The sequence below is a fragment of the Bactrocera tryoni genome, chromosome 5 (genome assembly GCF_016617805.1).
Source record: "Bactrocera tryoni isolate S06 chromosome 5, CSIRO_BtryS06_freeze2, whole genome shotgun sequence".
NCBI classification, from domain to species: Eukaryota; Metazoa; Arthropoda; class Insecta; order Diptera; family Tephritidae; genus Bactrocera; species Bactrocera tryoni.
The window spans coordinates 46633056-46921413 of record NC_052503.1 but is presented as its reverse complement, the minus strand read 5'-3'; the positions used below and the strand labels follow the sequence as shown (position 1 = coordinate 46921413).

Sequence of the window (288358 nt, the reverse complement as noted above, 5' to 3'; positions counted from 1 at the left end):
AACCTCGTGCAAACTCATTATCCCCCGTTCAGTGTGGAAAAGTCAAAAATAGGTGAAATATACGTTTCTTAAATGCCTTATTATATTGGCCTTTATCAATAAAATCGCTACTTTCTGTCACTTTGATTTGACTTTTTGCAAATTTCTCTCACAGTTACTCATAAACGGTGATTGAACCACGCTAGGTGTGCGGCTATTAACTTGAAATCGTTTGTAAACAATGACTACCATAGTAATCGAAAACCCTTCCAAATACTAGCAACCATGACGTCAGCGGAGCAGTTTATATTGGCCAATTCACTAAGAACGAAAAGCGGAATCTCAGTTTATAACAGACTTGCACACAAGAAGTTCTTTAAATAATTACCGCTTATCATCTATTGAATTTATGTAGGTTCATAATGAATAATGTAGGTAATCATCTATCAGGTACCGCCGAAATTTCTTTTCTTTCTCGTTGATCATAATTTTTTCAATTCTTTTTTTTTTTGTGTTTTAACCGCTCTCTATAGACGCCAAGTACCAAGGATCAGGGGGCGCGCACCAGAGATAAAGAGATCCTCAACTCTCCTGTCACTGGAAATGTGAGAGCCGCTCACCTACCGAACTTTGAAAGTTGACTGGATTGGGTAGGTTTTGACGTTTTGCAATTGGAATGACTGAAACGGCCAGATTGAAATTATACCAAAAATATATGTGAACGGAGGAATTTGTTGCCGCCGTTCAAGATCGCTAATAAAAATTAAAAAAATTAAAATCAAAGAAAATGCGAAATTTAAATATACTTCATGAAAAATTTTGCTATTTGATGGATAGAATAATTAATTTTCAATTACAAATGATTAAAAACATTTATTAATTGAGAACTAACAGGCTTAATTCACCTTATTAAGTAGTGAAATATCAAAGGTCAGTTGTTTTAATATATCATAAAATCATAAAAAAGGAATTAAGTAGTTTCGCCATATATTAAAAGTCCAATATATAATAATTTGCAATCGTAATAAACGTTGGGTGAATTAATTTAAATGCCCAAAAATTCTTATTTTGTTCTATGTGGCCACAATGGAAAATGTTATAAAAAACGCTTATTTTGAGGCGCACTCACACTGGAATAAGTTGGTCATGCCATTATCCCTGGCGCGCACATTAACCACCAGAGATAAAGACACATGGATAATATGATACGAGACTTTTTGATTCGAGAGAGAGCTGTCAAAACTCGCATTTTTTATAACATTTGCCAATGACGCCACTGCTGAAAAATATTAGATTGGGCATTTTATATTTACTTTTGGTAATTTTGCAATTTTCACAATTCTATATATGTATATAAACATGAAAAACCAAAACAATTCATAAAAAATATTACAATTTGTATGCTAATACTATCAAGTACGCATATATGTAAATACATTTTGAATAATTAATGGAACTATTTAAAATAAGTAATAAACAGAAAAACAAAACAATTCATAAAAAACATCACATATTCAAGAGAAATGTATTCGATACATATATGTTTATACTTACTTATAGCCCTGACAGACGACAGCGTTAATATGCATTAGCGGGCTTAATTTACATTTACTTGCGCATTTGATCCATGTTAATGCAAGTTTGTAATGCACAAGAATTCCATGCATTTAGCTGAATTTACCAAATTTGAGTAGGCAACACTGCTCAAAAATGGCCGATTTTTGCTCTTTTTTGGATGTCGCTTGAAAACTGCCGCTTTGTTTGCGTTTACAGCTTCAGAGGCAAACAGTTTTTATATTGCTAAGTTAATTATGTGCAAGTATATTAACAAAAACAAATTTTAATATTTTTGGATGGCAGAAAATGAACAACGCACAGTTTGCTATCCATTTTTTCAATATTCTTAACTTTTTCGCACACTTTTATTTCACTTTTTTTTTATTTAATAAACAAATTTCATTATCAGCTGTCTAAATGCTCAAGTCTGCCGTCTGTCACCAGAAAATTGCAATGCGCATTAGCGTTGCTTAAGGCGCATTAATTTTGCTCGTCTGTCAGGCTATTAATAGCTAAAACTTAAAATATAATTTACTATATATTGGATATATATTCTGACCACAAACTTTTTTACTATTGAAATTTTCGCAAAATTATACAAAACACTAAATTAAACACTTTGAAAATGCATATATAAATGTTAAAGTGAAAAATCATTAACTAATTTACATAAAAATTTATGTTCGCAAAGTTTAATTTAATTTCATTTCACACTGATTTTGTCAGTTAATTATAGCGGTTTATTTCCGGCATCCCGCCTTTTCTTATATCAGCTGTTCGAAATTCCCTGATCTCCATCACTGTCAAATAATCAGGGAACGCGTTTGAGTGAAAAATGAGAGCCAATACGAGAGGCTCGTATCATATTATCCATGAAAGAGATGTCTCTGGTGGTTAATGTGCCCGCGGCTACTTGCCGTCTTACTTTACTTCAGCTTGCCACTGCCGCCTTATTACGGAAATGGCATGGATGACCTTGATGACAGTTCTGCACAAACCAGAGATTTCTGGTTAGTAGTTTGAAAAATTTGTTGCTTACATATCAAAACGATGACGAAATAACCAATACCATTTTAGGTACATAAATTATTTGTGTATCATTAAAAAGTGGGAGAGTTTGCCAGAGAAAGCCTAATGGACAAAAATTTGTGAGTTTAGTCATTTGTTTCAACGCACAATGTCAATGCCAACGAGTAATATAAATAAGGGCGGAGATGTACCACCGGGATTTGGAGCTGGATATCCATCAGGAGGAAATGGTCCTAACATGCCTGAAGCCGAAGGGTATCAACCGCCAGCACCGGGAGCATATGTAAGTATCGTACTAGCATAATTTCATACATAAGGGATTATATAATGGCTTATTAGTTATACCTTAATTTTTGATACAGACTTTTAAATATAATAATTTATTATTCATATTAATTGGCATTGGGCTTGCTAGTTATTTTGGCACTAAATTTGAGTCAGCTTCAATAGAAATAATGCAATTCTGTGAAAAGGCAATATACATATACAGTCTTGTTAGAAAAAGTAACAGAAGGCTATTCATGACATAAAGCCGCATATTAGGAAAATAAAAATTATTTTACGAACGCGGTCCTGTTATTATAATGAAGTATTGTTTGTGCATCTTTTTTTTTTACCTTTGAGTCAGACGCCTTACTCTTCTTCCAAAAAATTGTATACATATTAAGCTTTTAGACAAAGTCAAATTTTGCAAGTAATGAAGTGAGATTCAGAATTTTGTAGTAAAATAACACAAAAACTTGATTTGCGAGGCTGTAATGAAATAGCGTAATGTTTTGTGAAGCGTCGCGAATCAGAAAATATTATTGTTCTCTAAAAGACGAGTGGTGCTAACTTCTTAATTGTGTATTCAATCGAAAACCTATGGAAAGTAAGTCGAATTACCCGAAAACGTTATGATATAAAATGAAATATAATATATTATATGCGAAGTCGCGAGCAATCAGTCGATCAAAATGCATTCCTTGTGTAAAAAACTTTTTTTTTATTTGACAAGATACCTTCACGAACATATTGTTCCGGACGGCTAAAGTAGACTGCCGTCATTCAAACTGGCCTATCACAATCAAGATAAAGATTTTTTTATACCCTTTTATACCATTAGAAATGTATTATGACTTCATATTTATATTTTATTAATCCTAAAGTAAATTCCACTATACAAGTATATAGACATGCTGTTTTTAAAAAGTATGTCATAAAATAGTATTAAGCATTAAATGTGGCTTATATTACCAACATACATATATCCGTATACGTTTGTTATATTATACAGTAAAACTTCGATAAGTCGTAACCTCGATAAGCGAAAAACCTTGATATTTCATAGTATTCCTTCGGTCCCTAGAAAAATTCGCGAAAAATGCATGTATTTCGGTCCCTTTGATAACTCGTATTTTTCTTGAGACAAAAATTGAAAAATGTGTATCAAAAGCCTCTACAACTCGTATTTTTTTCACAAAAAACCGTACGACTATTAAAAATTGTTTTCGAGCTTGCGGTTTTGTTAAAGATCGAAATGTAGTAGTAATCAGCGAAGATGTACTTCACATAGCAGAGTGGGCTCGTGTTCCACAAAATGCAGAAACACGTGTAAACTTTGATGACTACATTCATGTTGATGATGAGTTGGTGATTAATGGAAGCCTCAATGATGATGAAATTCTGGGTTTCGAAAACATCGACGATGAAAACGATGAAACATTTGAAATTCCCTCAGTTTCCGCAAAGGTTGCGAAAGCTTCAATTGAAAATTTGCGTGTTTTTGTCATGGCATCAAATGTTGAAGACACAATTTTTTATGACATTGTAAACATTGATAATGCCATAGACAAAATACGCCAAAATAATGCCCGTCAAAAACATATTACAGATTTCTTTTTAAAATGAACACTTTTCTTAATTTTTTTGTACAAATTTTCAAAATACATACTTACATATGTTGATTGAATAACATACATATGTACTTTATATTTTAAAATTTAAATATGTACAATCATTTCTTGTTTTTTATGTAAAATTGAAAAAATAAATAAAAAAAAACTCTATAATTCGTATATTCTGTATGTTGCCTCTATAAGTTGTATAACTTGATAACTTGAAAAACTCCGTAACTCGTATTTAAATTGTGGTCCCTTGCAAATACGAGTTATCGAAGTTTCACTGTATAGACATTTTCTCTATACTCTAGCTGAACTTATACATACATATATTGTTATTTCTAAATAATAAAGATATATGTATGTATATGTTTGTAAGTCTAAAATATGTACAGTCAACGGTCACAAATTCTTCAATAATTATAATTTCCAGACAAAAGCATAAGTACATATTTGTATGTTTAATTGAATTGCACTGCATTTTTGGCTTTTGTTTTCTGACTTTTATTAATAGTGAACAAAAGTACACAATTTAATAATTAAATAAAAAAATTTCATTATAGTATTTTAAGTGAATGTTGAGTTGATGTCACCAAGTACCGTGCACTTGTTCGGCTACAGCCGAACCTGGTCAGCAGCGAATGGTCGCCGAAGAATGATAGGTTAGCACAGCAAAATGGTTTTAGGGGGCTTAATATATTTTTCTGCTTACACGTGTACAAATAATCTTCCAGAAATTAGACAAAGTGATTTAATTTGTGAACCTTAATTGTATTAGATTTACATAGAAATGTATGACTCCAAAATTATATAAAATTTTGAAAGAAACTTCACCCAAATGTACGGACATCTGATTACGTGGATATATATTACACTACAGATAAGAACTAACACTGTAAAAATATGTTTTAATAAAATAATAAAGTTTTTTTCTTAAATGTTGCCAGTATTTGTTGTAAGATTTACGATTATAAATATTTTGATGAACGCCCCGATTGTGAAATCATTATTTGTTTTGTTCTTTTACACAGAATCTCCACATTTATACATATAAGATTTATTAGGATTATTTATGTTGCTTTCTTTTTTGTTTGATAAGGGTTTTGTGCCAGGACAGCCGCAAAGTGGTTATACGCCCGTACCTCAAATGCCTCCCTACGGTGAGGCTCCACCGAATTACGGTGGTCAACCATCCCCAGATGGTGGACAACAGCCACCTTATGGTGGCGGCTTGCCCCAACCACAGCCGCAGTTGAATGGCGGTGAAGGCTTTCAACCAGGACCAGGGTATGGGCCACAAGGTCCAATAGTTACGCAACCAGGAATGCCACCACCAGCGCAACCAAAGGGGCCACCTGGACAACCAATGGGACCAGCAGGTGAGTGCTTACATATGTACATATGTTTTACTAATAACAATTTGGTTGAAGCAATGCTCGCTTTTTCAAACGTGGTTTTGGTACACATTTACAAACTTTTTTATTTCAACTGAAAGTATGTTTCATATAAAACCACAACTTATTGCACAACATTTATATTTTTAAGTCTGCTCACTTAAATGTTATTTAATAGTTCTTATTATTATTATATTAAATAAATCTCACTAATCTCATAAGCTTTTAGACACTATAAAAATATGTTGATGTCGCTCATTTTATTTTTGTCTCATAGAACTAGTCAAGGCCTTTGCTGTGTTCAGAACAAAGAAACTTATCTATTAAAGGCTCTGAGCCCACTTGAGTGGACACATAACAGAATATCTAATAGCATTAGGTTCAAGTATAAGTTGCATTGTTGTTGTACCGAATTCAAGGTTTCTACTTGTAAGTGGACGAAGGAGTGTTAAATCTAGTAATTTATAAATATCGGCTCTTTTTGTATTGTTTGTATATATGTACATAGACATTTCATTCGATATATTTGAGATTGTATATCAGGATTTGGATTTTATACCAAGAACAGAGTATATTTTGTTTTCCACCAAGTTTGTAACATCCAGAAAGAAACGTCAGAGACCCTATAACACATCTACATATATGTAAATAATCAGCATCAGCACGACGAGCTGACTCGATTTGGTCATGTCCATCTATAAGTACGTACATATATACGCAAACTAGTCTCTCAGTTTTTCAGATATCGATCTGAAATTTTGCACACCTTCTCTTCTCCCCAAGAAGTTGTTCAGTTTTTGGAAATGCCGATATCGGACCGCTAAAGCATATAGTTGCCATACAAACTGATGGACCGTAAAGAAGTTCTTGTATAAAAAAACTTTCTTATCTCACAAATTGTCTTCACGAAATTTTGCATAGATTATTGTTTAACGATATCGCTATATTATCCGAACAAATTGTTCAGATGAGGTCACTATAGCATAAACCATAGCTGCCATACAAACTGTATGGCTTGTATGGAAAACTTTTTTGTTTTCGGAATTACTTAATAAGACCATAAATAACATCTTGGTTACCATTAGCCTGGTTTTGAAAATATTCCATACATATATACATATGTATATGATCCAGGAAGTCAACACTAATTTCTCAGTTCTCATTTTACGCATATTCGAATAAAATAATCCAAATAAATATAACATCTCATTTCGTGTATAGCCTTATGTATACATACATATACATACATATGTAATTATGTTCTTGAAAAACATTTTACCATGTATTTTGGAACAACCGTAGAGATATGTAGCTAGGGTACATTGGTCTATTGACAGTTACTATCTATGAATGTAGGTATAGACATATAAAAGTACTATTCCAATTTTCTTAATATGTAATCAAATACTTTTATATGCGTTACATATATTTAATCATCGTTGACCATTGAAGTCATTTTTGAAAGGCTCTCACTTGTTTCTTCTCGCGATAAGACTGGCTAAGAAATATGTGACAGTCTCGTCATGCACATAGTCAATGACCTGGTATTGTGTACATTAAATGAAGAGCCACAGTAAGACAAATCAATAAAGAAGCTGCATTTTTCATGCATATTTTGAGTTCGAATTGAGTGTGTGTGTAAATTTTACAAAAAACACCAACCCGTGTGCTAGCCAAGCAGAGCATCGACCTACTTTGTTAAGAAAAAACAAAGTATGCCTAAAATGCAATGGCGGTAAAAGTCCTTCCCGCCCCCACATTTCACATGTAGAACAATTACAAATTTTTACAATTGTTAAAATTAGTATTCAACCATCAGTTTTAGTAATTACAATTTAGCACGCCGTTCACCTTTCACCGTAACCTCCAGCCTTTCCGCACAAATAGCATACTCTATAAAATAATAAAGTCATATGTGTTATGTTTACATTGCGCGTTGTAAATTCTGCCATATGAATACCTTCACATCTTATCACTAAGTTCTTTAATTGAGCAAATTAAGTGATAAACGCGCGCATAGCCGTCAGTCACAAGCGCTTGTGATGGTTGTTATGCCTTCGTCGGCTGAAAATTCGTCCACAGACATTTAGTGTGACGGCGGCGGTCCAGCTGGACAATACCATGCGTTAATATAATCACAAAAAAATTTAAATGTACAATTTGACCTTTATACTAAATAAAGAGTATCAAAGCAAGTGTAGTCAACACAACAAACGCTAGTCAAGCATAATGTGCGAATCTCGAACGGTTAAAAATTTGTATGCTTCCACGGTTGAGTTGCATGGTCCAGCTGCAGCTTCTCAAAAAGTGCCTAACACTGGCAACTCGAACAGTAACGGTATCGTTGGCGTAGGTGCCAATGTGCTGCGTATCATTTGGCATAGTTTATATGAGAAATACGATTATCTGCGCAGACGCAGTGGACATTTAAAGGTTATTGTTGAGCGTGAGACAAACAAACCTGTGGCAAAAAAATTTCGCCGCTCGTTGCGTTTGAATGAATCAGCAAAACAGAAAGGATATGAATTTTTCCTAAGCGATGAGGATAAAAGGTGAGAGCAAGTGTATGAAAAAAACATGAGATAAATGTTAGTGAATCTAAATAAAGATCTGTGCACGTAACAAATGCACACACACATCAATAAACGCTGAACCCAAATTTAAGGATGCTTATCTCCATTAATCTTCAGTTGCAAGTGTGCGATTCAAAACAATTATCTAAGGACTTATAAATGAAGAACAAAGACATTTATCTTTTAAACGGTTGCCTTAGTACTTATGTATGTTTGTATGTTGATGACTTTTAAAGGCATTAAAGTGATGTTTTCATTTCACATACAAATATTGTTTGTTCGTTAAAATTTTAAATTTCAAATACTAAAATAATAAAACTGTACTGGGAGTGATCAATATAGTATTTTCGTATTGAGTTATCACTAAAAAAAAGCAAATTCATCGGTTGAATTTTATGAAAAATATATTTTTGAATCATAAAAACAAAAATATATAAAAGATAACAGCTGATTTTGACAAATTCCAATTTTTTTTCACAAATTGTTGTTTTTTTGCTATCGACACAACTTTAAATAATTGAATCTTGGACTAAAGATATAAAAAACATTATCCGAAATGTTTTGACATGAAAAGTTAAAGTTTGTCAAGTTTTCTTTGTGTCAAATTAAATGTATGCGCCAATTTGGTTTCTTTAACTATTTAATCGCTCTTGCTTCACATCAATATTTAAACAATTAACAGTTGTGAGTAAGTCCCCTAAGTATTTAATTTTTTTCTGTTTTATGTGGAACGGTTGCTTATCAATTTATAATCGGTTATTGTAGTATTTTAAATAGTTCACCTGTCTTATCAAAACAATGATTTTGCATTAATTATATCTGTACAATTTCTTGATTGTTCTCTTCGAGTGCGCTAGCCGATAAGATGGAATATCAGTTGATATGAAATGGTTTTCGACAATTTATTTTTGTTAACCGAAAGATTGTTTTAGATTACAGCCAGACAATTTCAAAGTCAAGGGAGAAATTGTTGAGACATTATCATCGCAAATGATCAATAGACCAGTGAAAATGGTAAAAAGTGAAACAAAAAATCATAGCTTGTTGAAGTTATTGGAAAAAGAAGATAAAATAATTAAAACGAAAGGAAAAATGTTTTACGGGTAATCTAAGTAAGTCAGAAAGACTAAGGGAAGGAGCATGGTTGAACCAGTCCTTCCGTTTTTGAGACATCGACCAAAAATTTTGCATACGTCCTTTTCTTACCAAGAAACAGCGCATTTGTCGGAACCGTTGTAATGTTTCCATCGAAAGATTTGATTTAATCAAAATGGTGTTCAGTTGGTTAACAGGTGAAATCAAACAAATATCTAAGAAGGAAAATAACCGTGGCATACATATGACGAAAGTTGAATACGAAACTAATTCAATTATTGTTGACTTTGAAATCTAACCAAGTTCTAGTACAATTGATCGTATGTGCCTACATACATACTTGTATATATGTATATACATACAAATGTTCATATATTACAGACACTCAAGTGATCAAGTGATGTTCTATTGTTGTCGCTTAATTGGCATACTTTTATTTTATTCAAATGGTAATGCTTTCATTTTTGTTTACAAAGCATACATATGGATGAACATACGTAGGAATAACAATGCACTCGTACTACTAAACTTATCAGACAACTACTACATTAAGTTAATTGTTTGATTTAATTTGATAAGGAATTCGTAAATTTGTAGTTGTGTTTTAAAGAAAATTTTTCCTTGCTTTGAGAAACTTGATGAAGAACTGAAAAATTCGTCGGCAACAGGCTTGGAGCTAAGATCAAGACAACATGTTTTTTTTATCTATATTCTAAACTCCTATCCAGTAGCATAAGTTTTTAAAGTTTTCCTCATTGGCTTGACTCGTTCCGAAGTTGGAACTATCCTCCCCCATACTAACTGCATTCGATGTCAATAGGCGCCATATAACCATTGACTCCAAAAGCTCACTTTCTTTGCCTTTGAAGATTGAGACCCATATGTTCTGTGGTCCATAGCGAAATTCAATAGAAGACTTTCTTCAAACCATAAATCATAAATCTATAGCTTTAGTAGTTATGATATGTATTTTATTCTTAAATCAGTGGCCCATTCCGGTTCAAATTCCATCAGATGGTATTCTTTTGAAACCGAGCGAAATTGTAACCATGAATATATTTTCCAACTGAAAACGAATGCCCAACCGTTACGCACACATCAGAAAGTTTCTTCCCTTCCAGGTCTCTTCGTTTTTCCTCGTCGCTCCCCCACCTATAAACTACTAGTTTGCGAAGTCTTCCTGTGAGAACGATGTTATATATGTACGTTCTCACCTATTCAGTCTCAGTTCCTCTCATTTTGTCCACTGTTATAGTTCTGGTCTCTTTTCTGATGAGTTATAGTAATATATTGGGTAGTCGATAAAGTCTTATTTCGTATTCGTCGTATTTCTAATCAAACTTCAACTTATGTTTTTTTTTTTTTAATCGAATTTTCCAGAGCGGAAGCGAGCAGAAGCATTGTTGTGCTACACGAACTGATACAGCATCGTTTCCGTAAACTTCACAAATTTCATTAGTGGCTTGCGTAGCATTCTTCCCTTTTTTATACAAAAATTTCGAAATATAACGAATTTCTTCATTATTTTCTGTTCAAAAATGGGAGGTGTAACTGTTTTTCAACTTCCCTGAATTTTATTTTGTTTGGTTAAATGAAGCTGAAAATCTCACCTTCCCAACACTATATGGTATGACACAATGTGATTGGTAGCACTGGAGATATACGACTGCAAAGACATACATATGTACATATATTTACAAAATACGAAAATCCTTTTTCGACTACCCAATATAAGGGAGAAGATGGGTAATATTGGTGGTTTGTGAAACGCAGCTATGCGTTTATGTATAAAACAATTTGCAAATAATTTTGCGATATTTTGTTGCGGATAATGCTTCCTCTTCCTTATTGGCGTAGACTCCGCTTATGCAGTTATAGCCGAGTTAGCAATAGCGCGCCAGTCGTTTCTTCTTTTTGCAATTTGGTGCAAATTGGAGATTCCAAGCGCAGCCAGTTCCTTCTCCACATGGTCTTTCCAACGGAGTGGAGGTCTTCCTCTGCTTCCCCTGGCCGGTACTGCGTCGAATACTTTCAGAGCTGAGCAAAAGCCTATTCGGACGGCATGACCTAGCCACCGTTGCCGCTGTCTCTTAATTCGCTGTACTATGTTGATGTCGTCGTATATCTAGTACAGCTCATCGTTCCATGCCCTGCGGTATTCGCCGTTGCCAAAGTCCAAAGGACCAAAAATCTTCCGCAGAACCTTTCTCTAGAAAACTCGTAACGTCGACTCATCAGATATTGTGATCGTCCATGCCTCTGCACCATATAGCAGGACGGGCATAATGACTGACTTATAGAGTTTTGTCTCTGCTCGTCGAGAGAGGACTTTACTTCTTAATTGCCTACTCTGTCCGCAATAGCACCTGTTGGCAAGAGTTATTCTGCGCTGGATTTCGAGGCTGACATTGTTGTTGGTGTTAATATAATCAGATTTATTTGCATCGGCTCGACTATCCTTAAATGGATAGAGATCCTTTCTTGTCCGAATGTACGATTCCGTCCTTATTTGGCTGTCTTTTGATGAATATTCAGATCTCAAAAATAAATTCAACATTGTTTCTATTTTCAGGCGACTGGATGAGTATACCCGCCGGAATACCGAATTGTCCACGCGGCTTGGAGTACCTTACGATGGTCGACCAGCTTTTGGTTAAACAAAAATGCGAATTTTTTGAAACTTTCTCAGACTTCGAAACAAAAAATAAATTCTCCATAAAAAATGCGCTCGGCCAAAAAGTCTATTACGCTGTAGAGGACAGCGATTGCTGCACGCGTAATATGTGTGGCTCCGCACGTCCTTTTGATATGAAAGTTTTCGATAATTTCCGTAATGAAGTCATCCATATGTATCGCCCATTAGCCTGTTCGCAATGTTGTTTTCCCGGTTGCCTACAAACAATGGAAGTATCCGCACCGCCGGGCAATGTAATTGGCACCATCGAGCAAGAATGGTCCATCTGTTCGCCATCATTTCGCATAAAAAATCATATTGGCGATACCGTGTTACGCATCGAAGGACCCTTTTGCGTGTGCGGTATGGCAGAATTTAAGGTAAAAATTAAAATTTTCGATTTATTATTTATTCAATATACAAATTTTCATTAACATTATAGGTGGTTTCTTTAAAGGGTGAGCCTTTAGGGAAGATCTCAAAACAATGGTCTGGTTTCGTGCGCGAATTTTTCACCGATGCAGATATCTTTGGTATTACCTTTCCGATGGACTTGGATGTGCGCATGAAGGCTGTGCTTTTGGGTGCCACTTTCCTTATTGTAAGTATTCGTTTGCTTTTTGGTTGCAGCCGATTACTAGAGCATACCAATTTCATATTTGTGTATATACATACATAAGTATATATTATACTGAATAGCGTTATAGCGTTAAGTTTTATCGTTTGAAACTGTTAAATCGCGTGCGTCGAAGAATTTGAGAACTGAGGTAAAATAAAAAACCAATTAATTATTAGAAAGTATATAAACAGTAGTTGGCTAATAAATGTACGTGTGTATTTATTTATGTGTATATACCACTATATGAATAAATGTTACAACTATTAGTTGCTTGCAAACAGAGTATTCAGCTAGCATCCAATATGCATATTCCAAATATACAGTTTTATTATACATTCATAAATATAAATATTTTTTCTCGAAATTTACTTCTTAATTATTAAAATAAAACATTTTGTTTACTTATTTCAGGATGCGATGTTCTTTGAAGAAGCAGGAAGTAATTAAGGCATGTTCTGAACGATACGACTTTAAAAAATAAAAAATGAAAAAGTTTATAACAATCAAACCATATCCATTTGGTGTTCTTTGATATTAAATTTGAAATTTATCTCAATAATATTTTATTCGAATGTAAAAAATACAAATTTTTGGATATAATATGACGTACTAGTCACCTTTAAACCAAAGTAAAAAAAAAAGTGAATTTAAAACTAAAATACTTTTAAACTACAGCGAACATATGAATTAAAAAAAAAACGTTTTTGTTGTCAATTGAATTGCTTTCATCGCTTTTAAAGTGTGATATAATTATTTATATATGCATTTTATATAAATTGTTGTACTAAGTCAATATAATTCTTTAGTAAAAAGTTTAATGTATGTAAATTAATTTTTTATTTTCTTTATTGGTTTTTTTAAAAGTAACTTATAACTATAACTTATAACTCTCGCTTATAACCTATAACTCTCGCTTATAACTTATAACTCATAACTGCCCTCTTTATCTCTTAATTTTAGTTCTTATAGTATTATAATGCTGATCATGCAAAAAGGATGGCTGTGGCATTTCTTGTTGCGTGATCAAGTTCTTCTTGTAATTGTATTCCAATAGATTTTATGATGACTTTGCAAATTGGCTATTGTTGATTTTAATATTCTTTGTTTACGTTAATTCTATTTGTTATGATAGGCGGTTGGCTTGATCCTATGGATGAATGTTGTGTCGACTTACATCACATATGTGTCTACTAGAGATGAATGGGATAGGGTTTTATTTTAGTGGGTTTGGGTTGCATTAACTACCCCCCTTGTTAACAAAAGAAACGTCCTCGTTTCGGCTTAGGATGTTAATTCATCAATTTTGTGATAGATTCAAGCATATTGGCATTAGCTTCTTCACTTTTCCTTTTTTTTATATTTTTTAATTTTTTGCCGAATTTTGATAATTACATAAATCAAAGCAATAATTATTGCCAAAAATAAGAGTGCCCAAAGAGTTGGGTGAGATTTAATTTCTTCTTGGCCCATATTTAAAAGGTTTGTATTTTTAAATTTTAAATCTATATTTTCTGATTCAAGATATTCGAGGACATCAAACCGACTAGGCTGATTTGATTTAATATTGTTCCAAATTATGCTACTTGGATTTTCATAAATTTTGTTGTCAATTACTATGGTGTTATTGAAGGTTACTAAATATGTACCATCGAGGTCGATGTTATCAACTGTGTGTTTTCCTGATATTAAGATTATGCCATCTTTAATAATTTCTAATTGTTTGTTTTTTTCTTTAATTTTCAGACATTCTCCTTTTTGATTATTTAAAATTTTAGAAAAGCAAGTTTCTTTAAAATCCATTTCACAATAACTAGCACTTAATTCTATTTTACATGTTTTAATGTTAGAGTATGTGTTTCTACATTTAATTAATTCATTTTCTATTACTAATTTTCCATCGCTTTGACTTATAGATTTAGCTTCATATAGTGTACATATATCTTTAATTACAGGGTATTTAATATATATTACAATTATTTCATTATTCTGTACTATTTTAAATTTAGATGCGTCAATTACATCTGTGATTGTAAAATTATTGTGTTCATGACTTACAATATCTTTAATTTCTTTTATATTCAATATTGTTGGGTTAAGAATTCCGACTTTTCCTAATACAATAGTTTGGAGAGTATTTTCTAGATCTGTTAGTATTAATTTATTTCTGTGTTGCATTATGTTAATTAAGGTTGAACTATTCTCTATTTTACTGACAATATTTGTTAGTTGTGTAACTACCTCAAATAATTTGGAATTTGTAGTAAACTGTCTATTGTTATTTTCTATGAGTTCAGATAATTTCGCGTTTATTCGTACAATATCGTCATGGTCTGGTGTTTCCGAAATCCATTTCCATTTTCGATTTTCTCCCCGTCGTAATTTCTAATTATGATATCAATCGTTCTATTTGGTCCATTTCTAAGTCCGTGTTGAATTTATTACAATAAACTGTGTTTCCCGTATCACTAGTCTTGATTTTCATAAAGTTTGAGCTATGTGATTCCTTAATTAGTTTTGCTTTTGTGTCATATAGAATTTCTTTATAATATGTCAAATTTGTTATGTGAAATATGTCTCCCCAGTCAATGTAAGTTGCGGCTGGTCCAATTTCTATTAGGACATAATCGTCTCTCGTATAGTCAGTGATTTCGCATTGAGTGAATGGTATCAAAAGGATAATTATCGATGTAAGAATCATTTTCTGGAATTAATTTTATAATTTTATATTATCTTTATGAACTATTCTTGACTTGCTATATATTTTTACAGTATTACCTAAATCTTCTTTTACCCTTTGTTTTTTGTATTTTGGTTGTAACTTATTTCTTTCTCCTATTATTTCTTCATATATAACGTCATTCTTTTTATATGTTTTTATTATTCTATTCTAATTATTTCTTTCTATCATTTTTTCCTGTGCGTTGCTTAGCTTTAATGGTATTTCATTGTATGTGATTTTATTAAGATATATATCTATAGGTTTTTTATCAGTTACGGAATGCATTGATTTATTGTATTGTTGTGCAGCCCTGTAGATACTTTCTAAATCGCTAATTAAATGGTATTCCTGTTGGATACAACGTGATAGTTCTATTAGTATTGAATGTACTCTTTCAACTTGACAATTTGTGGTACTATGTTTCGGGGTGCAATAATAAACTTCGATGTTCATTCTCTGCATTAAAGATTTGAATTGAATTGAAGAGAAACCTGGTTCATTATCGCAGGTAATGTGTTTTGTCTCGGGAAAACTTTGAAGTATGTCGAGGACCTTTTGATCTAGGTCTATTCTGTCATCTATGTGTTTGATTATTAAGTATTTGGAATAAGCGTCTACTGCTGTTAAGAACTTTAATTTCTGTACAAAAAATATGTCTATATGAATTTGTTCTCCCTCCCATTCTGGTATAGGGGCTTCACCGATTGGCACTCTTTGAGGGTGGCGATTGTATTTGTTTTTGTTACATATGTCACAATTTCGAACATATTCCTTAAATTGTTTTGTCATGTCTGGCCAATAATATAATTTACATATTTGTTTTAAGTTTTCTCTAAAATTTCTATGTGCTCGATTGTGTGTTTCCTTGACAATCATGTTTTGATCTTCTGTGTTAGTTATGTCCGTTGGAAAGTTTTTAGTATAAAGAAATTTAATATTGAATGTTTCTAATAATTTGGATTTTATTTCGTACAAATCTTCTACGGTGCAATGTATACCTGTAACCACATTTGGTTTCAAAAATTCTTTAAGTATATTTATCAAATTGTCAACTGTATCATAATCTATAATGTGCCGTGTTTTTCCGAAATTTGTAATTGATTCATGTATTGTGAATCTAGCTTTACTCAGTAATATCTGTTGCGAATATTGATTTAGTGGTCGGGTTGTTTCTGCTATATTTATATTGTCGCTACTTTCTGCTGAATGTTGAGTGCTGTTACTTGAAATGTCTGATATATTGTGTAAGTAGTGTCGTGAAATAGCGTCTGCTACAACGTTAGTTTTTCCCGGTTTGTATATGATTTTTGGAGAATATTCTTCGATTAATGCATGCCATCGCTTCATTTTAGCATTAGGATTACGGGTAGAAACTGCAAATGTTAAAGGTTGGTGATCCGTGTGGATTTCTAGGTTTGTAACGCCATTAAGGTAATTCCTTAAAGTTTTCAAAGCAAATACGATAGCATACAACTCTTTCTCATTTGTTGCATAATTTAATTCAGTGTTATTTAATGTCTTTGATATGAACGTGATTGGTTTATCTTCTTGGGACAGAACTCCTCCAACTGCAACATTTGATGCGTCAGTAGTTAAAATAAACTTTTTTGTATAGTCTGGTTGTGCCAGTTCAATTTGGTTTGCTAACAGATTTTTGAGTTTTTCACATGCAATAACTTCTTCTTGGTCTAAATCCAGTTTTACTTTCTTTGACATATGTTGGGGAAATACTTCCATTTTCTCCTGACAAGTATCTGGTTAAGGGTTTTGCTATTAAAGCATAGTCTTGAATAAATTTCCTATAGTATCCAGTAATTCCTAAAAAACTTCGTAATTGTCTCAAAGTAGATGGAATAGGGAAGTGTTTAATGCACTCAATTTTTTTTGGGTCTGTTTTAATAATTCCTTGGGCAACCATATATCCTAAAAACTCGACTTCGGTTTCATAAAATTTTGATTTTTCTAAAGATATTTTAAGATTGGCATCCTTAAGTGTTTTGACTATTACCTGTAAGTGTTCTCTATGTTCTTCTATATTATTTGAGTAGATTATTATGTCATCGATATATACTTGACAAAACTTTCCTACATAATTGCGTAATATATTATCCATCGCTCTTTGAAATATGCTAGGGGCATTCCTTAATCCGAAAGGTAGTCTTAAATATTCATATTTGCCACTAAAAGCTGTTTTTTCTATATCCTTTTCCTGCATTGTAATTTGATGGAAACCTGACTCTAAGTCTAGAGTAGAGAAGTATTTTGCTGTTCCTAAGTTTGCTAATATAACATTTGTGCCTGGGATAGGGTATTTATCGGGAACTGTATTTTCATTAATTTTCTTATAATCTATAACTAGCCTAAGTTTTTGTGTACCATTTTCATTTATTCCTTTCTTTGGTACAACCTATATTGGTGAATTATAGGGGCTTTTACTTGGACGTATTATACCATTATCTAATAGATTCTTTATTTCATTGTTCACAAAAGTATTAACGGACAAGGGGTATGGGTACTGTTTACTCCATATGGGAGTTTCAACAATTGTGCGTATTTCAGCTTTAACGTCCGTTCTAAAGGGTAAATTTGTATTTACATTTGAATAAATTTTTTCAATTTCATTCTTTATTTCTGTTTTGAAATATTCAAGATTTCCATTTTTTAAATTATTATAAGCGGTATTATTCTTCGCTGGCTTTCTAGGATCTTTTTGTCCCAGAGTAGTACTTAAATTACATAATTGCTGGCATAATTCATCAGCGGGCGCCATAGGAGCATTTGAGCTTCCCAAGGTAGTATTAAAATTTCCATTATTATTTTCAATATAAATTTTTTCCGTTTTGTTATTATATTTTAATATTTCATTCTTTAAATCTAATACAACTCCTGCTTTTTTCAAAATATTAAGCCCTATTAGCATATCTGCTTCTTAATTTTCTATTACGTAAAATCTCTGTATCGTATTGAAGATATTTACATCACTATAATCTTCAATAGTGGTGAATCCGTTAATTGCTTTTACTCTTTTAATTATATCTAATTTATCTCTATATAAAAAAGTGTTTGGTTTACAATAGCAACAAGTGGGTCCTGTGTCAATTAGGACTTTTAGTTTTCTTCCTGTTACTCCGCAGTACCTATAAATGTATGGGAGTCCTGTCTTCAGCCTAAAAAAGCTTGTTCTTGAATATTATTTATGCGTTGAATTTAAGATGGAGGTTGTGGTGTTCTTTTATGTTCTTCAAAATTCCGTTTGGCGTATGTTTGTTCGTGTTGAGTTTGTTTGTGGATACTGGAATCCACGTCCATTGGTTCAGGTTAGTTTCTTTGGTATCCTTGATTAAATCTTTTTACGTATTGTTGGTTATTTTTGTTCTGGAATCCTTGGTTATATCTTTGTGCATATTGTTGGTTATTTTTGTTTACTTGAGGGAATCTTAAATTGTTCTGGAACTGGTTATTTGTGAAGTGAATTGGAAAGCAAAATTTGCTCTCATATTGTTTGAGTTTAATTCTAGAGCTTTCGCTAAAGCATTTGGTAAACCAGATGGGGCTAACGAGAACAAAATGTTTGATGGGGAACCGTTAAGTCCTGAAATGAATATTCTCAAGGCATTTTTCCTGTGTTGGTCATTAAGTTGATCTACTAGTCCCTTATTTGAACCATGTGACATTATCGTCTTATTAATTATCAAAGACAATTTTTTATTGACTTCGTTATAATAATCAATAATGGTCAAGTTTCCTTGTCGAAGAATGCTTATCTCTTGTTCAAGGATATGGATTGATCATTTTGCTAAATTTTTCTATAATTTTATCCAGTTTCACTAATATCACTATGATACATTCAATCAAATTTTTCTCAAAGGATTTGTGTCAATCGTCTGTCGTATTCTAACAATTAAGTATGTGTATTCTTATTAAAGTCTTATATATATATATTATATACTGTATTATATTATGTTATCTATATATTTTACTTATACTATTCTTAAAAATAAGCTTACGAGTATCTTTTTTTCTGTGGTTGTTGTAGCTATTACCGCTGTTCTGCTGTAGTTGTTTCTGTTGTTGTTGTTGCTATTGTTGTTGTTCTTTATACGCAATGTTTTTTATTATTATTTATTTTCAAAATTTTATTACAAAAAAAGAAAATATATTTTTTTTCTTAAGTTTATTTTTAATTTGTTTTATTTTTCTTTTCTCCCTTTCTTTTTCTGGAATACTTGATTAATTTGTTTTTTACACTTTTTTCTCCCTTTTATGGGATATTCGATTTATAAGTTTGTTTCCGTTACCTTTGTTGATTCGGGTAACCTTATAGAAACTTGGAGGTTTATATTATTTTTTATTTATGGACCCACACTTCCTATATGGACATCCGTGTCCTTTTAGTGGAGTCGAACCACACTTGATGAAGGATATTTTTTTGCGGGTCCCTGCTCGGGCGCCAATTAATTTTTTATCTTCTTTATTGGTTTTTTTTAAAAGTAACTTATAACTATAACTTATAACTCTCGCTTATAACTTATAACTCATAAGTGCCCCATTTATCTCTTAATTTTAGTTCTTATAGTATTATAATGCTGATCATGCAAAAAGGATGGCTGTGGCATTTCTTGTTGCGTGATCAAGTTCTTCTTGTAATTGTATTCCAATAGATTTTATGATGACTTTGCAAATTGGCTATTGTTGATTTTAATATTCTTTGTTTACGTTAATTCTATTTGTTATGATAGGCGGTTGGCTTGATCCTATGGACGAATGTGATGTCGACTTACATCACATATGTGTCTAATAGAGCTGAATAGGATAGGGGTTTATTTTAGTGGGTTTAGGTTGCACTAACTTGTATATACTCGCTAAAAATTCATGTACAATAACTGTAAAGAATGTAGATAGGCAAAGTACTTGAATTGTACAATTTTTTTACTGTTATTTTTATAAATGTTCTGTTTTTTTATAAATAAATGATTGTAATCAAATACGCGTTGCCTTATCGCCATATATGTGTGTACAAATGTACATACACTATGTATGCATGTAGTTATATAAATATATATACATATACATATATATGTATGAATCTTGTATTTATTAAATTGCTATGAAATTGTGCCAAAAAACTGAAAGAACAGCTTAAATAAATGTTCACTTTAATAAATAATAACAATTTTTGTTTGGTGCTGTGGTTTATTGTCTGAGAATAATAACAACGACGGTACTATTGTAACTCAAATCTTTGTCAATAAAATAGTTTTATAGCTGTTGCTGGGAGAGAATCTATAAGTAACCAAGGTAGTCCAGGGATACAACCATTTGAATAATATATCATATTTTTGGATGAGTATAGTTGCTATGTCAATTTTTAATAAATTTTCCAAATCTAAAGTAAAAATAACTTAATTATTTTTATATTGATAATACTCTACGACTTTTCAAGGTATGAAATGTTTCTCGTTTGATTTGAATTGAATTAAAAGTATTCTAAATAACTGGATTATTTGAGGACCTAATATCAATAATATGCTATTGATTTATATGTATGCTATTTCTATAAGTATTAAAATGAAGCATACATTTAAGCGCAAATGTTTACCGTTTGTAAAAGCACTGCTGTTTAGCGGCTTAACAGACCCTGTTAGTTTGTAGAATCTGAAATTTTATTCTCATCTAAACAAAAGTCTACAAGGGATTGTGGTGTATGATGAATAGGTTATAGGTGATTTGCATATATATTGTGGCTTGTTAGGGTAAGTTCTCAATTAATTTTTATAGGACATCAAGTTATTTTAATTAAAACCTTAACTTAGAACTTGGACGAAGGAAAGAAACTGAAAATTGGATTTGTGGCAGGCATTTTTATAAAAAATGAAAATTTCACGACATTTCTTTTCAAATTGTTGTAATCGAAAAAAATTCTTTGTCCAAGTCTTTAAGAATTGTATATCAAAGACCTGTTTTTCATGAAGTTCGGTTGAGTAGTTCTCGAGAAATCTTGCCAACCGACTCCAAAAACACAGTTTCGAGAAAAACGTGGTTAAAGACGGCGACTTAGCCTAGCTAGCCGCGAGCGCACAAGTTCTCAAGGCTGTATCTTCGAAACTATCGGATCAACTTGAAATTTTAGGACAATATTCTAGAGGTTTGGAGAATTTAATAAGACAATAAGAAAATTAGATTTTTTGAAACCCGTAAATCCATGTAACCATTTAAGACAATAAACCATTACTTTTAAAGATTTCATTCTTATTCCTTCTGACGGACGGTTGTGCTTCAAGCACGATGGTATGGGTGAGTGCGACGAAAATATAACAGCATATATTGATTGGTGAAGTGAGGTGTTTTTGTTGTTGTAACGGGTACCTAATCCTCGTACCGATTGGAAGGATTACATAAGTTGTCATCGAGTTCATTCAACGGTAAGTGACAAACTCCCAAAACAATCGGTTCTACGTTACCGGAATTGACCCGGATTTCATCTGGCCAAGTGCTGTATTTTCGGATATCTAACCTCGTTTGGATCAGTAAGTTTTGGAATAAGGTGTTCTAGTTCCAGTTAGTAGAAAAATATTATTTCCTTTTCTCTTGCTGAAGCACTGAACGCTAGCCGACGTTTAGAGAATACGGTTAAGGAAGTCGGTTTTCCAATCTCAAAAAATTCAGACTGTTAGCTCTGAGTATTTTTGGGTTATAGATAGCAAGAATTTTTATGATCAATTGGTCACTGCTTCTAATTAAAAACCAAGGGTGATAGATATTTCACTGTTTGCAGAACATAAGATATAGGAAGACCTCATGCGTGTTCATTACTACGGAACGATTCAAGATATTTAGGCTTAAGTGAAACTGCTCATCGCCAAAACCAAAAAAAAAAACATGACAACCCATTAATTTCTGCCGAAGATATCTTGTCATATAAAGAAGTTTTCCACAAGAGAACTGCATTTTGATCGATCAGCTAGTATAGCGCTATATCCTATAGTCATCATTTATAGGTATATATTATTTTTAAAGTATCCGACGTTTTCTTTCGGGTGTTTCAAAACTCATGCAAACTCATTATCCCCCGTTCAGTGTGGAAAAGTCAAAAATAGGTGAAACATACGTTTCTTAAATGCCTTATTATATTGGCCTTTCTCAATAAAATCGCTACTTTCTGTCACTTTGATTTGACTTTTTTGCAAATTCCTCTCACAATTACTCACAAGCGGTGATTGAACCACGCTAGATGTGCGGCTATTAACTTGAAATCATTTGTAAACAAATGCTTCTCAATATACATACATACATATTACTACCGTAGTAATCGAAAACCCTTCAAAATACCAGCAACCATGACGTCAGCGGAGCAGTTTATATTGGCCAATTCGCTGAGAACGAAAAGCGGAATCTCAGTTTATAACGGAATTGAACAAAAGACATTCTTTAAAAAGCTATTGCATATCATCTATTGAATTTATGTACATATGTAGGTTCATAATGAATAGTGTTTTATACCTCTCTCAGGTACCACCGAAATTTCTTTTTTTTCTTGTTGATCATAATTATTTCAATTCTTTTTTTTTGTGTTTTAACCGCTCTCTATAGACGCCAAATACAAAGCACAACATATAGTACTTACATCTATAATACAAAGTAATAAAAAAAAGCGAAAAAGTTGGAAAAGCGCAAATTTGTAGTTGTGAATTCACTCTCTTGCACTCACTGGAGCTAACGTCATCGTAGACGCCAAACGCACTCAACCAATCAAAGACGCTAATAAAAGTTACCAACAATGCAATGCATTAGTTGTAATAAGAAGCGGTGTATAGTATAGTGTTTCAGCCGGAGAAAGCAGTTCGCTCTTGCATGTCTCTGGCGTGGTTAGTGTGCGCGCGGTTACTTGACGTCTTACTTTACTTCAGCTTGCCACTGCCGCCTTATTACGGAAATGACATTGATGACAGTTCTGCACAAACATTGCCAAATATCGGAAGCATTGTAACGCAGCACGTCGCGTAATAGCCGCCTGTGATTACTTACAACACTTTTAATTGATTTTTCCAATCATTTTCACAATTTCGCTAATTATGAATCGGATGAATACAAGTTGTGAAGTAATAGTGTGACGAAATATACAACCGAATTGATTAGTGAGTGATAAGTGTCACGTGGAAAGTGTTGCCGACGCCTAAAACCATTGAAAATTGTTTCTGTAATAATATGCACATGTTTTAAGTGCAAGTGTAGCAAAATATATCAAGCTAATTGAGTGCAAGTGCATAGGGGCAACGGAAATTAAATCAATTGGCCTAAGCACGCGGCTTCGAATGTGGCTGCAATATGTTCCTGATCTCGACGATTGTCCATTACGTGGTGGCACTTTACAAAATCTTCAAAAAATTCATGTGAGTTGTGAAAAAATAAAATAAATTTCAATAAAAATATTAAATTTATTATAATACTCAATATAAATGTGTGTGTGTGTAGGTTTCTTCGATAAGTTTGCAGCTTTCATCGTTTGATTTTGACATAGCGGCACTCAGCGTTCACCACTCTGTCAGTCATTATTCGTCCTCATTTGCATATTACCTAATTTCATTAAGACGTTGGTGTTTGCAGTAGAAAGTTTTGCCTGTTAAATATGCAAACACACAAACATACTGTGCGCCAATGTTGTAAAGGTACATATATCGACAAAACAACGCGTGTATTATTATGGAATGCACATAAGGGTGGGCCTTATCCGTTTGACATACGTATCTTACTTAAAACTGTCTTCGATTCGTAAGTTGTACAAAAATAATTATGTATAAATGCAACAACAAAATGTTCGCGTTGAATTTATGAGAGAGTAAAAGTAAGAGAGTATATCTCATTTAAGATAGTAAGATAAAGATTAAGTTGTGTGTGTGTGTGGGTGGGTGTGTTTTGTTTACTACCTCATGAAAATACAGTGCATCGTAAATAAAGCTTTTCTTCTATGGTAATTTGTCAGCTGGTCTACTTAGTTGAATTTACTGCCATTCCAATCCTCAAAAGAAAACAATCGGAGTTGTTACTTGCCACCTCAAAAGCAAATAAACTCTAAATTTTTTATACACTGAACATAGCATATTAAAATTGTCGCGAAATTTGTAACACCCAGAAGGAAACGTCAAAACCCCTATAACATACATATGTATATATGTACATATGTATGTGTAGGTTTTTTATATACTACATACATATACATAAGTATATAAACCGGGGTGATGAGCTAAATAGATTTAGGGATGTCCATATGTCTGTCTATATGTATATCTGTATATACGCCAACTAGTCACATAGTTTTTGAGATATTGACCTCAAACTGTCAACACTTCCTTTTCTCCCAAAAAAGCTGTTCATTTGTTGAAACCAACGATATCGAGCCATATAACTGCCATAGAAGCTGAACGATCAGAATGAAGAATTTTTATAGCACATTTTGTTATTTATAAGATATGTTCAGGAAATTTCGTTCGAATTATTGTATTTCGAATATATTGTTCAGATAGGACCACTATAGCATTAAGCTGCTATACAAACGGACCGACAAAAATCAAGTTCTTGGAGATTATTTGTTTTGAGTGTTTGTGAAGGGTATTAATGTTTTTTCTTATTTTAAATTAAATATGTTAGAGTGATATCCGAATGTATATGTTTTTAATATCGGAGAATATTTCAATATTAAACAGAGAGATAGATATATGTATGTTTTTATCATCAGAGAATATTATATCCTCTTTTGTCACTATTTAATTTCTATATAAATTGTTGAGGAATCCCGGTAGCTTTCTAAGCTCAACTATATAGAAAAACTGCTTTTTCATCTTAACAATGAATTTCCTAGGCTAATTTAGAAAAAATCAAAAATACTTGAATAACCTTTTTAAAATTTTTGCATGTAAGAAATAAACTTAAGAAAAAAAATTTTCAAAATTAAATTTTTTTCAAAAATTGGAACATAAATTCACCACACGCAGTACAGTAAAAATGCTTCGGTAGAAAACGGGACACCCTATCGTATGGAATAAAAGTATATTATCACATACTTGCTATACTTTTCATCATTTGTTTACTTTTCCAACATAATACGAACAAAAAAATTATAGAGAGTAAAACAAAATAATAACCTAAAAGATACACGATGATAGCACGTACAATATGCACATTTCTCAGCTAATATTTGCTTCTGGTGGGCTTTTGATTAAAGGTCGAAATATAGAGCTATGTATATACTATACATTTGTATGGCAAGCTTATAAAAAAAATTCTATGTACTTTCGATGAAAACTTGCAAATGGTGTTAAGTAAGTTAATTTGTTAGTTAAGCAAAAAATGTGTACAAAAAATTGCTGTTTCCAATTGCCGACACAAAATATAAACAAATGATACCATTTTAATTTACAGCTTTGCTCCATTCCCTCTTTATGAGTAGCAGTAATTCTCAATAAAATGCTGCAAAGTCAATTGAGTCAATTCTCTCAACTTTTATTGGTGTTTGTTATTGCAGCAAAGCTCTCCAGTGAATTGGTTCTCCGTACGCATGTGCAATTTTGCTCTGACAAAAAAGGTGATGTATAGGCTATCAGCATGCTTAACCCTTGAATGCTGCAGTAAAGTCAAATTGTACAATTACTAGACTATTTATTAAATACATTTTCACTCGTTTTATATTGATAAACTTTTTTAAGCTTTCATATGCATACATAGTTATTTTTAACAGATATAAGTCCTGCCCTAGACTCGTCGTTTTTTACTGAGGCCAAAATTTATTATTTATTATATCACAGTGAGTTTCTGTTTGAAGAATGTTTTCACTACAAAGTTGCGAAGACCCCCTTTTTCCGTTCCTTTCATTAAACTAAGCCAATTTTGATACTCTTGCAACATGTTACTATAGAGTGTAATAGTTTTGTTCATCTAATGGTTGTTTGTATCACCTAAAATTAATAGAGTACGATATTAGGTTATATATACATATCTAAATAATCAAAAAAAAAAACAAAACGAATTGAAATCCGAATGACTGTCTGTATGCTTTTCTTTCCATATATCTGTCCGTCCGTCTGTCCGCCTATGCAAACGATTACTTTCCGGTATACAAATAAATAAACTTTGCTCGAATAGTGCTTTCTCGTTGTGCCACCTTATGATCAGAAATTGCTCATATCGGGAAAAAAACTTTTCAAGCCCCCAGATACTCAATATGTGAAACCCAGTTGCTTTGCGTACTTTTCATCGAAAATATCCGTCTATCTGTGAGATATATTTTAAAAATTCAGAGAGAAATCTTTTCTGATAACAGTATGTCTTTATACCTGATAGAAAGCTCAATATGTGAGTGATCTTAACCAAATTAAGAGAGCGTGCCAATTTGTGCCTAAAATTAATAAAATCGGATGACAACTTTTTCTAGACCCAATATATGGAACTAATACTAGGTTTTCAAACATCTACTTGATTTTACTCCTGTCAGATATGGTAGTAAAATATAGGTATGAAAGTAATTTAGTCTATGACCTATAATATAAGTTGATAAGATACAAATTGTATTGGAATTCATTCACGATTTTGTCGAAAAATGAATGTTGAATTCTTTCACAACATTTTTAAAATAAAGTTTTCCCAAGTTCTTTTGAAAGTTTTTCGTTCAATGAGACAGCTACTGAGTGATGCAAGAGAAGTTGGATAATACATTTGAAGATTTACAATAAATCGAATCAAAACACGCCGGTAACACTAGCTAAGGTATTATCTGAAAGGATTTGATCTGAAGATATTTTATTGCAAACCAATTGGTAGGTTTACTCTGCGTTGGAAACACCGCCTGTCCTTTGTTGGTGTTTCTAAAAGGGATCACTTTGGAAATCAATTCCTGAATGGATGGTGTACGTATATTCTGCAATGTACACCATAAATGTCTGAGTTAAGGAGTTATTATACATATTAAAGTTTGAAGCTGTTTTCTATATAGGATAATATAGGAGCGGACCATATTTCATTGCCACATTCGATAAGGTTCAAATAGTGCTATTCAAATTTCCGCAAGTAAAATTTTTGGTTTCGTTCTGAAGCGCAGTCACTCATATTAAGTGCATGTCCAGTGAAAACCTGTTAATACTAAGTATTCGTTTCCTTCAAAACCTAAAGAGTTTCCTAACCTTATATTTTCATCACATTAGTTATTTTAGAAGATAGTTTACAGTAGACGGTTACCGCCAGAAACCTGTTCACACCGATAAATACTGAAAAAAAATTAAATTAATACAAAATTCAATAAAAACTAATACTATCGCACCCCAGTAGAGCGTACTGAATCGTTGTAGAGGAATGTTATCAGAAATGGAAGCAGACTCAGATTTGATTAAACCACACTGAGAATAATTTATTGATGACAAATTCGGAATAATAAATACATACATATGAATTTTATACCTAAATAAATATGTTAGCTCATATGTACTATATGTAAATAGGCTTCCAATTATATATTTATTCGGTATATACACGTAAATACATACCTTAAGCAAAAGTAAGTTGTGAGTAGTTATATAAATTATTTTCATTGTATGAAGTAAATGATTAAATTCCTAATAATATGGGGTGTAGGAGCGTGATAACTCGTCATTTGGATTATCTTCAGAAAACCAATACATATGGAATTTGTAAGAACTTAACTTGGTGTTACGCAATTACAGACATCATTAATTGTAATTTATTATTAGATAAGAGGTGTGTTAAATTAAACTTATTATTGGTTATGGCAAACTTGGCTATAACCGCGTAAGCGGTGTCTACGCCAATAAAGAAGAAGATGATTGATTATGGTAATACTGCTGTTGTGGTTCAAATTGATGACCATCGGCTAATACATTGTGATAATATTTGACCCGAACTAGTCCATTTAAACAAATTCGATAAAAATTATTTTAATAAATACTTTCACAACTTCTTTTATGTTGTTCGAAACAGCACATTTTGCTTAACGTTTACTTAATGAAGCGTGCTAATGCTCTAGTCGTATCGAAAATCCTTAATCTTTTGCAAAAACGACATGGAGTCGCAAAGTAGATGCTTGACAACATATTTGAAGACCTTACATTAATCAAACGCATCATCGCTGGTGACGAGACGTGGGTTTATAAATAAAACTGCGAAATTGTCCAACAATCTTGGCGCACAAAAATCAACTGAAACCAAAAGACTCAAATTTGTTGGAGACTGAAGCCGAGGTTTGTAACAAGTGAATGGAAAATGGCGACGGTTATGTACAGAAGTGCTTTCCAAGTGTTATAGTGATTATAAGCCTTGGGGATTTTATTATACTTGTTATACCTTTATATAAATTGTCACACATTTTTTAATACTAAAAGTCTTTAATATAACATTAACTTGTTAAAGTAGTATTTTACGCCCACAATATTTAAAATTACTAGGTGCGTTCCACAGTAAACAGGACTTAAAAAAACAGAACAAAAGGTTTTTTCGACTAAATCAATTTATTTTATTCGAAACAGTCTCCTTTCTTTACATCTGCTCAAATTTTGTATAAGAACATTCTTTCTCATTTAATACCAGAGCATCGAGAATCGAAGCCAAAATACATACTATAGAAAGCGTGCGCGTTTCAATAACATTGAAAGTAGATGTTGTAAAAATATTCATATGCTCATATATACTTTCATATACTAGTATACTTAGTATATACTAGCGGTAAACTCACTTGACCGTCTGGTAATTGCGTGTAAACATTATATATTACCCCCAAATGTAGAAACATAAAGGTAATGAAATCGCGCAGGGGACATACATAATAATCTAAGTCTGTGAACTATGTTGCCACTGATAACACCAATTCATATACCATATATACATACATATACATATATAACATAATATATGTATGTAGTCGTAGACTGCAAACGCAGCCCTGAAAGTTATCTGCATAACAACAAAGAATATAATTTTAACACATATAGAATTTCTATACCCAACGAAAATGATTCACTGGCAGTTTCAATCGTTTCAATTGTGCTGAATAAAGGGTTTTCTGTAAATGTCAAGTCAATAAAATTGTTAACTGGAAAGGATAAAAGGGAATTAGATAACGCGTTTGCTAATCATTTCGATTTAAAAGCTCTTTCAAGTTTCATTTATGCATTGTGGGTTCAATTTCCAAATCAGTATTGAAGCAACATGTTATTTAGCTAAAATTATTAACCGTCTATTCGATTTTTACTACTTAAGATAACCAATTAATTTAGTCAAATGTAATTGAATGGTAGGTGCTTTCATTTTCAAGTTTTCAAAACGTTTTCTTTTCCGTAACCGTTTCTACTAAAAATACTTTCAACTTTTGACATATACATATGTAATAGGTAACTAGATCAGATGCTTTTAGTTCACAGAATCGGTATTAAAAAATTCATTCTAACTTAAGGATCTCCATTTACTCATTCTTTTCGCGCATAAGAAGAATATGATTAACGAGCAAACTTCAAAGCAAGCATCATAAAAAACAATAAATGACCTAGTCAGAGCAATATAAAACATTACCATGCTATGGTGGGATTCCGTTAGGTATCCAAAATTTTACTCACTAAGCAATTTGAGAGGTTCTAAATATTTCACAGTCGATTCTCAGTTATCAAATTGAAGAATAAAGACTAAGAATTTCATCATCTGTCTGCCTTCTAATATGATGAAATTCAGAAACTTCAAAACTTGCAAAACAATATTTTCAAAGCATAACTATACGCCTAACAAAGTTCAGAAGCCCTCTGGGTGAATTTTTTTTGATCTTAATTAAAGTATTTTATATGGATTATTTTAGTTCTATAATACATGTTGAATTAAACGAATTTAATCATTTCTAGGAAAAATTAATATTTCAACTATGGTATATATATATATATATACTTATCTTCATATATATTTTTGAAAACAGTAATCTTTTTCTGTGACATAGTACGCCATAAATCTCCATACCTTACTTACTTATAAATTTTCTTCAAAATCAATGATTTAGTGAATCACTTAATCGATCAGTCTATCGTTCTGCTGTTTAAATAAAACCTTACGTACATACAAGCGTAGAACCCCAATTGGCGCGTCTGGCAAATTAATAAAGAAACTTACATATACATACATATATACGAGGGCGGTTCAATAAATTAGTAGCTATTTTATTTTAAATATTGTGTAGTCGAAAAAGTCTTTTCGTATTTTGTCAATAGATGTCGTTGCAGTCGTACATCTCCAGTGTGTCATACCAGATAGTGTTGAAAGGTGAGATATTAATCTTCATTTAACCAAAAAAAAAAATTAAAATTGCGGAAGTTGAAAAAAAGTTACAGCTGATCAAAAATGAGTGAAAATAATGAAGAAATTCGCTATTTTGAAATTTTTGTATAAAAACGGGAAGAAAGCCATGTAAGCCACCATTGAAAATTGTGAAGTTTGCGAAGACGATGCTGTATTAGTTCGTGTAGCAAAACAATGTTTGCTCGCTTCCGTTCTGGAAATTCCGAAATTTCAATTAACACAGATGAAAGTTTTACACTGATGGAATAATATTTCCAGCGAAAAAATGGCAAAACGTGGTCGACCAAAATGGTACATATTTGTTTATTTATTTATTATTATAAATATAAAAAAAAAGAGTTGAAGTTTGATTAGAAATACTAAAAGACTTTTTCGACTACCCAATATTTTTATACTCTCAAATCGAAAAATTATAAGAAATATACAAACAGACAGATAGGGAAGGCCAAATCGACACTGCTCGTCACGCTGATCGTTTATTGTATATCCTTTATAAGGTCGACGATTCCTTCTGGGTTTTACAACCTTCGTGACAAACTTAATATGCCCATCAAGGGGTTAACAATAGCACCAAAGTTTGGTAGGTACAATACCATTGGCAGTATACATATGTATTTGTTTTGATGAAACTATTTATTTTCTTTCATGGCCTGTATAGTTATTAAGACCAATAAATTGAATAATTACTCTAAATTTTTATTCAAGGATAATTGCTATCATATTCAATAAGTGTTCGCTAAAATTTACGGATCTTTGCTAAAAAAAGCTAAAGAATACATAGCATAAAATGATTATTGTCCTACTCTGAATAGAAGTTAGGCCTCCTTCTTCTTTTTTTTTATTGCCGTAGACCCCACTTATGCGGTTATAGGCCTCCTTTACCATACTTAAATAAAGTGCATGACTATGGTTCATGTACGGACTAATCCCACCCCCCTCGTATGTGCATGTGCCTGAGAATGCTCGCGGCGTTTGCCAACAAAGGGCAAATCGATGTGAGTAAACCAGCGCACACCACTTTGTAGTAAATACAGATGTACATCTGTAGAAAAAAAACAGCGGGAGCTTTGCCAGAAGCGCCTCAATCATTTTACGCTCTGTTTACTTATATAATAAAATCTCGGTACCATCAGTACTGCTGTTGTCAGCAGAATACCTCTCATTTGCGCTTTTTGCTTTCGTTCCTTTAAAGCGAGTATTTACACTTGATTATCCTTATCAGAGAACGCCGACAAGCGTGTCGCGCTATATGTATGTTCTGCCAGATGTATGTGTGTATATAGCTTGTATTATGTATAAAAGTGATTGCAATGTTTTCATTAGAGCTTAGTTGATTTCGAATTGAGTGCGCATAGTGATCTCACAAGGTTTACCACAACGCTGTTGTACACTTTAGTTTCGCCATTAGTCCGGTGCTATTCGGTTGTTGGAAACCTCTAAATAATCTTCATATAGTAAATGCAAATTTTTTGTCATGTGTGCCTTTAGTGAAAAAAGTATTTCCTCCAAAGAGTGTATCACAAGCAAAATTGTAACAGTGCAGTGCTCCTTATAAGAAAAAAGGACATTTTTCCAAAGGATTTCCCAATTTGTGCATCCATTTGCTTACTAAAGTGCTAATCAGTAGAATCTGTGAAAACATCTCTTGCATCAGCTATACAATTAAAGTGAAATCCACAGAAGAAGTGCTTCTAAGCGCATAAAAGCGATTCTATCCGGTTTCAAGAAATTCGCGCTGGTTTTGTTTACTTGTTTCGAAACAAGTGCACTTTGAAATCAATCCATGGAAATGGTAAGCATAACATCATAATGAAACCATTTACGACTGATAGTGGGCGAGCGTGTTGGATTTCTTTGCATATAATTTCCATATAAAACCATATACGAGTATGCATGTATGTGTGATAGTTATGTATATGCAACGCGGCAACATGGTATGCAGAACAAAGCTACATAATTGCCTTATATATAAACTACTCGCTACTTATGGATTTTCAATTCATAAGATAATAGCTTCCCCTCAGTGTGGTTGGCAATTCTACAATCTGTATGACCACATATTTCTAAAGTAAACTGGAAATTGTTTTGAAAGTTTAAATAATTATGAAGACAAACTTAATTTTCTACGAAACAACTGTCTTCGATCGATTCCAAGAAATTTTAGATCCGGCTCGGTATTTTTGAGCAGTTCGGAGAAAATGTCCAAAAGGTTCATACGTTAGCAACTAAAAGTTATCTAGTTAATTTTAAATAAACAATATTTATTTCAATTTGTTTATCGTACGCCAATTGTATGTTCAAATCATTATCAAATTTGGGGATTATGACATGAATATAATCTTAACTTTACAATTTCAGTACTTCCATTCAAATACGTTCAAAGGCTTATTTATAACGCTAGCAATCTTGCAGAGAGCTCGAGTTAGAGAAAAGAAGACCGGATTTTTAAAAGTGATTAATTCGATATTTGATTTTCACTCGAACTACACTGTGGAACATTTTTGGGATTATTGTCTGGGTGGGTGAGAAATTCCAAGTCAGGGTGATGGTACTAGGTCAGTATAGTAAAACCCTAAAAGGGTTTGGCGTTCATATGTGTCAGTATTTTTATGACCTTTTAAATTTTTTCCTTATCTTGATGTTTTTTCGGCAAAAAAAAAATTTAAAAGGTCATAAAAAAAACTGACACATACGAACACCAAACCCTTTGAGGGTTTTACTATACTGACCTAGTACCATCACCCTGACTTGGAATTTCTCACCCCTCAGATTAGCTGTTGTACTGTGCTTTCAGAGAACATTATACAACAGAAGACATTTTTGAGCATTGTAAATGTTTCTCAAGTCTTCTCGCTTTATTTATTTATAAAATTGATAAATTTTTCAGTTTTTTTTATGCGATAATATTTTGAGAAGACTGATATTTAATAAAGTAAAAGGTGATAAATTTCGAGGTTCCCTAATTTTTAAAGAAAAAACACAAAACTTCAAATTTAGGTGGAAAGTTTTATTATCATTCGAAAGAATATTTTTTGACATTTATTTTTTGCCGCGGCTACGTTTCAATTGGTATATCCGTTGAGTCCAATTTGCGATTACTCGTTCGAGCATTTCGACTCTTAAGTGACAAATGTCACGTGAGTTGTTTTTCTCCAAGGCCTGAATCGAGCGGGATTATCCGCATAGACCTTAGACTTTACATATCCCTACAAGAAAAAGTCTAACGGTGTGATATCACACAATCTTGGTGGGCAATTGACCGGCTGAAAACGTGAGATTATCTGCTCACCGCAGCCTTCTCTCAATAAATCCATTGAATGATGCAATGTGGGGGAAGTAGCGCCGTCTTGTTGAAACCAAATTTCGCCGAGATCACGATCTTCAATTTCGCGCATCAAATAGTCGATTATCATGGCGCCATAACGGTCGCCATTGACGGTTACGTGTTCACCGGCATCATTTTTGAAGAAATATGGACCAATGATTCCACCGGCCTACCATCCACACCAAACTGTTGTTTTTTCTGAATAACATGGAACCCAGAAATGGGTCGGATCTTCTTGGAACTTTTTAAGAGCCCATAGAGCGAAGCGATGTCGCTAGGGAAGGTCAAAAGGCTTCAGTTCTTGCAAAAGCTGTATTTTGTACGCCTTCAATGTAAGATCTCGACGTAAAATGTCTCAAGTCATTCAATACGTCAGACCGTATTGCTGCGAACGGCACCGAATCGACTCTCCACGGTCTTCATGCATGCTCTCTGCTGGTTCTGCTATATTTTTTTTGACTGCGTGCTGGACGTAGTTCATTCAGTCGAATATTACATAATAATAATACTTGAAAAACAAGTTGTAATAGTTTAGTCAGGGTATAAAATTAAGAAGGGCTTATCTTTACTACCCAAAATATTCTCTCTATAAATCACTATAGTACATACATTATAACCTTTAGAACTGTCGATGAGTTTATTCTTAAGTGTACGAAAATTGGTTTTGCAAGAGATTTATAACCCTTCTGAAGTTGTTGATTGCCACATTTTAAAATTAACCCAGATGGAAAATTTTCAAAAGAATGTGAAAATAGATTGAATAAAAAGTAAGAAAGGGATAAGTGCGGGTGTAACCGAATATTTTATACCCTTGCAATTTGCAAGCTTCAAAAGTTGAGAAATACCACGGTCAAACCACGGTCTATGTAGTAAGTGGTAGCTGGGGTAATTTGTACATTGATTTCACATATTTTCTATATTAAGCCGTAATATAGCCAATATTTACTTCACTTAATTTTGCTAAGATATCTTATAAATTGACCAATAAATACGCTATAAACGCAAGTTTGAAATTTGAAATCCCTATACTGGTTATATGGGAGTTAAGGATAGGATATTTTAATATACATATGTGACCTGGTCAACGAAAAGGGAGCTAACGTGCGAAAACTAGTTTTCTGGGAAAAGCTGTTGAAAATAATCGTCAGATTCTCGTTATCTCATTAATTGTTCTCCTTTTTTTTTGACACCTAACCCCCTTTCCGTAGACCAGGTCACATATACATATATCTTAAAAATAAGCTCGATCAGTTTCATTAAGAAAGAAGTTTCATTTGTCGATATACCCGCCACAAAGTCAACAGAAAGTTTGAAAACCTATATATTAGGTATTTTTAGCTTTAAAATTTTGTGGGGTTACCTTAAAATGGTAAAATAATTCGTTTTGGAAGCTATAAACAATAGCACTACACCCAAAATTTTCCCAGAAAATTTCGTAAATTCTCACCGATGTGGCTACATTGCTTATGTATATGTATATGTATAAGCATATATTCTTCTTGTCTTATTATTTATAATTAGATCACGAAATCAAACGCAATGGCTGTGATTTCCCATAGTTTCTGCTTCCTCGCAGACACAGCAAGCAGACAAGTTCAATGAAAAACGCGCGCGTTGTGTACAAAATTAACAAACCAAAAGTCGGTCTGTTGGCAACGAAAAAGTGCGTTTGTGAAAAAACTGCAGAAATACGCAAAAGTTCGAAAATCATAAAATAATAGATACGGCATGTGAAATTATATACATACATGTATGTATATGTATATATTTTGCAATTGTGCAGCAGTATGAAATAGTGTGAATATTTTTATATGCGCCAATAAACATACATATGTATGTGTGTAAGTGTACTTGTAATGCTTTTATTTTTGCTTACGCGCTGGGAGACATGCAACCGCGAATTAGCCAAGAGATCGATAAACGTCTGGCACGGTGAGTGTTTCTGCAAACATACGCACATACATACGTGCATACATAAATATTGTGAAAGAAGTATATGTCACACGCGGTAACTGATAACAGCCACCAACATTAAGAAGGCCACATACGTATGACTTTTTTTTAAAACAAAACAGCTACTTTATTTGACGTATTTCACTTAACAGTAGTTGTTCTTGCATACTACATATGAATGTATTCACGTTGATATTTTAGTATGCACAATAGTGCTTCTATAGATATATAAATTTAAATGGTAAATAAATAAAATATACAAAAGGATTGAACGGTATCAACAGCTTATCAGCAGCTAAATTTGTCAGATGGAAGTCTTAGCGTTTTATCTGCATTTCAAAGTACCTATTTCTTAAAACACTTGTTTTTTCATTGCTCATATACACACATATGTACATACATACATACATTTTAATATATCAGTGAACGTCTGTCTGAACTATACTACATATATTATGTACATGTATGTATTTGTTGTAACTATGCGAAATGGTTTTCTTATAAATTTATTTGTTTTTTGTATATTTAAAATAGCACATTTATACATATACATACATACATACTTATATTGTATGTATATTGTTGTTTATTTGAAGCAAGAAATATTGTATGGCATACTTCTAGGCAGAATCTGTTAAGATTTTACTCGTTTCTACCATTAAGGTGGCACTTAAATGGATTAAAATATTTTTTTTTTTTATCTACAAGAATGAAATGTTTATGATAAGAAAGATAGGCGAATTAAAACGAATTTGATAGACTAAACATGAATAAACGACTTATGATTATAAACACGTTTATATAAGTATGTGCATATATCAAGAAGACATAAGTACGACTAGATTTATGGCTGGCTTCGTGTAAGATGATTACACCTCAGTTAGTTATAGTTTAGTTGTTAGAAACTGCCAAACTTTCATACATATATAGTACATATCTACATACATATATTAGCAATCTGAATCAACCCTGTGTTTGATGCACTCTTCTGATATAATATATATATCCGCATACTGCCAGTGTTTGATATGCTGTTCTGACATTAACCAAATCCGCATACCGCGTCGACCGGAGAAAATGATAACAAAAAGGGAAAATGGAAAGAAAACTTTCCAGCCGCTGTTTTCCAAATAGTATTTAACCACACTGCAATATTGGGTCTAACGTTGTTATAGACATTTTTTGCCTGTCTAGCCGCTTATTCTGCTTTGATAAGTTATTCTAGGTAACGTTCTCTATTAATTAATCTTTAACAATTTATAATAGTGACCGACCCGATCCTACCAAATACAGAGCATTACCATGTAGCCACAGATATTCGGCTTTGCCATTAATTTGACTGGTTGCTGAGGTTTCATATTTGATTTTTTGCTTTAAAAATTTGCCATAATGGATCCATTTTCCATATCCAGCCACATTCTGACTTCATTTTTAGTGTCCAAACAGCTTTCGGTTTTCAACATCTCTTGACTTGAGCTCATATACCAACCAATTTTCTTGGTTTCATTCATCAATACTTATTTGTCGCCTTCGAAGTAATTCCCACCAGATATAATACACTTATGCCAACGATTTTTCCAGTCCTCGAAACACTTTTCATAAGCACTTTTTCGTATGGCCTTCAGCTCCGGCCATTTTCGACAGATGTTCTCACGCAAATGCTTCAATATGGCAAAATAGAAATCTTTATTAACCGTCTGTCCCCCGGAACACCAAACCACGAATATGGAAAAAAAACAATGAGGATGCCCTTGGTTTTTGAGCGGCTTTGACGTAATTTTTTTATTTCGACTCGCTCTTTTCGATGATTGTTGACTTGTTTGCATGTCAAACACATAAACCCAAGTCTCATCAGCAGTTATAATGTTCTCCATGAATGTGGAATCTATCAACCACGTGCAAAGAGACCTGTTTACTGTACTCTTCTTGAAAAAAGTTCGCCTTTATCGGGACGAGTCGAGCAAGAACGTGTTTCATACCCAAAATATCCACAAAAATAATTCGAACGGGCTCGCGAGAGATATGGAGCCCTCTTGCCTAACGTTTTTCAAGCACCATATCTTTCACTTTTATAATATTTTCATCAGTTGAAGGGGGTCGTCCAGAACGAGGCATGTATTCAACGATCTCTCGACCGCCTTTGAGGGCTTTGTACCACTCGTAAGTTTTGGTTTGGATAAAACTACAATGTTTGAGACAAATTCTTTGTTCCATATGTTTATCCATTGTAAAAATCGCAAAGCACCACTGAGGTGTACCGTCTTCAGCAGCTACTGTAAACAAATTGCTTCATGGGGCGCGCTCCTATTTCGCATAGTAATTAAGGACAGTCCTAGCAAAATACTTTTTTTTTCGAAATATCATTCACCCGAGGAATTTATTTCCATTTTCCGGGTGGTTTTTTGTCTCGTGTACATCCAATTATCTGCGCTCCGTATAGAGTTCTACTTAAAAATCAACCACATAATAATAGTTTAATCAAATATTATTGAATATCTTGGCTGAATATCTTGGCTCTTTACCTAATTAACGAGTTCATTGTGAATACCCTTATTATCTATTTTTGTAAATATTTATTTATATACACTAATATATTCGTACATGCATATATCTTGATCAGATATGTATTAGGTGTAGTCATATGCATTTCAATTGCATTTTGCTCGTGCTTTATTACATTTTGCTTTGTTTTTGTTTTTGTTTTGGGGGTAAGTGTAATTGTTTGCCGGAAATAAATTAGATTTATCTACGAACATGTGAAAGTGCACTTGAGTGTTTCGAGAATGCCAATCGCTGAAATGCAACTGAAATGCCTTTTATTACATTTTAATAAATCACGACAGCTTAGGAAATATGTACATACAAGTATATGTATGTATGTAGAAGTGTGGGTGTGTAATGCTTTTAATACGTAGAGAGGTAAGTCAGATATTTATTAGCAGTTTTAGCGTTAGAGAAACGAGTGAATATAGTAAAAATAGCCAAGGCTTATTATCTTGCAGCGCCTACTGTAAATTAATGTCCGATTTTTCATATAAATATGTACATATGTATGACTTTAATCAGTTTATCTGCAACAACACAATATTTCTTGTTAAATTTTATAAATATTTGCTATCACTCTAAAGTAACTTACACTAACTAGCTAAAACATTGAGTTCAGACTGATAATTACTATATTTTTAACTTTAATATTATTAAGAAAATAGATTATTAAAATAATTAAAATTAATAGTAGGAGAATCGTATTATTTTGTCCGGATCGTTTATTTAACTCAACACTATATACCTTTTAACCGGGAGTTAGCAACAGAAAAAAGAAAATAAAGGTCATATACCTTTTGAGGAGCGGACTTACAATTTATAAATTTTTTTGATTTGTTCAGCGAAATTTCGTTACTTTTTTCGGTTTTTGATTTTCCAGACCGAAAACAAAACATGAAATGACAGCAGAACTCTACTTTTAAAGTAAAATTAAATTAAAGGTTGTTGATTCGATCTATGAGAGAGCTTATTCCCATGGCAGTTAGGTTTACGTAATCGGAATATATTTATATATCACAAATACTAAATATTCCATAAAAGATATATTGATCGGTCAACGTCCGGTGTGTTTTACGTGGGCATCAGACTTATCCCACGCTCATAGGCAAATCAATGCGTTGATCAGAACCGTAAAAATCTCAGCCATTTTCAGCACCAATTGACATGTGGAATGGACACACTAATTACCTTGGTAGAGTTCGAGTCCAACTAAAACCTTCGCCGAACTTTGGGTCTGGCAGCCTGTCAACTTCCCATTCAAATGACAAAGTGTCAGTATTCGGGTGTTAACCACAACCACCACGATACTCACCGAGGGGTCACTCCGCATGAGCATGTTGCAGCGAATTCCAAGAGCTCCTGCTCCCGTGGTACTAGTATTAAGTATCTGGTCAGATTTCCTAGCCGAAACTACTATCAGTTGAGCCTTCATATTGCTCTGAACTGGTGACCAGGTGTTTGACCCCATGGAACTATTGTCCCAACGGTCTTGTCACCTATATCTGACCCTATCATTTAGAAGCCTTCTACTCCCTCTCCATATCATTATCGGAAATCCTATCATTTCGCAGCAATGACACATTAAAGCATTTTGACTTGCGTCACATACCTGATGCAGGCTTCGTTTACCCGGACAAAATGTGGACGAACCGGCGACAATCTACCCTTATGCAGCATTGTCACCATTTTTTACATCGATATTTCCAACCCCACTTAGACGTTCCAAGTATTTACAATTTGTGAAAATTAACCTCCCGCCCGCTCTAACTCAGACCGCTTGAAGATCTTCAACCAGAAGAAGAAGGTCATCGTAATGTGCACAACGCTTCTAGAGTGCAACCCTGCGGGCAGCCATTCATGCTGACTAGAGAGGCCTTTCGCAAACAGACAAACGGACGAAGCTTAATCGACTCAACTCATCACACTTTAAAAATATCAAAATATATTCAATATATCGCTCAATAAATCATCTAAGCTCTCGACCAAATGTTGGCTTATAAGAATTGCCGCATACTTGTTTGTGGTGTGAAAATATGGTACACAGATGCTTTTAATACTCGTTTTGAAAGGGTGTGCCGCGTCATATCGTAGGCCAATTCATCACTTGAAATTTCTATTAGTACTATATTTAGACTGCTTCAATTATTTAATAGTTGCTCTCACATTCAAAACAGCTTTACTGCAATATATGTAGGTATAATTAAGAATCATTAATTAAGAAATGAGTTAAAAAATAACAATGGCACGTGCGGCACGAAATTTGCCATGAACTGCGAATACTCAAGTAAAAAGAAGTATTAGTAAATATTAATATAAATAAGATATCGATCGTACGTAAACAACATATTTTTCGTATAATTATAAATAAGTATGTACATACGTACAATACAATTGTTGATGTGCAGCTTCCATAGACTGAATAGCTCTTTCAATTGATAAACAACAAATCAAATAAATACATTTCTCATAGGACTTTCGATCGTTTAATTGCGGGTTGACTTGTGAATTTGTAAACAAAATGGTTCAGAGAATGAAAAAAATTCTAACTATTATATACGAGTTTTGCTCCAAACTTTTTGAGGTCTCAGCGAAAATAAATATTTTGAGAAGCCTGTGATCTGTGGTGCCTTACTTGCAAATAAATCATACTAATATTCCATTTCGAGGCTCCCTACTTTTTTAAAGAAGAAACACTAAAATTCGAAAGAACATTATTTGGCATTTATTTCTGAAGATTATCTTTCTCAAATGTTGGCCGCAGCTATGTCTCAGATGGTCCATTCGTTGAGTCAAATTTTTGATGACTCGTTCGAGCATTTTGACTGGCAACTGTCGAATGACACACGTGATGGTTGCTCCAAGATCTGAATCGAAACAGGACGGTCCACATAGACTTTACCAAGACCTTACATATCACGACAAGAAAAAGTCTAATGGTGTGGTTTCACACGATCTAGATGGCTAATCGACCGGCCCAAAACGAGAAATTATCTGCTCACCGAAGTGTTCTCTCAATAAATTCATTGTTTGATGCGATGTGTGAGAAGTGGCGCCACCTTGTTGAAACCAAATGTCGCCGAGATCACGAGCTTTAATTTCTGGCATCATTTATATACGTTTTCTCAACAGTATCATACCAAACAACCGATTCTACTGGCCCATAAACCACACCAAACCGTTGTTCTTTCTGGATGAAATGGTAGGTCTTGAATATCTTCAGGATACTCTTCGTCTCAAATATGGTAATTTTGCATGTTTAGATACCCATTGAGATAGAAACGGCCGTCATTGCTGAACAAAATTTGCCTCGAAAACGTCGGATCTTCTTGGAAGTTTTCAAGAGCCTTAGAGCAAAGCTATGTTAATTGGTAAGGTCGAGCGGCTTTAGTTCTTGCACAAGCTGTATTTTGTACACTTTTAATTTAAGATCTCGAAGTAAAATGCGCCAAGTCGTTCCATACGTCAGTCCGAGTTGCTGGGAACGGCCCCGAATCGACTCTCCACGATCTTAGCGTACACTCTCTGCTACGTCTGTTATATTTTCTTCACTGTGTGCTGGACGTTGTCTATTCGGTCGAATATTATCCAATAATGAATGCTGGGTATTAAGTTACGAATAGTACGCTCAGTAGGCCGATTATGTTGACCATAAGTTGAATGAAGCGTGCGAAAAATATTTTTTTACAGAGCGGGAATTTTCATAATAAAGTTGAACGATTTGTAAACGTTGTTCAAAATCTTTCCATGATGAAATGCCAAACAATACTGATCAAAAATAACATGATACTTGACACGGCTCACGCGTTATCTCTCAAAAATGGCTATGAAAAAAGTACCTCTACTTGGATCACCCGTTATTGTAGTGAAATGTGTAATATAAAATTATTTATCCTTAAGGCATTACGGTCTCATTCGGATTAATTTTCGATTGAGTACCGTCGTCACATTGTTATCCTATTCTAAGTTAGGTTCATTCAAATCCGAAACACATTATTTGAAAGATTGCTGCTAAGAAAGTAGAAATTCGATGAGGTCTGCGGTTAAAAGTACTATATATAGTTTGAGTTTGTACTCATTTTTTAAATATTTAAAATTGCTTGGCTTGTGAGAGAGGTTATCAACGGAAGCCGATTTGTATTATTTAATTCAAGGTTAAGGCTTTACATAAATATACATGCATGTTCATAAAAACACAAAACGTAATAATATTTAGTTGTTTTCCGTTCGTACTTAGCCCTTGCTAGTTCATTTTATTATATCTCTAGTTAATAGAAATTTGTTCCGTGTCAATACTTTATGTATAAATTTTCACAAAACATTTTTAGCAAAAGTATGTATGTATGTATGTTTTGTAATCTTTACATAGTCGTTATATCAACCAATCTGAGTAAATAGAAATGGGTGTGTACGGAACCGGATATTTTCTTAGTGAAAGCCAGTATGAATGCACATTTTGTAAAAGAAGGGTTTAATATGTGATTTGTTTTGCAATAATTATGTACGTAATCAAACTTATTATATAAATATGTATGTGCAAACGTTCTTATCGGCGACAAAATTCTACAAATGCTTTGTTTATAGTAAGTAGCTAAATGACAATTTTTCATAGATATTTTATAATGTTCATACAAGTTTAAAAATATAAAAACAATTGTATTACAAACATATGAATGTTTGGTAAGAATGCAATTACATTTGTTGTACCGCACTTACGTAGTTGTTAGGTATCCTTAATGACCAACTCATAATTACTCGCTGAGAAAGCGCGAAAATTGTTTGTTCATCCTTAGTTGCAGTGTTTTGTTTACTATTTTGACTGATATTACGCCAAAGTCACAACAAAGTAATGAACAAAAACACAAACAACGCAATTTCAAAGCGAAGTAATGATAAATTGCAAAAAACTACAGTATTGACCAACAAAAACAATGACAATAAGAAATTCAATAGCACTTTTGGCAAACTAATCAACTGACAACAAAAACACAACCAACAGCTGGCTTTTTTGACAGTCTGACATAAAGCGACGCTATATTTACCTGTAGGTAACTGTATAGTATGCTGACAGTGTATGTGTGCGTTCGGACAACAGCTAATAACAACAAAAACAACAGCAGCAATAATTGCAACAATGACGAAGTTTATATGGCAACGTCGCCTTGCACTGTGGTTCAGCATACACTTTGAGCACGAATAAAATAAAATATTAGAGTTTTGCTAAAAGCGAAAAAAACCCTCAATAATTAAAACTAACTAATGATTAAATTTTACTTTCGCTGAAGAAATCGGATAATCTTGAATGACTTAAGGAACTTAAACAGGATTCCTAAAGCAAACCTTCGTATAAAATTGTCACAATTAGGATTATTAGAAATTGGAGATTAAAATTGCCGAGCTTTAGTAACAGTAAGAAACTAGTATGTACTTTCATGAATTTAAAATTCAAAATCGAAGTCTAATCCAGTTAAGAAGAAGAAATCCAATTTTGAAGCGTGATAAATAGAATCACATTGTCACATTGTCACATTACCTCTTTTTCTCTTTTAACAAAGTGGATACGGAAAATTCCTCAAAGTGTATTTTTCACAGAAGTTATTCTCATTATAATTAATTCTTCCAATGATTAATAATACCAGTTCTCTGCGCATGTATCATCCACACAAGGTGAGATAAAGGACCTATATCACCTTAATTCTGGTACCTAATGACAGCATCTAACAAACTGAATGAACCTTATCAGTGTGGCTTTAGGCTTGGAAAATCAATAACTGACGAGATATTCACCATGCGCCAAATCTTGGAAAAGACTCGGAGGAGGATCGATCGATATAATATCGTCTATCTTGGAACCAGCAGTAAAACCAACAACAACGTCAGCCTCGAAATCCAACGCAGAATATCTCTTGCCAACAGCTACTACTTCTGACCGAGTAGGCAATTTAGAAGCAAAGTCCTCTCGCGACGAACAAGGACGACCAAATTTTACAAGTCTCTCATTATTCCCGTCCTGGAATATGGTGCGAAGGCATGTACGATGACAACATCTGATGAGTCGACGTTACTAGTTTTCGAGAGAAAGGTGCCGCGGAAGATTTATGGCTCTTTGCGCATTGGCAACGGCGAATACCGCAGTCAAAAGAATGATGAGCTGTATGAGATATATGACGACATTGACATAGTTCAGCGAATTGAGAAACAGCGGCTACGCTGGTTAGGTCATGTCGTCCGGATTGATGAAAACATTCCAGCTCTGAAAGTATTCGCCGCAGTACTCGCCGGGGGAAGCAGAGGAAGAAGTAGACCTCCACTCCGTTGAAAAGACCAAGTGGAGAAGGAGCTGGCCACACTTGGAATCTCCGATTGGCGTCGAACAGCGAAGAGGAAGAACGACTGGCGCGCTATTGTAAACTCGACTATAACCGCGTAAGCGGTGTCTACACTAATAAAGAAGAAGAAGTATGACAGCATCTACTGTGGTCATTGCATTGGCTCTGAAATACTGAAATGCTTTAGTCGTGCAAAATTTTTTTTCACACAAGAGGCAACTTTGCATCACTGTGCATGACCAGCAGCACACCAAGCCAAACAGCTAGCTAGTTAGCCAGCCTGCTAGCCGACGTTGTGAATGCTGTTAGCCTCGATCTAGCGAATATAAATAAGAAATGCCGCTTGCTGCTCGGATTACTAGTTCAATGTTCTAAACGTAAAGTGCACACGCGAGTTGAATTGTGCGGAACCAAATTGAGCTGAATTTAGCTGACATACAGTTGACAAATAACTAGAAACGGTTAAAGGAAAAGTGAAGATTAACGAGATTTTTATTTAATTAAAACATAAATTTATAAACAGTATTGAGTGAATTTGTGGATTTAAAATATAAAAATAAATAAAAGGGATTAGAGAGAAACTCATAAATAATGTGAAGAGCCAGTGAATAATAAATAAAATAAATAAATACAATTATTAAAAATATAAATTACATATTTGAGACGAGTAAATCAAATCTACTCATAATACGAAAATTGTATCGATTGCATGGAGAACTTTTAACAAGTTTCTTTCGCAACTTTATATACTAACATACATACATTCTTAACTTGAGGCCACCTCTCAATTGGAACATACCATGCAATCTCAACAGGAAGATACCCTGGGTGCTGAGGGCACCAAACGTTATGGTCACCGCCGTACACCCACACTGGGCAAAGCTATGCCTGTCACATCATTACTGCTACATTTTCCGCCACCTACCATGTCTTCTATGCGTAACAGTTACATGCGTGATGGACGTACACCGGATGAGGAGCGACCGCCGCTATTTTTTCAACTAGAACCTAATTCTTACTCAAGCAATACGTATGATAACCATGCTGCTGACAAGGACAACAGAAATGACGAGGCGCATTCTTCGAGTGATGAGCTCAACCTTGAAAAGGAATACGACTTACTCGTCTCAGAGTGTAGCAGCAATGGTGATGATGGCTCAGACAATGAGCACGCCGTATCTATAGTGGGCAATTCAGTTTTCTATACACCCTGTATGACGTGTACTGATAGTGCGCCAGGCGATATGGGCGCACGCGCCACAGCCATCAATGAGATGTGTCGTCGGCTATGCACAGATGAGTGTCGATTGCGTTTGAGTTTGGCCGGTTTAGAGCCGCCATCCGCGGTGGCCTTGAAATCTCAGAAGACTTTGGCTGAGTATGTGAAAGAAACATGTCTTCAGCAAAGACCACAACTGCAACACACTCACTCAGTGGATACAGTATGTGCCAGTTCATTGCATGAAAACAAGGCGGACGGTGTAGATGAAGTCGATAGAGTAGCGGCAGTTGTAGAAAGATCAATAACTCTCCCCCATCAGTTAGCCACGTCCGCCACTATAGCAGAGACGCCTACGAATAGTATGCGGCCGCCCTCATGTATTGCCATTCAACGTAAAAAATTTCTCACGGATATTTTAACAGCAAACACGAACGATACGGACAGTGATTCCAGTTTTGTTGACGAAATAAAGGAAAAGGCTGGAAACGATACGAACAAATTCATTCAGTTTGTCAATAATTTAAGCAAGCCAGCACGTGATCTGGCTGATGGAACCGCCACGATCAAACCAGACGACGAACGCAACGATGGTGGTCGCACTCACTGTCACAACGACAAAGCTGCGACTGGCCCAGTCGTTGATCAACATGAGATGGCCATGCTGAAGGACTTCCGTGAGAAATTCGCAATTGCGGAAGCATTGGCAAAGACCTCAGCAATGACCTCTACGGTGCAAATGAAACAACGTCTGGCGGCGCGACAACTGGAAATTACGAACGCAAATGCGAATGCTGCCAAAGCGGCCGCAGCAGCAGCGTTGGCGGGCAATGTAACGGCGCATGCATTCGATGTCGAAGCAATGGCAAACAAAGACGGCTGTGTGTCGCCAACGAAAAAACAAAAAGCGAAACCAGAAAAGCACCGACATCGCAGACGTGGAGAGCAACATAAAAAGCGACAACAACAAAGCCAACAAAAAGGTGTGCCGCCGGCCAATTTTGCGCCAGCACAAAACGCATTCACGCACTCCAACAACAATAACGCGTTTCATTCGATCGACGTGAACAGCCGCATTGATAACAACAACGATAAAGACAACAACTATCACGATGTATGCGCTGAGCGTCGTAGCGACGATACCGCAAATGTGCATAGCGAATGCGATGAACGCGACCACGACGATGACGACGACGAAAATGGCAGTGACAGTGACTGCAACTGTGACTGTGACAGTGACAATGACGACGATTTTGGTATCGTCGATGCAGACAATGTGGCTACCAGAAAACAACAGCAACAACAGGCAAATATTGTAAACGATTACGAGCCACCGCGGGATTTGCTTTTATATCTTGTGAGGTAATTGCCATGTAATTTAAGTAACTTATCACATAACCATTTAAAAGACTAGGCGTCGTTACGATAAGTGGCAATTCATACACAAAATTAATACCAGCCTTTCGTCTCTCTGGTTGAGATATATCTACAAATATGGCTTCAGTTTATGATAGCTACCCGGTTTTCATTTGGGTATGGCGTACGCATACATACATATGTATGTCATGTAGCTCTGCGATAATTTTTGGTCTTAAATAAAGAAAGATTTTATACGGTCGAGTTTTCAGTTGAGGCGTAACTGATTAATCAATGAGAAGATAATGTTTTACGTTAATTTTATGACTATTTGAGTAATCATAAATAGTGAAGTAATTTTTGGGCGGTAGATATTTTCGAGATGCAGGCTCTAAATCTCTATAATGATTAAAAATAGTTAAATTTTCTCTACTACTAACATTTACTACTGAATTATTTAACATTTATATAATGAGGACATATATTCATGGAAACATCTATGACATATATATATGTACATATGTTATCCTTGTAAAAAAAATAAAATTGAAATCTTTGAAGAAATTATATTTAGAGTCTCAGTCAAAATTCATTCCGAGGTACTTCTAATGAAGAAATAATTACACTGGTCAATAAATTTGTAATTTTTTTTGTCACATGAAAATTTATATCAAATTTTGAATATACTAGGGCCACCAAATAATAATATATCAATGAAAAAAATGTACACATCATGTTTTCTTGTGACATCAAAACATATATTTTCATAAAGAGTACAAAATTCAGCCACACTTACAGAATTATTTCCTAATATCTAATAGATTCGTATGATTTTCTTGATTATTTGGCTTCCGGTAGGTGCCTCTTAAGTCTCCAACAACGACGTCGAAAATAAGAAATCTTTGTACCACGAGAAAGTAAATTCCAGTCGTTTAATCTAGACCCCAAAAGCTCGGCCTGTTTTTTAGGCAGATTTAAATCACGTACTAAATCGTTTAAATCACGTTGTGATAATAAGTGCGGCTCTTTTGAAGTTTACCGTTCATAACTTGAGTCACTATGTTCAGATACCTTATTATGCTGACTGAGAACAAATTCCGGACTAGAATTCTTACTTTTTGATCGATTTGGAGGCATCGGCACAGGCAGTTCGGCACTATGTAGGATGGGTCTCTTGGCCGAAGACAAGTTTGAATACTGGATAGTGTGTTAGGATTTGGTAGTAATACCTTTTGTTTAAATCAAACAAAAATAACAGTCACTTACATGATCCTTTGGTTCCGTCTAAATCATTGGTATAGCAAATGACAAATGTCTAGGTTCTTGTTTAGCCCAACCTATAAGGAGCCTCACACACGTTACACAACATTTATGTGGAACACAGGATTTGTCTTGATTCCTCACAGGAAAACCAAAAAGTTAATTCTCCACACACATAACAAAAATTGTCCGGGCTGTTCAAATACTTTCGTGGCATATTTACGATCTAACTAATGTAAATAAAATGTAATTTAGCTAACACAATAGTTACACAGTCGACTAATATATGAGATCAGAAATGAGTATGTAGCTGTCACAAGAAAACTGGATGTGATAGAAACAAAACTGTTATATATTTTTAATGAGGGTACACCAACATAAATAAAAATCATAACAAAGTTCATTTGACAAAAAAGTGTTTACCAGTGTTATTTTACGTTTTTTCTTCTTTAGCTATTGAAAATCAGTTCCCGATTTATTGTTTCGTAGATATGCTTTTATGTATGTATTCATCAATATTTATTTTGTCGCCTTCAAAGTAATCCCCAACAGATGTAATATAGTTATGCCAACGATTTTTCAAATCTCGAAACATTTTTCATAAGCACTTTTTGAGATGGCCTTCATCTCCTTCAGCGAATTTTGTTTTATCTCTCGATCGACTGAATACGCCTTCCACAGAGCGGAATTCCAGTCCACAGTCACAGTCCAGTTCCAAATTTGGTGAATACGGTGGTTGATCGATGGTGTTCATTGTGATTTTGGCTTTAAATTCGGTCACAATCGTATTGTTTTTGAAAAAAATTAAGTTTTATCGGGCCGTCGAGCTCGCCCGCGTTTCATACCCAAAATATCCGCCAAAATCATTTGAACGGATTCGTGACAGATGTCGAGCTATCCTACTATCTTTCTAACATTTACTTGCCGATTTTCAAGTACCGTATCCTTAACTTTTTTAATATTTTCATCAGTTGAATAGGTCAAAGGTCGTCCAAACGAGGCATGTCTTCAACGATCTCTCGACCGCCTTTGAAGGCCTTGTATCACTCGTTTGCTTGTATTTTTGATTGAACTGAATCACCGTACACCTTTTCCAATATTCCCAATGATTCCGTATACAAAATTTGGTTAAAAATAAAAATGTTGAGACAAATTCTTCGTTCGGCATTTTTATCCATCGCAAAAATCGCAACGCCCGACTTAAGCAGCTGCTGTTAACAAACTGGTTGACAGATTGTTCTTATATTTGGTATATTAATTAAGGACAGACCTAACAACTTAGTAAAATAATTCTTTTTAACTATCATCATTTCACAATATATTTTGATTGAAACACTTACTGTATATGTTTTCATTGTAAAAAACGTCAAAATTCATTCCGAGGTACTTTTAACGAAGAAATAATGAGTTTACGTATTTTCTCCTTCAGCTATTGAAAATCAGTATGATATGTAGGTATGATATGATATTAATACTGTATATTAATCTTGATAATTAATTAGCAGAATAATACACTTAATTACAAAAGAAAAAATGGAAAAGATCAAATTATTTGTTTAACTGATGGTTAGCTAACCGACACTGTCTGTTAAGCTGGTTGATAGTTCTTTCTAATAAAATCCAAGTGATTTTGATGATGATCGGTCATCGATCGATATGAAGGTATCTAGTCAAATAAAAAAGTTTGCTTAGAACTTGATTATGATCGATCAGTTTGTATGGTATATGTACATATACTATATGTATGTATATTAGAGTGATTCAAAAAAAAATTTTTTTTTTCGATTGGTACTCGGAAAAATAGGTTCCTAGACACCTCTAAGAAAGCCTCTCCAAACATGGGTTTTTAATTGTAACGGGAAGGTACTCCTACATACAGTTTTCTATTTTTTCTTATTATCAGATAGAAAAATTTATATCTCGCTTCCAACTACTTGAAAAAATATTTTGTTCCTTAGATTTTGTAGGAAATTGAATGCTCTACAAAAAAGGTCTATTAAGATTGTTTCGTAAACCCAAACGTTTAAAAGATATTAACAGTTAAAGTCTGATTATTTTTGAGAATTTTTTTTTATTTCTTATGAATTTTATAACTCAATGAAAAAAAAATTTTATGAATGATGAAACTCATAGTTTTGTAGAAAATTTACTGCTCTATAAAAATGGTCTCCTATGATTTTTCGATTAAGTTAAGCGTTTACGAGATATTCATCGTCAAACTTCAATGCATATTAAGGTGGATCAAAAAAAAATTTTTTTTTTTTCGTTTGGTACTTTGAAAAATAGGTTCCTAGACACCTCAAAGAAAGCCTATAAGTTTCATCATTCATAATAATTTCTTTTCATTGAGTTATAAAATTCATAAGAAATAAAAAAATTTCCCAAAAATAATCAAACTTTAACTGTTAATATCTTTTAAACGTTTGGGCTTACGAAACAATCATATCAGACCTTTTTGTAGAGCATTCAATTTCCTACAAAACTAAGGAACAAGATATTTTTCAAGTAGTTGGAAGCGAAATATAAATTTTTCTATCTGATAATAAGAAATATAGAAAACTGTATGTAGGAGTACCTTCCCGTTACAATTAAAAACTCATGTTTGGAGAGGCTTTCTTAGAGGTGTCTAGGAACCTATTTTTCCGAGTACCAATCGAAAAAAAAAATTTTTTTTTTGAATCACTCTAATGTATACGCTGTAGTAATCCGCTCTAAGCAGTATATTCGGAAATTGTAGCATAGTCTCGTCGCATCGTCAAATAAAAAAAAATCACATAAGAACATTTTTCTGATTGACAAGTTTGTATGTCAGCTGAATATATCCTATATGGATCGATCCGATATCGGCTGCTCCGACAAATGAGAAGCTGCTTGGGGAGAAAAGAACATGTGCGAAATTTTATTTCTAATATAGTTCTAGTATGTCACTGATAATTTTTTCTTTACTATTCTACTGTTTTCGCCTATTTCATTACCTTTGTAAATCTAGTCTTATTTTTGTAAGCCTTTAGTAAGAAGCAGATTTCTGTTTTCTTACTTGCTTGCCTTTGTAACAACTACTTTATGTACGTATTATTTTTTCTGGCTCAAAGATAAATTAATGAAACTACTGTCCTCAAAAAGGCCACTTTATTCATATCTAACTACATAAATACAATTCCTATTCGATAAGTCTAAATTGCCTATGTTTCTTAGTATTCTGTTGCTTCAATATTTAAAAATGTGTTGTTTTAGGTCAAAGACCTATCTCAGCTTAGTTTTGTGTTTTGCTTTTCACGGATAATTCAATAGACCAGGTCTACTGACCTTAATTTATTGAAGGTACAATATGCACAGCAAAAAATTGTTGTATGATATAATGTACATATATTGTATGTTAAGGTATTTAATTTGCAATTATAGCGAATGCGTACTTATATTTATGCATAAATTAATTTTTGATGATCACAAGCAATATTTGTTATAAAGGTCACTCGTATGCACTGATATTTCAATAGCAAGAAATCTATTCCGTATATACACAACAACAATATTCAATAATATCTCGAATAGTTGGCTTCTTAAGCATACAGAAGTGCTTCTACTTCAGCAATGAGAGCAACAATCGTTTGAAATTATTGTAAAAATATCCGTAAGATAAACTTTAACGCACAATATGTATTTATATGTGTGTGCAAATATAAATTAATTATACAAAAAAATAAGCCTCAAGTTCAAGGTCGCTTAATAAAAATACAAACTTCTACAACATTTCGCAAATCGCTCATAGCGTCCATATGTATGTATGTAGGTATATATGTTTTACGCTGTTCTGTTTATACAACAAATATTTATGTAGAAACATAAGTACGCAATCGTATCTTTTACTGTGCAAATATTTTAGATTGATTATACTTATATCATTGTGATTGCGCACATATCACAATATTTTGAGCAGAAATAATGGGTTAATTACGACAAGGTTGTCTTTTGATAAGTATCTGCATAAAGTTGTATATTTGTTGAGAGAGATTTATCAAGCATACTTTATTATGGGTGCACTGATAATGCTACTGACAGTAGCGTAAGTAGATGAGCTCAGTGTTGACTTTCTTTGTGGAAAGTATGTTTTGCTTCATTTTTAAACAAAACAATGTAATGTACTGTGATTTAACCTGCACACCCAGTGTTACAATGCATTAAAATCGATTTTTGGCAATTAAAAAAATAAATTTGTTTAACTGTTTTTAAATTTAAAATGTAGATTTTTATATATTTTACGAATGCACAAAAGAAACAAGAAAAAACGTTAACGTCGGCTGCACCGACGCTAATATACCCTTCACAGGTGCGTTCTTTTAGTAACTATGGGTTCAGTTTGTATGTTAGCTATATGCTATAGTTAACCGATCTGAACAATTTCTTCGGAGATTACATTGTTGCTTTAGAAAATAATCTATACCAAATTTGGTGAAGATACATTATCAAATGTGAATGATATCTTAAAAACTGAGGGACTGGTTCGTATATATACAGACGGACGGACGGACAGACAGACAGACGGACATGGTTAAATCGACTCAGGTCAACATACTGATCATTTATATATATACTTATAGGGTCTCCGACGCTTCTTTCAGGGTGTTACAAACATCGTGACAAACTTAATATACCCTGTTCAGGGTATAAAAAAATATTCTTTTTCGAGGTACAAGCGATCTTCCACGGCGCTAAAGAAATATATAAAACATATACATATATAATATAACACAGTAAAAAAGTATAATAACGTAGTAATTGGGTATAATCATCCTTATAATAATCCTTCATAGTTGTCGCATATGATTTCTATCTGAATTTTATGAAGGACTTGAAAACTTGAAAGATCACTTTACAATTTTATATTCGTTTTCAATACTTACTATAATAAATACACTAATAACATTAGAGGATCACCAGAACAAAGCAATCTTGAGAACCATTGTTAGAATCACCCCAAATACTAAATGATTTCAGCCACCCTTAAAGTACTTAATTAAACACTGAGCGGGCTGCGTTACGTTTGTTACCAAAATTTGTAACACCAATAAGAAATCTTCGTAGACCCTATAAAGTATCTACTATGGAAATGATCTTCATGGCGAGCTACCAAATCCATTTATGTACATATATGTGTCAAATAGACTCTTAGTTTTTGAGATAACGATCTGAAATCAAGAATCCGCTCATTTGGTGGAACCTTTGTTATACGACCACTGTAGAATACATATGTACAAACTGCGCCATCGAAATCAAGTTCATGTTTGGAAAATTTTTTTATTTGATAAGATTATTTATGAAATTTTGACATTTTGCAAGGCAAATTTGTGTGAATCGAACCAATCTGTTTGTCCGTCTGTGCAAGCGATAACTTGAGTAAAAATTACAATATCTTAAGGGGTTAGGAGTAGTCAGAGGCACGAAAAAATGAGAATTTTCAGTATTTTTTTTTGCTATTAAAACGTGTTATTTTACAAAAATAGTAATATGGCATTATTATAGAATGTGTTGACCTGAAGTCACAAAAATTTAAAAAAAAAAAATAATTTCCAAAGATATAGTTGTTTGTGTTGACCCAGTTCCAAAAAAAGGTACTTGCGGTAAGTCCTTGGAGATTCATCTAAAATCAATCGGACCAAAAAAAATTAGTTTTATAAATATGTAAATAGTCCTGGGCCTGATCGAAGGATTTTTTTTTTTCAAAAATTAACAAAATGGCGACCTCAGGAAATTTTTGTCTAAATTTTTGGGAAAAAATCAACAGTTAATTGGTCTAAAAAATCGAAATATTTGAAAAAAAATCCTTCGATCAGGCCCGAGTTTATTATGTATTCTAAAAGCTGTATTAATTTCATTAAAATTTACTGAGCGGTTTCCGAGTTACAGTTGTCACCAGTTCAAAAAACATAGTTTTGAGAAAAACGCGTTTAAAGTTTCACACTAACGCTTTGAAGTACCCGACCTCTCTTTGTTATTTGTCGAATAACTCAAAAGCTAATTATCGGATCAACGTGATATTACGCTTAACGAAAATTCTGACTACCAGTAACCCCTTAATGCAACTTGATCCATGTGTTGTTTGGCAAAAAAATGAGAACAAGTTCGTTGAGCTCGAGATGGGCATAACGGTACTATTAAAAACTACTTAAGGCACGGTAAATCCATAAATAAGTATGCCGGAGACATTAAATTTTACACCCGAGTAGTGCGAGAGCGCTTTATAGAAGCCGAGGTCAAAATAAAACGATGCACGTGGCACGGCCTAGGCGGAAATGAAATTGGACTATAACCACGACCACTCTCCATATAACACAATTTTGAATACCACCTGATTTATTCACTTTCCGGTACACAAATCAAGTTTGATTGAATGTATAGGAATAAAATTGTGTCCCAATACTGCGCATAAAGTAATGATCAAAAATTCTCAAAATCGAAATACAGCTGTTCAAGCCCCCAAATGTCGAATATCTTGATCCCAGTTCGTACATTGAACATTGTATCGAAAATGTGAATCAATCTGTAAGATATGTTATTGAAATTCGGAGCAAATCCTTTCCTGATAACAATGTGTCTGTATGTATGGAATTGGTGAATGCTTCTGTTAACTACCATATACCTAATACAGAGGTTTTCGAAATTCAGGTTTTCTTTATATCGCATATATCGTCCAATATGTGAGTAATATTAGTGAAAACGTAACAGCGAGTTTTACAAATAACAACGTATCTTTGTGCCTAAGATAGATAAAATCTGTTGAAAACTTGCCCTACCGACACAGAAATATAAGTTGCCATGTAAGAAATTAAAAAACTTTTTGCGCGAAAGATGTTGCTCATACGACATGGTGGCATTTCTTTTAAGGAAGCATTCACTTGTTTTTACACTTACAAAATTTTAAATTCTATTGATTGGAAATACATTTAAGGATATCTAAGGTGCTACACCTAAATAGAAAACAAAATGTTTATATTAAAATTTTTAATATTGTTTGGTCAATCACGTAGGTAAGTTACTCATACGGCCTGTAGTTCCTATAAACGCTAAACTTCAAAGCTTTAAAGAAAATAAAAATATTTTAAGGAGTAATAATGTAATGCAACTTTGAGTTCGAATGAGAATTATTTTAAAATTTATTTAGGCTTAGAATCACAAATCCTTATTTTAATTGCTTTTCATGTGAACTTAACATATGCACACGCTTTGTCGCTAATTATCTGCTCATACCTATGTATGATCCTTAAGTATTAGCCGTTAATTTTTACATACATTATTATCAAATATGTCCCTTAAAAGTAATTGAAGTAAAATTTAATATATTTCAAAATCGTTTTAGTCTATACGTACTAGTTTTACATTTTTTAACATACAAATATGCTTAGCAAATTCTATATTAGTCATTGCTGCATTAGTATTAAATAATAATACTGAGTAAGCAATTGTTAATCTTACATGAAAAGTGATTGACACGAATATGAGGTACACGCTTACAATAAATCACAGCAAACATACACATGTATACATACATGAGCATGCATTCCTGAGCAAATGTATAAAAGGTTAATTAGTCCTACAATATAACATTTAATATTTCACTTAATTGCGCATGCACTTATGAGCGCATGTAAATATGTATGTGGCAATTGCACGCGCCTAAAATTAATTCGCTCCAGCCTACGAACATACAAAGCGGTGCATATGGTGTGCTTATCTGTGCCATGCAACTATTTAACTAAAATGTTGTCAGTGCAAGCTCAAAAGGCCAACACGCTTGCAAACCACTACAGTCGTAAAGTCGTAATATATTTTCACGAATGTTTGTAATAATTATTTCTATATTTCCAATTCTTCTCTTCTAGGATCATTTGCTAAAACTGAAAATATTTGACATTATGATACTCTCAATGTCTATAGCACGTCACACAAGTACTTTTTAATTATCAAATAATCACTAGTATATGTACATATAAAGCAGTTATTGTGTCAGCCTGTGTTATTAATTGATTGAATATATTTTGTGGCATACATTTACTGATAACCACTGTTGCCAAATTAATACAGATTTCCATAAAATGTTGTTGATTTATATTTTTGGATAAAAAAATATACATTAAGTCCAAAAATTTAAGCAGCGGTAATTAGTATTTTTAATTGACGCAATCAATTTGTGCCTAAAAGCTGTCACGCACACACAAACATACAAGAATTATTGTAACAAATAAACGGCAATATGGAGTTTTTGCTTAAGTCATCGCGTCTCATTGTGACGTTGCGCACATTCACGCGTCGCCGAGTTGCAGTGCCCATACCAAGGTAAGGCTAACTGGATCAATTATTTCTGAGTCATCATTTGTGTTATTCATGCTCATATAGTATAAATAAGTACAGAAAAATATATGAAATTCTGAATGGATGTGAACAAAAAAAAATATTGTTCATGAAAGTGAAATGTCTCGTGGAATTTAAATACTAAAAATGTACTGTCTCTTGTGCCACCATACTTGGCACCGGGTATTTTTTAAGAAAAAGTACCATTTCTACTACATTTAAATGATGATACATTCTGTATATGACTATAGTCTGTATATTGTGACAATAAAAATAAAAAGGATTTGTGAATTCATATGCCTCCCTCCTATTTATGTTTATGTGATGCTGTACTGCCATCCGAAAAATGGAAGGTCGTTTAAGTATCATTGGAGGTAATTTAAATATTTCAAATTTTTCTCCATGATTTACTCTGGTTGGACTTTGGAACCGCACACTCAGTACGTCGTGTGCTTCTCCAAACAACTAAGAGTCCCATATAGCTTTCAACCATCCGAACACTGCAGTGTTTTTTGGATAAAATGATGCCTAATGACAAAATCATCTTTCTAATATAGTGTAAGGGGCTACATTGGGCCTTTTTTAACAATTTTTTTCTCATATTAAAAATTAAACATTTTATTAGAATTTTTTTTTGTTACAAACATACACTATTAACAAAGAAATTATGAAATTTTTGGAAAAAAATATTTTAAAGTCGGCCATAGCGACGCCACTTCCGGTGATCCGTCGGAAAAAAAGGCGCCCACATTGGCAGGAGAACTCCTTACAGGATCATATGAAGTAAAAAAACTGAAAATTGGAGTTTTGGCAGATATTAAAAAAAAAAGAAAATTTCGGGACTTTTTTTCAAATAGTTGTAATCGAAAAGAATCCTTCATCCAAGTCTTTAAGAATTGTATCTCAAAATTCTGTGTAAAATTTTATGAAGATCGGATGAGTAGTTATCGAAAAATCTTGCCAATCGACTTCAAAAACACAATTACGAGAAAAACACGTTTAAAGACGGTGCACTTAGCCTAGCTGGCCTCGAGCGCACAAGTTCTCAAGGCTGTATCTCCGAAACTATTACTCGGACCGACTTGAAAATTTAGGACAATATTCCAGAGCTGTTGTAGAATTTAATAAGACAATAAAAATTCGATTCGATATTTTGAAACCCGTAAACCCATGTTTACTGCGGGCAGTGTAGTAACGATTTCGTCATACTCTTCTTCAGCTTTTCCATTCTCCAAAATTTCCTGGGGTATACTATTCAAATAATCTAGCAAGAAATACCAATCAAGGTCACACCTTTTTGGCAAACGGCTCAAAAATTTACTTACAGGATGGCGTTTCAAGGATCTCATATGAATTTTCTGTTCCTTAATTAAGTAAATGTTTCTTATTAAAGCCAACAGACAATATAAGATGAGTCTCATCGCTTATCAAAAAGTCCACCCTTGTGATCGAGAATAATATAAAGCGTCGTTATTTTGAACAACTCGCCGTTATTTAGCCATTAATGTAAATAAAAGTACTGAATTTGATTTTCCCAAATACGCCACTTCTTAAATGTCGAAGTTATTCACTACTCACATATATGTGGTTAAAAGACAATAATGGCATTTGTTACCAAATAATATTGCTAGAAATTAAAATAAAAAAAGCAATGAACACAAAAACTGTTATACATATCGAAAAAAAAACAAATGTAGAAACATCCGCACTTACAAATACATATACATATATATTCAAATAATAATTTAAATGCAACATTGTTTATGAAAATGTTCTACCTTCGACCTCCACTACGTACGATCACCCAAGACCACAACAAATATTGAATAGAAGTCGAAAATATTTTAATGCTGATAATATTCGGCTGATAAGAATGGTTTAGCATTTTTTGAACAACAACTCTTTTTCGCTAAATTAAAGTATTCACGCAAGTTACATACAAATGTACACACAAATATTCATTTGTATGCATACAGATACTTATATACAAATATATTTACAAGAACGACGCCAAAGCTCAATCAACTAAAAATTGAATTTATCCCAAGCATTTCATTAGACTGCGCCAAGCTTCATACATATATGCACATCCGACATACATATGTATATATGCAAATGCCATGCAGATTACTATGACTTGAGTGGCTTTGTTTGAATTCGCGAGTAAAATTTTGGCGCGCCGCATCTTATAAATATTTAAGATATACATATCTATGTATATATGTGTAATATATTGTTGTTGTTGCTGTTATTACCTATAGACAAAATGAAAATAAACAATACTGTAAATATTTATAGCGAAAGAGCCAATGCGGCGACGACGTACGTACACCATCAGAACAGAAACAAAAACATTTTCCGAAACAACAACAACCAATTGACTGCAATAACTCTAAGTGGGTGCAAATTCGAAGAATACAATTAAACAAATATATTTACATATTATATATACCAGATGTACATAAGTATCTATATATTTGCATATATGTATATAAGTATTTAGGTTTATAACCGTATCGGACATTGTGAAAAGTGAGCCACGCGCTCAGCGAGCGCATGCCGGCGGACGGAGCGCAGACAGTGGTGGGTGACTTACCTATACGTGTAGTCGGGCTGGATCATAGGGGTCGTCTGCGAGGTGTGGTGAAGTCATATATGCATGTAGTTGAGTTCAAAGTTATCGCCCACATGGATCATATTATGTATGTGTGCCAATGTGTAAGAAATATGTGTACAGTGGTGAGAAAAATAATAGAAACAACATTATTTTAATTTTCGTAAACAATAGTTATCGGAGTAGATTATTATTTAAATTTTTTTTTTAACTCTAAAGTCCATAATTTACTGCCTTTAACTTTGAAGCTTAAACATTCCCTAATTCTTTAATGGCATTTTATTCATGATTACGATTAAATATTTGTTTGCAGAATTTTTAATTAATTTTCTTTATTTAGAACTAATCATATAAGGTTTCCAAAATCGATTACAAAATTTTACTGCTAATAATTGAAAATATGAATATTCTGACCTTCATTAGATAAATAAGAGAAATTGGATTCAATTTTTATTTAAACACCTTTTAAATATATGGCACACTAATCGAAATTTTTAGAAAATTTCCTTCAGATAAAAAATAGTTGCAAAATATTTAAATTAAAAATAAAATAGAAAAAAAAATATATAAAAGTACAAAAGTAAGTAAGTGTTCCTTCGAATAATAAATATATATAACCGAGAAAATGTAAACTTTGTAGAGAAGTAACTCTCAAAATTTGCGGGAAAAATTTAATTCAGTTGCGCATGAGGAGGTCGAAAAGATAAATTATTGGTCTTTTGGAAAGCGAATGCTTATAAAATGTAATTTGTTAATTTTTTTGAACATAATATTATTTTCGAAATATTTTTATATAACCAAAAGCGACTTTTTATAGAAAAGCTGACTGTCGTATGCCGTTCTTATTGGTTACTTAAGTAGTTATATATAGTTAGAAGGTCGTAAAAAAGCTAATTTTCCAGATTTTTTCTTAGAAAACTTTTAAATTTATTGATCAAATAATTTTTTTTTGTGAAAATGGCAGTTAAAAAATCGAATTTTGACCAAAATTTCGGCCCTAAATTGTTTATAAAATATTTATAGTTGAGAAAAAAATCTTCGTTTAATTACTAAAAGTTCGTGATAAATTTGAGACTAATTGGTTTAGCCCTTTTTCGGGTAATGTTGCTGATCGACTTTGAAAACACCAAAACACGTTTAAAATTTGGATTGCACTTCTAAGCATTCTGAAATGCCTTTTCAAATTTGCGTGTAACTTCGAAAATATTCATTGGAACGATATGAAGTTTTCTATGTGTAATCTTAAATATATGAACATTAAGAATATAAAATAAAAATTCGATTTTTTCAAAATTCTAACTCTTTATAACCCCTTAATGATTTTACGATATAAATATTAGCATATAAATTTTATATAAAAGAAGTAGAGTGTGGTTTCAATCAGTCTGCTATCTTTTTGCCCAACAGTGTACTTACGAGAATGTGTGTACACATATGCATATGTAAATACATGCATAACTAAACGAGTTAGATGTGGTCCAGTACTCAGCGTCGCTGTCCGGCGGCTGACCCAGCGATTGCCCGGAGAATATGAAATACATATGTGCGTTTAAAAAAGATACTAACGTGCATACATACATATGTTTGTGTGTAGTATCATACATATGTATATGTATATATATACATACATATATATACGTATATGTAAATCCATTTATCTGTACAACCACTCACCCTAAGTTATGAAAACAATGCAAAGAATATGGAAATACAGCTACAAAAAAGGAGTACAAAAAGAACATGGAATGAAAACAAACAAAATTACAAAAAAAACGAAGAACAACGAAAAAAACAAAGCATTAAAAGAACATCAAAATGAAAATGAAAGAAAAAAGAAAACGAAACAGCAGCGCTCCATTCGTTCTGTCCAGCTTGACGCCGAAGTAAACTCGAAACAAGATGTCAATGGTGTTCTCATTGTTGTTTGGCACACGTGAGAATCAAAATCGAAGCGATTTCGAACCCAACAAAATAGCAGTTAAATACTTATTGAAATACCAGTTTCTAATAAGTCACATTTTGATTCGAGTCAGTTTCATCCAAGCGGCTTTCAAGAACGGTTTGATTAAATGTCTAAGAACATTCAAATAACACAAACAATTACCATACTACGAGTAAAGCATTGAATTTCGTATAAGAACTCTGTTCAATTAAGCTGCAAAGCGCATGAGCAAAATATTGTTTTTAATAAATCGCGAAGTTTTTAAGTATAACGTAATAATTGTGCGGCTTATTGAAAGTGAAAGTGAATTTCGAGCAATTAAGGAACGTGTTTTCAGTCTATTTGTGAAAATGGAGGAAGCTATGCATATAAAACGCGCCAATAAAATGCCCTGCAAAAATGATCGCAAGTCATATTTGCAGAAAGTGATGTTGACTAGGTAATTTTGTGTTGAAAAATTAGGAAATTATTAAGTAAATAATTAAAATAAATTATATTAATTATTTCACGCTATTTGCACTCGAACACAATGCAGTAAACATTGGCCAAGCATAAGTGCCGTTTTATTTGATTACATTCTGATTCTTATTTTGATTTTGTTTTTATTGTTTGTAAACCTGCATTCAATTGTGGTTGGGATTTTCCCAACTCATAGACGCCACTTCGTTTAGCTGCCAAGTAGTTTGTTTGTATTCGAAATCAGGTTTGCAGACATTGTTCATTCATGCATTACTCATACGCCTAGCCTCTCCGCTTTTTTGGCATTAGACAAGTTGTAGCGTAAGCAGAAGAGAAAACAAATCGAAGCCGGCAATTTATTAATGCTTGTGGAATTACTGAGAAACTCTGCAGCTTTGAGGTATTATACAGACATATATACGCTAATAGAAAATATATACATATATTTTTGTTTGAAGGACTTTATTTTGCTCACCATTTTTTTTTTTGAAATATATAAAAACTATTAAAGACTATTGCACCACAAAATCTATATATTAGCAGTTTCAATGACAAATGCAATGGGCAAATGTTTTTTTATATTATTCCCTGAAGATGTTCTATAAGTCTGCGTCGATGTTTGTAAAAAACAAATGTCGCATACTCTATAAAGTATTTAAAAATGATCAGCCTGCGTGACGAACTGAGGCTATCTAGTCATATCCTTCGGTTTGTCACACAGACGCGAGCTACTCTGAAGTTTTCCACACGTCATTTGCACTCCAAAAGTTGCTGATTTTTTCGGAACCTTTGCTATCTACGACCACTACACCACATAGCCGTCATACAATTTGAAAGATTAAATTCAAGTCCTTGTATAGAAAACTCTTTTATTCGTCAAGATATCTTCACAAAATTTCACACATATTATTATCCAAAGCATCGCTACAACTTCTATAGATTACAACTCACCTCTAAACTGACCGATCAAAATCAGAAAAAAAATACTTGCTCACCTGTGAGAGGTATCCGAAGTTTCTTGTTTTTTATTCATTACTCTACTAAGTAGTATTGTTATTATCTTTACAAAAATACAACCATTTATTTAGTATGTACGTAATACCTATTTGTTTTCAGATTTCAAAATGAAATTCTTGTCCATCTGTAATAAAATGTAGTATACGTAGTATAGTATGTATATATGCAACTGAAATTATGTTAAATTTCATTGAGATATAATTTAATATTCATATTTTAACTCATTTGAAAAACATATATGCAACTTGGAAATTAGTTAGATTATGTACAAAAAATTAAAACTGTAGTAGTTTAAATCAAGGACCGTAAGTAATGACTATTGTTGCGACTTTTAAGTGAATCAACAATCACTTTAAATTGACATAAAAAGGGATTAACGTCATGTTAAATCTCTTTGGACGAAATATGCATTTGCACGATGAGCTGTTAATCTTGAATTTCATGATTAATTTTATAAAATATCATACTTTCGAAAATACAAATAAAAAATAAAAAACATTTTTTTTTTTTCAAAATAAAACATACCTACTATGAGCAAAAAATAATACGACTTTATTTATAATTTTAAAATTCTTAATTTATTCATCAAAATCTATGTCGTCTCCCTCAAAGTAATTGCCCGTTATCCCAATTCACTTGTGCCAACGTTTTTTCGACTCCTCGCAACAGTTGCTAAGGTCAATTTCCGGAACAGCCTTCAATGTCTTCAATTTATTCAAAACGGTTCCCCCGGAGCAGTCATAGTATGTTCGATAGTAGGCGACGGCGCATTATCGTTGTGCAAAAACCGAGAGTTTTTCGCCCATAATTTCGATCTATTTTTACGAATGACTTCGCGTAAAGGAAGCATAATACTCAAATAGCATCCCTTGTTGACAGTTTAGCCGGTCGGAAGGACTTCGGAGTGCGCCACATCTCGATAATCGATGAAAAGTGTCAACATAACCTTGATTTTTGAACTGTTTTGACAAGGTTTTTTTCAATTCGGCTTTGCTACGATATTCGGCCGATTGAGGGTCTGTTTCTGGTCGTAAGCATAGATCCACGACTCAGAGCCAGTAATAATGCGTTTCATGACATCTTGGTAGTCGGAAAGCATTGTTTCACAGACGTTAACGCGACGCTCTTTTCAAAAAATTTAGTGATTTTGGTGCCAATTATGGTTTCACTTTCATCTTTAAAGATAGTTTTCACTGATCCTTCCGATATTCTAACGATGCCAGTAAGATATTTGAATGTTAATCGTCGATTCTTGGAGCACTAATTTGATAATCAGTTGATGTTGATGGCCGTTCTGGACGTGGTTCGTTGTCAACATGTTCTCGGCCCTCTTTGAATAATTTGTACCAATCAAAAAAATTTGCCTCCGACAAACAAATATAACCGAAGGCCTTTTCCAACCTATAAAAAGAAAATTTCGACGAATGGGTTTTCGCGTGAAAAATATGTACTTATATTAAAAAGTCTTACTGTTTTTGCTCACAGTAGTGTCACAGACAGTTTTAACAAGTGAAAGGCATTCGTTAACAAGCAAGCAAACGGAGTAGTGTTAGCAGGCACTGGGAAATAAATTAATTGTCTTTTGAATATTTTATGATTCGGTCGAAAATAATTTTTAAAAAAAGAAATCTGTATTCGTTCGATAATAATTTTCAAATTAACAACTTTGTATTCATTTTAATAATAATTTCAAATTAACGGACATTCTTGACAGTAGTATCTTTTAGATCAAAGATTTTTTATACAGTTTGGTTTCATGTCCTTTCAGAACAAATCTAAATACTCTCCGCTATGAAAAACTGTCTTTTTTTTTTTGTTCAAAATTCGTAAAATATTGAAAGGCCAATGGTGTAATAATTTTAACTTTTTGATGCTAAACGCAAAATATGCATACAGATGCTTACTTACATTTATTTTACATTTGACTAGCGAAGACTCCAATTAAATTAGTTATAGCAAATAATTCTCGTCACAGTTTCTAAGTTTGTGGGGGTATATCCGCTACTAAAAGTCGCGGGAAAATGTGATAAACTACTACTAATTTTGTTGAATGTCTTATGTAAAAGTGCATTGATCAAGAAATTACTTATTAATAATTGCATTAAGTGAAAGTTAATAATAAAATGAAATAAAACCAAATCTTACCTTAAAAATTTTTTAACTAATCAACAGGGGTTTTTCGAATGCGTAAACTTATAAACTAAGAAAACATCAACTTTTTAAAGTATCTTTATATATGCAAACGTACGTTTAACGATAATCCTTAAATAAAAAAGTATTTATATTGAAAGCTCAAGCGATACAACATGCACTTAATTTGTGTTTCTTTTTCTTTAAAATACTCGGTTATAACTGTAAACCCAGCATTTATATTTAGCATTCACCAGAAAACTTTCACTGTCATTTAAATTGGTCCTTCATTCGTAAAAGTATAACTTGATTTGTAATACTTATACTTTCTTTAGAAGAAAGGCGTTGCTTATCATGTGCGTAAGGCATAACCATAGTTTATTTATGGCAACTTTATATTTACGCAAGGCATTGTGAGTACACATATATACATATACCATTGCACTTATTTATATATGTTTTTTTGAATGAATTCAGTTTATGCATGTTTGATTGCGTTCACTACCAAATCATAACCACAAGAACCATAGTATTACGAGTAATCGTTTCGATCAGAATCTATAGATGCATGTATTTACTCAGAAATCGTGTGAGCATAAAAATCTGAAAACAAAATGATAAATTGCTTTATAAAACTAATAATAATATTCTAACTATAAATTATTATTATTATTAATAATTTAGTTATTTATTTGAAAGAAAGTTAATGATATCAACAGATATTTCAAAGAAAATTTTTGTTTTTTAAAGCCACATTTTAAGTCCTTTAATTACTCACTTTATCTCATTTTATATACATACAATATATACCTACATATCGGCACTTAAATAACATATCATCGAAAAAGCGAAATTGAGTTTTTTATTGCTGACGATTCACTAAATCATATTACATATATATGCATATGTATATAACATAAAATTTTCAGCTTCCGCTGTTAGATATAACCAATATATAACCATTGTATAACCAAAACTCAATGTTTTTTTCAAAATGAGTGGTTTCTATGATATCGCCTGTAAGCTTATAAAAAGTGATGTTACGGTATTTTGCATTTTAGGGTACGATATACTTCTATACCTTGAAATTTATAATAAACACTTAATTTGTATGATTCAAACATTCACTATAGAAATATAAGTTTCCTATAAAATGAAGAAGAGCTGTAATTAATAAATTTATTTATTATTATAAAATTAGTATACGAGTCTTATATTCTGTCTATGTTAGCATAAATAAATAAATTGTCAAAACATCTCACAACTAATGAAGTAACTACTTTTTAGTAAACAATTTTTATGCTACTATTGTTTCGGAAAATTCAGCTTGATGAATTAGTTGTTTCAGCTTTTTACACATAATTGTATTAAATTGCCAAAATGTTAATGTTCACTTTTATTGGATCGTATGAATAAAGATTCTTATACCGCTTTTGTGATGTTTTCACACCGAAAAATAATAATTCCCTTGTCGATAATCTTAGATTCATTCCGTATATTTTTATTTAAGTAGGTTCTGTTTCTCTCATCTTCTAATACTACGAGGTGTGTTCAAAAAGTATCGCGAATTTTGTGTTTTTTCAAAAATTATTTATTTATTCATGAATATCCATTTTGTCCCCTTCAAAGTAATCCCCATGAGATATTATACACTTGTGCCAACGGTTTTTCCAATCTTCGAAGCACTTCAAAAAATCATTTTTTTTTATCTTCTTCAGCTCTTCCTTCGATGCCGTCTTTATCTCGTCAAGAGAAGTGTAACGTCGTCCTTTCTTGAGCCTCTTCAGTTTAGGGAACAAGAAAAAGTCACAGGGGGCCAGATCTGGGGAATACGGTGGCTGCGGCATCATTAGTGTGTTGTTTTTGGCCAAAAAGTCGCGCACAAGCAACGCTGTGTGAGCAGGGGCGTTAACGTGGTGCAAAAGCCAATTTTTGTTCTTCCACAAATCCAGGCGTTTCTGGTGGATTGCTTCGCGCAAATTGCGCATAACTTGCAAATCGATATGTTTAGGTGCTCAGCAACTTCTTTAACGGTGATTCGACGATTGGCCAATACCATTTTCTCCACTTCATTAATTTTTTCGTCTGTTGTTGAAGTGCTCGGGCGTCCGACACGCTCTTCGTCGTTCACATCTTCTCGGCCTTCTGAGAACATTTTGTACCACCGATAAACGTTGCTTTTGCGTATGCCACAGTCAACATTCGGAATGCATCCGCGCAAAATTTGATACAGGTTCTTTGATCCATTTTTTTGAATAGGTAAAAATCGAAGACGATCCAAAACACGTGCAAGCAAAGCAGCTGTCAACAATTAAATGAACATTCAAAATGGCCGAGCTTGTCGGCATAAGTGAGAGACATGAGTACCAACATAACGCCACAAAAAATTCGAAATTCGAATAAACGTAACCCGCGAAAATTCGAAATTCGCGATACCTTTTGAACACACCTCGTAGTCATGACTCCTATTAAGGTTTTAAAAACCAATTAAAAATATTATCGAATATTCATTTAAGTATTTTCAAATACTCTCAACCACCGAGCATTCAATATAAACGAAAGGTTATGCAATTTCCATCGTTAGAGGAGTGTAAACCATGCTTTTAGGTATAGAATAGAGCCTGTTGAAATGCCTTTTGTTCAATGAAATGGTTTTTTGTAAACATCTTTATGTATTTGTCGTATTTGCAAATCCTTTTGAGAATCTTGTTGTTTTTGAGAAATAAAATAAGAAATATTTTCATAATCATTTCATAATTATAAAGACATAGCTTTACACGTTTATCGAGATAATGCACTTTTGATATTGGGCTAGTAGTAAAGTCTGAAAACAAGCCTTGAGTAAAATTTCTAAGGAAAAATACCCAAATTTGACATCTATAGCGAAAGCTTTTCCAAAATGTTGTACGGAGTGCTATAAACAAAACACACACACCTGTGAAGTTACCATCACATTTATGTAATATGTTCTTTCTCCAAACTAAGTAATAACCGATTTGTAATCACAGCGTACTATTTGTGAACCCAGTCAATTTATATTTTTTTTTCTTACTTTTCTAGGATGGGCTCATTCAACTCAGCACCGAAAATCAACAATGTCGACTCGCAGGATGACAGCCTAGAGATACCGAAAGGTCTAAATACCACGGAACTGTTGAAACACGTCAAACATTTGAGGGGTATACATCAGCCACAATTGCTATCCCGTTACTTTATCAAGCCATCTTTAACTAGTGACGTAACTGATGGATTGCGCTCATTAAAGTTGAATACAGTAGCCAAAGGTGAGTTGATGTTGAAATCCTGCATTTAAGCAGAGAGTTGAGTAAAATGGAAATGCGCATTGATCAATTTATTTGAAAAAAAAAATAAAAAAATATGAGTTTGAAAAATTAGTAGTGTCAAAATAAAAAAAAAAATAAAATAAAAAATAAAATAAAAAAAAATAAAAAAAATAAAATAAAATAAGAATAAATTTTGCATTAGTAGTAAAAACAGTTAAAATATAAATTTATGAGTTTGAAAAATTAGTAGTTCCACATTAGATTTTTGACTCTAAAATTGTTACATGGAATCGATATATATTAAAGTTATTAACCAACATGGAAAATACCTAAGGTCCAGATTTGGATCACTTAAATCTACATATTAGAAAGACATAAACTCGTCATTGAAATCAGTGCGTATCAATTTAATGTATCAGTCATTTAGAGCTTAGATACTTAGACATCAAGTTATTTATACTCGTATATTTACATATGCATGTAACTATAAAAAACAATTAGAAATCCTGCTTAAAATATGCCACATTTCATTTTACAAACATTCTCGATTACGAGACTGCCCAGCTGTTTTATGAATTCAGCGATGATAATGATCATTTGTTTTTCTACGCTTTCAGATTATAGCGTGGCCTCGACGTTACCCAATCATATACGCGTTTTGCAGTGGAATATTTTATCACAAAGTAAGTTCTAAACAGGATATTCAAATTGTCTTTGGCTGCCAGCCGCGTGTAAGATCATAAAGAATTCATGAGGCACAGATATTCACTCGCATGCATTTTTTAACATTTTTGAATTTTAAAATATTTATATTCTTATTTTTGCATTTTCGTTTTTTTGTTGTTTGTAGCGCTGGGACAGAACAATGACGGTTTCGTGCGCTGCCCAGAGGAGGCGCTGACTTGGGAGAATCGCAAATTTCTGATCGTACAAGAGATACTACAATACAATCCAGATATTATTTGTTTACAGGTAATGCTTTACTTTTTAAACTTTGGTTTTTTTTTTTGATTTATAATTTTTTTCTAAACACTTTCATAAACAAACGTCTTTTTTGTTATGCCACCTTACAGGAAGTAGATCACTTCAAATTTCTACAAACAATTTTGGGCACACAAAACTATGAAGGCATATTTTTTCCGAAACCCGATTCGCCATGTTTATACATTGAGGAGAATAACGGACCTGATGGTTGCGCCATATTCTTTAGACGCGACAAATTCGAATTGAAAAACTTCGACACGCGCATTTTGGAGGTGTGGCGCGTGCAAAGCAATCAAGTGGCGATTGTCGTCAATCTCGTCGTGAAAAGCACTGGTAAAGAGTTCTGCGTTTGTACAACTCATCTTAAGGCACGCCATGGTTCCTTGCTGTCAAAATTACGCAATGAGCAAGGTCGCGATCTATTGCATTTCGTGAAACAGTTCTGTGGTGAAAAGCCCGTTTTGATTTGCGGCGACTTCAATGCTGAACCCACAGAGCCTGTATATGCGACAGTCTTGAGCGGCAAGCAGCTGCAATTGGCCAGCGCTTATGCTGATATCAAAGCCGAACGCGATGAATGTAATAATGACAGCGCTGAGGAGCATAAGGCAAGCACAGATTCGAGTGATGATGCTCAGACGCAGTCGGCGGAAGAGGAAGAAGCTGACGCAGAGCATGTACAATTGTGCGATGATAAAGTGATCAAATCAATACAATGTGAACCGCCATATACCACATGGAAAATACGTGAAGATGGCGAAGAATGTCACACAATCGATTATGTGTTCTACACGCCTGAGCAGTTTAAGGTATGCAACTACTTCGTCCGAACTATCAAAATATATAGTAAAATTGTTTTAATTTTTTGTTTTAGGTTCGCAATTGCTTGGAGTTTCCTCGAGACGATGAAGTTGGCAAAAATCGCACACCGAGCTTCCAGTATCCGTCGGATCACTTCTCATTGGTGTGCGACTTCGAATTATTAGATAAGCAATAAATATGTTTGAAAATCTTGTAATGTGGCTTTACAACAAACATAAGGAAAGCATAGCATTAATAGGATTCTTCAGTTTTGCTGGAGCCGCACAACTTTCACTTCATTGGCATTCACGAAATCAATTAAATAATTGTGATATTAGTTGTTAGATATATATAGTACTTTAGACACACGTAGTTTCATTGACATACCAACTAACCGAGTAGAATGCAAACTGATAGATTTTTTGTAATATTGACAGCAATAAACCTTAATAAATAGATGTATAATATATGTAAATGGATATGTATGTGGAACAAATAAGCGATGTGTTTTCTTTGAGGAAAAGCTTAATGTTTTGCAAAACGAAGAAATATAAATACTATACATATACGAATATGCACGTGAACGTAAGTTGTAATTATGTGTGGTCAGATGCGCACATTATGATAATAGGAACTGGTAAACATAAACTGTGTAGCCATAAAATAATCGTTACCTTACAAGTTGAAAGAAAATGCAAATTATCGGTAACTTACTCTAACTTCTCCTTTTCAATATTAGTCAATATTTATTTATGGAACACAATTTCATTCCATTGCCCAAAACGGAATATCACGAGAGCGTGAACTGAAAAAATATAAGTTTCCAGAGACGCAGTTGTATACAAATGAATTAGAAACATATATTGTAGTTTGATACGCGAAGATCATTTTATAATCCTATCTGAATACTGAGGTTTCAAGACCGGAGCATACTCTTGTAGAACCCCCAAAGGTGATCTAGTGCGCGATACCAAGAGCATATTTAAATTATGAAGGGAACACTTCTCAAGCAGCCTGCTGAATGGCAGTTAACGTTCAACGTCAGGAGAAGGCGAACCTGTTTCCCCAATCGATGAAGATGGAGTATTTGCCTGACCATGAAGAAGTTCGAATAGCAATTATCCGTCTGAAGAGCAACAAAGCAGCGGGGCCGATGGATTGCCGACCGAGTTATTCAAACACGGCGGCGAAGAACTGATAAGGAGCATGCATCAGCTTCTTTGTAAAATATGGTGGGACGAAAGCCCAAAGATTGGAGTTTATGTGTACTCTGCCCAATCCACAAAAAGGGAGACGCCACAATCTGCGCCAACTACCGTGGGATAAGCCATTTAAACATCGCGTATATGTAAGGTTCTATCGAGCGTATTGTGTGAAAGATTAAAGCCCACCGTCAGCAAACTGATTGGACCTTATCAGTGTAGCTTTAGACCTGGCAAATCAACAACCGACCAGATATTCACCATGCGCCAAATTTTGGAAAAGATCCGTGAAAGGAGAATCGACCACCACCTCTTCGTCGATTTCAAAGCTGCTTTCGACAGCACGAAAAGGAGCTGCCTTTATGCCGCGATGTCTGAATTTGGTATCCCCGCAAAACTAATACGGCTGTGTAAACCGACGTTGAGCAACACCAAAATCTCCGTTAGGATCGGGAAGGACCTCTCCGAGCCGTTCGATACCATACGAGGTTTCAGACAAGGCGACTCCCTATCGTGCGACTTTTTCAACCTGCTGCTGGAGAAAATAGTTTGAGCTGCAGAACTTAGTAGAGAAGGTACAATCTTTTATAACAGTGTACTGCTGCTGGCGTATGCCGATGATATTGATATCATCGGCCTCAACACCCGTGACGTTAGGTCTGCTTTCTCCAGGCTAGACAAGGAAGCAATGCAAATGGGCCTGGCAGTGAACGAGGGCAAGACGAAATATCTCCTGTCATCAAACAAACTGTCGTCGCACTCGCGACTTGGCTCTCACGTAACTGTAATAACTTTGAAGTCGTAGATATTTCGTCTATCTTGGAACCGGTGTAAACACCACCAACAATGTCAGCCTGCAAATTCAACATAGGATAACTCTTGCCAACAGGTGCTATTTCGGACTGAGTAGGCAATTGAGAAGGAAAGTCCTCTCTCGACGAACAAAAACCAAACTCTCTGAGTCATTCATAATTCCCGTCCCGCTATATGGTGCAGAGGACGATGACAACAACTGATGAGTCGACGTTGCGAGTTTTCGAGAGAAAAGTTCTGTGAGAGATTGATGGTCCGTTGCGCGTTGGCCACGGCGAATATGGCATTCGATGGGACGATGAGCTGTATGAGATATATGACGATATTGACATAGTTCAGCGAATTAAAAGATAGCGGGTACGCTGGCTAGGTCATGTTTTCCGAATGGACGAAAACACTCCAGCTCTGAAAGTATTCGAGGCAGTACCCGTCGGGGGAAGCAGAGAAAGAGGAAGACCTCCACTCCGTTTGAAGGACCAGGTGGAGAAGGACCTGGCTTCGCTTGGAATATCCAATTGGCGCCACGTAGCGAAAAGAAGACACGACTGGCGCGCTGTTGTTAACTCGGCTATAATCGCGTAAGCGGTGTCTACGCCAATAAATAAGAATAAGAAGAATAGTTTGAATGCTATAATAAACGAATTAACATGTTGAATATGATATATGTATTCCCCAAAAAAATATCATAAACTAATACTACTACTATGAACAAAAAATGGTAAGACTTTGTTCATAATTTTAAAATTCCTAATTTATTTTCCAAAATCTATGCCGTTCCCCCTCAAAGTAATAGTAAATAGTATTGAGCAGAAGACAATTGTCCCAACGTTTTTTCCAATCCTCGAAAAAGTCATTAAAATCAATTTCCGGAATAGCCTTCCATGCTCTTAGCGATTCATGTTTAATGTCTTAAATTGACTCAAAACGGTTTCCTCAGAGCGGTCATTTGAGTTTGCTGAATAGACAGAAGTCACACGGAGATAAATCAGCGAATACGGTGGTTACTCACGAAGAATTGTCGGTGTCCTGGCCGGGCGGAAGTAATTCGGAGTGCAACACACCTCGATAATCGAAGAAAACTGACAACATATTCTTTATTTTTTACCTGCTTTGACGTAGTTTTTTCGGCTTCTGCTTACCTTTGTCATGATATTCGGCCGATTGATCGTCTGTTTCCGGATCCTAAGCATAGATCCCAGACTCATCGACAGTAATAATACGTTTCATGACATCCTGGTAGTCGGAAAGCATTATTTCATAGACTTTAACGCAACGCTGTTTTTCGAAAAAAATACTAATAATCCTTTCACTTTTCTTAGACCAAAATGATCTTCAAAGTGGTTTTCACTGATCCTTCCAATATATTCCAACGATGGCAGTAAAATATCTGACTGGTAATCATCGATGCTCAAGCACCAATTCCTTTATTTTATTGACGTGTTAATTAATCAGTTGATGCTATATACATATGTATGTATATGCCATCGGTAGATGGCTCATTCCTTAAAGCGTACTCATTTCGGAAAGCTAACAGGTAATACAATTTTGTTTATAAATTAATTGGGCGTCGCTTGTTTTTTTATGTCATCTTCTCGATGCCCTTTTTACAAAAGTTTAGACCCGCTCGTATGATTCTGCCGGCGTCGTAATTCATATCCTCAAAAATGAAAAAAAAAATATCCTTCATTTTTATATGTAAAGCTGCTTAAAAGATTTGCAAACACACCTTTCTTGGACAAACTTTCAACGGTTTCAATACCCTTCGCCGAATTTCGCCCAAAAATTTATTTTTCGATAAACTACTAGTAATTAGATTGTAAACAGCCGCTATATCTACATATATCTAAACTTATAAAGATAGTAAGTTACAGCTTGTAAGGGGCATTTTTGTAGACATGTGGTTTTCATGAAGAAATAAAAAGCATTAAATCTAATTTTATGGCCAAGATTGTAGCTTTATTATAAATATTCTCTTCCAAAACGTCGATCGTTTCGGGCTTATCTTCATAAAAGAGAAACTCTACAAAAAGTAGTCCAGCGATGTTAAATCATGGGCTCAAGGAAGTCACGTCACAGGCCCACGTCGCAAGATAATGTGCTCACCAAAAGTTTCCTTCAATAAATTATTTGTTTCGTTGGCTGTATGACATGTAGCGCCATTTTTTTGGAATCAAAGGTATTCCACATGGCTCTATAAAATTCTCCATTGGCTATCGCTTAACATAATTTTCTTGTAAAAATTCGGTATCAGTGGCCATCTCGTTTCATTCCATTAAATTTATAGCAAATATTTTAGCGAAAATGTTTAGATACATAGTCGATTCTAACGTTGCTAGATAGGCAGTCTGTTTTCTCTCTACAGCGGCACTCCTTATCATACCAGATGTTCTTTTGCCTTGTCCGAAAACCAATGGTTTCATTTGCAGTTGTACGTAAGAAGCCGTCCCACAGTTCCTTTATATCTTTTCTCTATATTTTCTACTAAGTATTACCTCTTACTTGTCTAATTTAATAGTAGGAAAATAGAGTAGACTATATTTAATTTCAGTATTAACTAGAATTCTTCTTTGACGATTGGGTTCGAAGTTAAAAGGGTTAAATTCAGAAAGCTGGAGTTCGAGAATATGATAGAGAAATGTTATTCCAACTTTTAAAGAGAAAGGTCATATTCGAATCATCTTGGTATACTAATTATAATAATAGAGGTTTAAATTTCCACTTTTGAGATATTTTTGCACACGATGACGGTATGAAAATTTAGTGCTGGTGTCTGAAATTACGATTTTTATATATTGACTTATTTTCAATATTTTATGGAATTACAAACAACATATTAGGTGAACAGTAATATTCTAATATTAGGACATACACATTTGCATAGTCCACTGTTTAGGGACAAAATTTGGTATCATTTTCATGTCTGATACTTCAAAGGATATTGAATATTATATCAATTATGTTGTGCTTTCAAGAATGTATGTATGTTATAAAGAATATTTAGTAATAAATTTCAGCAATACCTAAAGCGGACTTTAAGGACAAAATATCATATGTGCCATATGGGGAAATATAAATTTCAACATGTAAGGAAGGGCTAAGTTCGGATGCAACCAAACATTTTACACTCTTGCAATAAACGATCGGAATCCAAGGAATTTTATATATACATATACTATATATAACTTATACAATGACCGACATATTCGGCATAAGGTTTTTCAGAAAAACAAAAATCTTTATATGCATTATATAAGAATTTTATATGTTAACTATTAACATGGCACATACTAAAAAAATTTTCTCTGGGTTTCATTAAAGTTCCTCACATACAATCACCAATCATAAGAAGTAAAGTCAGCCAGATGTTCGAAAATTGTGAATATAGTTATATGGGAGCTGGCCACTGCCCCATTGGCACACATGCTGTAAGACTAGGAATCTTACCGGACGCCGTATGCAGAATCTGCTTGGAAGAAGATGCGGCAGAAACTAGCCAGCACTTCCTTCTTGACTGTCTCGCATTTGGGAGGTCAAGATTCACACATCCTACCGAACTGGTGGGTGTAGATATTAAGCGCCTTTCCAAATTTCTATTGGCTACTAAGCGTTTTGACGATCTGTAAGTCCGAACGCGGGAGTTCTATTTTCTATGGCATCACAAAGGACTACATCTATTAGTCCACGTGCGATCTTTGATCAGCCATCTAACCTATATGGCAGCTAGGTAAAGTTTTTTCCCAATTTTATCTATTTTAGGCACAAAGATGTACTGTTATGAGTAAAATATTCTCTCTTATTTTCATTGGGAGAACTCACATTTTAGTCGATATATGCGGTATAAAGCCATCCGGAAGTTCGAAAATATGTATATTAAGCATATAGGGCCTAAGGGTTGTAGTCCGAATACGCCCATTTTCGTACTGTCACTGTCGGGTCCCGAGAAATGTGGTGACCAAAACATGTTTCCAATTTTCACACCGGTTCCTATAAAGCTCTCTTATACCATCTCGGTGGTAAAATTTAATGTCTCTAGCGTATTTAGTTATTGATTTATTGCACTTTAACTATTTTTAAAAAAGTACCGTCACATGGCAAGTGAGCGGGGTTATCATCCGATTTCATCCACTTTTACAATGTTGGTAGGAATTCTTATAGTATTTGCGCAAGGCAGATTTAGTTATTGTAGCCTTAGTGGGTTGGGAGATATGTACAGTCAAATTATTACAGGGCGGATCACACTCTTTTCATATAGTATTTCGTGGATCACTTGAAAAACAACAATAATAATAAATAAACGATGATCCAATTAAAAATATAAAAAAATATATATTAAATCAACTTTCGAATTAATTTAGGAATATACTCTATACATGTGATATACAAATATATGTTTGATGTGCATAAAGTATTCGTGATATGATCAAGTCTAATTAAAAAGTACACTTATATACGCTACTTTACATTTTTTATAAAACAATTAAATGTGTGATTACTTAAGCTAACTTATAATTGCATACATATTATATACATAAACATAATTATGTAATGCACTTTTTATATGAAATGCGATATTTATCGTTAAAAAACAAACAATAATATTGAATATCACATCCTTTTATGCACCCTGGTGATTAAAGCGGTTTCCACTATTACTTGCCATCAGGCGCGTCCGCCACGCCGAACGCAGAGATGAAGACATTGATCACAGTTATTATAAAAATGCCGCATATTGTGTAATTGCTAACTTTTTCAGCATGACATACTTCCTTTTTATCTTCAATGTTGTAACGACTGTTGAGTATCAAACCAACGCCCACGGCTATCTAAAAAGTTAGAACAAAACGCAATTATCCACAATGTGTCTTAAGAGTTCTATAAAGAAGTAACTTACTTGAAAGCCAATACTAAGTATCAATAATACCAAACTGGGATAAAAATAAGGATGATTTTTATAGGTCTCCACCACATAGCGCAACTGATTGGCATTAGCTGTGAGTAATGCTAAATCCATCATACCCTGTGCCAAGGTTTTCTTATGAGCATAAGCATTTACATCCACGGTAGCAAGTTCTTCCAGAGCATCCAGTTCCTCTATCAAAATTTATTTCATTATTCAAGATTTTCATACAGCAAACATAGTTTTGGGTTTAAATGAATGCGCAATACGTTTTTGCAAAATATTTTGATTAATTCACCTGCTAAATAACTCATAGGTGGACTACGGGTTGCGAAAGCAAAGATTTTATGGAAACATTTAAATTTGTAAGTGATGTTTGCAAATCAAATGACAATGAATCGGGGTATATAGAACAATATTGATATAAATATGGATTACGTCATATATTTCCCTTCCTTTTTGGAGTGCATTTGTCAGAACCCATAGTTCGTGACATCATTAACGAGTTAAAGGAATGACTTTTGACATTTCTGTTCGTTTATGAAGTACTGTGTGACAATGTTATGCTTTATCATTCTTCATATTAGCGTTGAAGCTCTAGAGTACAACAAGCTATTTGCTAGTGTTCGGGTTCTGACAGATTGCCACCAGATATTATATTTGCCTTAAACACAAAAAAATATAATTTTTATTTTTGAAAGCCTGGCTAATATCAGCTGTTATGTGAACCACCACAACCGAATCAGGAGATAATATCAAAAGTTTAAGTGTATACAAATTATGAAAAAACTACACATCTACTTTGAAAATACATTAGACATTCACAACAATATTTAGGGATGCATTTATATGTTTTGCTACAAGAACGATTTGCAGAAAATTGTTAATGAGCTCCGACATTTAAGCCGCCAGTTTTTCGCTCGGCAATGCATAAGTGAATTAGAGGAAATAAAAAAAAATGTCTAATCAAGTTTGTTATGGATTTAAAATGCTTGCGTCGGTACATCAGATTCAACAAAGGCAATTTTCTGGGTTTCCAAAAGGCTGTCTTTACCCGTCAATGTATGATCTGCATTGCTGCGAAATATCTCTCCCTTCATTACCCAAGGGAAGCTATATTTAAGGTTCAGAGAAGTTGGTTGGCCGTTTAGTTGGAAATGTAATATCGCTATATGGAATAACCCGTATCTTAAAGTTTGATATACATATGATATTACATTACTATTTTCATTAACTATGACTTTTATATTTCACACTAATTGGCGAGTACTAGCACTTACTCGTTGAGCCAACCAAGCATATCAATACTCAGTAACGTATTGTGTGTTAATATTCTCATTTAATTAATGCAGTAAATAATTACTGCAAATGCACCTGGTTGAAAATAAAAACTGACAAAGCGTGTCAATATCTAGCGCAGTTGCATTTATTTCATGATTCTTATTTGCGTAGTTCGCTGTTCTGACGGATATTGTCGGCTGAACAACTGTAAACTCAGTACTTAAAATGGTGAGATTTTTTCAATGGGAATTTTTGGTAGAAATTTGTATTTTCTAGCGGTAATCTACAAATCTTTAAATAATTACGCATTCGAATAGTAATTCTATACAAATATTTGTGCAGAACTGTAACGTTCCGATATTTGGTTAGTTAAAATGTTTGTAATCGCATTTTTATGGCTTTACCTGGATGTCGCATTGCTCCATCTATTTCACTGCGTTCCGAGTCCATAAAATCATGGTTAAGCGAGTGCTTCTCAGTGTGATCAACCTCCATATCAATAAGTTCCTGCAATTATTTCGAATTTTGAATCAATTGACAGATATGTGAAATAAAAATTTTGAAGAAACATATCGGTTATAATAAAACTTTTTGGAGAAAGAGAAAATTGAAATCAGTTTAAAAAGAGTATATAATTCTCTCAACTGTGATTAAAGTTTTTCTGTCTGCATATGACTTACATATGTATGTATGTACGCGGTGTTAAAATTTCCAAGTTTGAAGAGTATAAATGTCAAAATTTTTGTAATACAAGTATGTTGATATACTATACTATGTTATACGCCCCTGAAGTACCAAAAAATATTGAGTTGTTTTCGTTGATTACTTTGTCTATAGCAGCAGTTAAGGTTAGACGTGAAAATATGAGCTTTGCGATTTTCGTTTGTTGAAAGAAATGGATCAAAGAATGTGTTCGTAAATATTTGACCACGAAGAATACTGTAACGATGCCCCATCCTTCATATTCGTCAAACATGGCTCCGTGTGACTTTTTCCTATTTCCATAAATAAAAGGAACCGTCGCAAAAAGGCCGCCGCTTTACAAGCACAGATGACATTAAAATTGAAAGAGCTAAAGGCTATCGCAAAAATCGATATTTAGGAGAACCTCGACGATTGGAAGAAGTACTGACATAAGTGCATAACATCGAATGGGAACTATTTTGAAAAAATAATGAAAATTTCGCGACATTTTTTACACCTATGTAGTTGTAATCGAAAAATAAATCCTTTGTCCAAGTATTTAAGAATTATACCTCAAAGACATGTGTAAAATTGCATGAAGATCGGTTCTCGAGAAATCTTCCACAGTTTCGAGAAAAACGCGTTTAAAGACGACGAACCTAGCTTAGCTAGCCTCGTGCGCACAAGTTCTCAAGGCTGCATTTTCGAAAAATTTAATATCTGGTCGGATGTTTAACATATGGCTTCATTTTCCTCAAATAACAATATTAAATAAAACCTATAAATTAACGCAGACTTCACTCATGCTCTATGGTATGTATAATAAAAATGGTTGTTTGTGTTAACTGCAGGCAAGCGATGCTGCTTTTTATAAGGAGCCTTGTCCTGGAGAACACGTCGCATGGAATTAAAATTACATTTTAGTAGCTTTAGCTTCTGCAAATCGGGAATAGGCGGTAAGATGCGAAACTTTTATACTGGAGTTATTTTAATTGAGAGAACTGCTTCTACCATCTACTGAATTTAAGATTTAGCTTCGATTTTCACACCAGAATCTTTTACTGCTTCAAAGATTAGCAAACTAAATGATATCTTTGATTTTCTACTAATAATAAAGAGCATCTCATATTGTGTGACCCGAATCTTTATACGTAGTATAACATAAGTGGGACAGAATTAGAAGCTTCTATTACTAAATAAATAATTTCGGTTTGATGACTATTCGTTTATAAATATTTATATAAGTATGTACTTATTATGTTCCATATACATTACATTTGCTTAGGGGATATCCATATAAAAGCAACGTCTCGCGATATTACTGAATTAATTATACTAAACAAGTAAGGAAGGGCTAAGTTCAGGTGTCACCGAACATTTTATACTTTCGCATGATAAAGTGATAATCGAGATTTCATTATACGTCATTTACATATTTTTCAAATATCGTATTTTTGTAAAGTTTTATTCCGCTATCATCATTGGTTCCTAATGTACTATATATTATACAGAGAAGGCATCAGATGGAAATCAAAATAGCGTTATATTGGAAGAAGGCGTGTTTGTGAACCGATTTCACCCATATTTCGTACATGTCATCAGGGTGTTAAGAAAATATTATATACCGAATTTCATTGAAATTGGTATAGTAGTTCTTGAGATATGGTTTTTGGTACATAAGTGGGCGACGCCACGCCCATTTTTGATTTTAAAAAAAGCCTAGAACGCTGCATTCCTTCTGCCATTTCTTCCGTAAAATTTAGTGTTTCTGACGTTTTTTGTTAGTCGGTTAACACACTTTTAGTGATTTTCAACATAACCTTTGTATGGGAGGTGGGCGTGGTTATTATCCGATTTCTTCCATTTTTGAACTGTATATGGAAATGCCTGAATAAAACGACTCTGTCGACTTTGGTTGACATAGCTATAGTAGTTTCCGAGATATGTACAAAAAACTTAGTAGGGGGCGAGGCCACGCCCACTTTTCCAAAAAAATTGCGTCCAAATATGCCCCTCCCTAATGCAATCCCTTGTGCCAAATTTCACTTTAATATCTTTATTTATGGCTTAGTTATGACACTTTATAGGTTTTCGGTTTCCGCCATTTTGTGGGCGTGGCAGTTGGCCGATTTTGCCCATCTTCGAACTTAACCTTCTTATGAAGCCAAGAAATACGTGTACCAAGTTTCATCATGATATCTCAATTTTTACTCAAATTACAGCTTGCACGGACGGACGGACGGACGGACAGACGGACGGACGGACAGACGGACAGGCAGACATCCGGATTTCGACTCTACTCGCCACCCTGATCACTTTGGTATACATAACCCTATATCTGACTCTTTTAGTTTTAGGACTTACATTACATTTGCTTAGTGAACATATAAAAGCAACCTTCCGCGATATTACTAAATTAATTGCACTAAAAAATAAAAAAAATCAACCTCTCTCCAACTAATAATGATTCTGCTGCAAACACGAACTTAGAGCGTTGAGCAGTGGCATTTAGGAATTTTTCTTTCGATTATAAAAGCAAATGCTACAAATTATTTCGATAACAGTATATGTGGATTGGCACATTGTATACATATGCATGCATATGCCATACAGCAGTGTTCATTGAAATAGCAATGCAACAGAGGAAAAATATATTTCGTTTTTGTTTTTGCATATTCCCTTTCGTTAGTTGATCGATTGCATATAGTTTTTGTGAAATATAATATAAAGAATAGAAAAAAGGAAAAACCTCTTTATATTTGCCTAGTTTTTATGCTTTTTTTGATATTTTCGCTCACATTTATGCATTTTTTTGTTCACTGATATAGCAGTTTTTGATTTTTGACGAAAAGTGCGGAAAAAATTGCAAATTTGTACAAAATGAGTTAAATTGAGTATATTATTATAATTTAAATTACAATGTACTATAAAAATGGAAAATTTTTAATTTTAATGCTTGGAAGAACTCACAGTTCCAAGAAAGATAGCCAGCTTACTGTTGAGCTAAGAAAAAATAAATAGAAATAAAGATTCGTTCAAAATGTTCTAGCCAGATGACATGTAATGCCATAAATTATGACCTGAAATCAAGTAAATCTGCAAACTTAGAGGACCGCCGCATGGTATTAGTCAACAAATACACTCCTTTTGTATCCTATAGAGTAATAAAATCTTAGCTGAAATTGAGGATCAGCGATATAAATTTGCGATGACGACTGTCGAATGAAAATTTAAATTTTTTAAGCCCACGAAAGGTGCATTTACCTAACCAAAGGCATATCAAAGTCCAGTAGGAGTTTGCCAAAAGTCAGTTATTAGCTAAAAACTGGCTTAGCCGAGAAAATATTATTGGCTATGGTATTAGTAGCTCAATTCACAAATTTCAAACCTACAGAAAACTTATAGGAGGATATCATACTTTTTCAAAGCGATCCCCGTCTTCTAAGCTCAATGATCAAAAGTAAACTTATATTAAGTACTATATATGTAATAAAAAACTTAAAAACTATAAAAGTCTAAGAGTTTTTTTCTTTTTTCTTATCTCTGTATTCTATTTTACAAAAACTATGTGCAATCGCTGGCGCCTACGAAAGGGAAAATGCAAAATAAAAACGTTATATATTTTCGTTTCTGCTGCACTGCTATTTCAATGAACACAGCTGTAGTACATGCACTTACATTACATTTAAATATTCTATATAAGAAATTATACCACCAACCAATGTTCATGTTCAGCATTATATAAAGGAACAATCATTATACACGTTTCAATTTATCGTTCAATAATTTAATTATTTTTTGTTTTCACTGCTTATATACATACATGTAACATACATACACATATATATTATGTTTAATGGGGTTTGTGCATGCAACAAATTCTGAGACAAATGACAAAAAAGCGTGATTCATGGAATTCTGTTTTTGGGCTAAAAACAGCATTATCTTTTTAAAACCTTTTTTTTTCAAAGAAGAAAGGAATCTAGAGAATATGCGCTATGGAAATCCGATTTAAAGAACGTATCATACAATTTCGCCATACTTTTCGTTGAATTATGACACGGTGTAATTTCTGCTCAAAACCGTACTTTCTACGCACAATTCACAACATCCGATATATTTGCGTGACTTCGATTGGAGGGAAATCACATATCTGCACTAATAGCGTTTTCTTTTTCCACAAATATGTTGTATTTATATGGTTCTTTGCTGTCTAATTTACAGTTTTTTCGTTAACATTTTTATACCATGAACAAGGTATATAAAGTTTGTCCCGCATTTTGTAACACCCAAAAGAGTTGAGTCGATTTAACCATGTCCATGTGTTTGTATGTCTGTGTAAACACAAAACAGTCTCTCAGTTTTTGAGATACCGATCTTAAATCTTTCCTTAAGACGAGTAGCTCGTCGGAACCAGCGTATAGGACCACTATAGCTGCCATACAAACTTCATGAAATTACACTGTTCTACAATGCTTTTGTTGCCCTAATTATAAGATAAATTCTGAATATAGAATATTAGAGCCCACAGTTCATGAAACTATCAATTGTTTTGTAAGATTTTCTCATATTTATTTTGAAATTTTTTATTTCCATTTTACACTATTAAAATCAGAAAACAGGACACAAAACAACTGTTATTTTATAATGTTTCATTTTAAAAAGGTAAGGATATATTCAAATAAACGGAGAGAAAAATTTCTAAAACATGTGTTATATTTAAGTGAACCGCTTTTTATGAATTTTTCTTTCACAATTTTCAATGTGGTAATATATGTATTTTTAAGCACCAACAGTAATCAGCCATCATTTGACAATCTCAACAATCTTGATATCATTCCTCTATCACTTTTAGAATCTGGTTAAACCAGAGGAAGCGTTCCTCACTATCATTTGCATAATTAGCCGAAAATGTATCCAAATGTTTGCGGAGGTAGTGTAACTTGAGAGTTTGCCAGCATATTTTGCACAAATTTGGTGCTTTATGATTACCTAGGAAATTTGCGACTACCAACGCTAAACTTCATACAATTCACTTTCCAGAATAATCATAAGTTTGATAAAATCTGTATTTTTCAATAATTTTCATGAATGAGATTGGAATCTGAATATTTGAAAGCATCAATATTTGCTAAACTATCCAGGGCAATAAAAAAAATTTGTAGAGCTGTTTTATTACCCAAAGCAATGGTACAATCTGCGAAGAAATTATCCAAAATTAAGTTCTTGTATGGAGTCTTTTGTATTTGTGAATGGTATTATAGCTTCGGTGCAGCGGAATTTGACGTTTTTTGTTGTTTGAGGTTTGTTAGTTCTTTTCTCAAAATATTGCCTTCTAACCAGGAAATAGAGCAACATTTTCATAAAGAAAGGAAAATGCTATAACGATCGATTGATGGGCCTGATCTTCAGTCTGGATAACACTCATCAAGCTACGTTTTAATATCGATGTAATTTTTCTTAATCGGAGTTTCATTAACATGTTTTCTTAAAAATATCTAAAAACTCATCTCTCAAACTGTTCAAGAACCAATACAGAGTGTCAGAATTAAGTCTGTACTGATTTTGATATATTTTTTCTATTGTTCTTATATAATAACTCTTAAAGTTGAGGCCACAGACTCCGAATTTCGGTAGTAAATTTTAATAATTTCGACTCGTTGCTGGATCGTATATTTTTCCATGATTAAATGGCAAACCTTACTGAAGAGTAATGTCAAAAGAGTTGGAAAAATATGGCGTCGTTTGCTGTCCCTATCGGTCTACTTTTGTAGTGCCTTATTAAAAACCCTATGTGTATCTACACCAAAACACCAAAAGCTCCGTCAGAATCGGGAAGGACCTCTCCGAGCCGTTCGATACCAAACGAGGTTTCAGACAAGGCGACGCCCTATCGCGCGACTTCTTCAACCTGCTTCTGGAGAACATAGTTCGAGCTGCAAAACTAAATAGAGAAGGCACCATCTTCTATAAGAGTGTACAGCTGCTGGCGTATGCCGATGATATTGATATCATCGGCCTCAACACCCGCGCCGTTAGTTCTGATTTCTCCAGGCTGGACAAGGAAGCACAGAAAATGGGTCTGGCAGTGAACGAGGGCAAAACGAAATATCTCCCGTCATCAAACAAACAGTCGTCGCACTCGCGACTTGGCTCTCACGCCACTGTTGACAGTCATAACTTTGAAGTCGTAGATAATTTCGTCTATCTTGGAACCAGCGTAAACACCACCAACAATGTCAGTATGGAAATCCAACGCAGGATTGCTCTTGCCAACAGGTGCTACTTCGGACTGAGTAGGCAATTGAAAAGTAAAGACCTCTCTCGACGAACAAAAACCAAACTCTATAAGTCACTCACAATTCCCGTCCTGCTATATGGTGCAGAGGCTTGGACGATGGCAACAACTGATGAGTCGACGTTGCGAGTTTTCGAGAAAAAAATTCTGCGAAAGATTTATGGTCCTTTGCGCGTTGGCTACGGCGAATATCGCATTCGATGGAACGATGAGCTGTACGAGATATATGACGACATTGACATAGTTCAGCAAATTAAAAGACAGCGGCTACACTGGCTAGGTTATGTTGTCCGAATGGATGAAAACACTCCAGCTTTGAAAGTATTCGACGCAGTACCCGCCGGGGGAAGCAGAGGAAGAGGGAGACCTCCACTGCGTTGAAAGAACCAGGTGGAGAAGGACCTGGCTACCCTTGGAATATCCAATTGGCGCTACGTAGCGAAAAGAAGAAACAACTGGCGCGCTGTTGTTAACTCGGCTATAATCGCGTAAGCGGTGTCTACGCCAATTAAGAAGAAGATGTGTATCTACATTATATAAACAAAAACAATCAAGAACGATGAGAGATAAGATGATAAACTTCTATAATGAAATTATGTTCGTTAGGAGAAAGCTAGAATTATTACTGATCAAAATTTATATATATTTTTTTAATTAATCATTGTTTATGTTACAAGTTGCATGCTAAGGAAAGCTTTCGGAAAGACGGTTGCCGTCTTTCAAATTGTCTATATTCAATTAAGATGATCATTTGAGTGAGACATTACACTATACCAGTAACCTGTTCATATGTATGAAGAGTTTCTGAAACATTTTCTGTAAATAAGTATATAAAAAATATCTATGTGTGTATATAACAAATATTTTCAGCATGATCAGTCGGTACTGATTAAGAAATCATTTTTTGTTTTAATAATTGCTACATAGTAATGTGGGAACTATTAATTAGTTTCCTATAAACCTGAGTTAGTGTCTTGACAAAGCTGAAGATGAGATCACAATTTTCCTTATAATTGAATAAGGTGAGCTTTTTCAATATTTGATTACTTGACCGCTTCCGGTGTGATATTGAGCGTGGGGTCGACATCATAACCACAAAATGGTTTCCACAAGGGGCGATTTCACATTATTTTTAAGCAAGCAAGAGTGCATATTTTTTATAATTGTAAAGTAATTTCGCAAATGTCAAATAAATATACATAATAGTTTTTAATACGTTGTCTGATATATACACGCGACTATTTACAACACTAAGCCATTAGAATTTTAAAAATGTTTTACTTTGTAAATTTACTAGTTAAGGTTTACATAAACAAATATTGAAAACTAAAAATAAACTTTAGTACAGAAAAATGCCGATAACTCAGTATTAATTACTGTATTTAACGTTAACACACAACTATGAACGTTTAATCGCAATTAAAAGCGTTTATATTTAGTGGCATGATCACCGGCAATACAAACAAACAAGCACACATACACATACATAGTCTTTATTGACTTCACACACGCACGCAATGGTATTAGTCATAGTTTAAGGGAAAAAGAAAATGATAAATTAATTTACCTCTCCCTTTAAGCCGGTTTTAGTGTTTAGTAAACCGTTTGGCTGCTGCGCTGTGGCCATTATTATGCTTATTCTTTCAGATTCACTCGAGCGATAATAAAAATTGCGAAATTATGTATATGCTACGTATTATAGCGGTGCTAATACACTTTTGTTTTTTTTTGTTTTTTGTATAAAAATATATTTTAAGACTTTGGTAAATTTGTATTATAAGCAAATGCGTGGCAGTTTTATTATATTTTCTTTTTATTATTTGTTTGTTTTGCTTTTTTTATGATTTTTTAATGATTTATTTTTTTCACGAAAGTAACACGAGTCAAGTGTGCACCCGCTTTTGAGGTTCCCGATGAACTGATTTTTGAAAGCGCTCAGCGCACAATTACAACTACTACGCGATCAAACAACTACTGACCGTTCTCCCGTTTGCTAGCAATGAGATGCGAGAAAGAGCAGCGATCAACACGCTATGGTCATATACTCATAAACGGATATAGGTTTGTTTGTAGGTTCAAAAAGCTTTTACGGTGAAACCCCAGTAAAAAATAGGAAGAGAAGAAACAAGAGTGCTTGAAAAGCGTATATTCTACATATCGCAATGTCCAAGCGTTCAGCATCAGTTTCGTGCAGAGCACAAACATACAAAAAAAAAATACTTTGAATTTGTATGATGTATACCGTAAGTAGCAATACGTATGTATATATGCATTTATGTACCTCCAAGTGAGATAAACCTTAAGAGGGAAATTGGAGAAAAACCATAGTAGTGGAGAAACCCCCGAAATATACATACTTTGAATTACTTTTATATGCATACACGCCATATTATGATTACTCATTTTAGGTGTAACGGAACTGTGAATGAATTACCCGTATTGCATGCTCATAAAGCAATTATGTATGTTAATATTTAATTATCTAATTCTCACTAACTAAAACATAGATTATTTCTTTGAAAATACCTGGGTTTTAAAGTGTGCTCATGACGTATGAACTTTAGCAAACATTTACATAAGCACTTTACCGTTAGGTGCGAAACTTCTGATTGTGTAGTTCCATACATTTTATTACTCTATATTGTTGTACTCCCATAGCAAAAATTTCTACTTCAAACTTTTTTCTGTGGCATTTTAAAATAGTGAGTACTTTTATCCAAATTTTCAGGTAAAGAAAGCCAAATAGCTAATTGAGCAATTTATCTATAACTGTGGGGACATATTCTAAGATAATTTTTAAGGAGATTTAAGCAAAAAAAAAACAAAAAAACGATTGTTGAAGCTTCTAAAGAAGGCTCCTCCCTTAAGATTTAAATATGTAAATCGTTTTCTTTTGCTTAAATCTCTTTAAAAATTATATTTATTAGAATATGTCCCCACAGTTATAGATAGGAATCCGAAATATTGTTGAAGCTAGAGAGGAAATAGTGGCCGAGCGTCTAACATTTATATGAGAGCTTGGGCAGACAGGCGTGCGATTTTTCGGTTTTTCTTGGAATTGGGGCAAAGTTTATAATTTTGGCATTAAATTATCTTCTATTTAAATAAAAAGAAACTAAGAAAAGTCAAGTTAAAACATATTTTTAAACAACATAAGGTAAACATTTTTTGGTCAAAGACCTCTTTTCTCAATTTAAAAAAAATTTTAGAATTTTACACAATTTTTGGAATTTTCTTAGTTTAACTAAAGATAAGTTATCAACAAATATGAATCTTTTGCGGATGATGTTTAAATATATAACTGTAAACTCTAGAAATTTCGCTTTAATCAATTATTTCTTAGTAAGGAAGAGCTAAATTCGGGTATAACCGAACATTTCATAGATTGTAACTTACAAGGATTAAAACCAGGGAAGCACCTTGAGGTACATAAGGCTCTTTTGTTATATGGGGTCTAGAGCGAATTTTCACCTGATTTCATTCATTATAAGCAGAAATGTGCCCGGCTTTTAAGATAAACACGCTCTCTCAATTTTATTAAGATAACTCACATATCGGTCGATACATATATGCGTTATAAAGTCACCCGGAAGTACGAAAATCTTTATATTAGGTAAATGACGGCTAAGGAAAGTATTGACCTGATTCAAACCATTTTTGATACACATAGATACTTCTAGCAGGAAAAGATTCTCGCCAAATTTCAATTATATACTTTACACAGTGACCGCTATTTCCGGTAAGAAGTCTACTATAGGCTCTGAGGTCCATATATTCGGTACCAAGGGGTTTCAACAGTTTTTGTTGGATTTGAATAATTTCAAGGTGGCATACTCCAAAGGCATTATTCGGGCAAAGTTTTATTCCGTTATATTATATGGAAAGAAGGTGTTGCTGCAACGCGATTTCACCCATTTTCACACTTTAATATAAAAATGTCATAGGCATGCCAAATACAGACGGGCTCGAGATGTGTTTTCACCTAAAAGTGGGCGGTGCCCGTCCATCGTCCAATTTTCACACCAGCTCCATTAAAGCCCTATTACACCATCTCGCGGGTAAAGTTTAATGTCTCTGGTATATTTAGTTATTGATTTACCGCGCTTTTAGTATTTTTTAACACTTCCGTTATATGGGGAGTGAGCGGTGTTATCATCCGGTTCATCCATTTTCACACTTTTGGTAGAAGTTCTTATAATATTTGCGCTAACTGAATTTGGTTGTTGTACTTTACGAGGCTTAAGAGATATGTACATTAAAATTATTGGAGGGCGGGTTCACAAACACTTTTTCAAAATTTTTGATCCACAGATGCCCTTGCTACACCTACAAATATTTTAATTTGGTGCTTAGTTATGGCACTTTATAAATTTTCAGTTAGTGTCGTTTTGTGGGCGCGGTAGTTATCCAATTACGCCCATTCATCCCATTTTGGGCAAGGAACGCGCATACGAAGTTTCATCCAGATATATCAATTTTTACTCAAGTTACAGCTTGCACGGACGGATGGACGGACAGTCACCCGGATTTCAACTTTTCTCGTCATTCTGATCATTTACATATGTATATATGTAACTCTGTAAGCAACTCTGCAGCAAACATGTCACAAAAATATAAAAAATATCGACCAGCCCAACTTTACTGTTACATACATGTATGTACATATATATTATTATAAATGTTTGAAAAAAATTATCCAATTATTTATTTTATTTTATTAAAATAATTTATATTTTAACTTTTTCAACCGATTAATTATACTCATATAATTTATTAAATGTAGTTAAATATTTTAATAAATTGTATTAGTAATAACTCTGTTAAAATGTGCTTATTAACATGAGTCGCAGTGTTTTAAAATATTCCAATTTAAAGAGATTTTGAAAAAACTCTAAGTGAATATAGACGAATGTATGAGTTAACTTTCATAGTACTATCGATTTTCAGTTTACCTACTCATTTTCTTTTACTACTGTTATTTGTTTGAGTGTACTTTTGCATAAATCTAGAAATTCACTGCATATTTTCTGATGTAATTCTTAAAGGTTCTTATCGCATACATAAATGCCACAATTTATTACAACAATCTAGCTGTAGCTATACCTCAGCGGTAGTTTATGTAGCCGTGTACATATATAGCATCTACATACCTACATATGAATTTATGTAGCAAAATACATTGAGTATATTTATATACTAGATGATACAAATACAGTGCATACCGATTCTGTGGTGAAATCTCACTGAGAAATAAGCACAGTGCGTTTATCATTGAAGCAACAATGCCTTGAGCATCTTCGATTGCCTCAACTACATACATAATATATAGGATATGTAAGCGTATTTTTTCGCAACATTTTAAAAAATGACTCAGCATGAAATATTAAAGAGTTTATATTTCCACTAATCTATAATATAGTGGCATCTACTTTGCAATGTATATACAAACATTTCCTAGAAACATTACCTCACACATGTTCTCGTTGTACCTCTATAATACCAAAGTTCGTATCGTTTCTATGAGAGGGCAACTAGGATGAAAACTATTCGACATATGCATAAAGTCAAAGCTTTTGGCCAATCGCTTCATGAGATTGATATTTTGAATGAAATTTTGGTATTTTGAAAAACTGGATAAAAAATATTTTTGTGTGTCAAGAAAGCATAGCTATTCGTTTGTGGTTTGCAAAATTCCTTATACTTATAAAGTACAAAAGATAGTGACGCCAATGTACATACATAAAAAAAGAGATTACGGCAAACATCAAATAATTACACAGGTCAACACAAAAAATGTGTATTTGGTGCTGCTAGTTCTATGTTGTAATTTGGTTTATTACAAGTAAACCTCTAGATATCTTGGGACACTGTCAAAATTTTGAAACTGTATGAATTGTCCAATTAAAATACCTAAAAACTTTACATAACCTATTACAGCTTCATGGAAGAATATACATATACATTGAGGGCTCTGAAGAAACTCTGATTTCCAAGCTTTGTAATGAAACTGGGGCTCTCAAGGTACAAAGCTGAATAATGAAGATTGCTTATGAACAGCTGTAAGCCAAGTTTAAAATATTTTTTTACTAGAGATTTAACGGTACTCTTACGGGTTGAGAACGATTTCAACATGTCTCAAGCCCAAGAAAGCGGTGGCAAATTTCGGCTCGAAAATTCTACGAAAAATTCTACGACTAACGCAACAGAACCCTCAGAAGTGATCTAGTGAAATAATGGAGGGAACACTTCTCCAGCCTGCTGAATGGCAGTGAAAGCCTAACACCAGGAGATGGTAAACCCAATTCCACAATCGATGATGATGGCGCAGACGTTCCATTGGCCCATCATGAAGAAGGTCGGAAAGCAATTAATCATCTGAAGAACAACAAAGCGGATTACTGGCCGAACTATTGAACTATGGCGGCGAAGAACTGATCAGGATTCTTCTTGTGGAATATCTTTGTGGACGAAAGCATACCCGACGATTGGAATTTATGTATGTATCAATCCACAAAAATGGAGACCCCACAATCTGCGCCAACTTCCATGGGATAAGCGTTCTCAACGTCGGATATAAGGTTCGATCGAGCGTATTGTATGTAAGATTAAAGCAACCGACATCAAACAGATTGGACCTTATCAGTGTGGCTTCAGACCTGGAAAATGAAAAACTGATCAGATATTCACCATGCGCCAAATTTTTTCTTCGTCGATTTTAAAGCCGCCTTCGACAGCATGAAAACGAACTGCCTCTATGCCACTGTCTGAACTTAGTATCCTCGCAAAGCTTATACAGCTGTGTGCAGTTGAGAAATAAATTCTTAATTTTTTTCCATCATCAATTGTTTAATTTTTCACCTAGATGGCTAGTTTAAGAAATTAGATATAAAATTTTATGATTTATGATAGAAATTGAGATATAGTCAAAATCATCGTCATCGTTAAAACTGAGTTTATATAGTAAAAAATTGGACTAACTAATAAATGATTACTACATAAATGTATAACGAGGAAATTTAAAATCATGTTTTACTTAAATTAAAACGACAGCGGGTATTTTGCAAAATAAAATTTTATTTTTTGAGCAGAAATACATTTAAAAGTTGTATATTTGATAATTATATTCAGATTTGTTATATATGCGAACTTATAAACCATTTATTTGCTATAAGTGCTAAAATAATATATGCGCATTGGAGGGTTAAAGAATGGCTATGTTAACGCTGCCTAAAAGCATGCAACGAAAAACTCGTCGAAACATAATTTTTGGTGGTCATGCATATCTCTGAAATAAAAAAGTAATTTTTGGAAACAGTAACGACCAAATATTCAAGTATGTAAATATTGTGTTTATTTTGTTTTACGTATAAAAGTATATAACAAGTAAAAATAACTAGTATATGATTTGATGTTTTAAATATAACTATGCATATATAAAATAATGAATTCGCAAAGCCAACTGCTAATACTGACTGATGGATGAAATTACAAAGTATAAGTAAATCAATGTTGGTGAAAATATCTTTTGCTTAGAAGTATATAATTATATTTGTATATATATGGTATATATAAATATTGTAACATATCTATATATACATATTTAAATAAATATATTTTCTAATATAATGATTGCCGCGAAATTGTTTTTTATATTTTTATACATACATACATACATAAATTTAATTACATATTTTTATAAAAATATCTATAATTTATAAAAAGTTATAGCATATACAAGTTCCTTTGTAAAGACTATTTAATAAATATTAATTAATAAGGTACACATGGTGCATTGTGCGCTCTGCTGCGCTACTAGGATAATCATACCTACAAGTATTATTATTTTTCACTAAGATTAAGCAATATTTACAATTATAAAACTAAAGTTTTGAAAAACATTCAAAAAAGTATAAATATTATGTATTTAATGGCTATTGGCTGGAATGTTGATCCTGCTTGCTATCGCTTGATTGGCTTTAAAGCTTTTAAGCTGTATTGTCTACAGCAAGCTTAGCAGAAGAAATCCTCTTCACATTTGTTGTAACAACAATATGGTATGTTGTTGTAGCTGAGCGCATGTTCACGCTTGTAGCGTTCCTTCTTGTCGTGATGCAGCTTTTTCGGCTTGTAACGCGGAAAGACATCGACTTTACTCAGAATTTTGAAGTGCTCTTGGCCCACTTTCAGATAACCACCATGTGGGTACAAGCTGCGGCTGATGAAGTGACGTTTATCATTCAATTTTGGATCTATATGCGTGTGCGTGGGGAAAGAGAGAAAAAGAGTTTAATGAAATTTCATTCCACATACAATATAATTGTCAATAAAAGTCTAAAGATGTCAGTCAATATTTATGTTAAATATATGTAGTTGCTATGGAAGCGAACCAATAAATGCGTGGTTTCAAAAATCTGCATTGACGCAAATTGCGGCTTGCTTGTAGCAAAAACAAAGAACCCGAACAATAAAACGGGTAAGAGAAGCGACAAAGTTTTATTTTTGAGCCAACTGGGTATAAATGTGTACCGAAAAGTATTTACTCAAACATACACATACACAGCTTAAATGATATGCATGCTTCTGGAATTATGTATGTATGTATATGATACGCATATGTTCCAAAGTGGAATTGGAGCTGATTTTTTGTAAGTAAGCAGAACTGCATTGTTGCTTTGTTGTTTTTGTATTAATTTGCCAGTATTGGTGCGTTGGTGTTTAGTGCGTCAAAATATTGATATGGTTCTCAGTACTTTAATGCTCTGTTCAGTAAAAAGCTTTAACTCCTTGAGGCACGCGAATGTTATGAGCCAAGCGAAAGCTAATTGAAACAAACCCCAGCTTCGATTGGAACTATAAGCTATAACAAGCGTTCTTGCCAAAAAAAATTCCTATGAATACAACAACAACTTTATTGTAAAGCGTTATATGCACCGAAATTACTACTATAAACTAAAAACTCACAATAAATGTCAGCTAAAATATCATACTTCCGCCTCTAAATGGCGAATTTACTTAAAACAAAAAAAAAATATTCGTTGTAATATATTTTCGTTAAACCTACGTGCAATTTGCATTCGCCGTTTTAGCGACAGAAACTGTAAAAATTAAATGCAATGCCAAAGTTGACTGACTCGGCGGCCTTTCCATGTCAGCCAGTCGCCACATGTAAACACTGGCACGTCGTCATGCTTGTCTGCCGTTCGATTTAAACTAATATTTTTTTAGATTTTTATTTACTAAATGTTTTTCTTTAATATCAGCAGGCATTTTTGTGCACATTTACTGTTGGCGTCGCAACGACATAAAGCCAACGTAAATATTTATTATTATATATACGCGTTCAAGTGCATGTAAGTCAATATATGCGCATAAGTATGCGCGCAAGTGCAAGTACATCTAGTTTAACACTTAATAAAATGTTTTGCATGCCACTTATTAACACCTTCGGTGATATTCCAGTTGACAATAAATTAACGCGTGCCAAATTCGTGCACTTGTCACACGTACGTCGCATTTCCTCCTACGTTCTTTACGCGCTTCACAGTCTACAACTCAACTCAACTTGTGTACACACGTACTTTTGTACAATATAAATGCTCAAGAACATATGCATTTACTCGCAAAATAAATTTTCATTAAATTTAATTTCATGTACAACTTACATTCATTGTGATGTATGTAATTGTGTTCGTATGGCATGGGTAGTGAACGCTTCTCTCTACCCTCATCTTGTTGGAATAGGTGTTCACACGCTTCCATAGCGAACATCTTCATTTTTTCCAGTGAACAATAGGCATGGCTTTTGGCCAGCGCGCCGCAAACCAGCAGTGTGGGCAATAGTATTCGCAGCTGTAAGATAAGAAAAATATAAAAGATATTTAATTTAAATTATGTTGTTAATGTTGATATATTGTTGTTGCTGAGTTTTAATTTTTTGGTTTTGTTAACTAAAATTAAATGCATTTATATATGTTTGCTTTATGATACCCTTTTGAATGAAAAAGTTTTCTGCAAGTTGCGTATACGCAATCGCGCACCAAATATGTGCAAAGATAGATATAAAAGACTTAAGACACGTACACCTACATTTTTTCATTTTCATGGGGTTATTGGTACTAGATATAAATATGTGGTCTGAAGGAATCTCTAATTATTTTGATTATTTGTTAATGTTGCGTGAAATGTGATTTTATGATTTATATAAATCTTGCTTAATCACATACCATATATTTATAAACAAATAAGAGACATACAATTATTATGTAGGAAAAAATAGTATAATAAATTAGAAATAGGAAAAAACAAAGCTAGTATGCACTATACAAATAAGAAAGATTTTATATAAGAAATTAAATTTGACCGATCAGTTTGCATGACAGCTATTTGCTATAGTGGTCCGACTTCAATATGTTCGGCGATTGTAGTGCTGCCTTTGAGAATAATCTTCGCCAAATTGTATGAAGATATTTTGTCAAACAAAAAAGTTGTATGAAAGAAAGATTTTTATCGATCGTGTCAGCTACATATAGCTATAGTGGTTCGATAGCGGCGATTCCGACAAATGAGCAACTTCTTGGAGACAAAAGAACGTGTGCAAAATTTTTGATCGATACTACAAAAACTGAGGTACTGGATCGCGAGCAGATAAACGAGTCGGTTAATCGATTTAGCACGTCATGCTGATCATTTAAATATATTTTTTAAAGGGTCTCGGACGTTGCCTTTCGCTGGCCGACGCATACTTCATTTTTTTTTCGCAGTTGTCATAATTTTCGTCAAGGAATAGTGATGCTTATTAAAAAAATTCGATTTTATGCTTTCAATAATATTTATACGCCTTTTGTGCTTTATAAAATGCAATGAGTAAATACGAAAATAATGCTGAAGTAGGTATTAGCTAAGTAGTCGTATCTTTTTAGACTAAGAAATTTGTAATATTTCATAACTAAATGTTGTCTGGATGGTGCTACAATTTATAAAAGAGAAAGAAACGAAAGGGAAAGTTTACTTCTTTCATTACTAATCCTTCTCAATTTCTGTTTGTCTTATTGGCTAGTGTTTTATTCGAACCGTCTAAGCTATAACAGACTAAATGAATATGAAGATATACATATATATTATAGATATAAGATGGATCTTTCATCAGCAACAAATTTTCTTCCTAGAATATATAGTAATGGATGATAAATTGATTTAGTCCTTTCGGAATACATTACGGTTCTATATGATACTTCTGATAAGCAGATGAGAATTTTGTTTACTACTATTGATATCATTGAGCAGCAGAAACGTTTATAAATGAAACATAATGGCACGTTTTAAAAAGGACTTTATATTCTGCCGGATACACACAGTATAAACAAGCTCACCCAGCCTCAACTTTTTGTACATCTGAATATACAGTATTTAATTCTGCCACTTTTATGAGTCTCACAGTCGTCGGTATTTCCTTAGCTTTTGAAGCAGCCATTGCTTTTCAGTCAAATATTTTTTCATATTTTATAGCTGAGTTCTTTATTTAAATAAAAGCAAATAACTGCTTTATCACTCATAAAGCTAAACTAAATCGAATGAAATATACGAATGTATTATGTAGAAAGATCAGATGCGTACCATAATAATTCGCCGATCGCGATTTAAAATTAGCTCTAACAGCAACCTAATAAGCACTCAATCTGATTAAATTAAAAGCTAAGAAAAAGAAATTTAACAATAAATACTAAAATATATGTAAAATATCGGTCATACATTCATTCGTTGCATTACTTATTTTATTACAATTAATTGTGCTGGTTTTATGATTAAAAAAAAAAACCACATTATTCCAACAACACGACAAGTGTCATCATGAGCAGTGAAACTCTCGCACAGTCATCATTGTCTTAGAAACCCAATTTCACTTGTTATGAAATTCGTACACTCATACCTACTGACGTCACACAAAGACGCCAGCAGCTACATAAATACATTTCCATACAGTAAATGTTGGCAACGCATGCTTCAAGACAACATAAATGCTATTGGCTTGATGACTCAGATATTTTATTTCTGCTATTTCTTAAATTTGTGCGCAACATGTGTATTTCAACTTATTTCCCTATAAAAATGCCAAAAAAAAATTGTTCTTGTTTTGATTGTAAAATTGTGGCCAGCGCTTTGCCTTATTTGCCAACTTGCAGATATCGAACTTTTACAACACACTGCAGATACATACACACATGGTGGCTGTGTACACACAAGCGCCGCAACAAGATGCCGGCATTAAATTAAGATGCGGAAGTATTTGCGATAAACAATGTAAGAATGAGGCGTTTCGTGCAAATGCAAAATATGCCGAATTGCCAAACTGAGCGCAGAGAACATTGGGCAGAGAGGTAAAGCCGAAATAAAACGTTATTTTTAACTGCATCGTGAGAAATGGAAAGTCCCAAGGCAAAGAAGAAAGGAAAAAAAGTAAATGAAATTGCACTTTTCGAAGCTAATATTTTATATTTTTAGTGTAATTTAATTAGGAAAGTTATAACTAATAGTTAGTGCATTGATTGTTGTCAGTTTTTGTGCACTAATTTACTAGCACTACACTGCACTTACCGTTATATGCATTTTGATTTTTTTTTTAAGTTGGATAAACTATTAAAACTTAATAGCACGTAGTTATTTTTTGATGTAACACTTTATTAGTCAAATCAATTAAAGTATTTTTTACAGTTTTTGTTTTTTATTTTTACTTCAGCTGCCTTTTTAAAGGTGCCGTTTGGTCACTTGTTAGTTTTTTTTTTACAATTGGAAAATTTTCTTTCTTTAATATTCAACACTTTCACGAAAGTAACAAAAAAAGGTCTAACTCAATAGACTCAAATTTCACTTATTTCACACACGTAGCGCTAACCGTAATCCAAGCGCTGTATGGCTCCGTGCACTTTCCGTTCTTAATTGTGCTTGAATTCGCCGCGTTCAGCGATATGTTTCATAATTAAAATATCGAGTGCAAATGAAAGCGCCAATTTCAATTGGTTCATTTATATATTCGCGTCGACTTGACGACAGGTAATGAAAGAAAGGATTGCCGCTACACACATACACACACACACCCAGAAACACAAACCGCAGCACTGGCTAACAACAACGCGAACAACGCAAGCGCACAGCATACCGTTTAACGCTTAAGCGGCTGAGAGCGCCGGTAAAGTGGCGCTCAAATGAAGAGCGCGCACATTATTAATTGAGAGCAATTAAAGCGATCGCTTAGCTACACATCAACTACTGTTGAATACAATAGAAACAAGAAGCGGTTTTTAGTTGTGATTGATTAGGAGATAAATATAAACAGCAAGTGACGAACGCTAAGACACGAACACACGTTCGAATTAACAGCGAATTAGTAACAAAACAACAACAGCACGAAATAATTTTGGGTGGGAGTAGGAAACTATTTGACAGTTCATAAATCAAACAATGCAACATCAATTCCGTTTTTCATTATTTGCATGTTTGCAGATAAGCCAACTGTTATTTTCATATTTTCGCTTTTTGTTGCATTCTTTACACATATACTTGTATGTACTTCGTGCATATACACAAGCACATACAATTATAGTAAACAAATCGCTGTGCGTTATACTATTAACAAGTTAAGTAATCTAAATTATTATCCGATGCGCGTTGCTTTGACTTGTAAGAAATAAACAAGTTTATTATAAATACATGCATGAATAAGCTAAAAAATATATAATAGTTTTACTTTTCAGCAATTTCAAGCCTGTCATTCATACCCCAAAATATGAAAAAAAAAAACATTTTGTAATTTTATTTTTAAAAACAAGAAAAAACGTTAACTTCGGTTCCACCGAGGCTAAATACCCTTCACAGGTGCATTTCTGTTAGTAACTATGTGTTCAGTTTGTATGGAAGCTATATGCTATAGTAATCCGTTCTGAACAATTTTTTCGGAAATTATATAATTACCTTAAGCAGTAATCCATGTCAAATTTCGTGAAGATACCACGTCAAATACGAAAATTTTCCATACACGATCTTGATTTCGATCGTTCAGTTTATATGGCAGCTATACCATGCTATAGTTAACCGATCTGAACAATTTCTTCGAAGATTACATTGTTGCCTTAGAAAATAATCTATACTAAATTTCATGAATATATCTTGTCAAATGTGAAAGTTTTCCATACACGAACTTGATTCCGATCATTCAGTTTATATGGCAGCTATATGTTATAGTGCTCCGATATCGGCAATTCCGACAAATGAGCAGCTTCTTGAAGAGAAAATAACGTTTGCAAATTTTCAAAACGATATCCTAAAAACTGAGGGACTAGTTCGTATATATACAGACAGATAGACGGACATGGCTAAATCTACTCAGCTCGACATACTGATTATTTATATATATACATAGTACTTTATAGGGTCTCCGACGCTTCCTTCTGGGTGTTACAAACTTAATATACCCTATTCAGGGTATAACAACAAATTGCATGCCCTCCATAAAATTGAATATTATATGAATTGGACGACTTTCACAGTCAAATCGGGGTCAAAGCCAATAATTCTGCAAAGTAGAACTTTTTGACCATTTTGTTCATCTCCACGTAAACAATGTAGGTACATCACACCTTGTAACGCCGAGAAAACAACTGCTGTCTTCTTCGAAGTGTATTTACCAAGAAGATCGTGAAATCAAAAGTCGATGTGCTCACATGTTGAATGGTCGCTATCAAAACAGAAGAGCCATCAAAGGAGTAGCATCAAGCAACACATCACTGACCAATATTTTTCTTTTACAATTTTTCTGCGAACATGCTGAGTTCCATACACCGGCTCCAATACGAATCTAGGCGCTAGGCATTAAAGCATTTGTATCAGTACTTTCTGAACAATATCAAGTGACGCTGCTGAAGTAATACTGGCTATTGACATCCAGGGTGATGAATTCGAGCGGATATACAAGTTATCACAGCCGTCCATCGAAGCCAAAAGAGAAGGGAGAGTTAAAAGCTTAACAATATAGCAGCGGTGTCTAACCTCACTCAAAGGATGGTTGGCCCACAGATTGATACCGGACATCCATTCGTGGATCAACAGACGACATGGGGACCTGGATTTCCACCTAACCAAATACTAAGTGGACATGGGTGCCTTAGAAGGTACAGCACGACATTAGTCCGAATAGTCCGACGTGTTCGGAGTGCTTTGAAGACTCTGAGCATGTATTCTTTTATTACCTTCGCTTTTTAAGTACAAGGGAAAAACTGAAAACTACACTCGATGGCAGTTTTACGTTGAAAAACTTGACCGCATTTATGTGTCAGTCTACTAAGAGTTAATAAAAATGCTTAAAAAGAAATACACAATCAAAAAAAAATTGCGAGTCATAATGTATTTTTTTTCCCCTGCGGGTAGGGGGGACCCTCTGACCCTCTTGGACCCTCCAGAGCTGTATGGAAGCTGAACTGGTAGTAGCTTCGGCTACGAGGTCTGACCGGAGACTTAATTCTGGTACCGCGGGGAGCAGTTAGCCCTTGGAGATAACTCCAATCTGCTCATTGGGTTTGGCCCTTTGTGGAGATTCGTGGTGGTTGTGGTTAAAACCCAAATGCGGGAAGAACTGATCTTGTCAGTTGAATATGGAGTTGCATTGCAACCGGGTGCCGGACCCAAAGCACGACAGAGCTTTTAGATGGGCTTCGAACCCGACCAAGGTGGGTGAGTGTGTCCATGTCACACTGCCAATTGGTACTGAAAATGCTTAGTATTCTCAGGGCGCTGATCAACGCATTATTTTGATCCGCTGTGCTTTTGAGCGCCGTGGAGTAAGGCCGTTGTCAGCAGGTACCCACGTTAAACACACCGGATGTTCCCCTATAGTAAATTCGGCGTTTAGCCTAAGTACCTATCATGACTAGAAACTTTTAAGGCTTCACTTAAGAGTTAAACATAAGTCTAGAATTTATGCAGTAATATATGACAATAATAAAGTCTGAAGCAAACCATAAGGAGTATATTGACTCTACAAAGATAATTATTGTGTACTACGCTCAATTTAATAATTAGTGGTGTGGGTGGTGAGCTCACTTAAATGTGTTATTAAGTGAGGTATTTCATCAAAGTTATGTGTAAGAAAAAATTAGAGATGGGCACATTTTTCAGCTTGAGCGTTATATGAAAACGGCTTTGGACAAACACAGAATTCCTCTTTTGTTAATCTAAACTTTTATATTATTTCATATACGTTTCATAGGAATGTGACGTAAAAGTTCTGTAAGCTTGTAACTCAGCTTTGCTGAAGCCATTAGTTAAGCAATTCTTTGAAATTATGTTATTTATTTGAAATAACGGAAACATTTCTCATTGACTCCCCCTAACACTCTCTCTCTTTGAGTCGCTTTTGCAAACAACAGTCGTGCCTCACTATATTCGGGGGCTTGACCGACCACGCAAACATTTTTAAGCAGGGGTATAAAAAAACTTGACAAATTGAAGGTGTGTTTAAAAATAACACAGCATTTGTACTTATTTGTGTCAAAAGTTGTGACATCAGAAGAATTACGTTACCATCGCATCAGCCCACTAATTCATCGATTTATCTGGATGGTTGTGGCCTCCACAAACCAGTACTTAATAATTCCAGACGCATGCCATCAAAAGTTCAGTGAACTACTTGCGAGACTCAGGTGATATATGCATTTGCTCATATATTTATAAGTTGTAGCTGATTGCATTTAACAACCATAAAATAATAAAGTATGTTTCTTAATTAACTGAACAAAGATATTTCTTTGTCGGGAATAAAGACGCGATCAAGTTTTTGGTCTATGCCAAACGAGGAATGCAAAAATTGTGTGTGCATAAAGTCTGCTCATGTATCTTTAAGCATTCCAGTTTGCTGCGGATTCCGGTCACCATCACCATCAATAAAAAACAACAAAAAGCATCGCTAATGAATTGGCGGTGTTTTCAGTCATCTGAGCGATCAGAAATTCAAAATTATTCTTTCATAGAAGTCTAGCAACGTGTCAGTAATTGATTTTTTTCTGCTCTAAGATGATCAGCCAGCACTTGCATATGTTTACATAAACATATATTTTTGTTGTTGGCTTTAGCAAAATTTAAGCTTTATGAATTGAAATTAAAAATGCCATAGCAACGCTAAAATATAGTATATATTGGGTATTATAAAAATTAGTAAACTTTTGAAAAAGATGAAGAATTTGAAGAGTATTTCTTTACCTTAATCCCTTCAGCTCTTACCATGAACTTTCTGAAAATTTAAAGCGAAAAAAGAACTCTTTTCAGTTCAATTTAATTGTACCTTAACATAAATACTTCAAAAGTTTAACTATAAGTATATATTTAGGGCTAGTTCAGACTGAAACAAAATACGATTTATTTGCACGAGTCATTCTGTGTTGAATTTCAATTTTATGGGTATAATGCTTTTCCGCAAGTAGATGATGAAAATGACTGTAATTTCGATTTTGTTTCAACTTCACTAGTGCCATGAAATCGAAAATCCAAGTGAGGTGATGTTTTATATGACTTCGGTCGATTTTTCAGTATTCTAACAATGACCTTATCAAAATTCTGTTTTTAACAGCGTTAAGGGGTGTGATACTTTCAAAAAATTTTTTTTTTACTTTTTCGATAGTTTATATTTCATAAAATATATTTTTGTACCTCCGAGCGGTCGCTCTTTAGAATGCTGCAATCCAAAAACTATTCGAGATACGATCTTGACGATTTCACACAATATTTTTAGAAATATAAACTATCGAAAAATCCAAAATAATACAATTTTTTCAAAGTGTCACACTGGGATAGTCTCTTAAAGGCACATTGTAGATTTTATAGAACTAAGACTCTTCTCATTAGAACAAAAGTGTTATTTCAGAGCAAAATTAGAAAGCTAATTTTCTTAGCCACGAAGCCATAGCTTTTTAAATTGACTAATCAAACCACTTTCCGAAGTATCTACTGCATTGGAATTATTGGTTTGTCCGGAATGTAATAGGACTGAGTCGATTTAAAAAAAATGTATTGAATCAATCGTAACAATACAATTCTTTGAAAACTTTCAAAATAAGCTCCTTCTGCGTCGATGCAGCGCTGCCAGCGCAATTTCCAAGCATTGAAAGCATTCTCCGGAATAGCCTTGAGAGCCAAAATGCATGCTGCTTGGATCCCTCTGTCGTCTCAAAATGCTTGCCTTTCATCGGTCTTTTCAGGCAAGGAAACAAAAAACGTCAGGGGGCTACATCTGGGCTGTAGGGCGGCTGGTGAGCTGGGGCATTGTCGTGGTGCAACTTCCAATCGGCTGCGTTGTCTTGTCGGATCCGATCACAATGTCATGAACCACTGATTTTGATAAATTTATCATCTGGGAAATTAAACGAATACTTAGTACACGGTCTGAGTTCACAACTTTGTGCACTCGAGTCACAATGTCGGTGTTTGTCGAAGTCGCAGGTCTCCCAGCACGGTCTTCATCAGCGACCTCTTCCCGGCCCTCCAAACAGGCCTTGTACCACTTCTTGCTAAAGCAACATCTGAGTAAGCCTGCTTGATCATATCAAACGTCTCTGTCGCAGATTTACCGAGTTTCACATAGAATTTAATCGAGTACCTCTGCTCTAACGAACGCTGCAATTTCGGCTTGCACCACTCACAGAAACACATCGCGCGAAAACGTTTGTCCTGACTCTCTAGGTGCTCGGAGACAACCAGCCACTCGTTCGTTAGCTAGCTAGTCTCTACCGAATCCAGTCGGTGCTCTCCGAAGTACAGTCGCGGCGGAAGAAAATCAGTCCTATTACTTTCCGGACAAACCCTATATAGTTATTTGTGACCTGGGTAAAATTTACAAAACTGTGCTGTTGAATTATTTAGTAAAAGAGAGTAGAGTTCATTTGAGTAGTCTAAAATCTATATTACTCAAACCAGTTCGATTCGTCACTCTCCAAGATTTTTTATGAAATTTACATCACTACATTTTGCTTCACTTCCGAAACATTCGTAACAACATAATCATATCAGCATTTTTATGTTTTATGAGTTATGTCTTTCCAAGAGACTAAATATAATACATATAGTATATTGGGTATCAAAAATCCATCCAAATAATAAGAAATCATTCCATTCCTATTCAACGCTAGACCACATTGTGATTAAGAAATCCATTAAATTTCATTCACAATCACATTTAGACCAATATGATATTTAAAATCTGATGGAAAGTATAAATTGATAGAAATCGCTGTATAGAGTATATTTAGGAGAAAATCTGGGCTGATTGCATTCATTTTTACCATTACCAAAATATACTCGAGAATATGCTTCTAAATAATGTTACAAAAATAACTCACATATTGAATTGAATGATATCTGCGGTATATAGCCTGCTAGAATAAAAAAAAATTATTATATAAGGTGATCCATTTCAAGGTTCCCTACTTTTTTTTTAAGAAAAAACACAGAAACTTTAAACCGAACATTACACACAGCTAATCTGGGGGGTGATGGTACTAGGTCAGTATAGTAAAACCCTCAAAGAGTTTGGCGTTCGTATGTGTCAGTTTTTTTTACTATACTGACCTAGTACCATCACCCTGACTTGGAATTTCTCACCCCCCCCGACAATAATCCCAAAAATGTTTCACAGTGTTATTTGGCATTTACTTTTTAAAAATTATCTCTTTCAAATGTTGCCCGTGGCTATGTCTCGGATGGTCCATCTGTCGGGTCCAATTTTCGATAACTTATTCGAGCATTTCGACTGATAACTGGAAAACTGAAACGCGTGATCTTTTGCTCCAAGGCCTAAATCAAAGTGGGATTGTCCGCATAGACTTTAGGCTTAACATATCCCCACAAGAAAAAGTCTAACGGTGTAATATCATACGATCTTGATGGACAATCGACCGACCCGAAACGTGAAATTATCTGCTCACCGAAGTGTTCTCTCAATAAATCCATTGATTGATGCAATATGTTGGAAGTTGAGCCGTCTTGTTGAAACAAATGTCGCCGAGATCAGGAGCTTCAATTTCAGGCATCAAATAGTCAATTGTATAGTATCATGGCACGATAACGGTCACCATTGATGGTTACGTTCCCACCAGTATAATTTTTGAAGAAATATGGACCGAAAATTCCACCGGCTCACAAACTACATCGAAGAGTTGTTTTTTCTGGATGAAATGGCAGCTCTTGAATCTCTTAAGGTTGCTCTTCATCGCAAATGCGACAATTTTTCTTACTCAAAATTTGGCTCGAAAGCGTCGGACCTTCTTTGATATTTGCAAGAATCGAGCGAAGCGATATTGCTTGGGAAGGTCAAGCGGCTTCAGTTCTTGCACAAGCCGTATTTTGTACGCTTTCAATTTGAGATCCGGGCGTTAAATGCTCAAAATTGTACATCAGTCCGAGTTGCTGAATCGGCTCTCAATGGTCTTCGTGTACACTCTCTGCTACGGCTGCTATGTTTTCTTCTCTGCGTGCTGGGCATAGCGATCAAATATTATCCAGTAATAAATGCTGGGTCTCAAGTTGGGTTGCGATTATGTTGACCATAAGTCGAGCGAAACGTGCGAAACACATTCTTTTCAGAGGGTGAATTTTCGCAATAAAGTTGGACGATTTGTAAACGTTGTTCAGGGGTAAGTATTTTCATAATGAAATTCCAAACAATACTGAATAAAAATAGCATGACAGCTTGACACGACCCAGGCGTGATCTGTCAAAAAAGTCCCATAGATTTTTTTAGTTTTTATGCTCACATAAATAACGGAACTTGAGCAACCAAATTTTTTTTGGAGAAAGAAGGCCTTTTTATTAAGATACCTCACATACTGACCGATATATGAGATATAAAGTCAATAAAAATTTTTAAAATCCTTTCAATAGTTATATAGGAGGGGAAACACTGACAAGATTTTATTGATTTTTGGCACGAGGGTACATTTCATTAGATGCAGATACTTTCTTAAGTTATTAAAATACTTCACAGTTTAATCGATATATGGAGTATAAAGTCAACCAGAAGTTCGAAATTATGTATGTTAGGTATATTGGGGCAAGGGGAAGTAATGGCCCGATTTTACTCATTTTTGGCAAGGGCATTCAAGTTTAAGCTTGTCTTCATATCATACATAAACATATTCATCTTAGCAAGTTTACTTTTGATTTCAAAAGAAATCGAATTATTAATAACGTAAAGTTGGCTTAGATATTTCTCAACTAAGATATATCACTAGGAATTTGTAAGTAGGGTATAAAAGTGACCACCAAGCTAATGCTAATATGTGTTACTGTTGCGTTCAACAGTTTACATATACGTAACAGTTTGAGTTTGGAAAAATATGCAAGGACGAAATTAAAATGCGATCAACGGGTCGAATGTGTTGTTAGTTCGATTGACGATCATTGCGCATTACATCAGCCGGTAATTCGGCGAAGTGGGTGCGACTGTCGCGTGAAAGTAAATATAATTTCGCCGATTGATCAACGCAAATGTGGTGACGTTGATACTACAAATACACCCGCATATTCAAATTTAAAAGTTGGCAATGACATGTAACGGTTTGTTAGCAATGCTCAATGCAAAATCACCGACTCGTCACTATAAATAATACTAACATACAAACGTCGTCGTCGAAAATATCCGTAAATCGTGCACTGGTCCAACAGGTGGCGACAACGCGATTTTTAACGATATCTGAGGGTGTATATATGTATGTGTATGCATATCAGTGTCCGTAAGAATAATGCGTGTGAGAATTAGAAAATGTGTACATATACTCGTATATGCTTGTATGTATATTTATGTGTAAATCTAGTTTTAGCGGAATAAATTAGCTCTGTGCATCTAAAATTAGTCTTAATTAATATTATTATGGAATTACATATACACGTACACACACTTACATATACATTGAGTAATTTTAAGTAGGTTGTTCTTACCGGTTGCAAATTATGTTATTTTAGCTAGAGTGAAACAAGTTTTTTTGGTTGCTCAGGTGATCACGCTGAACTTCGGTATCATAACTGTAATCTCTTAATATTTGCATATGCTTTTTGAAATGCACGCTTAAGGAGCTTACATCAGACCACATTAAATACCTATATTGAGCAATTGATTTTGATATGAATCATAAAAATATGAATTTCTTTAAATGCTCATACTCGTATTTGGTTATTTTTTACATATAATGTTAAGAAAATACCCGAATTACTCATTCCAATACCAAAAAATTAAGAATCAATAAGTAAAGAGAAAGGTTTTCTAATAGTGGTGCTCTTTTCCAAAGTCATAAAAACTGGCTCGCTACGTTTCTTTGTGTATCAATAAGTTAAGTTAACAAATAAGCGGCAACACATTTCTCAACTGTTAATGTCAAAACAGCATTTTAGTCTAATATCGAAACACTTTACAATGCACGAGACACATACATACATGTAGTGTCATTGAGGAAAAATTATAATATTTGATATGAATTCGTTTCAAATAATTCAAATAATTCTAAATATTCCTGCAGTGGCAGCCCAATTTTTAGTGATTACATAAAATTGGCACGGATGCTTAGAGATGATTTTTGCAAACCTTAAATAAATATTGTGGAGAATGGAATCATGTGTAAAAGTTCACGCAAGTGAGGAAAGTTCTCTGATTGTCATTCGCTTGGGAGTGGCCAGTAGCGATTCTTATACATATCCGTTTGAAGGCGAGATAAAGTGAGAAGGCGAACCATCTCTCCTCAGTTCTTCAACATATCGCTGATTTGCGTCCACGACCCGACGGAGGAGAAGGGCGATGTGACCAAAGATCCCTTCTATGAGCGCTTTGAGCCCAAAAGCCACTAGCCAGATCGATCATGTTGTAATAGACGGAAGACACGTCTCCAGTGTTTTAAGCGTTCGTACGCCCCGAGATTCAAGCATAGACTCGCACCACTATATTGTTGCAGCCAGTTTGATAAGCTGAACGAAAAGATGCGGGGATCAACAGAAATTTTCAAGATCGAAGCATACTCTTGTAGAACCCCCAGAGAGGTCAACTTCGACGGAATTATTCTGCTCTTTAGCGATAAACAACACAATAATCAAAATAATATATCGAATTTAAGAAAAAAGAAATAGTAGGAAGTACCGTACCCAATTCTAATTGATGATCCATTTCGACGCTCCCTACTTTCTTAAAGAAAAAGCACAGAAACTTCAAATTTAATGGGAGTGTTTACTATCATTAGAAAAAGCATTCTTTGGCAATAATTTTTTGAAGATTATCTCTTTCAAATATTGACCGCAACTACTTCACAGATGGTCCATCCGTTGAGTCCAAGTATTCACCGACGAGTTCTGTCAATGAATCTACTGATTAATGCGATGTGTGGGGAGTGGCGCCATTTTGTTGAAACCAAATGTAGTTAGGATCACGAGCTTCAATTTCAGGCATCAAATATACCGTTATCATGGCGCGATAACGGACATCATTGACGGTTAAGTTTTCGCCGGCACCACTTTTGAAGAAATGTGGACCGATGATTCCACCAGCCTTCATACCACAACAAACTGTTGTTTTTTCTGGAAGAAATGGCAACTCTTAAATCTCTTCAAGTTGCTTATCGTCCCAAATGTGGCAATTTTGCTTGTTTCCATACCCATTGAACCAGAAGTGGTCCTCATCACTGAACAAAATTTGTTTCGAAAACGTGATATCTTCTTGGAAGTTTTTAAGAGCCCATAGAGCGAAGCGACGTCGTTTGTAAAGAGCGATCGGCTACAGTTCTTGCCCAAGCTTTATTTTGTACGCTTTCAATTTAAGATCTCGATGAAAAATGCACCAAGCCATTCCATACGTCAATCCGATTTGCTATGAACGGCGCCAGATTGACTCACTACGGTCTTATGTACACTTTCAGCTACGGCTGCTATATTTTCTTCACTGCGTGCTGGACGTGGTCTATTCGTTCGAATTTCATTCAATGGTGAATGCTGGGTCTCAAGATGGGTGATTGTGTTGTGAATAGTGTGCTCAGTAGGCCGATTATGTGGACCATAAGTTGTGCGAAGCGCGCGAAACACATTCTTTGTAGAACGTGAATTTTCATAATAAAGTTGAAAAATTTATAACTATGTACTAGAGACAAAGGTATTTTCCTTTAATTTTTAATCGTTACAATGTTTGGAACTTTTGGTAATTTTGAAAATTCCTATTATGTGGGCATTGTTCATTGAGCTAAAGTATCTCCATTTATATCACACGCCAAATTTTGAATGTTGGTATTAAAATTTATTAGTCTTTCTTACCACTTGAGTAACGCATTTGCCATATCAATGTCTAGTAATTAAAAACGTCTAATATGTAGTTAGTAATGGTTGAACAAACACGTGCCGTATGTAACACCGATTAGCGTTAAGCATGTAAACAAATACATAAATACATATCTATATATACACTTGTGTGTGTAAGTGGTGCGCAGTTCTTAATGACTGAAAACATACATACATATGTAAATCAGACTGATTGTTTAATCATCGCTAATTTACAAATAGTAAACATATTTTATATGCAAACGGCATTCATGTTAACCAATATTTGGTAAATATATTTTAATCGTGACATACAAATGACAAATTTTAAATATATCTGACAGGTGACCGCATTACATATACCCAAAAACCAGACTTTTTTATGACAACAAATTTTGCCACCTGAATAAATGAATCCATAAAACTTATTAATCACTATTGTGTTCGCGTGAGTGCATTTGGTTTAATTTAATTAAGTTACTCAGAAAACAGTTTCGTTAGTACTGCGCATTTTCAAAAATGTGTAAAGAATAGACATACACATACATTCATACACTTTAAAAATAATATTTACAAATTTCCGCTGAAATATTTTTTGTCAGTAAAAAGCAAATTTTTATTCATATCTTCTGATTGAGAACTGTTTGTTATTGTTTTAATTTACATAGTTTTATAATAATACGTGATTAGCTGTACATTTTTAATAGCAGTGAGCTATTTTTTAAATATTTTCACAAACTTTTGTTGCCCTTGTGGAATGCCGTTTCACAATAAACAAAAAATATGAAAGTTCACATACAGATGCAATTTTCTTTCATGTCGAATGCATTTACTATAACAATGTACAGTTAAGTATATCCAGTTTGTACATACATAAGTATGTATGGTAGTGCACGTAACAAAAATAATTTTGCAATAACAAATAGACAGTCAACAAAGTTCCTTTTTCCGCCTTTTTCCCTTGAATTTTCATCTTTCACACTTGTTCAAGAGAAACAAGTTTAAATAGTCCCTTCAAATGCCATTTTAAAAAGAAAAATAAAATTAAACTCGATTATACGCATAACTGTGGAGAACGCAGGAACTAGGTTAGTTGATCGGCCTTTAAAGCTTCAAAGAATCGGCAGGCATATTTAAAGTTATAAGATCTTCCAATAGTGAGATAACATTCCACACAACATATTTTACTCATGTTATTGCAGGCAACACTCACGCTCGTATCTTGACATTATTCTTGAATCTCTAAATACATTTCGAAAATGAGTTTTGGTGGTCACGACTACCCGAAACTAAAATACATTGAAAGAGTTTCCATGGAAACTAACACACGGTGAAACTCAATAGCTCTAACCATTAGTGCGGGATGAGGGCTCACACGTTTTTTGCATGGGATCCTCTCGAAATTTGTCATATTCAGGGCAAACATTTTTTAACGAATTCATTTGATATCGATAACGCTGAATTCCATTCAACTTTATTACGAAAATTCACGTTCTATAAAGAATGTGTTTCGCGCGCTTCGCTCAACTTATGGTCAAAATAATCGGCCTACTAAGCAAACGAGGTTTCAGACAAGGCTCCCTATCGTGCGACTTCTTCAACCTGCTTCTGGAGAAAATAGTTCGAGCTGCAGAACTAAACAGAGAAGGTACCATCTTCTATAAGAGTGTACAGCTGCTGGCGTATGCCGACGATATTGATATCATCGGCCTCAACACCCGCGCCGTTAGTTCTGCTTTCTCCAGGCTGGACAAGGAAGCACAGAAAATGGGTCTGGTAGTGAACGAGGGCAAAACGAAATATCTCCTGTCATCAAACAAACAGTCGTCGCACTCGCGACTTGGCTCTCACGTCACTGTTGACAGTCAGAACTTTGAAGTTGTAGATAATTTCGTCTATTTAGGAACCAGCATTAACACCACCAATAATGTCAGCCTGGAAATCCAACGCAGGATTGCTCTTGCCAACAGGTGCTATTTCGGACTAAGAAGGCAATGGAGAAGAAAAATCCTCTCTCGACGACCAAAAACCAAACTCTATAAGTCACTCATAATTCCCGTCCTATATGGTGCAGAGGCTTGGGCGATGACAGCTACCGATGAGTCGACGTTACGAGTTTTCGAGAGAAAAATTCTGCGAAAGATTTATGGTCCTTTGCGCATTGGCCACGGCGAATATCGCATTCGATGGAACGATGAGCTGTACGAGATATACGACGACATTGACATAGTTCAGCGAATTAAAAGACAGCGGCTACGTTGGCTAGGTCATGTTGTCCGGATGGATGAAAACACTCTAGCTCTGAAAGTATTCGACGCAGTACCCGCCGGAGGAAGCAGAGGAAGAGAAAGACCTCCACTCCGTTGGAAGGACCAGGTGGAGAAGGACCTGGCTTCGCTTGGAATATCCCATTGGCGCCACGTAGCGAAAAGAAGAAACGACTGGCGCGCTGTTGTTAACTCGGCTATAATCGCGTAAGCGGTGTCTACGCCAATTAAGAAGAAGAAGAAGACTAAGCGTACTAATCGCAACACCATCTCCCATCTTAAGGCCCACCATTCGTTATTGAATAATATTCGACCGAATAGATCATGTCCAACGCGCAATGAAAAAAATATGGTAGCCGCATCTGGAGCATTTTACGTCGGGATCTTAAAATAATTAAAGCGTACAAAATACAGCTTGTGGAAGAACTGAAACCGCTCGACCTTCCCAAGCGACATCGCTTCACTCTAAGTGCTCTTGAAAAGTTCCAAGAAGATCCGACGTTTTCGAGCCGAATTTTGTTCAGCGATTAGACCCATTTTTGACTTAATGGGTATGTAAACAAGTAAAATTTCCACATTTAGGACGAAGGGCATCCTGAAGAGATTCAAAAGCTTCATCTCATTCATAAAAATAACGGTTTGGTGTAGTTTGTGGGCCGGTGGAATCATCGGTCCAATTTCTTCAAAAATGATGCCGGTGAGAACGTAACCGACTATTTGATGCCTGAAATTAAAGGTCGTGATCTCAGCGACATTTGGTTTCAACAAGACGGCGCCACTTCCCGTACAACGCAACAATTAATGGATTTACTGAGAGAACACTTCGGTGCGCAGATAATTTCACGGTTTGCGTCGGTCGATTGGCCACCAAGATCGAGTGATATCACAGCGTCAGATTTTTCCCTGTAGGGATATGTAATATCTAGTTCAGGCATAGGAGCAAAACATCACGCGTGTTATTCGGCAGTTACCAGTCGAAATGTTCGAACGAGTCATCGAAAATTGTACTCAACGGATGGACCATCTGAGACGTAGCCGCGGCCAACCTAATCTTCAAAAAACAAATGGCACAGAATGTTCTTTCGAATGATAATAAACATTCCCCATTAAATTTGAAGTTTAAGTTTAAGTCTTTAAGAAGTGGGGAACTAAACGATTTGTAATATAAAGGGTGATCATATTACAAATCGTTTAGTTTCAAAGTGTTCATCTCCGTATGGCGTAGAAGAACAGCCGATACAATATATCTGAGAGCACTTCTGAATTCTCAATAACAAGCTTTGAACAAATTGCATTGACAGTGGTACTTGTGAGAATGTCAAAGGTAATTAATTCATTACAGTTTTATTATGAAAACTTACTTCAGGGTTCATACATATGTAGAAAGCCATTAAACAGCTATAACTCAAGTTATCAGTATTAGCAATTATTATATTATCATAACTTGTTGAAGTCTTTCACAGAGATTCGAAAAATTGGGTCGTTATTAGCATAACATAGTTAAGTTGATTTAACAAAAATTAAATTTAAGGTCAAATACATACATACATATGTACATATCTAAAGCGTACCCATCAAATAACCGTGGCTATGAGTCAACGAAATTTCTACCAATAAATCTTCGTTCGATCGTCCGTAAACGGTGTTTCATAGAAAATACTTATTTTTAGTTTTATTGCAAAAGAGGCCGTGTGTGCAATGTTACCTGCTCTAAATCCAAATATTGTTTGTAACTATTAAATTTATAAATGAACGTTGTAATTCAATTATTCATCTTTGAGGTCAACGCTCCGTGGTACTATAGTGCGTGTTATTAATAATTCTAAACAAAAAACAGCCAAAACTAAAAGTGAGTAACCGAAACGTGAACAGAGTAAATATACACACATAGTAAATAATTTTCAAAGCTTAGCATTTTTGTTAACATTTTTAGAGATTTTATTTTTACTCATACCAACGTGAGCACTTGTCGAGCACGTTAACCCTCAACTAAAGAATTCCAACTATGCTTAAAATAACAAAGAATACTGTGTAAATTGTGAAATTAGTATTAAAAACAAGATGTCTAGGATATTGACCAGTAATTGCGAAAATACTAGAGAGAACAGAGTACCAATTTTGCTGTGTCATCATACGATGAACAAAGCGCTTGCGAATTAGCTCACGATCACTGAAACGGAATAGATTGTATCACTTCTCCATTCGGCGCTTGAAACACGCTACGCGCTTATTCAACCCTTAATCTTGTGAACCCATTAATTAAACTGAATGAAATGCCCAAGTTATGAGGATGAATGAACACCGTTCGTTCGTAGAAAAGGCACAGCGGCGTCTAGACGTCAACCGCATAGCTGGTGGATGCCTAGCAACAGTGATCGAGTTGGCCAGCAGCATTCCAGCAAATTACGCCAATAACTTCTTTTGTATCTTAAAAGTGTGTGTGTGTGTGTGTTTGTATTTAGGCATGAATGAGCTAACACTTTTGTTTGCTGACATCTTAGTATTTGTAAACAAAAGCAAAACAACGAAATTAACACCAGTTGTTGGGCTTGTTTCCTATACTTTGAGATCTCCGCATTTTTTAATTGGAACAAACGTGGAAATTGAAATACAAAAATCGCAAATATCAAAATACAGTATTCCGCAAATAAAGCAAACATAATACGAACAATAATTAAATGGTCTTATTATTTTTTTTATAAAGAACAATTAGTAAGATTTTGTAGAAAATTTTAAAATACTTTTGTGAATAGCCAGAAGTCCCAAGGCGTTAAGTCATGGCTCAAAATTTGGCAGCGTTGCATTATCTTGGTGCAAACACAAAGAGTTGTCGGCCCATAATTTCGAACTCTTTTAAGAATAAGAAATTCGGTAATAGAAAAAAACTCCCAAAATAACCTTGATTTGCGACCTACTGTGTGGTGTTTTCTTCGGCTTCGGATCACCTTTACTACGATATTCGCTGTTTTTTTTTTAATTTAGTGATTTTGGAACCAATCGTGCTTTCACTTTTCTTACTGATCCTTCCGATATTCCAACGAATCCAGTAAGATCTCTGACTATTAATCGTCGATTCTCAAGCCCCAATTCTTTTGTTTTATTAACGTGTTGATAATTGAGAATTGTATCTCAAAGACCTGTGTAAAATTTCATGAAGATCGACCTCAAAAACATAGTTTCAAGAAAAACGCGTTTGAAGACGGCCACTTAACCTAGCTAGCCTCGAGGACACAAGTGCTCAAGACTGTATCTCCGAAACTATTACTCGGATCAACTTGAAAATTTAGGACAAACTTCTAGAGGTATTGTAGAATTTAATAAGACAATAAAAAGTTTCGATTTTGTGGAACCCCGTAATATAACTTCTTAGTTGAGTAATTTAACTGATAGTAAAAATCGCCGAAAGCAGACAAGCGTATGCTGCACACAAATGATTATTTTGATGTAACAAATGTCACTGACAGTCGTAAAACTACGACTACAACCTAGGAAAAAAAAATATTTCGAGGAATGGGTTTTCGCATGAAATTAAAATTATAAAGTCTTACTTTTTTTTTTTTGCTCATAGTAGTACCTCCTCCCCGCAAAACTAATATGGTTGCGTAAACTGACGTTGAGCAACATCAAAAGCTCCGTCACCATCGGGAACCTCTCCAAGCCTTTCATACCAAACGACATTGATATCATTGGTTTCAGACAAGGCTTCGTGTGACTTCTTCGACCTACTTTTGGATAAAATAATACGAGCTGCAGAGCTTTACAGAGAAAGTACCATCTTCTATAAGAGTGTACAGCTGCTGACGTACGCCGATGACATTGATATCATTGGCCTTAACAACCGCGCCGTTAGTTCTGCTTTCATCATAATGGATAAGGCAGCGAAGCAAATGGGTATGGTGGTGAACGAGGGCCAAACGAAATATCCCCTATCATCAAACGAACAGTCGTCGCAATCGCATTTGGCACCCGATTCCCTGTTGACAGTCATAAGTTCGAAATCGTAGATAATCAACATCAACAGCAACGTCCGCCTAGAAATCTAACGCAGAATGACAGCGGCACGCTGGCTAGGTCATGTCGTCCGAATGGACGAAAACACTCCAGCTCTGAAAGTAAAAAGAACAAACGTAAGAAACGACTGGCGCTCTGTTTTTAACTCGGCTATAGCCGCGTAAGCGGTTTCTACGCCAATAAAGAAGAAGAAGAACTACTTCCTCATATGTAGTTCATAGGTTCTCACTTAAATTAAGAGGCGCATATAGTGTGGCAGCATAAAATTTTTCGAGGTACACGCGATTTCCGAAGACGTTAAAACAAGGTCCCCCATTGCCGTGTTTCCGCTTTCTCAGTGAAAGCACACTAAGGCATAAAAATCTCTACAATAAAGTCCATAAAATTACTCTGATCAAAAAACTGATCGGTTATTATATGGAGAACTATATCCACATCATGTAGAAATATTTGATAGTGATCGGATCATTTGTCTACGAGCATCAATCATTTTCAAACAATGTAGTTTTGAGAAAAACACATTTGAAGATAATCTGCAGGAACTGGCTTGAAGGCAAGGCACAACCATTATTTTATCTTACACTAAATGTGTCCTTTAATATGTTTATTATTTAGAATTTTTGAATAGTTCCTGAGTATATTTTAACTTATATATATTTTCTGTTTATAAAAAATTTGTTTTTATTTCTCAATCGTAAGATCGATTAACTCAAGCTGTCACAAGTTGTGTTAGGACTTTCAATATTTTGTGACGCATTCGTTGAAGAGTTCTTCAACATTTTTTATGATTTAAATTAGTAATTCATAATTGGCGTATTCGGTCAACCTACCGAAATACTGAAAAAAATCACAACTTCACCATACTAAAACATTAGCTGCCGATTATTAATAAAATATACTGGAGTGAAAATTTAAAAAATACTTTTGATATTATTTGAATATGTTGAAAATTAAAGAAAAAATATATATCTATTAGTTATATTCATTGACCAGCGCGTACATAGAGGGAAACGATGTGTCTCTTAAACGGGTCTGTTGCAACCCGAATATCCACTACATTATCTTATCTTTCTTCCGGCTACATATTTCTCAACTTGTGGCTGGTTGTTTAAATATTTTTTGAGATGGTCGTTTCAATTTTGAGGATGTTCTTGATGTTTATCTTGATTTTGATCGTCAGTTAGTATAGCAGCTGCATGCGATGGTGGTCCGATCTAAACAATATGACCGAAGATTGTAGCAGTGCCTTAGATAATAACCCATGCCAAACCTCGTGACGATATCTTGTCAAATAAAAAAGATTTCCATGCAAAAACTTGATTTTGATCGTTCAGTTTGTATGGCAGCTATATGCTATATTGGTCCTATATCGGCGGATCCAACAAATAAGCAACTACTTGGAGTTAAATATTTAGAAAATATTCCTCAGACACTGAGGGACTAATTCACGTGTATACAGAAGGTCGACAAACAAACACACGGACACGCCAAAATCGACTCAGCTTGTTAGGCTGATCATTTATATGCATAGATATAAGAAACCCTATAGCTCCAACGTTTCCTCCTTGCTGTTATAAACTTCACAGCAAACTTAGTATACCCTGTTCCTTATTTAATATAGACATAAGCGTTTCGTGAAATAAAGATTTGCTCGAATGAAAAATAATAACATTTTTAGTTTTCTGCGTTGAAACAAAGACAGTATCATCAAACACCTTTACAGATTTAACATAGTTGAAGCCTAAATTACAACTTTTATGTTTATTTGGGAAACACTGTGCCACAAATCTGCACTGCTCATAAACATTTACACACTTAAACATTATACATACTATATAGGAAATTTGTTATGATTTCATTTCATTTGATGATAAATATTTATTTGTATTTATTTCTCCTCTCCTTGTTTGTTCGCATTGGTGCATCACTTCCGTGAACGACATCAAAGTCAAAGTCAAAGAGAAATTAACTTTTTCGAAAGTAATGCTTGTTTTTCCTACAGGGCAGCTTAACTTTTGACTAATTTTTCTTTTCAATTCAATGACTTTTTTATACGTCATGAATTCTTATACCACGAATCTCGATGACTCGACCACAATTAGAAAAAATGAAAAAGGTCAGTAAAAGAGGCGAACAAAAACAGTTGCATTTGAGTAACCACATTCACTGAATTAGACATAAAAACCCCGAAATGTGGACTTATACCACGTAGTTAAACGAATACCTAAAACCAATTGGTATTTCCTTTGGCGCACAGAAGTGCATTTGATGATTAACTGAATGTGCCGCTAAATGCCGGAAATGCCATACCAAATTTTGGTCTGCATTAAAAGAGAGCTTCTTGGAATTAAAAAATACACACAGCGACACAGAGTGAAATAATGATGAAATTCGGAATTATTAAAGTTTTTATGAAGTATTATGCATATGTATTGTACATAGGTACATATGTACATATGTATATTGTAAAGTTATGTGGCAGTTAACCTATTTCATGAAGTTATAAGTAGTACTAAAGCACTTAAAATTAAATATCTCATATTTTTATCGATAACGCGTTATCACGGCAATATAGCAAAAAACAGGGAATCTTAAAATTTAAATTAAATACCTATAAATACAGTTCTTTGCCAAAAAAGAGAACTGACCACATTAACGGAACGAGTTTTTCAATTTTCAATAACAAATATATTTTTCTTTCACAGAATTTTTACAAAACATATTTACAAATTATTAATTAACATCCATAGTTCGTATATTTCAATTAATGTTGTATGTACCAGACCATGATCTAGACCGATTTAGTTCTTAACGCTAAACCACATTGTCGTCAAGAAAACTTGTTCACTTAATTTCACCAAAGGGAAACCGGAAGTTTGCTATACAAAGGTACATACATATATGTAACATATTGGGCTTCGGTAACTTCTGGACGTATCTCGCCAATTTTTGGCTCCAGTCTATAATATATACAAGATTATTCATTCATTTCTTTTGATTGAGACCCATGATATTGTGCGACTTGGGAACATTCATATAAACCTATGTTGTATAAAGTCAACCGAAAGATTGAAAGTATCAAAAGTGTGAATATAAGCGGCAAATATTTATAAAAAAATGTAAATGCTTTTGCCGCAATGAGTTAGTCTGAAAACACACTATATTCAGCTATTCACACCTGCAAGCGAAAATTCTCTGTCAGCCATGGCTTTCAGTTAATGCTCTTAAATAAAACGAATATTGAAATGAAATATTTATATACAGTAATATTGCATTTCTCGTTACTATCGTTGTTTCCTTTTCCGTTTTCCACATTTCACAATACTATTATTCACAATAAACTTATTTCGTGTTGTGAATAGTTCATTTGTGAACACCTAACCACAATGGGTTGCCATTACTAGTCTTATTTTCTATTTTGATCAGCTGTTCTTGCAAGTAAATAAGTTTTATTTTGTTATTTACTTTCCAATAATTCTTACTATAAAAAATTATTGGTGACATTCAAAAATATTACATAATTTACTTATATAAATGAAAAATTATATTCTCAAATAGCACAGTTATTAATATTAGTTTGTACTGTTACGCAAACCCTTTCTAAAGAAATCTAATGCAGCCAGAGTCAACTCTGCCTTTAATAAAAACAAACAAAAAAATGTAAGTTCTTCCATAAGGTGTGTGAGAGGGTAATATTTATTAAAAATTATGGTTTGTGGAAATGAACTTTGATGTTTGATATTGTTTTATGTAAACTAGAAATCGACGATTCGCTGTTTTAATCCATTTTATAAACATATCGCAAATAGAAGGGCTATAAAAACATTTGACAGTGTTGTTTATGTTAGAAAACCTTTGCAAAGTGTGCTTCCTACAAGTGTTTACACATGTACACCCTCCTCCATCCACCCACAAAGTATTAGCCGAATATACAACACGCACATTTCATTTGTGACGCAGCAGCAATACCATTGTTAATGGCTTCGAATTCGCAAGTTGGAAAAATTGTGGTCGTCGTTGCACTCACATTATTTTTCTACTATTTCTTTTGGGTATCCATATTGCCGTTTATGTTAATTGATGAAGGTGAGCGGAGTGATGACAGATATGAAGATTTTAATATATGATAACTAAAGGCATTTGCTGTCCTTTTGTATTCCAATTAATGTGAGCTGATGTCAGTGAACATATGTAATGTGACCATTTTAGATCCGTAAAAGAAAAACATACGCATGTATAAAGACTTCAGTAAAAGAATATGTGCTTTCTAAATTCTGTTCCTTTGCATATGTTACGTATTTTATTGTATCAATATATGAAGTTTTATTCTTTAATTCCTCTATTTATAGGTAACTTCATACATTCGTTATTTCCGCCGCTTGAATATGCATTCATATTTCCCGCAATATTTGGAGTGATATTTCTTGGTGGCATATCAATATACACGCTGTACCATATTTGGGATCATATTTGGAAGAAAAAAACTATCTAAAATTGTACGTCATTAGCTGCTCTTACCTTGTTCTAAAATAAAAACAAAACATCAGTGAAAAGCAAATAATTGTGAAACGCGTCAGCGTCTGGTTCATAAGGTTATCTAACATTGGCACACTATTTCCCGTTCGAACTTTATCAGCTCTAATTGCATACTTCAACTTTCGACAAATACCGGCAGTAAGTGTATTGAACTGGTGTTGTGCGAACGGTCTATCAGAATGCCGCCGTGGCTGGTAATAGGTGTTTCAGGTGTAACATGTGGTGGTAAAACAACTTTGGCACACCGCTTGCGGGACTACTTTCAACAATCACGCGGCGGATCACTGTGGAATACCCCTTACATTGTGGGCGACGTACAGCTTATATCACAGGATGATTACTTCCTACCAGTTTTCGATTTGCGACACAAGTGGAATGAAAAACTGAACGTGATAAATTTTGAGCTATTAAGCTCACTCGATATGAAACATATGCTCTCTGACATAGCATGGATAATGAAAGGTCGCAACTTGGCAAGTGATCCAATGGAATACGTTGATTACATTAACGAGATGTCCATGTCAACGAATTTCGAGCATTATGGGCAACCAGTTACGCAACAAATGTACCATCCCAACAGCTATAAAGTCAATCAATGTGGCTTATCATCGCGACATCAAAGTCAACAAACACAAAGTCAACACAATCAATATCTACATCATCATTGTCAACCACTGCATCAGCATGCACACATTCATGCAAATGCTAATGTGGCCCATTCTTCCCACATAATGCGTATCAACTCACAATTGGCGCATATGCGTGACAACAAAATCAATCTGCTCATAATTGAAGGTTTCACCATCTTCAATCAGCCGGAGTTGTTAACATTATGTAATATTAAGTTCCATTTTCATTTGCCATATGAAAAATGTTATGCGCGTCGTCAGAAACGCACTTATGATCCACCTGACGTCACTGGATATTTTGAAATATGTGTATGGCCACATTATGAGAAGAATTTCAATGAGATACGAGATCGACAAGATGTTACGTTCCTAAATGGTGAATTAAGCAAAGAACGTATTTTCAAATTTGTACTGCAAAAAATATCCAACTACTTTGAGGAACGCTGTGATGTGGCCTGTCCGCCACCACAAAAGCTTTTAGGTATACCGAGTTGCTTGGCAAATGGTCCCTTGAGTAATGAGAGTTGTGCTAGCAGTAGTACACGTTTAATAGCCGGTATTGGTGGGAACGTGACAAAAGCCAGCCCTATGGAGCAACAGTGAATTTATGGGGGAATTTGTTTTGAAATTCTCTAGTACGAAAGCTTGTTACAATTGTAAAGATTTCCTAACATATTATTTACATTAATTTATTACTATTTAAATGCACCGAAATTTTACATCTTAAGAGTGTTATTTAAGAAAGGCGGATACCAGTTTATAGTTGTAATAAAGTTGCAGTCTTTTTGAGTACCGAAATTGTAAAAACTCAAGATGTATACTTATTGTATATAGATATATATTAAAGATGAACCATCGTACCTTGTACTCACTATGTAATTATGCGTACAAAATATTAAATAATTTTGATGAATGTAAATGAACTATAAATAATTGGAAGTAGTAATCGTGAAATAAAATATTATATTATCTTATACATATATAAAATTGAAACGCTTTTTGTTTTATATCCGCAGTACGTCCGAATTACAAATCGAAAAGACGTGAAAATTTGGACAGTTATTGGTTTACTCCTGCAGAAGGTTCTAAAGGAGTTTTTTTGCAAAATCAATTTTGCAATTACATTCAATGAAATATATGTATTTCTACTCAAAAAATTGAAATTCAATTTATGTTTATAAAATAAATATCAGAATTGAAAAAATTTATTTCGGCAGATATGATTGTTTGTTGAAAAATTTGAAAATCTAACAAAACAAAATCAGACCAAATTTGGATTAACACCATCACGACGAAGAGGATCTTCGCGGCATGGTATTTGTGATACATTGATATTTATTCAAGGAAGTCAATGCGAACGAAGCCGCGAAAAAAGCTAGTAGTTGATGAAGCAAATCTATGTTTTCCTATTTTTATTCAATAAAGAAAACTTACCCGCTGCGATAATGTAAGCCTTGTTTGCACAGAGTAGTGGATGAGGAACGGTAATCATACTATAGTAAAATGTACTTAAATATTTCTCATTCTATTTACTTTATCTATGAGTATATAAGCGCAAGAGCTTAAATTTCGTAACACAAAGCTTAAGTGTTTCACTCTAATAATGATCTGTTTATTAATCTTGCCAGAATTATAAATATTTCATATTTTTATTGGTTTGCTACACTTGTAATTATTATCCAATACATTGCGAAATTGGTTTATTATTGTATTTATATATTTTTGTTTTAACTTCCTATCATACGATTTTATTATATATTTGTATAAAGTGAACATACTACAATGGTATTCAATTTCAATGCATGCCATTACAAATGTGTGTGTATGTATATTTATAAACTACTAAATGACGTGTTTTCTGTTTACATTGCATATTTATGCATGTGGTGTGGGGTGACTACGAGATACAAACACTTTTTTTTTAATTATTCTGTTAAGTTTCTAGTTCTAGTATGCTTTGTAACAATTATGTATGTGTGTATAATCATGTAATGTAGTTTTATATGCGAATCTTGCGCATAAGTTATATAAACACCAATTACTTTGCGGAATTGGCATGCCCAAAAAGAGACTGCAAAACAATATGGTTTGGATGATGGCGAAAATGGTGACGTAGCCAATACTTGCATTAGGCGTAATTGCTTTTCCATTTTATTTCTAGTGTACTAAAAACTAGCAATTTGCGTTTGTAACGATTATTTTTGCAATTTTCAATTTTTAACAGCTTTTCGATTTACAAAAGTACGTTTACAACTTTCTATGAAAAATTATGTTTATTATGTTGGTAAGTATTCGATTTCTGCGTGCCATTATATTTTATTAATGTGTCTGTCTGTATTCTAGTGGTTAAACTTTATGTGTTAGTCAATAACTTCAGTAGCCAGAACAGTGCTTACACTGAATTGATTGAAGTTTCAGTTTGCTTTTCCTCTTACAACGCATCCCAATCAATTTGGTTATTGTAAACTTCTTCTTCTAGCCATATCGAATAGTTTTCCTTGAAGTAGTCGGTCAATTCCACTTTGCGATCCCACCAGCCTGAGTGTCCAAAGAAAGCAAAATCTGAGTGCGATAGAATTTCGTCGCTTGGAAAGCCCCCCTCGACTCCATAATCATTCAATTGTGCGTGTCCATTGCCACCACCGCCCGTACCACTACTGCCGAAACCGTTAGCCTCATTTCCACCAGCAGCCATGTTATTACCACTTCCTGTGCCACCCCCTATATTACTCGAAGAATTATCTGAATTTCCGGAATTTCCATTGTTGCCACCTGCACCACATTTCTGTGTAGCTTCGGGATAGCGCCGCAAATTAAAACGATCTACGCAGGCACGCAATGTACATTCTTCAGCCTGAAAATCCCATGGACGCGACTCCAAGTCATTGCCAAAAGCCCAATCATCGTTAAGACGATGTCTTACTTTTGCATAAATGGCACTCATTGTCTTCATATTAGATTTGCGCCATTGGCGACCCAAATATTTGGTTTGCATTTTAAGTAATTTCAATACATATAACTGCATCATAGCATGGCGCACCTTTAGTGTTTTCTTGAGTATCGGTGCCGATTTGAAGACGACCAACATCATAACTCGTGAATGTTTCCACTTAATTAACTTATTAAGTATTCGTAAGAGATTAATGCAGGAGAAAACGTTACGCCATGAATAGTAAGGCTTGTCGGCGGTTTCGCCGCTATAAACGAAGCTTTCGCCCGATAAATCTGGCTGTTCTCCAATTACACAGGAAGGGAAATCCAATAGTGGTATAGTGTTTTTCATACCTACATATTCGGTGATAGTTTGATTGAAGAATTTGAGCACCAAAGGTATACAATTGGCGAATACAAGATGCTGGGACATAAATTCGAATTGGTATATGTGGTTTATTTTGAAATGTTTCAAATATAGCAGAATGATAGCTGATACCGCTTTAACAATTATTTCCTTATGCCTACTCATGTCAACGGTTAATTTCTGCGAGTCCGTTATTGGCATTTTTTTCGGTAAAACATCTGCCATTATATTAATGCTTTCCGTTTTCGATTTTGAAGTGGGTGATGCAGCCAATAAAACCTTCAGCAGTGCAATCATGTATTGAGGCAAATTCGGTAGAATCGCCTGATAAAGTACTTCGGCGGGATTTAATGGGATTTCGTCTTCGTGTGTGGAGATCGGATTTCGGGCGATTTCTTCTTCTTTTTTTATTTGCACATCTGCCAGGCTCACGTACATATGACGTCGCAAAGTCTGAACGCCTTCATGTATTGGTTGTGGCAGTCCCGCAAGGCTCTCGTGGTCATCAATCAACGAATAACCAATAAATTTATTTCGAGATATATCCAGGAATTGATCTATATCCTTTTGCCTTACTTTCGGTGTCCACGGCAAACGTGTTGTAACTTGTACCGGTAGTACGGGTGGTGGCTGTGAGAAGCTCGGCTGATTATTAGGGTTTGCGGTGTTTGCAGATGGATCTTCGAACTGACGATAAAACTGGGAAATATCTTCCTCTTGATTTCCATTTCCGCCGTTATTGTTGGGTGGTGCGCTTTCATTACCTGGTGTTAATTCCATGTCCATCTGTTCTTGCTCATCAAGAAAACGTTGCTTCATCAATGATCGTCTGGAAATTAAAAAATCATTATAAATTAAAAATTTTAATTAAATCAGTACTGACCTAAATGCATTTCTTTTGGGATTTTGATTATCCAAAATATCTGTAGCAGTTGCTGGTGGCGAGCTTGCACGCATATTTTTCGTGACTTCCAGTGTGTCCTCAGTAACCGGCTCAAGTCCAGCTTTAATGCGATATTCATTTTTAAGATTTTTTAACTTCTCCATTCCACCTAATCCCAATAATGTTATTTTCCACAATAAAAGAACGACTTTTTTCATGGGAAAGTGTGGTGCGGCGCCACTACAAAAGCGAGTTATCATTCCCAAAAGTTTGACAGCAAGTAATTCACCATCAGGTAGTGGACTATTTATTTCTTGTATGAAAGCTTCGGCAATATTTTTGTAGTCCTCACTACCCTTGTCATACTCATCGCGAATAGTTTCCGCAATTATATACAATACCGAAAGGATTACTCGTAAGTCGGTTGAGTCTACCAAAGTAACATTCGTGATTTTAACAGCAACAATATCAGGAGAACATGCGCTCTCTATTTCCATGTTAAGCAGATCTATAAAAGACGAAAAAACTCCTAATTCATATAATACAATTATATTGTCTCGTGTGATCTGATGTTGTTCTTCATCAGACTGAACTTCAGCCCAACATCCCTGTGCCAAATAGAGTATACAACGGGCTGCCTGCATTCGAAACGCTCGACTTGAAACTTCTAGTTGATCTATCAATTTCATTATAATACTGCGCTGTGATGAGCTGTCCTGTTTTTGCCAATTAGGTGGCAAATCATACATTTCCATTTGATCTTCGAATGCTTTAACATTTTGTTGAAGTTCATTAAATTCTGTATAACTATATAGTTCTGCAATTTCATTTTGATAAGTATCTACATCAGCATAAACAAAATCTAAATCAGGCCCATCACAATTGCCATCAACATCATGTGTATCCTGCTCGAAGGAGTTATTTATAGATGACAACATCATTTGGAAAACTTGCTTGGCAACGCCGTCTCACCCCCGCCAATAACAAGACTTGACTCCCGAGTAGAATGCAGATAGAATAGTGCTATTGTAAAAAAAACCCTGAAATAAATAAAAAAAAAAACCATATAAGAAAAAATAACTTTTCTATACAACATATAATTACCGGAAAACTTTTAATTGTTTTTAAATGCTAATTATGAGACGAGAAGCACATCAAGCGTTGTTGTTGTTTATATATTCGCCGAGTTGTCTTCAGTTAGGCCTTTGCCTTGCGCTAAACCATCGGTGTAACCCGCCTAAGATCTTTCTTCCAACATTTCATATAAATGATAATCTTTCAATTTCCGCAAACCTATGAACTTTTTCTTTTGAATATTTTACTAGATCCCTTTTGGAATAATACAAAAATAAATTTCTTTCCCGAGACAAGTTTTTGTCTGTATGACGGAAAATTTTCTTTGACAATCGATACTTTCCACAAAACAGTGTATATAACCCTCAATTTAAATAAGGGCTAAAAAATGCCCGTATTTGTATAGGTTTATTATTCTAATAATCAATTATGAATGTGTGAAGTAACTTAAAAACTCAACTGTAATAAATGTAAAACTTGTTGGTTTGAAGCCAATTAAAAGATACGTTTCAAGTGGCGACTACCTGAAACTCCAGTATATTAAAATAATTAGTATAGACTGTGCAACTCATTACAACTATGTGTAAGAAAAGGCTGAGCAACAGGATTTCAGGTATTCATCCTTACAAAATTCATAGAAAATTTAAAAAAAATCTCTGGTAGTGTTCACAGGTAAATAACATTTAATTTAACCATTAATTGTATTACAGTTTTTTATAGTATTCAAGTTCTTTACAAATACAAAAAATAAATAAAATATTATTTCAATGACGCTCTGTAGTGGAACTTAAAATCAGCTGATAGAACGATGACAAGGCCAAACACCATTGGGAGGAAAAACATATTTTTTGTGATTTAAGCCGGTCGCAATTTACTTCTTTATTGTAGATAAAAATAGTAAGTAATTATTTCAACGATCTTTTTCTAAATACGCATATTTAATTTAATTTAAACATTTATACTGAATATAAAAAATTACTCATTAAAAAATAATTATACGTATACGTATCGTAATGGAATGTGAACTTTGTACCAGACGTTGTAAAAAAATATAATCTTTGGATATTTTTTTTTATAGAGGACACTGATATATCACTTATATCGTAGTAAAAAATATATATTTTTTTATTCAACGCAGAAGTGAGTACATACATATTTACCACACATTTCACAATTCTCATGGCTAGTTTGGTGCACTTTTTTATTGGAGCGCTTGTCACAGCAATCGGGACTTATTATTACTACAACCACCACGTACAAGTAAATAAATATATCGTAATCAGAAGTTAAACCAAATAATGAAGATTTAACCTTTTGAAGCATATTATTATACATCTGCATATATCAATATTTATATAGGGTACTTTACACTAACTAAATGGGCAATGCAAATCTGACTTACTATATATCTAGTTCATAAGCTTGTAAACAAAAATTGCTTAGTCATTTTATAGGACTACTATAATAAACGAGTAAATTTTTTAACTACTTGATAAATGGTATCTGAAAGTCGCAGTTATTTTAAAACGAATACCATATGCCTGCATGTAAACAAATTTTCAATATGAAGTGTATGGTATAAAAATATGTGTATGAATTCATCGAAAAGGTTATCCTAAACAAGCCTTAAGCATCTAATAAGTTAATGCATATTATTTGAAATTCATAAAGTTCGTAATTTAAAGACTGCCGATATTTGTTTATAAATAATTTTGATTGTTTTGTACCGTAGGCAGCTAAAAATAATTAAAGCTTTAGCGATAAAGAAATGACGAAATCGGTTCATATCTTTTCTAACCAATATATACCGAGTTTGCTGTCATTTACAATTTATAAGAGTATATAAACTTTTCTTCTGTCTTATTTCCCTCAGATTTTTAAACTCTTAATATTCGCAATAAATTAAGCATAATTTTTATGAGCACTCTCATAATAATCCTTAGGGCTTTTAGCGAATATATACCCATGTTTATGTACAAATATGTATAAATATATACACTCGTATATAATATATTCATTCCTTATCTGTGAAGAGTTTGAAAATGAGAGTGTGAATGAAATATACATATGTACATATATGCATGTATATACACTTTTTTCGCTTTTTTCGACAGACACAAACACATTTGAAGGTCGTGACTTTGCTTCGTTTTCAGTACTTACATAAATGATATGTTGTTATGACTGTGGGAACAAAAAAAAAGAAACATATGTCCACAGAAGTTAAATCAGCAATAGGAAAATATGAAAGTTCCTTTTACTTTCATCGGTCGAAATTAAATTAAATATCTCTATAAATCTTTGTTGTTATTTAATAGATTAAGCCGAATCCGTCGACACAAAACGATTTTGTACCAGATTTTGTATGACTCAGCTGACAATAACTTATTTAATAGGCAATTCTTTTTTTATTGCATTTACAGTAGCAATGTCCTTTAATCAATTGCTTAGGATTGGTCAATCAATGGCTAATAGCAGCGCCATATCTCTCAAGTTCATACGCTCTGCAATACCACAACTGCAACAACAACAATTGCGTCAAGTGCAACGTTGTTACAGTCAGTTTAGTTTAAATCCACCAACGATAACATCATTTAATACAAGCACTTTGCCAAATAATAAACGGCTATGTGTAGTTTTGTTGCCGATTTCTGGGGTTAGTTGCGCCGCTGCCTCACAACTTGCAAAAACCGAAAATGCACCGTCATCGTCTACCGGTGCTCTCCGTCCACAAGTCGATGATGTGAGTAATCGTTCAAAACACAAACAAAATGTACTGTGCTTATTTGAAACTTTCATTGGATATACACAGTTACACATATACATACATTGTTTGGAATTTTTACTACTATTACTACCATCACGTACCCGGAAATACCCAGTAAACATAAAAGGAAAAATAATCATATTCAAAATTGATAAGCAGTTTGAGAACAAGAATTAAAAACTGAAAAAATGCTGGCTAAGGAAAATTCTTGAGAAATTATTTATTATTAAAAATTACTTACATATGTATGTATATACTAATAAGTATATATTCATTGACATATCTGAGGGCAATAGAGAACATTATTTGTGTTCAAATTTCTTTTCAAAAATAATAATATGGGCATTGTCAGTTAGTTCATAACAGAATGTAAGTGTTTATTGGATGTTGATTGATTTGGGGACATAAAAAGGACCCTTTTGAAAAGTAGCACATCAAACAATTTCCATGACAGCCGGTTTTATCCGTCCAAGGGCTGTTATTTCGGAGATCTAACCCCGTTATGAAAAAATGGGGGATCAGACGCTTTTTTCTTTGAGTACACAAATTTCATCGATTATAGTGCTCTAAAATTCTACCTCCAATAACATTAACAAAAAACTGAATTTTTACCAAATATTTACATATATCACGAGGTATGCGTCTAATCCCTCTTCTAATGATGTACTAAAATTCAAAATCGGTGATTTAGCGAAATTTGCAGGGTCCACTTAATGTGGTTTGACCCATAGGGTACATACATACATATGTGTAGGTGTGTTCAAAATATAACTATTTTTCCAGCTAACACCTGTCATGTCGATTTGCGTACCCATAAACATCCACCACACTTACTGAATTGATTTCTATCGCTCTTCATAAAATATTAACGCTTAATAGACTGTATACATATGTAAGTAGGTAACAACAGTCACAATGTTGTGACATCAGCTGTACGTATACACATGCAAATATATCAAGAATTGTACATAACGTTGAGTTCGGACTTTGCATTTCTCACTGTCGCGTTTTTGATTAACTTTTCATAGGATTTGCATGTATGTGTGTATGTATATAGACACGCATATACCTTTGTATTTATGTGTGCTTGTTTATGTTCAATAATGAAATAATTGCTACTTTCTGAATTGCTGCTAACGGTTTAATACTAATAGGCTTTGTCACATTAAATTTTTGTAGTAGTTTTATTTTGCCTGTGCTTTAGTACGGTTGACAGCAGTTTTTACTCTTACTTTAACCATAATTTCAGATTGACAGCAACAACATGTCAGGTCCAGATCCTAAAACCGCCAAAACAATTTACGAATTCACCGTAAAAGACACGCATGGTAATGAAGTGTCCTTGGAAAAATACAAGGGTAATGTTGTATTGGTCGTGAACATCGCATCGCAATGTGGTTTGACCAAAAACAATTATGCAAAACTAACCACTTTGTTGGAGAAATATGAAGAAAAGGGTCTACGCATTTTAAATTTCCCCTGCAATCAGTTCAACTCACAGATGCCGGAAGCAGATGGTGAAGCAATGGTATGCCACTTGCGTGATGCCAAGGCTAATATTGGCGATGTTTTTCAAAAGGTATGTGTGTCATAAATTTTCTGTTACTATTTTATCCCATTTTTATACCCTGAATGGGGTATATGTATATATTAAATTTGCCCCGAAGTTTGTAAATTCGGCAAGGTAAATAAAAATGAATTAAATCAGCGAACCTATAATCTTTACATATAAAAAGTACGTGTCACGCTGTTAGTCCGCGATGGACTACTGAACTACTGATCTAATTTTAGTAAAATTTAGCTCCTGCGTCCAGTTCGAACCAACTTAGAAGATAGGATAAAAACAATTTATAATTAAAAAATACTATATTAAATAGATGCTCTATTAAGCGGGCATCTCCATTAAACAGGCACATTGTTGATGTTTATTAAGTACAATCTATTAAGCGAATAACTCTATTAACTGGACAGAAAGGTTGGTAAGCAGACATTGAGAAAGAAGCCTTAAATTATTCTTTCCAATGAAATTTACTTGTATGAACATATTCAAAATTAAACCTCAAGTGCAATCACTTGGATTCTTACACCGACAAAAACGTTTTCGTCTTTATTCGTAAATAAAATTTACCCTAGTATACATGTATATAAGGGTGTTTTTTTTCTTGAACTAATAATTTTTTTCAGTCCCGTCACGAAATTTCCTTGGAAATACCCTAAAAAAATCCCTGAAAATTTTAGCTCTTATTATTAACATTAAGAACTGGACCGAGGCCTGTAAAAATTTTCCATAGAAAATACACTACAATCGTGAATTTTTATCTTTAAATTCCTACAGATCAAAGGTATTTTATGGCATCGCCTTGATTTTAGACGCATATTTCTCACAATTGTTCACTCTACAAAAGTGCCCAGTGCAACAAAGTCGTAACTCACACCGGCGAGGTAGTACGGGGCTCTAAACCCGATTTTTCCAAAAATTTCGCATTTTTTTGTATATATCTCATAAATGACAGGAGCTATGGAAAAAATGTACACGAAAAATTTGTAAGAAATTTTATTTGCTATAAAAAAGGTCCAAAGTCAAAATCGCTATCGTTAATACTTCTCGAGATATTCAGATTTTTAAGTAAGGCAGTATGCAATTTTCATAGATTTTTTAATACATACCATCTAGAAAATTTCTATATAGCCCACCGCGTCAGGCGCTTAATATGTTCGTTATTTCGGAATACTGCTGTATAACAAATACAATTATACTAATTGTTATATACTTTCTTGCTTTATTCTTTACTAAATAACCTGATACATATGTATATTTAAAATAAATGAACTTTACAAATTTCTGTTGAAATTGAAAATTTACTGGAAACCTTACTTTTTCAGGTTGACGTAAATGGCTCTGGTGCAGCCCCACTTTACCAATTCTTGAAGCACAAGCAAACTGGCACACTCGGTAGCTCCATTAAGTGGAATTTCACCAAATTCCTTGTAAACAAGGACGGTGTACCTGTGGACCGTTATGCTCCCACAACGGATCCAATGGATATTGCAAAAGATATTGAAAAATTACTCTAAGTTCAAGTCGATTGTATCGAAAATAACCTTGATTATTAATCATACGCAACTTATTTCAAATAAGTAAAAAAAATCATGCATTAATCTACATTTATACTTTATAATCAATGCAGACTTTTAGTTTTTTGGTTATGCTATTTCTGTGTTGTAATTGTTGTCTAAACCAGTGATTTAGAAAAGTCTGTCATTCATTTTTATTTTATTGGATTGCAAATAAAAATAAATTATCAAAAGGAAATAAACAAAATATCTTTTTTTAACTCAGAAAATCAGGCATTTTAACGGTTTACAATCAATTTTAAATGCAAACCACGTTTCCGAATAATCGTATTGTAATGCTTGTTTCAGAGGTGCGCGTCTGTGTGTTTTATGGTTTGGCTTGCGCCACCGAATATATAGTGCAAATCAGTAACAGTAGACGCATATAAAAGTGCATCACGTACTTCCAAACATGCAAACACACACAGATACTTTATGCACATTGTTATGAATGTAGACTAAAGTGACGAACATTAACCTTTCGCATCAAACTATTGTAATTTATTACGGGGAATGCTACCATTTTTAGTGTGCCTTTGATATTTTTGATTTTGTGTATTTTTGGCATAATTTGCGAAACCATTAATTTGAATTCAAAAGAATAAGATAACACAAATAAATCCTGCGACAATTTTAATAGTTTGGCCAATGTCGTTAAAGTACATACTTATGTGCCGATATATTTTTATATATGTATGTATTTGTTTCGTGTTCACAGGCAATCGTTGAAGTATACCTAAAATATTTATGAGTCGTTTATAGTTGTAGACCCCGTGCCAGCTGGGTCCCTTCGAGTTACCGGCAGAAATAAGCACTTGCTTGAATTTGAAAGTATTAATGCAGCAATCTGAACATATGTCGTGTATGGCCACTTTTGGAACACCTTTTTGCACTGACGACATTCGTCCACTCGAAAAAAACTTTCTCGGTTGTTCTAACACTGGGATGTCGTTAGCTTTACGTGAAGGACACCTTTTTGTATTGGTGTTCTGCGGCCACTCCAAAAAAGATTAATTCTGGCTCATCTAACACCCGCTGAAGTTATTATGTTCGTACCAAATATAACTACTTTCCTTATAATTTCAAATTTAGGGCGCTCATACAATGGTTATGTTCGGAACTACTAAAATTGTGAAAACTGTCAAAAGAATAACGTCAAAATTTAGTTCAACAAAAGGGATGACATAGCCTTTTACATCACAAACAATGTGATAAAATTTAATACATTTTTGTGAGTTTTACATTTAGATAATGTTCAATAGCCAGATTTTGAAGGATATTGCGGATCACAACAAAAAAACAGAAATAACTATGAGATAATGATATTGAAAGAAAACTTTGATAAATTTAATATTTGTTTATTGCAAGCTTGAACATATGAACATAAGTATATCTAGAAATATTTAAAACTTAGTGATATATTAATTTGTGCGAAAATCTTATATTAGATTCATTTTCTTTAAATCTAAAAGTAGTCAAATATTATTAATAAATTCGTATAAACGCCGTTTAAAACGCTTATTCATGTACTTAGAGTCCCATAGATGGCTTTTGTTGTTAAATTTTTATCGCGTCTGCAATAGGATACACGTCTTACCTCGACCTTACCTTCGACCGAATAGACCACGTCCAGTACGTAGTGAAGAAAATAAAGCAGTCGTAGCTAAAAGTGTACACCAAGACCGTGGAGAGTCGATCCGCGCCGTTCGCAACAACTCAGACTGACGGATGGAACGACTTGGCGCATTTTACATCGAGATCTTAAATTGAAAGCATACAAGATAAAGCTTGTGCAAGAACTGAAATCGCTCGACCTTCCCAAGCGACATCGCTTCGCTCTATGGGCTCTTGAATAGTTTCAAAAAGAGCCGACGTTTTCGAGCCAAATTTTGTTTAAGGACTCATCGCCCATCTCTGGCTCAATGGGTATATAAACAAGCAAAATTTATTGAGAGAACACTTCACCTTTTTAGCCGGTCGATTGGTCAACAAGATCGTGTGATATCACACAGACTTTTTTCTGTAGGGATATGTAAAGTCTTACGTCTATGCAAACAATTCCGCTTCGATTCAGGCTTTGGAGCCAAACATCACTTTCGTCATTTGTCAGTTACCGGTCGAAATGTTCGAACGTGCCATCGAAAAGTGGAATTAACCCTCTGAGATGTAGCTGCGGCCAACATTTGAAAGAGATGATCTTCAAAAAACAAATGCAAAAGAAAGTTCTTTCGAATGATAATAAACATGCTCCATTAAATTTAAAGTTTCTATGCTTTTTCTGTAAAAAAATACCGAACCTCGAAATGGATATTGCCTGCAAATCGTCCGCGTCGATTTCATCAAATTCCAGAAGAAGACAGTTAACAACGTGCTAAAACACTCGCTAATGATGGTAACGGTATTTCCTCTCTGATTTCGAAAGTAATAAGGCTCGATCCGCATTCGTACTACAATCCGCAACAAACGGTAAATTTTTGGGTATGCTATTGCGTTTCTTGAACACCACGAGAATTCGACTCAATCCAAAAGCGACAATTTTCTTTGCTGACGAAGCCATTAAGCCAGAAATGGCGTCATCTGAGATTGTCGTGGTTTGGACGTACAGTAGCCATCGGAGAACGCCGCTGCGAGCAGTCAAAATTACGTCACCCCTATTGGTAGAAGTTGTACATCCACTTAATTCCCGAAAAACTAAAATATGATTTTTGTGAGAGTTCAAGGGAGAATACGGTGTAATGGGGAGGAGTTGTAGCCTAATTAGATCAATTTGGAAGGAGAAAGTAGAGGAAGAGGAAAGCCCATTGGAGAAGGACCTAGTTATACTTGGAATCTCCAATTGAAACCAAACGATGAAAGGGAAGAACGACTGACGCGCTGTTGTAAACTTGGCTATAACCAAATAAGCGATGTCTTCGCCAATAAAGATGAAGAAGATATCAACTGAGATGGTTACTGTTGCAACAATCTCGCGCAACTTCAATCGACAGTACCAGTACAAAATCGTCATCTTTCATGACAGTCGAATGGCTCATTATAAAACGACGTGCGATCCTTTTGAAACTTCTTAAACCAGTTTTAGATGACTGTCATCGTAGGAGCAGAGTTCCCATATACAGACTCGCTTCCAAACGCGATCAAAACAAAATTATGAATCCGATTCGGTGCCATTGACCGGTGAAGCTAAAAACTTATCGGAACGCGCGTGCATTATAGCATTTTTAAACTCCTTACGCTGGAATACATGTTGTTTATCCATCGAAGACAACTTTATTCCAAAAACTTAAGGACCTAAACGCTGTACATAGCTTTGAAGCTCGACCTAATTTCAATAAACCATTTTCGTGACTCGTCAAGACATTAAATGTTTCGATATTAACAAAATTTTCGGCAACATTATCACAGCATCAAAGGAAAATATTAAAAGCATTAAAAAATTTACAACCAAAAATGTGAAGAAATTTTTAAACTTTTTACAAATGCAAGTTCGCACGCCAACTAGTTCTAGTTCAATGAATAATCAGCAAAATAAGCCACAACAACTGCGAATTTGGATATTTCCAAGTTTAACGTAAAAATCACAAGTTTTTCCACTCAACTGTAACAAAAAATTGACCTTCCGACAATTAGCCAAATATGCATACCTGCCACCATTTCTGGGAGCATAGCTGTCGCCGCAAATGTTTTGCCGCAAAGCGGCGCGGTCTTACCCTTTTCGTAAATTTTCACGCTTCTTCTGTCACCGTTAAGGCGCTTACAACATTGACAACCGTGTGTACAAGCCGAAAATAGTAATTAGAATTTCTGTAGCGCTGTGTTTGTTCGATTAAGCCGAGCGTGCCAGCAAAGTAGGTGGCACAAAAACGTAAGCGCATGCGTATTGCATAATATCGAACAGAAAATAGTACATCATAAATCAATCTGAACAGCAACGATGCGCCTACTTCGGCGAGCAAGTGTGCGGGCTTCAGTTTTGACGCGTAAGCAATGAATTCGGAGCATTGGAGATTCCTTGTGTAGCGCTTAAGGTGACATTCTGATTTGCTGACACACTCGGCGAACACCTCGAACGCATAACTGGGTTAAAGACAATGCATTTCTTCACGATCACGCCGCGCATGTCTATAGACGGCGAGTAACGTAAATAACAGCATGATCATGCTGTTCAACAGGTCTGGTATGGTTGTTGTCAGCGATCGTGTGTGTTCGACATCCCCTGGCGCGGAGATTCGCCTGTGTGTTAACAGTATCGCGCAGTTGCCGGCCGGTATATGACTCGGCTGCTGCTTTGATAGACATAGTACAACACAACGATGAAGATCAATCGCTTGATTATTGACGATCGGTAGTGTGATGTGCCAACTGTTAGTAAACAATTATTTTTGCTTTGCTTACGTGCTAACAAAGTGCAAATATATGGTATGTTTTTTGTGCAGTTGTGTTTTAGAGTGATTTTCTAAAAATCGATTGAAATTGAATTCCATACGAATTTGTGTATTGACACGTTGAAAATGCCCAAAATAGTTTGTACTTACGAGTATTGGCCTGTAACAAGCGATCGCACTGTGACACTGCGAATCGGCCGTGCGTTTTATTACAAGCTCATCGCGTTGCATAGCATATAAAACAGCGCCAGCCCAAACATTCGAAGTTCACTCAGCTGTGGCCAGCAATACAAATCGGTAACGCATCGGTCAACGATTGTGAACGCGTACACTTTCGAAAACGAAAACAGTTATTGTTTGCTTAGCCGCGATAAAGGATAACCAACACGATGAGAACGATATTTGTGATGTTGCTGTGTGTTGGCACAGCTTTCACGGCAACTCATGTTAATATCTCGATTGCTCAGCACCCGGCCACGAACCCGGCTGACGTCACCTATTTGGAGGGTACCGCACCGGAGGAATTGAAAGCAGGTCCAGCTAAGAAGCCAAGTGGAGAGGAACGTTTCGCCAGGTTGCGCGCAGCAGATGAGAACGATAATGCAGAAAAAGTTGAGGTGAAAAGTGAACAAAAACAAGAGCAGGGTTCGAGTTTCGTTGGTAACTCGAAACCCGCCCAACAAGCTCAACAGAGTACGGAACAATCGAATGGCTTTAGACCGCAACAACAACAACAACGGTTTTATGGACGTATACGCCAGCAGAATCGGCAGAGTCAATTTCGTCAAGCCAATGCGCAGGATAAACAGAATCAGGAGTTCGAGCGTTATATACAGAACTATCACAGTGGACCGACAGTAGAAACGGTAAGTGAAAGTATTTTCAGTTTGCGAGAACTTTATAAAAATTATTAGAAAACCCAGACGCATTTATTTTGAGTTACCTATTTGTCCGTCCACGTTTAAATTAATCTTCTTCTTTATTGGCATAGACACCGCTTAAGCGGTTATAGCCGAGTTTATAACAGCGCGCCAGTCGTTTCTTCTTTTCGCTGTTTAGCGCCAATTGAAAATTCCAAGTGTAGCCAGGTTCTTCTTCAATTGGTCTTTCCAACGAAGTGGAGGTCTTCCTCCTCCTCTGCTTCCCCAGCGGGTACTGCTTCGAATACTCTCAGAGCTGGTGTGCTTTCATCCAATCGGTTGACATAACTTAGCTAGTATAGCCGCTGTTAAAATTAATGCATGGGAAAAAAGCTGCTTACTGACTGCTTATGGGGAAGGTTTGGTTGTAGAGCTTTAGAAAAGTCAGAGCGATTCCGCTCTCTTCAGGGGTCAGGTAGATTTCTTAAAAACTGCTAAAACTGTAATCCTAAACACTAAAACTATAATCATATAATTTAAAAAATTGCTTCACAATTTTGGCTTATTGTTTAGAAAAAAGTTTTTCGCACATCCTGAAATATTTCACTCGCCTAATGTTCAGCAACACCCGGACTAAGGTTTCTATTACTTGTATTATCTAATTATATATGTATTAATTCTTTAGGTATTCGAAACAGCCGATCACTCGCCATCTGGACGGTATGAGTATTCATCGTCCTCCTCGTCTTCGGCCGGACCTGCGCGACTTGTCGCTATCGATGCGAAACCTTCACAGCAACACACCTTTGAAAGGCAAGTTGCACTTCCCGCTGCTGTAGCCGCATCAGCTTCAGCCGCAGCTTCTGTGGATGATCAAACGAAATCAGCGCCCGACGCAAAGATCCAAATATCCCCCGCACCAGTATCAGCACAACCAGCGGTAGCCGCTCCTGCAGCTGTACATGCACCAGCACCAGCTGTTTCTGTAGCAGCTGTTGTGCCAACTGGGCCATCAAAGACAGTTACTACTGTACACAGTGGCAGTAGTGACGGTGGCAAAATAAATCTGGGAGGTGCTTTTGGTAATAGTTTTGGCGGTGCTGGCAGCGGTTCTCATGGTGTGACATTTAGAGTTGCTGGTGGTGGTGGATACAGTCCACCAAATTACGATCAAGTTCCCAGTTATGCTAAGCCTGATTATGGACAACCCAGCTTTAGTTATGATCATGGCGATGCCGGTGGTTTTCTAAACGAGTATCCACCATCTGTTGATGAGCCCGCAGGTGGTTATGATGGCTTTTATGGCAACCAAGAACATGACTTTCATTCGAATGGCGGTTACTTGCCTGTAAATCCAAATGTGTATCAACGACCAGTAGTCACCAAAACTATACAAATTGCCCAACCAGCACTGAAAGCTAAAAAATTCGAAGTACGACATCCAGCTATCCAAAAGGAGTTTTACGATATCGAAGAACGAGTTGTGATTAAACCAGCTGGCACGATAGTTGTTGAGCTGGAGCATCCTGTTGCGAAAATTCCGAAAGGTGAAACGGTTCTACCCCTCGGTCATCCTCATCCAGCCATTGCTGCTCAATATAATATTAATAGTGATACAGATATTGAGACTGAATCATCCAGCGCGGGTTCTTATAACAACGGCGTGCGCTCAAACTCGAATCAAGTCTATGCAGGTGCTGCTAGAAAAAATCCCGCCCCTGTTATTAGTGGAACAAATATTGCATCAACAGTTACCGCTACACCAACTAATAATCAAAATGCCAAACGCGATTTTGTGGAAGCCAATCTACGAAAACAATATGGTGAGGAGGCAAAACTCATAGCTCCTACTGATGCTGCGCTCGGAGAGCAAAATTCACGGAGTAGAAACTTTTACATACCTGCTGAAAGTCATGACAGTCAGCGTCAAGTACCTAACAGGAATTTCTCGCCAAACACCTTTAGACGAGAAGAAAGCAACTACCAACGTCCAGCACGTGTTGAAGCTCAGCAAAACGGGCAAGTATACCAACCAAGGTATTCTAAAAACGAGGAACAATCATTGAAAAATACATCACCCGATGTGCCAAATGACTTTAACAACGATGACGATGAATATAAGGGTGAGTACATCACAGGTAATTTCTACAGTGCCAGCAAAGACCCAAAACCTGCGCGTTTACAAGAGGAACCGGCAAAGAGTGAACGTATTACAGCCGAGCCTCAGACACGTATCATAAAGCATGAGCACACAATTAATTTACCACCTTCTCAGCATAATATTTACTTGGCGCCTAGTCGGTTTGAAGAACGTCCAGTACTTGTACAGGCACAACGTAAGCCAACGCCATCAGCTAAACAGCAACCTGCACACTTAGAAGAAGAACCCGCACGCGTGAGTGAGGTTAAATCGTTCTTGAATCGCCAGCGTGACGGTGTAGTTGTATATGCCGTTCCCGCGCGTCGCCCAGTGCCCACACAGCAGCGTTATACGCAGAATGAACGTCGGCAACCGCAGTATGTAGCACCACAACGCACTTACGAGCAATTACGTTACGACCCCGATGCCGATGTCGATTCAACAGCAGTAGAATATAGTGCTCCTTACTCACATATGCGATACGATCCAAATGAGTCTTCACGTCTTACCGCAGATGTGGAATATCAGCGGGCCTCAGACGAGAAAGCGCCTCAAAGAACCATCACAGTACACTATAATCGTGGCCCCGAGTCTAATGCACGCCTCACTGCTCAAAATAAGTCAGAATCTGATTCAAAGGAGGCCGCAAAAATACCGGAAAGCAATGAGGAGGTGAAGCCGAAAACCGCGGAAATACGCCCACTTGCACATATTCAATTGCAAGTGCCATATGGCCCACAAGAAGCCGATGAGCCCATTAGAGTTATGTCTTCAATTAACCCGCCCAAGGAACGTAGTCGCACTGCCAAAATTAGTCAGCCTGAAGCTAAAACAGCCGTTGATGAAGAAGTTGAGGATGTAAATAGCGAATCAGCTCCTGATCCCAGTGCTAAACAAGAAGAAGACGTTTTGCGTTCGGAAAACATCGAGTCACAACCCGACTGTGCTCAGAATGCAGAGAAAGTAAGCGCACGTTATGAAAACCCACAACCAAGTGACAACGAAAACGTGCAGTATGTTGCAGAACCTCAAACCCGTGTACAAATTAAGTCTCAACGCTTGATAGACACTAGTAACTCAAACGCTAACAGCAAGGAAAATGTGAAAACAGCACCCTCCGATGCGGAAAGTATTGACACAAATGGAAAAGACGCAAGTGCTCAAGCAACTCCACCGGGCTCACGTGTAATTGCCGCTAATCCAGCACCTAACGATGCCTCCGCAACAAGTGAAAGCTTCCACAAACGTCGCATTGTGGTAAACCATCCTTTCCAAACTGTGCGCGAAGTCGTTGAACATGAGCCAATCACAAACTATCATCAAATACAAGTGCATGAACGCGCTTCACCAACTTCCGCCTACAATAAGGCGCCATACTTTGCACCCAATGGACAGCTGCGTCAATTCGAGATGGTGCGTGTTCCGGTTATGTACCATCACCCAAGCAGCGCTACTCACGGCAATTTAGTTTACGCCTTACCTGATGCTATTCCCGTGCACGAAGACAACGGCGAAGTGGAGCCGAGCTATCAGCAAAGACGACAGCGTGTACGCGCTTAAATCCGTTGCTTATTTATCAGTAAATATGATGTGGCTAATTGTTGTTGTTATTGCAGTGCTTGTTGTTGCCATTAATTAAGGACACTATGCTTACAAACATATACTTAATCAAATTTGAATACTCGTATTTTATATTAGAAATATGATATAGTTTTAACCGATTCCACTAAGGTTGAAGGGTTAACCTAAAGCTTACACTAATGATTGCCAGACAGCGTATATACGCTGTCCTTAATTTAAGTTTCTAAACTCCATGTATAAGTTGTCGAATAAACATTCAAATACGAATGACGAAAAAATGTTTTTTTACTTTTTAATTTTAAGTGTTCAAGAAAGGAGTACCATGCTGTGAAGACGATTAACAATATCAATGTAAAAATGGAAGCGGAGAGAATCGCGGAATAAATGGAACAACAATATCAGTCGGTCATTAGATTCTTTACTTTGAATGGATGCAGTGATATCAAAAACTACTTGGATGCTCTCTACGGTGACTCCTTTCATTCGATGGTAAAAATGGTGAGGTCAAAAAATGGGTTAAAGAAACCGCACTTTTTGATAAGTCACTTCCTGCTGTTACGCAATTAAATAAAAAATGGAGAATAGAGCAGACCACCTATTGAATGTACACAGAAAAACTGATACTATCTTCTACTTTATTGGCGTAGAAAGCGCTTACGCGGTTATAGCCGAGTTTACAACAGCGCGCCTGTCGTTCTTTCATTTTGCAGATTGGCCCCAATTGGAGATTCCACGTTAAGCCAGGTCCTTCTCCAGCTGGTCTTCCCAACGGAGTGGTGGTCTTCCTCTTCCTCTGCTTCCACCGCTTTGTTCGTCGAGAGAAAACCTTACTTTTCAATTGCCTACTCAGTCCGAAGTAGCACCTGTTGGCAAGAACAATCCTGCGTTGGATTTCCAGGCTGACATTATTGGTGGTGTTAATACTGGTTCCTAAATAGACGAAATTATCTACGACTTCAAAGTTATGACTGGCAACAGTGACGTGAGAGCCAAGTCGTGAGTGCGACGACTGTTTGTTTGATGACAGGAGATATTTCGTCTTGCCCTCGTTCACTGCCAGAGCCATTTTCTGTGCTTCCCTGTCCAGCCTGGAGAAAGCAGAACTAACGGCGTGGGTGTTGAGGCCGATGATATCAATATCATCGGCATACGCCAGCAGCTGTACACTCTTATAGAAGATGGTACCTTCTCTATTTAGTTCTGCAGCTCGAGTAGCACCTATTGGCAAGAATTATTCTTCGTAGGAACTCGAGGATGACATTATTGTTGGTGTTAATACTGGTTCCAAGATGGACAAAATCATCTATGACTTCGAAGTTATGACTGTCACAGTGACGTGGGAGCAGAGACGCGAGTGTGCCACTGTTTGTTTGATGACGGGAGATATTTTGTCTTGCCCTCGTTTACCACCAGACCCAGTTTTGAAAACGTCTCCGTCGATTAACGTGGTGTGTGTCGTTTTTTTTACGGGTCTTTTCCAAGATTTGGCGATGGTCAATATCAGTTGTTGATCAGTTGTTGATTTTCCAGGCCTAAAGTCACACGGGTAAGGTCCAATCAATTTGTTGACGATGGGCTTTCATATTTCACACAATACGCTCGATCGAACCTTATATGCGATGGTGAGGAGATTGTGTTGTCGCCGTTTTTGTGGATTGTGCAGATCACACTTGAATTCCAATCGTCGGGCATGCAAGCTGGTGCATGTTCCTTATTAGTTCTTCGCCGCCGTATTTGAATAGCTCGGCCGGCAATCCATCGGCCCCCGCCACTTTGTTGTTCTTCAGACGGATTCGGACTTCTTCATGGTCGGGCAACGGAACGTCTGCTCCATCGTCATCGATTGGGGAATCGGGCTCGCCTTCTCCTGGCGTTATGCTTTCACTGCCATTCAGCAGGTTGCAGAAGTATTTCCTACACAATTTTAGTATCCTCTGTGCATCAGCCACAAGATCACCTCTGGGGATTCTACAAAATAAGCCTTCTGTTAGTCTCCGGATCTTTTCGTAAACTTTTTGAGCAATAACTCTGTCGGCCAGCTTGTCAAGTTCTTCGTACTCACGCATTCTGGCCTCTCTATTTTTTTGTCGGCAAATGCGTCTCGCGTCACTCTTCAAGTGACGGTATCTATCCCGTCCGGTGTACCATTGCGAGTTAGGCAGTATGTTTGTTCTCCACTGCGACACGGCACTTCCCATCTTTCCGAAAGTCAATGCTTTCGTTTGCAGCTGTACGTAAAGAGTTTGAAATGCCATCACACAGTTCTCTTATATGGAGATGCTGATGAGTGCTCTCAGGAGTGCAAGTCGAGTAGAAAATCGTTCGGTTGTCTTTTGTGATTGCAGTTTGTTGACGTGTGCGTAACTGATACTGCAGGCATCTAAAAATAACCATATATTGGGCATGAATTACTGAAATTGCGAAAGCTGTTGGCTAGATGAGTGTCACTTTTGTTTACTCGACCATGCGTGCACACACTGATACACCAGAGACCTAGAGTATATTGGATTGTATAGTGAACTTATCGCAGAGGACTTGCTCCGAATAATACAGCTGTCCTACCGGTTGGAAAAATGCTCACAGTTTTCAATTATTAGCAAGATGTGGTCTTTGGATATATCTGTAAAATGGTTTCAGGCTTCTACTATGGCAAATAATTTGAGCGATATCGAACTGAAGAAAAAGACGTAAAACAACGTGCTGGTCCACCATAATAACTTTCCGACTCACACCATCGCGGCTCCATACACTTTATACTCCAGTTCTGTAAAGTTCACTCTCCAGAAATGTGACTGGAATGGAAAAGAGTGGACTACTTTGCAGACCTCCAGGAAACGTATTTTCAGGCGATTCAAAGAAGTTAGAGCATTTCTGGGTCGAACTGAAAGGGGACTGTGTTGAGTAGTAATTCGCGATTTTTTCAGATTTTTTAGTTTTTGTTTTGCAGCATAAGTAGAGATCTTCGATTCGCCACCTATTTGCTCGTTATGTTTGAACTCTATTTCTTGTTATAACATATGCACTTTGTACCTCACTCGACTTGTTAGTTTTAAATTAACGAAAATGGGACCGTTACTCCTTTTTCAATATAACGACATCACCTTTAGAATAACGGAAACACAATATAGACCATACTTACAATAAAGAAATCATAAAATATCACGCATACGCACTGACGCCCAGTAGTCGCTTCCTAATTGTATGCCAATATTTCAAATGCTCAATTCATATACTTGCATAAATAAGAGCCAGCAAGATATTAACAGAATTTTACTATATATTTTATAAATAATTATTTTTAAAGTTTTATATTCCGTAATTTATTAATTCTAACAACAATAAATACTCTTTTCAATAACTTAGAGCTACATACATAGATATGAGCATAATAAAATATAATTAGATGAGAGTAATTGGCAAGAGATTAACAACAAAAACAAAACACACGCGACGCAAAACACTTCGTTCTAAATTGAGCGAACGCTTACTTAATTTACAATAAGTGTCCTTTACGCCCAACCGGCATTATGGAAGATTTTATAAATTTGATTGCGATCGATTTTTTCTGCTTCTCGATCGATTACGGCCATCTCTTTGGGTGTCAGTAGTGATTCTTTTGCAAGTGCAGCGGCAATACGGGGATTGCTATAGAAGCGCCGACTCTTCGACAATTCAGGTGGTAATAGTGACTCCCGCTCAGCATTGGCTACAACTGAGGGATGCGGTGGGCCCTCCTGATTGGGCTCCGATATGGGTTTGAAATCTGGTGGTGAAGTGGTATATTGCAGGTATTGATGTTGTTGATAGGGCAGTGGCACTGGTTGATGGAAATAAAATTGTGCGCTGCATGAGATTGTGAATAGGCAGAGGCAAAGCAAGACTGAGTGCATTTTGCTGCAAAAAAAATAATATATATTTCTTACATTAATTTAATTATAACGGATGTTTTAACGTAAAAAAAAATATGTGTTTATTTCTCAATGAGATTTGCAGGTATTCTTCTAGGAAATTTTATAAACTCATCTCATATTTCAAAATATTGTCTATTTGCCTACCCTTCAATAACAATTTTCATTAGGAATTACCCAAATAATTTTCCATAACTTAAAATGACAGTTTGGGACATAGCTGCAGTTTCAGTATAGTTTTAGTGTATCTATCAGTTTTATTTACAATCTGTGTTATTGTTTCAGTGATGAGAGTAAACAATTTTTTTCTATGGAATCGGCGGCTCAACAGCAGTTTTGGGACAATAACATTTGTATTTTTATATTCTTGTAACCTGTTGCTACAAAGTATAATAGTTTTGTTCACTAACAGTTGTACTTATCACCTAAGACGATGTGAGATAGATATAGAGTTATTAATATGTACATAAATGATCAGGATGACGCGAAAAGTTGAAATAAGGGTGGCTGTTCGTCTCTCCGTCCGTCCGTCTGTGCAAGCTGTAACTTGAGTAAAAATTTTGATATCTTGATTAAACTTGGTATGCGCGTTCCATGGCAAAAAAAAATTACAAGTTCGTTAATGGGCGTAAGCGGACCACAGACACGCCCACAAAACGCCATTAACCGAAAGTCTTTAAAGTGCCATAATTAGGAACTAAATTAAGATAGAGAACTTTAACAGGGACACCTGTGCGCAAAAAATTTTAAATAAATAGGCGTGGCGAACTCTAATAAGTTTAATGTACATTTCTCCTTAATCACTAAAGCTGCAACCACCAAAAACTCCAATATTGTAAGAACTCCTATTGACAGGATGAAAATGGATGAAATCGGAAAATAAATCCGCTCACTCCCCATATAACGGTTCTGTTTAAAACTACTAAAAGCGCAATAAATCAATAATGAATTACGCCAGAGACTTTAAATTTTATATCCGAGATGATACGATTACGGGAGCCGATGTGAAAATTGGACGATGTTCGTGACGCCACTGTTTTTGGTGAAAACACATATCTCGGGGCCCGACACAGCGATTACGGCTAAATTTAGTTTGTAACATTCCTCTCTAATTCCTATGTCACAGTCGGACTACAACCAAGCCTACTTCCTATATAACACAGAGTTAAATTCCATTGGATCTTTTACTTTCCAATGTAGAAATCAAGAAGTAATTAATATAACGGGATACAAATTTCACTAATAATTTGTTTAAAGTATGCCACCTTATGATAAAAAATTTCGCAAATCCAACCAAAACTGTTCAAGCCCCAAAATATCGGAAATATGGACTCCAAACAAAAAATATCGATCAATGTCCTGGCAATATTATATCTGTGTGCCAAAAATGGGTGGAGTCGGCTCAATAAGTCCCTGAGCCTTCATATACCTAATATAAAGATTTTCGAACTTCCGGGTGACTTTGTACTGCATATGCCGGCCAATATTTGAGATATCTCAATGAAAATTGCAAGCGTACTTTACTCATAAGAAAGTATTTTTATGCCTAAAATAGATAAATTGAACGAAAACTTGATCTAGCCCCATATAACTAACATCAAGATTTTCGAACATACGGTTGACTTTACTCCATATGATTGGAGATTGTATGTGAGGTACATTGATGAATTTCAGTTTCAATTTCTACGTATAATGATTTTCGTTTTTTTAACAAACATTATATCGAATATGTCGGTGAGTATATGAGTTATATATAGTATATGTATATATATATATATACATATATTTATATATAAATTGCTTAGATTCCGATCTTGTGGTTGACGTTTTACATCTTAAGGTATTTTGCAAGAGTATAAAATGTTCTGTTGCACCCGAACTTAGCCGCTTCTTATTTGTTTAATTTTTATGCTTTTCTCACTAAAATTTTACAATTGTTAAAATTTGATTATCAGCCTTCAAATTGTTTAAGCTTAGAAAAATACTTGGTTTTTTTTTATTAGAAACCTTATAGCCTTTAGGCATTAATATTATCCAAGATCAATATCACAAGATTTCAATTTAATCGATTTCAATATATGCAAGAACAAGATTCGTCAGCCATATTACAACATAACCCAACACTATAGGAAAAATTATAGAAAATTGAAATTGCTCATATTGAAGCAAGTTTATTAGGCCAAAGGGATATTACTTTGAGGGGGACGATAAAAATTTTGATGAATAAATTATTAACAAAGTCTTGTTATTTTTTGCCCACAGTAGTAAGTAATATGATGTAGGGAATCGATATCAATAAAAAAATTCGATTTATTTATTGATACGTTTTTTATTTGTGCATTGTGAATGACCATATATCGGACCATTAAGGACCACCTCCATTAAGAATCAGTATAGTTCAATATTGTTGGAGAATATTGACAGTATTTATCGTTTAAATAAGTATTCTGTTGCTGAAAATGAACCTTTCCGCCGACAAAGAAAAACGGATTTCTTTTTCTGGAAAGCTTATCTTCCACTTATCTGTGGTATGTCACTTTATAGAGCGGTACAAAGTATTTAGAAACATTTTCACTCTTTTCGATAACTTCACTTGTATCATAGAAACAATCCTTTCTAAAACTGTTTTTCATTAGTTTAATAACCGAAGCTGAAGTTTCACAAGAGACACACAGTTATATTCATTTACAATATTTTTAAAAAGATTGGCGCATCTTATTATTTCTTATATCACGCTGTATCACTCTATTTTGTAATATAAATACATAAATGTTTATATTTTAAAAAATTTTATATCATTTTCACTTTCAAAAAAATTCATAAAGACACTTAATTTTTTGTTTCATGTTCCAATCTTAATATTTTACTTTAATTAATATTACTAAAAGATCCTTTTTCAGTGCACCCACAATGAGACTTACATCATTTTCGAAATAGTATTATGATTACTTCTGTATATCTTTAGTAAAATTTAATTTTGTTTGCACATCCACAACCAGACAGATGAAAAGTTGATACAAGATAAACGACGATCCAGCTGCAACTGATTTTAGAATTACTTTGAAACGATCTTTTATGTTGAATGAGTTTGAATATTGTGCGCAAAGCAAAATCAAAAATCAAAATGAAATACCAAAAAAATAGAAAACTGTAAACAAAGATTTGTGCAATGTTAAATAAGAACATATACAATGCGCTGTGGCGGCGTGTGCTATTAGCATATAGCGATTCGCTCTGGGTAATGAGTAATAACAAAAACAATAAAGCTTAATGAAATTGAAAGCTTTTGCGCATGCGCATGTGCAACAGTCTATAAACAGGAGGTAATATTAGCAATAACACAACAAAAACTACAAGCAGCGAGATCAGCGACGGTTGTACTCTGAGCAGCAGTAGCAACAGAGGCGGCAATAGGCGGTAACCTAGTAGCCAGCATGTGTTGCCAACAACCGGATAGGGGTTATGAATGGTTGTGGCGTTTTATGCGAGCTTATAGTTGATGGATGACGTCCCGGAGAAGTGAACGCAACGCCTAATAGGGATATAACGTGGTTATTTCTTAATTGTAAGTACAATACTGGTAGCAGCGTTAAAGAATCATATACATGTAAATTTGTTTACACACATACATGCTGACAGTAGACAAATTAGGTGTCAAACGTGTTCGTGGTGAACTTGAATTCATTCTTAAATCAAAAACACATGATAATGTGCACATTTAGCACTTTTAAACATTTGTGCTCAATTGAATTGTTTTATATGAATAATTAGCAGTCGTGTTGCTATGAATAGCACTTTTTCATATTTCTTGCGTTTTTCAATATTTCTCAAAATAACTCCTTTCTCTGAAAATCCTCTGTTTGACCTTTTTAAAGGTTAGCATATTTTCTATTGACTCAAGTCGCATTTGAAAGTTTGTGCGAGCAATTAAATGCAGGCAGCTGATCAGCAGCTGTTACAAATTTAGAGCCAATTAGTGGCATAAAAATGTCTGCGTATATGTATGTATGTTTCAATACGTATTTGCTATTATTCGATATAACTTGTATGTATGTGGGTATAGAAGAGTTTACAAAAACTAAAACACACATATAATTACTACAATTAATTTCGTCTCTAACTGATGTCACATGGCGAAAAAATATATGGTTCAAGATCAACCATATCCTCAACTCGAATCTATTGATTTTTAATTTACAAATGTTATATGTATATGTATAAATAGTTATACACATATTTTTATAATAAGAAAAAGTTACAAATCTTTCGTAATAAGACCTTGATTTATATTTGTTTTTAAGCATAAACAAGAAAAAACGTTAACTTCGGCTGCACCGAAGCTGATATACCCTTCACAGGAGCATTTCTTTCAGTAACTATGTGTTCAGTTTATATGGAAGCTATATGCTATAATAATCCGATCTGAACAATTTTTTTTGAAATTATGTTATTAACTTAAGCAGTAATCCACGTCAAATTTGGTGAAGATACAACGTCAAATGCGAAAGTTTTCTATACAAGAACTTGATTCCGATCGTTCGGTTTGTATGGCAACTATATGCTATAGTTAACAGATCAAAACAATTTCTTCGGAGATTACATTGTTGCTTTAAAAAATAATTTGTACAAAATTTCGTGAATATATCTTGTCAAATGCAAAAGTTTTTCATACAAGAACTTTTTTCCGATCGTTCAGTTTATATTGCAGCTGTATGCTATAGCAAGCTGATCTGAACAATTTCTTCGAAAATTACATCGTTGCTTTAGAAAATAATCTGTGCTAACTTTTTTGAAGATACATTGTCAAATGTGAAAGTTTTCCATGCAAGAACTTGATTCCGATCGTTCAGTTTGTATGGCAGCTATATGTTATAGTGGTCCGATATCGGCAATTCCGACAAATGAGCAGCTCTTGAAGAGAAAATGACGTTTGCAAAATTTCAAAACGATATCTTAAAAACTGAGGAACTAGTTCGTATATATACAGACAGGACGGACGGACGGACGGACAGATAGACAGACGGATATGGCTAAATCGACTCAGCTCAACATACTGATCATTTATACATATACTTTATAGGGTCTCCGACGCTTCCTTCTGGGTGTTACAAACTTCGTGACAACCTTAATATACCCTGTTCAGGGTATAATAATATACATATATGTATGTATTACGAGATAGTTGTGAGTCAACCATGGTATATTTAGCGACTTTGTGAGCAATTATTATATTAAGCAAAAATAAATCATAAATTCAGTCATTTGAACAGAGACTTAATTCCCCAAATGGGGATTATCGAATCGGGCTCCACACATTAGTGGTCATTTTAGACTGAGGGAATCGTCGCGATTAGGCGGCTCGAATAAGGCATTCTGTGACGTTTCTACTTATTACCACGGATTTTCGAAATTCTATAGAATTTGTTTCTTTGATTGGGAAATGAGCGGGTAGACAGGGACGCAGGGATTTTTCTCTATACGAAGGCGATCAAACTACATAATCGAGTGAAAGATGGTATCTTTTCAGCAAAATTAGATACCAAAACTGCCTTCCTTTTCATCAGAAACACGGGTGCTTCAGAGAGGAGACAATAGAGTGAGAGAATATTAGTTCCGGTGGTATCGCAATTTAGCATATAGTTTCCCGCTATTAAAACCCCGTATACGAATTTAAAATATATTCAAAAAATTAGTTGATCTACCTTAGTTTGCCCATACTACGGTGTTGAATTCGGTTTAGACGGTAGTTACCACGCTCAAACACGATGTTCTTCAAAAAACCTGTCAGAATAACAAACAATAAACAAATAAGGTAGAGCTGAGTTCTGGTATAACCGAACATTTCATACTCTTGCAACATGCAAGGCTTAAAGCCAGGGGAGTACCTGCAGGTGGACAATGCTTGTTAGTTATATGGGTTCTGGGGTGAGTTTTCATCCTTTTTTATATAAGCATATAATTAAAATAAAACACGTTCTCTCAAATTCATTAAGTATTAGCGGTATAAAGTCACCCGGCAGTTCGAAAATCTTTATATTAGGTATATGGGTGCTAAGGGAAGTATTGACCCGATTCAACTAATATTTAAGACACAGATACATATCTACTATCAGCAAAAGATTCTCTCTGAATTTCAATTATATATCTCACATATTGACCGATATTTTCCGTCAAAAGTCAACTATAAGCACTGGGTCCACATATTGAGTGGGCTTGAACAGTTTTGGTTGGATTTAGGCAATTTGTGGCACATCTCAAATGCACAATTCGTGCAAAGTTTTATCCTGATATATTAATTCATTCATGATTTGAGTGCTGGAAAATTTCAATGGAATTTAGAAACGTGTTATATGGGAAGTAGGCGTGGTTGTAGTCCGGTTTCGCCCATTTTTTCACAGTAACAAGGAAATATCAGAGGAATTTCACCTACCAAATTTCGTTGAAATCGGTTTAGCGGGTCTCGAGATACGTGTTTTCACTTAAAATTGGGCGGTGCCATGCTTATGGTCCAATTTTTACCCTGGCTCCTACAAAGCCCTCTCATACCATCTCGGGAGTAAAAGTCTGGCGTATTTAGTTATCGATTTGTCGCGGCCTTAGCCGTTTTTAACAGTACCGCTATATGAGGAATGAGCTGAGTTATCATCCGATTTCATCCATTTTCACACTGTCGTTAGCAGTTCTTATAATATTTACGCCAGTCGAGTGGTTTAGGAGACATGTACATTAAATTTATTAATTTTGAAAAATGGAGTGCCCCTTGCCAATCGATCGCATGTGTCAAGTTAGAGCTCTATCCTAATTTTGTCCTTAGTTATGGTACTTTATACGTTTTCGTTTAATGGCGTTTTGTGCGCGTGGCAGTGGTCCGATTACGACTATCTACGAACTCGTTGTTTTTTTTGCTTCGAATATTCGATTAAATAAATAAAGTAAAATACTCTCTAAAGTAAACTTTGTGGATAGAACCGTATATCCGTACTATTGTTCATTCTTATTTATGTCTTTCTGGTGTATTGTAGTAAATGTTTTTTAAAGGCATGTTCCAGAACGGTTTTAAGTTACGTGCTCGAAGATTGCTCGAACTTTATTTAAGTACCAAAATTTGTGATCACAAATATGCTTTCACATGTTGAGTTATTTCTTTCGAAATTCACTCTCTTGATTGATTCACAATTTAGCTGTGTTAAACACATAATATTTACAGTGTCCTTACGAATTTAGTACTACAGTAGTACATACAATTAAAATTATTAAAATATGAATTTATTTTGTAGTTTGTTCTTTAAACTGGATCCGTATGAAGTCTTAATAAATTAATTCAAAATCCATTAAACTAAAATTTAGTACAGTACATATGTAAATATATTAATTCTAACAGACAAGTCGTAGATTGGCTCAACATTTCGTTAATTAAAGTGAATTACATTTCCTGACCCACAACACTATGCAATTTTTGCCGGTAGTCATCTATGGCCATTAAACTGTATGCTTAATTTGATGAAGAGATAATCGCGGACATTCAAATAAATGCTCTACTGCTTACGTTTATCACAAATATTTACACATCGCACACATAACGGAAGCGTTAAAGCTTATTACATTTGTAGACAACTGGCAAGAGTTCGACTAGTGGCATACTTATAACCCATTCGTAAAAATTAAAAAATGTTATTTACATTCGTTTGCAAAACAACAACAAGGCATACAACGGCGGCATTTAAGCCACTAAAGAACATAATCTCGTGATATTTGATTATCCATGAACTTTATGTTATCCACAATACACAGTTAATGTGCGCTGCCGCACTTCGCTGTCGCACCATTGGTCATTTAAGTGTGAAGTGAATTGAGTGGTTTGGTGAGTATGTATGTTTGGAGTGTACATGTAGAGGCGGGTGTGCCGCGTTATTTTGTTTATAACACGAAGCAAATTACGTTTAAGTCTTTAAGACCCGACCTTTTGTGAACTGTGTTGCTATATGCAACTTTTGACGTATTTTACGAACGATTCAACTTACAACCATACATACATACATATGTATATGAAAATAATGTACTTGTATATCTAACAAATTGCTACTATACTTTTATATTAATGCATAAGCGTACGTTTACGTGAGCACATTTGTGATATTCATATATTGATACATACATACTTACAGATTTGAATTCGAACTTCAATTTAAATCATTCATTGCCAAGGTTTTCAAGTTATTAACCTAACAATGTACAAATGTGCTTCTATTCACGTATGCAAATTGTTAACATTTTCTATGGTGTTGAAAGTAAAATTATTTTTTCTAAATTCTTACACTGTAAGAACTGGTTGGAGGCAATTTTAGACGAGTTATACGTTTGAGTATCTTAAACGAGCCACAGTTACTGAAAATAGACACAAAATTATATCTAACGGGTGATCCAAGTAGAGATACTCTTTAAATAGCCCTTTTTTGACAGATTGCGCGTGAGTCGTGTTATTTTTGTTCAGTATTGTCTGGCATTCCGTCATGGAAAGACTTATAATTGAACAATGTTTACAAATCGTTCAACTTCATTACGAAAATTAACATAATCGGCTTATTGAGCGTCATCACCCATCTTGACCCAGCTTTCATTATTGGATAATATTCGACCGAATATACCACGTCCAACGCGCAGTGAAGAAAATATAGCAGCCGTAGCTGAGAGTGTACACGAAGACCGTGGGGAGTCGATTCGGCGCTGTTCGCAGCAACTCGGATTGACGTATGGAACGACTTGGCACATTTTACAGCGAGATCTTCAATTCAAAGCGTACAAAATACAGCTTGTGCAAGAAGTGAAGCCGCTCGACCTTCCCAAGAGACATCCCTTCGCTCTACGAGCTCTTGAAAAGTTCCATGAATATCAGACGTTATCGAGCCAATTGTGAACCGGTGGAATAATCGGTCCATATTTCTTCCAAAATGATGCCATGATAACCGAATATTTCATGCCTGAAATTGAAGCTCGTGATCTCGGCGACATTTGGTTTCAACAAAACGGCGCCACTTGCCACACATCGCCTCAATCAATGTATTTATGGCGAGAACACTTCGGTGCGCAGATAATTTCATGTTCTGAGCCGGTGGATTGGCCACCAATATCATGTGATATTACACCATTAGACTTTTTCCTGTGAGGATATATAAAGTCTAAGGTCTTACGGACAATCCAACTTCGATTCAGGGCTTGGAGCAAAACATCAGGCGTGTCATTCGCCAGTTACCAGTCGGAATGCTCGAACGAGTCGTCGAAAATTGGACTCAACGGATGAACCAGCTGAGATATAGTTGCGGCCAACAATTGAAAGAATAATCTACAAAAAATAAAAGCCAAAGAATGTTCTTTTGAATGATAATTAACATTGTCCATTAAATATGATGTTTCTGTGTTTTTTCTTTCAAAAAGTAGGGAACCTCGAAATAGATCACCCTTCAATATATTTTTATCTGAATGTTTAATATATGACTTTGTATGTAGATATGGCTACATAATTGTTACCCGAACCTCTGCCTGTTCTTCCGTTCCGATAACCGATCTCCTTAGTATAGTGAGAAAGTTGGGAGTGTAATTCTTTTTGTGTAAATATGACTTAGTGTCGGAAATATGTATATCTAATCGGGTCATAGCTTCATTTAGTTCTCATACACCCAATATAATTATTTTAGTGCGAGATATCTCTATGAAATGGAGTGATAAGTTATCGCTGAGGTGTATGCGAATCGGTCTCAAAGTTCAGTGCTATCGGTTAAAGGAGAAGGCTACATCAATAATATGTGGAATAAACTACTGTCCGATACCAGTACAAATGGTTTATTCTCACAGGTTACGATATATTCGACCATACAACTCCACTAAAGCTGTATCAAGTAAAATAAGTGACGAAAAGTTCTTTTATCACCTTCTCAGACAGGAGATGAAATCGGTTGCTTACAACCCCTATATAATGATTACATATGTTAAAAACTATTAACAGTGTGATTACGTATGTAATAACCAAGTTAGCAACATTAAATACGACATAAAATTATCTATATAAGATGATATGAAAGATATTTATGTGAACTCCTCTTTTTTAGGAACTAATCCGGAACTCTGGATAAAATATCTGGGTCCGTTCCAGTTACGTTGGCCCGACTATCGCGGGAACGGTATTATTGTCATATACTTATGTTACAGTATGCAAATGGGCGCAATGAGCCGAAAACCATGCCTACTGTTCGTATAACGCAATTTTAAATTCCATTTGATTATTACTCTTGGTAAAAATACTGCCTCTGAGGTATGTTACCTCACGTCCAAAAACGTTCGAAATCGAGCCATAAAGAGCGCCTAGATTTCGAATATGTGAATCCCATGGCATAGTGCTGAATTTTTAACGATAATATTGGTCAATCTGTGAGGTATATTAATGAAATTCAGCGAGCATGATTCTCAACGATTTTTCTGTTGGGTTTCAGCAGTTCTTAATATAAAACGGCGGCCTGGACTCACCAAATATACAGCATGACTTTCGCAGCGTGAATATTCGGCCGAGGCGACTACGTTGCCGCGCGACCTAGCACCTTCGTACAATTTTTGGAGTATCCCGATTTTTTTGACTGAAAGAAGAAAATCAACACTTCCCGCATATGACGATTATTTGAAAAAATACTGACATATCGCATATGATATATAAATAAAGTCACATATGTGGAAATGCAGTTTCTTTTCGGTCGTCTTCTTCTTTACTGGCGTAGACACCGCTTATGAGATTATAAGCCAAGTTGGCAACAGTCGATTCTTCTTTTTGTTATTTGGTGCCAATTCGAGATACCAAGTGGAGCCAGGTCCTTCTCCACCTGATTTCTCCAATGAATTGGTGGTCTACCTTTTCCTCTGCTTCCACCGGCGGATACTGAATCGAAAACCTTCAAAGCTGGGGTGTTCTCTTTCATCCAGTATTGATTCACTGAACTATATCAATGTTGCCGGGTCCAACCTGGAAAAAGCAGAACTAACGATATCATATAATATCAATATCATCGGCGTACGCCACTAACTGTATACTCTTATAGAAGATTATACCTCTCTATTTAGCTTTGCCTTCGTATTATTTTCTCCAGTAATAGGTTGAAGAAGTCACACCAGTCCCTTTGTCCGAAACCTCGCTTGGTATCGAACGGCTCGGAGAGGTACTTCCCGCTTGGTTTTCCAGGTTGTAAGACGACTGATAAGACCCAATCACTCAATCGTTCGATCCCAAAATAACTGATAAGGCTTATCACATTTTAGATACATATATCAAAATCGATAGCCACTAACAGCTCGAACTATCTATTGATAAACAGCGGGAACTAAGTTGCGCACCTAATACGTGTCATGTAAATATAAAGCTTTGAATGTTCGCTGATACCTTTTAGTTTTAAGCTAAAATTCCTGCTTTACAGGAATATGGTTTCTCTGTATTTGTGTTCGTTTTGACCCAAAAATTTTTTATTTTTGTATCACCCTAATATACATATATGATTCATATAGTATATTAATTGACATATGTATATATAGAATGTATGTACTATAATTTAGCATTTAGTATTTAAATGCTTTGCGTTGGTTACTCATACGCCACCGGTTTTAACAGTTCCCACTATTAATCTGCAGCACCAACAATTGAATTAAACCGGTGCACACACCATCCCACCCAATACGCGACGTAAGGTCAAGGTCAAGGTCAAAGGAGTTTTTATTATTGCAACGAATTGCACTATTACAGTACACATGCGGTTCAATTAACCCACACACTCAAATCTTGAATCCGTTCAAACACGAATATCCTTATATGAATCTGCATACATACATACATACATATATGTATGCACATATAGTACATGTGTAAAAGTATGCCGTATGTATGAGACAACTATTTTTGAACCAACACACAGTTTAACCTTCCATATACACTTAAATGTGTGTATATAGATGTGTGTGTGATTATAGCAAAAACTGCCGTTTGCTCCAGAGTTGCTAGCAATGACATTGGTCGTCGCATGTTCGGCATTGAAAAGTCGGAATGTCGCTTATAAAAGTGCGCTCGTGCGTTGCATTGCACGCAGCAGACCAATTCAGCCGTTTGCCTACACACGCTATGTGCGTTCATACGTACATATATGTATATGTGCGTATATTTGCATTTAGGTATGCTAGTTTGTTCATCTAACTGTTCATGCAGTAATTTATGTTTTGAGTTTTTTGCATTTTGCATTTGCATTGGTTTACGCATTAGAAACCCAAACATGCATGCATTTTATCTAAGTCTACGACAAAAACATTTACACATACAAATGTACGTAGTATGTACTTAAGCTCCTACTCAAATACGAAAGCTTGTATGCATGTATGGCATTTTATATACATATAACGGGTGATCCAAGTAGATATAGTTTTTTAAAGGCCTTTTTTTTTGATAGATCACGCAAACTATTATGTAATTTTTTTCAGTATTATTTGGCATTTCATCATGGAAAGACTTATGTATACCTAAACAACGTTTATAAATTGTTCAACTTTATAGGTTCTATAAATTATGTGTTTCGCCTGCTTCGCTCATCTTAAGAGCAACATCACCCATCTTGAGATCCATCATTCATTATTGGATAATATTCGACCGGGTAGAATCGACACACACCATCTCTTCGTTGATTTCAAAGCTGATTTCGACAGTACGAAAAGGAGCTGCCTTTATGCCGCGATGTCTGAAATTGGTATCCCCGCAAATCTAATACGACTGTGTAAACTGACGTTGAGCAACACCAAAAGCTCCGTCAGGATCGGGAAGGACCTCTCCGAGCCGTTCGAAACCAAACGAGGTTTCAGACAAGGCGACTCCCTATCCTGCGACTTCTTCAATCTACTCTTGGAGAAAATAATTCGAACTGCAGAGCTAAATAGAGAAAGTACCATTTTCCGATGATATTGATATCATTGGCCTCAAAAAACCGCGCCGTTAGTTCTGTTTTCTCCAGAATGGACAAGGAAGCAAAGCAAATGAGTCTGGCAGTGAACGAGGCCAAGACGAAATATCTCCTGTCATCAAACAAACAGTCGTTGCACTCACGACTTGGCTCTCACGTCACTCTTGACAGTCATAACTTTGAAGTCGTAGATAATTTCGTCATTCGATGGAACGATGAGCTGTGTGAGATATACTATACAATACGCTGGCTAGGTCATGTTGTCCGAATGAACAAAAACACTTCAGCTCTGAAAGTATTCGGCGCAGTACCCGCCGGGGTGAGCAGAGGAAGAGGAAGACCTCCACTTCGTTGGAAGGACCAGGAGGAGAAGGACCTGGCTTCGCTTGGAATATCCAACTGTCCCAACGTAGCGAAAAGAAGAAAAGACCTGCGCGCTGTTGTTAACTCGGCTATAATCGCGTAAGCGGTGTCTACGCCAATAAAGAAGAAGAAGAAGACCATGTCCAGCCGGCAGTGAAGAAAATATAACAGCCGTAGCTGAGAGTGCACACGAAGATCGTGGAGAGTCGATTCGGCGCCGTTCGCAACAACTCGGACTGACGTATGGAACGACTTGGTGCATTTTACGTCGAGATCTTAAATTGAAAGCGTACAAAATACTGCTTGTACAAGAACTGAGCCGCTCGAACTTGCTAAGCGCAAGAAGATCCGACGTTTTTGATCCAAGTTTTGTTCAGCGATGAGGCCGATTTCTGGCTCAATGGTATACAACTAAGCAAAATTGACGTTTTTGAGATGAAAAGCAACCTGAAGAGATTCTAGAGCTGCCATTTCATGCCGAGAAAACAACGGTTTGGTGTGGTTTGTGGGCCGGTGGAATCATCGGTCCATATTTCTTCAAAAATGATACCGTTGAGTACATAACTTACATTGGCGGCCGTTATCGCGCCATCGACCATAATCGACTATTTGATGCCCGAAATTGAAGCTCGTGATCTGGCGACATTTGGTTTCAACAAGACAGCGCCATTTCCTACGCACTTACTGAAAGAACACTGCGGTGAGCAGATAATTTTACGTTTTGGGCCGGTCGATTGGGCACCGAGATCATGTGATATCCCACCGTTAGACTTTTTCCTGTGGAGTTATCTAAAGTCTATGCGAACAATCTCGCTTAGATTCAGACCTTGGAAAACATTACGCGTGTCATTCGCCAGTTACCAGTCGAAATGCTCGAACGAGTCATCGAAAATTAAACTCATAGGACGGACCATCTAAGACGTAGCCACGGCCAACATTTTAAAAAGATAATCTTAAAAATATAATTACCAAATAATGTTTTTTCGAATGATAATAAACATTCCCCATTAAATTTAAATTTTATGTCTTTTTTCTATAAAAAAAAGTAGAGAACCTCGAAATGGATCACCCTTTACTATATATAAGTACGTACTTATCGCCACTTGTATCAAAACAAAAATGTATGAATGACCGGTTGGAGACACATCTACGCCACTTCATGTGCATATATGTGCAAAAGATTTTATATAGTATACAGTATAAGAGAGCGGTGGCCGACTAAATGTAGAAAAAGGAGGCGGTGATAAAAACTGCACCACCGATCAGCCGTTTTGTTTGCTGAATCTATGGCAACCAACAAAAGTAAGCCAAGTGCAATAGCTGCGTATGTTTTAAAGTATCCCAAGGATACACATGCATACGAATTTCAAGTGCAGTTGGCATTATGGTGAGCACAGTTGAGTGAAATTTGTTTATCCAAAAAAAAATGTTATTAATTTATTTTTGTAACTAATTCCGTTGAGATACTGAATAAAAAGAATAAAAATGATAGTTGTGTTTTAAGTTATCTGAGCTTCGATATGGATTATTATGATTATTTTGAGGTAACAACTTTATCTTACTTTTGGTTTGATATACACGTGGTGACTTAGATGACATTACATATATCTACTATCATTACCTAATACTAATAATTGGTAGTATATGTTAGCAAATTTTAACTATAATACAATTTGCTACAAATATTGTACTAATTTCTCTTTTTATTGAAAATAGGCCTATTGACAGTAAAATTACGATATCTTAATATTTTAGTTATTGCCTGCTATATATATGCAATGAGTTATGAAATTGACTTATCATTTTTCTCTAAATCGAGTAATACAACGTGCTTCCAAAGTAAACAGGACTTAAAAAAACAGAACAAATGGTTTTGTTCGGCAAAATCAATTTATTTTATTCAAAATAGTCCCCTTCTGCTTCACTACGAGTGTTTTAGCTCGTTGGCCGGTATGGCCGCCGGTATGCCGGTGCAAGTCTTTTGAATGGCCTCTACGTCTGTATAACGCTTTCCTTTCATGGGCAAATGCATTTTTCGTACGATGCCATATCAGGTGAAAACGGGGAGTGGTTAATGGTTAAAATGTGATTTTGGTCAAATAAACCTGTTTACTCATGTCCTTCGAATGTTGGATTCTGAGCAATTTTTGGTCGTCAGTCAATTTACGCGGAACAAACCGTGCACACACCTTTCGTAAGCCCAAATGTTCGGTCAAAATGCGATAAATCGATGTTTTGGAGATGTTCAATTCCATTTCCATGAATTTCAATAATGATTTCGGCCGATTTTTGATGAATTCACGCACAGTTTCGATGGAATTTCCGGTGATCACGGATTTTGATTGGCCCACTTGTTGATCGTCATTTATGTCCTCCCGACCACTTTGGAAACGTTGATACCACTAGATGGCGCCACCAGGGGGAGCTAGATTCAAAAAGTCCTGTTTACTTTGGAACGTACCTTGTATACTGAATAATATGCATACGTGTTAATAATAATTCAGAAAACTATTGGTATGGATATTTGAACAGTTTTGTTTTTTATAACATGCGAAGGAATTTCGTGCGTGAGAATAAAATTATATTATGTATATTAGCGTGATTCAAAAAAAATTTTTTTTTTTCGTTTCGTACTTGGAAAAATAGGTTCTTAGACACCTCTAAGAAAGCCTCTCCAAACATGAGTTATTAATTGTAACGGGAAGGTCCTCCTACATACAGTTTTCTATTTTTTCTTATTATCAGATTGAAAAATTTATATCTCGCTTCCAACTACTTGAAAAAATATCTTGTTCCTTGGATTTTGTAGGAAATTGAATGCTATACAAAAGAGGTCTATTATGATTTTTTCGTAAACCCAACCGTTTAAAAGATATTAACGGTTAAAGTTTAATTATTTTTGCGAAAATTTATTAAAAAAAAAAATTTTTTTTTTGATCCACCTTAATATTTATTGATGTTTGACGATGAATATCTCGTAAACGCTTAACTTAATCGAAAAATCATAGGAAACCATTTTTATAGAGCAGTAAATTTCCTACAAAATTATGAGTTTCATTATTCATAATAATTTTTTTTCATTGAATTATAAAATTCATAAGAAATAAAAAATTTTCCCAAAAATAATCAAATTTTAACTGTTAATATCTTTTAAACGTTTGGATGTACGAAAAAATCATAGTAGACCTTTTTTGTAGAGCATGCTGTTCCCATCGGTCTACTTTTGTGGTGCCCTATTTTCAATATATTTTATAAAATATTTAATTACTAATTTTTTGCGTCAATGTATCAATGCCAATGTCAATTGAGTTGTATTGAAAGAATGTTTAGCTTCAGGATCATACCTTTTGAAGCGCATCCCTCCAACAAATAATAAATAAATATGTATACATTATCTTTAGCTTTTCATAATCACGCCCACTCTTAAAATTTTATACTTGTAAGTAAAGCTTATGTTATTAAGCTATTAAAAATGCGATAAATATCATGGCAGTAAAAATTTAATTCGCTATGAAATCTGAGAAGAGTAAAAATAAAGCTCTAGTGAAGTCTTCACCCTGTAAAGTATTCAAACATCCCGGTATCTGGTGAGTATACACAAGTGCACCAAAACCGAACTTTTGGATATCGAGTATGCACATTATATTATCTTTAAAAGTTAGTATTTATCCAAAATAGTTTCCACTAGATTTTATTCCGAAGGATCAGCCGGCGCATGCACATATTTTTTATACATATACGTATATATGTACATATTTATACATATTACTTTTTATGTAGCATTTATAGAAATGTTGTTCATCACTTCGACTCCTGCTGTTTGCATGGCTAGAATATATCTACACTCACCAATTATATGGAGCAAAGTCACCCGGATGTTCGAAAATCCCGATATTAGTTATTTGGGGGCTCAGGGAAGTATTGACCAGATTCAACCCATTTTTAATACACAGAGATACTATTATTAGGAGAAGATTTTTCGGTCAAAAGTTAACTATACATATATACTGGAATCCACATTTCTGGTATGGAGTTCGGGACTACGCCCACTTTTTCAAAATTTTCCACCCACAGGTGCCCCTAGCCACTGGGATCCCTTGGGCCAAATTAGAGTTCTACATCTAATTTTAGTGTTTACTAATGGCGCCTTAACGTTTTTGGTTCAAGGTCCGATTATGCTCATTACGAACTCCGGTTTACTTTTTTTTACCAAGGAACATGAATACCAAGTCTCATCAAGACATCTTCATTTTTACTCAAGTTACAGCTTGCATGGACGAACGGACAGACAGATAGTAACCCGGATTTCGGACTCGACTCGTCATCCTGATCATTTACATATATACATATATAACTCTAGATCTATCTTGCTTAGTTTTAGGTGATACTTACAACCGTTAGGTGAACAAAACTATTATACTCTGTAGCAACATGTTGCAAGAGTATAAAAAGTATAATATTTGTTATATAGTGTTACTTTATGGCATGCCCACATATACAGCTGACTACAACAAACACACGCACACAATTATGTACACGAGAATATGCACTTGAGCAGTGACATTGGCAAATCATCAAAATTGCTCATACGTCATGTCGTCCTTGAGCTTTAATGTGCGATTGCAACTAGTTGACATTTGTTTTGGGCTCACTTCTGGTCGTGCCTATGCTGCTAAGTTGCCGGCTTTGCTAAACACATAAACACATACACCAACTATTCATTAGTTGTTTTGCTTATGCTTTTGTTTTTGTTTCTTGCTTGCCATATTGCACTTTGGTAATTTCTGTTGCTATGAAAGAACGAGAGATGAGGCAGAAAAATGCATTCGAAAATCGCAAAGCAAAATAAATATGAACCGGTCGCACATAGACTAGCGCCAAGGCAGTTGCCTTCCCGGCAGTAGCGGCGTCGCCGTCGCCGTCAGCGTCACACTCACTTAGCACTTACAGTTATTGCCTAATGCAGTGCCTGCAACGGCATCATTGCACGAGTTTGCCGCACATGCATCCGGCGCTTGAGAATTTAGTTCTCACTCGACGTTTGGCTCAAACAGAATGTTTATAGATTTTTAGTGCATTTCATTTCTGCTTTACCGTTGAATTTACACCGTCACGAATAAGTGCAGCGTTTGTTGTTTTAGTTGTGTCACAGCATAATTAAATAAAAAATTAAAATGAGTTGTTGTTGGTAAACCCAAGTGTAGCGAAAAATTATGTCACCGGGTTACTATCGAAAGTAACGGTGGCACGCTTAGTTTGGCACATGCCAACACATGTGAATACCAGTGATGAAGAACGCACTTGCCATATGTACATATGTATGTATGTATGTGCATATTTCGCTTGCCCCGTAAATGAGTGAAAAGCGTCGTACGAATTTTCTCATAGTTTTTGTGATTTTTTTGCTTTTGTTTTCGTTTTTTTTTTATTTTGCAATTAAGTTGCCTGAAAACTATGAGCTCAGCTTGATTTTGAAAAGTGCAGCAGTTCGCGTGAATGCGCCCATATGTGCATGCATGTGCATGTGTTTGTGTATTTCGCTGCGCTTTGCGGAAATCAACGACTTATCACCTTTTTAACGGCAGTAAAAGCTGCGGAGCAATTCGATTTCCACACTAACAGTTGGTGGAAAGCCAAAGAACGTGTCGTGCGTCTTTTGTAACGGTTCGACTTTCAATAAACTACTCCTTCGTTGAACTTCCGGCGAAATTTATGTGCAAACGTGTGTACGAAAATGGACGGAGTCGATGAATACGGTGAGGACGTGGAAACTTTGTGCAACTATGTGCCTTTAAGAAAAGTGATACCTTTTGAAGTTAAATATTGGCGTTGCTCGGCTGGCAGTGGTCTGGGCGACAATTACATGTCGGTAGTTAAACGTATAGAAGTGAGCACGCATGAATTTGACGGCGGCGTGACGGAGCGCAAAGGTGATAAAAAAAATACTCTTTTTGTTTGTAAGGACATGCCAAGTGTGCAGTTATGACTCAAGTAGTGTGAATTTTAATGAAATTAGTACAGCGTTCTTAAAAACCATATGTATGATTTTTAGTTAATACATCTTAAGCAAACAAATTAGTTTTATATTAATAATATTACAAAGTTGCTCAAAGCATTTAAGTGGTTGCATTGGTTTCCTCGTGTAAAAAACAGTCTTTTTTCAACAATTTTTTTTCATATGAACAATTAAATATTTTTTAGAATTTTTATTGTTACAAATATTCATTATTAAAAAGTATTTCTCTAACTTTTGGAAAAAAATATTTTACGCTCGGCCATTCGGCCATTGCGGCACTATTTTTTGCGGCTCGTTTTGGCAGGATAACTCTTTACAGGACAATCAAAAGTGGTAAAATACGTGTTAGAACTTGGACAAAGGAAAAAAAAATTTAAAATTGGATATTTGGCAGACCTTTTTTCAAAAAAAATTAAAATTTCAGTGAAAATTTCGCGTTGTAATCGATAGAAAATTCTTCGTACAAATCTTTAAGAATGGTATCTCAAAGACCTGTGTAAAATTTCATGAAGATCTGTTGAGTAGCTCTCGAGAAATCTTGTCAACCGCCTTCAAAACAGAGTTTCCAGAAAAACGCGTTTAAAAGCGACGAACTTAGCGTAGCTAGCCTTCAACTTGAAAATTTGGGACAATATTCTAGAGGTATTGTAGAATTTAATCAGACAATAAAAAAAATCGATTTTGTGAAACCCGTAAACCCATGAAAAAATTTTCAAAACTAATTTTCCTGACCAAGGTACATATCGCATAACTGAAGCTGTTGTTTTAACATAACAGAGCTGTAATTAGTATTGCCTACCTCCCACAGTATGAACGTACGAGATTTTTTCATTTTACAAATATGCCCACGGATAGCCACAACCGAATATTATCTATAATTCTAACATCCCGAAATCAATTATCTTAAAAATATTCAATTGATGCTATAAACAAAGCAGATATTATTTTACTTATCAGTAAGTTAGTTCCAAAAATATCTAGGAACTTTGAAAAAGGAATGATGACCAGAAAAATTTTCTTCCGAATGCCCGTCTAATCCTTCTATCTCAGCAAGCGATAGACTGAGTAAAAATTGAGAATGTTAATGAAGCTTGGAACATGTGCTCCTTTGCCACTTCAAGCAAATATACATACATATGTATGTATGTTTATGTAAACTTGTATGCACCTGTGTGGTTGGATACACAAAATGGTTAATGTTTATCTCTAGCCCCCATATAACGAATAAAATTGTATCTGTATTTATAGTTGATTTTTTGCTTTATGTTAAATAAACTTAATATATGTAGGTCTACTACTACACCCTAAACGTTCTACGTAGGTCAAGCTAAAGGATTTTTATTCTTTCCAGCATCACGTGTTTTTTCCACCATGTTCATTATGAAATCAAGTTTATATTGACTAAATTTTACAAATTTCAATAAAATAGTTGACACGAACTGACGACATTATAAATTCTTTCTAATCAGTAATTTTTCTAATTTAATTCTAAGAATTTATGTAAAGATAAGCGCCATTATTTGCATGCCATAATGAAAATATACAGTTTTTAATTGCACTACAATGCACACTTACTCATACATAATATATTACCGTTGCATTAAATTAGACTGCCTTCACTTGCCTACTTTGCAACCATTCCGAATTAATAAAAAATTACATATGATTATGATTATTTTATATTTAGCGGAATGAAATTCTGTGTAGTCAGAGTAGTCACCGTCGTGGCTGCGGATAATGGCCGCTAGAAAGTTTAAAAAGAAAAATTTTGTTGTAAATTATATTTTCCATACATTTCTTCTTTTTACTCTCGCAATCTGTTGCTCATAGTGTGCATAGTTTTGATCAGCGATTGGTTGTTTGAGTGAAAATTTAAAAACTGAAATATCTTGTTGAAATTTGGTACACATTTTCCGTGAGACTTTGAGGATATTAGAATTGCAGATTGGAAAGATCAGCTATTGTCAAGAACACAAAATACCGTTTGTTGAAAGAAAGTTTGAATAACTACGTAACAGATCACGTTGTTAAACCACAATTTGGTTCAGGGGTCACAGTAAGGAAGGACATCAGTGGTTTCAACATTTTAGAAAAGTGATCAGAGCTCAGCCCCATCATAGGTGTAGTACATATCAAATAAATTTTTAAAGCTATAAAAATCATATACATACATATGTACTTGCATACATATCTACATATGTACATATATGTATGTTGGAATCTTTCCAGTATTTCAATCTAGTGTTGAAATGGCTAGAATCCGATATTAACCATCTACATACATTCCCAATATTACGGTTTGGTACTAAATATTGACGGAATCTACGGTCTATATCTTCCCTAACCTAAATATATGTATGGTAACCACACATGTATGTATGTATGTACTCGTATATAATGATTTTCGGCCTAATAATTAATTATAATCGATTCACAATTTCGTAGAATAACGAATTTTGGGTTTACAGTCAAAATATGTACATGCACACATATCGTCACCTGAAATGCAAAACAACGTAACAACATTTTCGGAAATTTACAGTGGCATGAATTAAACAGCGACATAAAATGGAACATGAGTGAAAAAAAATTTTAATATTGCTTAAAACTGTTTTATATCTGAGCGCAGAACCTGAAAATGTTGGACATATGTAATATTATGTTTGTAATTTGAAGTAGTGAATCATAATCAATAAGACACTCAATTTCGAATTTTTTGATGATACGTTATTTTGGATTTCAGGTGAGGATATGTACAAATATAAAATAATATTTAATAAGTAGCCTTTCCTTATTTGTACATATGTATGAATATTTATTTTCACCTATGCAATGAATGAAATATTTTTTATAAAATAGAATGTTTACATACATACATATATGAATGCACGTAAATATGTACATTGTATATATGTACATAGCTTCTAGACAATGACAATTTGCATTTTTCGCAATGACCTTGCGCAACGTCAAGTCGCTTTTTGTCTGCGCTAACGCAAATACCTCACACACACATGAAAATCGAAATGAAAGCATTAGACTGGTACTCAAACGCCCCCATCGTAGAATCCGCTCAATACAAACAGAATAATCTTCTCGCTTTCAAAGCACACTCATCGCATCTCTTTCTTATACGAATACTCTCCAATTTGTTTTCTAATCTCGCTCACGAAGGTCATTCACGCAAACAACAATTTTATTTGTTTTTCATATATGTACATATAAATATATGTATATGTATGTGTGATGCACTAATTTTATAGAATTTATACACATCATTCGTTTCACCGCTGTTTTATTTTTATTTCTTGAAAACATGTAAACAAAAATCAGCTGTGCATCAATGTGCACGTTGTCTTTATATACAGGTAGACATATATTTTTGAACAATCAATTTATAACTTCTTTAATAACGCATAATTATTTGAAACGAACAAATAAGCTCTTATCCTCAGTAGTGAAAATTTGTAACTTAAGATATCAGTCACAAACTAAAATGTTGTGCCTAAGCCTTCCAAGCGCACCTATTGGTTCTCTAAAGGTAGTGTTTCTTAAGTTAGTCATTTAAGAATTTTATTTTCATTATATTGAAATTTTTAATTATTGCTAATTGTTTTATATTACTTTAGAAATCCATTAAATACAAAAATCTTGTTTCAGGTGCACAGTGTTTTAGTTTCATAGTCAAAAGGCAAATTTTAAGTCAATCGCGCCGCCTTCTGTTTCGCTGTGATGAAGCATTTTACAACGAAATAAATGCCTACACTCATGTGATACCAGCCCTAGAAAAATATTTCATCAATGGAGACACAGTATTTCCACAATGCTATTATGCCGGCACCGATAAGAAAGGCGAGCTGATAGCGTTGGAGGATCTGAAGCAGCTCGGCTATCGCATGTCAAATCGTTTGGTGCCGTTCGATCTTTATCATTGTGAAATAGTGATGAAGGCAAGATATACATATACACGTGTAGAAACGTAACTTTATAAAATTATACAAAAACTTCTTCCTCCTTCATTATAGGAACTCGCCAAGTTACATGCTACATCTATAGCGGCTAAGCATTTGGACGACAGCAATTTTCGTGAGCGGTATGGCAAAGTTAATGAAATTGTGTATTGTGCGGAGGCGGAAAGTTTTTATGGGAATTTACTCACATCCTCAATAGAAGAATCGTTGAAGAGTTTACGCGAATCAAACGTTGATGGCAGCCTTTCCGATTCCATTTGTATGATAGAGCAACTGAAAGCTGAATTGTATCAGAAAATAATGTATAGTATTAAAAATGCCAGCGATTGTGTTAGTGTAATGTGTCATGGTGATTTATATGTCAACAACATCATGTTTAAATCCAACATGGAAGATGACAACGCATGCCAAGCTCCGAAAGCGGTTAAATTCTTTGATCTACAGGTGAAACGTTGTTACCATTATGTGGATATGCTTGCTGCAATACTTATTTATATATTTTTCAGGCAATGCGTTATACTTCGTTCATTTTCGATATCCTTCATTTTATGTTCACCAGCACGAAACGCGAACTTCGTGATGCGCATACGAATCGTTTGTTGGAAACCTACCGTAGCGCTCTGCACAATCGTTTGGAACAACTTTTAGTTTCTCGTGAGCATTTAGAGTCAATACGAGAGACCTTTTCACTGGAAAATATTACTAAAGAATTTACTGCACATGCTCTGTACGGTTTAGCAGTATCCATGTGGGTATTGCCTGCAGTTACATTTGATCCTAATAATATACCAAATTTAGATGTCATCAGTGAAGCCGTACCAAATGCCAACGAAATAAAAGTTACACAAAAATTAACCGACGAGTACCATTCCAGAATAAAAGATCTAGCGCTAGAGTTTCATCAAAACGGCTACTTTGGTACTTGGTTAGAAAAATAGTTTAGTTAAATTTAGCAACAATTGTATACTTTAAGTAGCTGACAAAGGTGTGTGATTAGCGTTATTTGCTCTTTGGTTCTGAAAGCGATTACCAAAATTACTAAAATACATATATTTTTTTAAATATACTGTGTATATATGTATATAAGAACCAATGTTTTATTTCACAATCCACTTTAAAAAATTTTATGGTTTGATTGATTCCGAAAAAGAATCAAAATCAAAATAAAAAACAATTTATAAAAAAAAAACAATTACCGGCACTCAAAATTAATTGTCCAATTAGCTTGTTTCAGCATACACGAAATGCATTTCTCAATTATAAGTTTGTTCTGAAATTTTCTTCTGATTGCAATTTCACTAACAGCTTGGACAAGCATGAAATTTTTCATTCATTTTTGTAATTAACTAAATAGATGGTTAATGATGTTCGTAGCATTATTAAATGTTGTTACCCCGCAGGCACCTCATTTCTTTCCACCCCAGCCCAAGAATCCCTTGACAAAACCGGAAATCGATGCGCCTTTGTTGCCTGGCGACTGCAATTTATCATCCAGCGATGGTAGTTCAATATGACCAATTGCTAAATCGAAGAAGAGTGGTTTGCATGGTATTGCCTCCATTTCGGGTGTCATCTTGAACACATTTGGCGTTTTAGTGTGCAAAGACTGGTCTTCCTTGTACTGTGACAATCGCTCGTATAATGGTTTTGTCGATTTTTGAGACTTGGATGTAGAAACCGAATCCTCGGAGGTATCATTTTCAAGCACACTATATGCATGCGCCGAAAATTTGCAACCGTCAATGGTCGAGACAAGTTTCTTCAATTCATCAGTTAAATTGAATTCATCACTGACTTTACCGCTCAGTGCTTCGTTGGCATATTTCGAAGAACGTTCGTAAAGAGCAACTGCTTCTTTCCACTTTTTCATATCAATTAGAGTTAGTGCGATGTAATAACAACGGAATGCTTTAAATGTCAGAGCCAAATTTTCCATTTCGTCTTTGTAGGCAGCGTCGTCTTCCATCCCTTGGATTTGTAACATTTCAGAGACGTTTTGCAAAATAATCTCGAATAAACGTGCGAGATCCTGTGAGCGTACCCGCTTGCCGTCGCCAACAACTTGTGACTTTTGATTTGGATCATCGAAGTTAGATTTCGCCTAGACATAAATAAAAGAGGTGAAATTAAATTTTTTTAATTACCTTTTTGAAATTCTTACCTGCTCTACAAGACAGAGATTTCTTTGCAAAGTACGACTGTGCCGTATGTATGATAAATATGCTAATAAATATTGTACCCCAGTCACAGTCTGTCCAGTGGTTAGCGAGCGCAATTTCGGATCTTGTTTGATTTCTTCTTTAACTGCTTGTATGGCATCTTTGCAATCCATCAAAATACGTTCAATCAATTCGATTTTTGAGTCTACTTTAGTAGTCTTCTCTAACGACTTATCGACTTCTTGTATACTGAGCAAAAATAGACGAACTTTTTCTGGACGTACAGTAACCTTGCGACTGCGCCATTCGATGGTTTGCAGACCTTCGCTACTCTCCATTTTTGTTTGACTAACCAATAGATCCAGGTTTTCCAATAATCCTTGTGCACGCAATTCAAGCAAATCATCAATTTTATTGGTGCCACCACCACCACCAATATTATAAGCACAATAACGAAGATTGGGCGTAAATTCGTTCACTTTAGCACGGTAAAGTTCTTGTTCATCCTCAGGCAAAGCCTTGGCAAGATTTTCGTAAACTACTTGAGCTCGTTTCAAATGCTCTAAAGCAGAACCCCACAATTGCAATTCAAAGTGTAGGGTACCGTGCATCCAAGCAACATAAGCTTCACATTCCAGCTTGGTGCGCGCATCAAATGCTTCAGACTTTAAGAAAAAAAGTAATTGAAAGAATGTTTGAAAGAAATATAAAAATAAATAAACTTACATTACAAAGCTCTTGTAATTGTAAAGCATAGAAACAAGCCCTACGTAGCTTGTTAATCAAATGGAAACGCTTTCTTGGCTCCGTGTTAGCTTCTTGTTTTAGCTGCATTGCATACGACCATGCACGTTCGGCGCTTATCAATGGAATATGTATGAAGCGTTCATCTGCTCGTTTTCCAGTCAGTTGAGCTAACGTCACATCTTTCCGTTTGAAGTGACGCTTGTCGCCCTGAGGGTACTTTAAGGTTTTCCTGAGACGACGAATACGACGAGTGCAATAACCACGGTAGCGTTGATAGTCACCATGCCTCAAACCATGTTGTTGTTGAGCATCTTTCACCATATGAAGAACTACAAAACGGAAACGTATATATTTTACACAACAAATGAGAGAAAGTATTGGCAAGAATTAAAATGCATTTTGCATTTCTAGGTTAAGGGTAGTGCCTGAATGAATGCAGTTTTCTCATCTTACTTTCTACAGTGAATATTTTGGTGGGTTCCGGTGGCGGAGGAGCCTGCTCCGTTTCAGTTTTCTCAACATTTTCAGCTATAGGGGTTTCTTCGACCATTTTTAATTATAATAACAATATTAAGACGTGTTAATTTTGGTTCGAATGGTAAAAAACGAAATACAACTACGAACTGTAATGTCAAATGTCAAAACGTCATCGATTTTTGACACCACCTTAAAACAAATGTCTCATATAAGGAAGCTTTGTGTGGAGGCCTTTTTTTCTAATTTATTACGCAAAACTTGAGTGTTATTTTAAAAAGTATTAAAAACGTAATTACAATGAAATCATTTTAACATCAGTGCAGTTAAAAACAAGAAGTTTGTTTTTAATTTTTAAAAATATTTTATTATATTGGTTTATTTAAAACTACGCTGCTATCAACAGAGTATAATAAACGTTCTCCCCTGCTATCAATCAAAATATGTAGATAAGGCAGTTCTCTTTAATGACGTTTGCGTTTTGACATTCCCTTTTGAAATTTTCTTGGCGAGGTGTTTAGTTCGCCGTATTTAGTAAATTTTTTAATCTTTAAGGTATTGCACCTAAATATTTTATAAAATTCATTGACTGATTATTTAAATTAAAAATTAGAGAATTTGTGTGTGGGTTATACGAAAAATTTTTGATCCATTTAGAATGAAGCAAATTGAGGTTATATTTTGGGTGCCTTAGTTGACCATGATTGTCTGTCTATTGTAAATGCAATGCCAACCAGGCTGACTTGTAAATACGCGTGTATGCATAGTTGTCCATATAGTTGGTGCGGGGAAGGGCATAAGTAGTGAGAGTAGATTGCTTCGTTGTCAATGTGCATTTATAACAAAAAGAAAACACGTTTCCACTTTAAAAAGTCTTATAATTATTGCATATTTCTCATTTTTTTAGCATGTCGCGTAGGAAAGAGCACGAGGAAACAGATAAACAAACGCGTATTGCTATAGTTAGCGATGATAAATGCAAACCCAAGCGTTGCCGTCAGGAGTGCAAGAAATCATGTCCTGTAGTGCGTATGGGAAAGCTTTGCATTGAAGTCACGCCTACATCCAAGATAGCATCTCTTTCAGAAGAACTTTGCATCGGTTGCGGTATTTGTGTTAAGGTAAAATTATTTATTGCTAAGTTTTGCAAAATTTATCACAATTTTTATTTGTTATAGAAATGTCCATTTGAGGCCATAACTATTATTAATATACCCAGCAATTTGGAGAAGCATACAACTCATCGTTACGGCAAGAATTCCTTCAAACTCCATCGTCTGCCAATCCCACGACCTGGTGAAGTGCTCGGATTGGTTGGTCAAAACGGTATTGGTAAATCGACTGCTTTAAAGATACTCGCAGGCAAACAAAAACCTAACCTGGGAAGATACAGTGATCCACCAGACTGGACTGAAATTCTGGCGTATTTCCGTGGTTCAGAATTGCAGAATTATTTCACTAAAATATTAGAAGACAATTTAAAAGCGCTGGTGAAACCGCAGTATGTTGATCAGATACCTAAAGCGGTCCGCGGTGCAGTCGCGGAATTACTCGATAAAAAAGATGAGCGCAAAAATCAGCATGAAATTTGTCAAATGCTGGATTTGCTGCATATACGAGACCGTGATATAGCACAGTTATCGGGAGGAGAACTGCAACGCTTTGCCATTGCTATGGTGTGCATCCAGGATGGCGATATTTTCATGTTTGATGAACCGTCATCTTATTTGGATGTCAAACAACGTCTAAACGCTGCTTTAACAATCAGACATTTATTGCACCCAACAAAGTATAAAAAAAAACAATTATAAATGCTTTAATTGCCTATAATGATGTAAAATACTTATTGCAGGTTCATTATTGTGGTGGAGCACGATTTGTCAGTCCTGGATTATCTCTCTGATTTCATTTGCTGTCTTTACGGTGTACCCGGTGTTTATGGTGTGGTTACTATGCCTTTCTCAGTGCGTGAAGGCATTAACATTTTCCTGGACGGATTTGTGCCCACCGAGAACATGCGTTTCCGCACTGAATCGTTAACTTTTAAGGTAACGGACTTTAATTTGCCGTAATAAATAAATTGAAAAATACATGTTAAATTTTAGGTATCTGAATCGGCTACGGAAGAGGAAATTAAACGTATGAATCATTATGTATACCCTGCAATGAAGAAGACATTGGGTAAATTTGAACTGACCGTGGAGCAAGGTCATTTCAGTGATTCAGAGATTCTTGTGCTTTTGGGAGAAAATGGTACCGGTAAGACCACATTTATTAGAATGTTGGCTGGTAATTTACAACCAGATGAAGAGGTCGATTTGCCAGTCTTGAATATTTCGTACAAGCCACAGAAAATTTCACCAAAGTTCCAAAATTTGGTGCGTCATTTGTTGCACGACAAAATTCGTGACGCCTATGTGCATCCTCAATTTATTGCGGACGTTATGAAACCTATGAAAATCGAGGAAATCATGGATCAAGAAGTACAGAATTTGTCTGGTGGTGAATTGCAACGTGTTGCTTTAGTTTTGTGTCTGGGAAAACCAGCTGATGTATATCTAATTGATGAACCGTCCGCCTATCTAGACTCTGAACAGCGTTTAGTAGCGGCTAAGGTCATTAAGAGGTAAACAAAATATTTATTTTTTGTGCTACTTTCGGATAATTGTTATTGTATATTTTCATAGATTCATTCTGCATGCGAAACGCACGGGCTTTGTGGTGGAGCACGATTTCATCATGGCTACTTATCTGGCGGATCGCGTTATTGTGCTCGAAGGTCAACCCTCAGTGAAAACTACTGCTTTCTCACCGCAATCCTTGTTGAATGGCATGAATAGATTCCTGGAACTCTTAGGTATTACTTTCCGCCGCGATCCCAACAACTTCAGGCCACGCATTAACAAAAACAACTCGGTTAAGGTACACAAATTATTTTCAAATGCACCCAAAAGCTTATGCATATGTATACAAATATTGATATTATATATATTTTTCACATGCAGGATACCGAACAAAAACGTTCCGGTCAATTCTTCTTCCTGGAGGATGATGCCGGTAATTAAACGGATATATTTTATGAATACTATCCAATGGAAGTACGTCGCATTTGCACTCGGAAACTTATATTATTTAGACATAAATATTTTTATGCAATCAAGTTTTGTAATCTTTACAAAAAATAGCAAACAAAAAACAAACATAGCTCAACCCAACCAAAGGTTGGTTTATATTAAGTGCTGATTTCTATTTTTGTAATGTTTTTTTTGCTTGATTCCAATTTTGTCTTGTAATGTTAACTACAATCTTAAAGCATTACAGAATTTTGTGTTAAATAACCATTTTGTACAATTTTTCAACCATAGTAAAATCAAGGAAAAATTTGTAATAGAAAATAAATTGTTTACAAGAGCGAACTAAAAGCCGACAAGATGCGTAATTGAAATTGTGTTGCCATTTAAAATAAGTTTTTTTTTGTCGAAATTTGATTTGGAGTTCCAATGCATGTTGTATTTGAAGACAAGATGCGTTTTACAATTGCTCTCATACACGTACTTCCTGTTATTTATTTATTTGTACAAAAAAAGTAGCGCATTAAATTGATTCGAAAACAACAAACTCAGTCTACATGATATTAAATTACATTAAAACTTTTATTGAGACTTCAGGACTATCTAAATGGTATTTTTGTTTTCTTATAAAAGACTTCGCGTAATAATAGACTTGAATAAGCAAGCTTGTAATACTTTTGAAATACTATTCTATCGCGCACTCTTTCTGCTTCTTCTGCCATCACAGCAAATATAAATACGCTTGCGTATAGTTGTTGCAAAAAAGCTCTATCTTCATTTTCATAGTTGCAGATTTTTGCAGAAATTTGTAGTTTCCGTTACATATTAAATAGAAGGCAAACATTTAAGATTGTTGGTCTTACTCAAAGATCATAAAAAGTATGAAGTTTGATTTTTTTATAATTGAAGCGCAGTAGTAATTCGATAAACGAAACGTCAGAGGAAAAATGCAAGAGATCAAAATAGAGCTTAGTCACAGAAATTTAGTTTTCTTATTTTTTATTTATTAAACTCAAATGTTATCTTATTTACATTTATTACTTCATCGTTTATCAAATTACTATCGCAACGGTTAACTTTAGTTTAAATAAATATTAATAAAATACTAAAAAATCGTATGTCTGTCCACTTTTCAAAGTTTTGCATTAGTTCAGTGCGTCTGTCTTTTTCACATTGCTTCAACATTTTCGAAATAAATTGGCTTTTATTAAATATATTCGTAGATGTATGTACATTTATGCTAAACCAACATACTTTTATTGTTCTCTTTCAATATTCCTCCAAAACGGAATAAAATTTTTGATTTTCATTTATTATTAGCTTAAGTATTAACTTATATTAAATTACAATAAAAATGCGCCAAAAATTGACTCAATTTTCAAGTATACAACACACCGCTGTGACGCGATGCAGTGCCTGAAGACTATTCGCATTACCATATTATATTTTTAAAGAGAGACACTTAGAGAGCAAAGTTAAAAATTTGAACTGCATATTTCGAAAACTAGTTTATCTTTCCTTATTGTAAATGTTCACTTGCTCTATGTTAACTGGTGATGACCACAAGCTCTTGTGGCGGTTGCAGTATTTTTGGTTTCCAGCGGTTGCGCTGATCAATCGGATATCATAAGATCCTCCATTTCATTGCTCAGATCTGAAGCTTGCTTGCGTAACCGTATTGCCTGTGAAAAGTAGTTACGTAAGAATTTTAAAATTATAAATATACTCGAAAAGTAATTGCGATCGTACTTTCGCGCGTAATTCCTTTTCCTGTGTGACCAGTTCTTGTATTTGTTGCATAGTTTTGGTGCTATTCTTCTGTTCGATTGTCCAGCGCAGATAGAGCTCTAGAATTTCCGATAGTAAAGAATTTATAAATATCTGTAAGTAACTTTTAGTGCATTTGTTAACATTACCGCTCCACAATTCCAATGAGATCGGTGCCACGCTTGGCCAAATTACACTCGAATTGGGTTCGTACAATGGATTCAGCATATTTTTCAGCACATCGGGTCGATTTAAGTAAGACCACAAACTAGTGGTGCGCGTATGCACGCCCAACTCATGACGTTCACGTTCGGAATCACACAAAAATGTACCATATTGCGAGAAATAACTGTGCTCATAAAGTAAAATTAGCATTTGCAAGCTAAATTCGAAACTGCAGGGGAATTGTGTATATAGCTGGTATATACAATCGAGAAATAAGACAAAGGAGGCACCAGAGTTTTTCGGCCGATTCTGGGCGGGGGTATAACAGCCATAGCGATGACGTGATGCAAAAGGGTGACCGGCCTGTATCCATTCCCGTTCAATTAAAGCTTGTATGCTAATTAAAGAAAAAGAAGTTTGTATGAGAGAAATTTCAGTTAGTAAAATGGCAGGCATTACCCGCGTACTGTGCGGCAATCAGGATTAAGTATTATCTGCACCAGTGACGTTACAATTAGTGTGGAGTCCAAACCTTTAGAACCATGCACCAGCACCGGACTGCCTTCCTGGTCTAGGCATTGTGCAACTACACAGGCAGCATTCAGTGAATTCAGTACGAGACTTAACCAGCCGCTTGCTTCTAGGCGTGACAGCCATTTGTCCGCGGAACATGTAATATCATTGCATGCTGTAATAAAATAAATTATATCAAATAAAAAGATCAGCTTTGAAAATGTGTTAATACCTACCTTCGATAAGTTTGGTGTAACTATCCAAAATTGCTGAAGGCGCCGACACATTGCCAATAGCGCGATTCACTTTCTTCCATTGTGAGTAATGTTGATCGGTTTCGGTGTTGGATTTACCCTTCCCCCAAGTGTCAACAATAAACCCCTTTTTACTGCGTCCCAGCACAACGTTCAGTATCGCTTCGTCCGCACGACAACGTTTAATACCTTGTATGGAAACGGGCTGTGAGCTGCGCATTAGCGTAGCCTGCAAATACGACAAAATAAAAGTAAATAAATATTTTTTATCGGTTAGCGGTTTGAAAACAGTAGATTAAATCGTCACTTCATTGTACATAATAAATGTATGTAAAGGCACAACACATAGACATATGCAGAATTTCTCTACAACTGTACAACTGCATTCATGAGAAAATATTACGTAGATTATTTTAATTAAGGCAATGTTATATGTTCATTTCCAACTTCATATATAGCCGTTGACGATAAACTGTCGAGCTGAGATGGAATGTCTTCTTGTTTACTCGCATCAATAATTACTTACTCCACTCCACTCACCCCATTTTCATGCCGATAGCTGAGCACCGGAAATCGACCGCCATCTCTGAATGCAGCTGATTGCACAATTTGTTCATCTGTAATAGATTTAGGCACAATAAGTGCAGTGCCATACGTTGGACACACACTAAAATCCTTATTGACTGTGGTGATACGCCATTCACAACCCCCAACAGCACCAGTTACCGCTCCGCCGCCGATACCACAATTTTCATTACCATTGTGTAGATTGCTGGCAGCCCCGGAAATTAGTTTCGCAAATTCTAGTTCGGGGCTGTAACAAGCAAAGGATATGCACTTATATGAAAAGAAAGTCATGAAATCTACTCATGATTTGTATTTACCGGAACATAGTGAATCCGTCCTCAAGTATGGTATACATTGGTCGATAGAAAAATGGATATTCGAGTTCAGGATTGTGTAACGAACTGAGTGCCTCCAACGACGCCGCTACATTAAAATATTCTTTAGCATATTTAATCTCTAGTGAAATGATGCGTAAATCCTTGCACTTCAGTGTTATGATGCCGCCCATCACCATGTTTTGCACCATAAATGGTTTTTTCTCCACACAGTCGATATTTTTGTGCAGTAACTGTGAATGAACAAAAGTAATAAATATAACTATACATACATATACATATGTATAAGATGTAGGCAGTATGTAAGCATGTTTGTTTTGCTCAGTCAAATATGTTGACATGGTAAATGCTAATTTTAAAGCAAACAATATGCCTGGCTGAACTAATTAAATATGTTAGGTACAAGGAGGAAATGGTGTTAAGATACATAGCGAAAAAATTGACACGCTCCCATCATGTTTCCACGTCAATGCCTGCTCAACGGACTTGTGTGCCTACATATACATACATATGTACATATTGACCAGCCACTTACCCATAGCTCTTGGCTATTCTCCTGTCTGGCGCTCAACAGCAGATGATGACCGGTGATACAGAGCGTTCCCTCAACTGTTGCATGTAGATGGTCGTGTAAGAATACTCCGTCCAGCTTTGGCGTTTTTATGAGATCGGCAAACTCCATATTTATGCGATTGTCAAGTTTATGTTGTTACGTTTTCCAGGTCACTGGCACTATATAGCGCTGCACTTTGGTTTGCACTGTATATGTGAGTGTGTATTGCAAATGCTATTATTTTCAGATACTGATTCAATTAGCTTTACACATTTTCATTATCACAGCAGAGCATGCGAAAATGGGGTATTATGGTGCAACGCAATGGCAGGCTCAATTGATAGAACAAATCTATTGCACCGATGAATTTGCCTTTGCCTTCTTTTTGTGTACAAGTCACTCATTTACTTTTAGTGGGGGCGGTTGACACTGGACACATTGTTGATATTGTTTTTTTTTTTGCTCACTTTTCCGCTACTGTTGTTTCTAAAATAATAATTAAACTATACAGCATAAGACACTTATAATAATGTTTCTTTTTTTATAAATAATTCCAAGCCATATTTTGTCCGATTTACACAATCATTTTCAGAGAAAATGTGATAAGAATCGACGAGCGAACTGAATGTGTCTGGCAGTTTTCTTTTGTTTTGCCAAAAGCAAAAGTCGAAAACAATTTTCTTTGACAAAAGCTTGACATTTGACGTTTACTGGTATGTATGTTTAAAAAGCGTTAAACTCAGCATATCACTGAACCAATTGTATTGTAAAGTGCGTTAAGTTTGAAATATATTTATCTGCAGTATGGACTTAATCGGGAAATTTATACATATTTCTTTATTCTGGAGCATTTTTGGTTTTCTACTATTTTAATGACATGGAGTGCATAAGCGTATTCATATGCCGTGGCCCCGTCCTTAATATTAACAATTAAAGTTCATGTAGTTTTAAGGTTTGTGATGGATATGTCTTGTATTTATGTATTGATATTTGATATTCTGTTCTGTGTGGCCGATGGTCGCTGAAAAGTTCTGGTCCGATTTCGACCATTTCCGGACATATGGAATTTAAAATAGATGAGGTTTCCTCTTTTGCCCCTTTTCAAACTTAATTATCAAGGTGTCAGAACATCGTGAAGCTCCAAATATAGTTAAAGTTAGTCGAGTTGCTCCAGCTAGATAGAGAATTTCAGTTAAAAGAAGGCGGTGCTACGCCTTTGACCGCATTTGGAAGCAGTTATATCCGATGATTTTAGGAACAGGAAAAAGAGCAATATTCTTACAGATATTGATTTGATTCCGCTAAAATGGGTAATTGTGTACTGGATTTTCTATTCATCATACATTTTTATTATAATTGGTGGTTAGGGCGAAAAATGATAAGTATAAGCCAATACCATATAATTAACGAACCGAACGGAATGATATTTCCATAAATGATTCAACATTTTCCAGTAACGTTGTGTGATTGACTGTGTCAAAGACAAGTTCAACGCTAATAGGTTTCTCCTCTCATAGGATGGTTGGTCAAAGTAGCTCACGTACTTTTTCGGATCAGTAGAGGTGTGACCATCAAAGTTATTATCAACCCGGTCAGCGTCTCTTCTCGTGATTTGACTGTAGTTCAAAGTTTACTCACAATGACGGACAAGTAACATGACTTTAGGTGTTCTACCCATTTCGTCCCTTAACCGATGTTAATATCGATCTGCTATAAGTGTACACAATTCTGGGCATTCATAGTGTGGATTTGCGAATAGTTTATACATATGTTCCGCCATCTCCTTCTCATTACGATCATTTAAAGGTCTAGAGTGTCAAAAATCATCTCGCTCGCTATCTTCAAGTAAAACGTTGAAATGTACACGAGTTATCTATGGTACACGACTCAGAAGATCTCAGCGGCTGTTCACATTGATTCTTGGACCACAGTTATCGGTATACCATTCCGCCTCATAAAATCGACAATCTCGCCCATCTTACAATTAGTTGCGGAAATCATTATATGCGGTTTAACGAACCGATATTGCGATTTTTGGAAGAGAATTGTATATCGGAGGAATAATTTAAATCGAATATTTACTAAGGTCTATTGCAAAGTAGATTATTATTATTATAAAGGCCTATTGTAAAGTCAAAAACACTGATGAGATTGGAAATGCTGTCCTTTGGGTAATCGATCCTCTTCCACTTAAGAAAGTAAATTTGTTTTCACTGCGCTTCTGCGATGAATATCTTTTATGTCATATTAACACTGGAAAGAACGAAACTGTAACTCACCTTCGAACGTTTTAGCAAATAAACAGTTCAGACACATTTTATGCATTTATTTTCATCAATAAATCTAATTTCTTGCAGCTACTTTTAGAAATAGTTTGCATTTTGTATCGATTGTTTTGCAAATTTTCACTAATTTTTTGCTATGCATTATTTTTTTGTAAAGGGAGGCTTACATGTAAAAACTACGAGAGCCCATGTAGACTTTTTCTAATTCTCTATAACGATTACCACTCAGAAATTGCTTTTTATTATGTTTATACTATGTATGTAGGTATGTGGGGTTTAAATTTACATTTTACAAGATGTTGTGTATTCATGATGCAATTATATAAGGTTGCTGTTAGGTGTGATTCCAAAATACATTTTTTAAACTTGCCAGCCAATAAAAATGTGTGCTTTAGAGTGGTAACTAATATGAATAGATTGTGAAACACACAAAATCATTAATATATGCACGAGTAATTAATAGGAAAAACACAAAAAAAAGTGTAAAATATTTTGGTAAGAAGAAGCACGCTCTCAAGAAACACAACCTTATATAATTGGCGGATTTTTTCATATAAGATGGAATCACAATGATTCATTTACATAAAAATTTGAGGAAAACAGCTCATCTTTCAGAATAAGTAATTTGTATATAAAGTAAGGCCTGGGGATGTAAGCCAAATGCACTTTAATAGTCTTAGTAATGATTTATTTTGAAAATAAAACAAAACGTGTTTTCGTTCTTACTAGTCATAAATGCCAAGTTGGAAGTTTCTTTAATAAAAAAAAATTTTGTACCGATTACAAACTTAGACATATTTTAAATTAATACAAAACGTTACTTCAATAATATAATAATAATAAGGGATATTTAATTATAATTATAATTGTAATAGTAAAAAGCAAAACTTGCTAATTCGGTAATAATTTACATGAACTGAAAGTAATTAGACAAAAATTAACTAATTCAAATAATTAAATAATAAACGCGTAACTTAATGCTAAAGTTTTTTCATGAAACGAACAAATGATTAATCGAGAAATGCTTAAGTATTCATTTAAATACAATTATATGTTATAAACGCTAATTTATGGCGCTCTTTTCTTATATTAATTATGCAGTATTCGTATGCATGTATGTTTGTGTGTGTATGTAATCGTTGTCCTTGTTAATAATAAATGCGACATTGATGATTTTTTACTTTGTAGGTTTTACATTAACGTACATATATACAATCTTAAAAATAATTAAGCGAAATCAAAATTTACAATTGAATAAAATTAAATATGCATAAATGTAACTCCTCAACTATGTAAGTTTGTATTCAACGAAAACGGAAGTATGCAGCATGAATGGAATGCTTTAGTACGAATGAAAACGGTAAAAGCACAAAAAAAAACGTTGTACGGAAAATTAAAAATTACAATGCGAAGACACAAATGGGAAGACAGTGTTTTTCAAAGGATCTTAATAAAGTGAAGAAAACTTACTAGAAGCTACGTATTCTTTTTCATTGGAAGTACAATGAACAGCAACAAGTTAACTGTACTTTAATTTTAAATTCAAGTAAGCGACAAATTAATAAGTTATACATGTGTTAATTTTTTTTCGTTCAAAGGTATGTATGTATGTATGTAAATGAAATGAGTTTGTTTGGATGTATGATCAGTATTAAAAATTAAGTGTTATATGAAATGTGCGGAAAAGTTGTAGAAACCTGTTGCTATTCCACATACGGATTACTTTCTGCAAATAAGCATTCACATTTTTTTTTTTACTTTCTTTTTACCTTTTTATAATGTGCATTGACTTTTGCAACCATTCAGTCTTTAAACATATAACTAAATGCCTCTGTATAAAATATATGTATATACAATATAATGGAAACGTTTATGCTGACCAATAACAATTTATGACAATTCATGGTGTTAACATATACTGTAGATATTTTCATAATTTAAACAAGTAACATTGAATAATGAAGTAGGTAATAATTTAGATACGTTGGAAATAAATAACAAATATTTTCAATAATTATTTTACAATACATTTTTTATAATTCAAATTCTATAGTATAACAGAGTTGTATAAAAATTCTTTCAACATTTATCCTTCTTTTTGTTTGAAAATAAACACTGAAAAGTAAAGCTTATTTGCAGAATATTATGTGTTGAGTTGTTGCAGTGTTTAGTGCTGTTCTTTTTTAACTTCATTAAGTTAGTTTATAATTAATTAATTCTGGTCTGTTATACAATTTCCCTACACGCATGTATAAAGGACTTGTATAATTTCAATAACTAATAGTTACATTACAGTTATCGCTTTCTCCTAGTTCAACAGTTATTATACAAAAGCCTTTTTTCAGAACAAAATTTTTTTTTTTAGCTTGGAGCATTGCATATAATGCAGTAAATTGGAGTTCATTTCTTATCCGTTTCAACTATGCACTGCTGACCTCTGTGAATTGAGGTGCAAAGTGAATGTTAAGCCAGAGTTTCTAATTTAAGTTTATAAATAAATCCAGTTATATACTACGTACTCGTATAAGTAGTACAAGCTTATGTAAATATTTCTATATATATAAGTATATCTACAAACAGACTACAAAGCGTTTAATTTAGAACTAACGCTCGCAGTTGCATATTCTTGCCTAATTTCACTTAAAATTTGTATACAACTATATAATAATAAGTAGGTATATATTTATATAATAGCGTTGTATAAAATAAATAGTCTCACACGTACATACGCATGCGTATACGAATGCGAATATTTTAGTATATTAATAATAATTCGTACAAAGTATTTGTTAAATAGATTTACGTAAATATGTATATATATATATAATAAAAATATTTAGAACATAATTTTTTTATACAGAATTTGAACTTTTGCTTGTAGTATTGGTTGCTTGATATTTATGTTACATTTCTGGGAAGTGGTTAAGTTATACGGTATAACTTGTAACAGCACACCTTTGTGGGCTTCTGTCCAAATCAGCATACTATAACGATTATCAGACGCATTACGAATTGAGTTTCATAGGTAAAAAAAGAAATAAAGAAATGAGCGTCATGCCCACTTATAGCTGCCATTTTACATAAATATATTTGTTTGGTAAGTAAGTACCTATTGCTTTTCAAGTGTTTAGGTACATAACGTCCCAAGCGAAGCGCTTCTTGTCTATCTTCTACTACTCATAGGTATATTAAAACTACATACTCCTATTTACTAACACTGAAAAGTCGGTGCCACGCGCCACATTTTCCATTGCTTCAGCTATTTTAGCTGGTACGGATATGCGCGCACGTGTTGCATTTGTGGCAAAACTTGCGGTTGTTGTTGCTGCTGCTCTGGCTGCTGTGTGTGCAATACGACTTGTTGTTGGTGCTGCTGGTGTTGTTGTTGTTGATGCTGCTGCTGCTGCTGATGTTGCTGTAAATTGAAGTGACCGGCCGCATGCATCATATGCAAATAGTTGTCATCACCAATCGGCGCCTGTCGACTACCGTACTTCAGCTCACGCGCTATGCCAGCTTTGTAGTTGCGATGATCGCGATCGATGGCGTATGCCACTTTGCGCAGTTGTTCGATTGTGTTTTTAAATTCCACATAAGCGGCTGGCGATTGTTGTTGCAACGCCAAAGCGGTGGGCGCAAGTGGATTGTGGCCCTGCTGCAAATGATGAAAGGCAATGGGATCAAGCGGTGCCACCAATTGTGTCATATGTGACATAATTAATGTGTGTATGCGTTGTAGATCGAGCGCAGGATCGAGTGAGGTGACAAGATCCATTTGAAAGTAATTGATCGCTTCGGCGGAGACAGTGCGACAGCCGGGCGCGTTCTCGTCCGAACGCGAACAACAACTGTAAATGCCGTTCACAAAGGCGGACGGATGGAAATACTGCATGCGGATGGAATTGGTAAGGCAGATCTTGTGCAACAAATCGACCCATTCACGCTCCTCCACACAATTCGTTGCCTGGATAATAAGCGAACGCTCTTTACGTATGATCTGCAAGGGAAAATTTTAATATATTACTTGAGTTTAATAAAATTTATAATAATTGGGTGATTTTAATGAATAAAAATTGATCCATAAAAGAAAAATTCCATATTTCAATATTTTTTGTACACATATTTGTAAAGTTCCAGCTACCCATAAGAAAAAGTATCTGTGCGCCCCTTACACAAAAATAATTATAATACACACATACATATGTATAAGTAATGCTTTGGGATGTTCAGGCATCATTAGTTAATTATTTTACAACTAGATGTGGCAATAATTTAAACAAAAGCTAATAATGTGCACACAAATTGTTGTGAACCGGCGCACTGGGACAAGTATATTGCACCAAGATAAAACGATTAATTTCTGTAGTGTCATAATTTAGACGTTGCAAAAGCCTGAGCATTTGCATGAATGCGCTTGATTGCAACCGTGGGTATGCAGCAAAAGCTGTTGACAAATTATAATTGTGTGTTTATTGCAGGTTAATCCAGTTCTATTAATTAGAGTGTTACTATATATTTAAAAATTTACTTTATTTCTAATAGTATTAAGGGGTTACATGGGTTTATGGGTTTCATATGGATTATGGATTTTTTTTATTGTCTAATTAAATTCTACAACACCTCTAGAATATTGTCCCAAATTTTCAATTTGATCCCAGTAATAGTTTCGATACAGATACAGCCCTGAGAACTTGTGCGCTCCAGGCCAGCTAGGCTAAGTGCGCCGTCTTTAAACACGGTTTTCTCAAAACTGTGTTTTTGAAGTCGGTTGGCAAGGTTCCTCGAGAACTACTCAACCGATCTTCATAAAATTTTCAACAGGTCTTTGAGATACAATTCCCAATGACTTGGAGAAGGAAGTTTTTTTCGATTACAACTATTTGAAAAAAAAAATGTCGAGAATTGTTCACTGAAATTTTAGTTTTTTTGTAAAAATGTCGACCAAAAATCCAATTTTCAGTTTTTTTTACTTCGTCCAAGTTCTAAGGTAAGGTTTTAACTAAAACTAGATGGAGTTATCAAACATTTTTAAATATTTCATATTTGTTCAACATAAAAATTATATATACATATGTATTTGATAATTGTTGTATAGATATTTTAAAATAATTTGATTTTTTCGTTAGAACGACAGCAAACTTTCAGATCTTAAGAAACAATTAATTTTGTTTGTTTTCTAGTAATTTTCTTTTTATTTGTACTTTTAGTCTCCACTAAGCAAATGTACATAAATATATACAAATTATTCAACGAAAGTTGTATAGGGAAAGTGTTAAAGGCGCGGAAGCCAGCGTGTGGCAAGTATGGAAATACTTATGTACATGATGACAACTAACATGAGGGCATTGGGGAAAAACACACGAGAAGGCATATAACTATCGTATGCTCTAGCAAACAACTTGAGCGTACTATTATTATATTTTTTACAACTTCTCTACAATAGCGATGTAAACTGTAAAAACACCATTGAATTTGTTTCGTGTGAAACGCGATGCACATTATGTTGCGCTTTTTTATTGTTGCAATAACTATTGCAAAAACAATTCTATCCAAGTGTACCAAGATATGATTAAAAGTGCATTGTCCATATATACAAATTGTATACTTTACACACTACTGATTAACACAATAACACAATGTGCAACATAATTCGCCTTCAAAACTAACGCCCGTTACCAAGCAATGATTTCACTATGAATATGGGTATTCAGTGTGCCGGCGGAGTCTTCTGGCGTAGAGTCTTGCAGAAGACCAAGTTGAAATAGATAACATTTACGGTCATATGTATATATTTTGTATGTCTATAAATGTGAGCGTCCATAGGTGTGTTTGTGTGTGCTGAAGTGGTGAGCTACTTTTCTGTGGGCGTTGCAATTATGTTAATAATACATTTTTTCTCTTATTTGTACTTTATATTGATGCTCATATATGCATATATTTGTACTTATACCTACACCATCTAGGTATGTCTAAACGGCACAGAAATTATGTGCGCTTGCCACACAAGAAAGATAACAAATGTGTGGGAAACACGCGAAACAATGCACATTTTTAATTACAGCAAAGAATTTATGTAAATCTTCATTTCATTCGAAGAAAAGTAAAAACTTGCTAAATGAATGGATGGGGCGGCAGTGCTCGGGCGTTAAAAATAGGTGAAATCGTGGGTATTTAAAGAAAATGCGAGTTTGCGCAAACAATTTTGCGTGGAAATTTTTATTTTTATTGCAGCGTACGCATTGCTGCATAATTGTACATTTCCATAGGTCTATAAATATGCAGAAAGTGTAAAGCGTATTATAAACCTTATAAAAAAGGAAAAGGGAAATTTTGATTTCCGCGCATTTTAGATTTCTAAAGTAGCAATTGTATTGTGCAGGGTGAGAACCACTTCCACACTATTCCTATTCAAATGCAAATATCGAAGAAAATATTTGGTCTGTGGGTTTTCATTTGTTACCTCTCTTTGCAGGCATGTAAATGCAAATCTGCACTTAGTATTTTTTATACTATATTTGTGATTTATTTCATAATAGAGACAAGTCACACCCATTAAGTTCCCCAAGCTAAACGTTGCCGCATATTTTTTAATTATTTAATACATACCATAATACGAAATGCCAATTAACGGCAAAATAGGCAATACCGCCTATGCTCGTCTGGGTAATTGTAAAAGAAGTCAGCCGCCAATGTTGGGCCAAACAATACAACTAGTAAACATATATATGTATGTATGTATATAAAAGTGTCGATATGGCGCCCACAATTGAGCAAAAAATTGAACACCGAAGTGGTTTTGCACAAGACACTTTCGAGTGTGACTTGGAATTTGCGAAATGCAATAAGTTGGCGTTGACAATACTGAGTGGCAAACATCGAAGCCGAACAGCAATGGCGTTGTGACATTGTGAACTATAAATGGTTTTGCAATTACGCGTAATTACAGCATAGCAGCATGTCCACATATATGTGACATCAATAATATGTGGGCATTATGTGTTTTCAATTCGGTGTATTCAAAATCGGCTTGTTATGTGCCAACTGTCATTCTAGTGGTGTTTATTAATTTATTGTGCTTTTTGTTTCATAGGTATGAATATACATATAACCGTCGATACATGTAAACGTACGCAGTGTGCTACTCACCTTAAAACAGTTTTGCATTTTAAAACTCTTCTCATTCAGCTGCTCGACGCGCTCAATCTCCGACAATGGTATATCACAGATGGGTTGTTTGCCCTTTGATTTGGCATAGCTGAGGGTTTTTGTGGTTAGACGAAAGTAACGCTGCTTGAAACGCCTACGACCGAAACGTTTACGGCCCTGTGGATATTTCGTCATCATCCTGCATGTGCAAGAGTGTACGTGAACATAATGTTAGTGATAAAATTTGCATTTAGGTGCGTATTTGCATACATACATATGTGCGGTGTATTATATAGATAGATAGATAAGAGTAAAAACGCAAAAAGAAAACTTGATATAAACTAATAAAAGCCGAGATAATGAAAAGCGGCCAACAAAAGTACTAGGCTCAAATAATTATTAAAACAAACTTATATTTTAAATGAACAAAATATTTGGATGCCTCTAAAAACCAACTGCACAATTAATATGAATTGGTAAAAACGGATAATGCGAGAAAATATGATAAAAAGTGACATGTGACTGTCATGAAAATTTAAAATTAAACTTAAAAATATTCAAGAATCAACGATAAACTCATTAAGCTGTAATATAGTTGAAGAATTATTGAAAAAATATTTTAAAACGTTTTTTTTTTTTAATTCTTTTTAATTTACTGGTCAAAATTAACTTTATTTTAGGAAAGAAATTAAATGTAAAATATAAAAAGATAATATAAGCTTTAGAACAACGAAATCAAAACGGTTATAGTATACAAAAAGTGAAAAAATTGCGAAACTAAAAACTATGGACCAACTCTAATGATTCGTGCAAGTATTTTGAATAATCCTTACCCATCGCTATGTTAGTAAATTTTTTAGTTACGTTGGAAATGCATTTCACATGAATTTATATTAGATGTTAGCAAGGATTTAGCGTTGATTGCGTTGAAATGGTGGTGGTAGTGCAAATGTGTTTATATTTTCCCGAAGATAAAAGAACAAAGCGAAACCGTATATATGTATATATTAGAAAATGCCAGCAGTAGACCATAAGCTTTAAATTCATTTATTGTTTTTCAAAAAATATGAAACTTACCCCTCTTTAAGTAATACTGGTTCGAGTGTACCATCTGCAGGGCACACAACTGGCAACAATATATTGGCTGCATCTCCTTGCAGTCGACAATCCTCGCCTGGTGTGGAAATCACCTCCAAGAAGTGCTTAACTGCCGTCACATGCTTCTCCGTGTAGAAACGCTTATACAGCTGACCGGTGTACTCTTCCTTGTTTGGCTGCTGTGAAGAACGTGAGCTCACCAAATTCCCAAGTGATTGTATCGTTTTCGAAATGAGTGTTAACGTACGATTCGTTTGGTGATCCTGAACGCAAAAGAGTTAACGTAATAAATAATTTACGAATAAATAAAGAGCTAAATGCCAATTTATAAGTACTCACAAGTGGTTCTGACGTTAAATCGAACAACTTTGGACCCAGTATGGCTGGTGCAAAGAAACGTAAAAATATGAAACCGGATACCACTGAGTATCGCACTTCATGATTACGTGGGAAATGTCGGCCAGCACATTCGCGCAGATCGTGAAATATCTGACAGAGCACCTTCGGACAGCGCTCCGCACTTTTCGTAATTGCATCAAATACACGTTCAACATAAACTTGTAGGTGATTTAAATTTGTATCGACTGCTGAACGATCCTTAACTTTTGATGGATCTATTTCGCAGGGTTTCTTCTCCGCCAGTATTTGCGCGAGCACCGGACGCAGCGTCTGATGTAGATAAGGCAGGCCAGATAGTCGCATAGCTTCGTCCATCATCTTCGAAACAAGCGTATTACCGCGAAAAATCGTCGTAGGATCAGTAAGGTTGGAAATTTCATAGTCAGCCAAAGCTTTGATAATCGATGCAATGCGACCGGTGTGTGTAAAGAGCCGGACCAATGGTTGCGCCATATCCGTCTTACACGACACTAGTTCACCTAGTATAGAGACGGCGGACACAGTGATAGGTCGTTGGTCGACCGACTCCAACAGCAGGTTCATTAGGTCATCATAGGTTGCCAGCGGGAAGACATGATCAGCAGTGTAAAGTAATTTGAGGCGTAACGTACCGATCGTGCTGTCACAACTGAGTCGTGTACCAGGTGGGGTAGCGCATGAACGCGGTGTGGACGATAACGAACGATTCGTTGCACTTGCTGAGCGTGGTTGTAAAAAATACCACGCTGATTGTTGGGCGACGATTTGTTGTTGCTTACTTGAAATGGGTATTTTCACTTCACCGAGGAACACTTTATCGGCCATGCCTGCGGAATTGTGCCACAAAGCAACGGAAATCTCACAGAGATCAGCACCGCCGAGCGGATAAATTGTATAACCCTTATTGGAGTTCGTTGTACTGGCATCATGATGTGAGGAAATCGACTTGGTTGTCGAATTATCAGCATCTATACAGAGATCAAAGTACACCGTCTCATCGAATTCCGGATTAACGGTTTTCTCACGCACTTTTGTGCGTCTCGTCACTTGTCGTTTGTTCGTATAAGTCGCAGTAAATATAACATACGGATCACAAGTGCCATTCTTTTTAGCCAAATCAACGCATTCCATACAACGGACCGCAACACGTGCATGTCGTATTGCCATCACATTCTTCCAATTCGTGCTGTGTTCGTTATGCGTGCCGAATAGACCACGTGATTTTAGGGAACCACGTTGTATATTACTCAGTTCACTATTCTCTTTGTAATCATTCAGATGCGCTTGATGCTGGTGATGATGATGGCTAATATCTTCGATGATGTCACTGCGATCATATTCGCTGGGTCGTATTAGATTTATACGTTGCTCATGTACTGGCGGTTGCACCTCTTCATATTGCACCTCAATATGAGCCATACCCTGCACCTCGGAATCCGAATCGACCGGTCGCAATGCAAACCAATTATCCTTGTGATTGTACATATGCAGTTCTTCGCGTTTAATCGCTATTTTGCCAATTGGTTTGTCTTGTTTCATATGTCGATCACGATCCCACACATATATGGAGAGATAACGGAAGCGTCGTGGTATTTTAAACTGATACTCCTCGCCAAAAAACGGCGCCAATGTGCGTTCGATGGTGGGCGTGCGACAGATTTCTTCCTGATCAAGTGCGATTGTGCAGTATACATCGCGTACGCCTTGTGTGCTGCAACTGGTGTTCGCCGCATTGCGACTGCTCAGGTTCTTAGCTTCTCCTGCAAAGATGAAATATATAAATTATTTAGTATTTGATATTCTATCAGAGAAATAGTGATACATTTTAAATACAAAAGTGCAAATCGATTGTTGTTTTCCCCCCACTTCCGAATTAAATCCTATTAAAATGCGTAGATGATCTGTTTATCATTCAAAGGAAACACAAAAATAAATAAATTTGTAAATTTCTTTTGAAAAAATCGATGAAGAATTAAGTTCTTTAAATGATCCAATGCATAGACCATTCCATATGTACATATGTATGTATATTTGTACATGTGTTGATAAAAATGTCTTTTATAATAACTAAATTATAAACATATAGTATATATGAATACGAAAATGTTTCGTTGTTCAAATTATGCACGTCACATGTTAGCTTTTCTTTTTAGCAAAGTGATTTCGAATAATTTTCAAGCAAAATATACACACATAAACATTCATGTGCTAACAACGCGCCCCTGAATTAGTACACACAAAGTAGTGTATTTACTAGAATCTGGCCACTTACTCACACCCGCCAGGCTATGCCATCAAAGCCCAATGAAATCGAATTCCACCACGCCTTACGACCTTGACGTGCCTGCCTGCCTGCCAAGCGTATAACTCATTAAATGTTTAATAAATATTAAACACGAGCTTGTAGAGAAATCAATGAATGAATGAATGAATGAAAATGGTAGTGGCATGCCTAACTTTTTGGCCAAGTGCCCAAAACTAGTGATGGCGGCAAAGGCGCAAGTTATTGCCGGGCTAACCCTCAAAGGCAATACGTAAGCACATTATGCTAGATACATATCGTGCACGCATACCCATATCCTATATGTACATATGTATATGTGTATATAGTTTATGAAATATCAATGTGACAAGGCAAGCGAATGTTGAAAAAATAAACCTACTGAAAGAAAAACATATGAAAATGCCGCAAGCAGAGGAAGCGAAAACGTGACTTCCTGCCATTCATGGCGTTGACGATGGAGATGCCGGTATTGGCACATCACACGCATATAAAGGCATTGTGCCGATGTTGTTTCAGCGGAAAGTCAAAGTCATTCATCGGACGACAAGGCAAAAGGGAATGAGTACAAACGCTGCGTATAAGAATTTTGCGAAATACAACATATGTATATACAAACATGTGTGCATACAAACTGAATATCGTAGCAAAGGTCGAAGAACAACCGAGCTGTGGTACATAAGAATATGTATCCAGTATGGAAGTATATACAGATTTATTTATTGTATGTATTTTAACATTGTACATATGTATGTGTCGCTGGTTTAGCAGCGCGTGGCGTTCAACGTAATACCTGAGCGGAAGTGTCATTAATTTTACGTCGGAGACGACGCAGTGAAAGGGAACCAAATCTGCTGACTACCATTCTGAAGTATTCTTTGTATGTATAATCACACTGGCATTTCGCACTTCCTTCCATTAAAACTTACATACATATATATGTGTGTATGTGTTTATGAAGGTTTTTTATTTAAATACTATTCGAGTATACTCTGCTATATAAAAAAATATACTAATCTACAAATTATTTCAATAAAAATAAATTTTCAAGTTCCCAGCGCTTTTCATTTAAAAACATTTGCATTTTCCAGAAACAGAAAGTTTGGCAAACGCTGCCAACAAAACTCATTGATAAGAATAAGCAGTATACATGAATGAAGTGAACTTCACCCATTGAACGGAGATACATATGTACGTACAGACATTTGTAGGTGTTGCGTTAACAGAGGCAATTACTTTATTTTGACGTGACATTCCACTCGCGCAAAAAGCGCTAAGAGTGTGAGGAGAATTGAACGCCCATGTCGCCCGCCATTCAAGAAAATTGCCAGAATATCAACAAGAGCTATTACGAAAACAGTCAATAAGCGCTAACGTAACAGTATACACATGCATATGTATATTTGTGTATATAAACACAAATATGCGGGCATTCGTTCATTCGTTTGTGGGACGAGCGAATACTTATGATATCGAATCGCCTAAAGCACCGTAAAGCCGGGCAGTAGATAAGAAAAACAAAAACTGCAACAACCACGTCTAGGATAGTGAATGAAAAAATAGCAACTAAGCGGAAATGAAGTGCAAATAGCAAATCAACAAATGAATGAACTGCAAATACAAGGGAAACGAGCAAAATAAAATAGAAAAGATATGCTAAGTATGTGCTTAGTGAGAGCGCAAGAGTAATCTTATCATTTAGACTGCGATTAGTGAATGCCACCAAAGGAATGTTGTATGCATACGTTGATAGGAACTTACGAATATATGTATATGTATGTACATTTGTATATAAATATATTAGTAGATTGATGTACTATACATACATACATATATTGTATATGTAAATATGTATATATTTGAAAGCAAAGCAGAATTGTTGTCACAGCTGTTTTCACAACGCACACTCAATTTAGGGAGTGTAAAAAAGAAAGATAAGTAGCTGCCGCAAGCAATTCACTGACTTCAATAAATTTGTAGTGTTTTATAATATTTAGCAAAACATTGTATCAAATATCTTATCCTTTAATCAGTTTATTTTATGAACGTGTTTCCGGGTGGAAGTCCCGCCTTCAAGCCACTTTGCAAACAATATTTTTAATCAGCACAAATTCAAATATACTAAATGAGATAAGTATTTTCGCCTTATCAAATGTGTCCATAAAATTAAATGAAAATTATCCATCAATATTTTTTAATATTAATGCCCTGAACATTAATAATAATATTATTGCCATTAATGTTTCTTCTTCTTTATGGGCGTAGACACCGCTTATAGACTTGATAGACGGCAGCATTAATCCAGATTAACTGCGCACTTAATCAGATGCAAATTTGCGAGTTTGAAACTCTTGTAAACAGCTGATTGATTGTAATTTTTATAATACTTTGGATAGAAGATAAATATTGCGGTTGTTAGCCGACCAATTTTTACAAAACCATTTTTGATTACAAAAACATATCAGCACGTTATTTTTAAAACTCTAAAATTATGATTAATGCAGTTAATACGGATTAACGCTGCCGTCTGTCAATGCTATTACGGATTATAGCCGATGAAAGTTGGAATCCTTTAAATTATACAAATTATAAGCGTGATGAGCTAAATCGTCTGTATACATATGTATGCGCGAACTAGTCCCAGAGTTTTTAAGATATAGATCTGAAATTTTGCACATGTCTTTTACTTTCCAATTTCATTCGTCGCACCTGTGAAGGGTATTATAGCTTGAGTATAGTCGAAGTTTTTTCTTATAAAATACTGAATGACATCAATGCCGCAAATGAATTGCAACTCAATATTATACACGACAATTTAATTTAAAATATTTGTGAATGAAAATTTTCACGACCGCTAATAATCATAAAAACTTTTATATATCTAATGCAGACAAATATAAATTGCTGTACTAACGTAATTATACACATAGCCATACCAACATACAATTTAAGTAAATGATATACAATGACGATTTTATTACAAAATGACTAAGCGAAATTGTGTTATCAAAGAGGAAATCGTGCAAATTAAAAACTTCAGAAAAGAGCGGAAAATATAAAAATAAGCAGAAAAGAACGGAATTATTGATTGATTGAAAGGATGTTGAAACGACAATTCATTTTATCACGTTTTATACTATTTTTAAACAATTTGTATAATAAAATAAATTCCATGAAAATCTCCTTCATAGTGTCAGTATAATGAGATTAATAGTCAAGAGAAAAGGACTAAATAAACCGAGTAAAAATTAATTTGTAAACACATAATTTATTGCTTATCTTTCATTACCGGTCGGTTTGTAAAAAACGGATACACGCTCAATAAAAATTCCGACAAAGGAGTACACACACCTAGTTAAAGGCACATATGGCGTACGATAAATGAATAAAATTTTAAGCTTACGATTGCCGCATTTCTAGCGAAGTTCGCTACACGAATGCTGAATCAATAATTTTGTTTTTGCAAATTTGCATTTTTCATTTAAATTTTCATTATCATTGGGTACACATCACACATGTTCATGTACATAATATGTATTTATGTGCGATATGTTGCTGTATACGTTGTGTATAAAAAAAATAAAAAAAGCAGCGAAACAAAAGTAAATATTGGTTATACGGAAAATAAAATAGAAATATGAATAATAGTTATATTTACTTATGAAGCGCACAGACGGTAGCGAATCCCGGTAGCGCACGGTACATACATATGTATGTAGAAATGTAAATAATGTGCGTGTAAAATCTTCATATAATTTAGTTGGTGGCAGGCACCACAAGTGTGTGCGCGTTAAATAAATAGTTTCATAGCGAACCGCCTCAGTATTCATTATACACCTAAAAGTTTGATAATAGATACTTGTATTCATTGCTTTCATAAATTATACGCAACATGATTCATATATAAAATAAAAATTTTAATGAAGTAGTTTAACAATTTATAGTTTAAGAATCGGAGACTAATGTTCAACAAAAACGTGCGCGATCGATCAGGATTTAACACAATTTTGTTCGACAACGACCACGACCACGCCACTTTACTTTTAATCGATTTTGTTCGAGAGCATTTTATTTAGGTTAGATTAACTGAACTAGCTACAAGCCTGCTCAATATTATCTATATGAGAAAGTAAAACAGAGAACTATAATATCGAAATGTATGTAAGTAGTAGTTCAAGGCAGCTGCTTGGAAATTTCTATTGATAGTATTGAAATAAAATTCTTATTGGATTGTTTAGATGCTCATAATGATTATGATTCATTTACTAATAAATATTTATTTTACCAAATCTATATATGTATATAAAAGAAAGTTATTGTTAGTTACACCATATATAACTGAAGAACGGCTAAACCGATTTGGCTGAAAATTGCTCGGGAAGTAGCTTAGAACTAGGGTAAGGACATAGGATACCTTTTACCTCTTTATGTCAAAATTTAATACAACTCATAAATACAGAAATTATATTTCAAATCATAAGCATTTTTTCAAAATTTGAATATTTCATTTCTTCAAAAAAAAATAAAATAAAATAAAATAAAAACATTAAAAAAAACCTCACATCTATACTTGTGCTATATAAAATATAGTGGTAATTGCTAATTTGAGTTTCCTTAATAACACCCCTTTACGGAGGTAAGTGGATTATAGCTGCCTCTTTGCCCTTGAGCAGTTTCTTAATTTTTTATAGTTATACCTACTATAATAAGGGTTCATAGTATTAAAAAATATAGACAATTGGCTGTGGCAGTTAGGTGATATTCTCTCGTCAAGTATAATTGGGTATTCTGTTGTGGATCAACAGCTCTGCTCGAGATGTTATGTTAGTTGGTAAAGTTATTTTATATTTATTGTTATATGAAAACTTTTGAAGCATGAGTTTCAGTAGGTTAATCTGGTCGGTCAATGAGCCACGCATAGACCAGTTTTGGTCTTTTGCGATACCAGATGGAGTTAGTACTAGGCTCATTAGGAGTAGTCATCCTTTGTGACCTCACTGCAGTTTCTGTAACCAACTTTTTATTTGCAATTTATGAAGCTGAAACTTAATAATTTATATTTGCATTAAATACTTGTAAAAAGTATGAATTGTATTTAACGTTTAATTCTGCTTTTCTTGATGATGAAATGTAAATATTGCAAATTTACAAACCTTAAACTCTATTCGTATGAGCAATAGAATATAATAAGTTACACATTATGAAATGACGCTCAGTGGTGCCGCAATTCGCGCGCGAGTTTATGTAACACGAGTGCTTTTATGACTTTCGTAAAAAATTCTATTCACAATTCACTTTGCATTTCGCAATGACAACTTGTCGCCAAATATGGTGTCTCAGCAAAAAATACAAAAAAGTAAAATGAAATCACAACAACAGCAATATATGGTAGTAGTTAGAAGCAATACAAGCAGCAGCTTACAGCAGTGGCAATAACGGCAGAAATAGTTTTGATTAATGCGAAAAGGAAACTATTACCTTACCAGCTGCTCAAATGACACTTTCGCATTTGCTATTTTTCTTTTCCACCCAGTGCGTTACATGGCATCGTAAATATAATATACATTGAAATTTTTGTTACATATAACTGTTTATTTTTTGCCTTTTTCAATAGCATTCCAAACATGTGAGTGGTATGTGTCTCCTTCAAATAATTTTTTTTTTATCCAGCAAAAACAACAAATCGCCAAGTTAATCAAGTCGCTTCATTTGGACGCCTCTGAAGGTTATACGAGTAACACAAACGAAATTGTACGAATATTTGTTTTTTTTTACGGTTTATAAACTTCTTTGTATTAAATAAGTAGCGAGCACCAAGTGACTCGACGAATAATTTGCTTATAATTGCTATGCAACCAAGTTGGGCAGTTTTTGACACACAATACTTTTTTAATGGAGCTCTTTTAGCTAGTAATTTTATTTTCGAGCCTTAAGTGATTAATTTTGATAGTAGAATTACAATGACATTAAATGAGTTAAGTGAATAAAACATTCTAGTACAAAGTCAGTTGCAATGCAAGGTTAAAAATATTATATATAGCTCATTATATTCTAATATAGGTCACTGTGTCGTGGAGAGAGATATGAAACAAAGGTCTACTAGAAAATATGGATACTTATGTTTGGAATCAATTAAGTTAAGAAAGTTAATAAAGTATCTCAATAGACTGATATAACACAGCGCACCCGGTCAGTATCAAGCCAAGTTGGATGGTACCTGTGGTAGTTTGCAGCCTCGTGTATAATTTTTTCAGTAAACTCGAAGGTATTGCAGATCTTTATCAGTTTAAAAAGAAATTTATCTTGATTTTGATTGGTCGGTTTGAATGACAGCTATATGCTATAGTAATCCAATCTTAAAAATATGTTCGCAGATTTGAGTATTGCATTAGACTGTGCGAAAAATTCGTGAAGATATCTTAAAAAGTTTTTCATACAATTAATTGATTTTGATGGGTTAGTGCAAAATAAAGAGAAAAAGACATGGAAAAAATTTCACATCAATAACTCAAAAACTGAGGGACTAGGTTCGCGTTTATACAGACAGACATGTCTGAATCGACCCAACTCGACATGCCGATCATGTTTATATATACTTTATAGGGTATTTCTGAGTGTTAAAAACTTTGTGGAAAATATACCTTGTTCAGGGTATAATTAAGGTGCAAGTCGAAGATTCATAAACGTTTTTTCACTAAGCAAGGTGTCTCGAAACAGTTTCAAAGCTGCCAAAGGTGACTTAGAAATGCAATGTGTAAATATTATGGTGAATAATTTTTAATACACCTGGATCATTCTTTACAAAACAAGAATTAATATTGCCTGTCAGATGCAAACTACCATTTCAAAGGGTAATAGTGTAGCTTTGAATTTGCAGCATAGATAATATACTACTTACTATGGTTAGAATGCTGCTAGGAAACTATAATTGATGAGTGAAAGATGGGAAATAAATCAACTGAGTAAACTGCAGCTGCAATAAACCAAAGAAACATCGGACTTAGAAAATCAAAGCGAAGAAAACAGTTGTATGCGTACTATAAAGCGATCGATGCGGGCTAGATGTATAACAGAACGTGTTACTATCATATGCGCATGCACTAGTATATTAATATTTGTATGTATAGTATTCATGTGTTCGTACCTCTGATATATTTGAAAGGAAAACGTAAGCCAATTCGTAACCTGTTCAAAAATAGCTAATAATAATAATTTTCAATTGGACATCGAGCGATCCCAAATACAAGATGTAGTATATAAAAATTATTAATAAGAAGAAATGAAAAAAATCAAGAGCGATTTAGTAAAATACAATTTGAATTATGAAGAAATGCATAAAAAAGGTATTAGTGTCATACATTATACCCTCTGCTACTGTATTATCTAAAAATAATGTCAAACGGTACACAGATTGTCACCTTCTTGGACATTAATGCGTATAATTCGTTGGTTCTTTGTGAAGAAAGAGACACAATTTTCCAGCAGGGTGTGGATGCAAGCAATCTCTACTATTGTATGTGTGAATTAATGTGTGCGGATGTACTAGGTACAGGTTTAATATACTCATACAAGTCGTCTGAAACGATGTGTTGTAATAGGCGTGGGCCAACACACTTGTACAAAGTGCAGTTAAAACGAGTATGTATGTATCCAAAGCAGCTTCATTAGCTGCATCATCATCAACGGCAGTCGCAACGGCAACGGCAGCACTAACAGAAACAGCAACAGCAACGTCAACGCCATGCCCGTTTTATGACTTTAGCGTAAAGTGTATTGTACCGATGCAGCCGCAGCAATAAGACCGGAAATTGAACTTGGTTCATACACGTACACACGCACACACAAATGCACACATAACACATATGTATGTATGTATGTATGGATCTGTAGAAGCAAAATGAAAAAGAAGCAACACTACAATAGCAATAATGCTGGTGTATCAACCGGTGCAGTTAGTAAAGTAGAATGTATGGATGGTTTACCTGCAGGCAGGCAGGAAAAGAAGCCGGACCAACAACCAACCAATACCACTAAATACATACGTTTATATTTATACATAAAAAAACACATGTGCTAGCACACATGCTAAGAGATGATGAAGATCATGAAGCACAGTGCTTATTCTCATTCAACGGCAGCGTAACGATTGACCTGCGACGCAGCCGACCGATGGCAATGTGTGATGTGTACAGTTTGATTTGTAGCAAAGCGAGAAAAAAAACTGTTTATAACCAATTTTTCTTTGGCCAATGACCAGTAAGTTGCTTGTTCGCAAAGAATGAGCCATAATTTAAAACAGCAGACTTATTTCATCAAATGTCCAAGGCATGATTAAGATAGAATAAATAATGGTAGAAGGCAATTAGACATACAGACATATGTTTCATGCAAATAAGTCATCGATTTTCCAGCAGTCAAGGTACCTTTACATAACTATGATGAGTAATGGTATTGAAAATTATTATAAAATTATGGTTCTGCGGCTTACCACTGATTCTGTATTACACTAAATTATATTAAGCGATGAGCAAAATTTATCCTTAATAAGTCCAACAATGAATGAACTTTCCATACCCTGAACGGGGTATATTAAGTTTGTTATGAAGTTTGTAACACCCAGACGGAAACGTTGGAGACCCTATAAAATATATCTGTAAATTATAGGCTTATTGAGTTGAGTTGAATTCAATCACCAAAGAAATGTTTAATGATCACTATAGCATATAGTTGCCATATGAACTGAACATTCCCATCGTTCTTGTAAAGAAGCCTCTGTATTTGCGAAGGCTATTATAGCTTGGGTGCAGCAAGATGTTCAAGTGGCACCCAATTTCTTTTGTAAAAATTCGGTAATATTATTACGTTAATTAAATTATATTTTAGGGTCACTTAAATACAATTTCCAATGCTTTTTGACTTTTTTGTTTATTCTCATCATCATTAAAAAATGTTTAATCAAAACACTAAACATAGTGGAGCAGTAGGATAGAAAAGCTACGATATTCAAAAATATAGAAATATTGTGTGCGACTGATCTATTGGTCATATAGTATATTGAGAGACAGGAATGAGAAAATAGAGAAAAAAAAACATTACTTTGATATATTAGGATTGATTTATATGAAATATTTATAAATAACTTGTTCAAAATTAGTTCCTTGAAAAGCTTTTTAATGAAAACATTAATAAAAGGGAGCGCTCTTTTTGTACAACCAATTATTTTGCATTTCTTTACGAAATAAAAATACACAAACAATCTTATTGTAAACTAGGCGTAAATAAATCAATCCCTTTCAATTACGCTATTGTGAACTTCGACAAGCTATCACATATGGCTTTGTTTTGATTTTGTGACATTAAAAAAAATTTGTAAACTTATGAAGCTAATTATGCGACTGTTTTAGTTTAAACGCGTGTTTTTATTTTTAATTATTAATCGTACATACATATATATTTTAAATAAATTATGCAGATATGTATATTCGGAAGTATTGATATATGTATTTGCAGGAATAATGTATTTAAAAGAACTTAAATGGTCCCACATTGGGTAGCAACTTTATTCATTCTGAAATCGATTTCGATGGTGGCCTTGCTCTTGGAAGAATCATGTAATTTCAATCAAAATACATGCACTTTCTCGTTGCTTCCTTTTCAACCTTTTCTTTTATCAGGACCTTCGAACTTTTTACTAAACAAAAATATCATTTGTGTTTTGTTATAGGCCTTACTTCATATAAAAAGTTTTTACAATCAAGTAAATAGTTAATAAATTTTATTGATAGTTGTACCTAACTAATAATTTTATGAACAAATTTCATGGATTCGCGTGAAAAAAATGCATTAATGATTAGGGAAAATTTTCGAATATGGGAGCTTTTTCCCATGTGACGTTCACGACAAGAAAAATTCAAATTTGAGAATTTTTGCATGGCGAATGGTGTTCACGCGAATTTTAAGATAAGTCTGAATATAAAAGCTAATAAAAAGTGAAACTTACAATCGATTTCTTCTTCTTCTTAATTGGCGTAGACACCGCTTACGCGATTATAGCCGAGTTAACAACAGCGTACAATCGATTTATATTAGATTATTAGTTAATGCTTTTAAGATGTGTGGGAAGCCTTTTTTTGGCGAGCAATTACTATAAAATATAAGTTATTTTAGCTTATGACGTATAACTACTTAGGAATTCAGCAAAAGAATATTAAAGATTTTGTCTAAGAAAGTATGCGAGTATGTTCTAAGTAGCAATAATAGTAATTATCATATTTTGCACATATTCATACAAGAAATTCCCCAAGTAATTTATTAATACAGCTCTCAAGCAACCCTTTACATACTGCTGCCTACATATGGATGTATGGACGCATGGCTCTTGGCTGAAGATCTTCATTTTCGTGACTGTATCTAATTGTATACATGCATACATATGTAAGTATGTGTGGATGAGTTTGATTTCCAGGAACAGGGGATGCTGATGATGCAGCACTTCTTTTTTGCGTCACCATGGTGGGCTGCCCAACTCAACTGCGTACGTTAAAGAAAACTATCAGCTTGCAAAAATGAACTGAATAATAGAACTGCAGCGACCGACAAAGCTGTAAAGTGAAGATTCAGCGGAAGAAGGAGGAGTAAAAGAACACGTTCGCGTAAAACGATTCAATGTGTGCATGCGCATACGGCAACCGAAGCCGAAGCACCAGGATGTAGCTTTGGTCACATGAAAATAATACAACAATAACATCAATAGAAAACGAACAGCAGCTACACCAATGACAGCTTAAGCAGCAAGATGATATTGCGCAACACCGGCAAATTTCCATCTGCCTTTGCAATTCAAAAGTTATGCGTGTTTCCGTTTTAGTTTGCTGTTACCCAGGGCGAGCATTCAACCTATGTATGTACATATGTATGTAAATATATTTATATACACATAATATAAAAGTAGATATGTATAAAAATTCATTTTGATCTTCCGTTGATTTTTCGAGCAGTCGTAACTGACTTCTTAAGCTTAGTTTACTTTTAAGTTTTGATATTTTTTTGATGTTTCATAAATTAAAATAATAATAACGGTAAGCAGTTTACATAAAATAGATTTTCTTTTGTTTTATTTTTCTCAGAGGCAATAAGGATTTAAATCAAGATTTTAATTTTATTAAAACAAAAAAAAAAGTTTTTCATTAATAGAAAGTCTGTGTCTGAAGAAATTTCGCATTATTATATGCTATTAACCTCTAGCATATGGAGCAACGTGGTAATATTTGCGTGCTCACAAATCATGAAATGTCAAATTTTCTTTTGCTTTCTTAATTTTTCTTTAGACAAGCTAATTTTCAGACAAAACAAAAACAAATGCCATCAACTATACAAACATTATCTACGAAATTTGCTGCATTACTAAGATTAAGTTTTGAAATTCAAGAGAAAGTGATAAAATATTTGCAAACAGCAAAAACAAAAGACCACTGTGCGTAAATTAACTTAGAGCCAACAGATAGACAGTTGGTGTAAACAATGAAAAATACCAGATAAACATTGCCGGAGGCCTATTTTACGCAAGCGATAAAAATATAACTACACAGGCACATAAAACACTTCATGTATGACCAGAAAAATTTATAATATCGCCAAATGCTAAAAAATAGATCTATAGTATTTTTTTTAGACAGAACTTGTTGAGTTATTGTGGATTACAGATATCGTATTTTAATCAGCTAGTACATTTGAATACCTTAAAAAATGTTTAACTAAAATACGAATTTCAAATAAGAAAAAAGTTTCAAATTTCAAATTTAAGTATGGTTTCTGAAAATTTGAAATTTATTCAACTTTTTTCGAAGATAAGATTGCAAAGGGTGTCAAACGGTATGAACCGATCATTTTGATATTTCTTTACACTTTTCTTAAATAAAGTCCTCTCGTAATTAATGAAGAAAACGATTTTTGGCAAAAGCTTCTATTTTTCAAGAGACTTTGAAATGAGAATTTGTCGGAAAAACCGATTTTTTTGGAAGGGATTTTGAAAATCAATATTTTCTTGCTTTGATTATGCTAAGTTAGAGAATGTTTACATTCTTAAAGGAATTTGCAAAGAATTTTATTTGACTTATAACTATTCTATATGATTTATAACATTATAGGACGCTATTCACCACTTTTATAAACTAAAACTGCGCCAATTTCATAAAAAGAATAGTTTCGTTTATACTATAAGTTTTCCATACTTTCTAAACAACCCATAAACGCTGTGAGCTTACTTGTTATCAGCAGAGCATATTATAGTTGTTAGTGAGTTTAATCTAGTTAGATACATTTATGAGCGGTAAGCACGTAAATGTCAAAGGATCACTTACTTCTATATACATATAGACATACATATGTACATATATAGTTATGAAATATACACACCCTGGCGGCGCAGCAACAACTAATGGGGGCCAAATTGAAAGTGGTCTCAATTACAGTGGAGCCGAGGTAGAGGTAGCACACACCGCACTAGTTTATTCTAGCTTTACTAAGCTATGGGTATATGTACATATGTATGTATGTATAGTGTGTAGATATTACATATGTACATACCTATGTGTGGACTATATTTTATGTGTTTGCTGCTTGTATGCGTATTAAAAGTCAATTCTAATTTTAAGGTCAAGCTACAGAGCTGCAGCGAATAATGCGTGCAAGCTCTAAACTGGGGCTGAGTTGAACCCCATGGGGTCAGGCGTGAAATAGAATAGTGCCGCCAAGCCGCAGCAATAAGCAGGCATCAGAACACGGCTTACGATTATGATACTCATGTGGCACCGAGTATGCTTACACACAAATATATATGTACATATGTATGTATAAATATACCGCATTCGCATCTATTGTATTTTTTTAAACACATATGTACAGCTGTGTTCATGGAAATAGTAGTGCCGGTGGGTTCTTTAATATTTGGATGTTAAGTCGTTTCATAAGGATTTGAGCCCATGCCTCCTTGACCTCTAGCCAAAGTTGTATTCTACTTGACATTTTCACAAAAATTTTGGATTAAATTCAGGTTCAGTGCCTGCGCTAGCCAGGACATTACGTCTATCCATTCTCTCTTTGCAAACCACTCCTTAGCTAGTTTCATCGCTCAAAACATCCTTCAACAGGTTTACATACCCTATTCGGTTCATGATGCTATATATCAAATATGTAGGGCCAAAACCATGGTACAAAAAGCCAGTCCATACCTTAATGCTCAGACCACCATGTTTAAAAGTTTTGCTAGCGTACTTCTGGACCCTGTTCCACCCAAAAGAAGCAATTTTGCTTTCATTGGTCCACCTCACATTCCGTCGTTTTGTGGATGACCAATTGAAATATTCTTTTGTGAACTTTACTCCTCCAGCCACAAAAGAATTACTTGCGGGGAACTTCTTATCTTCAAATTTTTCTCAAATAGCCTCCTACGATTTGTAACAGTAAGCGAAAATTTTCCATTTTTTTAAATAATTTTTGAAAATCGTCAGCAATTGATTTTAAATATCGTATAATATGGCTGTGCTATATTATGGATTTTTGTCCATTTTAACTGATGATCCTCTGTTTTATCATTGTATTTTACAACACTGCATATCAGTGTGGAGCTGTATTCCACTATAATTTTGATTCGCTGTATGTTTATTATCAATTTATTGTTTCCTTAGCTTTACTACCAATTATCGCTTGTCAATAAAACAACTTCTTCCTCTGCCCACTAAGAATGAAAGAGCGTTGGGATTACAAAAAAAATTTCATTAGAGAATTCGTAAATCAATTAAATAAAAATCTAATCATTTTTTCATTTATCGACCCTTATCGACATCACTACTATTTTAATGAACAGCTTGTTTTTTCAGAAAAAATAAAAATTCGTCATAGAAAAGGCAGTGGAAGCAAATGTAACGGAAATTTTTGTTTTTGTAATTTGAAAAGTTCATTCTGCCAAAAAATATGTTAGAAAGGATATTTAAATATAAGAAGGCGTTGTACTACTATTTTTATGAACACAACTGTATATGTACAATATATACCTACATACATACATATACATACATACATACATATGTACGCAAGTAGTTACGAATGCGTAATTGTAGTGCTGATGAGTGCAATTATGACGCTGTCGATAATGATGATGAGCAACTGCGTGTTTAAGCCAACATACTATCAGGCAACAGTCGACATTACGAGCAAATGATTCGTGTAAAATTCTAGGTTTTCTGCATTGTATTTCTTTATTTTATGTAACTTTTTTTGTTAATATTGTAACTTCAGCAAGGAATAGTAGAAAACTCAAAGTCAGAGTCAATGTTCGTGCACGACGACTGAAGTGTAGACAAGCCGACTCGCCAACTTAGCTTGACTTGTCTCCAGCTTAGTTTGTTTCTATGAACTGAAGCTTGCGTTTTCTCTTGTTTTACTTGTATCTTTTAGTCGACGGTCTTGTTTGTTGTTGTTAATATGCTTGTACTTTTTGTGATAAGTTGTATAACAACATCTTAGTTTTTGTAGCTACTTTACACAATTCAAGTAATTTTCTACACTTCTTCCAGCAATTGAAGTTATACCTTGTTTTTCTTTGAGTTGTGTCGTTCTAATGGTTTGAGAGAAGCGTTTTTTTCAAAACAATTCTACGCTTGCGTTAATTACATATGTACGTGTATAACAAAATATTGTTAGACACATTGTTGCTGCGCGTGTGTGTTGCGTGTAGAGTTCTTTGTTTTATTTTACTAATGTGAATTTGTTAGACGTCGTCATCGCTGGAAAAAACAACAGCTGAAGAGTATTATGTTCATGCAAGTTGCGGTGGCGTCGTGGAGCAATTAAGACGACGCACTGGCTGACTGGCCAAACGCCTGGAGTTCACCAATATTAGTGTATCTAGTCGCTGATGGAGAAAGATGTAATTAAAAGCACAACACAAATACGAGGATCCAAACACAAAGAGAAATACATCTACATATGTATGTACTTATATATAACAACATTGCAAAATGGTATGGCACACTATTTAGCTAATAAGTGTAGGTTCAGTTCAAATGAAAATATACAAACCATGGTGCGGAAAAAATAACTTATGGTATACAGAAAGATACAAAACGATATGCACGACGAAAACACCGGCCCTTCTTAGAAATCTGTAGTGCAAATTTTGGTTGGATACAATTGTTAAGTAGAACGAAAAAAATATGTAAACTAATATATTAAAAAAAAAACACATACATATGTATGTATAAACTTCATTTGCGCAACTTCGTTTTAAATAAAATAAAACGACTACTTTCGGCTGTTAAGGGGTCTGGGTATCGAAAATAATTTCAGCAATTAGGACTTTTAAGGCTTTCATAAAAGTTGACGAAAGTTGTCGGGCCAATGTATATACATACATTTCAATAAATTGATGACCGTTCTATAAGCAGAGTAAGACTACATAGTAAAGAGACCCAGCATTCATTATTGGTTTGGTGTGGTTTGTGGGCTGGTGGAATCATCTGTCCATATTTCTTCAAAAATTATGCCGGTAAGAACGCAATCGTCAATGGCGATCATTATCGCGCCACGATAACCGTCTTCTTGATGCCTGGAATTGAAGCTCCTCATTTAGGTGACATTTGCTTTCAACGACCCAGATAATTTCACGTTTTGGGCCGGTCGATTTGACAATAAGATCGTACGATATCACACTCTTGGACTTTTTCCTGTCGGGATACGTAAAGTTTAAGTCTAGGTGGACAGTCCCGCTTCGATTAAGGCCTTGGATCAAAACGAGAAAACATCACGCGTGCCATCCGGCAGTTACCGGTCGAAATACTCGAACGAGTCATCGAAAATTGGACTCAAAGGAGAGACCATCTGAGACGTAGCCGCGGTCAACATTTGGATGAGATAATATTAAAAAAAATAAATGCCAAAGAATGTTCTTTCGAATGATAATAAACATTTCCCATTAAATTTGAAGTTTATGTGTTATTTCTTTAAAAAATTAAGGAACCTCGAAATGAATCACCCTATAGAACTGAACCTACTGTTTGAGTAAGACATTAACATTTTGAAATGTAATATTGCATAACCAGATTGACCTTAATCAATTGGTCGTTTTCCCGATAAGATGAACCGAACCGTAAAAGTTCATAAATACATTGAAAGAAATGTCAGATAATTGGTAAAGTTTATTTTTATCGTCAGTGTTTTGTTTAACCAACCACTAAAATTACAATAACAAAACTACAGCAGTAACAACATCCAAAATTCTTCGCTTCAAACAGTAAGTAGCCAACAATAAAATTAAATATATGCCGTTTGCCATTACCAATTTGGTGTGCTACAATAAAAACAACCAAGCTAGTGCTGATGACAAGCTTGAAGCAACGATTCAACTGGTCAGACAAAACCACAATGAAATTATAAAGGACAGTGGCCGCAATTAAAATAGTTGCTTCTGGTGGCTGCTGCTTGTTTTGAGCTTTTAATTAATTACCTTTTAGAGTAAATTGAGCTTTTACCACTTTACGCTTGCTTCTGTGCATGCTAAGGCTAGCAATAAGTAAAAACATTTACAGTATATATATTTGATGTGGTTTTAGTTTTTTTTTTTCTTAAACATTTGATGTAATTTTTTATCGTTACTGTTTAAAGTTACGCTAAATGCGTACTGCAGACAAAACAAAAAAAAGTACAATCTTAGAAAAGCATAGAAAAACACTGAAAACATTGAAATTATGATCATAGCAGCAACAATGACAAGCGTCAACAAGTCATTTCATATCAAACTCTAATAGTTGGGTGGTTTGACGCACGCACTTGCGTCTGCATGTGTTGAAATCTTGCTTGGGTATTATGACGCGCTAGATAACAAGCCGCAAACTTACAACTGCAAACAACTGTGTTGCCCACAATTAGTGTTGTTGCCAACAAAGACACCTCAACCGCGGCTGTGTGGTCTGCTCTCCTGTGGTCGATTTGATATGAACGCGACTAAGCTGGTACACCGTTGACGGTTAAGCCCTTTTTTGCGGTCATATGAGACACATAACCATGACTTGTAAGTTTAAGAGCACTTGAAGGCGTGAATGCGTTGAAATCGAGCACGAGATGCGTCGGTTGGGGACGCAATAAATTCGTCATACAATACTTGACAACAGCAACGTGACAATAAATAAAATAAAAAAATAAATAAGTTCAAATCTACTTTGTAGTCGCTCCATTGCGCTACTGACCAAATTTGCCTCCTGCTCCGTCAGCATTGAATGTTTACAAATGTGTGTTGCCTGTGTACACTATTGGCTTGACGTCCACAATTGGCTGCCCGCATGACTAATTGTGTCAACATTATTGTATTGAACGGCATTATTTTTTTTTTGTAAAAATCAAAGTGACTCATATGATTTCAGCCAGGGTATTTTGACGTTTTTAAATTAATCAAGTTTTCCTATTATCCTAAGATTTATTTTAATGTATTACATGTAAGTATGCATGTATGTATGTATGTCGTAGAGGCAACGAGTTAAAATTAGTTACTATTGCGATAAGACGTCTACATTTTGGTTGTAGGACGTACAAGATTAAACACGATAGCAAAATGAAAAAGAGCCAGAGCACTAAAAAATAATACAATATAACACTTTAAACGCCGGGAAACGTGCTGGCGGGCGGAATACGATAGGATAAGAATATTTATGTATGTACATACATATATAAAATGTATGTAGGTAATAAATATAAATATTTGCGTTGCAAATTACCTTTGAAATAAATATTTATTGGCATAAGATAGCATATATTTTTGACTGCTAAATGGAAAATTACAATTATAATATCGCAATTACAGAAATTTTCGCTAAATTTTGTCAAAATAAATTTTTTACTATTAAAAATTTTAAATAATGAAATTTCCGCCAAATAACACAGATGGTTTGTTTTTTAACTTGAGTGATTTGTTCAAATTTTGAAGCAAATTTTAGGGATGACCTAATTGGAAGTACAGTCCATTTTATTTCTACAGAAGCTCTAATTTCTCTATATCAATAAGTTTTTGGAAAGACTCACTAAAATGTTTGCCGATATTCTAACCTCATTCCATTAGCATGAAATAATATGCATATGTTCATATGAATGTATGTACATATGTATATTTGCAAATACCGCTTGATTATTTCGCCACATAATTTATGGTTGATTCTGCATAATCACATTACTTTTACTTTTGCATATGGTATACTTTCGATTTTTTTTATTCTAAAATATGGAAATTTTTGGTTTTGCTCAGGAATGTTTTTGTTTTTAATTCCAAAGAACCAAACAGTAATGTATTAAATATTTGTTTGAATCATGCTTTTTCATACGAAAATTGTGATAAAAATGTTATTAAAAATTCCCCTATGTATGAATTTCCAAGAGATTTAATTTAATAAAGAATAATTCTGGGTAGATCGCTTCAGTGCTCTTTGTAGTAGTTAAATATTAAAATAAATTTATTTAATTTTAGCAGTTTTTGCCAACCTATTTATCGTTATGACTTCAAAGCATAATAAAAGTACAGAAAATTGTAGTTCAGTCTTGCATATGTACATACATACACATGAATATATTTTATTCTGCACTGGGGACCAAGAAATGTGTACAGATAAGAAAACAGGTAATGCTGCCAGCCAATAAGACGGCAACTAGGGCGATGAGACAGGAAGCTCAACAAAAAAAAAAAAAAAAAACAACATGGAACATATGTAGGATACATATTTATGAATTTACACAGGCAAATGTATGTATATACAGCGATGGCAAAAAGCTTGACGGAGCGTGCAAAAACCTAAGCTATAGCTTGTCGGCATTAAAAGTCTAAAGACGATATACATAGTTGCATATATGGCACACTACATATATACATACATGTGTACATAAGTACACGTTTAATTTCTTAGTCTTTTTTATGCCTGGCTACTTATTTGCTACGTTTTGATGCGTTTGTTGTGGTTCTGTCATACGTGAAAAATTCATATGATGAGAAACGGAAATCAAAAGTTGAAAGTAACAAAGTGCGACTTTGCATAAAATTATGGGGTTGAATAACAAAGAAAAGAAATTCATTTGTGTATACATATGTAGGTATTTAATACACGCATATAGACTTATAAAAAGCTTATTGTTACAAATATGATAGACGAACTGGCAGCTAAGCGAACTTATAGTTTATCAAGGCAAGCTCTATTACCAACCGTGTAGTAGAAATAAGTAATAATCTTATTTGCGAAGATGGGTGTGGTGCGGTTAGTAAAGCAGGCGCGTTTGCCATTTATGTATGTATACGAACTGTTATTATGTTGAATGTGAATGAGTTATACCGAGTGACAAATAAAGCTTATAGTGAGAGCAACATATAGTATAATTAAAGATATTATATATATGTACATATTTTTAAATGGTATAATTTTGCTTTAAAAATTTTCCTAAAATGAATAGTTTTGGACAGAGAAATAGCATACTTTGAGTAAGAATAAAACGACGCTTATTATTAATATAAACACAAAACAAAATTTCATTCTTTCATTAGCATAGCATACATTGAGGAATAAGAAACTTATGTACAAAAAAATGAAAATATTTTTTCAATAGTTCTTTTTAAAACAATTATTAAGTTTCTAAATGCATATTTTGGTCTTATGTTTGTAGAAATAGCATAGTAAGTCGCTTCTGCGGAATTTAAGAAAATTTAAGAGAAATGCTTTAAGTGTTATTGCTTTTAAACACTCCCAACGTTAAAATTTTGTAGTTTCATAGCTCCAACGTACTATTTTTTAAATTTTGACGTCCTTTTCTAAATATTCTTTAACAAAGTTCAGCCGTGCTCATATTTTTCTTTTAATTTATTACAATTTCACAGTTTTTTTGTGTAATACAACATAAATAAAAACACGATACAAAATCTATATTCAATACGACAAAACAATGGCGACTCAAAGATAAAAAAAAAATTATTTTTAATAAAATGAAAGAAAAACTTAGTATTTTGTGGCCATTACTCTTATTGAAATCGCCGCGTCATTGATGCTGTAAGGTTATCCATTTAGGTTTGGGGTATATTCCCTCGTTGGAAAAACTGATCAGCATTTGTCACATTACTGGGATAAATTTTTTTTTACAATGTCCCATTTATTTTCCATGGGGTTAAGGTGTGGGGATTGTGGGGGTCGCTCCATTACATCCACTTTATTTCGTTGTCCTGATGGATGACCTACTTAAGGGGCATTTCCCTTAACATATGACATCACTTCTTACAAATGAACAGTTTTCCACGCAATTCGACCAGACATCCAAAAAGCAATTCAAAGCAAAAATTGGAATTGAACGGGAAAAAAGCGAGGACTTCGCTGTTAAACTCCTACTTATCCAGAATAGACCTCCGACATATCAAACATACATATGTACATATGTATGTACTGCGTGCAACGAGTCTCCGCATGACACTGGCCACCTCTTTGCATGCCCCACCAAACCCTCATCACACACTCGTTTCGTTTTGGTCCGACCTCGTCGAAAATGCACGTTTCTTGGGCCTCCCGGTAGATGACGTCGACGACAAACTAGATAATCCTTATCATTCTAATACCATGTTCAGACCGAAAATTTAAAAGATTAGATTACATTTAAGCATTTTATAACCCAACAGTGTTCTCACTGCCGTTAGAAAGATCAAAAAATAGCTGTTATTGTCATTCAAGAATTCACATCGCTTAATATTTATCAAAAGAAAAGATTGTCATATAGTATTTTCAAATAAAAGCCGTCTTTTTTTTAAATATTTTCCACATATTAGAAATAATGGATGCATTTTTCATTTGTTAAGTCGATTTTCAGATGAAATTAGATTCTTTGCTTTAAAAAAAATTTGTTTGTTTACATTTTTTTCCCTTTGTAGTGTCTAAATCAGCTGTGATAATGTAACAGATTTCCAGTGCTGACAAGTAGATTGCGCAAAATCAGAGTCGCACAGAGAGATTTAGCGTGGATCAGTTTCAAATCATTTCAATGAAGTGATTTGGAACTGTCATTTTTGTATGGCGAAATCTTGATAAATTTTTAAGATTAGTGGTATAATCCATTCAACAGCCGAAATCGTGTGATTAAGTGTCGGTCTGAACATGGTATAACGGGGATTAGATATCCGTTAAAACAAATGTTTTGTCCGATACTGTTTATAAAATTTTAGAAAAAACTTTAATTACGGTTGCAACGAAGCTAGGTTTAAAATATTATTTACAAGAACTTACATAATTCAGTTTGTAGCATATAGCAATGCTATAATGATCCGATCTGCACAATTTCTGGACTGAAAACAGCTAACACTAACTAATTCGTCTGTACTCATTTCTTTTTAATCAACGAAACTTATATATGGAATTAAAGTTAACATTGCACTAATTAATACAAAAGTCTGTTGTAGCATAAACTAAATATTATTAATCTGGTCAACTAAAGTTCCACATTTATAACATTTTAACCACGAATAAAGAATTTATATTCCAAATCAAAGCCAAACAGATCTCCAAAATATGAATTGGGCTTTCTTTCAATTACAGATTAAACAAATACCTGTAAAATATGTCGAAAAGGCCTACTCTTAATCGCGTTCAATTCACCTACCTACTTGCCGGATCAGCGCTGTGCGTTCACTTTACCATAACATTCCGTCCATTCATGAAACCCACATATAAAATGATAACAACACCAACCACACAAGTGTTCACAAACACATACTCAACTTCAGGCAGTAGCCCTGCGCAATTTCAGCGCATGAACAGAAAATTCATTCATAAAGGGACGTAGAGGGAAATATAAAAGCACCAAGCAAACAGATATAGCACTTCTGTGTCGGCAGCTGGTAAAAAGCAGCTGCATTTGTATAGGCATTCATTGTTGTTCCAGTTTCAACGCGTTTTCAATCAACACCATACCAAATGTCACAAAAACAGCGTGTGTGTGGGCATGTGTGAAGGAAATCAACAAATGGGAATTCAACGCAAGAGAAAAAGAAATAAATATATATGTGATATACCGACACAGTTTATATCTTATTCATTTATAGCTATGATGTTATTCAAATCTTGAATATTTTGTCAGTATTTTACACTCAAACTTCACCGCCAAATTCGGTATATATACATGCTACCATTGTTTATGAGGTAAAACACACTTACAATACACTTTTTAATTAATTTAGTTGCAGAAAATATGAAAATAATTTATAAAATCCAGCATGAGATTGCATTTTACACAATAATCATTGTTTTAAGCTAGAAAGTGAACGACAAAACGCACAAACCCACACATACACGAATAACGCGCATCATTAGCGAACAGCAACAACATTCCAATGCACACACGAAATCCCACCAAAAACCCCATGTAAATGCTAATATTTTACAAGGGTGAGAACAACCGAAATCGAATCGCACTTTTTCTTATAATTAAATAGTAATTTGCACTAATTTACATACCAATTTTCACTTTTAATTGCTCTTCAATTCGTACTTCGCGTGTATTATCGGCCATGTTGGATCCATAACTAATGCTTGTATGTTCCATACTGTGGTCGTCTCTTTCCTCGTATTTCTTTTTCAGATGCATTTCGTTAATTCTCCAGTTCCGTACAATATCGTGTTCGTTACACGAGGGAAATTTCACTACACTTTAGTGCGTCAGTGTTGCCGTTGTCTTTTATTTATTTAATGCATTAATAACACGAGCGGATAGCACAATTTGTTGAAATAAGCGATATAATTTGATTTAAAACATTTGAATTAAAATAACTGCTCGTTGCTTTCTTGGTCCACATTACTTGCGGACACTTTTTATCTGAAATTTAACAAATCACATAGGTTAGCATAATAAAAAAAAAATGTTTAAAAGCCATTATAATTTATAACAACGCAAAATTTTCATAAAATTTTTTTAACACAATCTTCGTAGCAATAGTTCCACATTTTACTACAACACAGTTTTTTTTTTTAATATCAGCACCGGTTTAACAATTCCGATGTGGGATGTTTTTATGAAACACAACTTTTAATTGCATAAAAATTGTATATCACAAATAGTTTTAAATAAACATATGTATATTTTAATTTTTTCACTTTAGTTTTAGTTCATAATTATTTCGTAACGTTTTTGGAAACTGTTCAAAACAAATCCATTCATTGGAAAATTATTTTATTTTTAATAATATTTTTTTATTTTTAATATTTTTATGGGAATTTTTCTCAAATTATTTTAGCATAAATTTCCTGCCCGCCAATCGTCTGCACCTCACTGTGCACAAGAATCCAATTAGTATGAAACAGTTTGGAAATGAAATCAATCTATGGACAGGTGAGAAATTAGCGCCTGCCTCAAAGACGAAAAGTTGGAATTGAAGAGGAAATCCTTTTTACCGATTACAGCAAAGTGCAGAAAGACTTTCTGTGACACTTAAAGTTAACAGAGCTCTGTAGAATTTTCTGTTAAACGCCTGCAAATGTTTTCAGAAATCTCTTCATATATTTTTTGTTGTCCAACCAGAAACCGCACTTTGGCAAGAGTGAGAGGGCGCATTAACGAGTTCGTCATGCTTGTTTGCATAGATACTACACGAGCACATTGGTAATCGGGGTGCGTCACAGAGGAAATGGGAAATTTGAGTTCATTCATAAAAATCTGCTTTGGTTTTGCTCAGGTTTTTGGGATGATATTTCATGTACATACAAATACATGTATGTATGTATCTGCTTATGCATATTGCGTGCACAAGCAAGCGTGTACATACATACATATGTCGGTATATAAATAAATACGTGTTGTACATGTGAACGTGGGTATTTGCTGCTGGTATTTTCGGCACTTCGGAAATTGTGCGTAGTCGTTGCCGTCGCTCCAGCTATCTATGGTGTTTTGTTGTAGCCGTTGTCATTAGCTGTGCATATATGTAAGTACATATACATGCATACATATGTACATACGTATTATGTACTCATTATGTATATGTATGTATATATTTGCATTTTGCCAAAGAAGTCAAATTTGTGAATGAACTGACTTAAAGCCGTAATGGTGTGCAATGTCATTGATCGGTATTTTGGGCAGAAAATTAGCGGGTTTGGAAAGTACATTTGCCATAAAATTGCGTAGGTCATAAGGCTCAATCGCAAATAGTTTTGATTATTCTTATCTCAATACATATGTATGTACGCATATAAAATTATATTTTTTCTTTTTTCGGCATCTTTTTTTTATTTGCACTTCATTGGCGAGTCACGGTTTAATTAGTTTCTATCACTTTGTATACATTTATTTCGGACAATTTGGAAATACTTAAACGAGTATTGCTCCAATTGATTTGTTTATTCATTAGCGTATATATCGGTGTAATATATTTTATGTATTCAATAACTAAATTCGTATCTTTTTTAGCGAATTATTAAACTTTTCATTCGAAGAAATTCGATTTTGTCAATAAAAAAATATCACTTCCGGTGTCTGCAGTGTGGTCTACTTTTCACATAGAACCAGAAAATACACATACGTACAAGCAAAACGACGAAATCGGAGTCGGCGGGGAACTTTGCTGCTGCACAAGTTTCATTCAACCGCAAAACGTACACCCGCAGTAAAAAAGCAGCTAATACAAGTGTGCACAAGAATTACGAGCTGCGACACTACCGAGTGAACAACCAATGCGATGGACGATTTCTTTGCTACTATTTTTCGTTTACGACCACTGTAAAGCGAGTTGAAGTTGATTGCCGAACAACAAGAACAGCTTTGTTGTTGTCTGCAAGCAAGCAGAGTTGACTGTGTTGCTCTGTACAGGGTTGCAGTATTACCTTGGAATTGAAATTACTTGTAATGCAACCCTGCTTTTCTATAACACAGTGTATGTACTATGAAACAAACAAGAGCTCTCTGTTTTTACACTCTCCTCTGTGTTTTTTCGTAACATGTTACATTAGGTATAATAGTTTTGTACACCTAATACCATGTTCAGACCGAAAATTTAAAAGATTAGATTACATTTAAGCATTTTATAACCCAACAATGTTCTCACTGCCGTTAGAAAGATCAAAAACAGCTGTTATTGTCATTCAAGAATTCACATCGCTTAATATTTATCACAAGGAAAGATTGTCATATAGTATTTTCAAATAAAAGCCGTCTTTTTTTTAATATTTTCCACATAATAGAAATAATGGATGCATTTTTTCATTTGTTAAGTCGATTTTCAGGTGAAATTGGATTCATTGCTTTAAAAGAAAATTTGTTTGTTTACATTTTTCCCCTTTGTAGTGTCTAAATCAGCTGTGATAATGTAACAGATTTCCAGTGCTGACAAGTAGATTGCGCAAAATCAGAGAGATTTAGCGTGGATCAGTTTGAATTCTTTTCAATGAAGTGATTTGGAACTCTCATTTTTGTATGGCGAAATCTTGATAAATTTTTAAGATTAGTGGAATAATCCATTCTACAGCCGAAATCGTGTGATTAAGTGTCGGTCTGAACATGGTATAAGGCTTGTTTGTAACACCTAAAGCTAATGGCGATAGATATGGAGTTATATATGTACGTAGGTAGGCTTTTATATATCAGGATTTGGAAACACTAGTGTTGCAATCTGAAACTCACAGTATTATAGTTTGACATTTTTGATGGTATGCACACTCAGAACGTTAGCACATTTGAGTGTTATTTGTGTTATTTACAGTAACTTAAAATATTATTCTCTTTACAAGTGAAATTAAATCTCGAAAATTCTGGAAAAACTGGACATGTCGTTACCATACCACTGGAACAGCGTAGAACAGTAAATTCTGAGTGATATACAATCAATTGTTTGCCAGTTGTCTTTCAAGAATTCAGGAAAACCAACCGCCGAAGACGGATCCCTCTTCACTACGATAATGCACATATAGACTGACATTAACTACGAGGTCAACGTTTATCGACTCATGAGAAGACGGTTGATGCGTTCAGAACGCATGTTTTGGAGATACCTAAATCAGAGTGCCAAAAGTGCTTCGGCAATTGGTTCAAACGCATGCAAAAGTGTGTAGATCTTAATGAGGAATATTTTGAAGAGCAATTAACTGATTTTCGAGGATTAAAATTTGTTTTTGTGCGCGAATCCCGAAATATAAAAGGCAACCTACGTATACATAAATGATGAAGGCGACAAAACGAGTGATCCGAGTGACTGTCTGTCGGTGCAAGCGATAACTTGAGTAAAAATTAAGTTATTAATAGATTAGATGGATAGCAAGGAACACCTATGGACCTAACATCTTTTTAAATTGGGCGTGGCCCCTCCCCCTAAATGGTTAAATATACATATCTTTTAAACTCCACCTAACTCCAACTCCTAACTCCACTAAACTCGCTGGGAATAAGTCTTTCTACCATTTTTTCATATACTGTGAAAACGGGTAAAATTATATAATTATCACGTCCATACCGCATAGAACGGTTTTGTCGAAAACAAAATAAAAGTGCAACACCTCATTGAATAATTGCGCTATGAACATTAAGTTTATCAATCAAGATGATACGAAAAATGTTTATAGGAGCAGGTGTAAAAATGGGCAAGATGGATGTAGCAGCGTCCACCTTTAAGTTATGTCCCATATCTCAGGAACTGCTTGACCAATTTCGAACAATAAGGTTATCTATGATAAACTTTTCCATCTCACACTGGTACCACGCCTACTTATCTTGATAAGATATAAGAGATTTGTATACTTTACAGTATACAAAACAAACATCAATGAAGTTATTTCAATATACTACAAATTTGAAGGATCCGGACACCACAGTGCATATGACCGAATATTAATCGAAAATATCACACGATCTTGTTGACCAATCGACCGGCTCAAAACATGAAAATTTATCTGCTCACCGAAGTGTTCTCTCATGACAAATGATGCCGAGTTTACAAGCTTCAATTTCAGGCATCAAATAGTCGGTTATCATGGCGCGATAACGGTCGCCAATGACGGTTACATTCTCACTTGCATCATTTTTGAAGAAATATGGACCTATGATTCTAACGGCCCACAAGCCACACCAAATCGTTGCTTTTTCAGGATGAAATGTCCGCTCTTGAATCTGCTTGCTCATTGTCCCAAATGCGGAAATTTTGCTTGTTTACATACCCATTCAGCCAGAAATGGGTCTCATCGCTAAACAAAATTTGGCTCGAAAAACCCGAATTTTATTGTAACTTTTCAAGAGCACTTAGAGCAAAGCGATGTCGCTTGGGAAGGTCCAGCGGCTTCAGTTCTTCTCTTCTGAAAAACTGAGACACTAATTCGTGTATATACAGACAAACGGACAAGTCCGTCAAACTTGGATCTCAGACGTTTTAATATAGCCTGTTTAGTGTATAAACGTACCAATTATTATATAAAGTAGATTCCAGGGTGGGTACGAAAAGAATTTTCGGTAGTAAGATTGGAGTATACAACTCTTTTCTCGATAATCGCAATGAATATTAGACACATATCTCTCTTCAATCATATATCACGCATGTGGACCCAAAGTTCGCTTACGCAAAAATATACATTATATAAACCATACATATTAATATGTTCGTACATGTGCATGCACTTGTTTATGGATCTCAATTCCTAATATTTACATTATAAAATCCATCGGGAACACACGCAGCCAGCGGTAAGTTGCCACCTTCCGGTCAAGTGCTGTCAATAATATGCGGCAAGTAAATAAATACGTCCAAGTACTTTGTACCCTCGTCGTGTACGCGGGCGGAGGCGGAGTTCTGCGAGTGGCTGAGTTACGAGGTGATTGAAATGTGTGCGGGTATGTTTTTAACTACCTACACACAAACGTATGTACAAGTAGCGCCACCGCCAATCACTCGAATGCCACAAAGACCACATCATTTCTGACGGTGGCGCAACACCAGAACACACACCTAGCCACAAACGTTCAGAACAGCAAGAACACGACAAATGGCAACGACAAATCACGGCTGCTGCGGTATCACGCGTGGCATCAATGGGCAGCGCGGTGTAATGAGTGTAACTGGCAAACCAAATTGTATTGATGCTGATTGACAAATGATGTGGTCCATATTGACGATGCAGCAACATGCTAATGATGTTTTTAACTTCAATACCACCGATCTGATTGCCCATTACACAGTACATATTCACTTTGCTTGCTGCGCCGTTCGACCGTTAGCGTTCGCCTACTGACGCCAATACAATTTATGAATGAAATTGTAAACTTGCCTTTGCTTGTTGCTGACGGGCGTATTGTTGCGCTGTAGTTGTACAGCTGCTTGGCTAGCAACATGCCACACCAGAGTAATTAAATATAAATAAAACCGATGTGTTGCGCATAGAAACGCACATACATATGTACGTACACACGTCATTCGGTCGGATGTGCGAGTGTAAAGACGAGCTGCCGCGAAGACGTGGGAGTTGAGGAAGTGAAAAGTCACCATGTGGAAATGTAAATGGAAATGAGAAAGAATTTAGAGTAAACCCGCAGCTGTGTATGTACATATGTGTGTTTGTTGATTTGTAGGCACCTATGTAGCTGCTTGTGCCGCCAGTCAGTTGTTGTTTAAGTGGCTCAACAGATGAATGGACGCATAGTGGGCAACATGCTTCGCTGTAGTTTGGTGTCGCACAAGTGGTCGGCATGCGAGCTGGAATGAGTGAATGGCAGACAGTTTTGTTAGGTGCAAGTGCGGTGTGGCACTACTTGGCACCGCACGCCGAGAGATCAGTGCAGCGGATTACAGTGTTCAATAATGCTATGAACAAAAAGTTTAATTTACAAATAAGGTTTTATTTTTAGAAGCTTTGCATTTCCTGAAATAAAGCAGAAAACAGATTGTTGCTAAAATATTGGAATTTGCTCTTTTAGGTTCTATGTTTTCAGTTTCCGAATCCTACAGTCGGTTTAGAGTTTATTGTCTTTTCGCAATTCGGCGTCAATTGGAAATTCTAGGTGTTGCGAGGTGCTTATCCGCCTAGCCTTCCAAACGAAGTGGAGGTCTCCTCTTTTTCTGATTCCCCCGGCGGGTACTGCATCGAATACTCTCACAGCTGGAGGGTTTTCGACCATTCGGACGACATGACCTAGCCAGCCTAGCCATTATCTCTTAATTCGCTAAACTATGTCAATGTCGTCGTACATACATCTCGTACAGCTCATCGTTCCATGGACTGCGGTATTCGCAAATGACCATAAATCTTCCGCAGAACCCTTTTCTCGAAAACACGTTACGCCGACTCATCACATGTTGTTATTGTCCATGCCTCTGCTCTGTATAGCAGAACTTGTAGAATTTGGTCTTTGTTCGTCGAGAGAGGGCTTTGCTTCACACTCAGTCCGTAGTAGCACCTGTTGGCAAGAGTTATTCGGCTTTGGTTTTTGAGGCTGACGTTGTTGTTGGTGTTAATGCTGGTTCCAAGATTAACAAAATTATCTACGATTTAGAAGTCATGACTGTCAACAGTGGGAGCCAAGTTGCGAGTGAGACTACTGTTTGTTTTATGACAGGAGATATTTCCATTTGCTTCGCTTCTTTATCAAACCTGGAGAAAGCAGAACTACCGGCGCGGTTGTTATGGCAAATGATATCGATGTCTCGGCCTACGCCATCAGTAGTACACTCTTGTTGAAGATTGTACTTTCTCTATTCAGATTTGCAACTCAAATCATTTTCTCCAGCAGCAGATTGAAGAAGTCGACAAATAGGGAGTCGCCTAGCCTGAAACCTCGTTTGGTATCGAACGGCTCGGAGAAGTCCTTCCCGATCCAGACTGAGCTTCTGGTGTTGCTCAACGTCAGTTTACACAACCGCATTAGTTTTGCGAGGATACCAAATTCAGACATAGCGGCAGCTCCTTTTCGGGCTGTCAAAAGCAGCTTTGAATTTAACGAAGAGGTGGTGTGTGTCTACACTAGTTTACAATAGTTTTGCGTCTATGATGTTAAAGACTGTTTCTTGCTAATTTTGGGTTGCTAAAACCGAAAATGATAGTAACAATTTCCTGTGTTGTAGTCAAGGGGTGTAGATGTCAAATCATGTATATAAACGGCCAATCGCAGAAGGAAACACTGAAGCCGAAACTATTTGTATTCCTTTGAAGTAATAAAGATAACCACAAAGTTTTACAGAAATAATCCAGCTATGCTTTTTGTCAGAAAAGATATTTCCATTATTCCGAATAAAGTCTCATTTTAGTTCAACATGGTATTCTTTTAGATCGATGCATGTGCCTCAGCGATGCTCCAATTTCTTTGGCTCGTCTGACAATCCGATCAGAGATCTGAAAAGTAGGCAGAATACTTCGCCAAATGGGACCGTTTTTTCTGCAGTTAGGCGTCGAATCGGCTCACAGTTCTTTTACAGGTAGCTGATGAAGATCACACCTTCTGAATCCTAGAAAACACTGGCCATCGCCTTTTTCGAGCCAGATTCAAATCTGTTTCGACAGATTTTTGGTCTTTAGTATGCACCAGTGTGCCCATGTTTTGCCGACGGTCACGAAACGATGCACAAAACACTTCGGATCGCGCTTATGCAGCGTTAAACACTGGTGCGAAGTGGTATGACGGTAGCTCAAAACTGCTTGTCTAAATCGACTAAAATTTTGACAAGAGGCGATTACTTACGATAGTGATCTCTTCGGGCGGTGAATAAAAGAACTTAACGGACCGCCCTTGTGGCTTTACTTGACTTGTTCTTTTTAGAATATAACAGATTATATAGTGACGTCGAAAACTATGTATTTATTTTTTATTTCGGAACATTTTAAGAGGTACAATTTTGTAGATGCTTTGATCTACTTTACACTTAGTTTAGCATCATTACAGCCTTGATTAAGGCATCCTGAAGCTGACTCACTCAAATATTTGTCATCGACTTTCATTGCTGGCAGATGGTCCACAGGTGTTTTTGTCGTGCTCTTAACACGAATGAAAAATATCGGAGGAAGTAAAATTTCCCCAATAATTATTTTCAACCCACTAAATATTATATATGTATGTATTTCTATTCTGTAGATACTGATTTCACAATAAAATGAAATTATCAACAATTTGCTTGCCCACTGTTTTCATTCGCTGCTGTTTCAAGCTGGTCAACGCCGCCGCTGGTAGTGACTATTTTTAAGTTATTCTTTCACAATTGTCTGTTTAAATTTCTTCAAGTAAATCATTATACGAATTGAGGGTACGACTTTTCCTATTTATTTTCCACGAACTCGACATGTGGCGTGAAAATGTTCCGGTCTTCGCTTTTTGTTGCTGCCTTTTGTTTTTATCATTGCGTATGCCAGCAGTCCGGTAGTTGAGCAGTCCACCAGCCACAAAGCCTCAGTCATCGCAACCATCAACGCAGCGAAACGTAACGAACGTGGGAAGCACCAAATTGATTGTTTGGTAGGTGAACTAAGGGACAGACAAGCAACAATTCGGTGCATCGCGCTATTACCGCATCGCCACGATTCCGCGCCGCAATACACATGCCCTTACATACATTACAACACACACACACATGTCCACATGTGTTTATGTATCATCGACTTAAGACAAATGTTCAGCTATTTCCAACCTTTGTACGCATGTTTGCCGTAAATTTTTAGTGGTGGTTGCATTTAAATGAGTCTTTATATTTTACGACGGTGTATTCTCAATAATTTATTTAATTTGTATTCAGTTTCATTATGGGTTGGACGACAAAACATGTGTATGTATGCGGTTGCTTAGGCAGTCTCTGTGGTTGGTTGCATCTTCAAGCAGTTGGTAAGGTAGTGGAGACACCTTGCTCGATTGCCGCGACTTCGTTCAAACCATTTCATTCATACTACACTAATGACTTTGACCCGCTGTGCGCGAGTTTTGATGACAGATGCCGACTTGTTGTGAGAGTTGTAAATAGTAATCAAAGAAAAATTATGCCGTTGTAGTAGGAAGCAAATTTACATGCACAAGTAATCAGACAAATATTAAAAATTGCTTTCATATTTTGTATGAACATACATATGTACATATGTATGTATGTATATTAAGGGGTTACACTACTGGATTTATAAAAAAAAAATCAAATTCTCTTCATTTTTTAATTACAGTGTGTTAAAAAAAGGATTTTCCTTTGCGTGATTCATTCGCAAAAAAATGTTTCTAGTTTTTTCGACTCACTCCGTCACTCCGTGCCGTGAAATAAGAAAATTTAGTGTCCAGAAAAAGGCATTTTTTGAAGCAGCCTTTTTAGCGAAGCATCCAGCTGGTCTCACAGGGACTATGAAATAAGTAAGGAAGAGCTAAGTTCGGGTATAACCAAACATTTTGTATACTTGCAATTGGCAAGGAACAGAACCTGGGGAAACCCTTTAGATGTTGCCAAATTTTATGGAACATGTCAGTAGGTTCAGAGATAATGGTTTTCTATTAAATGTGGTCGGCGCCACGCCTATGCTCTTATTTTGAGCCTGTACGTGCCTGCGAGTTTTGGTTATTGTATCTTAAGTGATTAAGGAGTTATAGTATGTATATTAAACCACTACAGCAACCATATTTGTCTAAAGAAAATGTTATAAGAACTCCTACAGATAGTGTGAAAATGGATGAAATCGAATGATAACCTCACCCCCTCCCCATATAAACATACTGTTAAAATTTTGTAAAAGCGCGATAAATCTGTAACTAAAGACGCCAGAGATATTAAATTTTACCCCCGAGATGGTATGAGAAGGCTTTAAGGGAGCTGGAATCAAAATTGGACGATGGGTGTGTTACCGCCCTTCTTTAGGTGAAATCACATATCTCGGGACTTGATCCACCGATTTCAACAAAATTCTGTATACTACAGTACGAAAATGGGCGAAATCGGATTACAACCACGCATACTTTTCGTATAACACAATTTTAAATTTCATCATTTTTTTAGTGTACAATTCAAGAAGCTATTAATTTAACGAGATAAATCCTTGCACGAATAATGCCCTGGAATTATTTCACCTTATGATCAAAAATTGTTCAAATCTAACCACAACAGTTCAAGCTCCTAGGTACCGAACATGTGGACCGCAGTTCCTATAGTTGACTTTTTAGCGAAAATATCGGTAATCGTATATTGATTAAGGTATATAATTGAAATTTGAAGAGAATCTCTTCTTGAGAATAGTAGCCTATTTGTTAAAAATAGGTTAAAGCGAACGAATGCGTCTCTTAACCGTCATATGCCGACTTTATACCACATATATATCGGCCAATATTTGGATTATCTTAATAAAATAGAGAGGTTGTGTTTTCGTAATAACGGTGCATCATTGTGTTTACAATGATAAAATCGGGTGAAAACTTGCTTTAGACCCCATATAACTAACAAGCCTTATGTACCTGAAGGTATTACCTCGGCTTAAATGCTTGCATGTTGCAAGAGTATGAAATGTTTGGTTATATCCGAACTTAACCCTTCCTTACTTGTTTTCCTAAGTGTAAACGGCTTCGAAATCTTTAAACGTGTTTTTCATGAAATCCAGTGTTCACTTCGATCATTCATGTTCATCTATTGTAAATTGTAAATTATACATATTTTGGTTTTTGTATTTGAGACCTCAATATTCGAAGGCCTTCCTTGAGATCGGCTCGGTATTATGCGATTTCGTAAGGTTTCCAAATGAATCGAGGATTATTAAAGTACATCGAATTCCGCAAACGTACTTTTTTTTTTATTAAATAAAATGATTTGTCAAAAAAAACCTAATCTGAGTCACCTTTTTCAGTTTCTCATGATACTTCGGCCATCAGCTATTTATTTATTTAGCAATGTCATGAATGATGAACAATGATTTTTATGTAACTTTCGGATCGCTCAATGACAAAATCCTAAATCTTATGAACATCAAGATCTTTCAACTAGAAACTGTATTTCAACTAAAAAACAATAAGTTACTTTTATTTTAATTAATATAGGAATTGGCAAAACTGAACGATTTCAGAAAAAGGTTATTCCTCAATGCTATTATTTGGATAAAACTTGTATGACCGAATTTTCGAAATTACACATTTTTAGAACAACACAAATGACCCTATTATATTTACATAATTGCAACATGTTGCTACAGAGTATAATAGTTTGGTTCACCCAATGGTTGTACGTATCACCAAAAATTAAGCGAGATAGTTATAGGGCTATATATATAAATGATCAGGAAGACGAGAAAAGTTGAAGAAATGGAAGGTGAAAGATCGCTTATCTCTACAGGTGTAAGATCGACCTTTATATCATTTATATTCCAATTAACTGTTAACATTTTATTAATTAAGAATTGTTAATTGAGAAGTTAGATACTTTGCAATTCCAAAAGTCTTTCGTTAGCAACTAGAAAGTTTCCGCTAAGCAAAAACTTTAAACACAGGGCCATCTACTATACAATGAAATAACATCAACATAATAAAACATCAAACGACATTATACATTTGTTTAAGTATTTTATTTAAAGCTAACGACTAGACGAACAGTAATAGTTTAAAAATTGATAAAATTACATTTCTTCTTACACATTCATAAATATATGTATATATATTTCAACTGTACATACGTACATGGTTATATTTCTCTAAGTTCAGCATATTTGTACACATAATAAGAAAGTCTATGCGAAAAATTCGGAATACCTATTTTTAAGCGTCCTGGCAGAAAGTGAACATTCTATTTTACCACAGTTTTTTACAAGTCAAAAGAACTTTTTGAAGCGGTCAGAACCAAACAACCCGTGTACTAACATAATCAAAATCTATTCGTCAAACAATTGCGCCCCAATTCATCTTAAAAAAACTTATCTTTAACTCAATCAGATGTTGTAATAGTTTCACATTATATCGTATTACACGTTCATTATAATATTTGCATCTTCATGATGAATTCATCCTTTGATTATTGATGTTACAAACTTTCAAGTGTTGTCCTAGGATAATCTTCATTCTTGGAGACTGATTTTAATTTTTATACTCTGAATGGGTTACGTTTTTTCTTGTTTTCGTTAAAGTTGAAATTAGAAAAAATATCAAGAAAAGAATCTGTAACTATTTGATAAATAAAGTTTCCAATGCAGGCGTCCGTTAGAATTTTTAGAAACTTTTTGAAAAATTCCCATACTTAATTATACTGTGAGCAAAAAATAGTAAAACTTCTTAATTTAAATTTCACGCGAAAACCTTTTTGTCGAAATATTTTTTTCTTGGTTGTGACTGTCAGTGACATCTATGTCAAATGTCACATCAAAATAATCATTAGAGCTTAGTATACTCTTATTTTTCTGAAGTACACAAAGTGCATTCAGCGCTTTTTACTATGAGTAAAATTATTCCACAAAGATGATCCATTAAATTTTAAGTGCGGAATTAAATTTCTGATGCCCAAAGGTACAGAATGTTGGAAAAGGCCTTAGTTGATAATTCTTTGTCTAGAGCAAGTGGTTTTGATTGGTACAAATGGTCAAAGAGGGACGAAACGCGTTGCAAACGAACCTCGCACAGGACCGCCATCAACATAACGTCAACAAAATAAAGGAATTGATGCTTGAGACTCGATGATTAACAGTCAGCGTTCTTACTTGTATTGTTCATATATCGAAAGGATCAGTGAAAACCATTTTGAAAGATCATTTCAGCGTAAGAAAAGTAAAATCACAATTTTGCGAAAAACAGCGCCGCGCGATGAGTCTTCGATCTATGTTTACGACTCGGAAACAGATAATCAATTGGCCGAATATGGTGGCAGAGTTGAGCCGACTCCGAAAAACACGTTAAATGCGGTCAAAAATCAAGGTCATGTTGCCAGTCTTCTACGATTATAGAGGTGTAGTGTACTCTGAATGCCATCCTGCCGGCCAAATTGTCAACAAGGAACACTATTTGAGAGTTATGCGTCGTTTGCCCGAAGCTATTCGTAACAAGAGGAATTATGGGCCGACAATCGTTAATTTTTGCACCGTCGCAAACTGAATTGATTTTTCGAGACTTTTTAGCCAAATTTTTCATCAATATCGAGCCGCAACCACCTTATACGCCTGATTTAGCTCCGTGTGACATCTGGTTATTCACCAAACTCAAACGAGCCCTCCCGGGAACTGGTTTTACTCAATTGAAGGTATGTGCTATATGTTTTTTGAGGAGTAAATTAGGAATTTTAAAATTATAAACAAAGTCTCACTATTTTTTGCCTACAACATTATATATGTATAAAGGAATATATCGTGAAACCAAATTTTTTTTTTATTGGAGAGTGTTGTATGTAGTGTTCTCTGTTTTTTGAAATGGCCGATATAACGTTTTCAAATACAAATTTTCAACAAAATTTCTCAGCATTTGTAACATTAGACTTAAAAAAGGCTCACATAAGAAATATAAGCCGTTCAGAGTCGGCGTAGAACTATAAGGCTGTTCTTGGCTAAAAATCTAACCAAAGTTGAACGCAAGTTATATGTATGTACATACGTATCTTATATATGCATACAAATATGCTTACTTTATGCGGTCCTTTGCTATCTTAGTTTCTAGGTTTTGTTTTTATTTTTTTTGTAAATTTCTTAATATTCTTGTCATAAATTTAAAATAAAGCTAAATCTTTTCACATTCACATTTGCCATAAGTAATTGAATTGCTGATAATTAAGTACGTAAATGATTCGTCGAATACATACGCTTTTATCTATTCAATAGTCTAACTAACTTAAAAAATGCTTCAAAAATAAATGCACTTTTCGCTTAATTGAAATCAGTTTACATGCAGGGCCTCACCGTGGTGTTTGTGTCTTTACTTTTGACATACAAATATATTCTACATAAATATACACATACATATATATACTCTCAAATATGTCTAAACTAGAAATTGCTTAATAGTAACAATAAATAAGTTCATTATGTAAGTACTAAGTAATTAAAATTGTGGTTGTTGTTGTTCATGCACAGGGCAGCTTAGACCCAATTACGCATAGGCTATAAAGCATCGTTATGACTTTTGGACAGCGTCGTTTCGATCTGATCGATGCGTCGGAAGGACGATATATAGGAGTTACTGGTCTGTGTTACTATCGAGTTGTTGGACGAGCTCTGCAAAGTGAAAAAAGACGACAAAATGAACACCGGATTAGTGAAATTCTTATCGCATTGCATGAGGAGCGTTCAAAAAAGTCAACCTTCTTTTGTCGATAGGAGCGACCACGCACTCGTGTTGTATTCCGCCTCACCGGATTGTTGGTGGTAGACTTTTGCGATAGGCGCACCGAACTGAAGGTACTACCACGTCGACCACGTCGTATTTGCGGTGAGGGAGTGCCAGTCGCTGCAAATCCATTGAAAGCGGTAAAAATAGAACCAATGGTATATTTACATAACGTTACACATATGCATGTACTATTTACATGCATGTATATATATAAAATTATCTAAGTACATATGTATGTTTGTATGTATGTGATAATAAATCCACACATCTGTTATGTTGACTTACGTGTGCCTGCAATAGTCGTGCTACGTTTCGATGCTTGCAACATGCCGAAAACCACGGCGCTGAATGAACCGTGATGCGATATCTGCCGTTGTAAGTTGGGCGCCTGCGATAAGGGCACACCCGCTGGCAGCCGCACCGGTGATGATAATTGACTTTCACTGGCGCCTTTAGGATGCACAAAGTACGTGACCATTAGGCCTTTACCCTTCACGTTAATCTCGCCGCGTTTCTAAACACGGAATGTGAAAATATAGAGAGAAGGAAATTTGTATGTAAATAAAAAAAAAAGACTTGCATAAGCTATTACGAGTACTAACCACACAAGTATATCCCTTGGCCTTTAGCAATTCCGAAGTTTTAGTCGGCACTTGTATGCGCCAATTCTCGCCGGTGGAGTCCATACGTGAGGCCACGTTCACCGTATTGCCCCAAATATCGTAGACAGGCTTGCGCGCACCAATCACACCGCTTACCAGCGGTCCGCTGCAGATGCCTACGCGCAGCTGAAAATTGTTGAATGCTTCCTTGTTGATCTCTTCTAGTTTTTGCTTCATAGCAAACGCAAATTCCACCAGGTCACAAACGCTGTCTTCCGCTGTTTCGCCGCGCGCGTGTAGATGTGCTGAATTCAGACCGGAAGCAGCCATGTATGTGGCGCCAACCGTTTTGATTTTCTCGATGGAGGCGAAGCGCGGTTCCTCCAAAAGTTCATCGAAGTCACCTGTATATTAAAGAATTTTTTTTAAATAAGTATAGCGAATTTTTGGCAATTTATATTTTGAGATGAATCAGATTTGTGCGTTGGGTTTGGCACCCGTAAATGAAAAGAACGCAACAGCCCCTTTTGAGAACGACCACTGCAAACGTATTAAGCATTACGACTTAAGGGCATGTATCTGAAATGTCCGGTCCCCTTAATTTGAAGGTGGCGCTGTTCAACTGGTTGATCTCCTTGTAAGAGTAAAGGCTGACATCGCCGCCGTCCAAGGAGTGCAATGGATGGGACAGGGACCACGACCACAAATAGGTCCTTGTGGCATTTACAACAGTAACCATATAAAGGAACGTAAATTCGGTGTGAGATTCGTGGTCCGTCGGCGAGTCCTGGCAATTACCCCAGTGGATGAACGTCTAGCCACAATCTGCATCAATACGAAATACTCTAACATATCGCTGATTTGCGCCCACGCCCCGATGGACGAGAAGGATGATATGTCCAAAATCGTGTGTACAAGGAAGGTATCTTTGGCACAACGGTCGGTAAATTCAGCCTTCATGATTTAACATCCCCAAATGAATTGAGGGGCTTCACCTCGACCCGAAAAATGGTTATATGTAGCACTAGATTCCAGCATAAGAAAATTCATCAAGCTATCTAGCTGTCTCCGGATCGAAGTCGGTCTTGTTGTGATAGACGAAGACATGTCTCCAATGTTTTAGATGTGTGTATACTCCGAGGTCCTAGTAATGACTTGGGTCACACACAGCCACACAGCCAAACACAAGGAAGGTTCGACGTCAAGAAGCTGCAATCACAACAGACACCTCAACGATTTTATATTCGAATTGCAACTCGGTAAAAGAGAACTGTGGGTTGGCATTCCAAGCCCCTGCAAACAAAACTATTGGTTTTCAGAAAAGCAAAAGAATAGCTGGTGCAATGAGGAGTGCCGTGTGGCAGTGGAGAAAAAACATGTTGCCTAGTTACCTCGCAACGCTGCAATCGACCAAAACACGTGGGGGATGAGATAGACGATTAGAATTTAGGTGTGCTCTGCCCAATCCACAAAAAAATTTTCGAGAGAAAGGTTCTGCAGAGGATTCATGGTCCTTTGCGAACTGGCAACGGCGCGTATCGCAATCGATAGAACAATGAGCTGACATTGACATAGTTCAGAGACTAGTTAAGAGACTGCGGCTACGCTAAAGTATTCGATGCAGTTCCCGCCGGAGGAAGCAGAGGAAGAGGAAGCCCTCCACTCCGTTGAAAATATTTGGTGGAGGAGGACCTTTGAATCTCCAATTGGCGCTAAACAGGGAAAAAGAAGAAAGACTAGACGAGACTTTTGTTAACTCGGCTATAGTCGCGTAAGCGGTGTCAACTCCAATAAAGAAGACATAGCAAAAATTAAATATCTCTCAGCCAAATGTGAATTTTTTTCTTATATTTCTATTCTTGAATTAACTTAAATTTCTCAAAGAAGCAGGCGAAAAAATTAAGGAACCCTCAATCTGATCTACAAGGTGCTTTCCAAAGTAAACAGGACCTTTTGAATCATGCGCCCCCTGGTGGCGCCATCTATATGTCGACCGGTGCGTAAGAATCTGCTATCTTTGTCGATTGTCCAGTGAGAATTTCATGACATTTCATTAATTGGAAGTGAAGTTATTGCGTTTTAAGTGTCAGTATGTTTGTGTTATCGGTGCGAAAATGAGCTTCGGACAAAGAGCCAACATTAAATTTTGTTTTAAAATTGGTAAAACTTTTACCGAACGTTTCAACTGATGAAACAAGCTTATGGCGATGATTGCCTATCCCGTAGCAGAGTGCACGAGTGATTTCAATGTTTTCAAAGTGGTCGTGAGAACATAAATGACGATCAACGTGTGGGCCAATCAAAATCCGTGATCACCGGTAATCCCATCGAAACTGTGCGTGAATTCATAAAAAATCAGCCGAAATCATCATTGAAATTTATGGAAATGGAATTGCACTTCTTCAAAGCATCGATTTATCGCATTTTGACCGAACAGTTGGGCTTACGAAAGGTGTGTGCACGGTTTGCTCCGCACAAATTGACTGACGACCAAACATTGTTCAGAATCCAACATTTAAAGGACATCATTGTGACCGATTATTTGACCAAAAATACCATTTTAACCATTAACCACTCCCCGTTTTCACCTGATATGGCACCGGTCGACTTCTTCCTTTTTGAAAAAATGCATTTACCCATGAAAGAAAAGCGTTAAGCAGACGTAGAGGCCATACGAAAGGCTTGCACCGGCACACTGGCGCCCATACCGGCCAACGAGCTAAAACACTCGTTAGACATGCTTTTGGACCGTGCAAAAAGCTGTATTGAAGCAGAAGAAGGCTATTTTGAATTAAATAAATTGATTTTGCCGAAAAAAACCATTTGTTCTTTTTTTTTTTTAAGTCCTGTTTACTTTGGAATGCACTTTGTAAACATGGCTGAAAAGTCATCTGCTGTTGGAAGTTCGCGTCACAAAAAAAAAAACCTTTATCCTTGGCTTTTTGTAGTAACTGTAACTATAATATTGTCCAAGTTTCATTACATTTGATTCTATTGTTCTCAAGTTATTGCATTCAAAACAGGGCATGGGGGAATTTTAAGATTTATTAAAAAGTTGTTTCTTGACGGGCGAAGCATTGTTGATGCGAAAACTAGCTTGAAAAGTATAACTGAAAATATGCACCAGAGTATTCAATGGTCAAAAACTGGTTTTCTAAGTTTCGTCAAGAAAATTAAGACGCAATGTTGCGCTTTCACCAAGGCAACGCTCTTGGCCATTCAACTTGTGACCCGACAGCTAAATGGAAAATTAAGCTAGAAATAAGTCTCAGTAAAACATAATGACGCTTGGTGACAATTTCATTCTTTCCCAGACTCTAAAAGTAGAGCCCGCTCAAATTAGAAGGTTAAAATCAAGGAGGCCTATTTGAAAGAAACTCAAAATTCACACTATCGATATCGATCGGTATGAAAACAAAACCGTTAGAACAGATGGAAATGAACCCGTAATGCAAATGCGGCTTTAAAAAGGGTCAATTACGTGTTTCGATAATTACGTCTTCCTGTTAATTATGGAAGCTGTCAAATTGCATGCATCACCCCCATTTGTCGGATTAGCAGAAAAGTTTAATTTTAGAAAACTAATACATGATCTCTAAAAGAACGTTAAAAACTAACAATATATGTATTTGCAAATGCCACTTACATATAATTTCATTCAAGATTCGTATGCATGCTTTTCCGTTATCGATGTCCTCCGAGTAGAAATCCTGAAAGTTGGGTATGGAAGCAAACATAACACCACATAATGAATGATTTTTCGAATATAATTCATCCGTGTGCTCATCGGAGAGATAATAGGCAGCTACATGATGGGGCAGAATGTTCTGAAAATAAAAATGCCAATAAGCAGACATTCTATTAAATTTTTTGCGATTTCCACTTGACAAAACAAAGTTTGTCGAGTGATTTCTGTGTCAAATGATGCCTAAGAAAAATAAAAATAATCATATATTCACCTTAATTAATGTGTCGTTGAGTGCTCGATTCGATTTCATATTAATTAATTCACGTTCAGCTTGCTCCTTCCAAATGAAATCCAGACGCGAAGTGACCTGAGGTGCAATGGCAGCGCGACGTTTCAAGCGAGAACAAATGTAGAAAAGGTGAAAAAGAATTAGAGAAAAAGAAAAACTTCAATAATTATATGCAAAGGAATTGAGAGTACATATTTTAATTGTGGGTCGATTTTTGATGTAGGCATTGATACAGATATATAGTATATATGTAAATATGTATATGTGTAGTAAGCGCAAAACCCAGTAAGCTAAAAAATAATAGAAGGAATAAAGAGATACTATGTAGTCTCTGAGAGGTAGTAGCGAACTACATAAGTAGAAACATAATCAAATTAGGAGTGCAAATTTTTCAAAAATGACAAAAAGTACTTTAACAAGAAGAATTTTTTGGTAAAATTTACTACAACTTCGGTCAAAATTCATTCAAGAAGTTATAGAATAGAATATAAACTAATTGAGGCTTGCCTTGTGACCTTGGGTTTTGTGCTCCTCCCTTTTTCACACGGCCTCATAAGGGCCTAATAGTCTTTTAAATGCTAAATTCCTGCTGTCACTATTGCGGCGTTGTGATCCCTATGAATTTATATAGATCAAAGGACCTCAATTCTGGCTATATCCAAGTCAGGTACTTCTTAAGACTGCTATTTAAAATTCCCTTTGAGTCCAAAACTTCGTCTTTGGGGAGGTTTGCAATACTTTTGAATCTTGTGAGGTTATAATCACCCACTAGTAACTTTGCCTGGCATATGTCCGTAGATTGCTGTCAATATCTTTCCCCATTCTATCTCCCCTCCTTGTGGAGTAGCTCCTGTGGGTGGTACAGGGAGCCATCGCGATGCGGGGATTTGGTCCCACCATCCCAGAAGTAGCTACATAGCAGTTCATTCCCTGATATCTATTTGTGACGCAGCACTCAGATGATATATTCTCTGTTGATAGGCTGTTCAGCCAATCTATCATATACATTCCTGCATCAATAGCAGTTTAATCTCATAAGCTGAGATCGCTTTTAGTGTCGCCCGATTATCGCTGATTATAGCAAGATCTTATACTAATGAAATATCTAAATTAGAACTTAATGATAGTGTTAAACTTATTGAAAATTTCGTCTAAGTTTAAATAGCCGTCATTAGTTCGTTATCATGTAAAAAAAATTATATGAAAAAGTATCAACAAAGTTAACGAGTTGAATTTAATAGAAGATAATACGTGGATTCTTTAACAATGTCTAAAACCATTTTCTCCAACGGATTTATGATATGTTATTTGACGGAAAGAAAAAGAAGAATGTTAGGTATTTTGGTTAACGGGGTACAATCTCACTACGGATATCCACAATGCTGGCGAGGGTGGCGATGTACTTAGGATTTGACGGAATTTCTATGCTCTTGAAAGAGCAATTAAAATATTAAGCTGACAAACAACACTAAAATTGTTTGCTCTTTATTTTTGTCTTCTAGAGTGTCTACGTTTTTATAAGCTTATACATATATCCATACAGGCTATGTCCGGAAACTAATAGTACTGAGTTGATTTAAAAACAAGTAAGGAAGGGCTAAGTTCGGGTGTCACCGAACATTTTATACTCTCGCATGGTAAAGTGATAATCGAGATTTCATAATACGTCATTTACATATTTTTCAAATACCGTATTTTTGTAAAGTTTTATTCCGCTATCATCATTGGTTCCTAATGTTTATACTCGTATTATACAGAGAAGGCATCAGATGGAATTCAAAATAGCTTTATATTGGAAGAAGGCGTGGTTGTGAACCGATTTCACCCATATTTCGTACATGTCATCAGGGTGTTAAGAAAATATTATATACCGAATTTCATTGAAATCGGTCTAGTAGCTCCTGAGATATGGTTCTTGGTCCATAAGTGGGCGGCGCCACGCCCATTTTCAATTTTTAAAAAAAGGCTGGGTGCAGCTTCCTACTACCATTTCTTCCGTAAAATTTAGTGTTTCTGACGTTTTCTTTCTTCCATTTTTGAACTGTATATGGAAATGCCTGAAGAAAACGACTTCCTAGACTTTGGTTGACATAGCTATAGTAGTTTCCGAGATATGTACAAAAAACTTAGTAGGGGGCGGGGCCACGCCCACTTTTCCAAAAAAATTACGTCCACATATGCCCCTCCCTAATGCGATCCTTTGTGTCAAATTTCACTTTAATATCTTTATTTATGGCTTAGTTATGACACTTTATAGGTTTTCGGTTTCCGCCATTTTGTGGGCGTGGCAGTGGGCCGATTTTGCCCATCTTCGAACTTAACCTTCTTATGGAGCCAAGGAATACGTGTACCAAGTTTCATCATGATATCTCAATTTTTACTCAAGTTACAGCTTGCACGGACGGACGGACGGACAGACGGACGGACAGACAGACGGACAGACGGACGAACGGACAGACAGACATCCGGATTCCGACTCTACTCGTCGCCCTGATCACTTTGGTATATACAACCCTATATCTGACTCTTTTAGTTTTAGGACTTACAAACAACCGTTATGTGAACAAAACTATAATACTCTCGTTAGCAACACTGTTGCGAGAGTATAAAAATTATTGAACCAATCCTTATAGTTCTATGAAAACTTTCAAAATTCCAAGCATTGAAGGCGTCACGGAAGGCATTCTCCGGAATAGCCTTGAGAGCCGAGGTGCTTGGATCACCCCTGTCTTCTCAAAATGCTTGACTTTCATTGGCATTTTCAGGCACGGAAACAAGAAAGTCCGGTGGCCACATCTGGGCTGTAAAGCGGCTGCGGAGGCGTTGAGATGCCGGCTTTGGCTAGGTACCTGTTAACCCGGTGTGAGCCGGGACGTTGTCGTGGTGCAACATCCAATCGGTTGCGATGTCTTGTCGGACCCTATTGACCCTTCGTTTGAGTCTCTTGAAGACTTCTACGTAAAACCAGGCGTTGACGGTTTATTCAGGAGGAAAAAATTCATGGTGGACGATGCCTTTGATGTCAAAAAAACAATGAGCATCGTTTTCAGTTTGGATTTGCTCATTCATCACCTACCTCTTCCCGGGCTCAGAAAGGCCTGGTGCCACCGAAACACACCACTGCTTGCTAAAGCAACATCTGGGTAAGTTTGTGTGATCATATCAAACGTTTATGTCACAGATTTACCGAGTTTCATATAGAACTTAATGCGTACCTCTGTTCTAACGAACGCTGCACTTTCGGCTTGCACCACTCACAGAAACACGACGCGCGAAAATGTTTGTCCTGACTCTCCAGGTGCTCGCAAACAACTGACCAACCGCTCGTTCGTTAGCTAGGAACGCCCTCTACCGAATCTAGTCGGTGCGCGCACGCTTCGAGGTACAGTTCGCGGCGGAGGAAAATCAGTTCTATTACTTTCCGGACAAACCCTGTACATATATTGATAACGTAAAGTAAGTCTTTATTTATTCAAGTCTAGTCTTTAATATTTTATTGCAATTATTGAGGTAGTTAAATAAGAAACTCCTACAGTTTGATATGCTCCAAAAATTATTGAATACCTCGTTTACTATATTAAGACATCAATTACGTTAGGAAGTACGAAAACTTCCACAAATCTCTATGGAAGGGTGTATACTTCGGCAAAAGGTTGTGGAAGGCTGGTATGGAATAACATTCTTTTTGAAAAACCTCTAATTCAGGACATAAAGGAAAGAGTCAGAGTCAGACGACCCATCGGTTTCTTCGACTAAACAGCTCAACAATATCACCAGGTTATTAGTTTCGTAGTTGGCGGCAAGTTCTTCGAAGTGAATTTATATTAGGATATATCAGCAGTGTTTAATACGAGGTAGCCAACTTTTTAATTTTACTGTTCATTAAAATATATAAATGAAAACATATATACTTATGCACTTAAGTTGAATTACCTCCACCAGGCGGGCGTGATAGGCCACCATTACCAGAAACGAGCATAACAATATCAGCATCTGCACATCCAAGGGCACTGCCATACGCTGGTACTCAAAATTCGCTGCAGACGATTCGTAGAAAGCTGGATATGCCAGTATCAAGATCATATAGCAGGCAACCATCGCCAGCGCCATACATGTTTTGATGAGAAAGTACAATTTCAAGGCCGTAGCCAGCGACACCAGACACAGCACCCAGGTGAATATTATATACTCAGGATGCGCACAGTCATTGCTCTGCTTCAGCTCGTCCAAAGCTTTTGTCCCATTGAAACTGTTGAAAAGCTCTGTGCTATTTGCAGCTCCCAATTCCAATTCATTATCGTTGTCATTGGTGTTGGCGTTGGTGAGTGAGGTGGCTGCTGCCGCCGCCAATAAAATGCCATGCGGAGATTGCTCAAATGTATCCAATGTTTTGCTCGTTGCATTTAGCAGATTTATTGGTGTTTGCGTTAGATTCAGCGCATTAACGATACTCTGCCGCACGAGATCGCCAGCTGGTGCCGCTGTGAGGTTGTCAGTGATGAATGCATCGACGATTGTGCCATTGGCAGCATTAATGGTGATATTGTGATGTATTGTCGCCGATAAGTACACATTCAACTTGATTTCCTTCTCACTACCATTTGCCAATAAAGCACTGATGGCATTGTTGCTGCCATTATTTAACTGTGTATTGGTATTGTTATCATCGTCCGTATTGTCGAAAGCGTATGTGGAATCCGGACAAATTGCCAAGCCAATTGCACTTAAAACCGACATCAGTACTATAACAATGCAAATGAAGAAGGTTCTGCGTCGCCGTTGATGTACAAGTTTGGCGGAATTCTGTTTCAGATAAAGTGGCAAGTCTATCGGTAGCATATTGTAAGAGAGTACAAGATAAAAAACAGATATTATTTCAGGCATATTTATGCGGTTGATATTCTTATAATTGTAGGTTTGGCTATTGCGCTTATACTCACTTGAAAACTCCTCAGCCATGACTAGCACACAGGAGAAGGTTAAGCATATGGTTCCGACCACTAGGCAAATTATTAATTTGGTACAACGTGGAATAATAATGACTTGACACATAACAATAAATAGCCATATGATAAAAATGCACAGCATATTCGATCTGGAAATTAATAAAAAAAAATTAATAATCGAAATTAGTAATACATTAATATATTATATGTTATTTAGTGAGAGAGAGAGAGAGCGCATCTGATAGGTAAAAACTCACTCTTGACTTATTGACTACTAATTGTTCATACAAATCTTGGAAGAATTATTATTTTTAAGGTCTCTGAGGTAGTAATTCTTCTAAATTGCAATTTGATTGACTAACCACAACTAATTGGTGGCTAATAACATACTCATATATATCTTCAGCAACTTCTTTTGTATTTCAACAAGTTCTTTTCAAGTTTCCTAGGATAACTACTCAAATATGAAACCACCAACATATCTATTGAGCAATTTTATACTTTGATGAAGAAATTCTTCTTTCCGCAACCAAAAACATTTTGGTAACCTCTTATTAGAGTTTACTGTCAAGAGCTCTCTCTCAACTCCAGCTTTAGATTTCCTGACTAATGAAGTGTTTTCCTAGCCGAGGTTGCAGCCATTAAGGAGGCAGCAGATCTACTGATCAGGAGTGCAGCATCCTTCAGAGAAGGATAGCAGGACGGCGATACTAGCTTAGAACTCATTAGCAGTGCGTTCAGGGTTGGTCAAGGAGTGCCTAACTTCGCTATCTATAGCATCGAGTCTCTTTGTGATAAAACCGGTTTGGGTGCCAGGCCACAGCTGAATCTCAGGAAATGCAAAAGCTGATAAATTACCAAGGAAAGGCACTCCAGAACCGCTATCAGTAGATCGGTGTTCCCATATCCTCTTGTGTTCTGCTACTAGATCTGGGCTTCGCGAGAGCTTGATCATCGCTGAGCCACCATTGATCCTTTTAGCTCAAGATAAATCGCAAGAGATGTGGGGATTTCTTTGCCCTCAGTAAGGTTGGCCTCTAGTTGTGAAGGTTTTAACAGCCCATTGCCCTATTGGCGTCCATGCTGTAAAGCTGGGAATCTTACCATATTGTCAAATTGCAGTTCCAAATTAATTAAAAATGCCTTTATTTTACTGTAATAATCTACTTTTTTTTCCAAAAAAATGATTACTTTCAAATAATTAGCCAGATTAGATGTTGTAAAGGGTTTTTCAATAGCTACGCTACAAAAGTAGACCAATAGGGACAGTAAACTACACCATATTTTTCCCCGCTCTTTCGACATTTCTCTTCAGTAAGGTTTGCCATTTTATCATGGAAAGATATACGATTCAACAACGAGTCGAAATTATTAAAATTTATTACCGAATTTCGGAGCCAGTGGCCCCAACTTTAATAGCGGGTTTGAGATATCAATGTAACTCTTTATTCTTGTGAAAGTACGTTTGTTTTGGTGGTTTATGGGCTGGCGGGGTCATTGGGCTATTTCTTGTGGAGCTGCGTCAAGTCCATGATCTATGCCAACAAGCCAGCGACGCTTGACGAACTTCCTAAGAATATTGAACGTGAAATTGCAAAATTATCGTCCGATTAAAGCTTAAAACCCGTCGAAAATTGGATTGAGCGTCTGGACTTCTGCAAGCGTGCCCGTGGTGGCCATGCAAAAGAATCGAGTTCCATACATATTGGCATCGAATGTACTTTTACACGAATAAAGAATTTCATTTATATCCCAAACCATTTTTGTTTTATTTAAAAAGTTTTGGAGCGCTCTTAATGAAAAACCCGTTATCTATATATATAAAAGAAAGTGACGCTAGTTACTACGCTTATAACTGGAGAACGCCTAGACCGATTTCGGTGATTACCACCAATTCGGACAGGTCTCCGCCCAAATAAGGAGAATACTTAAGAAAATTCTGGAAAATTTTCCGAAAAAAAAATTATGAAGAAAATAAATTTTCAAATACGATTTTAAAAAGGAAATAAAAACGAACATGATTTTAAATGCTGGCGCATAACTCAAAAACGCCTGGACCAATTTTGCCAATTCTTTTTTTAAAATGTTCGTTGAGGCTCAAGGATGGTTTTTATGGCGAAAAAAAATCGAATAATTGCCGGAAAACCCCTAAAAAGAGCCCTTTTCTTTTTCCCATACAAACGAATGAATGCTGTTAGTAACGCTAATGCTCGAGAACAGCTGAACCAATCTTGATGAAATTTTCAGAGGTTTTTCACTGTGGATCGAGAAAAGTTTAGAAATAGAAAAACCGTATCCTTTTCGTGAGGAAAAGTCGGAAAGTTGGACAATTCCAAAAAAATAACTTTTTTTCATACAAACATTTTTTTTTTCAACTTTTTACCTTTTGTTTTTCAATTGTCAAATTTGTCGTTTGCTTTCTTTATTCCGGTTATTCAAAAAAAAAATTATTTAAATGTTTTCCGTGAAAACGTTATGTGTGTTTCACACAAAGTGCTCAATTACAGATTGAAATTTGTTACGATGCCACGTAGAGGTCGCGTTCGTTTTGGCATCAACATAAGTATGTATATTGACAGCGCATGGCACATGACCGAGTATTCCCAGGATGCGATGACATACGAATGAAATTATGGATCGCGGGCAATCAGCAAGCGATTGTTGAGTGGCAAAAGAGAGGTTTGCCGCACGCACATATTCTTCTTTGGATGGGGATGGTGGTTACACCAAATCAAGTTGATGAAATCATTTCTGCGGAAATTCCTGATCCAGAGATTGAAGCAGAATTATACGAAACCAATATGGTTCATGTACCTTATGGACATCACAATACCACTTCGGTTTGTATGTCTGACAATAAATGTACGAAACACTATCCAGGTGGTTTTCTTTCGGAAACACAAACTAGAAATGATGGATATCCAATGTATCAGCGTCGCTCACCAGATGACAATGGCAGAACATTTAGCATTCAATTTAGAGGCGTGAATATCGAAGTTAGCAACACATCGAAGTCGACAACATATGGATCGTACAATATTCGCCACTGTTGTCTAATTCACATTCAAAAGTCATGTCATTGTTGCGTATTGCAGTTTGGTGTAATCGATAAAATACGTGTGTAAATACGTCACCAAAGGAAGCAACATGGCGGTTACTAATCTTGAACGATACGGTCGATACGTGAACTGCAATAAAGCGCTTTGTATGATATTTACTTTTGCGATTCATGAACGTTTTCCGACTGTTGTGCGTTGTGCGCAGTTAATTTGGAGAATGACCAAATAGTCTATTTCAACACAGAGAATACAGTACAGAAAGAGAAAACACCCCCAGCAACAAAATTAACATTTACGAGTTTTTTCTCAACTTTCGTCAGTGAACCGTTTGTGAGAACTTGCTCTATTCGGAAATAGTATCTGGATATTAAACATACAATTACAATTACAATTGCTGGAATATGATAATCACTGGAATGAAGTTCGCAAACTTTTCGCGATGATCAGCCATCAAATTAGCGTCAATTATGGAATACGAACAAAAATGACATTGCCGAAGACATTTGATACTTGCGGTGGTTTGATATCAATTCCATCTTCCCTTTACCAATTCACCAAAGATGAACTCATCACGAATATTCGGACATTGGACAAATTATCGTAACTACAATTCCTTAAGTGCACGCGCAATGTTAGCTGCCAAAAATACCGATGTTGTTGACTTAAACTGGAAGATTCAAAGTCAAATTCCGGGAGATTGGCGCTAAATTCTTTGAATAGGTATGCCACCGCATCATATGCGTCTCAAAGTTGGATCTGTCGTTATTATGTTCCACAATCTTCAGGCGCCGAAACTGTGTAATGGACTGATTGTGACGCAGCTATCGAATACAAAGGGGCAGAATGCTTGACTCTACGAATTCCTCTGAGTTCTAACGATTTGCCATTTCAGTTCAAATTTATTCAGTTTCTAGTGAAAATTGCATTTGAGACACAAGGATAGTCGCATAGTGTATGGTATACATTTGGAAATGCTATGCGTTTCACTCGGCCAGATATACGTGGCCTGCTCACGAGTTGGAAAACCATCTTTTCTATACACCGGAACAGAAACCAAAAAATGTTGTTTATCAAGCTGCGATACATTGAAAACAAGTGAAATGATAAATTCAACCTTTTCATTTCTAAACACATAATTTCACGCAGGACAACGACTGCGGGGTCAGCTAGTATCTTATAAAAGTAAGAACTTACTATATATAAATTTTGATCGATAAGATAATCTAAAACGGTATTAGTTAGAAATTTTCCCTATCCTAGTAAAATATAAAAAATATTTGAGTACTCACCTAAACATATCTTCCCGTAATTGACAAAATTTCTGTTCTTGACTTCGATCTTTAAACTTTAAGGTCCACGTATTCAGGTACTCTCGTCTAATTTCCTTATTGGAATTTATTTGTATATTTTGTTCAATAAAATCGTCAATCTATAGAAGAGTTATACAAAAATAAAATAAAAAGTTTAGTCCTCTAAAAATAAATATTGGAGTTTTCCGTATACATATATACAAATACGCACCTCTTCATCCAATGCGGTCGTTGAATGACCATTGTCTTGTTTGGCATCGACCAACACCGAATCACTTCGATTGAGACCGTCCTGCGGCGAGTTGAGCTGGATTTCCGAAGAGAAAGTAAATTATAGTATACTCGTACTCATTAACAAATTTCTTAAAGATTCTTTTCAATCATATAATTTTGTTAGAGGAAGAATATGGTTTGTGATACAATCTAAGGATACAACGACTATATGTTATAATAAATTAGCCGTCAAAACGTTTTGAATTTCTGAGTAGTAGCATTATCTTCTTTTACGGACCAATTAGTTGGGACCAATTATTTACCTAAAGAGACCATACCCAATTATGTAAGTTTGACTATTGCTATAGCAAAAAGAACAAGATGGGAGATTATTAAAGAGTTAGTTAGATTTTCATCGAGAAAGGATTGTAATAAGAAGAAAACTCTCCAATATTCAATACAGCGTCAAATAATTTCGCTAATATTGTGATAGAATTCGTGTTCAATGGCGTATACTTCTGTGACAGACATAAAGTAAGAATACAACGATAAAGTTAATAGGGTTTTATCAGTGGCGTAGCTACAACTTCGGGCGACCGGGGCCAAGGATGTTCTGCCGCCCCCCTTTATCTACCTACCAACAAGTTTCTTGAGGTCGAACCACAAAAGTGAATTTTTACAAAATATCTTTGATATTAAGTATATAAAATTTAGGAACTAGAAGCCAAGCAAATTCTGAAGTTCCAAAATTCTCACAATACGGTTTTTGAGGAAATTGATAGTAAATTTACAAGACATCTTATTAAAAGATATAGAAAAAACCCATTTTCGCCCTTTATCTTGTACACTTTTGACACAATTTACAGCAATTTTTGCCCGAATTGGAGTTTTTAAAAACAGCGAAGATCATTTTTCCGCCCCCAAGACGTTGCGCCCGGGGTGACGGCCCCCTTCGCCCTCCCCTAGCTACGCCACTGGTTTTCATATTATTAGATACAGCGTCAGACATAATCTTGAGGTTAAACCCACTTTTTTGCAAACCTTTTGCTAGAAATACAATTTAATTCCTGACGTACGAATAAAAGAAGTAAATGATTTTGTATAAACCGAATAATTCTTTGTGTTTATGGCAATAAAAGTTAATGATTGTCACGGAGTGTCTACAATTCAGCAGATTTGAAGAATTGATTGCTATCAGTAACTTAAATTTACGGATATTTTAGGACAGTGAGAAGAAGATCATATGATCAATCGAATGGATGACAAGACGAAATATCTCCTGTCATCAAACAAACAGTCGCCGCATTAGCAACTTGGCTCCCACGTCATTGTTGATAGTCATAATTTCATAGTCGTAGATAATTTCGTCTATCTTGGAAAAAAGCTCTGGCTAGGTCATGTCGTACGTATGAACGAAAACACTCCAGCTCTGAAAGTATTCGACGTAATACTCGCCGGGGGAAGCCGAGAAAGAGGGAGAGGCGACAATTTTGTTTATTAACGTGTCCATTTCACAAAAAGTGAGCTTCATCGTTGAACAATTCGATGAATTGGTAACGATTTGTAAACGTTGCTCCAGAGTAGCGCTATTTATAATAAAATGGTCAAAGTATAAGTCAAATAATAGATGCCAAACCCCAAATCCGAAAGAAGCTTTACCTCATTGAAAACCACAAGTCAAAATAAACACTCCTTACTTACTAAAATCTTACTCATTATTTTTTACTCGGAATAATCGACAATTTTACGAACGAAATATGCAGATATTTCCAATCGACCTTTAGAAGGGAATTCCTAAAAATGGCAAATTCTCTTAATTTTTCAGTGGGTGAAGTGAAAACTTTTATTCTTAAAAACATTGCTGCAATGGCTTTGGGCACTATTTCCACACAATGTGCAAAAAATTTGCGAATTTTGTTGCAATAGTCTTTTGCTACTACCGATGAATTGCGTTCACACGCCGCACGTATTCATCAACACGTCGCAAAGCCAATACTAATCAGTCATTCTCGTTTGTTGCGCTAGCTTCAAATTCCTTTTTTACACAAAAGGTGCCAATCGTACCAATTCATCGAATTTTGTACCAACATGCGTGTAACATGTAACATGAATGCATTTCACTGAACTTTCGTGGCAAATATTGCCACTAAAGCTAACCAAAGAACCCACAAATACATACACACATGCAAAATAGCGAAATTTCACCCGCAGAGATGTGTGTGTAAGGTATAAAAGCAATTTTTACGTAGAGCTACGTTTTAGAGTTTTAGAGTATGCACGTACATTTTTGAATGGGATTTCCGGTGTCCATTCCGTGGTCGGTTCATCCTCAATAATTAATGCTTTCGGGTCGATGGTGTTTGCCAGATTCTGCGAACTCGCTGTTGCGCCGTTCATTTTTAGCGGTTGCTGATCGACCACTGTTATGGGCGCAATCATCGTAGTCGGCGAAGAGACAGTCGATAAGCCAGTTGAGTCTGCAGCACCGCCGCTGCCCGCACCGTTGCTGCTAGGGCCATTAATACCATCACCTACACGTCCACCATTACCCAAAGCTACACCTTCCATCACATTTGGCAGCGAGTTCACCGAAATATTCTTCTTCTGCAATGCGGCCAGCGTTGCGAGTGGTGTGGCGGGCAGATGTCCCACTTGTTGTTGTTGTTGAACTTCAACACCAGCTGCGGTCGGTATGGATTTGGAGCCTATGCTGGCGGGTGTTGTAACGGCGGTTGGGGTGCTGGCATCACTGCCACCGGTCGCAGTGCCAATGGTGTTGGCTAAGTGTTGACTGCTGCGCGTGCCAAAGCGACGTTTCGGCCTGCAAGTGTCATAAACAAAAGCAAAACCAAATAGAATAAATAAACAATGCAGGGGAGTGTGTGTGTGTGTGTTTGTGCAAATCTAAAGTAAAGTGCTCCTTTTAGTTAAAGCATAAATATTTTATGCAAATAACTTCACATTTATTGTGTGTGTGAAGTTATTTAAAATTGTATGGAAACAATCTTAGCCTATGACAGGCGCAGCTTTGCGGCACTTCACTTAATTGTTTATTTATGCTTTTCACCTTCTGCTTCAATCACTTACCGTAACGGTTCGGTGCGCTTGATTAGATACGTTTTGATGTTCATCATTTTCAAGTGATTGTCACGGCTACCGCCGTTGCCCGGCTCCACTTCGTAGGCCTCGTTGAGGCACTTCAATGTGGCCTCGGAGATGTGTACACGTCTGTAACGGTAATTGAAGTCGAATTAATTGTTAGCACGTGCGGAAAGTTGTCTCGCTAAGTCGCCGAAGGATAATAAATATAATCGATTGATTGCTTGTAATGAGAAATGTAAATTCGAATACAAGAAAAAACCTATAACATAATTCATTATCTTATGGTGGGGTGGACAAATATATAACTAGTATGTAGTACTACATACTCCTATTTATACAAGCTAAGCTACTACTTTGCTAGCTAATGCGGCTAAAAATTAATTTAAGTTAGAGCCGCTGAGTGACGTACGCATGTCTGTCAAAAAGTTAAAAGTTAATGCCGTTAAATGAAAAATTGTCAATCAAATAAGATAAGTCGGCACAAACTATTTATATTTGTAAATGGAAATAGATTTCGTAGTCTTGTATGATGACTGGCAAAAATTAGTAAGAGTTTATAATTTACGCGCGAAACAGAGTCGCGTTAACGTCTGTGAAATAATGCGCTCCTACCACCAGAATGTCATGAAACGTATTATTGCTGGCGATGAGTTTTGGATCTATGTTTGCAACCAGGAAACAGAATGGCAAAGGTGGAAAAAAATACGTCAAAGCAGGTCAAAATCAAGGTTATCTTGACAGTTTTCTTTGATTATCGAAGTATGGGCCGACAACTCTTGGATCACAATAATGCACAGTCGCATTTTGCATTGATTCTTTGTGAGCTTTTTGCAAAATTTTCAAACAATATCGTGCCGCAACCACCTTATTCCCTAATTTAGCTCCGTGTGACTTCTGCTATTCAGAAAACTCAAACGACCGCTTCGGAGATATCGTTTTGAGTCAACTGAAGACATTAAAAGTGAATCGCAAAGCGCATTGAAGGCTATTCCAGAAATTGACTTTAACAACTGTTTCGAGGTATAGGAAAAAATATTGGCACAAGTGTAATGAGTGCAAGAGCGACTACTTTGAAGGGACGATATAGATTTTGAAGAATAAATTAAGCATTTTAAAATTGTGAACACAGTCTTACTATTTGGCCACAGTAGTAAACTGTGCGGATTTCAAATTGACGGTAATTTATTCTTGGAAAGTTTGGAAAAGCTCATGGGGCGCCTTTAAGCGTACACTTAATAGTTCTATTTTGAATATATATTTACGCCCTAAATATTTCAAATAAAGTTTATCTCGGACTTGTGTGTTTAAACTGCGCGCATAAGCCGAATCAATAAAATTTGATTCCTAGATTGGTACAACCTTTGGTATAATTTTTGTGAAGCGTTTACGACGCGAAAAGTTTGCCTGGCATTTTTTTATACTGGGTGAGTGAACTGCTGGAAGCGAATTTCTCTATTTCAAAATAAAAAAGTCTCAGGGAGTAAAATTTTGTGAATACGGTGGTGACTGCCGTTTCGCGTTTGACCCAAAAGTCTGTTACAACTATGCTAAATTTTTTTTCCTGTCTTTTGGTACAAGTCTAGCAATGACACGCTGCAAATCAAAACAGTAGCCAAAATGATTGAGTTTATAGATTGACTGCCAAGACGACTTTTTTCAGGCATTGTTTTTTTTTTTACTTTTTCGATGTTATCGTCATAAACTCAGACGACTCTTATGAGACAAGTTTTCGATGACTTGACGACCTTCTTGGATTGCTTGATGCCACCTAAATACTTGGCTTCGTTATAATGCAAGCTGGGCAAAATTTTTTTTATAATCGTGATTCATCAGTTTAATCTTAAGTGTAAAATGAAAGAAATGAGAAAGGAGAACATAAGCAACTGTGAGACCACTTCACAGTAGTATTTGTTTCTGTTTAAAAACATACCGTGACCGTGACCATTGACAAAATATGGATTTACTGGCCATGGATCGTTTGAAACAAAAATTAAAGTCAAAGTAGGATAGAAACTTGACTCGAATAAGAATATATAAGGAAATTAGCTTGTAAAGTCTCCACAAAACGTACTTTACAGATGGGTTAAAAAAGTTTGAGCATCGCTGAGTCAAGGTAATAGAAGACAATGTGGAGAAACTAATTGCCATTTTAAAAATGTTTGCTTTACTTTTGTAGGCGTGCTGTCATAATACATTTTATTTAATTTTTTGATAAGTTGATAATAAGCATTTGGCACGATATGTAAATTGTGATTAATTTTCGTTCGATGTGTAAATATGTGGATATATAACCTTGCCAATATGCTTGTTTACAATACAATATTCATATTCTTCCAATAAAATTAAACTAAAATCATTTTTAGAGTAATTTTATATGAGTGTTCCGAAAGCTTTTCGCTTACACTTTTTCCTGACATGTGTTCAAAGATTTATTGGAAATTTAATACTCACCCGGGAATACCGCCAGATTCCATGTGATTTGCAATAATAACATCGTTCGACCAAACATCAAAATGCCATTTTTTATTGCCCAACACGCCGCACATCACCGAACCGCTATGAATGCCGATGCGCATATTTAAATCGACCTGTGCGAGAATTCGAAAAAAACCAAATTTTTACTGTAAGGCAAATACGATATTTGTGTGTTATGTGCATAAAAAAATACTTTCACATATTTTAGTATATGCTATGTAAACGCACATGAAGTGTAAATATTTTTACTTTTCGAAAATAACTCCACTTTTTTGCGGGTCTCAAAAAGCAAGTTCCGTTATGAAAAAAATTACATGAAAAATATTCAATTGTAAGTAACATAAGTGATATTTACGATGGAAGTAATTAACTCTCTGTAATGTGGGGATTTAAGTGAAAAGAGGCAATTATAGTTCGTCGAAGCAAAAAACACTGAAATTAAAGTGCACACTTTTTGACTTTAAATGATAATATCGTACACTTTTGCTTTTTTAAAACTTTATTTTTATTGTAAAACAACGTAACCCTAACTTATGTTAACCCTTTCGAAAATTGTTTGTTACTTAGAGCAAAACGTGGGTCACTGAAATCTGCCATATGAAAGAGTGGCATAAAATTCCATTGGAATATTAATCCAAAGTTGATGAATTCCATCAAAAACCGTTTACAACATGAACTGAATGCTAAGGGAGTCTTACTAAATATAAAAATTTGTCATAAGTTATTAAAGGGTGATCCAGGTTCGAGGTTCTCTACTTGCTTAAAGCAAAAGCACAGAAACTTTAAATTTAATTTTATTATCATTCGAAAAATCATTCATTGGCATTTGCTTTTTGAAGATTATCTCTTTCAAGTGTTGGCCGCGGCTACGTCTCAGATGGTTCATCCGTTGAGTCCAATTTTCGATAACTCGTTCGAGCATTTTGACTCTTAACGACGAATGACACGCGTGCTATTTTGCTCCAAGCGGGATTGTCAGCATAGACTATAGACTTTACATATCCCCACAGGAAAAAAGTCTAACGGTGTGATATCACACGATTTTGGTGGCCAATTGTCCGGCACAAAACGTGAAATTATCTGCTCACCGAAGTGTTCTCTTAATAAATCCATTGATTGATGCGAAGTGTGGGAAGTGGCGCCGTCTTGTCAAAAATAAATGTCGCCGAGATCACGAGCTACAATTTAAGGCATCAAATAGTTGCTTATAATGGCGCAATAACGGTCACCATTGGCGATTACGTTCTCACCGGTATCATTATTGAAGAAATATAGATCTTTGGTAATTTTTTGATGAAATGGCAGCTTTTGAATCTCTTCAGGTTGGTCTTCGTCTCAAATCCGTGTTCACAGACCCACTGAGCCAAAAGTGGGCCTCATCAGCTGAACAAAATTTGGCTCGAAAACGTCGGATCTTCTTAGAACTTTTTAAGAGCCCATAGAGCGAAGCTGTGTTACTTGGGAAGGTCGAGCGGCTTCAGTTCTTGCACAAGCTGTATTTTGTACGCTTTCAATTTAAGATCTCGACGTAAAATGATGAAAACTTCTTCACTTAGATGAAATCTGCTACAGACTCATTCAGTTCAATCTTTGCCTCAGAGGAACAAACTTTAAACGAGGCAAAAGTAAATCAAACTTATGCCAGTACTTGTACTCGAGTGAATAAATATGATCTCAGTTTTTTACTGTTTTACAGGGTATATGAAGTTTACCACGATGTTTATAACATCCCAAAGGAAGGTACCCTATATATTTGTACACATTATATACAAAAGTATAAATGATCAGCGTGAGGAACTGAGTCGATTTAGCCGATCGATCTGAAATTGTAGACTAGTACCTTTCTCATCAAGAAACTACTCATTTGTCGCAAAAGCGATATCGGACAACTATAGCACATAGCTGCCGTGCAAAAACCACCTTCAATGAAAAAGAGACAACAGCTTCGGATGAAAAAACCTACTTTAATGCCGGCCACAGCAAAGATGTTGAGGAGTATAATTTAAGTACATGCACCTGTAATGTTTCGTACTCACATCGGAAAGGTGCCGTTGCATACACGTGCCGAGTACGTCCTTGTGACATTTACTACAGCAGCCTTATAAAAGAGCATAAATACGGTGTTGGATTCGTGGTGAGAGAGAGACTCAGTTGGCATGCTGTCGAAATTGTGCTTACCGACTTTAACGCCAGGATGGGCAAATAATGTATTTTCCGCAAAATATTGGCAACTTCAGTTTCATGGTGAAACAGGTCCAAATGGATAGAGACTGATTGACTGGGTCTTGGACAGAAATATCGTTATCTATAGTACCAGATTACTGCACAATTGGCTGTGTCCCGATCAAAATGCTCAAAACCGGATCAACCATGTTCTGATCGATAAACAGACTACCTATCACGCAACGTTGCGATTGATCTCAACACGAGCAGGGTGGATAGATACCGAGAATTGAGGAAGGAAGCACGACTCTTATGCAGACGAAAAGGAAAGAGTTCGAAATGCTTGAATATGAAGAACATGAGAAACTGAGCGACTTGGGTAATACTCGAAAATTCTATGAAAAGATTTGGTGACTAGCAGAAGGTTTCAAAGCATACTCTTATATGTAATGCCCGAAGAAGTGATATAGCTGGATGTCCAGAATTTATGGAGAGAGCACTTCATAAGTCTGCTAAACGGTAGTGAAAGCGTGATTTCTTCCTTCTATGTTATTGCTGAAAAAAGGCTAAATAAAACAAGAAAAAACGTTAACTTCGGTTGCACCGAAGCTGCACAGGTGCATTTCTGTTAGTAACTATGTGTTCAGTTTGTATGGAAGCTATATGCTATAGTTAACCGATCTGATCAATTTCTTCGAAGATTACATTGTTGCTTTAGAAAATAACATATATCAAGTTTCGTTAATATATCTTGTCAAATGTGAAAGTTTTCCATACAAGCATTTCATTCCGATCGTTTGTATGGCAGCTATATGTTATAGTGGTCCGATATCGGCCGTTCCGACAAATGAGCAGCTTCTTGAAGAGAAAATGACGTTTGCAAAATTTCAGAACGATATCTTAAAAACTGAGGGACTAGTTCGTATATATATAGACAGACAGACGGACATGGCTAAATCGACTCAGCTCGACATACTGATCATTTATATATGTACTTTATAGGGTCTCCGACGATTCCTTCTGGGTGTTACAAGCATCGAGACAAACTTAATATACCCTGTTCAGGGTATAAAGATAAAATCATCTATAATAGTGCTCAGCTGAAGGCGTACGCCGATGATATTACGTGCGAAGGCATAGACAATGACAACATCTAATGAGTCGGGGTTAGCAGTTTTCAAGATAAAGATTTTGTGGAAGACTTATGATTTCTTGGACATTGATAACGGAGAATGCCGCAGGTGATGGAACGATGAGCATTACGGTATTATGGACATAGTTCAGCGATTCCAGAGACAAAGGTTTCACTGGCTAGGTCATTTCGTCGTAGTGTTCGATGCAGTACCCGTTGGTGGAAGCAGAGGAAAAAGAAGAGCTTCACTTGGTTGGAGAGATCAGATGGAGAAGTTCCTGGCTTCGCTTGGTATCTCCAATTGCCACTTTGCGAAAAATGAAACGACTGGCGCGCTATTGTTAACTCGGCTATAACCGCGCAAGCAGTTTCTACGCCAATAAAGAAGAAGAAGATATCTTTAAAATATTTTGATTAAAATCACGCGAGTGCTCAATAGATGTACACAAAATCTTGAGGTGTATCTTATGTAGGAGTGTGAAGTACTAACTTAGTTTTATGGGTCTGGGGAGTAATCATTTTCTAAGTGCAGAGAAAACTTTACTGCATTTTCTGATGTAATATAGGTGCAGCAATACATCATTGATGGCTCATCTGTTTTATTCAAGAGACAATTTCTTTTAAAGGCTCTAAGTATATCGATGCAAAAAGTTTGAGATTTTATTTTTTTTCATCTGGGGTTTCATATGTACTGCATGTGTTTTGAATACACGTGTGTGGTTTATAATATAATATATTGTATTTAGACTGTAGGGATGTAACACCGTTGATCAACGTTGAAACCACGTATGTTTTACGTGTAAAATAAACTGGCGGTTGCAATACTACATTCTTTTAAAATGGGTCATAAAGTGGCTGCTGAAGTTGTGGTTGTAGCCCCAGATTTTGGGCTCACGTACACTTGCTAAATAACATAAATCATATGTGCATCCAAACATATACAAAAATATAACAAACACACTCATGAATGAGCACATTTTACAGACACATGTTCTGAAGAGGATTCGGAAGTACCAGCAGGTTTCAAAGCCAATGCAAACACAAAGACCCACATGCCATAATTTGCAGAAGCTGAAAGCGCTCGGATAGCCGAGAAGCACAGAGTTCACCACTTTTACAGATTTCATCGATTTTTGTCGGTATTGTTTACGCTTTCGCGTTGTGTTGCACTATCGCATAATTTAAGCATTAAATTTAATAATTTTTCACCTGCACAAAATCACAAGCATTTAGCTGGCCATTGTGTGCATTGTTGGACAGGTGCGTATGTGTGTGAGTGCACGGTGCATTTTTGTTTGCCGCTGACAGGGCAAAATGCATTCAAAGCGATTTCCATGCAAATGAATTGTCAACATTGACGCCGTTACCTCGAACCTCGAACCTCGAGCCTCGAATCGCTCGTGTCAGCAACACACCTTTATACATATATACATACATGTAATCAGCACTCATATGAATCGGTGTGAAAAGTCACATATACACACACGGCAACAAGTTATGGCGCACATGTTGGTTGTAAATTTTTGGTTTGTTTCGATAGCGACCGTATGAAAACACAATAAAGCCAACTGCCGGTCAATAAAAACACCGTTTCTGCCGCCTCAAAACTGACATTGCTGCTCTTGTGATTTTTATGCCTCCAACTACAATATACATATAAACTCGTTCATGAAGGCGCCTCTGTAATACAGCAAGGTGTTAATGTCTGAGTTTGGTGTCACCAATATGTACTCGAATTTTTATGATTTATATAAAGTGAACCTGTGGTACAAAAACTGGGTGGATATAGTTCCTATTAATTTTTTCCGTGCATTTCGGAGAAATTATATGTCAGATGAACAATTTTATTGGTGCTGGCAATATTTTTTGGCATCAATATGCTGTTTGAAAACAAAAATATTGCAAAAATATTGATAGGCGAACTTCTGTATATTTTCGGGTTCACCCTTCCATGTGTAGTCTTTTGATTTTACTATTAATTGACATTACACATATAGGTACATAGGAATGAATATATTATAGTATATTGTAATATATAAACGATATATATAATATCATACGTATATGTATATAGAGTGGGTGAAAAAAACGAATACATACATGCTCAGTACTTTGCAAAGCAGGCTTTTAGACCCCTCTAAGAAAGTCAATCCAAGTATGAACTCTTAATTACAAAGGGAAGGTTCTCCGCCTTGCAGTTTTTGTACTCTTGCAACCTGTTGCTACATACAAGGTGCGTTCCAAAGTAAACAGGACTTTTTGAATCTAGCGCCCCCTGGTGGCGCCATCTATATGTCGTCTGGTGCGTTAAAATCTGCTATCGATATATTTTTATCGATTCACCACTGGAAGTGAAGTTATTGCGTTTTAAGTGTCAGTGTGTTTGTGTTATCGGTGTGAAAATGAGCTTCGCACACAGAGCCAATATTAAATTTTGTTTTAAAATTTGTAAAACTTTTACCGAAACGTTTCAATTGATAAAACAAGTTTTTGGCCAAAACATGGATTTATTGCATTTTTACTGAACTTTTGGGATTGCGAAAGGGGTGTGCACGGTTTGTTCCGCACAAATTGACTGACGACCAAAAATTGCTCAGAATCCAACATTTGAAGGACTATTATTTTACCAAAAAAACATTTTAACCATTAACCAGTCCCCGTTTTCACCTGATATAGCACCGAGCGACTTCTTCTTTTTCGGAAAATACATTTGCTCATGAAGGAAAGCGTTATGCAGGCTCAAAAGGTTTGCACCGACATGCTGACGGCCATACCGGCCAACGAGCTAAAGCACTCGTTCGACATGCTTTTGGACCGTGCAGAAAGCTGTATTGAAGCAGAAGGAGACTATTTTGAATAAAATAAATTGATTTTGCCGAAAAAAACCATTTGTTCCGTTTTTTTTTAAGTCCTGTTTACTTTGGAACGCTCCTTGTACACTCATGATCAGGATGGCGAGTTGGAATCCGGATGTAACTGGAGATGTAATGAAACTTGGCAACAGAAGGAACGAGTTCCCTCATGGTCGTAATCGGACCACTGTCACGCCCACACTGTGAAAACTAATATCTCAGAACTTCCAGGATAGATATCGACCGAATTTGCTACGCAATGATATCTTGTAATTCTTATTTTCCAGTACGAAAATGAGCGAAATCGAACTACAACGCGTCCACTTCCCATATAAGACAATTTTAAATACCATCTAATACCAATACTTTGAAGCACCAATCAAAGTATCGGCCCGTATAGTGCAAACAGTGAATGGGGGGTAGGCCTCTCTTAGTCGCCATATACCTCCACACACAAGTTATAAAAAATATGAGATACATATGTATGTATTTATAAAATTGACTGAAAATATGTTCTTAGCATACCTTAGCAATGTCCAAATTATTGCGATCAGACTATTCCGTACAGGTTGATCAAAATATCTCGTTTCATAGATTTTGGTATGAAATTAAATAAGGCTTTACAAAAAAGTACCTGCCTTCAAAATATTCCCCACCAGATTTAATGCAATACCGATAATTTTTCTAGCCGCCGCAACACTTTTCTTAAGCACATTTTCGGGTGGCCGAAGTTTCAGTTTAGTAAATAATAAAAATCACATGGAACCAAGTCTGGTGAATACAGTGGTTGATCGGTCTTGGTTGCATGTCAAACTCATAAATCCATCGGCAGTTATAATACTCTTACAATAGTATTCATGAATGTGGAATCGTAGTTCGCACGATCAAGCATGTCCAAAGAGACCTGTTTACGATACTCTTTTTAAAAAGAATTCAGCTTTATCCGGACGAGTCGAGCAAGAACACGCTTCTTACTCAAAATATACGCCAAAATCATTCGAACGGACTCGCGAGATAAGTCATCTCTCTAAAAATTTCCTGACGATTTTTTAGCACCATATCCTTCACTTTTTTTTAATATTATCATCAGTTGAAGAGGTCGAAGGTCTTTGAAGGCAACATACTACTGAGGTGTACCGACTTAAGCAGGAAACTGGTTGACAGATCGCTCTTATATTTGACTTAGTAATTAAGGACAATCCTACCAACTTAGCAAATTTTTTTTTGAAATGTTATTTCCTTGGGGAATTTAAATTACAATTTTCCGATATTTTTTTCAATATTCTTACATATATTTTGTTTATAATGTGAAATGCATTGATGGTGGACAATGAATAAGGGACCCTTTGGTACAACAATTGTATTCCCAATATATTCGTTATTGATTTAGGCATATACCGAAACGTGTAAAAGTCACCCATAAATTAAAATTTTGGAATATGGAAACGGTATGGCCGCCAGTATGCCGGTGCAAGCCTTTTGAATGGGCTCTATGTCTTCTTAACGCTTTCCTTTCATGGGCAAATGCATTTGTCCGAAAAGGAAGAAGTCACACGGTGCCATATCAGGTGAATACGGGGAGTAGTTAATGGTTAAAATGTAATTTTTGGTGAAATAATCGATCACAAGCGATCGATGAGACGGCGCATTATCGTGCAACAAACGCCAACTTTCATCTTCGCGATATTCGGGCCGAACACGTCGAATACGGCGCACCAAATGCTTCAAAACTCCAAGGTAGAATACTGCATTAATGTTTTGGCCGGGTGGAACAAATTCTTTGTAGACCATACTCTTGAAATCATAAAAACAAATCAGCATTGTCTTCACTTTTGACTTCTCCATGCGCGAATTTTTGGGTTTTGGCTCGTCCGGTGCCTTCCATTCAGCACTCTGGTGTTTCGGTTCGCGATTATATTGGAAACACCACGTTTCGTCACCAGTAACAATAATGTAAAGGAAGTTTTTGTCCTTTTTGACCTCTTTAATGATGTCCTTCGAATGTTGGATTCTGAGAAATTTTTGGTCGTAAGTCAATTTGTGCAGAACGAATCATGTAAACACCTTTCTTAAGCCCAAATGTTCCGACAAAATGCGATAAATTGATGTTTTTCACGCACAGTTTCGATGGAATTTCCGATGATCACGGAATTTATTGGCCCACATGTTGATCTTCATTTATGTCCTCACGACCACTTTGAAAACGTTGAAACCACTCGTGCACTCTGTTACGGGATAGGCAATCATCGCCATAAACTTGTTTCATCAATTGAAACGTTTCGGTAAAAGTTTTACCAATTTTAAAACAAAATTTAATGTTGGCTCTTTGTTCGAAGCTCATTTTCGCACAGATAACACAAACATACACTTAAAACGCAATAACTTCACTTCCAATCAATGAAATGTCACGAAATTCTCACTGGACAATCGGTAAAGATAGCAGATTCTAACGCACTAGTCGATATATAGATGGCGCCACCAGGGGGCGCTAGATTCAAAAAGTCCTGTTCACTTTGGAAAGCTCTTTGTAGGTTAGTTTTAGATGTTAAAAACAACCGTGAACATTGAACTAACAAAGCGTTAGTTTAGATTTCAGATGTAGTTTCAAAAGTTGCAGATTTCGACAATATAAGTAAATAATGGGTTGTCAAAAAAATCTTGCGGTATTTTTATTGAATTTTTTTTTATTGAAATTGAAATGAATTTTTGGTGACTCATGCCCAGCTCTTGACCGATGCTACGGCTGCTACTATGCCTGTCTCTTTTGACCAATTCAGCGATTTTATCGCAATTTTCGACGACAGGCCTTCCGGAGCGTGGCGCATCTTCGACCACCTCTACACCAGAACGAAAACGTTGAAATCATCGTTGTGCGGTGGAAATACTGTAAAATAGCCGCAAACGTCTTAAAAGAAACGACAATCAATCAAACACGTGTTAGCGCGTGAAATGAGCTTTCCAAAAATAGCATGATCCGATGCGACGAATAAAACAGAATTACGCGCCAACTAGCGAAAATACCGCAAGACTTTTTTGACAACCTAATATAATAAAGCTTTTGAACATTATATAAGTGAAAAAATTTGTGCCACGTATTTGTTATTCTTGCACTAAGTGCTTGAATTTAAAACCGCATTTCTGCTTTGCGTCATTCTGAATGAAAACCGTGCATGCATATTTTGTTACCGCAAACATCCCGTTAAAACTTATACATATAAACACTATATAGCTGTGTGTGTTTGTTTATAAAATATTATACTTACATGCGTGTGTAGCCGCACATCCTTGATTGCCTTTATCATATGCAGTCCAGTCTCCACACTGCACACCGCATGATCCGGTCGCGTCTTCCAGTTGTCGCTCTCGAACTGTGACACACAGTAATAGCAATCGCCCAAGAGTTTCACACGCAAACAGTGATTGTCCTGCGGTTGCGGTCAAATGAAGCGAACACAACAGCGTCAGCATGTAGTTGCAATAATAATAATAACAATAACAACAGCAATAGTGGACACAACATGATGCATCAACGTCCAGGGCCAAACCGGAAAAACGTAAAAATTTTATATTTACATTCGTGTCTTATCTTTAGCAATTTGGCTTCATTTCACTACTTGGTCAATTGTTTATTATTGTTGTTGGTTTTCTTGTGTCTGCACATTTACGCATGTAACTCAAGTTTTACTGCCAACCATATATAGTATATAAGAAGAGACGCCGTAACTTGGGTGACGGGTATGTGCGAACAGTGACAGATGATGCCGTCACTTAAGTGCGCTATTTGCTTCCGATAAATGTCAAAGTAATTCAAGCAAAGTGACAGACATACATACTTATGTACTGTTAATGTTTACTGAGATGTCTTTAGTTTCTTGTAGCTTGAATGGTTAAAAGCCACATAATAAAATAGGACGAAATAAAAAATTGTACTTTTAACTGCTTCAAAACATAAACGAAGATTTGACAAAGAAGATTGTAAATAATATTATAATGCAGCAGTCACATGGGATTGCTTTGCAAACCGCTATTTAAATCAGGCTACGCTCTTTGTGAACCCATATCGTTATTTCGACATATTTCAGAATTTGTGATTAATTATATGAAAGGATTGGAGGATAAATTGTCAGATAGTTTTAATACTCAGAATGCATAAATAAGCTCTAGCTTTGGCCTTTCATAGCAAAGTACCGGAAGTTACTGGAAATTATTTGGCATCTGTCTGTTATTTCTAGGATCGCCTTTTCGAAATTTGTAAAATGAAATATCTTCAAATAATATGTTTTAAATCTATGTTGTAAAAGAGAACTAATTAAGGAAAAATGTGAGGGAAAGCTCTATACTATCGCTTAATTAATAAAGTTACTTAATTTTTACTTACCTCGGCGATACGGTCGAAACGTGCAAACAAATCGTTTAAAATTTTGACAAGCTGCTGGGCGGATGTTTTACTTGCTAACTCAGTGAAACCCTGTAACAAATATAAAGATATTTTTACAACAAGGTTTCTCAGCATAAAGAGACTTTTACAACTAGGTTTCTAAATATACGGCGGTGCTTAAAACTAAATCGGTCTTTTGTCGATATTTATTTTGTACCAATATCTGGTTTGGTTAATGATACCACGAACTACGGATACAAATTACTTCCATAGTGGTCCTTTTTGTCAAACATCATGGAGATTGATGATTAAAAACTCAAGGGTTTAGTGGTCGGGCTGAATTTAACCTTTCGCATCTCTTAATAAAGTTCGGTATGCGGGATTTTGAGATTTAATCAAATAAACAAACTTATGAGATTCTTTGCGTACCAGTCGTTACTTAGTTAAAAACAATGAAGAACGTTAAGAATAATTGTTTTGGATCATGGAATAGTATTACCCTTTCTTTACACTGATTTTGATCAAATTAAGAGATTTAAGATTTTATAACTTATTGTTAGGCTTTAAGAAAAGGCAGATTCAATAAATAAAATAATTTTGAAAAAAAAAAACTGTCAGTTTGCATGGAAGCTATAAGCAATGTGGTTCGACTTGAACAATATGTTCGAAGATTGTGGCGAGGCAACAAACTATGCCGAATTTCGTGAAGATACCTTGACAAATAAAATAACATTCCGTATAAGGACTTAAGTTGGATCATTCAGTTTGTATGGCAGCTACAAGCTACAATAATCCGATATCGAGTGTTCCAACAAATGAACAGCTTCTTGGTAATAAAAGACTGGTGAAAATTTTCAGATTGATATTTGAAAAACTGGATCCTCAGTTCATATATATACAGACGGACAGGCGGACATTGGTAAATTCCAAGCAGATCGTTAAGCTTATTATTCATAAATATATTTTATAGGGTTCCCGACGTTTCCGTCTGGGTTTATATAGATAGATACAAATTAATTGAGGTTTCGCACTGCGACCTATGGCCTATGGGTGCCCTCTTTTATATCACATATGGTCACAAAGCTCCAGCGCTCTAAAAATGGTAAGGAAGATGTGATCCCTGTCCACGTGGATGGATCCAAGGGCTTTGAGTTTCTGGGTATTACAAACTTAGTAGCTCTGTTGACTGTATAACTAAACGGTTGATGACTCCAACTAATTGTCTATTTATTGATAAATACGTGGGCTATCCTCATATTCTCTTAGTTTTATAAGACATTTTCAGAAAATTAAGCATTTTTCTCAAGGAAAATGAGAATTTTACTGACATTATCAGTTCTAAGTTAGTTAAGTGAAAATCAATCGCAAATAATAATAATATATTTTTTGAAGTTTATTACCCGATTTTTTGATAGATCTACGTATAAAATAGTATATACTCTCGAAATTTCGTTTTAGAATGATCACAGGGTTACATACATACAGGCTGGAAGTATCTCCATTGTTCCAGCGATTTAAACGTCTTCAATCGACTCACAAGGTCTTGCAGAGGTACTTCACGACACTATCTTTTATAGTTTATTAGTTATTCTGTTTACTTCGCAGATTTAAGATCTAATGATTTTCTGTGTGCCTTCACTGGGTTACAAAAGTTAACTAAGTAAACGAGGTTGCAGTTGGCGGTTGAGATATGTCTATCGAAAATTTGTGTTGTAAATCTTTTGCTATTTCTTCTAAACAAAATCATAATTGTTTATTTTATGCGGTCCGGCTTGTCTATAAGCCTCTATGCGGTACCATGAGATTAGTCTATGAGAAAAAATTTTAATTGTTTTCAGCCGCCGTGTAACTGTTATGTTAGGATGCGTCTGCGCTCCAAAATTTTCCAAGGCACAATGATTCTCCTAGCCATTTCGTTTTATTTCACATCTTTGGATAGTGGTGATGCCAGCTTTTGATTGAAGAAAGAAATCATATGTTTTAGAAATGCTCTAAAAAAGTTGCTCTTAGACGTCCAGATGTGTATATTTTTAATCGAGTAAACTGTAACATATCGAATCAAATGGTATATGTACTATACTCGATTGTACCCCTATTTTTACTTTACGTACTGTATTTGTAGTACGTAAAAGATCAATTTAATTTAATTTTTTTTACTAACATTATTGTTCGAAGTAATTCTAAATCACTTTTATATGGCAAAAACTGTTAAATGTCAAACTTTATTATAAGAAGGCTTTCACGATAAGACTGCCTCACTACTTATATATCAATTTTCACACAGCGATTTTATTTTAGTTAATTTCTGTTCTAAATATAGTAAAATTATACGCTTTGCTCACCTTGATATCCGCGAATAGTATACTGACATTATCCATTGGGTATACGTAGAGCTTATTGAATTGGGTTTCGACGGTGGGATCGGTGCCTTTATACATTTCGGCTCGTATTTGATTGTTCACAATGTTCGGAAGTACTGTGTAAAAGAAAATGCAAAACAGGTTAGTTTGGTTTTATGCAGTTTTGATCACAGTTTTAAATATATTCAGCAAAAAGTACAAAAATAATACAAATAATTTTAATTCAACACACAAAACCACACAAGTTTAAGTTGAAAGGCAAATTGCAAGCAGCTCTGCCAGGTAAAGACTCAAGTGCCCAAAAGTATGCCACATTTCTTAATAACATTTGAGTAGTTTTACTCATTTACACCGAAATGCATAAAATGTTGTAAGGAAAGTTTTCTTTTGCGACAACGAGAAATGGATTAAAAAAAAAAAGAAGTGGATTTGATTTTCGGGTTTGCATACATTCTGCTCTGTGTAATAATTCAGTGCTTTGGTTATGTAAACCATGTTAATATGCATATATTTACGAATATGTTGGAATGCAAAATTTATAAAGTTTTTGAGCAGAACTTGTAAATTCAATGGGTTAAGAGTGGTAAAAAACCCCCGAGGACTTTTGATCCGAAGTACTCGTGTGTGATCATGTTGCTTAGCTATCAATAGACATACATAAATAAGAGAAGTTTGTTAATTCATTTGGACACAAGTAATTCAAAGCAGTTTTTGAAATCAGTAGTGAGTTGTGGGGTATGTTGCCTATGCAGCTGTTTCTGTGTGGTATTCGACAGGACATGCTTTCCAACTGGGAATACAAACTGCAGTCCAATGAATTCAAATATGGACTTCTAGGCGGCTAATCATCTGGAGCTATGAATCCATGAATAATGATTTCTAGTCACTGCTGGGTGGTTTTTGCCTTCTGTGATGGAGCAGAATTATGCTGGAAGATCTAATAATCTACATCGTAGAGAGTACTGCTTAACTAATTAACCACGCCTTCTAAAACATTCTATGGCTTCACTTTTGCTCCAGTTTTAACCCCTTTTTAACAGAAGTGAATAGTTGCAACGCCTTTATAGGAGACTCTCCACCAAACCATTACAGCAGCTGGATGGTGACACCGTTGAACCATTGAAATAATATTTTTTTCTTCTTCCGAAGTTTTTGCGTAGATTTTGTAGTTTTGCTTAATTAAATCTTCTTCTACAGTGAAATTATTTTCTTCTGTAAAAAGCATACTTTTATGGCCGTTGATCGCATTTCATGTGGAAAACATCTCGAATAAGCCTTTTTGCGAAAGTGTTCACGAATAGTTTTTATGGCTGAATTGGTTCGAATCACATGAGGACGGCAATTGCTCTTTCTGTCATTAATTGAAGACGTTTGGGAAAACCGTTCGACAGTGCGATAAGCAAACATTCTCGAAATATTAAGTTTTTTGATAAGTTAATAAATTTCATTTGGGCTTTATTCACACTTGGCGCTATATGCTGTGGACTTTCGATCTGAATAATTTCTTTGGAGATTGCACCAATGCCTAAGACAATTATTGATGTTACATTTTTAGAATACATCTCGTCAAATTAAAAAATTTTCTTAAAAGCGGTTAATCCGATTGTTCAGCTTGTATGGCAGCTATATAGTGATCTGACCTAAACAATTTCTTCGAAGGTTGCACCAATGCACTAATTATCAGGTGAAAAGGTTTACCCTAAAAGCACTTGGCTCCGAAGTTTCAGTTTGCATGGCAGCTTCAAGCTATAGTGACCGATTCAGATAGATGTCTTAAAAACTGAGGGATTAGTACGCGTATTTATGGACAGACAGACGAAAAGACAGATGGACGTGGCTAAATCGACTCAGTTCGCCATGTTGATCCTTTATATATATGTATATAAATATATTAGTCCCCGAGTTATCGGCGTTCTTCCTGGGTATTACAAACTTCGCACATAAAAGTATTCGCCTTCAAAAACCGGACAAAAGTGAGAATTACAAACCATACTACAATAAACCGACTAAATTATTGACCTTCAGTCCGCTATATTGCCACACAAGTAGTCGGAACCTAGACTTCGTTCAGTACGCACGTCCTTATTATCGATCCTCTCTATTATTCTCGAAATTGCAAATGGCTTTTTGTGTTGCGTGAAGTGAGTTATGGAAAATATTTGTTATGGATTCTGGACAACATTGTATGCATTTAATTTTAATAATATAAAGATTAATTTAGTTAATGTATTATTTCGTTTTTTTTCGGGAAGACAATGAAATATCATATAACGAAAAAATATTTTTTTTTATTTTTTAGAAATTAGTGTTTTTGTTATAGTGTCGGGGGAGGTTGAGTTATAAACGAATTTTTTTTACTAAACTACAGAGTGTCTACTTATCACATAAACTTAAACTTTTTCCCCACCTTTCCCCCGTTTAAAAAAAGCACGTCGAATTAGGTTGGTCACTTGCATAAAATGAGTACTGCTTCCATTTATTTATTTTAATTGAATCCTGCTAAATTATTCTAGACTCGTAGTATTTAAATGGTATAAGGGGGCTCTATCGGAACCGGAGTGAAAATTGGACAATGGGCACCGCCCACTTTTTGGTGAAATCCGATACCTCGGAACCCGACCGATCGAATTCGACTAAATTTAGTATGTGATATCTTCTTAAATTTTTATATCACAGTGTGTGAAAATGAGCGAAATCGCATTACAAACACGCCTACTTCCCCTATAACACAATTTTAAATTCAATTTGATTCTTTCACTTTCCTCACTAATAATTGACTTTTGACCGAAAGTATCGTTCAATGTGTGTTATATGAAATTGAGATTCACACATAATCCTTTTCTGACAATAGCATTTCTTTGTATACAAAATGGATTGAATCGGGTCAATACTTGAGCTACTCTGAGCTCCCATAAACCTAATATACAGATTTTCAAACTTCTAGGTCACTTTATGCTGCACATATCCGCCAATATTTGAGTCATCTCAATGAAAATTTCAGAACATATTTTATTCATAGCAGTGTATCTTTACGGCTAAAACAGAGACAATTGGGCGAAAACTTGACCCTACCCCCAAATAACTATTACCACGATTTGCGAACATCCACTTGGCCTTGCTCCATATGATTGGTGATTGTATGTAGGGTACCTTAATAAAACCCAGGGAACATTTTTTTGAGTATGTCGCATATTAGTAGTATGTGGGATGAGCAAAAATAGTTAAATTCTGGTACATATATACTACCCCCTACTCAAATATATTCAATATAAAATCCTCGGTTGCACCCGAACTTAGCCCTTCCTGACTTGTTTTATTTGAATATATAGCATTATTATATACAATCATGCATTTTTATTAATTTTCATTCATAAAATCACTTTAAATAAACAGTATTTATGGTAAGTCCTAAGTACATAAACAAAAACCTGGAAAGCTATGAAATTTATGTCCACTATTAGAGGTTATTTTTGGGTTGGAAATGTTTGAAAATGGTTCTTATTTTCTTTGCATGAAGGACATGTTACTACAAGGTTGCAATGTAAGTGCTGCCAGTCTGTCCCAACATTACTTCAATTGATTTCTTTTACGTATTGTTTAATCATTTCCCTAACTGAAATACGACCGTTGAGTTAAAAAGCAGCACTAATTTAGAGAGTGTGGGTTTTTCGGTTTTAAGAGCAACACTGTTCAATAACAGTTACCTCCTGTTAGAAAACTTGAAGCCTATTACAGGGAATCATTCCAGCTGAGAGTCACTTCGTATGATTGACTGAATACTGAAAGGAGAGCTGCAATAATACAGTTTGGGCGTGTGAACAATATAATAAAAGCCAAAAGGAAGTAATTGGCCGAGAACGGGTTTCGGGTATATTTTTCTGAAAATATGTTTTTATTTTAAAAAGGTTTAAAAAGGTGTTACGAAGTAAACATATATGTAGATATTTTAAAATTTTCAAAACTGTCTCCTGTATTTACATATATTTTTATATGTATTTTATAAAACAATGAAAGTTTCCTTAAGTTTTGTGGCCAGTTTTAATTCTTATACTAATACAGATTTACATACTTAATTTGTTGTTACTCACTTGAGTCCAGCAACTTTTGCGTTCGCTGCAACTCCTTCTCCGACTCCTTTTTATGTTCCATGGCTTTGTGTGTTTCGATGAAAGCAAGGCGCTGCCCACGATCTGTCAGATACTTGGTGTACATGCCAGCCACATTAATTGCCGTGTACAATATGAAGTTTGCGACCACTTGAAATGCAATGCAATCTGATTGCTGACAACATAACGAAGCACAAATGGTAAGGAAATAAAAAAACAAAAACACAAATGTTAAATAATAAAGAATATAAAATTCGTAGGCCCTTTGACATTTTCACGCTGAAAGTATAAAAATAAATACAACACAACACTCTGCAGGCACTTTTGAATATAAAAATTATTTTCAAAAAGCCCACTGACAGCGTGCGCTACATGCAATACAATAGAATAATAATAATAAGGCCGACTGTGCCATTGACATTGCGCTTTTGTCGGTTACGTACTTCGTTTCGCCTAACTTTAATTATCGTAATTACGGCCAGATGACAACTGGCGGTGATGGTGCCGCCGACGACGCACCACTTCAGTGGCAACGGCAGCATTGCATACGGCACAAATATCACGAACAGGATGTACCAGACCAAGTATTCGCGATACGTGAAACCAATACCTTCGCCAACGAAGCCTGTATGTGGAGAGGTGCAATGAAGAGGAGAAAACGTGAAAAAAGAAATAATAATAACAATATTAATGTGTGTCAAAGGAAATTGTGCGAGAGTATCTACTTAGAATATATGTATAAATATATATGCAATTTGAGAAAAATGACATTTGAAATGACAGTTACGTGGTGAAATGTCACAGCTGCAGAGGTATTTATTTGAGGTTACTGCGCTGAAGTTAAATCGTAAAAAACACAGCTAAACAGCTAAATCATATGATAACAGTGTGTCTCTAAAATTGATGCGTTTCCTAGTAAAAATTTAGACCCTTAAGGGTTACATGGGTTTACGGGTTTCAAAAAATCAATTTTTTATTGTCTTATTAAATTTCCTAAATTTTCAAGTCCAACCGAGTAACAGTTTTAATCTCGGTTGGTAAGATTTCTCGAGAATTACTCAATCGATTTTAATGAAATTTGCGCATGCCTTTGAGATACAATTCTTAAAGACTTCTAAGAAGTCGCAATGGTCGAGCATAAATTTTTTTTTTCAAAAATTACAGAATTCTCTTGTTAATAGTATATGGTTTTTAACAATAAAAAAATCTGATAAGTTAATTAATTTTTTATATGAGAAAAAAATTGTTGGAAAAAAGCAGTTTTTATACTCGAGGAAACCCATGATTTATACTCCAAAACCCTTCCATTTTGGAGCTTGATATAATTATGTTTGGTATATATTATGCTATGGACACTTTGGGAAAAAATAACTGATTAGAATTTGTTATCAGCGATCTTTCTTGCTGTTAGTTTCGGGTAGAATAGAGTGTCTGATACTCGGTAAAAATAATTTGGGAATTCGCTGAATTTAATATTCAAACACGCTTTTACTCATCCGACTTTGGATTATTCTATTGTAAATTCATCACAGTCATAGACATTATGATTATTACACATAGAGAGCACTGTTCACTATCAACTAATTAATAACACAATTTAATTGCTGAATTGTAAAGTAGCAGGCTAATTGAAAAGCCCTTAACCAGACATATCAATGGCGTTACAAGAATAAACAATTATTTTTTTTAGCCCTAACCTTCAAACGGCGTGTATATAAATTTTACTGTTGTCGGATCATTCGTTTGTGAATTATACGATTTTGAGTAAAGCAACTTTTGTCATTATGAAAAAATTTATAAAAATGAGCTTTGCGTTTTGATAAAAATATTGGTTTGATAATGAGTATCTGGACACTGCCTCAGCAAAATCAACCATCAAGAATTGCTATGCTAAGTTTCGACTTGGTGAAATGAGCACTGAAGACGGACGCCCAAAAGAGGTTCTTATCGATGAAAACATTAGAAATATCCACAAAATAATTTTGACTAAAAATAAGGACGATGATTTATGATTCGGAGGAGTGTTTCAAAATGTTCAGGCATAATAAATCCGAGTTTTTGCGTCGATATGTGACAATGGCTCCATTATTTGACTACGCAGTCAAATCGATCATCATCCGAGTGGACTGCGCACGATGATCCCGCTCCAAAGCATGGAAAACGCAAAAGTCGACTGGTAACGTTATGGCGTCTGTATTTTGGGATGCTCTTGAAATAATTTTTTGTTTACTACTTTAGAAAAGTAAGAAGAATAGTCAACAGCGAGCATTACATAGCATTATTGGACCGTTTGAAGGATGAAATCGTCGAAAAACGTACAAGTCAGAGAAAACGATGGCAAAAATCCACGAATTGGGCTTCGAATTGCTTCCGCATCCACCGCATTCTCCGATCTGGCCCGCAGCGGCTATTTCCTGTTCTCAGATCTCAAAAGAACACACGCAGGGGAAAATTTTTCATTGAATTAAGAGGTGATCGCCGAAAGTGAGCCTTATTTTGAAACAAAGGAAAAATAGTACAACAAAAATGATATCGAATCGAAAAGTGCGATGGTCACTTTAATCAGTGTTTCGACCTTGTTCTACCTACACGACACACGTACGATGAATAAAAAATAATAATTTTGCCAAAAAATATGTTTTACTATGGTTGGCTACTTTAAAGCCTAAAGGGTGTATTTTTTCAACGGACCACCACCAACTTAGAAATGGTTGTTGGTAAGCTTTTTCCTTTGGAAATGAAGTTGACGTTTTATTATTACCTTGTGTTCTTTTTTTCTTACATATTGTTCAGAAATAATTTTCAAAAACTTCAATGAGTGTATTTTGGACACTTTCTACTGTTTAATTTTCAGTTTTTCTGAGAGAAATTTCAGAGTAACTTATAATTTAATAATTGTGTGTTATTTATGAACTAAGTGGTCTTGGTATTAATTCAGAATCGCCACTTTGAATTTTTTAAAGAGTTTATTGAGTCAATTAGCTAACTACTATATAATTAATGCTTCAATGGACACACTCGGATGAAAATATATAACTTAATGCATTCCTTTAAACCAATAACTACAAATGGCTTACCTTGTATATTCATTAGTATCCAAGTGAACAAAGCTGCCCACTGTAAATAGTTGTTGGCGAAGCATCTCCAAAATCCCAAACAACAAATGCCCACATTGGCAAGAATACACAAAACCGACCAGGTAATTGCCGTAGTCAGATTCACCTCTCCATCGCTATAATACGTTATCATGCTGATATTGTTGTTTTGCTAAATGAAAATAGACAAACACATAATTTTTAGACATTCTTGGCATGATGCTCCTGTCAAACAATAACAGCATGCCTATTTGCGAGTTGTGTGCGTGTACATACTTATATACATATCTACATGTACATGCAGTAGGTAGAAAAAATATGTTATCAAAGCAACCAGTGCTGTTTCAAACACTCTATACTTTTTCGCTTAATTGTATATATTTTTTATATATGTTTGGAAAGTACCGTTATCAAATTACCGCAATTGGGGATTTTAGTGGCAACCGCTTATCTGGTAAGACATTTTTGTGGCCTTCTATAGAAATGCTCAGGACAACGCGTGGAAAAAGTAAGTTATCAAGTGCAGTATTTGGTGTTTTTCATATCAAAACTTGAAAATAAATTACGAAAAATCATTAAAGCTGCAAGAATTCTTTATTTTATAAATTTTGAAACTGAATTGGTAACTAAAGTTTTCGTTTTTTTTTAAACTACATTTGTTTTAAATATTAAGGCGATTTTTTTAAAGTGAATTAAAGAAGTTCTGAAAATGTTGAATTTTAAACAATTAATGAATGAGGACTGTTCAACCATAATTAATTTGCATAAATATCGTCACACGCAGCGTTATATTTCTGAACAATTTAGTAAAAGCCAGGTCGCAATACGGAAAGTTATTGCCGGCTTCAACAAAGAAAATCGAGTCATCAGAAAGAAGAGACAAGGGGCAAAAAAAAACAAAAACAACGGGAGAGTTGATAAACGTATTTGGGATATTTCCAATTCTGATACCTTCAAGACAGTTTCAAAGGCTCGCGCACAGCTTTTAAAAGAAGGCAAGAATGCTCAGTGCACACTGTCCGTAACAGATTGCACCAAACCAAGTTGCATGAAAGTTACTCCACCTAAATGAGGCTAATAAAAAAACGACAAGCTATTTATAAAGAGCACATATTAAAAACTCAAAATTTTTGGCATAAAGTGCTCTAGACTGATGGATCGATGATTTGTCTTCGTTATTCCCACGGTATGGTTTACGTTTGGCGCTCACCCGATCAAGAACTATTATACAAGTGAACTCTAGCCACATTTAAGTCGGTGGATAAGGGCTTAATGGTTTGGGGATGCTTATCCGCGAATGGCCCTGGCAATATTGTAGTCCTGGAAGGAAAAGTTACTTCTACAGTTTATTTAAATATTTTTAAGGAGCATGCAATTCACGAGGGTCACCGACTAATTGGACCGGAGATCCCCCTTTAACAGGATAACGCCACCATTCATACTGCAAAAGTCATCACAGAACATTTACAAAATGCAAATGTGAAAGTATTGAAATGGCCTCCTCAAAGCGCTGACTTGTCACCAATTAAAAATGCTTGGGCAATCCTTAAGAGGCGTATAACTGAAGAGAAACCCAAAAACCTGGTTGATTTGAAAAACTGCACCTATAACATTTAGAATAATTTTTCTCAAAATTAGTGTTTGAAGCTTGCCAACTCCATGCAACAACGATTGGGTCAACTAGCAGGACGAAGTTATGGACATTGTGGATACTAAACAATTTGATAATTTATTTTTCTACATGCTATTTACTGTATGTTTTTATGTTTCCCTTTTATAAAAGCAATGAACTTCTTTTTTGTTTTCAACTTACTTTAATTAGATACTTTGACTTTTGATGATGATGATCTCAATAAAAAAATATTTCGTTTAAAAAAAAAAATGCTAAATTTTAAATTTTATTCGCTTCGCTGATTTATATTTCATTTTGATAACTTACTTTTTCTACCTACTGTATATGTGCAGATGTTCAAGAGCTTATTTAATTAAAAAAAAAACTTCCATTCTCAGTCAGTCAATTTGTTCGCAATTTGTTTCCTGTTTCCTTCCTGGTGCCCGAAAACTTTCCGTTGATTGACAGTATTTTGACAATCATTGAGTTGGTATCAGCTTACGTACTTGCAATGAGATGAGGGGAAAAGCAAATGCTTGTGTGGGTCACGTGATTCGGTGACACATCGGTACGAGTAAAAATCTTTAATTAAATTTGTTTCAAAGCGGAAGAACCATGTGTCCTAAGGTCTGTGTATAGATTTGGTTTCAAACTCAGTACTATTAGTTTCTTCGAATATTTCTCAGCATTAATTAGACTAAGTTTTTAAACAAAGTTCTGGCAGCATTAAGTGCTCGGGTGTTATTCATATTATAATAACAATACATCTGATGAGTCGACGTTACGGGTTTTCGAGAGAAAGGTTCTGCGGAAGATTTACGGTCCTTTGCGCATTGGCCTCGGGGAATATCGCATTCGATGGAAGGATGAGCTGTATGAGATATACGACGATATTCAGCGAATTAAAAGACAACAGCTACGCTGGATAGGTCAGGTCATCCGAATGGACGAAACACTCCAGTTCTGAATGTATTCGACACAGTACCCGCCGGGAGAAGCAGAGGAAGAGGAAGACCTCCACTCCGTTGGAAACCAGATGGAGAAAGCTTCGCTTGGAATTTCAAACTGACGCCACATTGCAAAAAGAAGAAACGACTGTGTCAAGTCGTTCCATACGTTACGCTTGACACGACTCACGTGTGATCTGTCAAAAAAGGCTATTGAAAACAGTACCTCCACTTGGATCATCCGTTATAAACTAAAACTAACCAAAAACTAACAACTTCTAATAGGATAATATATGACCTCCTTTTAATACATACATATGTAGGTGTACTGTTTTTAAAAAAATATAGTCTTTTTATAAAATTATCTACAAAAGTAAGAGATTACTCTCTCTAATTTAAGTAATACAAGTACATGTTATAAATATTTTCGAAATACTTCTTCATACTCACCGCGTTGCTACTCCGCTGGCTTTCTCTACTGAACCAAACAATTGCGAGCGTCACTTTAAGCATAATGTCAACCAGATTGACAATGATCAGTGACTTTTGACGCTGACGATGCGTGTACGTTAGATACGAACGCTCCAGCGAGTGTTGCTTGAATGAATTTGTGAGAGATGGACATAATATGCCCTTGATAACATTGGCACTCTTGAAAGCTGCATAAGTTTGATTGTTAAGTGGCCGTGGCTCCGATATCGGCTTGCCTTCCTCGGCTTCACAATCGTTTGACGTAAGCAGGATGTGAGAGAAATGACCGAAGTTGACCGGAAATTAAAGAATTTCAATTAAGTGCTCGCACGGCAAATTACACATTGCAATTAAAGTACATATGTATGTGTAACATATAGGAACATAAGCTTCGATTAAGTAGTTGCATTACAAGGTATTGTACTTATGGCAATGTGCAACCTTGTGGATGATTCACCTGTATTTATTATCTTACCATAATTGCTAGTATTGCCAAATATGCTGCAGCTTTCGGTGCGTCTTTTCGGTCCGAGCTTCATTCTCTGCTCTACAATACGCACGGATTGCACACGCAGCGGGGCGTTTTTAACAGCCCTAACGCGGTCAATGTCCGTTGTGGGTCGTTTCGAATTGACAGTGGACGCTTTGGTCGGTGCGGCGGAGGGGTAGGAGTTGGCTGTACGTTGATCGTCCACTGAATGTGCACCATCGCCAGGCAGGCGTGGTATTTTCGACATGTCGGGAAGTTGCTGAATGCAATATGATATTGAATAAAGTACGTTATTTTAGATATTATTTTGCAAAAAGTTAATTAATACTTGTTTTGTCTCCCATTTGTTTATGTGTTAATCATCCTTGCTGACCACTGCTTAATTACAGTGTTTACCTACCTTCACACGCAATATGCTCGCGTCAATTAAATCCTCATTATGTGCCTCAGCTATTACAACTCCATCGCTGTCCTCGGTTTGTGCCGCGGGATTACTGAGACCGCAGTCGGTTTCATCGTCTGCACCTACGCCACTATCACCGTTATCCGTTATGTCGAGCATGGAATTTTTCACACTAACTCGCTGACATTTGGGGTCAACGTCGTCGTCATCGTCGAGTAGCTCGTGCTGAGCCAGCGGCGGTCGTGGAAGCTCAAATTCGTTGCTGATAGTTATGGCGTTTCCGCCTGAACAGCGCCGCCTTTGAAGTGGTGTGCTGGTTTTTGTTGTACTCTGCGTGCTCTGATTACTTTGTCTACGTTGTTGTTGGCGTTGCAGCGCCAGCGGTGATTGGCTTAATGTACGTAAATGTACTTCGTCGCACACCAATTTGTCGTCCATGCTGCGTTCTTCCTCGGAACTGAAAATGTACAAATTCGAAGGTTCGGAAATCAATAAGAAGAACATAGATGTAACAAATATAGCTTATTCTTTATATTTAACTTTTTTGGAATCTAGTGATATAAATTGCTTCCCGAATTGTAGAAGTTGTAACTGGACATTATCCTAGCCCCACAAAACTTTCTTCTTGTTTGCCCCGCATCTGCGTAATCAAAGTTAAACATCTTGGAACTTGCACCGTCAGACTTCCATCTGAACTGGTGGGAATATAAATTAAGCGCCTAATCAGATTTGTGATGGGTACAAGACGCTTTGTCGACATTTAAAATCTAATTACGGGAATACCTTTTTTGGCTTCACAAAGAACTCATAATCAGTTTAAGTGCGATCTTTTGGGATTAGCCTTTAACTTAAACTAACCTAAATTGACTTTATTAAATTATAAAAAGGAATCCTAGACAACGTTTGCAATTCGTTCAACTTTATTACGAAAATTCACGATCTGAAGAGAGTGTTTTTTCGCGCTTCGCTCAACTTATGGTCAACATAATCGGCCTATTGAGCGTACTATTCACAACACCATCACCCATCTTCAGACCCAACATTTATTATTGGATAATATTCGACCGAATTGACTACGTCTAGGACGCAGTGAAGAAAATATAGTAGCCGTAGCTGAGAGGGTACATGAGTACCGTAGAGAGTTGATTCGGCGCCATTCGAAGCAACTCGGACTGAAGTATGGAACGACTTGGATCATTTAACGTCGAGATCTTACATTGAAAGCGTACTTTTGCGCAGTTTGTGGAAGAACTGAAGCCTCTCGACCTTACTAAGAGACATTGCTTCGCTGTATGGCCTGTTGAAAAGTTACAAGAATATCCGACATTTTCGAGCCGAATTTTGTTCTCGATGAAGCCCATTTCTGGCTCAATAGTATGTAAACAAGCAAAACTGTCGCATTTGAGACGAAAAGTAACCTGAAGTGATTCAGGAGCTGTCATTTCGTTTAGAAAATACAACGGTTTAGTGTGGTTATGGACGGAAATGCTCGAATGAGTCATCGAAAATGGTCTCAACGGATGGACCATCAGAGACGTAGCCGCGGACAACATTTGAAAGAGATAATCTTGAAAAAATAAATGATATGTTCGTTCGAATCATACCCAATAATCTATTTTAAAGAGTATATCAATTTCGTAGGACAACAATATCCAGCTAAGTTACTTATACTTTTGAGGGATAGGAAATCAACTGATTAGGTAATAAAATGCTGCAATACAAATTAAAAAGATTTGCAAATGATTTCTTCATAACACTTAATACTCTAATATGTTTACATGAAAACCATTTTTTAATATTCTTAGTTGCAAAGTTATTCCTTCTGCATTAGTATCTTGTGAGTATATTACATTAGAGATTATTAAGTGAAATACATTGCGAGTCACCAGGTTAGCACACCTTCACCTGCCTGATATAACTGCTTCTGATTTTTTACACTCTTTCAGCCTCTTGTTACAGAGTATAGTAAGAGTTTGGTTCACCTAACGGTTGTATGTATCACCTTAAACTAAGCGAGATAGATATAGGGTAATATATATATACACAAAGATCAGAATGACGAGAAAAGTTGAAAACCTGGTGACTGTTTGTCTGTCCTTCTGTCCGCCCGTCAGTCGGAGCAAGCTGTAACATGAGTAGAAATTGAGATATCATGATAAAGCTTGGTATGAGAGTTGCTTAGTGCAAAACAAATTACGAGTTCATAGATGCCAATTTTGCCTTCGATATGGTATGAGAGGAATTTATGGGAGTCAGTGTAAAAATTGAACAATGGGCTTGGTTCCGACCACTTGAAACCCGACCTACCGATTTCGACTAAATTTAGAACAGTAGTAGCATTCTCCTCGTATTCCTATGTTATAGTGTACAAATGAACGAAATCGGACTGCAATCACGCCTACTTCCCATATAACACAATCTTAAATTCCATTTGATTATTTCACTGTCCAGTACACAAATCAAGCAGTAGTTAATATTATAGGATAAAATTTTGCACTAAAATTTCCTATAAAGTAGGCCACCTTATGACCAAAAATTTTACGAATCCAACGTCAACTGTTCAACAGGACTGTTAAAAAAACAAGGAAGGAAGGGCTAAGTTCGGGTGTCACCGAACATTTTATACTCTCGCACTTTATCACTGATAAAGTGATAATAATTTACATATTTTTTATTTTGCTGTAAAATTAATTAGATTAGATCAATTTGTGTACTTTGAGCATTGAATTGTATTTTCATTTCCTAATGTATATATTATACAGAGAAGGCATCAGATTTCACCCATATTTCGTACATGTCATCAGGGTGTTAAGAAAATATTATGTACCGAATTTCATTGAAATCGGTCTAGTAGTTCCTGAGATATGGTTTTTGGTCCATAAGTGGGCGTCGCCACGCCCATTTTCAATTTTTGAAAAAAGCCTGGGTGCAGCTTTCTTCTGCCACTTCTTCCGTAAAATTTGGTGTTTCTGACGTTTTTTGTTAGTGATTTTAAACGTCACTTTTAGTGATTTTCAACATAACCTTTGTATGGTAGATGGGCGTGGTTATTATCCGATTTATTTCATTTTTGAACTGTATATGGAAATGCTTGAAGGAAACGACTTTATAGAGTTTGGTTGACATAGCTATAGTAGTTTCCGAGATATGTACAAAAAACTTAGTAGGGGGCGAGACCACGCCCACTTTTCTAAAAAAATTACGACCAAATATGCCTCTCCCTAATGCGATCCTTTGTGCCAAATTTCACTTTAATTTCTTTATTTATGGCTTAGGTATGACAGTTTATAAGTTTTCGGTTTCCGCCATTTTGTGGGCGTGGCAGTGGGCCGATTTTGTCCATCTTCGAACTTAACTTTCTTATGGAAATCGTGTACCAAGTTTCATCATGATATCTCAATTTTTACTCAAGTTACAGCTTGCACGGACGGACGGACAGACGGACGGACAGACGGACGGACGGACAGACAGACATCCGGATTTCGACTCTACTTGTCGCCCTGATCACTTTGGTATATATAACCCTATATCTGACTCTTTTAGTTTTAGGACTTACAAACAACCGTTATGTGAACAAAACTAGATATAATACTCTCGTTAGCAACATTGTTGCGAGAGTATAATTAATATTTTTCAAAAGTTATATCTTTTTATTCAAAGTAGTTTCCTTGTGCTTCGATACAGCGTTTAGCCTGGTCAATTACCATTTCAAATGAGTGTTTAAAGTCATTTTTCGGAATGCTCTTCAGAATATCGGTCGTCGCCTTTTGGATAGCTGAAATGTCCTGAAACCAGTGTCCTTTCATGGGCAAATGAAGTTTTCCAAATAGGTAAAAATCTCAGGATGCCAGATCAGGTGAGTAGGGTGAGTGATTAATGGTAAATATGGAGTTTTTTGTCAAAAAATGAGTGACAAGTGTCGACCGATGACACGGCGCATTATCGTGCAACAGGCGCCCGGACCCTGCCTCACGGTATTGTGGTCGAGCACGGCGAATGCGTGACAAAAGACGCTTCATAACACCAAGGTAAAACACAGCATTAACCCTGGTCGAGACCAACGGTCTGATACACATAGTCGAGACCAATGGTGCTTGGCTATGTGTTTACATACATTTGTATGAAAATACGTGTTGTATTTAAGCTCATACTGATATCATTGGCCTTAACAACCTTGCCGTTAATACTGCTTTCTCCACACTGGATAAGGCGAAGAAAATGTGTCTGGTAATGAACGAGGGCAAGACGAAATATCTTTTGTCATCAAACAAACAGTCGTCGTACTCGCGACTTGCCATCCACGTCACTGTTGACAGTCATAACTTCGAAGTCGTATATAATTTCGTCTATCTTCAAACCAGTATTATCACCAAAAAAAAAAAAATCTCGAAATCCACCCATAATAACTCCTGCCAACAGGTGATACTTCGGACTGAGTAGGCAATTGAGGAGAAAAGTGTTCTCTCGACTAACAAAGACTAAAGTCTCCAAATCACTCATCATCCTCATCCTGCCATATGGTGCAGAGGTATGGACGATGATAACATCTGATGAGTCGGCGTTACGAGTTACGAGAAACTTTTTGGCAAGATTTATTGTCCTTTGCGTATTAGGAACGGCAAATTCCGCAGTCAATGAAACAGCTCTTCGAGATATACGACGACATTGACATAGTTCAGCGAATTCAAAGACAGCGGCTACGTAGGCTGGGTCATGTTGTCCGAATGGACGAAAACACTCCAGCACTGAAATTATTCGACGCAGTACCCGCCGTGGGAAAGACCAGGAGGATAAGGAACCGGCTAAATTTGGAATCTCCAATTGGCGCCAAACAGCGAAAAGGAAGAACGACCGGCACACTGTTGTTTACTCGGCTTTAACCACGTAAGTGGTGTATACGCCAATAGAGAAGAAGAAAAAGTATTTTAAAAGCGTTGTTACTTATTGCGCTGAGATTGTAAATATATTAAAATGGCTATGCTTAGCATAAACTAGTATAATTTATCGCCCTGAGATTTTCGAAAGCGCCTAAGCATGCATATATATTTAAACTCCTTTGTAATAATGTAAAAAATGTATTACAACTTTGAACATTGAATAAAATACACAATGTATTAGCCGCGGACTGCACCGGAAGGAAATCGCTGTCGCCATGGTAATTTAATATTGAGAACAGTAATCGAAGTGTATAGGTTTTACTTATAGACATCTAATGGGGTGTATGCCCTTACATCTTAACCAAATTTGTTAGAGGAAAATATGTATGCATGTGAGTGAGCGTATAGGCCAATATATAGTATAATTACATGAGCCGACTTGTGGCGAATGCCTACTGTGAAGATTCCATCTGTAGATTATTGATTTGTAGAGCTACTCAATATGCCCCATTATAGCAATGGCTTATATACACATCTATATATGTACATACATACTTGTATGTACTTAAAGTTATAACTATGTATATTCAATGAAGAACTTTGAAGTCTCTTTTCATGCAGACTTAACAAAGTACGTGTATAGTGCTTTGCGTTTGCGTGTTTTGAAGAGGGCACTTCGTGTTGCTAGAATGATTTTTATTGAGATGACAAGTGATGTGAGTGGCAAAGATGATATAAACAATAAATATATAAAAGATATGTACATACTTAATAAAGGACCCTCAGAAAGTTTGTAGGGCGCTGTAATTAAGATTCAGCAGATTCTTTTGAGTGGCTGTTGTTTTGGATATGTCACTACCAGCACGGTTGTAATATATTCTCTGTTTCACAGCTAATTTATTTTCTAGTGCAATCTATATGGTATTCATAAACATACTATATGTACATGTGCAGGTATATAGAATGTATGCTCAAATCTATGCCCCTACTTCTATGTATATTTCAAAACTTGAGGAACATTTTCATCAAAATATACAACATGTTTAATATAAATTGATTTAATTTCTGCTTTGTTTAATATGAATTTATTCGACGGCAATTTGAATAGCAAAAGGAGTTTTAATACATTTCAAAATGGGTTCAAAGTGATTTTATCTGCACAATAAAAAACGCAAGCCATGACAGTAATTGGATTTGTGAGCAAATATTTGATGGGATTTGCTTGGTTCTGATAAAGAAAACCTTTTTAGTTAAATAGGAAATTGTTTCATATTTTTACCGGCGCATTGCACCGATAAACTATACAATTTTTCTCCCTTTACTTTTGTTTGTTTCACCGAAAATTAACCGAGATTGCTATAGGTTTCTATATATATTAGCTATATATGTATATGAGCAGGATAATACTAGTTTATTTGTCTATTAAGATTACTCTGCATACAAGGTGCGTTCCAAAGTAAACGGGGCTTTAAAAAAAACAGAGCAAATGTTTTTTTCGCCAAAATCAATTTATTTTATTCAAAATAGTTTCCTTCTGCTTCAATACAGCTTTCTGCACGGTCCAAAAGCATGTTGAACGAGTGTTTTTGCTCGTTGGCCGGTATGGCGGCCAGTATGCCGGTGCAAGCCTTTTGAATGGCCTCTACGTCTGCATAACGCTTTCCTTTCATAGGCAAATGCATATTTCCGGAAAAAAAGAAGTCGCACGGTGCCATATCAGGTGAATACGGGGAATGGTTAATGGTTAACACGTCGAATATGGTGCACCAAACGCTTCAAAACTCCAAGGTAGAATACCGCATTAACGTTTTGGGCGGATGTAACAAATTCTGTGTGGACAATACCCTTGAAATCATAAAAACAAATCAGCATTGTCTTCACTTTTGATTTCTCCATGCGCGATTTTTTGGGTTTCGGCTCGTCCGGTGCCTTCCATTCAGCACTCTGACGTTTCGTTTCGGGATCATATTGGAAACACCACGTTTCGTCACCAGTAACAATATTGTAAAGGAAGTTTTTGTCCTTTTGGAACTCTTTAATGATTTCCTTCGAATGTTAGATTCTGAGCAATTTTTGGTCGTCAGTCAAATTGCAAATTGCGGAACAAACCGTGCACACACCTTTTGTAAGCCCAAATATTCGGTCAAAATGCGATAAATCGATGTTTTGGAGATGATCAATTCCATTTCCATGAATTTCAATGACGATTTCGGCTGATTTCTGATGCATTTCAGCACAGTTTCGATGGAATTTTCGGTGATCACGGATTTTGATTGGCCCTCATGTTGATCGACATTTATGTCCTCACGACCACTTTGAAAACGTTGAAACCACTGGTGCACGCTGCTACGGGATAGGCAACCATCGCCATAATCTTGTTTCATCAATTGAAACGTTTCTGTAAAAGTTTTACCAGTTTTAAAACAAAATGTAATCTTGGCTCTTTGTTCGAAGCTGGTTTTCGCACAGATAACACAAACATACTGACACTTAAAACACAATAACTTAACTTCCAATTCATGAAATGTCATGAAATTCTCACTGGACAATCGACAAAGATAGCAAATTCTAACGCACCAGTCGACATATATGTAGATGGGCCACCAGGGAAGCAAGATTCAAAAAGTCATGTTTACTTTGGAAAGCACCTTGTATAAACCTATATGTATGTATGATTAGTTTTAGGTGATACGTTAGACTTACTTTTTAGTCTTTCTGACGCTACCTTCTGTGTGTTTATAACCGTTAGGAAAACCAAACTATTATACTCTGTAGCAACATGTTGCAAGAGCAAAAAAGGGACTCACGACAAACACAGAGAGAAACGCTTACAATTTCATTGCTCGGAACGTTTCTACTCGTAACTAAATAAATGATATAAAGCTCTTAAAGTAAATTATATGCCAATGAACATTCGCTTTTTTACGAGTATATTGAAAGGAAAAACACACAGACATAATAAATATGCAGCTGCTCTTATAGCAACAGCCTTTATATATGGAAATATGTTTATGTATAATTCTTGTACATATGTATAGTACATAATATAATAGAAATTAAGTGGCACCCACGTAAGTATGTTTGCTCCATAAAAACAAAGTTACTTGCATTTTGCTTCAAACGCCAGGTGACGGCGGTAATTAGAACAAGTCCTATTATGAGTTATGACCTTTAATAAGCAACAACCGATCTGTGGGGAATTATACAATGAGAACTATTTAAGCGGTTTATGCGCTCGGTGAGCGCTTATGAAGCACTTAATATACATAGCTATGTACCCGGAATATAAGTTTATTCACCAAATTGGGTTATTTTATTATTTTCGTATTTGATAATAATTCATTTATGTTTAATCTTACTGCTTACAATAAAACTTAATGGCACTTAAAAGTCGGAATGAATTAGGCAAATGACTTCATAAAAGAGCATATTCGCGAATTGCCTTAGAAATTGCAACAATTGAAAGGAGTTAGCTACCGTTGGGAATAATTAATATGTTCTCCATATTAATCTGCTTCCCTTATAAACTTCATATATTAAAATTTTAATTATATGTGGATAGAGTGCCAACTTATAAATTTTGAAAAATATTTACTACACTAAATAAAATTCGAAATTAAGAGAATAACGATATAATGGTTGATCCAAGTAAAGAGACTTTTGTCAATAGTCTTTTTTGACAGATCACAAGTGAGTCGTGTCATGTTATATTCATTCAGTATTATTTGACATTTCATCACGGAAAGACATACGCCTGAACCACGTTTAGAAATCATTCAATTTTATTACGAAAATTCACGCTTTGTAAAGAATGTGTTTCGATCGCTTCGCTCAAACTATGGTCAACATAAACCTCATAGTCTGAGCGTACTTTTCGCAACACCATCACCCATCTTGACACCTAGCATACATTATTGGATAATATTCGACTGAATAGACCATGTTCAGCCCGCAGTGAATAAAATATAGCAGCCGTACTTGATAGTGTACATGAAAGTAGTGGAGTGGAAAAACCAACGGTTTGGTGTGGTTTTTGAGCCGGTGGAATCGTCGGGCCACATTTATTCAAAAATGATACCGGTGATAACGTAACCGTTAATGGGGACAATTATCGCACAATGATAACCGACTAGTTGATGACTGAAATTGAAGCTCGTGATCTCGGGGACATTTAGTTTCAACAAGACGGCGCCACTTCCCACATATCGCATCAATCAATGGATTTATTGAGAGAACACTTCGGTGAGCAGATAACTTTACGTTTTGTGTCGCTCTGAACCTCGAAATGGATAACCCTTTATATATAGCCCGAATTTATTAAAGAGTGAATTGATGTGAAATGATAATTGTTTACCGTAAGTAAGTTTATTTCAATTTTCGTATCATTATTTCACAAAAACCATATTTTCGCCTTTCAACATTAAGCTTTCCATCACTAGAATGTTTATGTTTTCAATATGTTACACTCGAGTGTGTGTATGTATGTATGTATGCCTACTAAATCAACAAGTCAATGATGGCGATGACGAAGCTACCGAATTAGATACGACTTTACCAACAAACAATAACAAACCAAATGCCAATACACTTGCATATCGTATGCATTGGTATACATACATACATATGTAAGTTAGGGCGTTCATTGTCGAACGCTTGTGCACGTGCAAAACGTAAAAGCTCTAATGCGATACTTGTTGCCAGCGCAACAACAAGCGAAGCTAGAAATAAATGAATAAAAAGTGTGCGTGTGTATGTGTATGTGTGTTCTGCCGCAGACCATAAATTATTTCGCTGTTTACTTTCTGCTCAGCAGGCGCCTAATGTGGAGAGAGCGCCTATTTATAGGCAAATTGTATTAGCATACTCGAATTATGAATGGCCAAGAAATAGAAAGTGGATTCAGTTATGAGTTGTGTTCGAGCGCTGAGACGTCGTCAGCTAGTCGATTCAATTGGCGCCGATGGGATGAAGGTGAAAAAATGTTGGAACAAAACAAGGTATACATTGGGACTAAAAAGCAGCCGGAAATTGTAATTGAATTCCCCGGGTAAATGGTATTCCAACAAAATGTTTTTTTATAAGTTGGTAGGACTGTCCTTAAATACTGTGCCAAATATGAGCGCAAGCTGTCAACCCGTTTACAGCAGCTGCTTGAGTCGGTACACCTCAGTAGTGCGTTGCAATTTTTACAATGGATAAAAATATCGAACAAATAAGTTGTCTGAATTTCGTGAGCGGAATCATTGGGAATGTTGGAAAAGGCTTACGGTAGATAGAACGCAAGCCTACGAGCGGGACAAAGCCTTCAAAGACGGTCAAGAGATCGTTGAAGACATGCTTCGACCTCATCAATTGATGAAAATAAAAAGAAGCGAAGGATATGGAGGATGGAGTCATGTGTAGAAGTTCACGCGAATGACGAACGTTTTATGATCCCCATTCACTTGGGAGTGGCCCGAAACGATTCTTTTACATATGGTCCAAGCAGCTCATGACCTTCAACCTTTGACCAAGTATCCTCTGCGGAGCCTAAGAACGTTCGTTTGAAGGCGAGCTAAAGCGAGAAGGCGAAACATCCCCTCCGCAGGGTTGTGCGCTGGGTTTGGGACCCGCCACATAAAAAACACACCCAATGAAAAAGAACAACAAGCCTCGGATGAGTGACCCCCCTTTTGATGGCGACCATGACAAACGAATTAAGGACTATGATTTGTGCCGCTGCCCAGCTGGTTGATGTCCTCGTTAGAGTGAAGGCAGACATCAGCACCGTCCAAGAAATGCGATGGACGAAACAAGGACTGAGACGGGTGGGTCCTTGGGGCATTTACTACAGTGGCCATATAAAGGAGTGCAATTTTCGAGAATCGATGAAGCAGCGGGGGCCGATGGAATGCCGGCCGAGCTATTCAAACACGGAAGCGGAGAACTGATAAGAAGCATGCATCAGCTTTTTTGTAAAATATCGTCGGACGAAAGCATGCCCAGCGATTGGAATTTAAGTGTGCTTTGCCCAATCCACGGAAAGGAGACCCCACAATTTGCGCCAACTCCCGTGGGATAAGCCTCCTCAACATCGCGTATAAGGTTCTATCTAGCATAGTGTGTGTAAAATTAATGCCCACTATCAACAAACTGATTGAGCCTTATCAGTGTGGCCTTAGACCTGGCAAATCAACAACTCACCAGATTTTCACCATGCGCCAAATCTTGGAAAAATCCCGTTAAAAGAGAATCGACACACACCACCTCGATTTCAAAGCTGCCTTTTACAGCACAAAAAGGGCTGCCTTTATGCCGCAATGTCTGAATTAGGTATCCCCGCAAAATTAATACGGCTGTGTAGACTGATGTTGAGCAACACCAAAATCCGTCAGGATCGGGAAGGACCTCTCCGAACCGTTCGATACCAAACGAGGTTTCAGACAAGGCGACTCCCTATCGTGCGACTTCTTAAACCTGCTTTTGGAGAAAATAATTCGAGCTGAAGAACTAAATAGAGAAGGTACCATCTTCTATAAGAGTGTACAGCTGCTGGCGTATGCCGATGGTATTGATATCATTGGCCGCAACACCCGCGCCGTTAGTTCTGCTTTCTCCAGACTGGGAAAAGAAGCAGAGCAAATTGGTCTGGCAGTAAACGAGGGCAAGACGAAATATCTCCTGTCATCAAACAAACAGTCGTCGCACTCGCAACTTGGCGCTCACGTCACTGTTGACAGTCATAACGTCGAAGTTGTAGATAATTTCGTCCATCTTGGAACCAGTGTAAACACCACCAACAATGTCAGCCTGGAAATCCAACGAAGGATAAATCTTGCCAACAGGTGCTACTTCGGACTGAGTAGGCAATTGAAAAGTAAAGTCCTCTCTCGACAAACAAAAACCAAACTCTATAAGTCACTCATAATTCCCGTATTGCTAGATGATGTAGAGTCTTGGACGATGACAACAACTCTTGCGTCGACGTTGGGAGTTTTCGGAAGAAAAGTTCTGCGAAAGATGTATGGTCCTTTGCGCATTGGCCACGGCGAATATCGCATTCGATGGAACGGGTGAAGCAGAGGAAGTGGAAGACCTCCACTCCGTTGGAAGGACCATGTGGAGAAGGACCTGGCTTCGCTTGGAATATTCAATTGGCGCCACGTAGCGAAAAGAAGAAACGACTGGCGCGCTGTTGTGAACTCAGCTATAATCGCGAAAGCGGTGTTTGCGCCAATAAAGAAGAAGAAGAAGGCTATGGTGCTTGAAATCGTCAGGCAAATATTAAGGGTATGGCAAGAGAGCTTCCCATCTGTCACCAGTCCGTTCGAAAGATTTTAGTAGATATTTTGAGTACGAAACGCGTCCCTGTTCCACTCGGCCCGATAAAGCCCAATTTTTTTCCACAAGTTTATTGAGACATAGATAAAAAAAAATTCTCTGAAGAAGTTGAAGACCATCACAAAAAGTGCTTATGAAAACGGTTTCGAGGACTGGAAAAATCGTTGGCATAAATGCAATACATCTGGTGAGAATTATTTTAAAAGCGACAAAATAAATGTTGATGAAAAATTAAATAGTTTGCGCTTTAAGTAAAATTTCCGTGTACAAGTTGCAGGGTTGTGATATAGTAAGAAACTATAATTTCTAGTGAGACTGTGTGAAATATTCTGAGTCAAATACAAGAGAGCTCTGTCCTAAGTTCCTGTAGCACAGAGAGCTATAATATACCAATTTAAATATATTCTTGCTACCTTTTGCTCAGAGTAATTCTGTGTATCAAAAATGGATTGAATCGGGTCAATACTTCACTGAGGCCCCATATACCTAATGTAAAGATTTTCGAACTTCCACGTGACTTTATAGCGCATATATCGGTTAATGTGACAGTTATCTCTATGAAAATGAGAAAGCGTATTTTACTGGCAACAGTGCATCTTTGTACCTAAAATAGATAAACTGGGATGAAAACTTGATCTATCCTCCATATAACTATTATCATTATTTTCGAGCAGTTTCTGCATCTGCATCGTATATCGTTACACATATACATATATGTTTCTTGTTATAGTGAATAACAGTGCAGGAGTAGAGAAGAAAAGAGCACGTCTCACGCCCTATATTTGCAAAATCGACGGCTGCAGATAATAAAGCACAGACTTGATCGTTCCTTTCAAATATTGCAATGCTTCAGGAATAATTGTTACTCATGATGCACTCTTGTTCAGTTATAACTATCACTATAATTCTAATATATGTGTATGTAAACAAAAAGCCAGTAGCTGTGTGATGTTATTTTGTATTTTGAAGAAAAAAAATAATCAAATGATTCTTACATGAATATTGAACACATGCTTATGTTTTAAAATATATATTTTTTATTTATGAATTGCTGTGACTTTTAAAATAAAACGACAGAAAGTAGCCTTTGCCCGTCCCGAGGTTCCAAGCTATCTCATCACCAGTTTTCAGCCAAATCGGCTCAGCCGTTCCTCAGTTATAAATATATACATAAATCGGGGGCGATTTTGCAAAAAAGACCACGTTAGTACCTTTTCCAGGACTAAAAGAATACCCGAGCAAATTTTCACGCCTTTCCGTGCTGTGGTTCGGGCATTATTCGCGAATATATCAAAATAGCGGGTCATTTTTATTTATAAGAAGAAGACGTTTGCATCTTAAGGTATTTCCCTGGCTTTGATTCTTGGAAGTTGCAAGAGTATAAAATATTCGGTTGCACCCGAATTTAGCGCTTTTTACTTGTTTTCACATATCCTTGTTTCTGAAGCTTATGTGTTCCCTCTTTAGGAGGCAAACTAATGAGTTGTGATTGAAGGAAAGAGATTTTCATAATATTCGGATTCACATGTTTTTCATCTTTATTTCACGGCTTTCAACTTTTTTATTGCTTTTTCTTTAAAACGTGTTTTGTATAAAGTTATTTTAAGATACAATTTCAAAGCTTACGAATACCCCAAGAGCTACTGCTTAGTGAATAATAGAATGGTCAAACGAGCTATCGAAATTGTGAGAGTTCCCACTGATTCGTGGTGAATGATTGTTTCATGATCAGGATGTACAGCTAATGATTACACTACATAGGTCCGCAATCTCAGAACTTACACGTCAGGTATTTTGTACACTTTAACTGCTTTTGTGGCCTTTAGTAGGTATTCTTTTTATGTTTGTTCCATTAAATTCCTTAGTACTGTTAAAAGTGTAATATCTAGGCATTCAACAAGGTCATAGCGCAAGACCTAGATATAAGACTTTATTGATAGCGTTCTTTATTTCCCGCACTGAGTGTTATGATTGTGAGAGTTGGTGGGGATTATTTTATGGAAAAAGATAGTATGAAAATATTGTAATCAATGACATTATCACAGAAATTAGAACAGACATGAACTGAGACAAAAAGAGTATTTGTTTGGTTATTTGAGCGGACTAGAGGGGAGTTTACTTTTAAATTCCATACTCAAACCAAATGGATTGGTAGTGACAACATATTGTTGTCTGTAAATATAAATAAAATTGAATCGCTTTTTTATTGAACGTAAAACAGGTGTTCTGAAAGCTGTTGTCACTTGTATCCTGTATGCCTGGAAAAATTGTTCTAACAAATTACTTTTCTGTTTTCTGTGCGGTTGAGCATTAGGGAGAAAAGGATAAATGCAAAATTTCATATCGCTATATTCCAAAAGTATTATTTCATGGCATTTTTTTGAAAGATAAACAACGATAAATATATTAGATAAAATAATGTGTACTCCTAATGTATGTAATGTAGAAAATATCACAAATATGTATGTGCATTTCCTAATTCTCTGTATGCTTATCTCCTTGCATTACAAGAGGGCATGCATACATAGGTTGCCTTTTATATTTCGGGATTAGGTAATCCTGGTGTTGCAATCTGGCAACTCCCAACTATGTCGTAAAGTTGACATTTTAGATATTATACATGCTCAGAACGATTTGTCATACGAGCATATAGTTTACAGTAACTTAAAATATTCATCTCGCACAAAAATGGAATTAAATCGCGATATTTTTTACAACTTTCAACGTGAA

At 35.4% G+C, this 288358-nt stretch overlaps 16 protein-coding genes across 38 annotated transcripts in view; 8 read left to right on the top strand and 8 right to left on the bottom strand.

Annotated features, from left to right (window-relative positions):
• The window catches only part of LOC120776544 (phospholipid scramblase 1-like), a 13552-nt gene extending 239 nt beyond the window's left edge, over positions 1 to 13313 (top strand). The window contains exons 1-9 of one of the 10 annotated variants that reach the window (XM_040107289.1): positions 1 to 52; positions 155 to 390; positions 513 to 629; positions 2263 to 2546; positions 2614 to 2848; positions 5545 to 5824; positions 12080 to 12561; positions 12624 to 12782; positions 13212 to 13313. The exon at positions 1 to 52 is cut by the window's left edge and continues 239 nt beyond it. In XM_040107289.1, coding sequence (XP_039963223.1) covers positions 2714 to 2848; positions 5545 to 5824; positions 12080 to 12561; positions 12624 to 12782; positions 13212 to 13247 — 1092 coding nt within the window. In that variant the 5' untranslated portion in view covers positions 1 to 52; positions 155 to 390; positions 513 to 629; positions 2263 to 2546; positions 2614 to 2713 and the 3' untranslated portion in view covers positions 13248 to 13313. Of the gene's footprint in view, positions 53 to 154; positions 430 to 512; positions 630 to 1256; positions 1298 to 2262; positions 2547 to 2613; positions 2849 to 5544; positions 5825 to 7978; positions 8392 to 12079; positions 12562 to 12623; positions 12783 to 13211 lie in introns of those variants that run through there. The other 9 variants (XM_040107287.1, XM_040107286.1, XM_040107292.1 and 6 more) reach the window with 9 other exon arrangements.
• A 10045-nt stretch (positions 13314 to 23358) lies between these two features.
• Positions 23359 to 70911, top strand: LOC120777338 (nocturnin). Of its 5 annotated transcripts, XM_040108585.1 has the most exons (8): positions 32199 to 32644; positions 56713 to 57166; positions 65679 to 65756; positions 68404 to 68627; positions 69245 to 69310; positions 69478 to 69599; positions 69701 to 70420; positions 70486 to 70911. In XM_040108585.1, the coding sequence occupies exons 2-8, from the start codon at positions 57084 to 57086 to the stop codon at positions 70606 to 70608; spliced, it is 1416 nt and encodes a 471-aa protein (XP_039964519.1). In that variant the 5' UTR covers positions 32199 to 32644; positions 56713 to 57083; the 3' UTR covers positions 70609 to 70911. The 5 variants fall into 5 exon arrangements, with proteins under 5 accessions (XP_039964521.1, XP_039964519.1, XP_039964520.1 ...); XM_040108586.1 differs by lacking the exon at positions 65679 to 65756 and having other exon boundaries at positions 32201 to 32644; XM_040108587.1 differs by lacking the exons at positions 32199 to 32644; positions 56713 to 57166; positions 65679 to 65756 and adding an exon at positions 23359 to 23909.
• Positions 70912 to 77007: 6096 nt separating this feature from the next.
• LOC120778717 (ninjurin-1-like) lies at positions 77008 to 87526 on the bottom strand. Its single transcript, XM_040110680.1, has 4 exons — positions 87155 to 87526; positions 79010 to 79112; positions 77319 to 77518; positions 77008 to 77250 (listed from the first exon to the last, which is right to left on the bottom strand). The coding sequence occupies exons 1-4, from the start codon at positions 87212 to 87214 to the stop codon at positions 77077 to 77079; spliced, it is 537 nt and encodes a 178-aa protein (XP_039966614.1). The 5' UTR covers positions 87215 to 87526; the 3' UTR covers positions 77008 to 77076.
• A 5788-nt stretch (positions 87527 to 93314) lies between these two features.
• On the bottom strand, positions 93315 to 98577 carry LOC120778980. Its single transcript, XM_040111071.1, has 3 exons — positions 98179 to 98577; positions 95250 to 95436; positions 93315 to 93836 (listed from the first exon to the last, which is right to left on the bottom strand). Exons 1-3 carry the CDS (start codon positions 98188 to 98190, stop codon positions 93598 to 93600), a joined length of 438 nt encoding a protein of 145 aa, XP_039967005.1. The 5' UTR covers positions 98191 to 98577; the 3' UTR covers positions 93315 to 93597.
• Positions 98578 to 119826: 21249 nt separating this feature from the next.
• LOC120778022 (dolichol-phosphate mannose synthase subunit 2) lies at positions 119827 to 120697 on the top strand. 2 transcript variants are annotated; one of them, XM_040109694.1, is made up of 3 exons: positions 119827 to 119875; positions 119946 to 120272; positions 120536 to 120697. In XM_040109694.1, the coding sequence occupies exons 2-3, from the start codon at positions 120164 to 120166 to the stop codon at positions 120676 to 120678; spliced, it is 252 nt and encodes an 83-aa protein (XP_039965628.1). In that variant the 5' UTR covers positions 119827 to 119875; positions 119946 to 120163; the 3' UTR covers positions 120679 to 120697. The 2 variants fall into 2 exon arrangements, with proteins under 2 accessions (XP_039965628.1, XP_039965627.1); XM_040109693.1 differs by having other exon boundaries at positions 119870 to 120272.
• LOC120778021 (nicotinamide riboside kinase 1) lies at positions 120695 to 122338 on the top strand. Its single transcript, XM_040109692.1, has one exon. The coding sequence runs from the start codon at positions 120902 to 120904 to the stop codon at positions 121952 to 121954; it is 1053 nt and encodes a 350-aa protein (XP_039965626.1). The 5' UTR covers positions 120695 to 120901; the 3' UTR covers positions 121955 to 122338.
• Positions 122339 to 122934: 596 nt separating this feature from the next.
• LOC120777242 (striatin-interacting protein 1 homolog) lies at positions 122935 to 126925 on the bottom strand. Its single transcript, XM_040108435.1, has 3 exons — positions 126637 to 126925; positions 125533 to 126572; positions 122935 to 125478 (listed from the first exon to the last, which is right to left on the bottom strand). The coding sequence occupies exons 2-3, from the start codon at positions 126471 to 126473 to the stop codon at positions 123783 to 123785; spliced, it is 2637 nt and encodes an 878-aa protein (XP_039964369.1). The 5' UTR covers positions 126474 to 126572; positions 126637 to 126925; the 3' UTR covers positions 122935 to 123782.
• Positions 126926 to 127397: 472 nt separating this feature from the next.
• On the top strand, positions 127398 to 132524 carry LOC120777824 (probable phospholipid hydroperoxide glutathione peroxidase). 3 transcript variants are annotated; one of them, XM_040109360.1, is made up of 4 exons: positions 127404 to 127503; positions 129030 to 129349; positions 130623 to 130952; positions 132257 to 132524. In XM_040109360.1, the coding sequence occupies exons 2-4, from the start codon at positions 129035 to 129037 to the stop codon at positions 132446 to 132448; spliced, it is 837 nt and encodes a 278-aa protein (XP_039965294.1). In that variant the 5' UTR covers positions 127404 to 127503; positions 129030 to 129034; the 3' UTR covers positions 132449 to 132524. The 3 variants fall into 3 exon arrangements, with proteins under 3 accessions (XP_039965296.1, XP_039965294.1, XP_039965295.1); XM_040109361.1 differs by lacking the exon at positions 129030 to 129349 and adding an exon at positions 127745 to 127866 and having other exon boundaries at positions 127417 to 127503; XM_040109362.1 differs by lacking the exon at positions 129030 to 129349 and having other exon boundaries at positions 127398 to 127503.
• Positions 132525 to 137258: 4734 nt separating this feature from the next.
• LOC120778967 lies at positions 137259 to 141429 on the top strand. Its single transcript, XM_040111043.1, has 2 exons — positions 137259 to 137735; positions 138415 to 141429. Exons 1-2 carry the CDS (start codon positions 137259 to 137261, stop codon positions 141427 to 141429), a joined length of 3492 nt encoding a protein of 1163 aa, XP_039966977.1.
• Positions 141430 to 144859: 3430 nt separating this feature from the next.
• On the bottom strand, positions 144860 to 163842 carry LOC120776855. 4 transcript variants are annotated; one of them, XM_040107899.1, is made up of 2 exons: positions 163644 to 163842; positions 144860 to 145344 (listed from the first exon to the last, which is right to left on the bottom strand). In XM_040107899.1, the coding sequence occupies exon 2, from the start codon at positions 145338 to 145340 to the stop codon at positions 144960 to 144962; it is 381 nt and encodes a 126-aa protein (XP_039963833.1). In that variant the 5' UTR covers positions 145341 to 145344; positions 163644 to 163842; the 3' UTR covers positions 144860 to 144959. The 4 variants fall into 4 exon arrangements, with proteins under 4 accessions (XP_039963833.1, XP_039963832.1, XP_039963834.1 ...); XM_040107898.1 differs by lacking the exon at positions 163644 to 163842 and adding an exon at positions 163088 to 163109; XM_040107900.1 differs by lacking the exon at positions 163644 to 163842 and adding an exon at positions 153518 to 153590.
• A 587-nt stretch (positions 163843 to 164429) lies between these two features.
• Positions 164430 to 169771, top strand: LOC120776854. The gene is made up of 4 exons (XM_040107896.1): positions 164430 to 164625; positions 168372 to 168661; positions 168737 to 169126; positions 169189 to 169771. Exons 1-4 carry the CDS (start codon positions 164430 to 164432, stop codon positions 169618 to 169620), a joined length of 1308 nt encoding a protein of 435 aa, XP_039963830.1. The 3' UTR covers positions 169621 to 169771.
• A 109-nt stretch (positions 169772 to 169880) lies between these two features.
• Positions 169881 to 172210, bottom strand: LOC120776853 (signal recognition particle subunit SRP68). Its single transcript, XM_040107894.1, has 4 exons — positions 172042 to 172210; positions 171568 to 171917; positions 170844 to 171506; positions 169881 to 170783 (listed from the first exon to the last, which is right to left on the bottom strand). The coding sequence occupies exons 1-4, from the start codon at positions 172136 to 172138 to the stop codon at positions 170088 to 170090; spliced, it is 1806 nt and encodes a 601-aa protein (XP_039963828.1). The 5' UTR covers positions 172139 to 172210; the 3' UTR covers positions 169881 to 170087.
• Positions 172211 to 172541: 331 nt separating this feature from the next.
• On the top strand, positions 172542 to 175729 carry LOC120776698 (protein Pixie). The gene is made up of 7 exons (XM_040107582.1): positions 172542 to 172617; positions 172970 to 173183; positions 173241 to 173851; positions 173915 to 174110; positions 174168 to 174688; positions 174750 to 174984; positions 175068 to 175729. Exons 2-7 carry the CDS (start codon positions 172971 to 172973, stop codon positions 175125 to 175127), a joined length of 1836 nt encoding a protein of 611 aa, XP_039963516.1. The 5' UTR covers positions 172542 to 172617; position 172970; the 3' UTR covers positions 175128 to 175729.
• A 638-nt stretch (positions 175730 to 176367) lies between these two features.
• Positions 176368 to 179924, bottom strand: LOC120776699 (myotubularin-related protein 9). Its single transcript, XM_040107583.1, has 8 exons — positions 179270 to 179924; positions 178717 to 178967; positions 178373 to 178646; positions 177815 to 178061; positions 177525 to 177753; positions 177050 to 177462; positions 176883 to 176980; positions 176368 to 176815 (listed from the first exon to the last, which is right to left on the bottom strand). Exons 1-8 carry the CDS (start codon positions 179414 to 179416, stop codon positions 176747 to 176749), a joined length of 1728 nt encoding a protein of 575 aa, XP_039963517.1. The 5' UTR covers positions 179417 to 179924; the 3' UTR covers positions 176368 to 176746.
• A 1673-nt stretch (positions 179925 to 181597) lies between these two features.
• On the bottom strand, positions 181598 to 217207 carry LOC120776988 (GTPase-activating protein). Of its 2 annotated transcripts, XM_040108086.1 has the most exons (7): positions 217054 to 217207; positions 214990 to 215347; positions 190156 to 191954; positions 189796 to 190079; positions 189552 to 189557; positions 188719 to 188917; positions 181598 to 185569 (listed from the first exon to the last, which is right to left on the bottom strand). In XM_040108086.1, exons 2-7 carry the CDS (start codon positions 215117 to 215119, stop codon positions 184832 to 184834), a joined length of 3156 nt encoding a protein of 1051 aa, XP_039964020.1. In that variant the 5' UTR covers positions 215120 to 215347; positions 217054 to 217207; the 3' UTR covers positions 181598 to 184831. The 2 variants fall into 2 exon arrangements, with proteins under 2 accessions (XP_039964020.1, XP_039964021.1); XM_040108087.1 differs by lacking the exon at positions 189552 to 189557 and having other exon boundaries at positions 217054 to 217206.
• Positions 217208 to 227739: 10532 nt separating this feature from the next.
• Positions 227740 to 266644, bottom strand: LOC120777444 (adenylyl cyclase 78C). 3 transcript variants are annotated; one of them, XM_040108756.1, is made up of 17 exons: positions 266396 to 266644; positions 262290 to 262423; positions 259948 to 260037; positions 258833 to 258994; positions 249399 to 249535; positions 246933 to 247073; positions 246129 to 246666; positions 243844 to 243939; positions 243612 to 243751; positions 239258 to 239412; positions 238251 to 239143; positions 234300 to 234395; positions 233987 to 234167; positions 230341 to 230744; positions 230024 to 230252; positions 229710 to 229855; positions 227740 to 229623 (listed from the first exon to the last, which is right to left on the bottom strand). In XM_040108756.1, exons 1-17 carry the CDS (start codon positions 266517 to 266519, stop codon positions 229510 to 229512), a joined length of 3780 nt encoding a protein of 1259 aa, XP_039964690.1. In that variant the 5' UTR covers positions 266520 to 266644; the 3' UTR covers positions 227740 to 229509. The 3 variants fall into 3 exon arrangements, with proteins under 3 accessions (XP_039964690.1, XP_039964691.1, XP_039964692.1); XM_040108757.1 differs by having other exon boundaries at positions 262290 to 262379; positions 266447 to 266528; XM_040108758.1 differs by lacking the exons at positions 258833 to 258994; positions 259948 to 260037; positions 262290 to 262423 and having other exon boundaries at positions 266396 to 266477.
• Positions 266645 to 288358: the final 21714 nt, after the last annotated feature.

Excerpts from the sequence above, each read along its gene's own strand:
- LOC120777338 (XM_040108583.1), top strand. The coding sequence starts at position 45,801 with ATGCAATCTCAACAGGAAGATACCCTGGGTGCTGAGGGCACCAAACGT. Across the intron at positions 47,582-68,403 it reads TTGCTTTTATATCTTGTGAG|GATGGGCTCATTCAACTCAG; the intron begins GTAATTGCCATG and ends TTACTTTTCTAG. Across the intron at positions 69,600-69,700 it reads CAGATATTATTTGTTTACAG|GAAGTAGATCACTTCAAATT; the intron begins GTAATGCTTTAC and ends GCCACCTTACAG.
- LOC120778717 (XM_040110680.1), bottom strand. The coding sequence starts at position 87,214 with ATGGCCACAGCGCAGCAGCCAAACGGTTTACTAAACACTAAAACCGGC. Across the intron at positions 79,113-87,154 it reads AAACCGGCTTAAAGGGAGAG|GAACTTATTGATATGGAGGT; the intron begins GTAAATTAATTT and ends AAATAATTGCAG. Across the intron at positions 77,519-79,009 it reads TGGAGCAATGCGACATCCAG|AGGAACTGGATGCTCTGGAA; the intron begins GTAAAGCCATAA and ends AAATTTTGATAG.
- LOC120778980 (XM_040111071.1), bottom strand. Across the intron at positions 93,837-95,249 it reads TTACATACATCACAATGAAT|ATCCAAAATTGAATGATAAA; the intron begins GTAAGTTGTACA and ends ACACGCATATAG.
- LOC120778022 (XM_040109694.1), top strand. The coding sequence starts at position 120,164 with ATGGCTTCGAATTCGCAAGTTGGAAAAATTGTGGTCGTCGTTGCACTC. Across the intron at positions 120,273-120,535 it reads GTTTATGTTAATTGATGAAG|GTAACTTCATACATTCGTTA; the intron begins GTGAGCGGAGTG and ends CTCTATTTATAG.
- LOC120778021 (XM_040109692.1), top strand. The coding sequence starts at position 120,902 with ATGCCGCCGTGGCTGGTAATAGGTGTTTCAGGTGTAACATGTGGTGGT.
- LOC120777242 (XM_040108435.1), bottom strand. The coding sequence starts at position 126,473 with ATGATGTTGTCATCTATAAATAACTCCTTCGAGCAGGATACACATGAT. Across the intron at positions 125,479-125,532 it reads CCCAAAAGAAATGCATTTAG|ACGATCATTGATGAAGCAAC; the intron begins GTCAGTACTGAT and ends TTTAATTTCCAG.
- LOC120777824 (XM_040109360.1), top strand. The coding sequence starts at position 129,035 with ATGTCCTTTAATCAATTGCTTAGGATTGGTCAATCAATGGCTAATAGC. Across the intron at positions 129,350-130,622 it reads TCCGTCCACAAGTCGATGAT|ATTGACAGCAACAACATGTC; the intron begins GTGAGTAATCGT and ends CCATAATTTCAG. Across the intron at positions 130,953-132,256 it reads TTGGCGATGTTTTTCAAAAG|GTTGACGTAAATGGCTCTGG; the intron begins GTATGTGTGTCA and ends TTACTTTTTCAG.
- LOC120778967 (XM_040111043.1), top strand. The coding sequence starts at position 137,259 with ATGAGAACGATATTTGTGATGTTGCTGTGTGTTGGCACAGCTTTCACG. Across the intron at positions 137,736-138,414 it reads GTGGACCGACAGTAGAAACG|GTATTCGAAACAGCCGATCA; the intron begins GTAAGTGAAAGT and ends TTAATTCTTTAG.
- LOC120776854 (XM_040107896.1), top strand. The coding sequence starts at position 164,430 with ATGGACGGAGTCGATGAATACGGTGAGGACGTGGAAACTTTGTGCAAC. Across the intron at positions 164,626-168,371 it reads CGGCGTGACGGAGCGCAAAG|GTGCACAGTGTTTTAGTTTC; the intron begins GTGATAAAAAAA and ends ATCTTGTTTCAG. Across the intron at positions 168,662-168,736 it reads ATTGTGAAATAGTGATGAAG|GAACTCGCCAAGTTACATGC; the intron begins GCAAGATATACA and ends CCTTCATTATAG.
- LOC120776853 (XM_040107894.1), bottom strand. The coding sequence starts at position 172,138 with ATGGTCGAAGAAACCCCTATAGCTGAAAATGTTGAGAAAACTGAAACG. Across the intron at positions 171,507-171,567 it reads AATTACAAGAGCTTTGTAAT|TCTGAAGCATTTGATGCGCG; the intron begins GTAAGTTTATTT and ends TTTTTCTTAAAG. Across the intron at positions 170,784-170,843 it reads ATCTCTGTCTTGTAGAGCAG|GCGAAATCTAACTTCGATGA; the intron begins GTAAGAATTTCA and ends ATTTATGTCTAG.
- LOC120776698 (XM_040107582.1), top strand. The coding sequence starts at position 172,971 with ATGTCGCGTAGGAAAGAGCACGAGGAAACAGATAAACAAACGCGTATT. Across the intron at positions 174,111-174,167 it reads CTGAATCGTTAACTTTTAAG|GTATCTGAATCGGCTACGGA; the intron begins GTAACGGACTTT and ends GTTAAATTTTAG. Across the intron at positions 174,689-174,749 it reads GCGGCTAAGGTCATTAAGAG|ATTCATTCTGCATGCGAAAC; the intron begins GTAAACAAAATA and ends ATATTTTCATAG.
- LOC120776699 (XM_040107583.1), bottom strand. The coding sequence starts at position 179,416 with ATGGAGTTTGCCGATCTCATAAAAACGCCAAAGCTGGACGGAGTATTC. Across the intron at positions 178,968-179,269 it reads AGAATAGCCAAGAGCTATGG|TTACTGCACAAAAATATCGA; the intron begins GTAAGTGGCTGG and ends GTTCATTCACAG. Across the intron at positions 176,981-177,049 it reads CTCATTGGAATTGTGGAGCG|AGCTCTATCTGCGCTGGACA; the intron begins GTAATGTTAACA and ends CGGAAATTCTAG.
- LOC120776988 (XM_040108086.1), bottom strand. The coding sequence starts at position 215,119 with ATGCATCTGAAAAAGAAATACGAGGAAAGAGACGACCACAGTATGGAA. Across the intron at positions 190,080-190,155 it reads ATTTAACGTCAGAACCACTT|GATCACCAAACGAATCGTAC; the intron begins GTGAGTACTTAT and ends TTTTGCGTTCAG. Across the intron at positions 185,570-188,718 it reads AAATGCAAAACTGTTTTAAG|ATCATACGTAAAGAGCGTTC; the intron begins GTGAGTAGCACA and ends TTTCCCTTGCAG.
- LOC120777444 (XM_040108756.1), bottom strand. The coding sequence starts at position 266,519 with ATGTACACCAAGTATCTGACAGATCGTGGGCAGCGCCTTGCTTTCATC. Across the intron at positions 249,536-258,832 it reads ATGTGCGGCTACACACGCAT|GTCGATTTAAATATGCGCAT; the intron begins GTAAGTATAATA and ends ATTCTCGCACAG. Across the intron at positions 247,074-249,398 it reads GAATCTGGCGGTATTCCCGG|ACGTGTACACATCTCCGAGG; the intron begins GTGAGTATTAAA and ends TTACCGTTACAG.